The sequence below is a fragment of the Telmatherina bonti genome, assembly GCF_933228915.1.
Source record: "Telmatherina bonti genome assembly, chromosome: 10".
Taxonomy (NCBI): domain Eukaryota; kingdom Metazoa; phylum Chordata; class Actinopteri; order Atheriniformes; family Telmatherinidae; genus Telmatherina; species Telmatherina bonti.
In genome coordinates, this window is record NC_136628.1 from 33,596,153 (window position 1) to 33,884,510 (window position 288,358).

Sequence of the window (288,358 nt, forward strand, 5' to 3'; positions counted from 1 at the left end):
CACTGTCAGTTTGATTTCAAACTCGGATTATTCACTTTTTTTCCATTTGAAACTGTTGGATCTTTTATTAAATCTTCAGATACATTCAATAAACAAAACACGATGTCTGAAGCCATTATCTATCTTTTTAAACTAGTTTAGAAGAGATGTTTGTATTATCATTAGTTCATGTTTGTGTTTTTTTTTTACGTTTTGTCAAACTTCACAATATTTAATGAATGTTGACTTTTGAAATTGAAATGTATTATGTTTAAAATTATTTTCTTTCTGCTTTTTATCTTTTTAACCCTGACTCCTAAAAAATGGTAAAAGTCGTTTTTTTTTTTGTTTTTTGTTTTTTTGTTTTTTTTTAAATGAGGCTTTTTTTTTTGGCCTCCTAAACAAAATGTAACGAAAAAGTTAAGTTTTTGGGGGAATATTTACCATTTAATACCATGTGATGTCATAATTATTCCAGCGTAATTTTCTGCTTCCTGGTTTCTATAAGGGGCAGAAAGCTCAAATCAGGTTGTATTCAGCAAAGTTTTTACTATAAAGTTATGCAAAATGTCTCAAACGGTATATATCAAACATGTCACTCTGTTCAGAGTGCAGAGCTGGTTGGCTCAGAAACATCAACTGGGACCAGTTAAGGAACTAACTGGGAGCCAAAAATGGGACATTGCTAAAAGGCATCAAACGGTAATATCTTTGGCCACCATTTCATTTAATTGGTTACCATTAAATTTCCATTTTTACTGCATTTATTCACATCATCCCTGCATTTGTATGAGGGTTTGTAATTAAAATGTTGGTAAATTCAGACACAGAACCACTGAAGGGAAAGCAAAGCCTCTGTCTTTTGAGCAAAAACCTTTTTATCCAGGATTTCACTGTATTTCCAATATTCTTGAAAATTTTGTTTTAATGCATCAATTTGTGCATCAATTTCTAAGCAGATGGCTTAAATAACTGACTTATATCTGTACTGGTCCAGCTGGAGCTCAGCGCTTAATTTACTTACAGCATTCTCTTTTAAAGGTTTGCGATGGACTGGTGACCTTTCCAGTACGGGTGGGAAAATTGAATTTAAAAATCGAATATCGGGATTTTTTGCTTCACAATTTTAAAATGGATTTTTCAACAAAAATCTTTTTTTTTTTTTCAAATAAATAAAAGTATACAATTATAAAATGGTAATTTTTGTTTTTATTGATCTTGTTACTTGTCTCCTTGGACATAAAAGCAGCAGAATGATGATCTGGTTACTGTGGTGTTTATTTCCTTATTGAAATCAAGAAAAATTACGAGCAAAGAAAGTTCTTTTTACATTTTTTTGTTTTTAATAAACAAAAATCAGCAATATGGAAGAATTGTCAGAATCGGCACCCAAAAAATCAGAATCGAATCTAATCGGGACAAAAGCATATCGTCACAGCCCTACTTTCCAGGGTGTACCCCGCCTCTCTCCCAGTGATTACTGGGATAGTGTCATATGTTTTGTGTTTCTCTTTAGTTCTGGTTTTCTTTCTTAGTTTGTAGTTTTCCTTGTTTAGTTCTCTCATGTTTAGGTTCCTGTTCATTAGTTCACCTGGTTTGATTTTCTGATTCATTTCACCTGTGTCTAAATACTTCCTCTGTGTATTTATACCCCTTGGTTTGTGTTCTCAGTCGCTGGTTCCTTGTGTTAGTTTAGTTGCCTGTGTTAGTTTCTCGTCCCTGTGTTTGTTAGCTTCCCCATGTTCGTTCTGACTTCAGTTGCTTTCTGGATTAAAACCTCGTACTTCTGCATTTCTGACTTCCGTCTCCGCATTTGGGCCCACACCTTCACCGCCACCATGACAGATAGGCCCCAGCTTCCTGACCTCCAAAGGCTTAAACGTGTTGTAGAGACTAAAGGAACTTAATTAAGTTTGTTTAAGTTGTGTTTATCTGGTAAATTCCAGTTTAGGTAAATGATGAAGCTTTCCATACACCAGAGTAGCCATGGAGCCTGTACTTGGACTGATACTTTTCACATCATAAAAGCTTTTATAAGAAGTTAATATCAGACAGCAGGGCATAAATGTTCCGTTCTATGCAGATGACACTCAACAGTGCTTGTCCACAAGGCCGGACGAAGCCAGCCGGTATTCAGATTACAAAACTGACCTGTAGATGTAACAAAAAGCCGAGACTGAATGTTTCTTCCAATCAAGACTCCATTGTTCTGCTGGGAGACTTCAGTACACTTTCATTGGACCACCACAATAACTTAGATTAACACCAATCATTTTTTATGTTAACTCATTTTTAAGAGGTCAAATATGTTATTTACTTTCAGTACTACTTTAGTTTATCCTTTTTATATTTGGAAAAAATTCTAAATTTTTATTTGACCTTTAGATTATTTACCCTTCAAAATGTGTGAAATGTCAAAATTAGTAGTGCAAAATGTATCCACCATGGGACAGAAGGCAAATATTAGATGTGTCCAGCTGGGTTTGGAGCAAAGTTTTCACCATAGTCGTGCAAAAATGTCTCCGAAACTGTTTGTATCAAACATGCAACATTTAAGAATTAAGTCGTTGAAAGTTATGCCTGATTTAATTTCTAAATTCTCTCAGAACCCACTGAAGGTGAGAAGCCATTATAGACATCTAGCAATGCTTTACATTAACCAGAGCATTTGTATTGACCGGAGGGGGGGGGTGGGCACTCTAGACAACTGAACCCAAGATTGAACTTTTAAGTCACGTTTATGTCCGTAGAATAGCTGGAAAATGTTTTCATGCCATGAAATGGTGGAGATTTTCTCTTTTATGGAAATATGTGGAAAGCTGTGAGAAAAATCAATTAACTGTATTCCTAAAACAAGACTTAACTGCAGAATCAGCTGTTTGGCATTTGCATAGAATTTCTGCATCTTCATCCCTACTGCTCAGACATCAATACGATCTTACAAATGAGGCTCCATTTAAAATGAAAATCAACTAAAGAAATGATCCATCAAAGACAAACCTGCTTACTTTTCATGCTTTGTGAAAGAAAGACTTAACAAGGCATCATTTTTTCCTTCAGTCAGGATTTTATTTTACATCAGATTTCATTCAATACAAAGATTTTTATCTCCATCTATAAAACTCTGCAATAAGTGTACAAAAAAACATTACAAATATCTGATAAAAATGTTAAAATTCTGCTACAGTTAGTGGAAAACATCTGCAAGCAGACTGTTTAATACCCAATATTCACTTAAAATACTTCATATACTTAAAATAGGGTTAATTGTAAAAGCTTTAAACTTGTTTATATTTTTCTAATGCAAATAAAGAAACTACACAAAGCAAACTGGAAGATTAAAAAGTAGAAAAGAATTTCCAGTTTGTAAACGGGAAAGGAATAAGGACAGAAAACTGTCTTTAAATGAATTAAATAAGATTTGTTGCATATATTAGATGTGATCCATATGAAACCAGGGTGCGATGCCGTCTGGTTGGACCTCCGTCTTCATGAAATCCTGCATCAAATAAATGAAAACAGCAGATGTGGTGGTGGGGGGGGGCTCAGAACTAGCTTTTATCTTCCTAATGACTGCTTTCTGGTGTGTGTTTGTGGCCTTTTCCAAACACCCTGTGTGAGAACATCCCAGGGGAAGTTTCTCATTATCGTCTTCTCCACCGAAAGGAAAAGCTGCAGAAGAAGAGAATAATTGTAATAAGCACCACAGTGGAAGACATTTTAAGGAAGCAAACAGTAGCTGGACCGCCCTGAGGTAAGAATGACAAACAGCATCAGATGTGTCTTTAATTACAGTTTAAAAACCAGGATTGGGAAACTTTGCAGCCCCTGAATAAGTTAGACGTAACGCTGGAAGCTGCGTTGTTTCTGTCACTGTCCTAATGGAACGTCTGTGTTGAAGGCTTTGCTGTGTCTGCTTGGATAGTGGTGTCTGTACTGGGTCTCCATGTCCTCCATCCAGGCCATGCTCCAATCCCACGCAGGAACGGGCTCCAGATCCCCGATCGAGTCGCCATCTGCACGGAGCGACGGGTACAAGGCGCTGAGAGGAGAGGCCGGCGGTGAGAAGTCTGAACACAGAAAAAGACACAAAAAATGGATGTTAAGACATTTTTGCTGCTTACAAAGAGGAAAAAGTCACATTCAGAGCACTCTGAGGACAATCTGTCATTTTTCTGAATGGAAAACCAACGGCTGGTTTCTAGCAGCAACTGAATCATGAATGGAATCGTTGCAGGCACTTAAAGGCAGAGTATGTAAGATTTAAAGGTGATTCTTTCCACCCCGCAGGTGGCAAACACCAGGTCGTGAGCAAAACCACAAAACTGCTACCTCCACAAACGACCACAGGTTGGCAGTAATGAGCAAAACTCTCCCTCACCCCTCCTCCTTGCCAGCTCCAATGAGGGCAGGAATCGCTTGTGAGCTGTAGCTCAGAGCCGCTCTGCAATAAATGGGCTGATTTTTTTTTTTTTTTTAACTGGTCAGAAAACATTCAAGAAGGGTCTTTGTCATTAATTAAACTTGTAATTTAATAACGCATCAAATATGGACAGACTGGAACCTACATGTTTAAAAAAAATTATCTCATTATGATTATAGTTATTTTTCAAGTTAATTTATTTTGAAAATATTGAAAATCTTACATACTCTGCCTTTAATATTTAGCTCATCAGGAATAAAATCAAACAAAAGTCTCGTTTGAAGCTACAGCGTTCAGTCTAGAAATTCATTGGCTGTTTTTAACAGGTTCATTTCTTTAATCTCCTTGTCAGCAAAAATACCTAATCAGCCAATCACACAGCAGCAACATGTAGTCATGGAGACTTGGTCTAGATTAGTTGTTTAAATCCAAACTTAGCATCAGGATGAAGAACAAATGGGATTGAGGTGACTGAACCCAGCATGGTGTTGTTCTGAGTATTACTGGGATGTTCACACACAACCATCTCCAGGCTTCCCAGAGAATCGTCTCAAGACGAGACAATATCCAGCAAGCTGCAGTTGTCTGGATGAAAAGGTCTTCATGGTGTCAGAGGAGACTGGACAGACTGGTAGGAGATCATAGAAAGGCAACAACATATGCAGAATAATATTTCTGAAGGTACTACCCATCCAGCCTAGAAGCAGATGGTCTCCAGCAGCAGAAGACCACAGCGGGTTCCCTCCTGTCAGTAAGAACAGGAAACTGAGGCTACAATTCACACAGACTCACCAGAACTGGACAATAGAAGATGGAGAAACGTTGCTGGTCTGATGAGTCTCCAGTTCAGCTCCACATTCACATGGTAGGATCATGAAGACATGGATCCATCCTGCCGTCAGGATACTGGTGAGGCTGGGAGGGCATGGTTTAACCAGCACAGCCTACCTGAGTCCTGCTGCTGACCATGTCCATCCCTTTCTGAGCACAGTGTAGCATCTTCTGATGGAAACTTCCAGCAGGATGATGCACCATGTCACAAAGCTCACATCATCTCCACCATGACGATGAGTTCACTGTCCTCCAACGGCCTCCACAGTCACCAGATCTCAGTCCAACAGAGCAGCTTTGGGATGATGAGCAGCAACTGTGTGATGCTTCATGTCAACATGGAGCAACATGTCTAAGGAATGTTTCCAACAGCTTGTTGGATCTATGACACCGAGAAGGAAGACTGTTCGGAAAGAGAAAGGGGACCAGTCGGGTCCTGGACGGCTGGATCTGATAAAACGGCCAGGATGCATGTTTTCCAGCTGACTCACTACAAGCCTGAGAAGCTGAAAGATCCAACCGTGTGAGCTGCTAATTGTGAAGCTAAACCTGAAATCTTGTGCTGAAAAGGCAACAATAAAATGAAAAAGCTTCTTTTTTTTTTCTTTCCAGAGGAAAACAGCAAAGATTATGTTTCTGTCAGAACGAGAGGAACAGTCTCCGGTGTGGGTCAGCCAGTCGCTGTCTGCAGGTAAAGAGGTTCGCGTAGCCCCGTCTGACACTTTGAATTAAACTGTCTGCCTCTGTTAGAGCAGATTATCCAACGCAGAGGAAACACAGACATTCCTGCACCCTGGCTGGTTCATCAGGGCAAAACGGCGAGGAAGACGACAGCTTGAAGCTGCTCGCTGCCTGCAGAGTGACGGATGAGGTGACGAAGAGGAAGAGAATGACTCATCTGGAGCTTCAATTTGCTGAAAGGCCCATAAGTAATTGGCTGTTTTGCTACCAGGTATTGAACCAAATGCATTTGTCTCATGATGCAGTGGACGCACACGTTCGTGCACACAAACATGCAGAAGTCACTTTCCAAGCAGCTTATTAACCCTGAAATCACCAGATAACAAATTCCAAAGAGACTCCCAACAAACTCAACAACTTGTCTGATCAGACTTCCTGCCGGCCGGCGCCGCTGCACGCTGTTGGCTCGGAACATGGCGGCAGGGCGCCATCTAGAGGAGGAAGGCTAGGAACACAGCAGCAGCGCCTATAGTTAGTTAGCAGGATAACTACCCGCCTGAGAGCCATGAAGCCAGACAGGGAGCTGAGATAAACTGCTTCTGTGTGTGTGTGTGTGTGTGTGTGTGTGTGTGTGTGAGTGTGTGTGTGTGTGTGTGTGTTCCCTGAGTTCTGGTTTACGTCGTGTTGATGAACATGTTTAAAGCAGCGCCGTTAGACCTCAATGGGACTAATGGGTGTGATTAAAAGCCAACTGCTCAGACACACCATGTGAAGCTTGGAGCACTGTTTCTCAAATGGGGGTACGCGTTCCCCTGGGGGGCACTTCAAGGCATTCCAAGGCAAACAATGGAGTCCTTGTTGAAGCGCAGTCAAGATGTGCACGGTTAAAGTTTAATAAACCAAAACCAACTGACAAAGTGCTGCATTTCCTGTTTTTTTCTTAATTAAAACTACTTTGCAGTGGGTGGGGGGTTTTATAAGGGGTACTGTGTTGCAAAAAGGCTGAGAACTGCTGTTAATGACGTGTTGCACCAGGTAAAACCTGCAGGACTGTAGCCCTCCAGGTCCAGAGTTGGCCCCCCTGATCTCGTCTCGTCAGGTGATTTTAAAGCAGGAACAACAGGATGTTATGTTTATTCATGCTCGGCCTTTAAACTGCCTGATTTGTGGCGTCGTCGCTGCAGAGAAGCTAAAACACACAGATGTGTCACACCAACAGACAAGGTGGAGATGATGGTGTTGGCCCAGTTAAGCTGCTAAAAGGTATTCATGTGTTTATTGTTTACTTTAAACAGGTTTGTTGTGGCTGCAGGTAAAGGTAACATGCATTAGGATGAGTACAATCCCTTCATAGTGTTTCTCACCTGTTAGCGAGGCTCCGCTCATCGTCTCTGCCGCCGCCGCCAGCAGACGGGCGAAGGTGGTGCTGTCAGTGGTGTAGCAGCTGTCCACGGAGCTGATGAGACTGGTGCGGGTGCTGTCCAGGTTCCCATCCATCACGGAGCTCCAGGTGTTCCACAGGGAGCTGTCCCAGTCGCTGTAGCAGGAGGACGGTGAGCTCTGAAGGCGGGCGTGACGTAGGCTGACTGGTAGAAGCTCTGACTCGGTGGCGGCGTCACGCTCCAGTTGGGTGGAGCTCATTGGACCGAACATGTTGCTCATTGTGGGAGTGAAGTGGTGGGACAGGGAGGGGCGCTGCTCCGGTATCATGCTGTGAAGAACGGAGTCTGAGACAAACTGGAAACGGTAACACCAGTGGAAACACATCTCTGGTGTGTTTACCTGCATCTCTCTGGTTTGGGACTGAGCTCCAGGTACTGGGTGGCTTTCTGAGCTGACAGGGAACCAGTCTGCTCGTCATCCAGAGACATGGAGTACGACGCAGTGGACAGATGGCTGCAGGTGGTGGGGGGTCCCTGGTGGGCTGCTGGAGGACACAGCGACTGGAGAGAGCCCGTGTCCTCCGTTAGCTTGGTGGACCGACTGGAACTGAGGAAAATACAAGTGAAAACATTTTAAACTACTTTTTCTCTAAAGATAACGGAGAAGTAAATTTATTTTATTTATTCTCATATTCAGAGACGTAACGTGGAGTTTTCATGATGGAACGTAGTAAAACTCAGAGCAGAGACATTATGATAAGTACCGTCTATGATAAGCGTCCACGTCCTGAATGCAACTCGTGTTGTGTGACACCTGCTGCGTACCGACCTGCATGCAGGATGTGACCAACATCAGCTTTGCTGCATGGATACATGGACTTCTGCCTGCATAATTTAACTGAATTAGTTTAGTTTTTCATGTTTGTTTGTTGTGAGGTCGTCTTGCTTCACGGCATCGTGGTCTCTGTGGTGCGTAGATCCTAACAATGTTATCAGTTGTTGTCTTTGTTTTGTAACTTTTGGATCAGTTTTAGATGATTTAACACTTTTAGACTGATGGGTTTTCTGAACAATATTTTCTGCTTTTCTGTATTTCAGGAAGTCTGTAAGACCTGGCCAGGTAAGTAAACAATGTCCCAGCAAACAAACAAAATAAAGAAGTAAACTGTTTTTTCTTGGCCAGCAGCAATACATTCAGACTGAGCCATGCTGGTTTAACTGTGTCCCAGTTAAAGGGGCTAGATGGTTTCACCACCAGTCTACATGCCATGCTAACTGTCCAACGTGATGTCTCCGGTCCTCAGTTTGTGGTGGAAGCTACTGTCATGGTCGGGGTTAATGAAATGAAAATAATAATAATAATTTAATGTCCTGATTTGCTCAGAAATTCCTGAATAAATGAAACACTGTACTGAAGCTAAACTCCTTCATTTTTCTGTTCCACATGGAAAAAAAACAGATCAATGTGGAAAACAGGGCATTTTGTGACATCACATATCTCAGATATTAGAATATCTGATAGAATATTCTGAAAAAGTTTAATATTTTTTGTCGCTCATGTCAGAATGTGAAACCTAAATATTATATAGATTCATTAAACATAGAGTGAAACATTTCAAACATTAATTCCCTGAAATGTTGATAATTGTGGCTTAAAGCTAATTAAAACCTAAAATTGATGTCATTTGAGTAAAAGAGAGTTTGTTCAGATTAAATGAACCCAGCTGGGACACACAAACAGAGCTGTGTGTCATGTCTAGACATTTATCATGGCAGGAAAGTCCTCACAAAGGTGGAATAGGAGAACCGGTGGGTTTATTGTGAACAAATAAAAAATGCTTACATTTATAGATAAACTTGTTGTTCATCACCGTAACCATGTAATGAAATGAAATGAAAAATACTTTATTAATCCCCAAAGGGAAATTCAATATTGTCGTAGATAATTCATTTGAGGAGGTCTTGTTCCGGAGGCTGATGGCTTGTGACAGGTATTGTTTTCACTTTCAGCCTATAAGGCTGCATTCACTTACAGATATTCCGCTAGACTCGGTCTGACTGGGGACTCGGTCTGACTGGGGACTCGGTCTGACTGGGGACTGGGCTCAGCTGTAGGGGGGTGTATCCATGCGGACTGAAATCTTGTTCACGCTGCACTTTGGTCAAACGCGCCAAACCATTAGAATAAAATATCCCCATTCCCACCAGAGGTGGCGCTGCTCTAGTATTTAGTCAAAAAGAGGACAAGACCCACATGAAGAAGAAAACTGTTTCCTCCACCTGCGAGTTAAACATGGAGACAAAACTATGGCTGTTTTGGGTTTTTATTGTGTCTTATGCAAGTATACTGTAGAAATACTCTGCAACGATGGACGCAGTATGAACACCAGATGAGGCAGAGAACCCTATGGATTTACCTACATTCGAATGCAGGAAGTGACTTTTGTTTGTAGTGTGCTTCCTGTGTTTGGTCCAGTTGAAACTGGGAGAGACCTCCATTTGTAGGCGGACCGAGTCCACTTCTTTGGTCTGAATCTGAATTTGTTTGGCACATTCACATTTCCCCAAACGAAGCGACTTTCAGAGCAAACGGACTCTGATTCGGATCAAAAAGCCTGACATGAATGTGCCCAAAGAAGCCAAGTTTAACCTTGTCTGTCCACAAAGCAGCAAGCAGAGTCGTTTCCTCCCTCCTGAGGAGACAAACGACCATCTACAGGCTAAAAGACACCGATGCAAACATCTGTTCTGCTCCAAAAAACAAAGCAAACGAGGTAAAACAGGAAAGAAGTGAAAGTTGTCAGGAAGACCAGTTTCTTGGTGCTGAAAGTCGACACCCCCCAGGGAGACGTGCACTTATCTCAGCCAGCTGCTGCAGTGAAATGTGTGGAACAGAAACTTCTCTGGTTCAGGCTGAGCCACAGACAGCACATCTGTCTTACCCTTCATCAGAAGACAGGCTGTGTCCCTCCGTGGTGTCCTCTGTGGGTAGGGGTGGTGGGGGGGGCAGCATGTCCACCAAATGCAGGGAAGCAGAATAGTGAAGCAGACAAGGATGACCAGCAGCTCTGCCACAGTCTGGAAGCCCACCTGGACAGATGAGTGGAAGCGAACAGAAGAATTTACCGTCTCTCTCTGCGTTGACGGGTCGGGAAGTGGCGAGGAAGACGGGGAGAGGTGTACCGGTGTGTCCTGCTGGTACGTGACTGAGCCTCTGTTTGTACATACTGGAGGAGTGAGCCTGGTTCCTGGACAGGATGGGAACGCTGCTGACTGCATGCAGCTCTGCAGGACCAACACAACAAATGAGCCCCTGCAGTTTCACAGATGAGCTTGGACTGAGGAAGAAACACAACTCGGACCCACCTGGCTTGCTGTAGTGCTTTTCCCGGGACTCCCTCAGCACGCCCATCTTTGGCTGAGGACGGATGGCCTGTTTCCACGGCAGAGCCTCCTGGCTGCTGAGGGACGAGGACTTGGAGCTCGGCTGAGAGAAGATCTGGATGGTCTCGGCTCCTTGCTGATGAGGCAAAGCGTGAGGCATCTTAGGGCGAGAGCCGGGACTGTTGAAGGTCTTCAGTCCGTTGCCTGAAAGGTCCACGTAAAACGTCCCGTAGACACCACAGCTGTCGGTCACAATGGGGACGGCAGAATCCAGAGAACTGCTGTCCTTTTGGGATGACACTGGGAGGCCTGATGGAACATGGAGGGTTGAAATGAAAACACTGCAGAGCAGATCCTCAGCAGCAAACAGGGACTGTTTTTACAAAAGATTACAAAGAAAAGCTGCTGACAGCAAACACAGACACATGAAAGTCAGCCAGATAAAACATGGTGGACTGTACTGACGATGTCTGTATTTCAGAACATTTGAACTTATTTCATTTCTTTTACTTTCATGAGCTCAGAGCTGCAGCTGCGATTGGTTTAAGATCTAATGACTGCATAATATTGCAAAATGATGTTTAAAAAAGCTTGTATATGTATATATATATATATATTATATATATATATATATTCGTGCAGCTCAGGATGGGGGATTGGATGGAAGTCATGACTCGATGCAATCAGTTGGTTTCTATTATAGGATATGTATGAATTGGCTTGAAATGATGTGTATGTAAAGAGTCCCTGTGACAACATTGTTGTTGTGACGTGGCGCTATACAAATAAAGCTGAGTTAAAACGTCCTGCTATGAAGCTTTGAGGAGCATTTGGCTACGTTCCTAACATAAAAACAAGGGAACACCAGACGTAACTTTAGTATGAAGCAGGAGGAGATGTGTTACATGGCAGAAACGTGGAACTGATGTTCGCAGCACCGTTTCTGCCAGTTTGTGGAAGCAGAAGCGACAGACGTCGGCAGAAGCAGCAACACAAACAGAAAACGGCTCATTGGCAAAAAATCTGCATCCTTTAACATGTTGCTGTGATTCAAAGGGTCTTCCTCATACTGCTGCGCTTCCCTCCATCTTAACCTCCATGGTTAATAGTAAGGATTTAAGCTTTTGCCCTGTTAAGGAAACTATTGTGGCTTTAAGGGGCGCATGTTCAGGATCCTTTGGCTGTTGTTGTTCCCTAGCCATAAAATTTGGACTGGAAGTTTGTTTTTCAATGAATTTTAATTCTTTCGTTTCATTTTCACTGTGTGAAATGTTTTAGCAACATCACGACGCTTAACTACAAGCTTTGTACCATTGACCTTCATCATGATCATATTTTAGACTCCAGCTTTGAAGCAGATTGAAAAAGATTTGCCTGTAATTTCACAGAAAACCCACTGCAGTTCTGTAAAAATAAGGTCGCTCACAGAACCGACCCCTTTCAGGCCCTCCTCCATCGAGCTCCTTGACCTTTCTCTGTGAACTGTTCTGATAAACTGGCATCAGTGAAAACAAGCTAAAAATGTATTTAACTAAAATGCTTTGGATGTGCAGTAAGTGAAGGAATCATTAACAACAGAATGGTTGAAGAGGGAAAATATTTTCCAGGCAGAAAATGTAGGCCGTATGTCAGCTGATGATGTTAATAAAAATCTATTTCAATTTTCTTTTTAGAATATTGAATTATAGTGCATCTTAAAGAAACTGCTAGTGGTAAATGATCCCAAAGGGTAAATTTATTGCCCTTTAACCATAGACTGTATAAAAAGATGGGCGGAGCGTCTGTGATGTCGCCCATAGGTTTCTGAAGAGCTAAATTGAAGCTCATTGGGCGGATCCAACCATCGCCATCTTGGTAGCGTCATGCGTGTCATCTCTCCCGGAAAATCCAAAAATGGAAAAAGTGGTGGAGCTGAGATGGGGGCTTTGAGCATGGGGGATGTATGATTGACATCTGTCAAACTCCGGCCTGCCTGTAGCTAAGAGCTATCCGAGCTAACCAGGAGCTAACCAACTAACGGAGGTAGGTGAGCTAAATCACGCTGTTACCCGGTTAAAAACCACAATTGTGCTACATTCTGTTGTCTTGCAGCAGGATATCAGGTATCTGTCAATCATAAGGACACGCCCCTAATTATACCAACTTTAGATTTAAAATGACTTCTGATTAGTTTTAATAAGATTCACTCCCCACAGTTGTCATGAAGGTAAACCTGACCCATTAAACCTAAAATGATTTTTGAACCAGGCTGTAAACATGTTTATTCCTGCTGTAAACATGTTTATTCTGCTGTAAACATTTTATTCTGCTGTAAACATGTTTATTTCTGCTGTAAACATGTTTATTCTGCTGTAAACATGTTTATTTCTGCTGTAAATATGTTTATTCCTGCTGTAAACATGTTTATTCTGCTGTAAACATTTTATTCTGCTGTAAACATGTTTATTTCTGCTGTAAACATGTTTATTCTGCTGTAAACATTTTATTCTGCTGTAAACATGTTTATTTCTGCTGTAAACATGTTTATTCTGCTGTAAACATGTTTATTTCTGCTGTAAATATGTTTATTCTGCTGTAAACATGTTTATTTCTGCTGTAAACATGTTTATTCTGCTGTAAGCATGTTTATTTCTGCTATGAAGTTCAAAAGTTTAACATGGGAGTCTGTGGGGATTCGTTCTGTTTTGGAGCCCCTAGTGGATGAAGGGGGAACTGCAGTTTTTGGCACTTCTGCATTGGCTTCACTTTTAACCGTCAGACGTTGCTGCTTGGGATTTACTGAATGAAAAATTAAAAGATACTCACAAAAAAGAATTAACAGTACTCAGGCAACTTTTTAATTCAGGGTTGATGTGTGTTTATAAACATTTTATAAGCATTTTTTTCTTTTGCTTTAGACAATAAAATGTTTTTTCAATGTTTTCTTACAGATAATTGAGATAACAGTTAATAATATAGTAATAATAGTCTAATGGTTAAAACTTGAAACAGTAAAGGGATTAAACTCTTAATAATACCCACACCAGGAGGCAGATTTGGCTCAGGGAGGCTTATTTGCACACATTTCTAAGACTGTCACTGCAAACAACCAATCAGTAGAGCAGGAAGGTGAAGGGTGAACGCAGGTGAAGTCCCAGCTGAATCCTCATTAACACCATTTCATTCTAATAATTAGCTCAAGATGGCCGATATTGTTTGCTTTACGAGTTAATTTATGTTGTTTGTGCTGCAAAACGGCAATCATTAAGATTTATTTGCAACTATGATTGTAATTAAAAAGATAGCTGATAATAGGAAAATATTTTCCTCAATTTAATGGGTAAACACTAAAGTAAATATAAACAAGCTCCACTCTCCTGACTGATAAACATGATGCTGCATAAACATGTGCTTTGTATTTCTCATACACACACTGCAATGGCTGATAATTAGCAGAGAGATTTTACACAAATTAAGTTTTAAGCTTCATATAAAATTAATTTAATATTACAAAAGAAACAGACTTCATTTAAACAACTGTTTAAAAACAGTTAACAGTTGTTTACTGCATTTAAACAGCTTTGGCACCGACCGCAACAAACCAAATGAGTTAACTTTAGCAGATTCAAATCTCTTCATGTGTTATTTAGCAGTAAATACTGACTGGTGCTCCTGATCCCTGGATGTTTCTGACCCTGCGCCCACAAGTCCTGATACTTCTGGCTAAAGGCAGGCCTCCAGCTTCCAGACATCCACGGAGAATCTGGAGCTGCCATCCTGCAGAGAAAACAAGTCAAAGAAGGCGAGTAAAGGTGAAAATATTTCCTAAAAAGTTTTCTAAACAATGTAGAAACATTTTTATTTTAATCTCTGACATGTATATGATTTATGTGTGGGGGAAAAAGTAACCAGTTTTGTGGAATGATCATTAAAATTATGGAAAATTATGGAAAAATTACTGGAAAGACCATTTAGTGAGATAAGGAACTGCTGAACTAGTGTTGCAGACTGCAGTGAAAATAAAACAACAAATACGTTTAGTTATATGAACAGAAAAAGAGGGATTTGTCCTGATCAGTTAGTCGGCCTGCATGAAACAGACACAGCAAATGTTTGATTTTAACCTTTAATTTTAAGATACGATCTAAATCATCAGAGCCAGTTCAGTCCCAGGTTTCTCTCAGATCACCTGTGTTTTATGATGAGATCTTCATTGGCCAGTCTGCGCAGTCCTTTGGCAAAGAAACAAGGAAAAGAACAACTTATGCTCTGAAAACATCATTAAATCACAGACTGGAGACCTGCAGTCAACACAGAACACACCTTTAGCTTTGCCATGTCTGGGGAGCAGCTGTCCTGTCTTGCTGTTGCATCTCAAGTGGTAGATGGCTGCAATCACAAGAACACACCACAAGAGGGCGCCGATGCTGCCGATCAGCACCGGGTCCTTCAGGAGGTCCAGCACCCCGGGCAGATCCCGCCTTTGGATTTCTGATTCAGGATGACTGCCAGGCTGCGAGTCTGAGCAACAAACCAGGAAAACACACTGCTGTCATGTCACACATGAGACAATAAACTGCATTTTATTTGTGTGCTGTTCTCACTGATGACAACTCCATGGGGGTCACTGAGCATGCCCACTCCAGCTCCATTCACTGCTGCCATGGTGATCCAGTACTGTTTTCCATGTTTCAGAGTAGAGATGTCCAGGTTGTGTTGATCACTGTCCACTGTCCAGTTCTGGTACTGCTGCTGCTCAGAGTCCACACACCACACCTGGAGAAACAGTTTGCATCTTGAAGGACTGCAATCTGGCTTTGTTTGCAGCCAGGGCTCAAACAGCTGAGTAAATGATGGTCGACGTTCTTAAATAAACCTTGTTCTCTTCTTAAACGTACAACCTTCTGGTGAGAAAGGGTGTTTTGACTGATTCCAATAAAACTGAGTTACATTAATGCAGTGTTGAGGTAATAAAAGCATGGATCACTGTCTCCAGATGGCGTCTTGATAAAAGGAGCTTAATTCTAGACAATCGTCTCAGCTGAAAAAAGCAGGACTTCATGTATGTATGTATTCACATAAAGTCCAACTTTAAACAGGGCTCCATTTTCACACCTATGTTTGTAATGTTTGCCTTTTCATATGAGGCGGTGCAACCAGGGGCAGTGGAATAAAAAGCAAAGTAATGTCTGTATTTTAGACGTATGTGTATGAGGTTTTTTTTCTGTCTCTTCGGACTGCGTCATCTTGTGGCGCGACCCGGAGTTACATGACCTTTTTTCCTTCAACGGCCTATGATCCTAATGTATCTCTGTTCTTATCTGTTATAAGGCGGCGCCGTTAAAACTGACTGCGTGGCCTAAGCTTGAGCTTGGTTCTGTATTATTCTTTTGTCATTAATGTTACATGTCTGTATGTCAAACCTTGGACGAGCTGGCTTAAACTTTGATTTCCCTTGGAGATTAATAAAATATCTTTCATTTGATTGATTTGTTTTGATTTATATGTAAGAAGTGATCTTTGACTTTATTGAATTCCATCAGATTCAGCAGTTTCCTATTGCAGCCAAATGCAGGAAATTCTTGTATTTGTCATATTATGAAGTTGTGACGCCACCAGAAGGTGTAGTTTCAAAAGTTTTAAGCAGGTAAAAATCATTTGAATTTTAAGCCTAGTTTGCGTAAAATGGCATTGTTTTAGTAAATTGACTATATTTCTGCAACCAGAAGCTGTATTTAAATATATCTGATGACATATCGAAGCAAACACTTCTTGAGATTTTAATAAATGTGTGAAATACAGTATATATGTTACTGGTGAAGAGAAAAAAAACAACAAATTTGGGGTCTTGAGGGGTCGAAGTGTGTACTGATTTTGGAAAAAGACGCAGGGAGAAATGTTGTAAATGATGATCACACAGTTTTTCTGTGTGTACATTTTTGTCACAGTTTTTGCAAACATTTTGGATGAGAATCTGACACAAAATTAAAAATAAATGCAATCAAATATTTTGATACTTATGTTGACATATCAAAGACTATAAACACAAAGTTTCATCACTACTTGTTATTTAGAAATAATTCAGATTTTCCCTTTTTTTCTTCTTCTGAATCATACAATAGTTCATTTGATTAAATTGACATTGAAATGGTTAAAATCCTGAAAATCCTTGAATGTTTATTTGATTGTCTGGCGTTTATGTGATTTAAAAGGAAAAAAATCAGAAGAAAAATAATGTGAAAGATGATCACTTTACATTTGTTGTGTGTGAACATTTTTAAACACAAAGATCAGATGGTGAAAATGCTTCTTTATACACTGAATTAAAAAAATGCTTTTAGCAAAAAATCATGTTCTAAACAAGCTAAAATGTTTAAAAAAAAATGGGAAAAGGTCTAGAATGTAGTAAAACACGGAACGGCAGAGGGAATAAACATGATCTGCCGAGCCACTTTTGGAAAACAGCTGAAACTATGTGATGAATGAAGGAAGCATGTTGGTTCATTGATTACCTGGTAGCCCTGTATGATGCCGTTATGGGTTTCATGAGGAGGAGGCTCCCAGCTCAGATGGATGGTGTTGTTCTGCTCATGGTTCACCCTTACGGACACAGCCAGAGGAGACGCGCCAGGTACTGCATAAAAACAGATGACTATAATCTCCAGAACATGGCTCATCTGTGTATAAAAGTTAAGTAATTCTCACCAGTCTCGGGGACTCTGAGGTGACGCGTGTTGCTCTCTCTTCCATACAAGCTGGCGCCGTAGGGACGAACCTTGAACTCGTACTTGTAGCCTCTCTTTAGGGGGCCTACCAGAGCCTGGAAACTGGGCAGAGTCACCTTCTTTGCTGCCCAGTTTGAGCTGGCAGGCAGCAGAGAGCGATAGAGAACCTCAAAGCCGTCGAGGTAATGCGGCTGCGATGGGAGGGACTGAAGCTGATGAGAGAAAACCAGAGCTCAGACAGCTGCAACCCTCCTCAAACGCTCTGATACGGCGTTCACGTACCTTCCATTGTACCAGAGATACGTTCGACCAGGTGGCCTCGATGGTGACGTTCTCCAGAGCCACTCGTAAGGCTGACAGCTCTTTGTGGAGGTCTTTCTGTTCAGAGTTTGCAGCACCTGGAAACATGATATTACACCCATTTTAACGGACGCAACGTTTCTCCTTTTTCTTTTAAATGAGATTTTTTTTTAAAAAAGGGTAAATGTAAAATTTTACTTCAGGCTGTGTTGTTTGGAATCTAAAGTAAAAAATACTTCCATCCAGATTGACAAATTAAAGACACACCACATCCATCCATCCATTCACTCATCCATCTATCCATCCATCCATTCACTCATCCATCCATCCATCCATCCATTCACTCATCCATCCATCGATACATCATCCATTCACTCATTCAGCCATCCATCCATTCATCTATCCATTCACTCATTCAGCCATCCATCCATCCACTCATTCAATTCAACTTTATTTGTATAGCGCCACTTCCCAACAATGTTGTCACAGGGCACTTTACATACACAAATCAACATACACATCATCCATTCATCCACACAAATCAACATACACATGCATCCATCCATCCATCCATTCATCCACACAAATCAACATACACATGCATCCATCCATCCATCCATCCATCCATCCATCCATTCATCCACACAAATCAACATACACATGCATCCATCCATCCATCCATCCATTCATCCACACAAATCAACATACACATGCATCCATCCATCTATTCATCCATCCATCCATCCATCCATTCACTCATCCATCCATCCATCCACTCGTCCATCCATTCACTCATTCATCCATCCATCCATTCATCCACACAAATCAACATACACATGCATCCATCCATCAATCATCCATCCATCCATCCATCCATCCATATACTCGTCCAACCATCCACTAATCCACTCATGCAGTCATCCACTCATTCATTCCCCCATCCATCCATCCATCTTCTACCACTTATTCAGGGTCGGGTTGCGGGAGCAGCAGCCTAATCAGGGAAGCCCAGACTTTTTTCTTTCCAGCTACATTTGCTGGCTCATCAGGGGGCATCCAGAGGCGAGGCCAGCTGAGAGATATAATCCCTCCAGCATGTCCTGGGTCTTCCCCGGGGTCTCCTGAAGAGGCGTGTCCGGAACACCTCACCAGGGAGGTCCAGGAGGCATCCTAACCAGATGCCCGAGCCACCTGAACTGGCTCCTCTCGATACGGATGAGCAGCAGCTCTACTATGAGCCCTTTCAGGATGACCGAGCTCCTCACCCTATCTCTAAGAAAGAGGCTGGACACACTGCAGAGGAATTTCTTCCGACAGTACCCACAGCTTGTGGCCATCGGTCTCAGCTCTTTATCGATGGCTAATTCAGCATCAGTCTCTGTTCTCCTTTCCTGTGAGACAGTCTCATCTGGACCCTTTCTCTTGTTACTTTCCTCTCTTCTTTTAATAATGTCATCTTGCCACTCTGTGTGTTCAAAACGGTTGGAGTGTTTGTATCTGCTTGCTGGCATGTGGTGTGGTTTCTCAGATCTGGGACGCTGCTGGGCAGCAGCAGTTTCAGAACGATGCATAACAGATGTCACTGTGCCATCAAACAAGTCTGGAACGGGAAGATTTAAGGTCAGAAACCTTAATGCATCTTTTGTATCTGCATACTCTGTCAGCTAAGAGGAAAACTCTGTCAAAATAAAAAAAAAAATAAAAAAAAAACTCCTCTTAAAACAATTCTACCTTCAACTACAAGCTGTGCGCTGGCAGTGACCACGCCAACATCATTCTCTGCAGTGCAGGTGTACTTCCCAGCATCCTCTGCTGTCACATAATGGATCTGAAGAGTCTGGTCTGGGTTTATAAGATACCTGAATGAATACAGAAAGCCACAGAAGAAAACAAACAGCTAATTCTAATTAAATATTGCATCATCTGATAGTTGTATCAGTTCAAAACAACTATTTCAGTTTTTCCTACAACATGAAAAGATGCTTGACACTATTTAACCCAGAGGATGAAGTTAGTAAGCTCAAAGAGTTCCACAAGTCTGGAAATAATCAGACCAGGAGCAAAACTGTGATTATAGAAAGTGGGTTTTGTGAACACATTTACTGATGACATCATGAAGTCCTGAGCCTACAGAGATTTCTTCTTTAACAGTGATGTACTGAAGTATCACATTGTTCCAACGGTCGTCTGAAAGTGCGGATTTCAGCGTTCACTCTACCTGCCGTTGGGCAGAGACCCCTGCTCTCTGCTCCAGACCACAGTCGGTGGAGGGTCACCTTTAGCTTGACAGTAGAAGTGGGCCGACTCGCCCGTTCTGACAGAAGCATTTCCTGGTTTCAGCACCAACGTGGGCTTGGCTGCAGTGAAACAAACACATAAGAACTTTTCCATCAACACCTTCATGGAAAATCCAGGCAAAAGATGTTCATTCCCTTTTCCTGCAAAGTCTTACGCGCCCATTGTTTTTCAGGCCTTCAGTGTTTTATCATCTTCTATTGTCTAGCTTCTCACGTTTAGTTTTTTTTAAGTATTCACTTTACCACGATACAAACAGAAACTCTGCGTAAGCCTGTATGATATCTGGAAGCTGTTTTGCATGTCTTGATGGGGAGGTGAAGCATGTTAAAACAGTCTGAATGTTGTCTCACCCAGCACAGAGAGCCGAGCCGCCCTGCTCTCTCTCACCCCCACGATGTTTTTGGCCACGCAGACATAAGCACCTGAGTGGTTCTTCTCTGCAGGAGCGATGATAAGCTTCCCACTCAGCTCCTGCAGCACAAACATAATGCATACGGGAGGGAGGAGAGAAATAGGTCCCACGGTTCAACAAGAGCTTTTTCAGAAACATGTCTTTATTTCTGGCTTTGTGCACCGGGTGCTGCAGGGGGTTGTGGGTATTTTAAAAGTAGGTATGGAAACACGTGGATGGTGAGATAAAGTAGCTCTTTATGCTAAATCCTGACAGGTTCATTTACCCTTTATATACCACATGCAAATGTTTATCATCAGGCTTTTATTCAGGTGTGAGACACATGATGGAAGTTGTTTATTCATTTTCTAAACTGCTAAATGTGATTAGTGGTCACAGGATATGTTGTAACTAATGAGTCTTTTTACTTCAGAAACATTCTGGACTAGTCAAAGTGTGTCTGTCTCTCTGTCTGTCTGGCATCATGCATAATGTAGCTTAAGCTTGGTACACACAAGGATCTTTTAAATCTGAAAAGATTTTTTTTTTTATCAGCTAGAGATAAAACATCAAGAACTGAACGGTTTGGATTGGATTGTATATGGTGTGTTCCCATAATTTCAGCACACACACACACACACACACACACACACACACACACACACTTCTTCAGTCCCACAGGTGATCTTGAATCTAGTCCTCCATGCCTGACTGATCTGAACAAAGAAGAAGAAAAGCAGCAACAACCGGAGAACACAACACCCAGGATGGAAGAGGACATGCAGGACAAAGGAACGATGGTGTCTTTATGATGTGGTCACTGAACTTTTATTTTAAAACATGAAACAGTGCATCAGGATGTGCATATTGTCATGTGTTTCTTCCCTGATCTGCTGGCACCCATCCGTGGAAACTCTGTGGCTTCCTCATTGCCTCTGCTGTTCTCATCAGTTTTCATTCAGTTCACCTGGTTTTCACGTCTCACAACCAACTTAAACTCTCTCCAATCTCTTCCCCTCTGCCAGATTATCAGCAGATTCATGTCTAGTTGTTTTCCAGCATCCTACTGATTGTCTCCAGCTGCCAATCTACTTGCCTTGCCCACGACGGACACCTCTAGTTTCTTGGATTTTCTGGTCACAGACCCTTGCTTTGTCTTTGGATCCCCAAACCTCGCTCAGCGTGCCATACTCTTTACTTCCTGCCTCCATCCTGACCCTGTCTCTGACGCCCGGACTCTAGCAGCTGCTCATTCACCTGGATTAATCCTCTGCTCAGTCTCTTATTCACAAATAAACTGGTTATTGTTTACAGCTCCTTGTGTGTGGCTGAACTTCCGGGTCCTCACAGTAATTCTTTACATATATAGAACGCTGAAGTGCTGACAGAAGGGCTGTGTAATAAAGAACCGCCAGTTCCTGACAGCTCATGTGGTCAAATTATTCAATAACATCCAGTCAGAAAAGTGTCGGCACTACTGATGACAGAAAATCCTAAACTAAAAGAAAAGATTTTGGGGGAAAAAGCCTGGAGACAGCAGGAACTTTGACTTTATGGCCCGTCGAGCAACGACCATGTTAGTTTTCATCTGCGTCCTTCTTCCCCAGTCAGCGCGATCTCTTTACTGGCTAAATTCTGTCCCACGTTCTGATCCACAAAGCCTCGAATCCGGAGACGCCGGCTTTCCTCGCACATAGGAAGATCTCTGGTCGTAAAGTTTAACACTTGGGATTGTCAGCAGCACCGACACGTTTTGGAGCTCATTGTTGGGACAAATTCCGTCTTAACACACCTCAGATCACATGATTACTTTTCTGAATAATCTTCACACTTCAGGGGAGGGGAAAATCAGCACAACAACCTGATAATCCTTATGTGCGCGTCCAGCTTTAGCTGAGATGTCGCTGTTATTTCCTGAAGTCTCAAATGCACCACTGGGTGTGACCTGTCTGATTTAGGTGATGACACTCAGCTGTGGCGGTGCCGGAGGATGCCAGACATGACTGAGGAACGTTGCTGAGCTACAAGAGAAGACTTTGAGTTCAGTTCAGCTTTTATTTTGAGCTTTTTGTCTTTTTAAATGAACCGGGACGTCGAGTTAATGCCACAGAGCTGAAGCTGCCAGAAGAGAAACCTTGTAGGTTAGTTAACTATGTCATGTATCTCTGCTAGGAACTTACTCCCGCTGCCTTTTTGTTTCTCTTTCTTCTTGTTGGAGCACAGTAGTTTCCACTGCATCATGTGATTTAAATCAAGTACAAGTCTTAAATAGATCAATAAGGTGATTTAAGGGATAGAAAGAAGGCTTACAGTGTAGTGATGGTCAGAGCGGTTGACGGGCAAACCATCCTTCTTCCAGATGACATTAGGTTCCGGGTGTCCCATCGGAGGAGCACAGTTTAAGATGGCAACGTCCCCCTCTGCTACCACCACGTCATTGGGCTGCACAATGAACTCCTCCTGTAAAACTGCAAAGAAACAACGAAACAGTGTGGATCTGAATTACAGGAGCAGTGAATTCACCGAACCATCCATCCATCTTCTGCTGCTTATCCGGGGTCGGGCAGCAGAAGAGGGGCGTGCCTGGAACACCTCACCAGGGAGGTCCAGGAGGCATCCTGACCAGATGCCCGAGCCACCTCAACTGGTTCCTCTCGATGCGGAGGAGCAGCGGCTCTACTCTGAGCCCCTCCCGGATGACCGAGCTCCTCACCCTATCTCTAAGGGAGAGCCCAGCCACCCTGCGGAGGAAATCCATTTCAGCCGCCTGTATACGAGATCTCGTTCTTTCGGTCACAATCCACAGCTCATGACCATAGGTGATGGTAGGAACGTAGATCGACTGGTAAATCGAGAGCTTCGCCTTCTGGCTCAGCTCCTTCTTCACCACGACAGACCGGCGCAGAGTCCGCATTACTGCAGATGCCGCACCGATCCGTCTGTCGATCTCACACTCCATCCTTCCCTCACTCGTGAACAAGACCCCGAGATATTTAAACTCCTCCACTTGAGGCAGGACCTCACTCCCGACCTGGAGAGGAAAATCCACCCTATTCCGGCTGAGGACCATGGTCTCAGATTTGGAGGTGCTGATTCTCATACACCGAACCATCTGCTGATAAACGTTTCTAACCATCAACCAGGTTGAAGGTTTTATGTTTTAATGTACATTTAAGTATGACTTCTGTTTGTGGTGGGTGTGTGGGTGGGTGTAAAATGGCTGCATTCAACTTTAATCAGTCTTCTACAGCTCTGTAAACACATTGGTAGAGCTCTTCCTTTAGATCCAGATGTGCACTAAATTATGAAAAAACATGTTTTCTCGTGATCTGTACAGCTTGTTTGGTTCATGCACGACTAAAACACTTTTTGCATTTTTATTCTCATTTATCATTTGAAGAGCTCAGCGTTTAACACATGTAATGCTGGGGACTTTGCCAAACTTGCGTTTGCCATTTCATCACTGCTGTGATGAGAAACATTTTTTGTTTCTGTTCTAGATTTCTCCCTGAGTTTCCCAGCAGAGGTTAAGGAAACTACAAACAGTGGAGCGGAGTCAGAAGATGCCATGAATGAACTTTCAGCATCCACAGAAGGTGAGTAACTGGATGCAAACATATGTTAGCAGTCGGTTCTAAGTTGCAGGTTGTAATCCAACCAAGCATGAGGAGCTGAGACTTTCAGAAGCTGCTGTAAATGACAGAATGGAGCAGAATAAAGTTGCCTCATACAGCAAAATTGTCTTGGATTTTGTTTATTTCTAAGACAAATCTGCAAGAAAAATCCACTTCAGAGTTGCCAAATAGTGGCAATTAACTTTGCAAATGGGCTTGAAATAAAAGTTACTAAATGACTTTTGGTAGATTATTAGTACTTGACAGGATTCAGCAGCTGCGGACCGTTGTGACTGAGCAACGTGATTGGCTGGTAAAGGACTCATGTGAACAGTTTTACCTGACGATAAAGCAGCTGTTGAGGCACACATTTATACTGAACAGGAAAGTCTCATCATCAGAGACATTTAAACAGCAGCGTCGGGCAAACGGCTCTTCGTCCCTGGTTGGGTTTACCCACACCTGCCTGAGTCTCACCTGCAATAAACAGCGATGCATTGCGACTGATGGCCTCGCCGACGCTGTTCCTGGCGACGCAGGCGTAGATGCCTTCGTGCGACTGGCTACGCCTGCCTCCCCCCACACTCAGAAAAAAGAGGCTTCCCTCTGACAGAACCATAGGTTGCAGCTGGCCATCGCCTTTCCCCGTCTCCAAGGGAAGACCGTTGTGCAGCCACTCGATGGTCGGTTTTGGGACGCCGTCCACTCGGCAGGAGAGCGTTGCGGGATTGCCGACTCTCACCACCACATCAGACGGGTGGTGGACGATACGCGGTGGTATCTCCTCTGCTTGGACTCTGGAACCTGAGATGAACATGGAAATATTACACACTTCAGAGTGTGTTGTGTTCTCGTGTGTGCTGTAGGGATTTGAGCCAATTCCTTCAGGAATCAGAGATCACAATGTAAACATAGAAAGATATTTTCTTTATATGCAAACCACACCCAAACATCAGGCACCAGGACAATGTCTCACCACCGTCTGAGTTCATGTAAGTGGCAACCGAAGACCCACAGCAAACATGTTGAAGGCCTGCCACCAACAAACAATGTCTATTTGCAGCCGGCTCCGGTGGAATGCCATTGTTTGAACTTCCCATGAATTCAGATGACCACATTGAAGGAAACGGGAAGACTGTGATCAGTTTCCTGACATGAGAGGAAGCTGGAAGGTCTCAGGAACATCAACGCCAACAAACGGCACTCCTCCAATAGCAGCACATCCGCAAAAGAACAAAAGAATGAATTTTCCCCCTTTTTTCCCTCCCTCAACTTAGAAAAACTTCAAAATAATGCTGCACACAGAGACGTTTTACAAGTACTTGATGAAAGTATTTTTGCAACAAATGGTTCTTCCAGTCTGAAGCGATGGCAATGAAACAGATTCATTAATGACAGTCATGTGACCTCATTGCAGGTCATTCAGAATAAGTCCCAGCTTATTTTTTTTGTTTATAGACATTTAGAACTGATAAATTCAATAACTTTTACATATAATTATCACCAAAAATGACTAAAATATTTCTCGTCCACCCAAATATTGCAGAAACTACTAGATTAGTTCAGTATAGGCCTATCGCAATCAGCAATAAGTCAATTAATCGCATGATAAGAAAAAATGTGCACAATAAGTTTGCCGGATGCAATAATTTTCATTTTTCTTTTCTTTCCACATTTGTTTTAAGACAATATAAACTAAACAGGCAAGGCAACAAGTTTCCACCTGCACTTAAAACACAATCATCAACGTCAGTGTTCCCATCTGGGAATAAAAAGCTATCTCCATTTTCCTGACAGTCCATGATTACTGGCGTGTTTAACCGACAGTTAAATACCAACAGGACAGGGCAACATTACGTGCACTCAGACAGCGTGGTTGGTAAAGACATGCTGCCCTTTAACATTGTTAAAAAGGTGACTATTTGAAAAATGTTGCAAACATTTCACAGCCAGTATGAATCGCCTGGCTGAACATACATGTTACAAACGGCATTTCCACAACTTTTCAATGACTTGAAAAATTACAAACTGAAGGCGATCAGACATTCAATTTTACCATTCCTCTCCTGGTTAAGTCCAAACATGTCCCCTTAGATGAGCTTTACTATAGATTGTATAAGTTCTGCCTGGACCCTGAACTCCAAGTGTTTAGAGACCATCGTGTTCCAGATAACCACACTGCTAAAACTCCAGGAGAGATCCTGATCTGTTTCAGCAGACTGGAGACTGGATCAGCAGAAACTAGTCTGCACATCGAGCTAAATGTTCTGTAGAAACTAAAGTATGTTGATCTTTGAAAGAGTGTACTTGTATTATTATGGCATTATTGTAATTTTAGTTGAAAATGATCTCAAAATGACAAGAATTGTTCAGCGCAATATTTTCATCTATCGCAATAATTTCTGAGACAGTTAATCGCATGGTAAAATTTCTTACCGTGACAGGCCTAGTTTAGATTGGCTCAAAATTATTTAAATCATTGTTTGTTACAAGCCATATTTGATTGTAATATTATATTTCTATAATCATGTGTTTTTCAAAAAATACTTTCGTAAGTAAAGGTTTATTTATGTAGCACCTTTCGAGATAAAAATCCCAAAGCGCTTCACAACAAAACACAAAAACTTTGAAACATAAAACATTAAAAAAAACATAAAAACAAATAAAACTAAGTAAAAGCAGGATTACAAAGATGTGCCTTAAGTTGCTTTTTAAAAGAGATCCCCGACTCAGATGATCTCAGGCTGAGAGGAAGAGGAGTTTTGGTGAATTTTGGTGATCTACTGAGTAGCCTTGCAGCTACATTCTGTCCAACCTGAACACGACCTGCCGATTTCTTTGTTTAGGTAACTAAAGGTGGAATTGCAGTGGTCAAGTCTGGTGGGGATGAAGGCATGAATGATAATCTCCAACTTGGATGGTGAAACAAATGGCCTTGGCTTGGTAATGTTCCTTAGATGATAAAAACAGGAACAAACAAACAACTTTATGTGAGCGTCTAATGAAAATGCAGGGTGCATGATTACACCAACGTTCTTTCCTGACAGCTTAATGTTTTCTTAATAATTTTAACTGAGTTCTTGTAAAAGACTTTTTTTTTCTCATCATATAGTGGAGTTCGGTACAGTATTGGTCTCTCCTGACCTGCAGACACTGATGTCATAAGGGTGGGATCAGTTTATCAGCACAAACCTCTGTTCATTACATTTGCTTATCAGACAACCTGTAAATAAGGAGGACAGAGATGTATAAAGGGGCTTTTACACCTAAGTTTGGATAAGTTTAAATGTCTTTAGGAGCTGATCCTCATGTAACTGAGTCCAGTTCTTACGAAGCAATGGAGAAAAACTTTATCTATAAATCCATTTTTTCAGTCATACATCAAATATAAAATATAAGAAAACCTTAACCTGCCAAATAGCATGAACTGAATGGTTTCCAGGAGGCTGTTTTAACATAATCTGTCATTTCATTTTAACCCAGAATGCACTGCACACGCAGTAGCTGATGGCAAGAACTATAATCCAGGTGTAACAGCTGAGGAGTTTGACGTAATGTAACACATACAGCGACATATAATGTGGATTGGGAACATGTTCTTCTTCTGTTGGTAGCTGCTCATTCGGTGTGTTCAGGTGGTCCCCTGCTGTCATTCTTTGGCCACATGATGTTGCTGAACTTAACCTGACCACTGCAGCAACAACAGGTCCTGGACGGCCCCCACAGGCTGGTACAGTAGGCATGACTGCATCATTTATGTCCTTACTGTCAAGTGCAGAGCTTGACATTAAACTCTGCACTAGTCTGCTACATAGCCATTGATTTGAGGTCAAGTGTGTTGCAGCAGGGAAACTTTGAACACTGCAGCCCTCCAGGACCGAAGATGCCCACCCCTGCTTTAGACCATCATAAAACTGGTTAGTTTTTACCCTGCTGATGTGTTGTTGGTAGTAATCCTGATGTCTAATAATGTGCAATACATTATAATATGCAGTATTAAAATATATTTAAAAAATTTTTTTATTCAATTTATTTGCCTAAATTCTTTACCTCCTTTCCCAGTCTGTGTCTCAGTATAAACTGTAAGGTAAAGCTTAATTAATTTAAAGTCCAATTGCTTTGAAGTCATAAAACTTAATATTTCGTTGTCCTTGTAAGACAATTTTTCATGATTTCAATAATCAGCTTGGGAGAAACGCATGTTTTATTTATTTATAAATATAAATTTATTTGTGTGTGTGTGTGTATATATGTATGTATGTATGTGTATATATATAATGTGTGTGTGTGTGTGTGTGTGTGTGTGTGTGTATGTATGTGTGTGTGTGTGTGTATATATATATATATATATATATATATATATATATATATATATATATATATATATATATGTGTATAAATAATATGAAAAGCAGACACTTATTCTCTAAGCTGTTTACATGAGTTTTTACATGAAAAAAAACTTTAATACATTCCAGCAACCTTACATATAGTTTACTTACAAAAAGATGTAACTATTTAAAGAATTAGATTTCAAAGCTCTTCTACTTACCAGACAGAAAAAGTCCAAATCCCATCATGATGTGGAACATTTTACATTTGTTCATCATAAACAGTCGCTAATAATCAGGCGGCTAAGCGAGACTTTTACTCCTAAACTGGACGAATGAAGGTTCTTACTTTACTTGCACTACCGATTTTTTTCTCTTAATTTAGAGTCCAATTTTCTTTCTAAAACACCGCTTCATGGTGAAATTGCGCACCAGACATACTGAAGCAATGAACGGCCGCTAAGGATCAGCAGCAAGTCGCCAAAATCAACGGCTCTTTCCGTTTGGTTGACCTATCAAATTAAAACCTATTCATTTAAGAAACACGTTCTTGCACTCACAGTTCGTAGAATTTGTAGGTGTTATGAGCAGTTGGGTTTTTGTATAATTTTTGTACTTTTATATAGTTGTTTTTCACTTGGCTAACAACAAGTTAGTTTGTTTTCTCCGTTGTTTTACAAGTCGCTGTAGTTCTCGGGATTTTAATTTGAAGGCATAAACGCGTGAAGCTTCCGTTTGTTGGCAGATACAACGTTGGTTTTTCCCTCGTTACATTCTTATAAAAGGTTTGTTATTCTACAACTCACCAACTTACTTTTCCCCCACTGGCTTTAAAGAAGAGAGAAAAAAAAAAAATGTCAAAAGACTGGAATTGGTTTTAAGCTATTTCCAGTGATTTGGTCAAACGTACTTTGGTCTGGGTGGGACATTTATCTGCAATGTTTTTTTTGTTTTTTTTAATTGACATAACTTTAAGTTATGTTCCTCAAGAATATGCTAAGAAAAAAATCATATCTGCTGCATATTTATTTAGTGACGTGTAAAAATGGCAAATGAATCACTGAATTCATTGGAAAGAAGAAATTAACATCTTAGAATCTGTTAAAGCCAACAAAGTAAACACATAAAGGTGGGGTGGCTGGATTGACTGTTTGTTGTGTAAACACTAGCAGTAAAATCTGTGTTGTTTGGTTTGTTTTTGTGGCAGCAGCCCTGTCACCACCAAATTCAGGCCGGAAGTTCGCTGCATGTCCTTTTTTTCCCCTCAACAATAGAAGGAAATTGTACATCTCAGCTTGTCCACAGAACAGTTACACTGTTAAACAGCAGTTTACCTTAAAGACCACTTTAGAGACATTTACAGCACATTATGTTTTATAGAGGCTTAAATACTCGAATGAACTCATCACAGCTGTCTGAGTTTGACTCCTTTTTAAATCAGTCACATTTACTGTCATGTACTATCTCGGTAAATTTAAAGTTGAGCATATAGAGGAAAAGAAGACCCCAGCTACCGATTAACTTCCGCGTCTGCACAGTTAGGATGAGCCAGAAATAAGTGAACTACCACTAGTTCATTCCTTGTAATGGCACACATAAATAAAGTATTGTGTGGTGAACTGTTCATTGTGAGGCTCAGAAAGGCCCGGGGCGAAGTGATGGATGTTTATATTGATCCAACAACTTGGGCTTGATGGGCTCGGCATCAGCCAGCTTTCAGTCGGCAACAAAAGCTTTAGAGAGGATGAAGGATGAGTCCCCTCTTCGAAAACACCACCCATGGGAATGGTGCGCGGCTGAAATGTGCCGAGGGAAGGAACCTTTTTCAGGCTCATGACCAAAGAGGTCAGGAGAAGTAGAAGGCAGCGGGCCAAGTAGGGTGGGACGGGGTGAGAAAGGAGAGCGAAGTGACAGCTATTGTGACGAATGCGATAAACAGTGACTTTGGAGTAAATTCTTAAAGAAGTTTGATCGAGTTTTGTAAAGATTTCAAACCCTGTTTCAAGCAAAAACGTATCTTAGTTTCAGCAACATAAAACAATCAAAGCCTGGAATTGAAGTAAAATGTTTAGGTTTCTGGATATAACCCAGAGTGAATACAATCTGTAAAATTATCTTTCATACACTTTTAAGTATTTAGTAAATCATATTTCGCATGCTTTTTTAACTCTTGATTTATACTTGCCTTTTTTTTTTTTTCTTTTATTAAACTCAGGTTCTACAAAATCTGCACAATGTGCTTGTTGTGATCAGTCTTAACCCTCAAATGTTTACACTGAACAAACAGCAATGGAAATATATTTTTGCACTTTTTCATTTTCTTTGGGACAAAAATGTGCACATTTATGTTTGAGAACAGTTAATGCACATACAGTAGTAAGAGTGATAGTACTACATTTACAGGAAGAACCTGTTCTCAGAAGGCTGTTAGAGACCAAATATGAACACAAACCACTAAAATGTTCTGTGGTCATTTTTTCCTTCTTTTTATTATTTCATGCATTAATTTTGTGGCATCTTTTGAGTTTTATATTCGTACAAATTAGACATTTTAAAGGGTGCCATGATCATTTCCTTACACAGGCACCTTAAGGCTTTTAAAGAAGTAACGTAGAAGTCAATATAATTTAAAAGATGACTGATTTTTAGCAGCAACATTCAAAGCCTGTCTGCTCTTGTTGTATCCTTCAGACTTTCAGGCCTGCATGAAAACTCCTGTTATCCTGCAGCAGGCTGCAGAACATGACTTATATGAGTTAAAGGCTCACCTTTCCTGCGATGCGGCTTGTGTCCATGAGGTGTGTGCTGGTGTCCCACGCCGTGACGTATATGATCTTTGACCCGGATCTTTGACCTCCCAGTCCATCCAGTTTCCTTTAGGCAGATGTCCTGAAACTTGCACTGCTGCGAGTATTCAGCGCAGGTGTAAAACCAGGACACCCAAAGCAGCCAAGAGCTGAAATGCATCTTCACCCGACAAGCTCACACTTCCTGGATGCGGTGCTCAGACCCCTCACTGCAGCTCTGCTGTACCACCCATCGCCTGAAGCCCCCCTATGAGCTCCCCACTGTGGAGCTCCACTAACATTCAGCATGTGACCTGTCCTACGCACCGATTGCTTGGAGATTGGTACCCTCTCTTCATATTCCTCAGCTCCTCAGCCCCCCCTTGTCTTTTTTACTCTAGCTGTATTTGGCATCCCGTCTCTCTCCTCTTTGGGTCCTGTTTGGGAGAGGGAAGCTGGAGGGGGGCGTGGGGGGGGGGTGAAACAATGATCAAATACAAGTTTCAGACCTCATGCTGAGCGTAAGGGGAAAGGAACCAAGGGGTATGTCTTATCCAGCAACATCTGTGCCATTCATCTCTGTGATGGGAGAGGGGACGTAAACAAGGCTCAGTGAAGTGGTAGAAAGAGACGAGGGGAGATTGATTTAAGGGGGAGGTAACGGGGAGGAGAAAGTGTTTCCCAAGTCAGAACAGTTTAATTAATCCGATATATAGCTTGTTACCAGGAGGCAACGACATTTTTTCATACTTGGATCTTGTAAAGCGATGCATCTAATTTGAAGTTAAAAGCAACTTAAAAGTGAAAAACAAAAGACTCAGTCTGAAGGATTTTGATGCTCAAACGTCGACAGAACTGAAGCCGAATTCCAGTTTTCACTTGTCTGCATGTAAAATATCTTTTAAAAAAATCCAAATAATGGTGATGAATGACACAAATAAAGCTGCTTTTTTTCCTCTTGTTGCTTAAATGTGACTTCCCCCCCCCCCCCCCCCCCACTCCACTTTCACTGCCTACCCAACCTCCCACCAGTCAACCAGCCAAGCAAATTTGTTGCTGCCTGTCTGCACAGTATGGGTCTCATACATCATCTTGGCTCTCCTGCAAGAGGCAAACAAAAAGTACCAAGTTGGCCTTGTCAGAACGCGGCGGCTTCATTACGAATGCAGTCACTTCGTCTGGGTGGAGTGGCCTCCCGGCGCGCTGAGGGACGGGCTGCTCATTCGCTATGCACCATCTCCACCTGTAAACAAAATCAAATGGAATTCCAGACAAAGAAGTCCAGATGAGATTCCTTCATTTGGCTTTTCTTTTATTTGTGGCAAAAGAGTTGGTGCACCGCTTTAGCTGAGTTTCCTCAGTCTGATGTCTTTTAAAAGACAATCTTCCACTTGGATAGATAGATAGATACTTTATTCATCCACGAGGGGAAATTCTTGCACAAATATGATCATTCAGTGGTGTATTGATGGAAGCCTACATATAAAAGTGGCGATCGGCCCTGGTTGTTTTTACAATTAAGTGCATCGATGAAAAATGCCAAATCCATCTTAACGAGTGTTTTTTGCACCAAGAGGATTTTCGCAGAGCTACTAACATGGCATATTTCTTTCTGATGATACATTTTATTTATTAGCACCTTTCAAGACCCTGAAGGACATTTCACAGCCCAAAAGGAAAACAATAAAAAAACGATATACGATGAAAGAAAGGAAGGGCGGTGTTTACAGTGGTTAGAATAGAGCGAGCTTTAACAGGTGGTTTTGTGATGAGAGCATCAATATTACAGATGCTGGGTGGGAGAGTTCCACAGGACGGCTGAGAGCTTTACTCCCCCGATGCTGAGGTGAGCAGAGGGAACAGTGAGGAAGCTGAAAGGTGAAGATCTGAGTGAGCGAAGAAGGCTGTTGGTATGAAGGTATGAAGACTTTTTAGGGCGTGGAGGAGTTGGGCTTGCATCAGGTTCACCAGGAGTCGGTGAAGTTACAGTAGGATGGGCTGATAAGAGTTTTGGTGACGCAATCAGAGGAGCTCTAAACCATCAGGAGTAACTCTGAAGGAAGGGAAACTGGGAGGGGAAGGCTCCGTTATGCCACATGACACCCAAACTGGTCTGAAAACCAGTGGTACCAGCTCTGATGGAGGGATGAATCCTCTTCACAACCTGTTAATATTTCTGAAGCAGTGTGTCATCGTTTGCATGGAGAACAAAGCAGAAAACATCCAAAGAAGAGCTCTGGAAAGTCCTGCAAAACGTCCAGAGAACTATTTGTGAAGACTACTGGGAGATGGTGGGAAATCTTATTGGTTTGGGATGTGTTGGAGAATCACGCTGCTCAGACCGTTTTAAATGTGTTTATCAGAAGAAATCTGCTTTGGCTTTACGAGCTTTATGTCATGATGGACTGCTTTAATTGTTTTTGCAATGTATAAATGAAGATTTTTTGCACTTGACTCCAGTTTATCATTAGAAACCTCAGAAAAACGTGTAAACAGACTTCAGGGAAAGAAAAGTCTGGTGCCAATACTGCAGGGTAAAGCTGTGAGGTAAGCCTGATACCAGCATCTTCCTGCAGACCCACAGCTGAGCAAAAGTGAGGAGGTTTATTGCAATCCCATTGGGAGGGGTACGGGCTGGAGATGAACTCAGGAATGAAGTGGTTGTGACAAGCAGCGCCAGCAGACAGGTCTGGGTTCCTGAGACGAGCAGACAATTAGAAAAGCTCAGGGAAATAACTGGACTGAGACGAACTGATTTTGCTGTTGCCACTGGGTAAAGCAACAATCTGGTGATGACTGGAGGGTCAAATGGGAAGAAAAATTGCCACTGATTGCAGTTGCAGATCCTGGTCGCCAGGGAAACGGAGGTTAGCCCACCATCACATGGACGTGGACCACACTGTGTAGCTTTCCTGCAGAGCCCTCACATCCAGCCTGGCTGGTTTTAAACCAGCGGCTGTCTGGCAAACAGTGAAATTTCTGCATTCATTCCAGTGCATTATTACACTGGACACACACATCTGCATGTTGATGTCAAAGTTTATGGTTCGTGTTGCTTTTGTGGAGCTGCTGTATTATTTGTTCATTTTTCCCTGTTTTTCAGATTTATTCTGTAAGTCATTTCCTTTTTGTTTCTGTTGTTTCGGCTTCCAGGTCCGGTTTCACACACACCCTCAGTTAGCCTGCTCTGCTCCTGTCTGATAATATGCCCACTTTTATCTTTTGTCTTTGCAGATCATTGCTTTTTTTTGGGGGGTTTTTTTTTTGTTTGTTTGTTTTTTCCCCTTCCAGCACTTTGTGTTCTGGTTGTGAGTTGTAAGATTTCCATTTGTACTTCTTCACCCTTGACATTCTAGACTCAGAATGGGGTGGAACAAATACAAAAGCATGTATCTGTCCCGCCTTGTGCCCACAGTTCAGACAGTTGGTGGTGACAGTCATAAGGTTCAGTCTCCACAGCCTACCTGAGTCCTGCTGCTGACCATGTCCATCCCTTTCTGAGCACAATGTAGCATCCTCTGATGAAAACTTCCAGCAGGATGATGCACCATGTCACAAAGCTCACATCATCTCCAACTGCTTTCTTGAACATGTCAAGTTTTCTGTCCAGCCACCAGATCCCAGTCCAACAGATCAGCATCAGGATTTGGTGGAACAGGAGATTCTTAGCGTAGTTTGACCCTACCATCTCAATATGGAGCAAAATCTCTAAGTAGCTGTATTTACACAGGTCATTTATAGATCATGAGACGCACAACTTGCATCATTTTCAGCCTTTTTGAGTAAATATCCTGATATCATAATGGTGTCGGCGGTTTTTTCCTTTGTGACTCCGTCATTAGCCTCCTTCCATGTAGCTGAAAAGAAAGGGCTGTACCAGTACTGAATAAGGCAGGTAACAGTGTGTGTGTGTGTGTGTGTGTGTATGTGTGTGTGTGTTTCAGGGATAATTGCATTTGCCACAGAAGATTTAATTAAAATCTTTGGAAGAAAAATAAGACGGAGCAGAGTGTAAAGAGAAACTCTACCCCTGGGATATCATTGCTTCTCAGTAATGTCATCCTGGTTTTTAAACCCCCGCCCTCCATCTTCCCCAGGCCCCCACCCTCCCGATTCCTCTGCAACATCTGACCATGCCCTGCGGACCACCAAGGCCACCCATGTTAGGCTATTGTGACCACAGTCTTTGATCCACGTATTGCCTTTCTAAGCCTGGCTAATATTCCTCCGCACTGTCCAATGGACCCCCCCTACACGGCCAAGCTTTGGCTTCACAATGGGGCATCATGTCCGAGCAGCAGAGGGCTTTTGGGGGGGGGGGGCAATGTGACCCCTCACCTGGGCCTTCAACATTTTCCAAAAAGGAGCTTTTCTGTAATTCTTTCCTGAAAGAGAGGCAAAAAGGCCGCGGCAGCACTGAAATCTCCGTTTGCACATTTCCCCCCCCCCCAATGTGTGTTGTAATGATAGCATCCACTAACTAAGTATAAAAGGACTGAAGAAGGGGAAAAAAATCTTTGTTGCTAAGGCAACTAGGCTTTGCTTCGTTTTCCCGTTTTATCTCCAGCTCTTAGTGAAATACGAAGGCAGCAAACTCTGGTCTCTGCAAGTCTGCCAAAGACGCACACGATGCCAAATAAACTCTTATCTCTTTCAGGAACGTGAAAAGGACTTGAAATGATCCTGCTCAATTCAGTTTTATCTCAAGGAGCGCTCCTCAGGTTCTATTTACCAAACTCTGTGAAAGGATGGCAAACATTGCCGTTTGCTTGATTTAACCCGAACAGAAACGCATTCTTGTGGGATAAGTGCACAATCTTTGCCCAAAATCTTTGTGTTTTTTTTTTTTTTTCTGGAGTTGGGGTGGGGTGTCGGCAGTCCCCAATATCCCGAAGCAGAGAGCAAAGATGGCCGAGGATGTGAACAGCAAGCCAGAAGTTCTGCATGAGTGCATCTGAATGCAGGGTCTACTCCAAGAAGAGCGCAACCCGTCCCAAAACCAAGCATCCTGAGCTTTCTGCTCACACCTCTTTGCCCTTGCATTGGTCTCTCTTTCACCGCCATGCCCGCCCCCCTGTCTCTTTATATGTCCAGCTGGCTGTGCCACAAAGACTATGTCTCCCAGCTCCAAATGATCCTCAAACCCCCACACGCTTTGTTCTGCTCATTTTCCCACTCCCTTCAGGCAGAGTTTAGCTGTGAAAATGAGGAAAAAATGGAAGAAAAGTTTTATTTTTTATTGTGAGCCAGAAAGTATGACGACAAAGTCAAGGATATGATGGGATGCTGTGGAGTTTGGGGGGGGGGGGACAAAAAGTTTGAAGTGAAAGGATCCATGTCTTCCAGCACAACCTCTTCCCGCCTCTTTATGCAGAAGCAAAGATCATGTTTTGTACAACTTGTGGTCATTTAGAGGTAACAAGTCCTCCCAGGTTGAATTGTTTAGATCCTGTATCCCACTCTGCCCAAATCCCTGCAAGTTCCCAAGCTTGTGTGAAATCGTGCAGCGGATTGTGGTGCAGAAAGAAGGCCACGGTATGGAGATGTGGGCCGGAACTAATAGGATTGGTTTTGATTCATTAGTTTCTCTTTCATCATCCTGGTTGGAATTCCACTCCACGTCTCCTCTTGCTTCACACTTTAAAAATAAATGTGGGAGGGGCAGAAGAGGGTGGGGGGCTACTTATAATTGAGGCTCTATACTGCGAAAGCTCATTACTCTCTGGAATCATCTGCTTACGGAAACTCCATGGAATCGGCATCAGAGGCATGCGAATGCAACGCTGTGCTCGGCAAAGAACTGACAACAGCGTACAGGTTGCGATTCAGCGGTTGGCAAATGGGACACCAGTCTGCGAAACACAGTGAAACATGTAGCATCGTCATTCAGATGTTGGGTGACAATAGTTTCTGTTTCCATGAGGAAAATGGACATTTGGATTTAAACACCTTTTCAAATGTCATCTTCCCAATGCTAACTTCATGGATAATAAATGGTATTTCCCAGTTGGGCGGCCTTTTGGTTAATGAAGATGTCAAACTGGCCTTTTTTATTCAGCTAAATTCATTTTGGATTTTTATTTTTTCCTTTTGCCATTTAATGTGTTGGTAAAATTTGTATCTTGTAATCCCAATGCAATAGAAATTTTAGAAAATGAGAACAAAAGATGACACAAGCATGTCAGGCTTGATGGATAAGAACATAAAAAATACAAAGGTTTGTCATGTGCAGACGTACAGATGCATCTGTTTCCTATTCCTTCTCTAAGGCTGGGTTGGAGGCAGTGGTGTAGTCCTGGGTATACGCAGGTATACGGAGTATATCCACTTCTTTTTCAGTCAACATTAAGCATGCCCAATTGTAAACCCCCTGTGATGCTGTTTTTACAATAACAAACATCCCTACACACATACTGTGCCCATGTCACCCAGCAGCTGAACTAAGGTTACCTACACTGGTGCAGTTGGCCATCAGCTGTGTTAACTATAGACACAATGAAGATAGATGTATGTATGTCTATTAGCCTGTCTCAGTCTGTGTGCCAGTACTGGTTTAGTAATTTCATAACTCTTCCTATCTAAAACCAAAGAGCAGAAATGATGTGACCATGAGCAATTATATTGATGGATTTTGGGGTAAAAAAAAAAACTTTTTCTGGAACAGCGTTTTTCTGGGCTACTTTTTCTGCTTTTTCTGCTTTTTTTTTTTTTTTTTTTTTTTTAAAAAGGGCGAAAAATTGAGAATACACCCACCTCATGAGCGACCACTCTGGTTGGAGGTGAAGCATCCTAATCCTTCCGTAAAATGTCCTAAGCAGGACATTTTATAGAATTTCCAATCTACAACCTTCTTCAAGCTTGTTCAAGGGGATACCGAAGTATTCACAGGCCAGCTGAGATGTGGTCCTTCCAGCATGACCTGGGTCTTTCCAGTGGTTTCCTCCTGGTGGGACCCAGGATTTATAATGCATGTAAAGCAGGGGTGGTCAGCTCTGAGCCTCGGGGGGCCGCAGTCCTGGAAGTGTAATTTGCTGCTGCATCTTTTACATTGCTGTATTTACTGGTAAATCAGTTCATTCAGTAATGGGCAGTGCTGGGTTCAGAGTTCACTTCCACATTTTGACACTGGGTGGAAACAGTGGTGCACTGCTATAAAGTTGTTTGCAACAATCCAAAAACACCAGAAGAAGAGATTTTTTTTTTTTTTTTTAATTCTTTTTCTTTCTCTGTTGTTGGTTTCTTCTACAACTTCTTCCTTCTTGCACCTTTTTCTGCATCATTTTTCCTTATGCCTCTTTTTTCTTCTTCATTTCACTGTTTGTATTTCAGCTGTAAAACTCAGTACTACCCCCACTTTTTATAGTAGTTTTTTTTTTTTTTTTTTTAACATCAAATGATGTATCAAAAACAGACCAAATTACAAACAGGACAGAAGAGCCTGGCCCGAATCCTATTAGAATATTGTCAACTCTCCTTTCCTGACCAAAATTAAAATCAGGTATGATCTGGGTTACCAGCAGTATATGTTTTTTTTGTTTGTTTTTTTTTTTTTGTTTGTCTTCCACACTGAATACTATTCTCCCCATCTGATGTGCCAACCATACAGTAATTTAAGATCCATCACACCAACAGAGTATTATTCACCAAATCCTAAAAGTAATGACTGTATGTAAATGCAAAACAATTCTACAACATCAAAGCAAACTTTATAAAATATTTACCTACTAAACCAGCAAAAAGTTTTAGACATAAGTGTTTAAACATATGGAAGAGAACCCACACATTTTGATACTCAAACATAAAACGGCAAAGTTAAATAACACTCCAAATCATAATTTTTCACACACATTATCATGTTCTCCCCCACCCGTCTTTGCACAGACCAATAGTGACTTCTAGCTTTTGTGTCTTTAATTGAAACATTGATATAAAAATATAACTGGAGATAAACATCTGAGGATGTTTCACAGAATCATGATCCTTCAGATTTATACCTTGTAGTAAAGGCTTACCAAAAGTACACGATGCAACACCAATTGGTATTACTAAAGGGAAGAAATGATCAACCAAACACAATGTACCCTTATTTTGTGTTAAAATTACATTGTACCCCCCCCCAAAAAAAAACTGTAAAAGATTGCAAACCTAAAGAGACAAAAAAGCAGCCAGAAATGTAATATATAATGTATAATAACATTAAAAACAATAGTAACAAAGGCCATCCAAAAAGCAGTTTTAAGGGTTAATTTAAAACCTCAAAAATGATAGTGGCCTATTTCTGTCAAGCGCCCTGATGTATTGTTGTGAATTGGCAATATACAAGACTGAATACCAATTAAGTTAAATTCCTGTCTCTAAAAAGCACCAAGCAACAGTGTTAGATTATTTAGGATTAGGGTTCACCATGATACTAGCTTGGTTTTTAGCTTGTTAATTATTCCCAATAAGGTCCATCAACTATTCTTTGTGCATTTAGCGGTATATCATCTTCTCTTCCATTAACCCCCTCTAGCCAAACAAAACTAAAATGTAACCCAACAGATGCAGTATGTAGATGGAACTGGGTACCACTGATGGATCAAAACTTTGTAAACAAAGCTTGGTGACCATTTGGTTTTAAACACAAGGATTTTATTTTACTTTATTCTCTCAAGACCACAGGAAGTTTGAAATGTTAACAGAATGCTTGAAGAAATTATCCATTTGTAGATGAAAGGCAGTGTTTCATTTAAAATAGTTCACATTTTAACAGTTTTGTAGCCTTAACAATACTGTTACATATTTTTCATTTGCTCATACAAGACATTTTTCTCAGAATATCCCCCCTTTGGTTGCTCTATTATCATAGCTAGCTGGTCACAACTGTTGCTGCTACATCACCATCAACTTTTATTAAAGATGCTAGTAGAGGCTGGCAAAATTTTGGAGAAAGACCTAAAGATCTTTAGGCCTACATGTAATACAATAAATTAAAACTATTTTAGCATCCCCTCAGGTTTTCCACAGCCATTGTAAAGTTTACATTTGGATGTGTCAGAAATATTTCAAATGCCTGCTAGCATTGCCGGGAGCATGCTAGCTTGCTGCCATTTGTCAGATAAGATGTTTGACCTGATTGACACATCTTATCTGACAAATGGTAGCATGCTAACATGCACAGCTAATTTAAAAACCACGAGAATTACTGGGATGCTAAAGTTGGCATCCTGAATTACAGCTGGACACACAACCTATTGTTACCTTTTCAAGGTGTTTTTTTCAATATTTAAAACTAGTCATAAAAAAACTGTGCTCATGTTTGTATGCTAATGTTAGAAAATTTAACTATGCTAAGAAATATTTTTTTTTTTTTTTTTTTAAACCATTCAAACTAAATATTGATGGAAATAAATTAGGTATGGCGGCTTTCTCTTTTGCAGTAAAACCACTTATTTGCTAATGTCACCAATCCTGAAAATGATCGTTCTTATAGCCTGATTTAGCCCAGGGAAAATTTGTGTTTTTGTACGTCTGAATGTTTAAATTGTTCAATTTATTCCATTTTACAAGTAGGACAAGCTCAGGTAAATGTGAATTGTGCTTCCTGAAGCCTTTTGACTTCAAATGATGGCAGCTCCATCCATGTTGCAAACTTCAACCCCTCTCGCAGTCATTTAAGAGGTTTTGTCTGTATTTTACTAAAGGTAACTTTTGGAAGATTGACAAATTTTAAAAAATCATAAGCAAATTTAAGATGTTAACCTTTACTATCCAGCTCCGTACTCTTAAAGCTATGTCTACTCTTAACTCAGTCATTTGGCACGAATAGCCAACTACACTGCCCGCTTCGTGTGTGTTGTTTTCTTGTATAGAACTAAATCCTAGAGATGAGCTCTGTTAATTACTCTTATGAATAAAACTCAGATTATTCTGAAATGTCAGATTATTTGCATTACTCTGATTAGCTGCACTGAAAGGATGCAAAAATAGATTAAATAAATTAATTCGGTGCATGTGTCTGGCCATTTAAAGAGCTACAAATTCAATCTCTTAGTTCAGACAGTTGTAAACAGCTCATCAGATGCTTCTTGAATTTTAATGAGTGTTTCTCTCCCAAGCTAAATGTGCCTGAGGATGTACCAGTAACAATCAAATCAAACAACCAAGTCGTGATGTTTTCATTCATAAAAAAAAGTATAGCAAGTGTTTTTTATTGTTAGTTGACAAGTTTATTTCCACTTTACACACATCAAGTAGAAATACTTTGTTTATGGTTTAGTTAATATAAAATGTAACTCAAAGCAACATCTATGGCAGTGTTGCTTTCTTATAAACAGCCAATAGCACACAAACAGTAGTCCTAGACGTTTCTGGCTCTTGGTCTGTTAAGGTGCATTGTTATATCTGTTTCTACACAACAGTAGAGCTTCTTGCAACACATCCAGCCCTGCATCAGAGTTGCAGTCCTGCTGCCATTGCCGACCCCAGCAGCTTAGTGTGTTCTTAAGGCTTTGGCATACACCGGCTCCAGGAAATGAAAGGGGAGCATGACGAAGAATGTCACCAGGAACACTGCGCTCGCCGCAGCCAGAAGCACGTAGCGGCCGATGAACAATGTGTCTACTATCTGCAAGGCAAAGAAACAGCGATTAAGAACAACACAGAAGTATTTATGCTTACACACTGTTTGGGGAAAAAGCTGATCATTTTAGTATTTACTGCTTTAACCACTAGATGTCAGAAGAACGCTTTGAAATGGATGCTGAAGCTGCAAACAGACTCTGAACTGCATCTGCATAACCTACAACTCACATAGAACCAGATCCACCAAAGCGTTTCCTTAAAAGCTGATCTCACTGAATAATTTACTGTTTTGTTGCACTGGTACGTGTACTGGTACAGCTGCACTGTGCAGACAGGTGTAGAGCCAGGAAAGATGGAGTCCAGTGGTCAAGGGCATGACTTTCGTTTTCTCACTTTAATAGGAAAAAAGCTACTTGTATAATAATATATCTAAAGGAAAAAAGAACGCTCTCTTGGGGACTTCTGTGAAAATGAATGCTGCCATATTGGTGATGACTTTCTAACATAGTGGTTCAGTCAAGCCTTCAAGCCTGCTGCAAACAAAAGCCAATGTTACTGACGATTAAAAAATGACCGATTTTTTTTCCTGATATTAATCTATTCATTCACATGGATTGACATCAGGAAAGTCCGCTAGACTTAGTCTGATTGTTGGACTGGGAGGACTCAGTGAGGAGGAAGAACTTTGACTAAATTCCTTCATGTTTTCCCAGTGAGATATTTCTCCCTTTCAGAGTTGTCCCACATGCATGATATGGTTGTTTCCCACACTGTGCTCTGAACCCAAAATGCACTTTGTTTTGTAGTCCGCTTCATGCATTTAGTCCACTTGAAACGGACCAAGATCTGTGTCTGTAGGAGGACCGAGTCTGCTTCTTTGATCTAAATCAGAATGCATTTTTTGCGTTTGCATTTCCCCAAACCAAGCGGACTATCCCGGCAAACGGACTCGGACTTGAAATAAAAAACCTCTGATGTGATCATGCCGTAAATCCTGCTCGTCTGGGACCCCTGCCCTGCACGTTCTAGTTGTCTCCACCTGATTCAGATCAACTCAGCTGCTTGTCAAGTTCTTAGTAAATGAGCCGATCATCTGAGTCAGGTGTGTTAAAACTATGGGAACCTCTAAAACGTGCAGGAAGGGGTCCCCGAGGACCCGGACTGAGAAACACTACTGGATTTATACAGTTCTATCAAAGGGAATTTACCTCTACAGTCTGAATATTTGTAAGGTGGAAAGCCAAACCGCTCGGGGTGATGAACATGGAGGTGATCCTATATCCCAGAGCTTTAATAGATTCTTATTTGACGTCTTTAAACAGTCGTCGATAGGAGGCAGTAAACTAACCCTCTCCTGTCTTTGTACGAATGAGCTACATGCAGCATCACTACTGCAAAACGCTGCACCTCAGCCGGCTTCTTCCTTAAAGCTACGTTTCTCTTCCCGCCCATGAGAGGCTTAGAGGACATTAATGACAACAGTAAAACACTTGTTTTAGTTTCAGAGTTATAGAAACACCTGAAAGACCGAACTTTGCTGCATTCAGCAGAGATGCTGTAACAGATTTAGGCTCATAAAATCTGGAACATGCAAGCTATGACTTGCGAAATGAAATCATTGTCTCTCGCTGACGTCATCCTAAAACATTACCTGCACGTCGTGCATGAGGAGGGGTCATGGTTTCATTTGTCAAGACTAAAACTCCAGCTCTAACATTCTGATATCCAGGTTATCAGACTTTAAAAGGAACAGCTGGAGTTAATCAGAAGGGATTTTTATTTTTCCAACCACAATGTTTTAATGTTGTAGTTTTACACAAGTTGCGACGTTGTTTGCGATCGCCAAGGACAGTTTGACTTTGGAGACTGTTTATGGTCACTTCTCTTCTGGATTTTCCTTTTTATTTTGGATTCAGTTGTTTCTTATCTGGACAGATGATCAGTGCACACACACACACACACACACACACACACACACACACACACACACACAGTGCTGCAGATCACACGAGTAAGTTGATTAAAAGAGGGAAAGCCAAATGAGTGGCAGATCGTTGTCATGTTGTTTCCGGCATCAGAAGTACTGAGTTAGATTAAAAGTTGCAAAATTCTTTCAACTCCTGGATGACTCTGGGTCCGTTTTTTAAAAAAAATATTTCCATCATGAACCCCCCCGTGAAGACAGGAATACAAACTGAGAAAACACCCTTAAGCCAGTATGATAGAGGAGCAGGAGCCTTACTGCTGTCTACAGAGAGATTTCACAGGGACTGTTGTGGAATGAGAGTAGGTGTGTGTGTGTGTGTATTTGTGTGTGTACCCGTTGGTATCTAGGAGAGGTGGGGATGATGTAAGCCATCTCTTATGGATGCGTTTAACACATCTCACTTTTTAATTTGCCAATTACGCAGCAAGCAGGAGCCCAAAGTGTGTGGGCCATGTTTTATTAATGCGCCACTGGGTGGGAGCAGGTGGGGGATGGGGTGTTGTATAAACCACCCCCACCCCCCCAAGTCCAAGACTGGTTTAATTGGTACTGTGATATTTCACTTTTGTTGAACAGCAAGAGATAAAAAAAAAAATGTGCGTCTCAGACAGATATTTCCATCCGCTTGCAGTAAAGTTGCAGGTTTTCAGTAAATCCGGATTAAAAGGAGCCAGAAACACAAAACGAAACCTTTTCCTCAGTTCTGTTATATTTACCATCATGCAAACTGGAATTCTGAGTTGAAACGGGAAACGTCAAGCCTGTTGAGAACTAGAGAGGCCGACACAAAGCCAGACGCTTTAAAACATCCTTTCCTAAAGCAGGTGTGGCTTCACTTCACATGATCTTGGAGGAAAAAACTGGGAAAGCCACATTTTCCTATTTGCATCTCCCACACTGCTGGTCTGGTATCTGCCGGCGCACAATGGCAGTAAAACATGAGCTGGCCAGGATGGGGCTCCGCTCTGCTATTTCTATGGGGTGGCAGCTTGCTTGGCAGATCCGGATGGCTTATTGGCACGACCCAGAGGCAACATGGGGGAGTGTTTGTTCTGTGTTGCTGTTGGACTAAGATAAAGCAGAACAGGCCTTTGCAACAAGCACATGCACAGAAGTGCACACAGTGGCACTATTTACAGGCATACAGCGCTGTGAACGGAGGCTGAGAGCAGAACTGAGGTTTTATTTAGAGGAGTTTATGTGCACAAACCTGTGCAAATAAAGGAAAATAATGTGTTCTTTTGTTACTGTGTATCATTTAATCATTTTGTTTGTGTTCTTGTAGGTGAGAAAATAAGTATATCTTTTATTTCCATGGTTTAATAGTTATTATTTATGTGTAAATTAATTTAACTGTGTCAAAATGCAGGATCCGTATATGACAATCTAAATACACCTCTTGCTTTCTGTAGGGTCTAAAATGCTTTTTAATAACTGATCATCAGTGCGAGTCTTCAGTAGCTCACTGATTTGGAGCATGCAGGTGTGTATTAACACCATGCCAAGGAGGAAAGACATCAGAAAACTGTTCCCTTCTCTCAATGGTCGACTTTAAGTTCAGAAAAGGATCAAATCATGCAATGTTCAGAAAACTGTAAAAACCCAAAAGCTATATTTCAGATTCTCCCGACTTCTGTTGATTGTTTAAGTTCACAACTGTACAGTTTACGGCTTGTGTAGCAGGAGGAAGCTGCTTCTCTCTGAAACACAGCGGCACAGCTTAGGCTTGGAAAGCTGCCTCTGATCAGACCACAAGACTTCTGGAACAATGTTCTTTAGCATCTCCAGAGTGGAGATGTTTGGTCATAAAGCCTTCATTTCACCTGTCAAGTACGGCGGTGGAGGGGTGATGATGTGGACTTGTGTTTCAGCAACACAACCTGGACGACTAAGTCACTCAATGGACCATGAACTGCCCTGTATACAAAAGTATATCAATAACATAAGAGCTGAAAAAGGAAAGATGTTGACACGGTCCTGTGCTCCAGACCTCAACCTAACCCTGACGCGTTGGGACCTAGCAGAGCTGTACTTCAACGAAAGCCTCAAACCTTGATGGACTGAAGCAACGTTGCATAAAGTGGGCTAAAACTCCTCTATAATGATGATGTGAGATACTGCTGTTAAAACTGGATTTACAAACCACTAAATCATGAGGTGTAGCTGTTTCTTCACACAGTACGTCTGTATGTTGGCTCAGGTTGTTGTTCAGTAATGACATTGTGATATGTCACCATACTGTTAATTTAAGGCAGTTTCTACCTCACTGTAAGACCTGGTAAAGAACCTTTTTAATGATTTGACTGATTGAAGTGACTGCATAAATCTGTCAAACATACATGTGAACTGGTCACTTATTGCAGAGCAGAGAGCAGGGAGAGAAACGTCATTATTCTGCTTGAGATGACACGAACAGTTTAGTTTCGGACTCTCGATCCTCATTTTTCACTCCAGACCCACCATTTGGTGGTAATGAATCCCAAATGGCATTACATCAAGGCTGAAAAAACCTTCCAGGCCCACTTTCACTTTCAAATAAGCCAGAATAACAGCCAATAACAATAGCACATGTCTCTGTATCTTTAATGCAGTAAATGGTCTGGTTTGGAACATTTTCCATCACAGCTTTGGCAGTTGTACACAGCGAACCCAAATCGCCTCTTATAATTAGCAAAATGAGAAATAAAACATGCCTATTCATGAGCAGAATGTGAATACTGCTGCTTTGCTGCTTAATTAAATCAACACATTTGAAGAAAGTGACCTTTTTGTTTGGGATTATATCTAAAAGAATGCTCTCACCTCTATCTCTTTGAAAGAGGAAGGAGTCTCGGGGCTGCGGGGGAAAAACACCAACACCAAAGTGATGGTGAGAGCCAGGAGGAAAACGGGAATTGTTCCTAACCTGAAAGGCACAGACGATTCAAAAGTTAGCACGACAGACTGAGTCTGGTCAGACGCTGAAAGTTATGACATAATCATCCATTACTTTAAAGAACGGCACTTCTTGTGTTTTTGATGTTTCGGCACTGAAGCGAGTTACAAAAAAGTCCTGCAGTGCAGCCTACGTGAGAACACACCTGTCCTAGGTCTTAACGTGTTTAGATTATAACAGAAGCACCACATGAGTTAGGAAGAGTCTAAGGGCCCAATGACTTGATAGGGGTTCTTAGAGATGTACAAACTATATAAGAAAATCATTAAACCTTCATTAAAAATCATACTTTTTTTTAAAAGGTTGTAATAAAATATAGCAGTAATATTAACTGATAAACCATTTATATTAAAATAACCTAGTTAGATGTATGTACTGTGATTTAACCCTTTATAGGGCACTTAAAGAAAGACCTTCAAATTAGACATTTTAACCTAAAATTGTCCTTCTGGTATGAATCAAGACCTCCATTCTGTTGTTACATTAACAACAACAAAAAAAAAATTTCACACTGAATATGAAAGGAAACAAAGTGATCAAAAATAGTCACTTGCCCCATTAAGGGTTAAACATAGCCCTCGGTCTTTATTATGCCCATGAAAAGCTTTTTTTTTCTTCATCAGCTTGAAGCAACTGAAGCAGAAACAAAAATCTAAAATTTGCAATCCAGTGGTGGAGTCGATGCCATTGTCTTTCATAGGGTCCAAAATTCCTGGCGGCGCCCCTGGACAATAATGAAGAGCAGAGACTGTGAGCTGCATGATCCAATGAATTCTTCTGTAAAGAAACTAATGGATTTAAATGTTTCACAGCATCTGAGTCCATTAAAAATACACTTGTGGTCAAGTTACCTTTATTTCACTGGAATCAGTGACTGCCTCATAGATCAGTGTTTAGAGATTATCAGGTTTTTCCCTGAGAAATTACCCAATTTCACAGAATTGGTCTAAAAATCAGCTCTGTATTCATTCACACAGGCCCCAGTGAAAGATAATAAAATTCCTTCTTCTTGTGTTTATCTGATTTCTATTTGACAAGATGGACTTTATATTAATAATATGGACTTTAAAAACAAAAACATTTTGGCTTGTTGTCTGCCTTGTGATTTTTCAGTGAAAAAAAATGTGTCCCTTGCCTCAAAAAAGCTTGAAAAACTGTCATAGATTAATGACAAGTTTACCTAAATTATTAATGGAAGAAGTTGTTCCATAATCATCTGTAGTTTGATCGAAACTCGAGTCGACATATAAATAGGATTTCATTGAAGACTGTTTGATTGTGAGATTCGCTCCCACATTTTCTGAGTCTGTTGTGGAGAGTGCAGTCAGCTTTGCAGCATCTGCTTGGGGTAGTAGCATCAGAACCAGAGACTTGAAGAGAATCAACAAACTGATCAAGAAAACTGGTTCTGTGCTTGGAGTAACTCTGGAGCCGCTGGAGCTGATTGTCCAAAGAAGAATGCTGCACAAGCTGATGAAGATGATGGAGGATTCTTCACACCCTCTCCACAACACAGTGATGAAACAACAAAGTGTGTTCAGTGACACAAGCTGATGAAGATGATGAAATTAAATGAAAAGAAAAATACTCTATTAATCCCTAAAGGGAAGTTTAATATTGTAGATAATAATTCACTAGAGGAGGTTTTGTTTCCGATGGCTGCTGGCAGGAATGATCTTCTGTATCTTTCAGTCTTGCAGCGGACCTGAAGTAGCCTCTCACTGAACACACTTTGTTGTTTCTTCACTATATTGTGGACAGGGTATGAAGAATCCTCCATCTTCATCAGCTTGTGCAGCATTTTTCTTTGGACAATCAGCTCCAGTCAATCACCAGAATGATGAAGGATCAGGAACAAGACCTCCTCTAGTTAATTATTATTATCTAATACAATATTAAACTTCCCTTTGGGGATAAATAAAGTCTTTTTAATTTAATTTCATTTGAGCTTTGTACTGCTAAACTGTTAACATCCCTCAGCAGTTTCTGTGGAACTGTTTAAAGATGGTTATTTAACTCACTTTGCAGATCCAGATGCTCTGAGGAGCATCGCTATAAACACCAGAGCCACAATCCAAACAAGGGCGAGGACAAACACGCCGGTACCGACTTGCAGGACTGTATCTGCCATTTCTTTATATATACGCAGTGATAATGCAGCTTATTTAAGACTGAAAAGTCAAAAAGGGATGATGATTATAGCGTGATGTTTATCTGTTTGTGGCATTAGCAGATTAATGGTTAGCTGGTGTTAGCAACAGTGGCTAACAATGCTAACCATGCCGTAATGTTAATTAGCTGTTGTTGCTACAGAATGCTACGTAGCGCGGCTATGCTAAGGCTGACAAAAACAAGCTACATATAAAATAGCATTTCAATTAATTAAAAAAATAAATAAATAAAAACAAATAGTTAATTGTCTGTTAAAAGATGACACGGTTAGGAAAATAAAGTGACACGCTCTCCGTAGCGTCATACGCTTCCTGGTAACCCCAAACTGAACAGTGATTGGTTGATATGCTAGCTAGTATATCCAATCAAATGCATTGTTACTTAAACACGTCAGTGTCTGTGAAACTGGGATGACTGGCGCTCAAAGAGCAGAACCAGTGAAGTGTTGAGATGCTACACGCACACTGTTTCATTTATGACTCTTATTATTGGAAATACCTTGGAAATGCAATGAGAGAGCTGACTAATGTGCATTGGAAGCCACAACTGAGCATAAACGCAAAGAAAGTTGACAAATACAGCGGAACACAATAAATTCCTGTACACTCAAAGTATTCCAAAGCATTTTGTTCTTTTTTTTCTTTTACTGTCAGTAGTTACTGCTACACTGTTTACAGAACAAAGTTACAGAACAAGCAAAGTGTTGATGCTGCACGCACTTTCATTTATGACTCTTATTATTGCAGACACATACTGGAATCCTTGAAAATGCAGTGAGAGAGCTGACTAATGTCTTCCACCAGTGAAAGATGCCTCTCGTTACCACCAATATGTGGGACTAAATCACTAGCCAGACTCTTTTCCTATGTTGTGCCACAATGGTGGAATGATCTCCCAAACTCTGTCCGCTCTGCAGAGTCCCTGTCTACTTTTAAGGGCAAGCTGAAGACTCAGCTCTTCAAGGAGCACTTCCACACTTAGTATAGCTATATACTGTATATTGGAAAGTTGGAGAACTTAGTCAAGTTCTTTGCAACAAACTTTATGGTATTAAATCTTTGTATTATAACATAGGTGATATTATGATGTGCGAAGGGAGTAAAGTAGCACTTCATGGAAGGACCTGCGTCCAACTGGACAGTCCACTAGCACCTTCCTATGATGTCCTCTTCTGTTTGATTTTGTGCTTGTGTTCTTCTCACTCATATGTAAGTCGCTTTGGATAAAAGTGTCTGCTAAATGACTGTAGAATAGAATAAAATGCAATGGAAACCACAACTGAGCATAAACCCGAAGACAGTTGACAAATAGTGCAGAACACAATACATTCCTGTACACTCGAAGTATTCCAAAGGATTGTGTTCTTTTTTTCTTTAACTGTCAGCAGATACTGGTACACTGTTTAAGTAGTTTGGGGCTCTTGAAGTAGATTTTTCCTGTCCTATGGAATAATGTAATAAATGTACAAAGTTCTGCTTTATGATTGTGCCCTGGAACATGATGCTGTTAAGCAAGGCAAGTTTATTTGTACAGCACCTTTCATGTACAAGACAATTCAAAGTGCTTTACATTAAACATTAAAAGCATTACAGAAAAAAAGCATCAAAGAAAATACAAATAACAAAATCATAATAAAATCTTGAATAATATTAAAATAATTACAAGCAAAGATTAACATGCAGATGTCATGCATAGGCGCATGAGAAAATAAATGTTTTTATCCTGGATTTTAAAGTTTCTACATTTGGTGAAAGTTTAATCTCCATTGGCAGATTATTCCACTTGTTTGCAGCGTAACAGCTAAATGCTGCTTCTCCATGTTTAGTCTGGACTCTGGTCTGGACTAGTTGACCAGAGTCTTTGGATCGAAGAGCCCTGCTTGGTTTATATTCTCTGAACATATCACAGATGTATTCCAGTCCTAAACCATGCTGGGACTTCTAAACTATCAGCACGGTTTTAAATCAAGTGTTAGGAAACAATTGTAACATTCATACATCAGTGACTGTAATACTCATTTAAAAGAACTAAGTTTTTAAAGTGTATAAAAACTGAAAAAAACTTTAAAATGAATGAATATCCAGTGAGAGAACATATAAAACCAGAACCATGTTGTGCACTGCTAGCTGACTTAATGAAACACAATAAACCTTTCTAAAGAAAAAACATTTTACTTAATTCTTCTGGAGGCATGGATTGTAACATGCAGTCAGTAGAAAGTGAAAAATGAGCTTAAATGGAGTCATGAGAATTAAAATTGTAAATCAGTGGGTTTTTAACGTTGCTTCCCTCTGACTGCTTTAAACTTAAATGGAAATAAAGAACAGATTTTATTAAAACCTAAGACTTGTACTCTAATTAGACTTACAATGTAAAACAATATTTAAAAGATAAATATCTAAGAGAAATATAAATTAAAATGCTTTCAATCAGAATATAAATAAAGTGAAATGAAATACTTTATTTTACCCAGAGGAAAATTATACAGAGCCTGTAATTGCTTTTCTAATTTTTTGCATTAGATTGAGCCAGACCTTCAGAAAGCCTGGAGAAGTTTGGTTTCCAGACCTCTGGAAAAGAGAAAAAAGATTAAAGTTGGGCTGCTTGGAAACAAAATATAAAATGTACTGAATTACTAACATTTGCTGTAATTATTATTCATTACTGTGGAGCAAAAAGTGTTAAACTCATGCAGGTTTTTGTTGTTTCCTTGCTCCAACACACCTGATTCAAATCAAATTGATTCAAAGGTTTGTTTCAGTCAGGTGTGTTGGAAAAAGGGTGCAGAAACAACCCGCAGGAAAGTGGACCTCATCAGTTAGCTGCTATCTCTAACTTGGCCACTAGATGTCAGTAATTTGTGCAACCCATCATTTTAAAGTAGCGACATTGGAAACCTCTGTAAAGGCTGAGTTCAGCGTTCACTTCAGCGTTTTGATGCTGGATAGTCGTGATAATTCACAGCTTTAAAGATGTTTAACAACCAAGAAGCAGGAGCATAAAACCCACAATTTAATTTTGTTGTCACTGTTTTCAGCTTCTTCAGCGTCATCTTCTACTGCTTTCTACTTGACAGTTTCAGCTTCGTCGTCTTCCTTTTCTTCTTCTCTGGTTTCTTCCTTTTGTGGGTTGTTTGTCAGCGATACAACTCAACACTGTTGCCAGTTTCCCAGTGGAATTAATGCTGTTTTATTCTTCATCAAATAACAGTCATAAGCCCCTTTAAAATGGACCACAATATTAATGTAACTAACAGGGAATCTATTTTCTGCGTCCAGCATGAACTGGCATTATTATTATTATTACCTTCAGGACATGTTCCTAAAAAGAAAAATACAAGTTGGACCCTCCAACTCAATCTGTTGGTTTTCTTATATAGGCTATTATTAATTGGCTTTCATTATGTTTTTTTTTCTGTCTGTAAAGCATCTTGAGATCAGGGCATTGCCCTGATTTGATTCTATATAAATAAAGTTGAATTGAATTAAACAAAACAGTGTGAAGAATATTAACTATAACCTAATTTTATGTTTGTAATGTTGCCACTAGGAAAAAAAAACACCTCTGAAATTTAAAGTAAAAAAATGATGCATTTTCGATTTTAAATGCTCTTTTCTATTTCTATGAATTTTTGAGGCAGCAATGCCGAAAAAAAAACAAAAACAAAAACAAACAAAAAAAGCAGGACACAAATGCAGCGTTTTGACACTTCTTTGCTTTCAGAGCCTTTCCCATGATTGCCGTATTTCCCACGGACACTGGAAGGCATCAGCAGCCCGGTGTTGTAGGAATAAAAAGAGGCGAAGGCATGAAGATGGAGGTGGGAGGGGCCTGGCGTCGCTGACGTCAGCGGCTGTGTGGAGGAGTATAGGCTGTGCTGTCAGCCCAGTGTCAGTCTGATGAAGATTGGCATGCAGGTAAGCTGTCATTCATTTTCAATGTCAGTGCATGGGAGCAGAGCTTTAGCACTTCAGCGTCCTTTTCTCCCCTTTCCCCCCCTTCATTCCAAAAGGCAGGACATTATTCATCCATCCAGCCAGCCAGGCCACAGTGAGGGGGGAGAGAGAGGGGGGAGGGAAAGAGAGAGAGGGAGGGAGGGAGAGAGAGAGTGAGAGGGAGAGAAGTGGAGAAGGGAGGGGGAAGTAAAAAAAGAGGGGGAGAAAAAAGGAGAGGGGAAGAAGAGGAGATGCGTTTTGTGCGGGACTGAAAGAGCAGTGTGTTCTCCTTTTTCCTGCGCGCGACTCCGTGTTTGGATTGCTTTCCATCAAAAACCAAACAAACAACAAAAAAACAAGCAAAAAGACTGTAGATCGCGGTGATGTTTGTGATGCAGACATGAAGGATGCCATCGCCGTGCTTTGTGCGCGTGGGGCTGTCAGTAAAAGGTTGGAAATGAAGGGAGGAAAGCAGCAGGATGGACAGAATGAACGCATGTTTGCGGGAATGCCGCTGGTTTTGCACGCCTTTCCTGGCTGCTAGTTCACCCGCAAACGTTTGCGCACAAAACCTGCCGTGCATTGCGCGTTTTGGTGATACTGGAATTATGTAAATGCTGAAGTTAAACCTAGAATTGATGCAAAAATGTGTTTTGTTTTTTTTTTGTTTTTTTTTTAACTGGGAAAGTTTTTGATGGTTTAAAATGTCTAAAAAAAATCAGCTTGTTTTGACACAAACAGTTTAATTGAATCTAAATGTATGCACACCTTGTTTCTCTGTTAGAAATTTAATTCCAGTTTGTGTTTGTTTGTGTAGCAGTTTTGAGACAAAAACAAATAACAGCCCGTTTACAGTAAAGAAACACACCAACAAGTTGAGAATTTAGCTTCTTTATTTGTTTGATTATTATCAACAATTAAAAAAAAAAAAAAAAAAAAACCCAAAAAACTCAGACTTTTTATTCCTTTAGTCATACATGTGTAACGTCTGGTAAGCGTGTTTATTTTCTGTTTAGTCCCAAAGCTGATCAGAAAGACCCAAACAAAAGAAAAATCCTTATTTGTGTGCATGAAAAGGTCACACGGGGAGTCTGACACGCTCGCTTTTCATGGTGAATTCCTGATTGAAGTGTTTGTGCATCTCAGCGAGTTCTCATGTTTGCTCTGCCCTACAAACCCTCCCTGGACTCAACACTGGCCTTCTTTGTGTGCTGCTCCCCACTTTCTGCTACTTTACTCCACATTTTGCTTGTGTGACTGTTTAGTTTGAGTTGGTTGCGACTTATCAGAGCCTGCGTCTCCTCCGAGTCGACTTGCAAGTTTTTCCAGTGTCTCGGTCCTCCTGCCAGTCATTTCACTGAGCTGCTTTTTTATCAGCTTTTTCACATCAACCCCAGAATATTTTCACACGGCGGCTGATAAACATGCAGATTTCACATTTTCAAAGTGAAGTGATGGAAATAAAACTTTTACTTTCATCAACTGTATTAAAATGTTTTGGCCTTTCTGCCATAGGAGCACATTAGCTTAACTAAATATGCCTGAGCTATTTGTTTACCAATCATCTGTTTCCTTGAGAAAATACGACTTGAGCTCCGAGCATCAGAAAGTAGATCCCATGAGGATCTAAACTAGCGCCCCATGTGTCAGTAAACGCCTTGACAGACATTGTTGTGTCTTTGAGTCACATTTTGAAAGTCTTAAAACCAATCTGCTACTTTTTTACTCCATTCCAGTGATTGTGTACCTTTTCAGTGGGTGATTCAGCCGGGAATGAGTTTCAGCTCAGAATGCATCATCACCCTCATGAGATGTTTGTTCTTTGTTGCGATGCACCCCACGCTGCTCTGCATATTGTCAGAACTGGATAATGCCAATTTAGTTTATTCACCAAACCCTGCTGAGATCTTAATTGATGATTTGTGTCATTGGACAAGCAGCCCAGGGGCATATTTGAGGGCTGGAAAATACTTAAGCGCCATTTGCATATTCCCATTTCTCCTATATGAGTAAATTACATGATGAGGTGCGATGCTGTGCGTTCCTGCAGCTTTTGGGGGGGATAATCACTAATAAAGTGATTCAGTTACACTAAATGAAGGAAGTAAACAGAGCGAGGAGAGCATGTGTCGCAAACCGATTCCAGCATTTCTATATGGCAGCGAAGCAGTTGAGGGAATTAAACATGCCATTTCCCTTCACCTTTGCCTCCAGTTGCACCCTGCATGGTGCCACAACCAATTCATGATTTCATTTCTTTTTTTATGACGATTGCAGCTTATAACACAAATGGTTCTTTCCAACAGGAGTCCATTTTTCCAGCGCTCTAACTGTAAAATGTCTAATTTTTCTTTGTTTTTTTTGTTTTTTTTTGTGCATGCCTAACTGGTTTAAATCCAGCTGGAGAAAAACAGAGAGCATGTTCAGAATTATTCATAAGGCTTCAGTCTGCTGGTTATCCTCAGAGGAGAGCATCTAGGTCCTGTTCCGGTGATGTCGGCTAGTTTTTTTTCTATGTTCAATAGTGCAGCAATTCTTAAGACAGTTGTGTTGCGTTGCATGTTTTGGCCCTGTCTGGGCCCTCGCAGGTCATGCCCAGTAAGCCCGTTTGATCCCTATTGCTCTCGAGAGCAGGCAGAGGCCTGTTTATACCGTCAGACAGCACAGCTTAAGGACAGCCCTCGCACGCTTTTCGCCCTGCTCGTTCTGCAGCCAGCCAGCGCTGCGCTGGCATGGCTTTAAGTAAGCCACCGGGGAGCTGGTCGGAGGGAGATGGATTGGCTTGATTTATGCTTCAAGACGAACAGCAGGCAAATTCAATGATTTTTCCACATACTGTCAACATCACAGGGTTTTGTTTCTGCAAGGACCAATGAAAATACAGATGTATGAAAATGCATGCTGCGAGGAGCTGCGGATGAGTTTGAAAGGCAAAATCAGGCATTGATGATAAATTATGACTGAAATGTGTCTTGTAACTCCTTACTGACACGACAGTATCAATGAATTGAGTTTAGATCAGGATCGTTTGATGAGAGAGGTGAAGGTGAAGAGGGTTTCAGCACCGGAGGCTTAAAGGAGGTTTTTTTTTTTATTTTGTTGTTGCTGGAGCTCAAACTTCTGTTGGAGAGAATCATGTTATTATTCCACATCAGTTTGGTCAGGAAGTTCATGCCGCCCTGGTTCTGAAAATGATGTGACCTAGAATAGTTTTTTAAAAAAAAATTTCTTTATACCAGTTTTGCGGAGTTTTCTGATATTACACCACCCCCCCCCCCCCCCCCCCCCCCCCCCCCCACACACACACACACACACACACACACACACCCCACCCCACCCCACCTTTTAATCCATGCGTTTACATGGAAGTTTTAATTCTTGTTTAATTCTGAATAAAAGTTAATTCCGCTTTAAACTGATGAAAAACGACCATGTAAACACTTTATTCCTGATGCTAATTTCTATTGGGAATTAAACTTAATTCCGATGTAAGCATCTGGTTTATTCGCATTTTAACTCTGAACTATTTAATTCCTCTGTCATGTAAACCTTCATTCCTCTCTTAAGTTAATTCTGGTCGTTCTGAGCATGCTCGTTACCTCGTCCTGTCCCGATGACGCGCGTTGTTTTGCCTCCCGTGTTCGGTGGTCTGTCTTTCTTCTCCTTCTCAGTTGCTGCAGAAAGTGAAGTAGTATGCTGGTGTTGAGCTGCTACTTCATATTTATAATGAAAATAGTGGTGAAACTGGTACTTATTATGTAGTTTTTACAAGTTACGACTGAAAAGACGAGAAGCAGGGAGCCAACTTTGTTTATTTCCGGTATACGTCATACGTCACGTGCACCCTCTGTCCAATCAGAACCCTTCCCAACCCGCCGCTCTAAAGAGGAATTAAGTAAGGACGTGTTTCATGTAAACATTCATTCGGAATTATTATCTTCATGTAAACTCGTAAGAGAATAAGTTAATTCCAAATTTTTTAATTCCGAATTATTAATTAAAAAACACCATGTAACCGTACCCAATGTAGCTAATCTTAAGGTGAAGTTACCAGTTCAGATGGTTATACACGTCAGATATGACAACTGATCTCATTCTTATTTTAAACGACTTTTTAAAAAAAACGTGTTAAACAGTCAGATCAGGGATGAAAACATAACACCTCGTCTGTCTGAGATGTCCTCACTTCCTCTCAGATTATTACTGTTTCTTGTATTGATCAACATTCTTCCTGTTGTCTGCAGTTGGAATAAAATACAGACAAACATCTTTTAAAAGGACAAAAGAAACGAATTGTGAAATGCTTCCTGTTTTGTTTTAGGATTAATTTTTATAGAAGTTTCTGCTTGTTTTAAGGCTCTGGATCAGGAGTCTGCTAGCTGTGAGGCTCTTTGGCTTTCAGGGAAACCATGGTGTAATTCTGCACTGGAAGGATAAATCTGGATTCATTGACAACTTTATTTGTGCTGAGAAATTAGCAAACAACAAAAATCAGCATTGAAACCCATCTCCAGAACAATAACACAGTAGTGTTGAGTGACAAAATGTAATTTCAGAATATCTGTGGAAATCTGAGAAGTGCGTACGCTCAGATAATGTCTTCTATCCCGCATGTCTTAAATCCCCTTTATGCTCTTATGTACGTAAATGGGGACGTCTATTTTGAAAGTTTTCATATGTTGCCATTCTTATGCTTCCTTGCACTTTTTTTTTCGTTGCCATAGTGAAGCCTACTAGTGAGCAGTGATGAGTTTTATGTTTGACTCTGGTTGGTAGCAGTGATGCACCACTATAAAGTCCAAAAACACCAGAAGAAGAATAAGACCCTGTTTTTGCTGTTTAACTTCTTCTGTCTCTTTTCATACACTTTTTTTCATTGATCGTCTTCATGTTTCTTTTCTTCTTCTGTGGTTTGTTCCTTTCACTGGTTGTGTATCAGCTATACAACTCAGCCTTGCTCCTTGTGATTTCCGTCGGCACTGCTCTGTTTTTTGCATCCAGTAACGGCTAACTAAGCTTCTGAAATTAAGCGCATAACTTAACCAGGAGTTGGACCAAGCTGACCGTATCCATCTTCTGTGTCGAGCATGAATGGGCCTTTTTAGATGTGTTCCTACTCCAACACACTTGACTTTAGATTGATGGACTTCATCATCAAGTTCATTGCAAGCGTGTCGTTGAGCCACCCACATAGTTGAGGTGTGTTAAAGCCTGTAAGGCGGTGGGTCCAGAGGACCAGGAAATGGAAGTCACAGCCGCTTAAATGTTTAAGATTCAACCATAAAGAATTTATTTTTTTTTTTTTTACCACTGGCAGTTCTTATGATCTATTGGCTCTAAAATGACGCCTGCTAACTGGCCAGTGTCTAACCAGGTTGGTTAAAATGAGTGGATAAAATTATTTGTACAAGTTGAAGTGAATTATCTTTTTCTTTTAAATCATCCCTCTTTCCCTTTTGACATGTATAAGCATGTACCGACCATGATCACAAAGGCGGAATATCTCTATTGATGCATTATATTTACTTAAGCAGTTGTAGGTTTTGCATTTGGTCTCTTACTGTACTGAAAATAACTGAACCGTCACCTTTAAACTACATTACAGTATGCACCAAACAGTCATTTATGCCTATCTAGACACCTTGACTATCAACAGATAAATGGCTTTGACAATACGGTTGCAGAATTTTGGATATTAAGTTGAACTGAATTAATTACATCATAGTCAAACTAGTGATTTACCATCATCTATAAAAATCAATCTGGCAAAGGAATGAAAAGTTTTCTAAGAAGGCAGAAGTGTAGCTTTGTATCAGTTTGTCGATTCCCTCGTGCATCTTTAACTTGATGTTTACATGTTTCATATCCTTTTAAAAACATACTGCTTCTTAAAGTAATCCAGCTGGCGTCGCCTGCCATCTCGTGTACACAGAAAAAGTATTTCAGCTGGAGATTTACTACGGAAACTTAGTGTTACAGAAATGCAATCTGCAGCAGAAAGGGATGTTTTTTATGTTTTCTATCACTGCACAACAAACTTATTGTTGCATATTGTTATAAAAACTTTGTCTGAAGTTTTTCTAGCAAAACATCCTCAGCTGGGAAAAAAAATGTCCATGTTAGGGAGGAAAAGAAATCCATGTCAGTCCTTTAGAAAATGAAGGTGCTCTGCACATTTCAATCAAATTCCCTGCATACGGTCCCCAAAGAAACTTTTCAGCATGCTCATATCCACACAATAACAGCGAATGTGCGCCTGAACGGTGAACAGCGCAGCATGGAGCGAGTTGGATAAAGGCTTTAGTCATTAGGTAATGATTTTAGCATCAGCGCTCTGATTGTGTGCCTATTTTTCAGACAGAGGAAATGAAAACCCAGCAGGCACACATTCTCCAAACCGAGAAAAAGTCAAGCAGCAGAACGGAAAAGAAGTCCAATACCGATTGGGTTTTCAGCAGTAGGCTACACACACACACACACACACACACACACACACACACACACACACACACACACACACACAGACGCAGTGTTTACGGGCTGTGAAATGTGTCAAGAGGTCCATCAGAGACAACCTCACTCCATCCTCAAATTTCATCAGAGATGAGTCCATCTGAATACATTCTCTTATTACTTTTGGAGTGAAAACAATTAAATCATATTATTTTTAGACATCTGAGATTATTATTCAAGGATCAAAGAAGCAATAAAATTAGCAACAGCTTATCATACATTCTGCATTTGAAGACCTTTAACATGACTGTGAACCTCTTTGTGCCTTCGGTTCTTATCTCTGGTGGAATGTAGATAATCCTTATAAATGAGCTGAGCTTCACACAGAGAAATATGAAGCCTGCCAGTAAATCCTGAATTTATTATAAATGGGAGAGCTGGTAACGGCTGAGCTGAGTGAGCTTCAAAATCTTTGATTTGATTTTGAATTCAGCTGCAGATTATTGAAAAGAAAATCCCACCAAGCACTTTATGGTTGTGTAAATGCTCATTTTTTAAAGAAATGAATAAGCTAACGGGGTAAAATTGCGGCTGTTAGAGTAATACCAACAGAAATGGTTGAACTGGTTTGTTTTGTCTGCTAATATCACCATCTCTACAAAAACACTAAGTCTCCAGCAGTGGCTAGCTCATGCAAAACACAAACTATTTCTGTGGGACCTTAGTACTACTTTTATGTTTCAATTTTTATGTGCTCAGTAATGACGACAATCTGTATCATGTGTTGAGGGTCAGAGAAACATCTCAAACCTGCAGCACCTTGTCCCTCATGGTGCAGAGTTGGACCCACCGGTTTTAGACATTTCCCTGCTTCAGCACGCTGAACGAGGACCAGTGTTGAATCAGCTGATACAACCCAACATCATGCTTGCAGACTATGTGTCTTTTAATGGTCTTCAGAGCGAATTGTGTGAATAGTAAAACTGTTCTCCATAAAGGAAACGTTTGCATTGTAAAAATAATGTATTACAGTCCGAAAAGTGATTGGTTTCTAAAACTAATCTGGCTAAATGCAACCAAGAAGTGACAAAATAATTTGGAGTTAGTTACTTTACAACTGAACAGCACTTGTAAACAGACTCTTGTCATATTTTGATCTTGCACCAAGTTGAATCCTCATCTGACTCCATTTTTGTCCACCAGCCTTCACTTGACAGTCAGTCAAAGCTGAATGAAGAGTAGCTGGTTAACATAGATGGTCACTGGTTCACATTTTGCCACTTGCATGCTTATTAATACACAACCACATGAAACATAAACCATTTCTGTTTCACTGTTTTGTTTTGCACACGTGAACAAATGTAGTTATTCCATTATAATTGGCTTGTTAGACCTGGCTGCTGGGCTGCAGGTACTGTTGCCAGCAGGAGAGCTGCTATGTCTCCCCGCTCTGAGTCATAGAAACCTTTATTACAAAGTTGGAGACAGGTAAAGTTTTATAGCTGGGCACACCAACTATTTCTATAAGCACACTTATATTCCTTTTTTTGAAGTACACTTGCAGTTCCAGCCAGCTGAAGTTATTTTTTCCTTGTTTAGTGCTGCAGGATGAACGCACATAAAACCGGAAAAAGGTGCAGTTCTGATGAAGTGGAGATGGACTTTTACAATCATTTCACATGCAGAGCAGCCTGAATCTGTTGCACTTTGAATAGAAATGCTGCAACGCTGCAGTCCTGACCTCCAAACTGTTTTTTTTTTTTTTTTTAAAGAACACAACTCTAACTTTAATTGTCCTCTCCTCAGTTATCATTCAAGCGTGTTGCTCTTTCTGCCTCTTTCATCTCATTTGAATGTTTCAGCTTATTGCACTCTAGGATGCCATTGATCTGAAGGACAATATTCTCATGCAGTCTGTGGCTGTTCCTCTCTGTCTGGCTTTAGATTTAAACAAAAGTGTCTCCCTTCAAATCCATTTGTATACCTTGCTGTTAATCTTCAAGTGGTCTTAGATAAGGACTGGTGAAACACTTGTTAGGTGAAAAAGCAGCTTACCAGTAGACTTAAGTAAAAAAAAAAAAAAAACATTGGACAGTGGCAAGGACAGAACAATTTGACCTAATGCTTCCACAGCGATCGCTCTTATTAGCTGCAAATGATGTCCTTTATGTAGTGCTGCACCCTGCCATAAAAACGCCATGATTTTATAGCAACACGGGCTTCAGTGGAAGTGCATTTCTCTTTCCACTGGAAGGTTATATCTGTTCCTGCATTTCATAAGTCTTGTCACTCGAGGAGGACTACACTGTCTTTATTCCTGCATCATATTTCATGATGGCCTGTGGCATGCTGGATATATCAGTGCTATGGGATTCATATCGGTGCCCACAGGATCAAAAGGCCTCTCGTACTCTGATGCAAAGTCCCATTTTAACCCAGAGGATAATTGTTTAGCAGGTAGTTTTTAATATGAAATGGCACCATAGCTCCTTTGCAAAACACTCCATCCACTTACAGCTGTGGTAAGCGAACGTGCATTTTACTATTCCTGAAGAAAGTTATGATGCAAAATGTAAAATTAAAAAAAAGGAAACTGAATAAAAATGATTTTAAAATCTCAAACAAAATAAATATATCAGATGTTAAAACTGATATTTTATGATGTTATTGGGAATATGAGGTTATTTTGAATCAGCAGCACATCTGTTAAAAGTAGTTCCAGGCTGATGTTAAACGTTTTGTTGCTCGTCTTTTCACAAATGTCTGTAGTTCAGAATGCTTTGTATTGAAAGGTCTGAACCGCAGGCAAGTTCAGTTCAGTTCAGCATCTGGACTCTTCTCATGAGAAGCCATGCTGTTGTGATGGATGCAGTTTGTGGTTCAGCATGGTCTTGCTGAAATCTGCAAGGCATTCCCTGAAAGAGATGTCTGAGTCAAAGTAGATGTTTGTGTTGAGCCTTTATGTACTTTTCAGAATTGATGGTGTATTTGTGTAGCTTGACTTTTTTTTTTTTTTTCTTAAACAAATTCTTATCTTTTTTCACATGCAGAACCCTGGACGACTCATTTTTATTTTACAAGTTAAAAAAAAGCATCATTTGAAGCTCCAACTTCTGGAATCATGTACTGACATAGATTGCAACTTGTTCCGATAAGCTTGTGTTGCGGGTTTGTTTTACACGTCACAAACTACTAAATAAAAATTAGGCATTAAAGATTACAGATGAGCTTTTTAAGCAAAAATATTTTTTGAAATTGCCAAGAAATTTAGTTATTCTATAAATATCCCCCACCTGGCAGGAATCTGTTAGCACTGTGTAGCTAGCATCGTCATGTACACGCGCTGTTGTCTTTCCATTCTGAACGCAGTGATCAGTAGGGGTGGGAAAATCGAATCGAAAAATTGAAAATCCGGATTTTTTTTGCTTCACAATTTTAAAATGGATTTTTTGTGACAAAAATCAATTTCTTTTTAAAATAAAAATAATCCATTCTAAAATTCTTGTCATTTTGTTAGTCTTTATTGATCTTTTTACTTGTCATCTTGGGTATTATAGCAGCAGAATGATTGTCTAGCTAATGTGTTGGTTTTTCCAAATTGAAATCAAGGAAAATGACGAGTAAAAAAAAAAAAAAAAGATTTATACATTTTGTTTTTGTTTTTCATCTACAAAAATCAGCAATATCAAAGATTATGATAATCGCAATTTAAATCAAATTGGCACAAAAAAAAAAATCGCAATCCAATCGGGACAAAAGCCAGTCGTCACAGCCCTTGTGATCAGTAGGGGTGGGAAGCACGTGTGAGGTTTTCATCGGTGTGCTGCTTTTTTCATGACTTTGATCGGCAGGACATCTGTGTGGATTAGAGTATGTGACGACATGATGGTTGCACACGACTCTGGTGAAGAGGCAGCTTTATATTCTCGCTAGTGGAGTTTTACCTGCTGTAAACGCTTTCATCAGAATTCTGCTGACGATTTTTCTTGATGTAAACTCAGTCAAATGTCGTCTTTCTCGAAAACATTTATATCCAATAAAACCGATAGAGACATGTCTTTAGCTAACACGGCTAAAGTTGTCTTAATGTTCACTGTTTCTTCTTTCAGACAAAAGTTAAGGAGATTTTATTCTTTACATTGACACTTTTCACTGAAAGAAATCAGTTATAATTTAGCTATTATCTTTGAAATGATGCTAGCTAAGTGCTTATCATGTGTAATATCAAACTTTATTGCCAACTACTGACTGCTGATTTGTGGATGGACCTTCTGTTTGCTGGCAACACTGTTTCTACTCATGTTAGACTGCTGAATTACAGACTCTACATGGCAGAAGTTGCTTTGGATCCTATTTTCATTCTTTTTCTTGACGAGGTTTCACACAAAACTTTTTTGCCATTTTTCTTAAGTTTTCAAAGCTTAATATATAACAGCTGGATTTCAACACATTGGCTGTTTCTGAAAGCACACCTGGGCTGGTTCAACGAAGGAACCCAAGATGCCAAAGTTCAGCTTTGTTCGTCTAAGTCACTATTTAAAAAAAAAAAACCCACATTCCTTGTGAAATATGATTATGGTTTGTAAAACATCACAGCTTGACCTTAAATAACCATTGAAATAACATCTCATATCTTTTTTTAAAACACATAAATGGACATTATCAGTAAAACCTTGATCTGGTGTGTGTGTGTGTGTGTGTGTGTGTGTGTGCATGAAATCTTGAAAATCCCGGCACTTTCTGACTACAAACGTGTTCCAACATGGCTAAATGTCTGCAGAAAAGTCATTTCTGCAGAATTATCCAGCAACTTGATTACTCCCGACATCAGCTGTCCGTATGAAACGCATGGCGTGCTATGATTGCCGTCTTGGCCGTATCCATCGCCCTTCCTTTCTCCTCTCCTCACTTCATTACATTTACAACATTATGACTTTGCTGACAGTGTAAGGAAACACGAGCACCTCTGGTGTTAACCTGCAGACGACCGGGGGAGAACCGACGGTTCTTTTGTCTCTCCTACATAAAGACTTGTCTTTTACCATTTGGTAGAAAGAACCTGATGGTCCTTTTAACACTGGTCTGGGACTGTTATGTGTTATCTTCTTGATTATTCTGGGCTTTGCTGCATGGTCACATCGTATTGCAGCTGGCCTGAGGCTTGAACTCTGCAAATAGTCATGAGTCAACCAGAGATGGATGGAAAAATGAGGTTTTTTGAGTTGACGATGTGTCACCAAAATGTGGTTTTAGTTTAAGGGACAGAGAGTATAATGCATCACTGTTGTTTCTTTAAAAATATAATTAGAATAATAAATATCTGATTATATAACTCCCCCCCCCCCATTTGCTCTCCTTTTGAAATGCTCTTTCCTTTTGTCTTTTCTTTGGCCTGTAGCTCAGACTCAGCCCAGCTCGCTTCTTATTCATAATCTCCAGAGTAGCTGCGAAACGTTCCTCTCCCTTCGCCATGAGCAAAATGCAAGCCAGCATATTAAACCCTGTTAAACTCTGTTTCCAGGCTGCCTTATGCAATCAAACAAAAGTTTAATTTATAAGGAAAAGTCAAGCCAAGCAGGCACAGGAAAAAAAAAATCAATTACCGCTCTGTTTCCTGTGATTTGTGGTGGCACACACATAATTTGTCAAAGAAAGCTGTACTGTGTTAAATCTGTTTGTACAGCGGTGCAGGCGAACCGCACGCCAGCTCAGATTTTAGAAGTGGTAATATTTAATGACTCTACAACGCGCGTGTGATTTTGCAAGCGCTCGGCTCTGAGCACCACTCCTTCCCCCTGTTTAGTGTCCTTTCTGATTTGCTGCTGCTGACGAGACCCGAGGCTTCGAGTCGCGGCGCTTTTCAACTTGTAATGTAAACATGTCAGATTTGTGCAGCATGTGAAGAGGTTCGGGGAGCAGTTATCATAACAGAAACGCTGCTGGAAATCAGCATGGAAAAAAAAAACAGCTGTACCTAAAACCTCTTTAGTTTCACAGCCTTAATCTTACTCATGTTTTTTTTTTTTAGTGTTAAAACCAACAAATCTTATCTGTATGTGCTTAATCAAGGAAATATTTCTAAAGTGTAATCAGGCTGCGCAGACATCATCCCGCGTGTTAGTTGCATCTCAGAGTGGGGAAAAAAAGGGAAAACCAGACCGAACCCCCTCTTTCTCCATCCAGACTTCTTTCCACTACAAAGAATAATTACTTTTTCCAACTCCCTCTCCATAATTAGTTACTACTCTTTTATCTTATCTAAGTGCGCATAATTATCACAGTCATCATATTAGATTATTTCATGCATAATAAATGAACTCAAACTGTGTGTGGGGTAATTAGCATGTTAGAATATGAGCTATGATAAGAGGTTTGCCACCCCCCCCCCCCCCCCCCCCCACACACACACACGCACACACACACACACACACCACCAGATTGTAATATGAGCTATGATAAGAGGTTTGCCACCCCCCCCCCCCCCACACACACACACACGCACACACACACACACACACACACACACCACCAGATTGTATTGTTGAAGATATTCCTGAAAAGATGAAATGAAGACTGAAGTGAAATCACTAGTTTCTGTAAGTTTATTCTCTTTTTGTGAGGATGTGTGTTTTTTCCGTGCGAGTTGTGTTTAGCATGTGCATGATGTGTGCAAATGCAGTGCAGACCATTAGGATTCTCCTGTATGGATCTTCTTGGTTTTCCAGTCATAGTTGCATAAAAAGTTTTGATCCAGACCTCATTTCGTTCTGTTTTGCTCCCAACCAGGCAGAATTTCAGACAAACCAGTGTCGGCCACACACACAACGGACAACTTTGCATAAAATCCATTTTAAGTTGGATTTTTTTTTAACAAAGACACCAAATTTGTTCCCATTTGGCAATATAATGCCAAAGATATGTTTGAAAGACAGACAGAAAATAGTGCTTTTGCAGCTATGAGGTGATTCCCTGAGAGCAATCAGCTGAAGGTTGAACGTATCTCTGGATGTGTGCATCGGTTCTTTAAACAGTTTAGGAAACCGGACAAGCAGAGGATAAAAGTATGTAGCCAAAAGGAAAAAACAATCCATGGCAGATTGCAGGATGTAGTTGGAATAAAGAGCTGATACAGGACCTGAGAGATGCATCCAGACCAACTCTGGTCCTCCAGGGCCATCCTGCAGGGTTTCCATGTGTCCCTGGTCCAGAACACCTGATTCAAACTGAATCCAACAACTTATGAAGATCTGCAGTCATTGGTCCATTTAAGTCTGGAATGATGGAACAGGGAGACAACAAAACATTCAAGACCAAGACCAAGGTTCCCCACCACTGATCCAGACCAGAGGTCACCAACTCCTGTCCACAAGGGACCATCGTTCAGGTTTTAGTGTTTCCCCGCTGCAACACACCTGACCCACAACGATGCCTCATTAACAGGCAGGTGCAGAAGATGACAAGTTGTTAGAGAACCTTTACATCTGAATCAAGTGTGTCGTAGCAGGGAAACACTAATACCAGCAGGATGGTAGCTGTCAAGGACTGGAGTTGGTGACCCCTGATCGAGAGGCTTCGGCCAACAGCGGATCGATCAGAAACGGTCTCATGGCTGTCGTGAAACCATTCTTCAGGAAGAGAAACTGGTAGAAAAGTCTGAGTTATGTCACATGACATAGAACTGGACTGAAAACCAGTAGCAGCAGGTCTGATGGAGGGATGGATCCTCCCCAGAACCTGAACCTGAACCTGAACTTTACCGAAGCAGTGTGGATCATCTTAACTAAGAACAGAGCAACACAACCGCCAAAAACTGGACAAGTTCTGTGGGTTCAGGATGTGTTGAAGGATGAAGATGCTCAAATTCTGACTTTCAAACCTGCTTGAACAACTCAAACTCTGCTTTTGATTTTATATACTGTTTTTCCATCAATAATAATAATTTTTATTGAAAACTTCTATATTAAATCTGCTTTACAGATGATTAAAATACAGTTAAATCAATGAGGACAAGTGAAAGTAAACATTATTTTTAATAAAAAGCTCAGACAAAAACATCCAAATAAAGCTGATCAGTTGCATAACAATGTTTCATATCATGTCAACCCAAAGTGCGTTATATAAAACCAAAAAATATAAATATAGGTATACATATACTATACATATACTCTTTAGTATTTACACACATACCAATACAAAAGTACACATAAAACCAGTATAGTTGGTGCAGTGATTAGAAAAACCCTGTGAAAATAGTAAAGTTTGAAGTTTGGTTTTAAATGTCGTTGAGCTCTGATCAAACATGGTGATCAGATCAAATATTCACTTGAAAACTACTTGTTAAAAAAACAATACCCTTTTTGTTTTTTGCTCATTTCCTATTTAATATTATGATAATATAATATTTATTTTTATACTCATATTTATTTTGAGCATGTTTCGATAACTCACTGCACCCATGCAGTTTCGCTTAACTGTATAAATAATGAGTGGCTTAAAACTTTTGCACAGTACTGTGATGACCACAAACTTTCCTCCAGTTACTCCAATCCTTCGGATGCACGGCGACGGCAGATAAATAAGCCAAACGCTGTTAAATAAAGGCTGCAGTCTGCTCTTTAAATGACCATTACTGACTGACACCAGCGGCTCTTCCAATTCAAATGAGGTAATCCTGCTGCTGGACGCTTTTCCAGTTCAACGCTGCACCATTTGGACGCCGTTCAGAAGTTATTTAATGACTGGAGCCAATCAGGACCAAGTCCAGTTGCACGGCTTTGCCCCTGAGTTAGACTGAAGTGCTTTTAAAGACGTGGAGATTGTTTTTAAATTCAGTAACTTTCACAGTCTCCTCATTAAACACATGAATAGTCTTTTAAAAATGATGAAATTTACACATGTATATTTGATTTAAGGAAACTTGTCCCCATCCTGTGTGTCCCCACACTTCCACCATCTTTGTTTTGTCCTGTAGCAGCTAAAGATGAAGAGCTGAAAGCTGTGAGCTCTAAAAACCGACACCTTTAATGCCAAACGTTTCTCTTTTTTTTTTTTTTTTTTGGCTTATTTGTCCTTTTTTCTTTCTTTCTTTTTTCTTTGGCAGCCTCACCTCCTCAGTTATCTGAGCCAAAAGTCTGGAAAACACAAAATATGTTGACTTATTTTAACAGTGGACTATTTTCAGATCAGAAAAGCCCATTTTTATATCGGGAATAATCCTCCTGTTTTGCATAAAAAACAGTCTGTTTCATGTTGATTCAGACAAATTTACACCCAGCTAATCAACAAGTTTCAACTTAATTTGTGTGTGTTCAGAGTAAATAGTAAAAAATGGTCATAATTGTCATTAAAAGCACCTTTTGAGGGATTTCTGATAGTTTTGAGCGCTTTAGTTAAGGCAGGGAAAGAAAAACAAGATTGGAAACGACATGCTCTCATGCTCCCACGCTGAGGTTCATCCCAGAGTGATGATGTGTCTGAGCTAAAAGCGAGTCAGAAACAGCTGTCGAGCTGGCGGGCGGGTAAATACGGCAGCCTGGAGGCGGCACGGCCTCGTGTTTGTTGCTATGTGACCAAGCTTTTGACGGTGAAGGACAGAAAGCTTTTCCAGCCTCCTCCCGCCACCACCACCACTCCTGCCCTCCCCTCATGGTCAACGTCTGGATACCTCTGTGGCAGATCTCGCCCTTGGCACGGCGCTGGCGTTGCTGCAGCGTCAGCGTGGCGTGAACGGGAGCTTGACATGTGATCGTGCAGATCGGGGCTCGCCATTATTTGTTTGACTTTAAAGAAAAAAGATTTTAGCCAAACTTTTGTGCGGAAGCATAATTTCTCCAAGTGCTGTAATGTATGATTAGCTCCCCAGATGTGACCCTTAACCCGTTCCACCCTGTGGTTTGGTACCAGGAACGCCAGGTGGTTTTCCAAAGTCATTCAGATCGGAGTTGCCTGGCGCTGCGCTGAGACGGAAGTCACGTTGCTTTCGTCTCAGTTCTGCTGTGTTGAGTTCGGTGGAGCCGAATCGGTGTCACATAATGATGATCGGAGGGATTATTAAGTCAACAAACTGGAATTTTGAGTCGGTGGAAGTAGTTGTGTCAGTTTTTCAAAGTTTTTGCAGATGTGTGACCTGCTGATGAGGACACAGACTTCCCATGTGTCCACAGAGCCGAGCGTTGCATGTGGAGCCTCGTGGCGCTCCGAGGAAGTAAATCTAAGGTCCATTCTTTGTAGTTTTTTTCTCCAGGAGTTATTAAAATTTTAAGAGGAATAAGAATTTTATCTCTTTTTCATCCATTAATTTTGTTTGAGAAAAAGAAGCAATTATGTTTCAGTGAGATTAGTTTTGAGTTTAAAGTCCGTTTGGATCAGATTAATGATCCAGCTGCAGCGCCGCATGTGAATAACACCAAATTCCACCTGTTTCACTGCTTTAAACAAGTCTGAATGATTTAAAAATGCCACAATCACATATTTATGGATTTAAGTAACTAAGCTAATGTCTGGGCTCTTTCTGCGACACTAAACTCTTACTTGGTTCTGTTTGATTTATTTTCATTTTGCGCCGAGAAAAATAATGCTTTGACTTGTGTTGTGCTAAAAATGAGGAAAATTTGCAGGAATTCAGACACGTAACGTAACTGTTAGTGATGGTCTTTGTGTTGTAGAAACTATTAAATCAGAAATGCAAATAATTCTATTTTTTTTCTTTAAAGTTTGAATTCAAGAATTTCCGATGCAGTTCCTGAATCAGACGTGATGCCGTCTTGTTGGCGGGAATAAAAGTCCTGATATAACGTCACTGGAAACCACAGCTGCTTTCAGTTTCTGTATTTCTCTGCATCTTATTTTATTTTCTTCTTATTAATAATAATTCTAATATTATTTTACTTTTTGTTTTACTTTTACATTAAATCTGTAATTTATTTAATTCAATTTTTAATTGATTTAACTTGTTTTAATAAAGTTTAATCTTAATTTTATTCACGGTAATTTTATTCTTCACCAACCTGTGAACAATTAGATGGATTACAGGTTACTGGATGGCCCGAACACAACTGGAGAAAACAGATTTATAATGCCTGTTAATCAGTTGACCCGTCTGCAGAACAAGACGTGTGTGTGTATGTGTGTGTGTGTCTTTATACACACAATACACAATATTTATACACAATATACTATTTACACATGGATATACATGTGTATTACTCAGTCTTCCTTCCAAGTACATGTGTACTGGTACACGATGTTTACCAGGTTACAATCATAACTGTAGATTTAACAAACTTATTTCTAATCAGTTGTCAATGTTATTGATCTTTGAGGCCAAATCGTTCTCCAGCACCGCAACAAAACACTCTTCCTTCATCAGTGAGGTTCCAGTGAAAATCCTCCAGTAAAATGGACAGTTTTTTTCCTCAAGAAAATCCATTTTAGGCAAAAATTGATGGATTTTCAGGGGTAAACTTGGTTTTATTTCTGATGCTGATGCAGCTTAACGTTTGCAAATTCACAAGATTAGATATAAAATAAAATGCTTGTTTCACTTCACTTTGTTCTTTGCTCTGTCACACACCAGGCTTCATTTCACATAAGATACACACACATACACACACACACACACACACACACACACACACACACACACAAAGTCAAATAGCTGCTAAAGGAATGCAGGTACTACACAGCATTTTGGCTTTTCACAAACACAGAATGTTTTTCTGATGACTGGTTGGGCTGCACGCTGCCTTAAAGCCTGTTTCAGCAGAACTCCGTCTTACACGGCTAATGAATAGATGGATGATGCACATTTCCTGCCAGTTTTCCAGTCTAGCCATCTAGATCCCAGTATAATACTGATAAGAGCAATGTGAAAAATGAATGAACCTAACCTAATTAATTAACCTATTAACTCATTGCAGTTTAATTTCTGCCATGAACTTTGCTTTGTTTCCTGTATTTAAGTTTAAAAGAGAAAACTAACAACATAAAACAGAGTAAATATCTATCATGGAGACACTTTTTTACATCATTTTCTCATCAAACAAAATGAAAAACTATTATCTGAGACTGTTAGAGGTTTGCTTCACCAGACTGGACACACAAAATCATTCCTTTCATTCACTTTTTGCAGAAAATTATTATTTTTCTTCAGTGCCAAAGAGGCAGAGAGTCTAATTCTAGGAGTCACTCCTTAAAGGTTAACAGCGAGGTGGGAAAAGCCTCTCAGAAAGTAGCGTCTCGGGGAGAGTTGTCATTCGGTCTGAGGCAGGGAGAGGCGCCGTGGCAGCAGATCAACGGTGATTTACAGCAGCTTTCTTGAAGCCCACTTCAAAATAGGCTTGCTTATCTGTGTGTGAGCATGAGGATGTGTGTGTGTGTGTGTGTGTGTGTGTGAGCAGTGGAAGGAGAGAAATTGATTGAGAGTACACAGAATCTTTGAAGCTTTATTTTTCTTCAAAATCCTTCCATGTTTGCATCAACATGCAGGAGAAAACCACACGGCTGCTTGACCCCCGTTTCCTTGATGTTAGTGGTTTATGCATAAGACATTTACTACAGATGGACAAGCACCTTCAACTTAAAGACACTTTGAAGTACTAAAAGTCCTTTGACTTTAAGTACGGGGATCTTCAACCGAGATAACGGGGAAATAAGTGTTGCAACATGTGAGGAAGTACATTGTAAATTCTGCAGGCAGAGCTTATAGCGATACGTCTTTATTATTTATTATAAGGAGTTGTACATTATGAAAATGATAAGAAACGAAGCAAAGATTCAGTGAGTGAAAGAGTTAATTTCCTTTGGATTCTTACCAGGAGAAAAGAGTCAGAAGAAGGGGGGGGGGAAGAAGGTTAGCTTACTTCAGACACTGACGGGGAATTCCTTGCTGTCTGTTCTGGCTCGGCCACGTCTGCCAACTCCATTGTGTCTCTGTCTTCCCTTCCTAACCGGCCTGTTTCATGCCCAGACAATGAAATACTGTTTAAATTTACTACAAAAAAAAAAAAAAGTGTTATCTTTCTATAAATAATGAGGCCTGTTGGGAATAATGTGTCGGATGGCTGTTTTAAATTCGTGTCTCAAAGAAAAAAAGTCGCTTTAGATGAAAATTTGTGCTGACTGAAAAGGGCTTTGTCCAGTTTCTTCAATGTATATGTTGGAGAGTTTTCCCTGAAACAAGCTTGGTTTCTGTTACCAAAATTCATTGTGGCTGTGCAGCTTGAGATGTGAGCAGTATATGCGAGAGATGGAGTCAAAATGGTTATTTTTGTCTTATAAAATTAAGATGGTGTTTAGAGCTGTAAAGATTTTAAGTATGGCAAGGACATTAGGTATAAATATTAAGATTAAGATCATTTTGGTGTTTGCTGCTGAAAGATTTTGATGATTATGCGATAACACTGGAAACACTTGGAAATACCTTGAATTTCCTTCAATTTTATTCACGTTGTTTTACTTTTCATATAAATAGATAAGACAATTAATCCTGAGGTTTTGAGGCGGTCTTTCCTTAGCATTAATCTAAGATGTAAAAAAGTATTTAGCTTTGATCTTTTTACTCTTGTTGGATCACAACCACCATTTAGCACAATATATATACACATTTTTGATGGATTGGGGAATTTATATGAAATCCTTGAATTCACACATTTAAAATAGAGAAATCTCAGCATTTATATCATTAAACTTGAAAGTTAATAATCCTGCAAGTGCAATGTGAAAATATGAATTAGAATTTAAATTAAAGGTATAAGCAGCATCCATTGGGTATGAATCCCGTGGCCCCCGTACCCATCTCATCCACCTATTTAGCTAAAATGCAAACAATGCTGTCAATTTCGGTGCAAATCCCATGTATTTCATTGTGAGAGCGCTTTTAATGTGGGTTGCCATAGTAACATTGTTTGTCCTAATGAGAGAAATTTCATGAGCGTTTGGTCTCCAGCCTGTCAGGAATCTAGCCGCTGAATATGGAGTCATTTGCATGAATCCTCTCAGACTTGTTTGTTCAAATACAATGCGTGTAAAGTGACAAAAGTGGGCTTTAATATAGGCATAAACTCCAAGATGGCGGACACCCCGTTGCCAATGCAACAGGTGTTTGACTGAACGTTTTTGCTTGTTTTGGGGTGTTTAACATGTGTGCCAATTTTTTTTTTTCTTTATCCTACGTCAAAGTAAACGTTCGGGACCCAATTAACTTTTGGATTTTTTTCTGTGTATGTGGCGCCGTTGAGCCATTTTTCCATTAGAGTCTATGCAAACCATAGATTGTTAAATTTCTTTGCCTGGCTTGTTGTTTGAGACAAATTTCACAACATTTCATGGATGCTTGGAGGTCATATTTGTGCTTACAGTAATATTCATTTGGAAAACATTGGGTCTGTTCCATACTTGATCTGGCTGGTATGGTTATATACTTAATTTGGCTGATATTGTTCCATACTTGGTCTGGCTGGTATGGTTCCATACTTGGTCTGGCTGGTATGGTTCCATACTTGGTCTGACTGGCATGGTTCCATACTTGGTCTGGCTGGTATGGTTCCATACTTGGTCTGGCTGGTATGGTTCCATACTTGGTCCGACTGGTATGGTTCCATACTTGGTCTGGGTGGTATGGTTTTATACTTGGTTTGGCTGGTATGGTTCCATACTTGGTCTGGGTGGTATGGTTTTATACTTGGTTTGGGTGGTATGGTTCCATACTTGGTCTGGCTGGTATGGTTCCATACTTGGTCTGACTGGTATGGTTCCATACTTGGTCTGACTGGTATGGTTCCATACTTGGTCTGACTGGTATGGTTCTATACTTGGTCTGACTGGTATGGTTTCATACTTGGTCTGGCTGGTATGGTTCCATACTTGGTCTGGCCGGTATGGTTTCATACTTGGTCTGACTGGTATGGTTCCATACTTGGTCTGGCTGGTATGGTTCCATACTTGGTCTGACTGGTATGGTTCCATACTTGGTCTGGCCGGTATGGTTCCATACTTGGTCTGACTGGTATGGTTCCATACTTGGTCTGACTGGTATGGTTCCATACTTGGTCTGACTGGTATGGTTCCATACTTGGTCTGGCTGGTATGGTTCCATACTTGGTCTGGCCGGTATGGTTTCATACTTGGTCTGGCTGGTATGGTTCCATACTTGGTCTGGGTGGTATGGTTCCATACTTGGTCTGGGTGGTATGGTTCCATACTTGGTCTGACTGGTATGGTTCCATACTTGGTCTGGCTGGTATGGTTCCATACTTGGTCTGGCTGGTATGGTTCCATACTTGGTCTGGCCGGTATGGTTCCATACTTGGTCTGGGTGGTATGGTTCCATACTTGGTCTGACTGGTATGGTTCCATACTTGGTCTGACTGGTATGGTTCCATACTTGGTCTGACTGGTATGGTTTCATACTTGGTCTGGCTGGTATGGTTCCTTATTTGGTTTGGCCGGTATGGTTCTATACTTGGTTTGGCTGATATGGTTCCATACTTGGTCTGGCTGATATGGTTCCATACTTGGTCTGGCTGGTATGGTTCCATACTTGGTCTGGCCGATATGGTTCTATACTTGGTCTGGCCGGTATGGTTCTATACTTGGTCTGGCTGGTATGGTTCCTTATTTGGTTTGGCTGGTATTGTTCCATACGTCGTATTGTTCCATTATTTGAATGGCTTGGACCCTAATTAATCTCAGTTTGCACAGTTTCAGTAAAAAACCCCTGACAAGTAGAGGCTGTAATATTTAAGGATTATTAGATTAAATAGAGCCAAGTTAAATCATACAATTCTTTCAAACCAAACAGGATCAGTTGGATGCTTTCAACAAGTCTGCACGTTTGCATTGCGTAAGGATGAGTTTGTGCAGAGGAGACTGCTGTGAGGAGCATGGCTCATATGATGAATGCTGTTTGTATTGTCTCACTACTTACCTTTATGTTTTATTGCATTTGGGAAGTTGGGTTGAAATGCAATAACTCTTCTGTATGGTGAGAAATGTGCAATATTAAAAAATCTTTCTGTGTTTTTGCACAGCTGAACCATGTGGCATGAGCAAACGGGATTCAACGTGTGCAGATATGTATGATGCATGTGGAGAAGCCTCAAACTGTCATGCTCGGGAAAAGTTCTGAGCTTTGTGACAAAAACTGGAGTTTTAGAACAAATGACATTTCTTATTCTTGACCTTGCTTTAAGTGTCCTGCATTTGTTTTGGGACCCACAACTGGATGTCTAGTGTGTATCTGGTACAGTTTGAGTCATTATTGAACCATTATTGAACCAGTCTGCATTGCTCAACACCCCAGAAACGTTATGTTCTCACACCTTTATTCTCTTCTGGACTGTAAATCTTTTTCACATAATTAACCTCCATTTGGATAATCTCTTTGTATTTCACTACTGCACGGAGTGTGTCCCCCCCACCTCTTTCCTCATGCAGATCGATTCATTAAGGAATCTGCTGGTGGCACCGATGAATGAAACTTGTCTTACCAAAGTCTCCAACCAAAATCCCAGACTGGAAGAAAGTAGACAGGTCTCTTTTTGTTTGCTCAGTCCATCCTGACTCATCACATTGTGGGTATTTTTAGCTGCGGATTCCTGTTTGCCCCCCACACACACAGACACACACACTTCACCAGTGTTCACAAGAGAATATCATATTCTGTAAAGCAGGAAGGAATAATCAATGTCAAGTATCAGGAGTCAGAGAGACAAAAGGTAGAAAACGTCATGTTGGACATTGTGAACATGGTGTGTCGACTAAATGTGTGTTCATAGTTGTTTTGTCAGGCACAGCTGCCTGGATCAGCTGCATGGTCGTTAAATGTTGGGCTTAAACCCGCGGTGACATTGTGACGGCTCCGGTTACTCCTGGGGGAATACCTGCATTGCCATTGTTAGTCTCCAATAATTCCCAGGAATTAGCTTCAAATGGATAAAAGTTCAGCCAGCTGGGGAAAAAAAAGAAAAAAAGAAAAAACTAAAAGTTTTAACTAACTGTTTTAAACACGCAGAAAGAGTTGAGGTGTTAGTGTTCAAAATAAATGGAGTCAAGCCTCTTTTCCGCTAAATGTGTGAATCTCAAGCATAACTCCTTCACTCCTTGCCCCCCCGCTGAGTCTGATTCCTCACTGTTACAGTGGCCAAGTGACCTGATATCCTGTTTGTCAGGAGGAACAGAAATATTTCTGATTGTTGCACATCCTGTCGGTCACTGATCTGTGGCACATACAGCTGCCAGGCATGGAGACAGATTTAGCTTCCATTGTATGAGCCTGCACACACGAGCACTCTGCAGCGAAGTAATCTTAAATGTCAGGGAATGCTGTTGACTTGTGAGGTTGTTTGGTTTATTGTCAATATGCAAGGGACATTTTTGCAAGTTTATGGGACAGAAAATGAATTATTTACCTCCTTTTTATGCGGCTCTGCGGCTAAAAACAAAACAAAAAAGGGTTTTATTGAAATGAAATCACAGCATAATGTCACTTTTCCTATTAGCTCTGTGAGTCTGCATGCCAATTGATCCTGCTGTTGTCATAGCAACGTGAACCACTAAACCGCTGCGCAGCTGTTGTTATGGAAGCCCTTGAACAGCTGGTGGGGTATAGCGGGATCCAGTGGGATTGTGGGAAACAGGTCTTTTGGTCCTGTACTCACACCTTGACACTAAAAACGAGCAAAAAGAGGAGGAATTAAAACTCTTGAAGACCTCCATCTGCCGCTTAATTTTCCCATTAAATGATGGCGCGTGATCAGAGAAAGTTTGAGCAGAGACTTTTATGGCTTACAGCGATACTGAACAATATTTCAGTAATAGTCTGAATTGATTTCAGAGCTTTAGCTTCATAGATGTTACTGAATCACTGGAGGTCCATTTACCAATAAAAACGCTGGGCTACTTTTCTCCTAATTTTTGTGTAAAAACATCAGATTAGGGATGGATGATACCAAACTTTCCTTTTAAAGTTACAGTAACTTTAGATTATGGTACTTTTTCATTAATATCAAGTCATAATTGTAAATTGTATTAAAATCTTTTATGCAATACTACAACAATGAGAAATTAAACTGAAATGAGTAAAATAAACAAAAGTAAAAGAAAATCTCTGCGATTTGCAGTTTTACTGATCAAAAATCCTAAGAAGTGAAAACAAATAGCATGCTAAATATTAGCAGAGTGCGATCTTGATACTCAAAGTATTGAAGATGATATTTTTACTGGCTGATATCAATATAGATAAAAACAATGAAAATCTCTGTAAAATTGTTCTGTAAAATTCTCAACATGGATATTTCTGTACAATCAAACATGAAAACACATTTTATTGAACAAGGCTTTAAACTCTTCATGTAATGTCAACTTACATACAGCTGGTAATCTTATTTCTTTGAAATAAAAGCTTATTTGAGTAAATCTGAAATATGTTGAATCAAATTGATCATAATTAAATCACTTGCTTTTAAATTGTAGTTGATTCATTTAAGATGTTTCAGCTGTTTTTTTTTTTACAGTGCAATAGTGACAAACTGAAAGATGCCTGCATGAAGGTTTAATGTCACAGAATTAAAGGATTTATTTTCATTCCTGATGTATTTTCTGTGATGTTTGTTAATCTATTTGTAAAACTTGAGCAGAAACAGCCAGGCTGGATGTAATGGAAACTTTATGAAGAGATCTAGCAATAAGAAGATCCCATTTAACTTAAGTCCCTTCCTCAGTAAGAGTAATATATGGAATTGACCTTTTGTGAAAAGTTATGCTCTCCTTTAAACCGTTATGTAATGATTTTGCATTTCATTCCTGCAACTTTTTCTGTTATGACTGTAAATGTTCCTCCACTGACTCCATGTGTACCAACGTCTGCTTGTAGCGGCTGCAGTGTGAGTGATGCAGGGCAGATTCAGGAATGCTAATGTTTCCTCTGCGGCTTTTGTGAGGAACACGGTGATTAGACCTCCAGCCCCCTGGGTGGAGCCCCTCGCTGTTCTGGCTCCTGCTCTGATTTACTTTGACGTCGACAGGAAGGTCAGCGGGGTCCCAGAGGGGTCATGGGGAGGGAGCGATGTTGAATGGTGTGTGTGGTGAGTTTCAGTATACAGAGACGCTCCTCCAAGAGCCCAGACAGGGGTCGGAGGGATGACCGAGGGAGGAAGGGCCTTTTGGAGCTTAGGGAGGGCTTCGGGAAGGATTACTGAGGGGCTAAAATGTTTTCTTTGTGGCTGAAGGAAACCTAAGAAATGCTCTCACCCAAATCTCCTCTGGTCTGAGGGGGCTGTTTGGCATGGAAACTCCAGCTCCATCCTCACGACTAATTTGTTTTCTTGGAGTTTGAGTACATATTTACTGCCTCTAGCCTGCCATGTTTTCCTGAGGTGTGAATCTTAAATAACTTGGGAAAGAAAAATGTTGAAATGCTTGTTTCCAAGTGCTTCTCAATTTAATTCATGTCAAATAACAAGAGAATAAAATGTTCCTTGTGCACAGGTTGACTTTGTAAGAGCCTTGTTCAGCTTATTTCTCCTCTTTTTTCAATTAAAGCGGTGAAATATAACATTCAGCACATATTTTCTGGTTATTACCATTTGTTAAGGCAGGTCAGTTCACCACCCTACCACTAACTCTTAAATTTACTAAAAATCAGCATGTAAAATGAAAAAGACATATTTTGATTACTTTTCTCCTTTTACCACCTTTAGGAAGATTGATAACCCCAACATGGAAAAATATTTGCTTTAAATCACCACAGCTTTCATTCCAGTCCTCCCTCCTTACGCACACTGGGCCTCTGGTCGTACCTACCTACCACACACACAGCAGTCCCCACTGCACTGTGCAGGACTGGGAGAATACCATCCCTTCAGAGGCTCTGTATTAGCAGATTGCAGGAGGCAGGCGGCCTGCTGTGAGGCCCGACCACACTCCCACTGTTCTGGAGCAGCTTTAAGTGAAAGATCAGGTGTCCAGCCCTGAATGCTTGATTGAACTTAAATCTTTAGCATGTGCGCCGTAACTCGCTTTGCTCCACGCGGCTCAGACACGGCCAGCCAGTCAACTGCACAGTGGAATTTCGATCACGGCGCCTTAGTGAGATCCATGTTTTCAGTTTAACTGAGAATAAAAATAATCAAGAGCTCTTTTGGCAGCAGGGGAGAAATGTTAGAGCGAAGAAGCTTTAAATAAAGTTGTTTGTTTTACAGCCTGACTTAAAAAAAAAAAAAACAGGTTTTAAGGTTTAAAGAAGTTGCTCTGTTGCTGGCTTAAAACTTGACCTTATTTGATTAAGTGGAGCTGCTTCATTAGTTCAGTTTTGATCAAAATTTCTAACTTTTTTTTGTAGAAATGATGGTATTCACTCTCATTTGCATGAATGAAAAGTTAATGATAAATGTTAAATCCTGAGACTTGTGATTTTAAAGGTTTTGACATTTTAGAATTGAACTTTGTAGATCTGGTTTTCTTCCTGAACTTCTTCTAAAGAAGACTTTAGAAATGTCAGAAATGGAATTTGCTCTGAGATGCATAACTTCAACACTTCATCACCAGTCTGAGCCCAGTAGGACTTTATAGCAGGTCAGCGGCCCTCGAGGACCGACTCTGGATAGCCCTGATTTAGAACAACTGCATATTAATTTGAAAATAATGCTAGATAAACTAATAAATGGCATCCGTAAAGGTATCATAGTTTATACATCCAAGAGTCATTATCTCAGACTTTCAGACGAAAGAAAAACTGATTCCCAGCCTAATTTAATAAAACATCATTTTTTGTTATTTTTTTGTATTTTTAATTAGTCATTTCTATCATTCATATGTTTCTGCATACACATCTGAATGAGCTCGAGTCAGACTTTAGGGTTGTAAAAACTGGCAGAATGATGCTTTCTTCTTGGTGTTGCATCAAAAAGAACAAGGAACTTCCTGACAAGTTTATAACTGAACAAAATAGACTAATAATAAACAAAACGGCACACAATTTCAGTTTGTAAATGTTTATTTTGCCTGTATTTATTACAACAGTAGTGTTGCTTTATATCAGAGGCGACAAACTTTTTTCCTCGAGAGCCGCTATCCTGTAGGTTTTAGTTGTTTCCCTGATCCAACAAGCCTGCATGAAGTCAGATGGATCAGAATGTTTCTAGTCAGCTTCTTCACATTGACACATTTTATTTATTTACTTTTTTATTATCTTTTTTTCCCCACGTTGACGCATTAATTTCAGTCAGGTGCGTTGGAGCAGGGAAATGATGAAAACCAGATAACTCTCAACAACCAGAGTTGATCTGCTCAATACAGACAGAAAGTAGTTTAGGACTGCTCACCCGCTTGCTTGGTAAATAAATGATGGTTTCTACTTGTGTCTTTGGTTGCCTTATAGGAACATTTCTAAAAACATAGATTATAAACCTGAAACACAAACATAAAGCAGGACGTGTTTTTATAGGTTGGTCTCATCTGTGCCGCTGCCATTTGAATGATTGACAAAGATGTTGAATTCAAGAAAAGAAAAGAAAAACTGCTGAAACTGGTAAATCTGTAAATGGCATTTAATTAAAATAAGAATTATTGCAGATAAAAAGCTTGATATAGCTTATTCTAGTCAAGAAAACCAGTAAAGGGACACTAGTTTGCCACTCTGCTCCACTGGAGCGCATATTTTGTTATTCCCAAAAAATATTCAGTCAAGTCTAAAAGAAAATATATCTGTTAAAGTCTGTTGGATGTGCATTATTTCATCCTGTGTGAGAAATTCTTTCACAGACAAAAAAAACAAATAATAAAAAAAAAAATTCTTTCGGGGAATTTCTTACTTTAATTTCTTTTAATTCATAAAAGAGTTAAGATCTTCAGAAGGAGCTTGTTGGTCATGAACCATAGATGTGATCAGACACCTTTTACAACTTTATTTTTGTGTTGATCATATTCAGTAAGTCGAAGACAAACAAAGACAAAACCTGATTTGATCCCCGCATAAGTCATTTTAATGTTGTTTGTCTTTAATAACAATGTAATTGTGGACATCTTTTCTGTCTACAGGCTTCGACTGGAGATTTGGATACTTGCTGTGGGCCAGCTAAATGTAAGTTTCACTGAGCTTTTGTTAGTTTCTAAATGTCGTCAACGCAGCTTTGAGCAGTTTTTGTGGATGACCGACAACCCTAAGGTCTGTTTTTATTGAAAGATTCACAGAATACTTTGTAGCCCCACAGAAACAACACAGACCAACACCTTTGGAGCATGCAGTAACACAATCAAACATAATTCAGCCTTTAAACACGTTGGGATGGAAGAGCACACTTAATGACTGCCCTGCTGCAGCTACGATAAGCCAGATGAGACCAAATAATTATCTCAATCACTTGAGCTGATTTCTTAGACCTCTGCTTTTTCTGCTGCATTTTAAATCTAAAGCTGCATCTGTAATGATCAATCCACACACAGGAAAAACAATATTTATATCTTGGGCTGTAGCATGAAATTAATGTGACCTCTTAGAATATTGATCTTCAAGAGCAACGTGAACAACAAATCTGATAGGTTTGTTGCGGTTAGTCACAGGGAATGTAGGCTGGTGTGAATAAAAGGTGATTAATTATTCTTCTTGGTAGTTACCTGTTGCTTCCACAGTCTAACAGAAGGGCAGAATACTTTCACATTGCTGTGACAAAACAGGCCTTGTCACTGGAAATTAAAGTTGCAGACAGTTTGTGCGGCCTAACAGGTGGACCTTTCTTTTTGTATTGAGATTGTTCATGCAGGTTAGCAAGGAGTTATTTTGTGTAATCAATCAAAAAGGGCTGTAACAACAAAACCATTGCTGTGCAGTGTAAATTTATTTCCGTAACAGGCAAGGACTGTTTCATTCATTTTGCCCACAGAATTTGCCAACCTTCACCATTTCAGAAAGAAGAGGCCAAATGTTCATGAATGTTAAATATACTCTTCTTGACTTGCTTTAAACAATCACACTGCAAAAACTCAGCCTTAAAAAAAAAATAAAAAAAAAAATACAAAAATTAGATAAATGGTGCTTAAAATAAAATATCTGCTAACAGAACAAGAAAATTTGGCTTGTCAAGACTTCCCAAAACAAGTAAAAATACTCTTAAAAACAAGAGAAATTCTCTGGCATAAAAACTAAGAATTATCTTACCTTTAAAAAAAATAAGCACAGGTGTACTCAATTTAAGATTTTAATCTTACTTAGATTTCAGTTTTTGCAGTGCATTGTTTTCAAAACTCTCTTTCCTGTGGTCACTTTGCAGGTGAAAATGGCTCTACTTTGACTTTTTGTCCATGTGTGGTCCATATTTGATTTTCTTATGGCAGATCAGACCCAGTCAACGATTGTACTTTATTTCAAATAAATAGATCTCTGAATGCCAGTGTTGCATTTTAGCTGTTTTGTCACTGGAGACGTCACAGTTCAGTCCTGGTACTCTGCAAAATCAATGTAAGCAATGGATGGATCACGATTTTGTTGGCTTTGATTACACACCAACTTTGAAACTGACACAGATGCTAGCATGTGTAGCATCCTTATCTACCTGGGTAAACACGGCGTACTGCGTGTGATTTAGCATCTTACTATGTGCAAACAGGTCTTTTCAGGGCCATACCCTGTTCATTCTGATACGGAACAGATTGATGAAGTGAACTAATGGAGGTTGTATTAAATTGAACTGTAAACCACTGGAAAAAGCACAAATCTCATCAAAATATCTGAATGTAGCATAAACTTAGCATTTTAACTTGTTAGCTAGCTTCCATCTTGATTAGGGTGAAAGACTGGCGTAGTGGCAACAATAGGAATAGATGGAGGACTTCATCATCCTGTTGCTGAAAAGCAAAAATAATTGTGAAATTTGTTTGGATGTTGGGTTTTTATGCTCACTTTTATTTACAGCTAAAGTTCTGTCATAATTATGTCTGTTCAGACTTAAGCATTCATCAGCTTTGAATGTGTGAGAGATGGCTGGTTTAATGGATGCCAGAGATCAAAACTGACATAAACATCCATGGTGGAACGACTGCACCCTCTTGTCTATTTGTTTTTGTTTTCTACATCCACCTGAGTCATTGCAGAAATAATGAAATACAGGATAAACTGCTGTCTTGGAGCATTTCAGTATTAATGTCTGTCCTTGTGGCTCGGATGAGAATAAGCCACCAGATTCTAATTTCCTTGACTCGCCCTTGTTTGCTATTAACTGCAAATTGAAAAACTGAAATAAGAAATAAACTTTTTTTGTGAAATGGAAAATCAGTTGCACTGAAAATGTAGTTTTTAATAATTGAAAAAGACACAAAGGAACTCTTCAGTTTTATGCTGTTTGTTTCTTATGCACTTGAAGATTGTCTCTGTATAATAGCTATGTAGTAACCATGTTGTAAAAGTATATTTGGTATAGGTGTGGCATATATCTAGGGCAGAAATGTCCAGTGTAGGTCCTTGATGGCTGCAGCCCTGCGGGTTTCAGACCTGATTAAAATTAAATGGATCTCCTCAACAGCATGTTGACGAACCATTAATCAGAGTCAAGTGTGTTGAAGCATGAAAAACCTGCAGGACAGCGGCCCTTCAGGATTGGATCGAGACATTCCTGATTAACAGTATTGACATACTGGTGTTGAGGATGCACTGAACAAGCTTCAATCAAGTCCACCCGCATTGTCACTCTTAGCTGATACGTCCACGGTATTGTCATCCTGTGGCGACAATATATGTCCTGATTCTGCAAAAGAAGAAAATAGGCACTAGGACTTCCTGTTCTAGAAAAGAGAGGAGAACTTGGGGAGTTTGTTTAGTCCAGGAGCTGAAGCTGGACCACCGCTGTTTCAGGACACATTTTAGGATTTCTGTGGGACAATTTGAGGCTCTGCTTCAACAGCTTGAAGAAGCAGAACAAAATAAGATAAGATGCTCCAATATGGTGCTACAAAGTTTGAAGTAGCAGCAATAAAGTGACATTTGCATGGCTGACCACTGGCGCTGGTGACGCTGTCAACATGCCTTTTCTGATTGGTCGAGTGTCTCTATAAATCTACCTCAGATCAAAATAATAAAACTCAAAACACAGATGGATTGAATTTTGGCGTTGAAATAAAAGTTCTCATTAACTTGACATTGATTTTAGAAAAAATACTGCCCTGCACATTACTGAATTGAACCCCCTTCAACTTTGTTAGAGCCATGTAAAAGTTATGCTTATTTTGTATGTTTTTGTACATAACATTATAATGGAACCATATTTTGTTGTAATAAGTAATGTAGTATTTATCCTGCTGTGGAAAATGTAGCTAGGTATTGTAAAGTTTTAATAATATTTTTGTCTTTATATGTTATAGTTAAATTGACTATTTTAGGCTCCTTTTAACGCCCTGCATTCGGACCATGAAGAGAGAGTGTGCATGTTCTGTGTTTTTGTAAATGGAGCAGGACGAGGAGCTACAGTTTTTCTGACCGTATAAAAGAAAATAATTTTTATATTTTGTTAAAGTAGTTGCAGTAGTTTTGTGGACGCAACACGTAAGTTTTTCTTTTTTATTGCTTGTTTAATAAACGGAGATCATTTTGTATCCGTTTGCTTTGTTTTTGTCACGAGTCAGAAACCTCACGTCCTGCAAGAGTGGCCAGAACTGGTTCTATTATGTTTAAGTTACGTTGCCACTACAAACTTGCTATTTGTTTTGTTTCCTAACCTCCGAAAATCTTTTTTTTTATTCTTGAATTCTGTTGAGAAAATCACTAATTCAGTTGAACAAAAGACACCAGAGAGATTTTTTTTTCTGGTTTCTGCTGTTCATTTTTTTGTGCATTAATTATGTGTCTTATCTCTGTTTCTATCAGACTAATTAAATGCCATAGTCCTCACATCTACTTCAGATTTGCTCCGAGGTGCTGAAGTGGAAACCTAAACCTTTCCGTGTGCACGTTCACTGGCAGCTGAACTGCATAGCAGTATTTCTGCAACTGATATTTCACACAAGCTCAACCATGAATTCCATTTTCTTTCTATAGTAAATGCTTGCAGTTGTTGACGGATGGATATTACAGATTTATTTCTAATGCAACTTGATATTTTTCTAGAAACATATTGATGAGATATAGAAGTATGGTGTTGGGTTTGGTATTATACCTTATGGAGATGGTCCTAGGTTTGAACTTGGCTCAGGTGTCTTTCTGAGTAGAGTTTGCTGTTGTCTCTTGATTCACAAATGTAAATGTGGTTGTGTGTTTTTTTTTAAAATATAAATCTATAGATCTTGATTTATAGAAAGAAAGTAGTCCATTATAATTTGAAAGGTGTGTCACATTTTTTTTTTTTTTTATTGCTGAATTATGACAGATCTAAATGTTTTTAATTCTAATAGCAGAACTGTTCCATTCTGTGTGAATATATATCAGTGTTGTTGCTGTTTCTCTGTAAGGTAAATAGTCTGACCGAGTTTGAATACCAGTGTATGCTAGTCCTTGTTATCTGGTAGAAAGTAGTTAAAATTCTGGTTTTCTTTTCCCACAAAGAAAGATATAAAACCAAAGTACACATTTAATTGATAAGCTCTACAAGTAGTTTAATGGGCCCTTTTTTTCTACTGGTCAAACAACCCACAAATTTCAGCTAAAATCTGGTTTTTGAGAATAATTGGAAACAATTTCATCAGCTTTCAATCTCTCGATGAATAACAGTAGTTCCAGGTATTGATCACCTCTGGCTCCAATCAGCATTGCTAGGTTTTGGTGAGGGTACAGCTTTCTTTTCCGTCAAACATAAAATCTCACATGGAAACTACAAATTGATCAATTCACATGGCTGCGAGAAAATCAGCTCTTTCACTACTGAAATGAAAAGCACTGAAACATTTTTTTTTTATTAATCCCAGAGGGAAATTACAAACCAGAGACGAGTCAGATTATTGAAAAAAACAAAACAAAACAAAGAACCTTTGAAGCTTTATATCATTATAGCTTTAGAAGAGCTTGTTGTTAATGGACATTATTCTATTCTATTCTATTCTATTCTATTCTATTCTATTCTATTCTATTCTACAGTCCTTTGTGAGATACTTTTATCCAAAGCGACTTACATGTGAGAAGTTATCAATTAACCATAGCGAATAACCTAACATGCATGTCTTGTGGGAGGGAGGAAGCTGGAGTACCTGGAGAAAAAACCCAGACATAAACAGGGAGAACATGCACACTTCACGCAGAAAGACCACTGTTTAAACCTCCCCCCAGCCAAGGCTTGAACCAGCAACCTTTTTGCCGTGAGGTCGCAGTGCTAACGTCCGTCCGTGGTGTACACTGGATCTTCCAGAGCACTGTGGGTTAAACATACTACTACTAGAAATTATGAAGGGTTTATTTGGCAACAAATTAAAAAGCAAATTGGAACAAACAACTTTTTGTCTAAAAATGAAATTTTCACGCTGTTAATTTTTGAATATTTCTGTCTCCGACTGTATGGCGGACCATGACCTGTAATGTATTCTCTGCATTCTGTCCTCCCATAATCTTTCCTGCAATGTGCAGAACACGTCTTAAGTATTGACAGAATCATTCATTAGGTTTCTTTCCCCTCTGGGGACTCTTTTTAATGACACAGCTTTCTGGTGGTTGTGAATTTCAGATTTTCTCTCCATCCTTCTGCTGAACTGGTAACAGCAACCCTTTTTTTATATAAATGTTGTGTGATTCTCAATCCTAATTAGTCTTTCGAGCAAATTCTGCAAATGTCTTTCAGTTTGAAAGGATATGTGTACAAAATGGGACGACAATGACGGATCTGTTTCACACATCTTTAGCTGATTGCCAGAGGAGGCCTAGTTATGCTAAGCCATTTGTTTCTTCCTGCACACAGGCTCAACTAATCGCGCAGCTAGTCTCCGTGTCCTTTCAGCCCCTAAGTGTTCCCCACTCCTACCCTCCCTCTCCACGCCGTACAAACCTCCACCATGATTCCCCACCAAGGATTGTTTTACGCTTAATTTTGTTAGACTTAATGAGATTTCACTAATTAAATCTCCTCCTGGTTGGAGACCCCCACCCTCCCCTCCTCCCCTTACATTGCCCCTCTTTCCACTTACAATCACTCCAGCCCTGAAGTGATTGCTCAGAGAGCTCTTTTTAGACAAATAAACTTCTTTTTTTCTTTTTTAATGAATAACAGGGACAGTGGGTTGCACAAGGACAGGCCAGTGCCACTCTGGGATTTCCAATTTCGCAGCAGGATGCTCTGCTGCACTTGTGATAGCCGGTAGGTTTTCAGATCTGATTTGGTTTGTAAGGGTAGTCGGGACTCTGCTGTAGACGCCGCTGCGATATAAAGATCAGGTTTTACATTTCAGGTTATGTCAGCTGTTCTTTTACAATGTCATGCTGTCATATTTGCGCTTTCACTTCAGTGCCGTTACTGATCAGCCACACATTGCGACAGTAGCCAGAGATGTAAATCGAGACCACAAGAAAAGACCTCACTGACAAAATGCACAAATGTTCCAGATGCATGGCTCTAATAATAATCCCTGCATGAGCTGAATGGCAGCGCTAAAAGGGAAGTGCTGAAGGGTGGGACCTGTTCAGTTCAGGTTGTGAGGCCTTGGAGGTCATTGTTGACAACAGTCCCTTGCCCTGCTATTGTGGACGATCCCCTGGGACTCTCACCATGACTATTGTGGGAGCCAACCTTCCATTTCCCCTTTGAGTCCTGGACACCCAGTGCCAGCTCTGCTGCTCAGTTTCCTAGCCAAGAAGTCCATTATATCCCCCCACTCTTCTCTCTCTTTTCCGTGTATTCGTCTGTTGTAGCCTCTCTTTCCCCCCATTCCCTGCCTCATTTATGTACACACCCGTACACACATACATCCATGCTGTGGCCCTCGGGTGGGCGAGTGGGCAGCATGCCCGCTTCAGATGAGAGTGCTTCGCTGATGAAGAGTCATGCTGATCAGGTTTCTGCCACCTGTCATTCAGCTTAGGAGGCAGGAAAGGGGGTTCAAGTGGCGGTGGGTGGTGGAAGTGGGAGCCGGGTTGTAGTTGCTTGGGGGTTGGACAGGAAAGATGCCAAGGCAATATGGCACAGAGCCTGCAGCCTGCTGTTGTTTCAGCGGTCGCACTGCCTCCAGGATTTCTCCAAAAGCCTTTAGCTCATGTAGGGGCAAGGACCTCTTTAATAGTGTGAAAATATCATCCAATTTCAAACATTTATCCTCCGCTTTTTTTTCAAGTAACTACACATTAATAGGCTCTATTAATCAGCGTAGTGTTTAGAAACGAGAGAAGACATGGAGGGCAATTTGAAGCCATATCTACAAGAATATTTGATGCATACAGTGATGGACTGCTGGCCAGATTTTTGCTTGATATCTGAATAGGTTGCACAATTATTTCAAGAGTTTTAAATGGTTAGTACAAAATTTAGTTCCAATTTGTCCATTGATAGTTTTATTTTTAAAGTTTGTGTAACTCCACCTGTCTGAGTGCCACATTGTATTATTTGGCTACCATTTATGGGGACATGCTAAAGAAAGTAGATGGTCATAGATATAAGTAAGATGTTGGCAAAGTTTCTCCAAACATTCACAATTTGGAGAGCAGACAGGAAGCCCATAAATATTGATACACATTTTCATTTGTAACATATTCTGGGAAAAGGAGACCAAAACGTTTTCTATGCTCTTCTGTTGCATTTAGGTCTGCGTTACATTAAGTACTCATTACCCCTGGTGATAGTCAGTTCAGAGAACTTTCCACAACAGAATACATCTGTTCGGAACAGCATGTAACATCAACCACACAGACAGGACTTTGTATACGTTCAGTCACCAAAGATATGCTACTGCTAGCATAAAAGGCTAATAGTTATCAGTTTCACAGCCAAGCTAGCCAAGCTAGCCAGACTAATGTTGGCTTAGCTTGATAATAGGCTAGCTTCGACACCATAAAAAATTTGTTTTTAAGAGATTACTACTTTTATACTATTTTTATATTTACTACATTTGTGTAAATTTACTTCAATAACAGCTAAAAAAAATAAATAAAATACAGCAACAGGATAAGTACAGCTCCTCAATTGCTACGTTTACATGAGAGTTTTAATTCCTGTTTAATTCCAAATAAAAGTTAATTCTGCTTTAAACTGATGAAAAATTACCACGTTAACACATAATTCCTAATGCAAATTTCTGTTCGGAATTAAACTTAATTCTGATGTGTCTGGTTTATTTGCATTTTAATTTCAAACTATTTAATTCCTCTGTCATGTAAACCTTCATTCCGCTCTAAGTTAATTCTGGTCGTTCTGCGCATGCTCGTTACCTTGTCCTGTCCCGATGACGTGCGTTGTTTTGACTCCCGTGTTCGGTGGTTTATCTTTTTTTCCTCCTTCTCAGATGCTGCAAAAAGTGAAGTAGTATGCTCGTGTTGAGCTGGTACTTCAAAAGTATAGTGGCGTAGCTGTTACTTATGTAGTTTTTACAAGTTACGACTGAAAAGATGAGAAGCACGGAGCAAACTTTGTTTATTTCCAGTATACGTCATACATCACGTGCACCCTCTGTCCAATCAGAACCCTTCCCAACCCGCTGCACTAAAGAGGGATTAAGTAAGACCGTGTGTCATGTAAACCTCTATTCGGAATTGTTACTTTTATGTAAACTCGTAGTATGTTAATTCCGAATTATTTAATTCCAAATTAAAAACATTATGTAACCGTAGCCAATATGATACTATTTACTCCTGCTGAAAGTCTGCTAAGAGGACTTCTGGAACAATGTGCAACACCAACCATGCAGCCAACACTTTGTATATTCCGTCACCAGAAATATGTTATTGTTAACTAACAAACGAAAGCTAATTGTAATAAATTCCATAGCCAAGCTAGCCAAACTAACATTAGCTTAGCTTACCAAAAAAGCTACTTTTAATTAAAGAAAAAGCTAGTCATTCATTAGATATTTCAGCATTTTTTATAGTTTGTAAATGTTTTGTTATTTTATAGAATTCATGTAGTTATAAGATAACCTATTTGAATAACACTGGATGCTTCTACCCAGCTCACTGAGGTTACTTGTACAACTAAGATTGAAACCAAGATTAATTCACGTTAAAATCTAATGATTAACTCACTGCCATTAGGACACTGACATGTGAATTTATTTCAAGACAAACTGTGGGAAATCCTTTGTCCATCAGAATTCTGTTGCAAATTTGTTGTAAAACTATTGTTCTAGTGAGTGATTTTATGTAGACCTATCTGTGACCTTTTACACAAAATTTTCACACAAGATAATGAGGTGGTTAGAAGACATACTTAAGGACCCAAAAGGGATGTTCCCTGTAGGCTAAACTCATATCTCATTCAGAGTGCAGAACCAAAACCAGCAACAGTTTGTTACAGATGTTAGCAAAGCCCCTGTAACTTCCTGTTGAGAATGTCTTGGTGGGAACCAACAGCACATGCAGTTTATTTCTTTTGAATATCCAGGTGAAATCCTTTGTTTGTTAGGTACCATGTAATCAGAACACATCCGTGTCAATAGTTATGTCACAAAAATATTCAATACACTGTAGAACATGTCCTTTAATTTAAAGTCTCCTGCTAATAAATACTTAGACTGGGCCACAAATCGTCTACCAGGGTAAACAACATTAAGTCATCATAAAGACTTATCTAGAACACAGCATGTGGTTGGAAATGGCATGTTGGTGGAATTATTGCAATAATTTATTAAAGGCATTCTTCTGCCCTCTTTATAAGATTTTGATGAAAAGTTCCCATTTAGTTGTAGCGGAGTTCATCAGCAGTAACTTTAGCCCTGACTGACTTGGATGCTCATTCTGTGCGATATTAGCTTCAGTAAATCAAGATGTAACCTTGCCTTGATGCAGTTCACTTATTTGATACCAAAGGCCCAGCAGATGTGAATTAGTGTAGGGTACAGTGCCATTGTTAATTTTACAATGGGCAGCTTCCAAACCCAATATGGTATCAACACCCTCCCCTTTTTTTTTTGTTTTTTTTAATAATTTCTTACACCAAAAGCTTGAGATTCTGCAAACTAGAATCAGCAAGGACAATTTTCTATGATAATTAAACTATTTCAGGCTTTAGTTTTGCTACAAAATGCATGGTTGACCTTTTAACTGGGACTTGCTGACATACTCTGCCTGACCTCTGTGTGACACGTCTTTGGGATAACACTCAGTGTTGTTCATTATTAGCCTCGCTGTGTGATCTCACACTTCCCTCCATCACACTCGCTACCTCTGTGCTTAACCGTCATCCTCCAGTCCACCCATATCCATTTCTCCCTCACCCGGGCTCTTTACCCCACCAACCCTAATTGTAATTATGTTGATTTAACTTAGACGCATGCGGCTCCCTCCCTGCCATCTGAATGGAAGCTTATTAGTTTGAATATATTTTTTTTTATATTTATTTATTCCCATTTCTCAGGGTCCCTGTCGACATTTCCAATTACTCTTGTCGTGCGGCTGTAATTGCCTCCATGCTAATGGCCGCCAGACAATCGTGCTAAATGAGGTGAGGCCGAGAGGCTAGGAGCCCGACTTCATTAAGAGCTAATGGGATTTTATAAGGGGGACTGAAGACCCAGCTAATCAAAAAGAGGGAGATGGAAGGAAAACAAAACAGATGGAGGGGGAGAGCAGAATCACCACCGTACTAACTTTGCCTGCTACTTTTCTGGGCACTGATGGGGGGAAAAAAGAAAACCTTCGACTTCTTTTAGAAGAATTTTGCCAAATTGTAAACACAGCACTAAAAAAAACTCTAGACACTTCACAGGTAACCATCAACAATTCCTTGTCAGGTCCAACTTTATGTATACAAACTATTTTTGTGTGTCACACTCTTGAGAAATTTAGTCTTTAGGCAGTGATTTTCCTTTAACACGTAACAAAAAAAAAAAAACAGATATATTTCTGAGTGAAGTGGACAGTCCAGGCCAAGTCTTCCCACATTATTCACACATTTAGACGTGGAGAGTCAACGGCACAAAAATAGATGTGAATGCGAGTTGTTGTTCACAACAGCTTGTTATAAGATCAGTGCAATGATGCTCACTGAAAAACTGCGTAGGTTAAAGACCAGCTAATGCAACAAGAGACCATTCGGGTCGAGCATAATGAAATGATTCAGAGCGGCTGCTTTTATTGCCTAATAAAGCACTCAGCTTAATTACTATGAAAATATGTATTCTTGTACACATTATGATGCAAACTCTGAACTCTTGTAAAGCAGGTCTGTGAAACTAACAACCTGTAAATGGCTTTTAAAGCCAGGCCAGAGTCTTTAAGTTCTTGTGATGATAATGTTTCTCTTATTTTTCCTGCAGAAGACCTCTAGTCCTTGTAGATTAATGGGTTATTATGCATGCAATCCTCTTCAGAGGTTTTTGCACAGATTTCTATTGTTTAAGTCAGGGTCCTGGAAAACCCTTGGATCTTTGCCTTATTAGGTGGTCCATCATAAATGTTTGTGGCGTGTTTAATTTTCAGGGATTTTACAGATTATGTGATAATGTGGCTAATAATATTTATCTTAAATCCATTTTCTGTTTAACTTTGAATTATTGCTCCACTGGCTGCAACTCTAATACAATTGCTTCAAGATTTGTTTCCAACATGCATCAAGCTTGTTTAAATATTCATTTGTAACTCTCTCATGCATCGAGACCCATATCCAAAAACTGCAAAATGACTACAGCATCATTTTCAAAGGATGCATGCACTCCAGGACAGTTGAGGAGGTTTGGTTGGATTTGGCAAGGAATTATGAAAAAAAAATATTTTTCTTTGGTTTGCTTTAACACGACACTCTGTTCAAGCAGACCAAACCACCTGGACAGCGTCATGCAGTTACAACGACTTCTCACTAGGGGGCAATATTTTGCCCAAAACAACCAATGGATATCTAAGATTTGCATCAAAGGGTTCATAGAAACCAATTTATTGAAATTAAAAGTGGCCTTGCTGAGCAAACAAACAGTTTGCATCGTATCTTCTTATCTCTTCGATTTAGTCCCCATCTTAAACATTCAAAGTCGACAGTGGAGAGGAAAAAATACTTTTAAACTGGAAGGAAAACCCTCCAGTGGAACCATGATGAGGATGAGGAACCATCAGCCTAAACCAGTTGGGAGATGAAGCCATGCTAGATCCTTCCACACACTGACTGAACCAATATATCTAAGGCACCAACTCAACTTGAGTGCATCTCTCTAGCCTCAGCTCCATATCTGCAAGAGATGGCCCACATACAACATCTTTTTGACATTTGGGTCACATCTGGCCAGCATGTTTTTTGTCACTCAATTTATGTCTGTTCCATGACCTTGTGTAATAGACAACAGAGTTCATACCAGAGGACCAACCCCCTGCAAAGCCCACTTCTTGAAAGAAAATATAATAGTAATAGACGATGTCATCAAGATGTATTTTTGAAAAGTACTGTGTGTATAGTTCATTAGTTCAGACTGATCTACTTAAATCCTGCACACAGAGTGTTGAGGTAATAAACATCTTCCAGCCCTGAGAAGCACTAAATGAAACCATCAAGTCCACAAACCAAACAACTACTGTGGTGTGTGTGTGTGTGTTGCATGTGATTAAGTTGCTTTAAGAACACACAAATACATTCATAATGTCACTGCTTTGAGGTTGTGAGAATGAATAACTTAATATACTGTCAGATAAATTTTTCTAGTGGACACTGCAGTGAAATGGTATCAGTTAATCTGTCTCTTGGTCAATTAAGGAGAAGAAAGAGAAAAAAAAAGAAATTAGGTCTCTCTTTTTTTTATTTCCTCATCCCAGTGGAGCCAGAAGGGAGGCACTTATCTCATTTGGGCACAACATGCAAATAGAGACGGGACCAGGGGGAATTCAGTGATATAAACAGCTCAGAAACGTTTTACTGTCTGGACACAAGGATAAAATCAGGCCACTTATTCACAGGTTGGGGTGTGGGCAGAGGTACTTTTGTGAACTGCTTTTATACAACTTAGTTAAGAATAAATTGGTTTATACGGCATATATATCCAGACCTTTGTTTATGTCTTAAATACTTTTTCAAACAAGACCAGCATGGAGTATCTGTATTAAACACTATGGCATTTCAAACGGATGTCTGCAAATTAGAGTGTAAATGGTCTAAACTCTGTAGATTTACTCAAATTGTTTAGTTTTTTTCAAATACTGAATCACATGGAATTAATTTTAATAGAAAGTCAATTCAAGACTTAATTTATTCCAAATATTTGATTAATCCAAGAGTATAAAGGTTTTCACTTTGAACTTTGTAAAATGATAATAATGGAAAGGTGAAGGCATTTTTTTTTTTTTGCAATAGATGAGGTTTGAAGAAGTTCAAAACTTGCCTCAGTTTTTCCCAAAGACTTTATTCGTCTTGTATTGACTGCTTTGATGTAAGTGTTACTTCTTTTATGTCACAATTGTATCTTTAATACACACTTATGCAACACTATCACATAATTTTCAGCATTTTCTGTCTCACAAAGTGACCAAACATATGAGTTTTGGTTTCTACCTTGATAAATCAATGCTGAAATGGTAGACTTCTTCTTGAAGAAGTGTAAGGCAGATGTGTATGCAATCATTTGGGCCGCGGGGTGTTTTTGTCCCCTAATACGCCGTTCATCTGGGTTGCACTGATGGTGGGATGATGGTTGTGGTTTAAGGCTCGGCTGTGGTAGAAACAGCTGTCCCACAGCTGCTATCTCTCCTGCTTCGGGGAGGGAGGGTGAGTGGGTGCTGGGGCTGAAAAACAGTCCCAAATCTCCTGGGTCAGAGCCCTGGTATGGCGGTCTCCCTGGCAACTGGAGCTGAGACTGTGGTGGTGTGTGTTTCTCTGTATATGTGTGTACAGTATGTGTTAGCAGGGCATAGAGTCTGGCCACTGAAAGCAGAGTACCGAGGGTTAAGGATACAGAGTCGATCATCTCTTTATCAGTGCCTCGGCTTGGCAAATGCTACCATTGACTGTTTCCTCGAGATAATGTGAAAGGAGTCCAAAGCTTCACAAAGTGACATTTTCCCTCTAAAACCAACAATCAGCCGCATTCAAAAGACACCGATGATTAATACGCTGCCTCTCCCTCTTTGACTAAAACTACTCCCTAAGCTCAACATGAGAGAATGTGAAGCTCTGTGAGACAGAGACACCGAGGGAGAAAAAGGGGGGCTTTGAGGAAGGGAGGAGAATGTGAGTTTGGGAGGAAAGAAAGAAGAGAGAGCAATGGCAATAATGAGAAAGAAAACAAGAGGGATGAGGAGGAGAGGCTCTGGAGATGGAAAAAGCATGGAGCAGAGGGAGATGAATTGGAAAGGGAAATGGATATGTGGAGAAACTTGGCTTCTGCCCCATCAAAATAGCAGTTGTCATGCTCACTCAACCCTCCTTCCCCAGTCTCTCTCTCTCTCTCTCTCTCTCTCACACACACATGGACAGAAACCATCAATATCCCAGCATCTATGCACATGAAGACACATGATGGGAAAAAGGTTAGTTTTGTCTTTCTATATTCTATTTATCCAAAACAATGGGCAATAAAGAAAACACAGCCTCTTTCAAGTCAAAGGTTTTACAAGTCAGGACAAAATAAACAATCTGGTCCTCATGAGGTCTTATTAAAAAAAAAGAAAAAGTGCAATAACTTTAAAAGGCCAATAATGAAAATACATGTCACACTATATTATTTATATAACATCAGGTCAGATAAAATGCAGAAACGATTTGCAAAAACTGCATCCACCCCATAATTCATTAGCTTGGGAACCATATCTATGAGCAATAACTTGAAGTAATCCCTTTCTGAAGGATGTTATCAGCCTCTCACATCGTTGTGGAGGAATTTTGACTCTCTGAAAGTCTCACCACAGCATTTCAATCAGGTAGAAGTCTGGCCTTTGACAGGACCATTGCAAAACCTTTATTCTTTCCTTTTTAAGTCTTTCTGTTGGAGATTTTCTGTTAAGTTTTCGACCGTTGTTCGAACGCACAAAACAATCTCAGCCAAGTTTTATCTGTCAGACAGATGGTCTCACATTTGACTAGAACAATCTGGTACACAGAGGAGTTTATGGTCCTGCAATCGTTCCAAACAAGTCATCATTATTGACCTTTCCTGATTGTATTGTCATGAACTCAATAGTCTAACTGAGGCATGGATAGTCTGAGATGTTGTTTCTTTGGGATTTTTTTTGTTCTATATTTGAGAATTATGTGTTCTGACGCAGGGCTAAACTTGTTTGAACGTCTATTTCTCAGAAAATTGGAGATTCCACTTATGAATAATCACTCTCACTGTTGAACAATTGACTCGACATAGTTTGGAAATAACTTTATAATTATTATTGGAAATAACTTTATAAATGTTAAACACCTTTTTGGTAAAACTGTTGTTTTTATGACACAATTATGAGCAAATGCAAAAGGTGGAACTTGACATTGTCGAAGTGCAGTGCCTGTACAGACCAACCGGCACCCTCTGTATCTTTTGCACCTTTCCTGTTTCTGTGCATGGAAAACCGATTGGGTCGGGCATGTCAAAACGCCTTGAGCATGTACACACCAAACGTGTTGTGAAGGCGCACCAAATGCAACCTGAACATGCCCCAACGCACGCACCCGGTCAAACTAGCCCCCCACATTCCGACAACCCGACACTTAAGCCTAAATGCTTCAAAACACACGAGGCTCTCCGCAACAACAATGCCTGGCAGCCAGTGAGTTTAAAGCTTGCATGTGGAAGTACCTCACCTTGTATATGTGGTTTTGTTTGCCGGGAAAGTCCTGTTCATTCATTAAGGTGTAAATACACAAATTGGGATTTTGATTAAGATCAAAGAACCTTTGCAAACATAGTTCTGTCATGGCGTGGCTGGGGTGTGGACCCAAACACAGAGACAAGAGCCAAGGAATGCAGGATCAAGATTGTTTTAATCCGATCAGAAGAAGTCAGGGAGCTAACACAATGAACCAGCAAACAGAACTGAAACAACGGCCTATAAATACTGTGAAACCAAACAAGAAACAGGTGTAGTGAATGAAACTAACAAGACCAGGTGAAAACTGAACAGGAAACTACAAAATAAAACATGGACCTGGAGCATGGAAAATCTCATCTCATAATGTGTTCTTCTAGTAAACAAAGTGAACTATCATCCAAAAAGCATTGTAGGTTCAATGCAGGGCATTGGGGATAGTTACAACCAAAACGTGTGTGTGTGTGCGTGTGTGTGTGTACACGTGTGTGTGTGTGTGTGTGTGTGTGTGTGTGTGTATAGGACAATAGCCGGTTCCGGCCAGAAGAACTGGCTTGCAGTTAGACTTGAAAGATCGCTGTCAAAGTTCTGATTGTTTTATGGTCAACCAAAGACCACCGAGGTCTGATCCAGCTCCATGCTTTGTTCCTGGTGAGTGTGTTGAGCTTGAGCAGGGTTTCTTCTTCTTCATTTGACATGACAAATAGCAGAAACTGTGATACACATTTCCACTAGGAAAGAAGTAGCAGTCAAGTAGTCATGTAGGGAAAAAAGCATCAATAATCACTTTATAATATCAGAATCATAATCTAATCAGAATGTGTCAAGAGATTCCCAACCCATGTGTCTGTCCTCATTGGTATTGTGTTCACACACACCTGGTTACTCCCGATCAAATGTTCAAAACTTTGACAGATGTTCTCATACAGTAGGTGATCATTTAGTCAGTGCATTTGATTAGCAACACTTATGCATTCTTAATTACCTTTAAAAAGTTTGGGTTTGCTTAATTTTTCACACATTTTTAGTTTAGTATGACATGCAGTGTTGTGTATCTGAAGTTATTTCTATATAAGACCTAGTTAAGACTAGATAATGATGATGATGCGTGAAACTACTGTATCATACGTGCACATGTGTCCGAATTTACTTTTTTTTTTACATCGCTCTATCACTACCCTGGATAAAACATTACTCTTATCAGATGGCTTTTAAACTTACCAATAATAGTTTATATGTTTCCCAACACACTGCAACACTGCTCCAGTACGAATCACTGCTGTTCTTTGTTTTGCTTTGATCTGCATATAGCTGTATTTAACACCTGTGCATGTTTATGTTATTAGTGATACAGTTATTGCTCAATCTTGGTAATTATCCTGGACGGTACATTCTCACACTTAAACTTTAAAATTATAGCGCCCACCCGCCTTCTGTGCAAACACGTTTGTTGAAGTGAGTTGGTGTTGTGCTCGGTGAGAAATCCTGTACAGGCCATTACAATAAGCTACCGAGACAAAGACACAGTAACACAGGTGTGAACTCAGACACATGAAGGGCGTACATTGGCTGATCAAGGTGTGAGAGGAGTGTGTGTTGGCGAATGTGTGTGTGTGTGTTAGAGACACAAAGACAGTTTTTTTTTCAGTTCACATCAGCAACACATATTGTACTTTGGTTGCAAAATTAATTTCGATTAATTTAATCTGTTTTTGTTAAAACCATCAATAGTCACTCAGAAATTAGAAACACGTCTGCTTTCATTTAAACATAAAAATGGAAATTTATGCAGTGAGTATGAAAAAACCTTAATTATTACCTTCTGAACACTTAAATGTATCATTTGAACTTATGTTACACAAGAAAGTGTTTTGCAAGCTTAATTATAAAATCATTTTAACATGTTCACAAATTATGGGGAGATTTTTGCAAAGTGTCACCAGAAGAGACATTTTGAGTCTTTTATGCATATCTGCAAGACATGGCAGTCAAGAAGAGTAAAATACAAGTTTAATCACAATATACTGATACAGCAGATAACAATGAAATGAAGTGAGCTTTTTTTTGTATCCGCTCCTATCTGAATGGACCGAGCAACAACCTCTGACGATTAAAAGTGAAGCCTATGTGGAAGTTGCCAAAAACTGCAGTTCCCCCTTCATCCACTGGGGGCTCCAAAACGGAGCAAATCCCCATAGACTCCCATGTTAAAAAGACCATTACAGCAGAAATAAACATGTTTACAGCCTGGTACAAAAACAATTTTTGGTTTAATAGGTCAGGTTTACCTTCATGATAACTGTGAAGGAAGTCACTTTTTTCTAACTCTGTTTAGAAGTAATTTCATCTCAAAATTTGGCATAATTAGGGGCGTGTCCTTTTGATTGACAGTTACCCAATCTCCTGCTTCAAGAAGGAGTAATGTAGAACAAGCACTTTTTTTTAGCTGGTTTAATGCACTAGACAAATATGAATATAAAATAGATTTTCTTTGTAGTTATATGACATCTGAGGTCACACTTTATTTCACACACTGGTAAGACGAAGCTGAAACCCTTCGAAGATGCGGCTCGTACAACGTGACATTGGATAAATTTGGCAACCTTTTGATAAATCAGAAAAAAATATTGACGCTGAATTGTTTTGTGGTGGATGCTCATGCTAAAAGATAGCATGACAGAATTTCACATTATGCCCACATTAAAACAGGTTACACAGTTTAATACATTTTAAAACTGATTTATGACCGAGTTAATAATGTACTAATAGTTTGTAAACTTTTGACTCTTTATTATTGTATCCATTTAAACATACTTTTTCTTTATAAGACTTGTAGAGCAGTTAATGAGCATTTGTCTCTTTTTGTTCATGATGTGAGCAATTATATTGTCAGCAATTGTCTGCACACCCAGTAAGACATAATGTAGTCTGACGCCAATGCATCTAGCATGTATAGGCCAGGGTTCACGGCCATCTTCTATCTTTTGCGTACTTTAGTTTAAAAAAAAAAAAGGCCTTTATGATATGAAATTTCCAGTGTAGCTGCTGCTGACACACTTCGCTGTTTCTTTTGTCAGACAGTGAAGTTCTCAAAGGTTATGGCAAAAAGCCCGTTAAGACTTCCATTTGTAGTTGCTTCCTACATTTCTAGGTTCTACCACCACTGTAATGCAACAAAGAATTGATAATGGTCTCAGTTAACAGTATCATTCAAGCAGCTTAAATACCTGCGACATGAATTCGCACACACTTGCACGTATGATTTTCTCCCAAAGTGAAGGTTCGAAGCAGCACTGCTGTGTTGCTGGACATACTTTAGTGATTAATGCAATTCCCCTCCTCGGTGGTCCAGTTAAATGGTGAGGTCAAGCTGGCTTGGCTCAGCTGTGCATGTAAATGTATGAAGTATTGCCCCTGTACCATGATGCTCCCACTGCTTCCACAAGTTAGAGCTCATAGAGCACGTTCGCTAATTAATTCATGACCTTCTGGCTGGAGCATGTGGAGAGGTGATTATGTGTGGGGAAAACGGTTTTCTTGGACCAGGTTGTCTTATGGGATGAATGCTGAGACAAATTGTGTAGAATAAGGTCTGGTTCCAGTCAGGATATGCAGAATATCATCTATGAACACACAACACGTCCAACCTTGAAGCAGATGGTCTCCAGCAGCAGAAGACCACACCGGGTTCCCTCCTGTCAGTAAGAACAGGAAACTGAGGCTACAATTCACACAGACTCACCAGAACTGGACAGAACTGCATCTCAGTCCAGTAGAGCAGCATTGGGATGTGGTGGAAGGGTGTGGGTAGTGGATGTGCAACAACTGTTGATGCTTGATGTCAATGTGACGCAAAATCTATGAGGAATGTTTCCTAAACCTTCCTCTGAAAGCAAAAAAAATGCTCCAACCTGGTACGAGCAGGAATGACCAAATAAAATGGTCCTCCAACTCTTGGTAAGAACGCTCCCACTTTGGCCAACAGCTCATTGGTTGAGCTGTCTTTCAGGAGAGGCTAGTTTAAGTTAAACCACTGAGTTTTTGTTTGGTATTTAATAAAACTTGTGCTTTGTTTGCAAAACCAATGTGATCAAGAAAGTACGATCATTAAGTGTTGTAACCTAAAATACTGATGGTGACTTTAGGCAATATAAAAATACCTCATCACTCAGTTGATGCAAAAAGCCAAAACAAACATAAAAATCATGATGCTCATACTTATCTTTATGAGATATCGTTCTATCTTGGCCTGTGGATCCTCCCCACTCCCACCCACCCAAAAGAAAAAGCCTTAAACACAAATTTGAATCATAGTCTGCCTGTCAGTCACAAATGGGACAATTTCAGCAGGACAGGAAGATGCCGATCATAGGGAGGTGGATGTTGTCTCCATAGTAACAGACCTCTTGTGAAAAGGTCAGTGTCAGAGGCTTTTACCTCAGACAAAACGGAGAAAAGATCATATGAGAAGGAGTCGCTCAAGAACAAAAAGTATTATTATCTATTTTTATATACGCCCCCACCCCCACCCCCTTTCAGTGCACACACACACACACACACAGCCTCGCACACGCCACACCACTGCCAGCAATATTTCAACAATGATAAAAATGCGTAATTTTAAATAGTGCAATTACATGGCTGCAAATGGTGAGAGCCCCCTCTCTGTATTATTATTATTTCTTTATTCTCTTTTGAAGTCGGGAATTGAAAAGAGAGAGTGGTGGTCGGCCCGCGCGACGCCTGAGCTTTGTGTTTCGCTGCAGATACGTCGCCTGCCTGCCCCCTCAATCATTGGCAGCTCCTTCCTCTCCCCTCCCTCTCAAGTCATTTTAATTAAGTCAGTCTCACTGGCATGGTAGGCAAAGATAATTGGAGAGGGTTTTTGGATGCCATTTACTCTAAATGACGCCTGTTTCTTCCCATTTTCTTGCTTTTTCCTCCACTCTCACAGCTTCTTCCACAACCCCTCCCCACTGCTCCTCATCTCCCTGGCAGAGTTACCTATCTTCCCCCTTCCCTTTTTTTCTACTCTTCCATCTTATATTCAAACGTGAAATATGGATTAACCTCTTCTGTGTGGCTCAGGGGACGACTTCCTGTGAATTGCAAATTTTGGCCAACACTGCAATTTATTGAAATGGCAAATCAGGCAAAGCAATTTACTGGAAATGAGGAGCTTCTTTGAACTCTCCTCCTTTGAAAAAGTTTGTTTTCTCATTGCACAGGAAGCGAGTAATCTTATAGAAACGTCCATAAAAAAAAGTACAATTCTGAGAAACAAGATGGGCTTTGATTTACATATTTCTTTGTGTAAATGAGGTGTCGGGATGAGCTTTGGGGGGAAAAAAAGACAGAAAAACTGGGGTTTCATAGGCAGGACATCTTAACACTGAATTACCTGAAGAGGTTTGTAATTTTACCAAGTTAATTGCACGACAGAAAATGACAAGTTTGTAATTATTTATGCAATTTTAACGTAGCAGACATGCTTAGATTAGTCTACAGCACACTGCAGACTGAAAAACTGTAAAATGACCACTCTTTGAAATAACCGTTTTTCTGCTTTGCTGTTTGGTAAAATATATTTTAGCCTCTGTTTTACTACTCAGCTCAACTCAGCTTGGGTTATTTCTCTTCACAAATCAATCCCAACTCACTGGCAAGTCGACTGAAAGTTGTTTGTGGCATAATCGCTACACAACAACTTGGGACATTGAGGCGATGGTATCCCAGCTGAGCGCTCTATAGTTTATAGGATGCATTCGCGCCATAATCGTCTACGTACGATTAGGACTTGGTTTATTTGGAGTGTCCCACTGTGTTCATGCTGCATGACTCAAATGGGACCCTTTAGATAACGTATCCCACTCCCTGCCAGAGGAGAAGCCAGACCCTGAAAGAGGAAAACTTGTTCATCTATTGGCTAATGCTAAACAACTTCTGTTTCCAACACATTACAGCGAAACATGCAGCTGCATCAGATCCTCGCCATTGGGTTGGTTATATTTCTGTTAGAACTTTTACCAAGTTCTTCCTGTCTGGCTGTGAACCATTTCTCCAGACAAAGCTGCCCGTTGTATGTGTTGGTTGTGTTTACTCGCGGTGCCATGTACTGAACCGACAATGCACTTTGCTCTGTATTTGATAAAGAAATATGTTGCAAAAGTGTAATGGAAACACTTTTTTTTTGCATTTACGTGTCCCCAGATGTGACGTGGGGGGGTGGTTTGATCAGTTCAGTTCATTTCCAGTAGAGATGGCGCGGAGTGGAACAAACGCCAGAGAATTTCACAATTTTAGAAAAGAAAAGGAGGGAGAAAAGCTTTGAAATGCCGTTGCAAATTTTCTGCAACAAGTAGAAAACCCCAAAATAACTCAACATGTCTACCTTGTATAAGTCGCAATTCTTGTCAAATTTCATCAACTGGACGAGATTTTCCGAGAACTGTGGCTTGTGGTTCAGTGGAAACACCTGCAAATTGCAGTTGTTTGTCAAAACTTAGCTATATCGCTTTTATTTTGCAAAAAATGTAATGGAAACACAGCTATAGACAGACACGAACGTGCACGCAGGTGACCTCACTGTCAGCAGACAGATGTGTTTGTCTGAAAACATGTCAACTGGCCGAAAGTCAGACAAAATGGAGAGTTTTTAACATTCTCTCAAAGAGGTGAAGATGGAAATACCGTCGCTTCGGTGAGGAGCAGCTGGACTATTTCTCTTGCTCCGGCGTAATGCTGATAGCGTGACGTCCATCATAGGAACGTGCACAGCTGAACAAGCCGATCCATCTGCAACGTAGGAATCTGAGTCAGATTATGGCTAAAAATTGATCTTTGTAGGTTTTAATGTCAACACATTATCTGAGATCTAAACTTTCTGAACATTTAGAGCGACTTCATGGAATCGAACGGTTTCATCAGCAACACTGTTTCTGTCTGGACAGTTTTTTTTCCCATCATGCCATTCTGGTCATTTCAAAATCATAGTTATGTGATCGCTCCCAGATTTTCACGTAAACACAGTCAGTGCTTTTATTAAATAGTTAGCTGAGAATGTCTTTAAAATTCATCGAAAATGTACGTTGTTTTACTACTAGCGGTAAGTAAATCTGTTTTATAATCAAATTGCATTGAATTGAAATTAAAAATAGGACGTTCTGGTTTGATTCAGGAAACGAGTCATGGTACAGAACCTGAATGCAAAGGCATTTTTATACAACCAACCAAACTGTGACTCAGCACAAAATAAAATACACATGACAATTTAACACAGTTTATAATTCATGTTCATATCTTTTATAGTTTATATCTTGCACTTCTACTGCTCTGCAACCAACCATCCACACATTCTGCATATAATTTGGTGCTTCTTTAAGGAGTTTATTTTTTTCTGAGTGCAGGTTGAAGAAACTTTCTGTAATAGAGATGAGAGTCCAGCTGGTCCCAGACCACATCCATATGTTAGTAGTTACTTCCACCTAAACATGCTAGTTCATGTTTATCTTCAAGATGCTAACTTTAAATAAATTGTACGACTCGGTTTGGAGTAACACTGAAGGATTATGCTACATATGAAGTGCAGCAGTCCCTGTAATAAACGTGTCCTAACAAATGCGTGTTGGCAAAACCACCAGCGTTTCTATGGCCTGCGCTGTCAGCTGCGTGGGATTTATCAGTGTGTGTGAGTGTTAAGTGCGTGTGAGGGGCTCCCTCTATCAATCAGGAAGGGCCGGGTCTTGCTGCTGAAAGGGGGCTACGGTGGGCCACCCATCCAGGCAAGCGCTCTGCGGAGATCCAATGTCCTTAGTGCTTTAATGTGCTCCAGATGTCCTTTCAGCTCGGAAGAAAAAGGAAGGGGGGGAGGGAGAACTGGAGGCTATCGTACCTCAAAGCGGACCTCGATCTGGTTTACAGACTGTAGCTGTGGTTTGTCAAATGTTCTCCTCTGGGGGATTGTCACTGCTGCACCTGCAGTTTGTGTTCTTTTATAGCTCAAGAGTTACTCTCAACAAGACAAACAACGTTTCTCTGTGCATCCTGATGAGGCTTGCACGCTCTTTGTTTATTCCTTGCAGACCGATGTTGCTTTGTTTCCTCCTCATGCCACGAAAGATGCCCAGTTTGCAGTCTGAAAGAGGACTGAGCCCGTTGTGGAACTGGTTCTGAACACAAGACATCCCTTTATGCTCATGTCTGGAAATGTTTCAACTTTCTTCCCAAGAAGTCCTGTTTTGGTGGTTTTACAGTAGATGGATCTACATGCTGCAGCGCCTGAAGCTGTTGCTATGGAGCGTACCCTAGCTGAAGATCACCAGAGGGCAAAGAGGAGTGGTCTGGATTTCCAAACACTTTGTTTCAGAGCAGCTGAATCCTGTCAAATCTGCTCCGAATTTAAATGTGGACTGATTTAAGCTGCAGATTGTTTATCAGGGCTGCAGTAAACAACTAATAGGATCGTTTGAAACAGATGTTTTTCATGGTCTCTTTTCAGCATTTTGTTAATGTTAATGTTTGAGAGAGTCGTGATGTGCAGATCTAAGTAATGAAGGCTCTCCAGCTGGTAGCTATAGCCACTGCTATTAGAGCTATATGCAACTGAAAGTTGTGATGTTGATCTGTGATAAATAAAATCCAATGATCTTGCAGAACTTTTGCAAATAGCTTTTGGTAAATCATACTGAAAAGAGTGTTTTCTATTGCAGTGTGAAATGTTTAGTTATTAAAATCAGTGTCTGCCAGATGTTGTATAGTTTATAATCGATGCAATGATGTCTAATGAGAAACTTTGGGATCGCCAGATAAGATGTCAGTAAAAAGTCAGTTTTAAAATCTGACTTTATTTGGGCCTTTAACAAATCTAAAAACAAAGGGAAAACATATTTATATTTACCATTTATAAGTGTGGGATAAATCAACATTCTTGTCATCCATTATTGTATTATCAATATGTCCACCAGGGGGCAGAAGACAAGGATCAGATTGTAAACTAGTAAGTTTCTACCGTAAAGTGATGCAGTCTCAAACTGTGTGTTAAATACGACACTTACAGTTTTGCAAAGTTAAGCTTAATTCATGTTTTTGGACCTTCAGAGTACAAAATCCCCATGATCCAACCATGATCAAAACTGGCAACCTTGTAGTGGAAACCAAAACAAAAAGCCTGCAAACTTCTCCAAAAACCTGAAGGTTTATTGAAAGTCATGTTTTATTCTTCTTTGTATGAGAACAGAAAACTGCTGAAGGTTTTTAGGTCTGAAAGGATTAAAATGAGTCTTTGCTCCAGTTCCATCCTCCAGCAACCACTTTACAAACAGCTGACCTTGATGTTGCCAAGAATCTTGAAACTTCATGATGAAATCTAAAATTGCAATACATTTTTTTCTTTTTTTTTTTTTCTTTTTTTTAAAAAAATATTTTAGCCAAATAAATCTAATTTAATCTGTTGATGATGATAAACTTTCATGTAATCTAATGTAAACATGGAATGTATGAGGTGCGTCTGAGCAGATGGTTCTCTGGTGTAGTTTGCATGCAGAAATATTGCAATGAAATGAATTTTTATATACGTTTTTATATTTTCTAGTACTGCCGTAAAAATACCATCCCATCCTAATAACACAAACAGTGTAAGATATGCAAGAAATTGGAGTTGGTCATTAGAGATTCAGGAGTAAAACGGGAAAAAAATGCATATAAATCTATGAATAGAATTGATTCCATGATTTCAAAAATATATGTAGTAATCCCCCTCATAGCAGACTGGTAGTTATTCATGGTAAAATTTACAGAAAATGTACAAACTTGATTCAGCACCGATCATTATGAATGTATTTAGCAATGATCATTTCTTCATCCAAAACAGTGTGAGACAGGAGTGGATAGTGGTGCGTAAACCACAACACAAGATGTCAGTAACTAGTCCTGTATTTAGTGTGATCTCAGTCTGATGATGTGAACAAGTATGGTGAAGAGGACTGTTTAGACACAAACCAGAACATTTAGTGGATGATTCATATTATTATTTTTATTTGTGGTTAATCATCTTCATCATGCTGTTTAAAAAAAAAAAAAAAAAAAAAACACTGAAAAGTTCTATATGAACACGAAAAAGTTCACCTTTAAAGGTTTTAATGTGTTTTTTTTTTTTTATTTCCTTATAAAAAAGATGATTATGTGACTCTGTATGTCAGGTTTAGATTTTATTTATTTAAACAGGCATAAAATGAAATATTATGAGGTTAGAGTTGATGGAAACAGTGTTTTGGGGTTGTATTTTTCAGGCTGTAGGTCTTTTTGGAGCTTTGAAAAGCTCTTTTAGCAGTTTGTGAACATGTTGTAAAGCATTTCTACGTTCAGTGTGTTTTGTAGTTGAGAAAGTCAGATTTTGAGTAAAAACTGAGCCTGTAGATGCTGTATTTGAAGAACAAATGCAAAAGCAGAGGTAGAGCGACGTACAGCCCTTTACTAACAATGCTCCTTTAATAGAGGTTTTGTACCTACTCCTGTTGTGTATATCCTCCTTCTATACGGCTCTTTGTTTCTCTTCCTGTCTCACGGCTTCTCCGGCTCCAGCATAACCTTTCCCTCTGCTTTTCCCTCCGGACTTCTCCTATGTCCTCTATTTACAGCCCACAAACATCTTTCTCACCTTAATCTCTCTTATTTTGAGCTGGCAACCCTCCCCTCTTCAGACTCTTCCTCCCCTCATCTTTCCCTCCCCCGTTTGCGTCCCCACGCCTTCTCCCATCCACTCCTCTGTCCGTCCTCCCCTGCCAGCCGGACTCCACACCCCTCCCAGTGGCCTTTCAGAGGAAATTTAATATGGGTTTGTTTGGGGATTCCAACAATTCCAGTCAGCTGCCGGCTGTCTTTGCCTCCCCGACACTAAGACAAACAGAATCCGTCCAGCCAAGAGCAGCAAACACACGCTGGCGTTGGCCTCATTATTTGCTCCTCACATTTCAGACGACTCCTGCCTCATTCTCTTTTCTTCTCTTCTCATGTGGATAACGAACGTTTTAGCAGCTCGACGTGCATGTTGTGTGTGTGTGTGTGTGTGATCATCTGTAAAGGCTTTCAGATGGCCGCCGTGTTGTACCGCACAGTTTACAAAGTGGATCCGAGGACCACTTTGTGACATCTTGGCAGAATAAACAGGATGCCCATCCTCAAGCTTTCCGTTTAGTTTTTATGAGGATGTTTGAAGGCTGATGATGATGATGCACAGCTTTGATATTTAACTTTGTATTCCGACAGTGACAGAATAAAACGAAGATGAATTAAGTGCTGATTTCATAAAAACTTCCATTTTATACCAAGTTTAACAAAAATCACAAGTTCGAGAACTTTAATACAGTCCTGTTCTTAAAGATTTTTGTCTCATTTTTAATGAGTCATGATTTATTATTATATTAATCCTTTTCATTTGATGCATTTATGAGGCACGCTGCACGGTGGTGTAGTGGTTCGTACTGTGGCCCCACAGTGGGAAGTTGCTGGTTTGAGCCTTTCTGTATGGAGTTTGCATGTTCTCCCTGTGTTTGCGTGGGTCGTCTATACCGTCCAAAGACATGCGTGTTACGTTAACTGGTTTCTCTAAATTGTCCCCAGTAGTGAGTGTGAGTGTGAATGGTTGTTTGTCTGTCTGTGTTGGTCCTGCCATGGACTGGGGACCTGTCCAGGCTGTACCCCGCCTCTTGCCCAGTGACGGCTGGGATAGGCTCCAGCTTTCCATTACCCTGAAATGGACTAAGCAGTTAAAGACGCATTACGCAACTTTATGACCTTAAAACTGTGTGTCCCAGACTTGCACGATGACACAGTGACATCTGTTGTGTATTTCTAGAGCTGCCGCTGCCCAGCAGCGTCCCAAGGCTGAGAAACCAACACTGTACAACATTTACATCCAGGACGCGACGTGACGTTGCAGCAGAGTTTAGCTTCATGGTAAAATAAGGAACTGTCTGTTTTGAACACGCAACATCGCTGATTCAGCAAAGAAACACAAGAAGATTAAAAGAGAGATTTATCATAAGATTTATGATAAGATCGTCTTCTGCTGGCAGGAGAGAGCTAACAGGTCAGGTAGGATGCAAGATGGATGCTGGATTAGCCGTCGTTACGGGCCGCGTGGCGGGAAAATGGCAAAACTTCTGTTGTTTCTTGAAGAAAAAGAATGGATGGATAAATGCATTTGCGAGCGCCTTCTATTTGCTCAAGAAACCGTTACTTAAAAACACAAATTTTGGCCTAAAAAAAGCATGAAATATTGAAAAAAGTTGGTGATTTTGGAAGTATGATGTGATTCAGGCAACACGTCCAGACTTATTCAGTCACAACATGATGCTGATAATCGATGGCTTCGTCCTCCTGCAGGGGGAACATGACTCCAGTGTGTATAGGTGTATAGATGTGTGTATATATAAGTGGGTGTGTATGTGTGCTTATATACACGCGGATGTATGTAGGTTGTTCTCTTTTTCAATCTCTTTTTTTTCTCCCCTCTCTTTCTCTCTACGAGTTGTTTTCTGTTTTCTCTTCTTTTCGATTCTCTTTCTGTCCCTCTTCTGTCCTCTCCGGTCCGGTCCAGCAATACAAACTTTGTAATACAAACAATTATGCAAAATAAATAGAAAAATAAAATTAAAATCCAGAATATCAAGGGGAGCATTATATCTATGATGCTTCCCTTGGCAAAGTAAATTTGCCCAACAGAACACAGCATCCAGAAAATGAATTTTTCCTGCTTAAATGCTGCACAAGACAAAAAAAACAAAAACAAAAAAGAAAAACAAACAAACATAAAAAACATGATGCCACTGTTTGACTGGAGATGATCAATGCATAATAAAAACATCAGATCTCTGCACCACTTTGAAAGTTTTCTTATCAACAATATGACAAAAAAAACCCAAAATAATTTTTCTTATATTTATCTGAAGTTATTTTATTAATGATGAATCTGAATTTAGTCATCCACCTGGAGAAATACCATCAGCTGCTGATCTAAATGAAGCAACTCTTAATGTTTGCCTGACAGCGTTGCTGTTCTCTGTCAAGGCTAATGTCATTTCTGTGAGGAAAATTTACATGCTAGCTGATGTATGAGCTTTTTATGAAATGACATTATATGAAAATAATTGCCCTGAATTTATATAATAAACTGCATTTAATTAGATCATAATGAACTGAAATTAAATGAATTTAACAACTCTGATATAATTCAACTTTCACTTTAAGCCTTGTATTAGTTCAGCATCAGAGCATGAATGGAAACTGCTCTTCATCTTACAGAAACTGCTTTTATAACTAACAATCCACACGTGGATGTAAAACACAAATCAACATGTATGAAGGTGTGAAAAGTTTATGAAGAAATAGCTTCAAGTTGCAGTTTTTATTTGTTTCTTTGCTGTTCAGGCTGCAGGTCGTCACTGTGCTCAATCTGTTTGTGTTAAAACATCTTTTTTATAATCACATTGCCATAATAAGAGCAAATAATGTTATATTTCACAATATCATATCTCCCAAATCAGTCATTTCCTCCCAGCAACAATGCTGCAGTTTTCTCCTAAAACGGGTCTTAATGGATAAAAGACTCGATGTGGACCAGTTATTTCACTGGACTGCCTTCACTGACCCCTCACTGGTGTAACAGGAGTGTTTTTTTTTGCAGCATCATCTGCTGCTGCAGCACGGTACAGCTTTAAAGATTAAATTCATTTGTTCTAACTGGTCAGTAAAAAATGTTTACAGAATCTACCCTTATGAACGTAGCCTGGAGTGGTGTACAGCCTTCACATCTTAGGAATCTCACCTTCCCAATGGTGCGTAAAACGTGGAAGATACAGAGTAAAATACAGTGAAATATACATTCATTAACAGATTAATTATCTAAACAAACATCACCCGTTGTGACATGTTAAGTTTTCAGCAACATAGTTACGTAGAATTTACTGCCTGACAACTTTTCACCAAACCTGACCATGCTGCTGTTGGGAATAAAATCCTACCATAATATCAGCGGGCAGGAATTGCTTTTATCATTATTTTCTTCATCATTTTCTTCTTTACACTATTACTTATTGCTATCAATCATTATTACTGTTAATATTATCACAATTAAAGTATTCCTGCACGTTTGCAACAGCACAAGTCCTTCCAGATTTCTCTGTCAATCTACAGAATATTGTGGATTTTCCTCTCCTCTGCTGAGACATGCACAGAAATGTCGCTGCAGCAGCGTTTGGGATGCACTTCCAGTTTTAGTTTGGATTCTTCTCTACTGCAAAACGAATACCCCTGCAGTTTAAGGTCTTCCTGCTTGGTTGGCTTCATCTGGGGATGCATGTGCAAGCTCAGAGAATGGACCGAAAATGCAGATTAAAGAGGATGCACCAAAAGCTCTGTCTGTAGGCGTATGTGTGTTTAACACAGAATGTTTGAGGTTTTACAGTAAACGTATGTAAATTTATGTGGTACATCATAAGTAATGCTTAGGATCTGTACATTAAAATGTTCAACATGAACTGTTTTGGTCCTGAGCCAGGAGCTGAGCAGATGAAGCATGTTCTAGCTAGCCAAGCGGTTAGCTAATGTTTGCAGCTCGTTGTGGGTTCTTTCTTGCCATGGAGAATGTAAATAATACTCCTTAGCCATCTCACTTGTGAAGTAGCTCCTAATTTTTTTTTTTATAGAAGCAGGGTTTTAGGAAGTATTTGTCAAATTTGTAGAGAAACTAAGTAGACCTAAACATGGTAACATCTGCTGGCTGCTAGCTTAGTTTTAGAAAAATCTCCATGTGAGTTGGTGCCACCGCAGCTCTAAACGCTGTTGTTTGACAACATTTCTGTTGCATTATTTGTATTTACCTTTTTTCACACATAATCATAATCATTCAAATATAATTAAAGAGCTCAGATAACACTGACCTCTGCCAGCCATTATAATGTTTATTGGCTAATGATTGTTGGCATTTTGGAGTTAGCTTAAATGGCAAAACTATCCCTATCTTTCCATAGCGATGAAGCCTTTTTAAAACATGACTGGATCCAGGCGGTGATCCCAATCACCACCAAAATTTATCCAAAATTTTCTAAAAATGTCATCCATATCTGTTCATAACCTTTAAATAATGTTGTTAACAGACAGACTAACCAACAAGCTGCTCCTTGTATGTTATAAAATGAGTCTTTACTTACATCTGTCAGTATCAGGTCCAAAAATAAAACCCAAATAAAGAAAAATACAGATCTGTGTTGTAATTTTTCATGCTGTGTTGTAGAGAAAGATGATAACATGTTCTCATAACAGCAAACCAGTGCTCATCACCTGAGCTTGAGTGTCTCCTGCCTGTATTTGTTTAAACAACATGTAATTTTAATTATCTGGCACATCATAATTATGAAGAACTGCTGCATCTCAATAGTTTCCGAAATGCTTCAGCAGCTTTCTGCCCCTATAAAGAAGTCTTCTAGCCTATATATAGGAAACACTATGCAGTGGAGTGGGTGAGGGTGTGCATGAATAAGTGGGCAAGCTAACACTCATTTGCTTGGGAATGGGAATATATTTAGTTATATTGGTGTAACCTGGGAGAGCTTTATCTACAAACCATGCTTCTTCTATGACAAGTTCCCCTCCCTTGTGCATGTTCAGACGATGTTTAAGCTGGGCTCTTCAGCGCAGACTCGTCATACATGCCAGTCTGCTCAGTCATTCTGTGGTCCTGTCTGGACGGCAGCAGAGTGTTGCCTGCCTCCCTTGTCCCGCCAACACAAACTCACCCCCCCCCCCCCCCCCCCCCCCCCCTCGCTCAAGTCAGAGATCTGCTGACACTCAAGTGGCTAACATCAGATGCACACACACACACACACACACACACACACACACATGCACAGAGCCACAGCCTCCCACCTGCTAATCCCCTCCTCATTAATTCCCCACCACTCTCTTCAAATATTCCCTTCTGCTGATCTCATTGTGAGGGAGTTTGTGTATGTGGGGGTGGTTTTGGAGAGGGAGGAGGGGTTGTTCAACAGGGACATCTCCAGATGCCCGCATTCATTCCAAGTGATTTTTTCACTGTCAAACATCAGCTGAGCGACTCAGAAGTAACTCCTGCAAGTAACATTGTTCTAAAGGTTTTATCGCAGCTTAATAACGAATGTTTTCAAGACAGTCAAGAACTTTACTGCAAGAAAGAAGATAGAAAAATGGCAAGAACTTTTCACTTGCTTTAAATGATAAAAACTGGAACTTAGACATTTGCAACGTGTTTATTAGCTGGGTTTTCATTTAATCTTTTAACATGATAAATTTTTTTTTTTTTTTTTGCATTTGCAAAATAGTTGGGACAAGTTCTGATGTGGCAGGTTTTTCATGTGCACAACACACATTGTCAAATCTGCTGCTAATCCGACACATGCATTTTTATAACAAATGTGACTCTTAACTCACTTAACTTAACTCACTGGCTGCCAGATGTAGCAGGGAGCCCTGAGCTGCCGGCGTTTTGGAGAATTTTGGTTCCACTTTCAGGACCGAGGATTGTTGTCGATGTGGAGGACCGATTTTGCTGGGTGCGTGCGTCGAGCGTCTTCAGGATGCGCACTCAGAACACATTCACAATGTGTTGGATGAGCTCTGGGCACTCAGAGAGCGCATTTTGGGAATGTTTTGACCGTACCCAGCCAAATCAACTGTCCGTAGACAGAAAGTGCAAAAGAAGTCTTTGGCAGCCACTTGCTACGTTTACATGGGACATTTAATTCCTTTTTAATTTCAAATAAAAGTTAATTCCACTTGATACTGATAAAATCCATGTAAACACTTAATTCCTAATACAAATTTCTATTCAGAATTAGACTTAACTCCGATGTAAGCATCTGGTTTATTCGCATTTTAACTCTGAACTATTTAATTCCTCTGTCATGTAAACCTTCATTCCTCTCTAAGTTAATTCCGGTCGTTCTGAGCATGCTCGTTACCTTCTCCTGTCCCGATGACGCGCGTTGTTTTGCCTCCCGTGTTCGGTGGTCTGTCTTTCTTCTTCTTCTCAGTTGCTGCAGAAAGTGAAGTAGTATGCTCGTGTTGAGCTGCTACTTCACATTTATAATAAAAATAGCAGTAAAACTGGTATTTATGTAGTTTTTACAAGTTACGACTGAAAAGACGAGAAGCAGGGAGCTAACTTTGTTTATTTCAGGTATACGTCATACGTCACGTGCACCCTCTGTCCAATCAGAACCCTTCCCAACCCGCCGCTCTAAAGAGGAATTAAGTAAGGACGTGTTTCATGTAAACGTTCATTCGGAATCATTATTTTCATGTAAACTTGTAGGAGAATATGTTAATTCCAAATTATTTATTCCAAATTAAAAAAAACATCATGTAACTGTACACAGTGAGTTAAAGGCAAATCTCTTTTCAGTCATATTAATTTATTTGCCAAGAAGCATTTTTACAACAAAGAAATAATCAACTAAACACACATGTATATGACACTCAGCATGTTTATTTGACAGTAGAAAATAAATAAATCAGTCTAACCAAAACCAGACTTTGTAAACACATCAATGCGTTTGTCCAGCTCAAATCAGACACAATAATAGTGGAACACAACCAGGTCATGCAGCTGAAAGAAAATTAATGGCTGCAAATATTTGTCAAAGTAGAGTTAAATGAGTCTACGTGTTTTAAAGTTGGATATTTTTGCATCTTTTTGTGAAATATGTAGGGTCTATGTATACTTAAAACCAAATTCCTTTCTTTTTATTTTTTAAAGTTACCAGAATTCTGACTGGTAAGCAGTCCATTAAGACATGACATTTCCAGTAAGTTGCTCTGCTTTAATGAAATTCCATTTTTATGACTGCATAATTACATGATTAAATAAATCGGAGTAATCTGAGACAGTGAGTTACTGCTATATTTAGGATGCATTCACATCAGGATAGCCTGCTAGACTCGGTCTGACTGGAGACTCGGCTCAGTGGTACGGGGGTGTATCCATGTAGACCGAGATCATGTCTACGTTGCGCTTTGGTCAAACGAGCCAAACTATTAGAATAATATATCCCCATTCCCACCAGAGGTGGCGCTGCACGGATATTTCGCAAAAGAGAGGACAAGGCCCGTGTGAAGACGAAAACTCTTCTCCTTTTTTGTGAGTTAAACATGGAGACGAAACTATCGCTGTTTGGGTTTTCTATTTCGTCTTATGCAAGTATACTGCAGAAATACACTGCAACAATGAGACAGAGGACCCTTAACGCCATCGTATGTATTTACCCACAATGCAATGCTACGCCAAATGCAGGAAGTGAATTTTTTGTAGTCCTCTATTTGTATTTGTCTACTTCCGCTTGAAATGTATCAACTCCACTTCTTTGATCCGAATCAGAATTGGTTTGGCGCATTCACATTTCCCCAAACGATGTGGACTTTCCGAGCAAAGGGACTCAGATTCAGATCAGAGATGCTGATGTGAATTTGTCTAATTACTCTGTCCTGCTTTCAACCTGCAGTCCTTACATTTCCTATTGTGTGAAAGCAAACAGACCATCCAGTGAACCAAAGAGAGCAAGTGATGTAGAGTGTGTCCGACAACACACTGACAGCTAGCTGCCCCGTCTGTTGCTCTCGTTGGACAGATTCTTGTTAAAGCCACAATAGGTTTTCGTCAAAGTGAAATCAGAACCACAAGACAACAAAGTTATTGATGCGCAGTTGTTGCGATGAACAAACCGCTTTCGGTCCAAGCCAATCGATCAGTTGGGCTTTCTTTTATTTTTCTTCCTGCTTCTTTCCTTTTTTCCTGCAGTGTGAAAGCAAACCAAACCAAGGTGCAACATTTCTCAAATCCTCATATGTTAAATACAGACACGTAGCATTTCCTCCATCCTCCATCATTTACCTGTCTTATTTGGTCCATCTTCAGGGTCCTTGCTGATGGCGAAAACAGAGTATTACCCCTGGAAGCCGCAAGGCAAGCAATAAGCAATGTAGCTGATATGCAACTTACGCAAGAAAGCAAGCAGCAGTCATAACATATGAAATGGCTACACAGACCACCACCATCTGCTGTGATACCTGATTTTATGTCACCATGTTTGCTGTTTAAAATGTTGGGTGTTGAAACTCGGAGGAGAACTCTGCACTGCCCTCTGGTGGATGTGTTGGCTAACAAACCTGCCATCGTAAGGTATGATGGCAGAAACCAATTTACATTTGTAAAGAGAACCTAAATGGGCCTTAAGTCTACTTGTATGACTGTTTCCATCTGAGAAGTTTAGATGTTGTCTTGCTGGACAAAAAGGCTTATTGATGCCTGTTTAAAGAAAATTACTGTCACTTTCAACTTAGACGCTCTTCTTTCTGAGTTTATTTGACTTTCGGCATAATTAATACACTGGATGGATGATTCTACTGGACAATACCACTTATTCTGAGCAGAGGTGAAAAATTCAGTCTCCTTTCTTTATCATTCACTTTACAGTCACGTAGCTCCACCAGCGACTGAAGTTGTTGCAGACTGACACGGATGGCACTAACTGGTTGCGATAAGGAGGTATTCATTTACAAAATAAAAAAAATAAAAAAGGAACTTTGCAGATGAACCAGCAGATAAGCTGCACAATGTATATCCCGGCAAACATGACAGCAGAGGAAGAGGAGGAGTGTAGCAGTGGTGGTGGGGAGGAAGGGGGAGATGGAAAGAGAAGCAGAGCAAAGCTTCTGGAAAGGATTCAGCTGGGAAACTCATGTAGATTACTTTTCCCCTCCACAAGCTTTGCTGTTCCCATTTCCACTTGAATTTTTCTACCTTCAGTTTTCTGATGGTTATCAGCTTAGCAGAGGAAATGCTCCTCCTGTGTGTATTTGTGTGTCGACCGCAGGACGCAGACCCTCGGCCCCACACCACCTTTCAACATCAGAATACCTCAGCTGCTATTATTGACTGAATGCAGCTGAAAGGATCACAAATGCATGCACAGGATACAAAACATTTCATAAAGCTAAACCTTAATATGTTTGGTCAAGAAAACATGATGGTGGAGATAAACAACCTGTTGGATCTGTTCTGCTTATCGTGATTTGATTATAATAAAGATAATTTATTTAATATGTGGGCGCCTTTCACAATACTCAAGGACACCTTTGCATTAAAGCAAGCAATTAAACAAGTAACAAGCATCATGGACATGTGAGCAGATGGAGGAGCTGGAGAGAAGAGGAGGATCTGAGCGTTTGGAAGGGAAAGTAAAGATGGAGGAGTTCAGAAAGATGTGTAAGATTATAAAAAGCTTTGATGGTGTGGTGGAGAATTTGAAAATCATTATGGAAATGAACAGAAAGCCATTGTAGTTGTTTAAGCAAAGTGGTCACGAGCTGATTGTTTATATTCTTTATGGATGCTTGTAGATTAACTTGTTGTTGGCATGAAGCTTTGACATCCCTACATGCAGCCAAAGACTGGAGACATCCCACAACATCATAAAAATGTGACGATATGCTTTCGTCCCGATTCGATTCCGATTTTTCTGGGTGCTGATTCGATTTAAATTGTGATTCTCACAATTCTTTGATGTTGCTGATTTTTGTAGCTTAAAAACAAAAACAAAAAAAAAAAAAATGTACAAAACTTTTTTTTTTGCTAGGTTTTTTCCTGATTTCAATTAGAAAAAAAAACAACCCAGTCGCCAGACCATCATTCTGCTGCTATAACGCCCAAGAAGACAAGTACAAAGATCAATAAAAACAATAAAAATGACAAGTATTTTATAATGGATTATTTTTATTGATTTAAAAAAATTAGATTTTTTTTTAACAACAAAAAAAAATCGATTTTAAAATTGTGTAGCAAAAGAAATCCCAATTTTCTATTTTTCTATTCGATTTTCCCACCCCTAATAAAAATGGTAGGAAGCATTGTCCACAACTGAACTTCCACCATTCTGTCGTACCAATTCAAAGCAATACGATCCCAAGGCCATAAGACAGCTATGTATTTGTGTCTCAGGTTTTAGAATGATTTTCACTATTCTAAATTTACCACTATTCTGAATGTACCCGTTCAAGCTTTAATTCCCAAAAACCGACTGTCAAACAGGCAATGCCGCACACGCAACTCCAGAAGTTGCGTTGTGATTGGTCAGAAACTAAGATGAGGATGAATACTGTTTCCTCTGACATGTAAAAAATACCTGTATTTGTTTCTTCAAAGGAAGGAAAGCCAATTTTTACCATTTATGCCTCCCTCGGTTAATCATTAGCTCTCATGAAATGGTTATCAGCTACATCTCCTGATAATCTGAGCTAAACGTGTTTTAACTGACTAAAGATGAGGAATATTCTGTAAAAGTCTTGATGAGGCGTTGCCTGGCTCGTCGCATCTTCACAGCTGCTGCTGACACTTCACTGTAAATTCATCATTTTCTAACAGCAGGAGGGAATTTTTAGTAAAAAGTTAGCATGTATGAGTAAAAAGGAACCACCTGCGCATGTTTGCTAAAATAACTAAACATTTAGGATGAACTTGTCACTTGATGAATATGGCTTCAGATTCATGATCCACCAGCCCTCATCTCAGGTTTTCTGAGCTGTCTACACCACACAGACGGTCTTGCTGTGCTATTTTTGTTTGCGGAGGGGAGAACAGCATTGGCACTCTCCACAAACTCCACCCACCCTCTTCCCAGGAGCGTGTGTGTGTGTGTGTGTGTGTGTTTGTTTTTGGAAATGCTGCAGTGTAAATATATTCAAAACACAGCTGGAAAAAAGGACTAAAATAAAAGAAAGTTCACTGATGATGGTCAGACATCCAGTCGATGGCAACAAGCCACAGTTACCATGTGTGTCGTGTGTATAGCAGAGCAGGTCCATGATCTTATTATAATTTTTTCATGTAGGAGGGTTGAGGCGTGTGCTGCAGCCTAGTGGGACAAAACAAACCTTCGTGCTGGCATATTTGAGTTGCAGCCAATGGGAAGCTGGTTTCACATGCTCACACTCCTGAGCTTTCTGCTGTAAAGTTTAGAGGATACGTGTAATAAATATTAATTGTTGTAATATACATGTTACATGGGAACCAGTCAGCGACAAGTGCTGGTGTTTCGGATATCGGATGAATTTCATGAATATCGACTGATTTGGCTGCTTGAGTTGAAAACTATACATCCATCTAATACAGTATGATGTTAAAGCAAAGTTGCAGAGTTGCTGTGGTTCATAGTTTTATAAATGTACCTTTTTTTTTGGCCCATCACACGTTTCTGTGCAAGCCTGTGTGTGTGTGTGTGTGTGTGTGTCTGCTGGTTTGTAGCATATTATGTATCTAAACTTTTGCAATTTATATTCTCAGGGAATTGAATGCTGCAGGGTTTATCCACAATAAATTAATGTCTTTTGTTTTCTGTTTTCCTCTTTAGTTGGTTTTGAAGTTACACTTATAAACCTTCATGGATTTTCAAAATTTTGCATTCCCTAACCTAACAAAGGGCTAAATCGGCATTTCTCTTGCATCTTGTCTCTTCTCTAAGGTCTTTCCAGCTAGCAGAAGTCAGTCCAACTTTGACTTAGAGCAGGGGTGGGCAACTTCGGTCCTGCAAATGTTCGGAGTTTCTCTGCTGCAACACACCTTCAGACATGTGCAGTGTCTAACAACAAACTCAGCACAAGTCCACTAATTTCCTATTGAAATGAGGCAGGTTTGTTGCAGCAGGAAAACTCCCAAAATCTGCAGGACTGGGTCCCTTGTGGACCGAAGCTGCCCACCCCTGACAGACTCAACCATGGTGCATGGTTTATAGTTTACAGTCTATATTTGTCAGAGATGGTGCTATACAATCATTTATTTGTTTTGTTTATTATTATTATTATTATTATTATTATTATTCTAATTATTTATTTCATGCTTACTGTGTTTCATTTCTTTAATATCTGTTTATTGTTTAGTCCCCCTTCTATTTCTAGTATTTATTTCTGTTTCATTGCTATTGGTTGGATGACACTTTGGTCAACTTTAATTGCTTTTAAACATTAAATTAATTTTAAAAAAGGGGCCACTCTGCTCCAGAAAAGAAATGGAGGAAAACATTTCTGGGACTACAAAAGCTTCAGGAAGGACCCATTGCATTCAGTGCTGGAGGCATAAAATGAAGGTGTAAAAAGGAAAATCAGAAGGTGAATCCATGTAGATCGAGATCACGTCTACGTTCCACAATCAGACGGTGTAAGAAGGAAATTTTTTGACAAGTGCCTTAATGTTAACACCCCCCCCCCACCCAACAAATCCAAACAAAAGTTTACTCATGTTTAACCTGCACTTTCTTTCCTAATAATACCAAATAATCTTGGTGTGTATTTAGGTTGTGCTTCTTGATGCTAAATTACTTTAGTATTTTAAACATTTTTAACAAATAACATATCAATGTCTGCAGCCGTCACGTTACCTGTGAGTAACGATAATTTCCTTAACTTCTTTTAGAAGGTCAACATTTTCATTAAAAATAGCACCATATTATTCCAGAAGCTTTTAGCTATGTTAATCAAGTTATTTGCATGCAAACCAACCGTCCCAAAGGATTTCCAAAAATGTTTCCAGGACACTGTCATTTTTAACACTATCCTTTTTATTTGTGATTTTATAATGTAATTTCAAAAGCAGAAAGCGAGACAATCAAACCGGAATCCAAACAAACATTTGCATAACTACAAAGAAAACAAGAATTGCGGTCGGATTGGAGCGCTGATGCCATTGTCAGTAATTACAAAAAAAAGCTGCGAGTCTTGCAAACTGTCTTACCCGAGGGAAATCCTTGTGTCTTCATTAAGGCTGTGAGCCATATTTGAATATGTGAAGGGCGTTCATTAAGAAGTTCAGCATGAAAGAATCAACTCAAAAGGTTATAGATTTAAATTCAAGCATAAAATGTCATTGGAAATTGATAAGGACAAGTGAGGGGGAGCCTTTAGGGGAAAGTTGGTGAGATCGGCAAATATATCAGTGTTCATCACTGAGAGGCGTTATGTTGACAACTATTGTAAGATGAAGGGTGGGGTTTAAAAAAAACAGTAGATTTGCTTTCTTTCGTCAAACTACTTAAAGATCAGCCAGCTCGCGACCTAAAACCTACCAGCGGTGATTCATTACTTTCAGTTTTTTGTTTCCAACGTTGCATTCCTCACTGCAGTGTTTGCAACTTCTCGTTTTCCATCAGGATTTCGAATGACCTTCCTCACATTTAACCCAAGACCAAAGCTTTCAAACTAGGGTCCGCTTCCATCCCCCATGCCTCGCCTCATCACTAAACTCGGGAATTAATAGTGTTCACAACAATGTTAAGAATTCCTTCACTGGGCTTCAAATTCGTGCCCTGTCTGTTCTGTAGGTGAGTCCAATCAACAAGAGGAGATGAATAAAAGATATTGGTTTGAATTGTAAGTGTGGGCTGGCATGGAGCAAAGAGGTGCAAGGTTGGTTTGGGTGGAGGGAGGACTGGTGGCTTGGGTTAATGAGGTGGTCTGGGAGTGTAGACTGGATTCTGACTGCAGTATGCATGGAGCTTGCTTTAGCCTGAGGGGGATTTGTAGCCCTAAGACCACTGGTTAGACTCTCCTTGCCTCTGGCTGTGTATGCACTCCAACCTTAATGTGAGTGTGCTTTTGTGGAAATGTGTGTGTGCTTGTACATTAAACCGTGAGGCGGCGGGCGTTTTATTGCCCTCAGGATGACACCGGGTGAAGCTTTTAGTTCTCTGTGTTTAGTGCCGGCATCATTATACATGCCTCTGTTTGCTTGTATGACCATTCCTGCATGTGTGGGGTTGTTTGCGCTCTGATCTGTGTGTTTTCTGATTTTTTTTTTCCCGATTCGAGTCCTGACCGCAAATGTGTACACAGACTCCCCTCCACCCCCTCCTCCAGCTCCAATCTCATTACCATTCTGCCCTTCTCTCCATCGCTTTACTCAGCGCCATCAAGGCCTCGCCTCCTGGTGTTTGCATTGTAAATCAGGCCTGACAATAAGGTGATGATTAGATCCTACTCATATTCAAAAACACCTGATTTATTTATTCAGCTACCTCTTTTGCAGGCCATCAAGATGCATAATATCTGACCAAGGTGACATACCCAGCTCAAAATTTTATTCATTGCGCTCGCAGGCCAACCTCTTTCCCAACAAAACTCAAACAGGAGAGATTAAATGAGATTTTGATGGCAGAATGTAGAGCCGGATATCACATATGTAGGTATGTCAGCTCATCTATCAGACGGAAAGTGTATTTGAATCTAACTTTAAGTGGTTAACATGTTTTTTTTAGGAGTATGGACAAGATCATTGAGGAAAAGCTCCTGGATTCTGACAGGCAGAGCCAAGTGATCAATTCGTAAGCCAAAAGTTGGTGGTGGTTGTTTTTTTTTAAAGAATTGGGTTGTTGGGGTTTGGACTAATTACTCTCCTAATTGGAGGCTGCCCTTTTAAATTCATTTAATCTTTTCTTAGAATTTGATGAAAGCAAAAGTTATCTGCAGTGGAGTCTTGTGAGAAAAGCATGGAGACGAATGCTTAGCCAATACTAAGCAGATATGTGAATAAGTAATGAATATAAACATGATTTACTATGAGGTCTAGGTCTGGAATTAAAGGCTTTAATGAAAGTCAAGCGTAATGACCACACATAATCCAGGGGGTTCAAATGAGCCGTCAATGCCTCGTATACAGCTTTAACAACATACAGTATTTTTCCTCTGCACAGAATTCAAGGTAAATAAGAGATAAAGTCAAGACATTGAACTGAATAAAATACCAGAACATCAAATTAAGCTAAAAAAAAAAACAAAAAAACATATCTTGAAGAAAGATATTTACATTCCAATAATACACATTTTTTTGTTTTTCCAGTTTTGAAAACTCCTTTTTGGTGTTTCCAGCCTCGACATGTTTTAGCATGCTAACAGACTTGAGGGATTGTGGTACATGCATGAGCTCCAGATGCGCTTTAATGTACAAAGGCTGTTGTCTTCAACATTTTTATGCAGGACTGTCAGCAGGTCAATGCAAATTTCATCCCTGAAAAACCAAATGCAAACAACTTTTCTAACATGGTAACATACAAAAGTGCCATCGTTTAAGAGTTTGTTTTTCTATATTCTTATCTTTTCCCTGTTTTTTTTCTTTTTCTTTTGGTGGGTGTGCATAAAGAGCCTGTGAGCAGTGACTGTCTAACCTGCAGACAACACACAGAGTTTGATCAGCAGCAAAATCATAGGTTTTGGCGGGAAAGCTAAGCTAACCCAGAATGCGAACAGAGCTGAACACCCCACATAAAGCTGTGGCTCTAAGCCACATGCACAATTATAAACTTTTCAATTCTAACATTAAATTTGGTAGAAATTATTGTTTATTATGCTGAGCTCTAAAAACAAAGGAACAAGAAAGACAGATGATTAATCTTAAAATCTAGCTAGCTTGACGATCTCCCGAGCAGTGAATTTCTAAGTTGCAGTAAACATCATGCAGATATTTAGTGTGTAAACTGATGGATTATGATGGGAGGCTTAACTAGAAGCCACTCCTGAACACTATTTCAAACTAAAACCCAACAAAAATCCCATAACTGTTTAAGCAAATGCCAATTCATATACCATCCCACATTTTCATGTTTTATTTTTCACTATTTTCACAATAATGTCCACATTTAGACATATCACATCGTAGCTGTGCAGCGTGTCTTACCCATTTGTCTTGTGGCTGTCCAATGTTTTAAAGGCTTTTATTGCATATTTTTCTGTCCTGTAATTATTGTTTTGGGATAAGGCTGGTGGAATCGTTATATCCCAGAAAAATCTCCCTTCTGGTATCTTTATGCTGAGAAGCAGCTAGCTAAGTTAGCCTGTCAGGCTTGTTGCATGCTTTCTCTAGTCCATGGGAGTAAGACCTTTGACTTCTCATTAGTTGTTCATATAAAACAGGCCTACTTGGTTAATGGTAAACACCTTGGATAGCCTGTGTAAGATCTGTGACTGAGTAACCAACGCATGTGAGCCATAAGAAAATTGTCTTAATAAAGGCTTCCCATATTGGGACCACTTTTGGGCCACAAAATACTTTCTGTAATCAAAGTCTAGAGCCACAACTGACATCTGGACCAAATGTGGTCCACAGAAGACATGCTAAATAACCCAAAGCAAACTGGCAACTGATATCTGGTCAACTTGTGGTCCACACATTTGCCAGTGCCATAACTGAGCCATAAGTAGCCCAGATTTGACCCAAACGTACGTCCTATCTGGGATCCCGTGTTGCTACATCCCTGGCATGTTGCTGAAATTCAGTTTTATTGCATGGTTAGTTCATGTGCATTCAAAGAAACCAGAACAGCTTTTGTTACATCAAACATCCAAATCAACAACATGATCATTTTCCTGAATTACCTGTTTTCAACACAGCTTGTGTTACTGCCAGTTCCATCACCTTTTTTTCACTGCTGCATTGTGATGTGTTGATAATTCAACATGAACAAGTCAAGTGCTTTCACAGCAATGGCACACACTCCATGATGCTGCTTGTTCTTTATATCACCTTTTGTCTGCAGCAGAAAGCATCCCACATTTATATTTGAAGCTAAGCACTGAACAATGAATTCGTCTTCAAACCAAAGCAGAAAAGCTTCAGATGTAGCTGAAATGTAAGAGGCCACAGGCGATGATCACCCTCACATGTGACCAGATCTGAATTTTCATTTCAATGCCAGAGGTAAACGAGGTGAAACGGCTATGCTGCAGACTCACCTTCCATCAGCGCGGCGGAGGTACTTTATATGCCTGAGAATTGTTGGAAAAGTGAATGCTGAATAGAAATGTTTCTAACTGCACAGAGCCCGATGAAGGAGGACAACTGCCTCCAATCCAAACTCACAAAACCCTTTGATGTTTGTTGGAATAATTTTATGCCTGCTTTTCATTTTCCACGTTTTGCTTTTGAATTTTGATTGCGACTACAGGCACTTTTCAATTGATATGCATTATGAACTCTGTAATAATTCAAAGGCCTTTGTTGGAGAACAAACATGTCATTTAGCTTAAAAATAGATTTTACAGTTTTTTTTCATGGCTGTACACCTTTTGGTGCTTTCAGAAAGAGTCTGCTATTTTTTTTCCAGTTACCTTATGTGTGTTGAAATTCAACGTGTTTTACTTGTATGTACATTCACAGCTCAGCGGCCATCGTACGGCATGTGTTCGTGCACACATTGTGTCTCTGCTTGCATATTTATGGATGCACAATTGCTCAAATGTGGCATTTGGTGGCTCGTTCCTTCGAGGAATGGCGAAACTTGAGAGGCTGCCTAAAATACAGTGTGGTAATTGGAATTGCTTTATCTTCAGTCTCATCAATTAATGTGCAATTTTCCATTTAATCACTAACACGCTCGCTGCATTTGCAATTAAAATGAGCGCTGATAACAGAGAAGATGTCTTTCAGCTGATACCAGTTGGAATGAGAACAGAAACCAGAAGACGCAATCAGTACACAAAATGGCTCGCAGAGACATGAGCGTGGCACACAAACAAGTGTGAATACACACAACAAAAACAGTGATGCCCATCTGATGCCGCACGGGGTGCGTGCACATTCCTATGAAGCACACACACACACACACGGGAACAGCATGACATGGTAAAAAAGAGAAGAAACCGTGCAGATTTTCAGCTTAAACCTCAAATTAGAAGCCAAACCAGCATTTAACATGAGAAAACTGGCAGCAGCGTTGGATTTGGATGCTACTCAAACACAGAAGGGTCTCGGACAGCTGTCTGGTTTTTTGCTTTCCCATTTGGAGACGTTGCCAGGGTCTGGATCTGGATCTCTGTGGGAAAGGAGCTCAGTGAAGCTAAACTTTTGCAATGTATTGTCCTCCTTCCTTAGATCTCAGCAGCACTTCCTGTCTGGCAGCAATAACCTGAAAACTACCCAAAAACAATCTTTTTTTTTTTTTATGTGAAAAGTTCTGTGCTCATCACACAGATATATAGGATACGTACCAGTCATGTTCTGATGCTTCATCCTGCGACATCGATATAAGTGCTGATATTTATAGGTATTGTGTATGGATATGAAGTCAGACTGTACTGTCTTGTACTGTGCCCCAAGCAAACTGTACCATTTGTTTGGGGCACTAAATCAGAATAAATTAAATGTATAATGAATATGTATAAGAAGAAGAATATATGTATAAGAAGAGGAGATGATACACGATGCTAACATCATCCTGGAACTACTACTCAGAGACATGTCACATCAGATTCAGAATGAGTTCATATTTCCCTTGAAATGTTAAAATATCTTTTGTAAAATGTTTATATCTTATATTTTATTGTCCCAACTTTTTTAGAATTAGGTTTGTACTTATGTCATGCTTATGAGTGGTATTCCTTATATTAGACATCTAATACCCTTGTACGAACATTTGTTTTTGTTTTTTAGGGTGGGGTTGGGGGGTTTATCATAATTTCTATTATGGTATGAACTTAGTCACACACTGTAAATCCTTGCCCTCAGCGGTCCGGTCAGGTGGATTTATCGCACACTTATTTCCTGAGGCGGTCGGAGGGGAAGGGACATTTCAACCGGTGCCGAGACTTTGCTCAGATGTTTCGGTTCCATCTCAGTAGCTCATCATGAAGAGCTTCATGCAGGTCAATACCGCTGATCCATTGTATCTGCTTTCTTTTCATGACCGCACATGGCTTTATGTGGCTTTATAAGGTGTGTTTTCCCCCAATAATTCCAGCAGCTCAGAGTTTCCAGGTAACAGTTGGACACTGAAAGAACACTGGATATGATGCTCTGCATCAGTGTGAATGAATTTACTTGGGAGATTGGGGCTTGACATTTTTGGTATCAGGTGTAAACTGTAAAATATGACAAAAGGTTGCAGATGCAACATTTTCATGTGCTCCATATACATAGGTGATGTGTTGCTGCAGGATGGATAACCAGCTGTGCTTGCCTATAGTAAGTTGGAGCAGTGGTGGGGGGTCTGTGTGTGTGTGTGTGTCTGCAATATACCCCCGAACCAATTAGCTCCACCAGTGGGGGTGGGGGCAGTGGATACAGTAGAGTTCCACGGGGTATGGCCCTCAACCCTGTGGGGTCCTGAGGAGCCCTAATTAGCCCTCTTGATTGGCTCAGTTAAAGTGCAACAACACCGGCAGCCGACCGATGGAGACGACTACGGCGGCTCCACCGCAGAGCGTTGCTTTTAAGCCAGCTGTAATTAGTAAACAAGCAACGCTTTCTGTAATTGGCAAACAAGTAGTGGGTTTTATTTGCAGTGTCATCATAAAGCTGCTGCTGTGTTTCGGATTTCTGTAAAAGGGCTTCATGATTGAGCATGTGCTGCTTTGTTTCCTTTCTGCTTGGTTGCGCCGTTAGATGGCTCAGAATTAATACATCACCCTGTCAGCTCTGTGCAACACATGCAGAGGCAGACGAACGGCAGACAGGCAGGGAATGGAGGTAGTCAGTGAGGATGGGAAGAAGAAGAAGAGTTCTATTATGTGTGCCAGTATCCCAACTCTGATTACTTAGTCGCAGCAGCACCTGGTGGCGACAGCTGTAATTGAATTTATTTTCACCTTTTAAAGTGGATTTGTGTTTCTGATTTTCATTTTTTTTTTTCCTTCTCTGTCTCTCCCAGTCTCAATGTGAAGCTGTCCCATGATGCAACATGTGTCCCCAGCACCTGCAGTGACAATGATGGCCACCCAGAGCGTTCCTCCACCATCGTACCAGGAGAGCCAACAGGTGAGCTCGCCACCTCACACTCACTTATTTTCAGTTATTTAAAAATGGTGTAATCTGATCTTTTGTTCATAATTTGAAGTAAACAAGCCGAGTTTCAAAGTGGCTCTGAATGGATCTGCAGTCTACAAATATAGTTTGTTTATAATCAAATTATCTTTGAGTTTTAAACCTCGTTTATTTTTTGTGCTTCTTTCATTTCTTACTTTTAATCATGTACTTGTTTTCTGGTGCATTTGGAAATTGTTTCTCAATCTGTTGTAAACACTTTAGTTCACCAAGGTTGTTTTCATTTAGAACTAAATAAATAAAGAGAATTTACATTTAAATGCTTAATAGCTAATTATAGACGTTAAATCTACACAAACTTTGAATATTTCAATGCCTTTTTTAAAAGAGTAACAGTATATTTTTATTTTTGTATTATTTGAATTATACCTGTTTACAGCTGAAATTATACCTGTTTCTAGATTAGTGAAGACTTTTCATGAGAATTACAGATCACATAACCGTTGTGAGATCCTATAAAAATACCATGGCCAAATCAGTGAAAGTAACAATATTAAATAAAATAATAACAATTTCAGTTTTATTTACCATATCAATTTCAAGAAACATTTTTAAGTCTGCTGGAAACAGTATTTGGTCCACCTGTTCAGTTGCTTGTTATCACAAAAAGCTGATCAGCCAATCACATGTCGGAAACACATGCAGTCATTTAGATGTGGTCAAAACGACTCGTGGAAGTTCATACCAAGACAGGAGATTTAAGTGTCTTTGAATGTGACATGGTTGTTGGTCTGAGTATTCACTGGGATTTTCACACATAACCATCTCTAGGCTTTACAGAAGGGATCTGAAGAAGAGCAAATATCCAGCGAGATGCAGATGAAAATGTTTTGTTAGTGTCAGAAGCCAGAGGAGAATGGACAGACTGGGCTGAGATGATAAAAAGGTATCAGGAAGTAATATAACCACTGGTTCCACCTGAGGTATGCAGAATTGTATCTCTGAACCATGAAGTAGATGGTCTACAGAAGCAGTAGACTGTCTAAGAACAGGAAACTGAACCTACAATTAATCCAGATTCATCAAAACTGGACAACAGAAGATGGAATTACGTTGCTGGAAACATCATGAAAGTATGAATCCCTCCTGCCTTGGAATAACAGTTCAGGCTGTTATGATGAGCATCATTTAATCACCACAGCCAACCTGAGTATTGTAACTGACCATGTCCATCCCTTTATGAGCACAGTGTAGCATCTTATGGTGGAAACTTCCAGCAGGATGATGCACCATGTCACAAAGCTCACATCATCTCCACCATGATGATGAGTTCACTGTCCTCCAACGGCCTCCACAGTCACCAGATCTACATTCTGTAGAGCAGCTTTGGGATGTGGTGGAACGGAAGATTCTCATCATGAATGTGGAGCAACTGTCTGATGCTTCATGTCAATGTGGAGCAAAATCTCTGTGGATTATTTCAAACATTTTGTTGACTCAATGGCACCAACAATGAAGGCAGTTGTGAAAAAAAGGAAGGTCCAACCTAGTACGAGCACTAGCTGAATGAACAACATAAACTAAATCAAATCATGTCTTTGGTTCATTGTCCGTTTCTTGAACTCTCAAAGTGTAGGGATGAGAAAGAGAAATATGGTGTGTTAGTGTGTGTGGGGTGTGTTGCAGAAGTGGTTGTTCATGAGTGAATGGGCATGTGATTGCATGGAAGTGTCTAAAAAGCTTGTACTCGCCTAGGACACAGATGAGTTAGGCTGGGCTAGTCGCCATAATTTTGTTGAGCGCTACTCATTCGGTCATTTATCCTTTGTCTGTTTATCCCATTGGGTTCATCAATCCATTTATCCATCCTTGTTGTGCTGTTATAGGTATGCAGAGTGTGCAATAAATGTACCGAAATACACCCCTGGATCTCAGCTTATCTTTACTAAAGCGTCCTTGCTCATCACAAAGCTGTGAACCCGAGGACCCAATCCCATACTCAGCTGCTAAAGATGTTTTGGAAGCTGCAATACATGGAGTAAACCTTAGTTAGCAAAGAAGAAAGAAATCCTGTTAAAGAACCTCAAGCAGACTTGGAAAGGTTGGCCTTCTACTTTTACTGGTTGTGAGTTGAGAGGACAGGAAAGACTCGAAAGGTCATGATGACTGATCAGCATTAACGGGCACAACCTGACATGCAAATTATCTTCACATTGGATGGTTCTTCCATAGTTTTGCATGAAGGTAAAAACAAGGTGTTTTCTCAAAAAATACCCATGTTAATGTGGGCAAGACCAAAATATTAGTTTGCTACCCTGCTGGTGTGCTTTGGCAACACAGCAGGGTACTAAATAAGAACGAGCCACCAAACTTTCAGTAGAAAGTTGTCAAATGCAATATTTGTCCATAACATAATCCAGCATTAATGAGTTGGCAACTTTTTTTTTTGTTTTTTAATTGTTTTTTGTTGGTCAGCTTCATGGCACTCGATGGAAAACACTACCAATGAGTATTAAATTGTATAGTTTGCTGATTCTGATCATTACTGCTGTGGAAAACATTGTGCATTAATCAGAAATCTTGCATGTAAGGGCACATTCACATCAGCCTTTTTGATTTGAATCAGTCCGTTTGCTAAAAAGTCTACTTTGTTAGGGGAAATGTAAATGTGCCAAACAAATTCTGATTCGGATCATAGAAACAGACTTGGACCACCTACAAACACAGGTCTTGGTCCAGTTCAAGTGGATCAAATACAGGAATCAAACTACAAACAATAGACAATACAATGGTGTTGAGTCCTCTGCTTTGTCTGTTGTTCATACTGTGTCCATTGTTGCAGTGTATTTCTGCTGTGTATATTCATATACTTGCATAAGACAACATTAAAAAAACAAAACTGCAATAGTTTCATTTCCACGTTTAACTCACAAGTGAAAGAAACAGTTTTCTTCTTCATGCAGGTCTTGTCCTCTCTTTTGCTAAATACCAATGCAGTGTCAACTTTGGTGGGAATGGGGATATATTATTCTAATGGTTTGGCTTGTTTAACCAAAATGCTGCATGAACACGATCTCATTCCAACTTGAGACACCCTGTCCAACTGAGCCGAGTCCACAAACAGGCCGAGTCTAGCGGACTAGCCTGATTCAATTTTCCTTTCAATTCAACTTTATTTAACAATATTTTTACAGGGCACATTACATACACGAATCAACATACACATCATTTCAAGCCAATTCATACATAGCCTATAATAGAAACCAACTGATTGCATTGAATCATGACTTCGATCCAATCCCCCATCCTGAGCATGCACGCGGCAACAGTGAGAAGGAAAAAACTCCCCTTTAACAGGAAGAAAACCTCCGGCAGAACCCGGCTCAGGGGAGGGCAACCATCTGACTGCCATCTCGACTGGTTGGGGTGGAGAGGACAGGAAAGACAGGTCAACATGTACAACTGCACTTATTCAGCAAGACCTGCAGAAAAAAGGAGAAATAAGTTAGAGACGGCAATATTGTTATATATTTATACATTAATATATTAGAGAAATAGAGCGAGGTACTTCTCAGTGCATCAGGTAACATCCCCATTGCTACTTAAGTAATGGATGGCTGGACTACCCATAACTACCCATAACTGATGTGGATCCTAAGTAACTGGTCTAGGTCATTCTCAAATTGCCACTGCAGTGGAAATGTTATCAGTAGTACATTGGGGGCTGTATTATAGTAAATAAATGAGGAATGAACATTTATAGCCATGAATTTCCTACACACTTCTAATGTTTGTGCTTTATAATCTGTCATGAGATCACGTTGTCGTTTGTATTATTCAGGCTTTTCTTTTATATATCCATTTTTGGTTGATGGACATGTAAATTGAAGCAAATGCAGCTCCTTTTTTAAAATGGAGGTTAGGTCCATGGGTACAGCTGAAACACTTTCTCTTTTCTTTTTTTAAACACTAATTTGTGATCTCAATGAAAAACCTGATAAAGTTCAGCAAAGATGGAAGGCAACGTCCTCTTTTCAACTTGGAAAAGATAATCTGATCACAATAAGCTGTGTGATGGTTTAAGGTACAGAGGCATCTCATTTACTAAAACAGTTTTTTTACCGGGGCTTTATTTTAGAAATAATCTTCATATAATCGCATGTATAATAGTTTATTATCAAGGTTAGATTTTCAGAAAATGAAAGAAAATGCATTGAGACTTGCTATGTTTACATGGGAGTTTTAATTCCTCTTTAATTCCGAATAAAATTTCATTTCGCTTTAAACTGATGAAAATCGACCATGTAAACACTTAATTCCTAATGCAAATTTCTATTTGGAAATAAACTTAATTCCGATGTAAGTGGCTGGTTTATTCTCATTTTAATTCCGATCTATTTAATTCCTCTGTCATGTAAACCTTCATTCCGCTCTAAATTAATTCCGGTCGTTCTGAGCATGCTCGTTACCTTGTCCTGTCCTGATGACGCGCGTTGTTTTGCCTCCCGTGTTCAGTGGTCTATCTTTCTTCTCCTTCTCAGTTGCTGCAGAAAGTGAAGTAGTATGCTCGCGTTGAGCTGCTACTTCAAAATTATATTAAAAATAGCGGCGAAACTGGTACTTATTATGTAGGTTTTATGAGTTACGACTGAAACGACGAATAGCATGGAGCGAACTTTGTTTATTTCCGGTATACGTCATACGTCACGTGCACCCTCTGTCCAATCAGAACCCTTCCCAACCCGCCGCTCTAAAGAAGAACAAAGTAAGGACGTGTTTCATGTAAACCTGCATTCGGAATTATTTTCTTGCAAACTCGTTGGAGAATATGTTAATTCCAAATTATTTAATTCCAAATGAATGTAACCATATCCACTGACTTCTGTCTTTATAGTAATTTTTTAAACAAATCCTAGTATGCAGAACTGAATGAAAAACAATCAGCTACTTTAAGTGTTGCAGCTACGGAGAGCTGTGGATTAGATTTATCTCTCTTCCTGCCATTATACATGATAATAATAATAAAGGAAGCAGGGAAGTTCCTTCCTTTAGTGTTCAGTGAATTGAACTGGCTCATATCTTGGCTACCGTATAAATTTCAGGTCTTTTTCCTCAGTCAGGTCAGCTCCTTAACAACAAAGATAATTCAACTGGACCCCATCACAACACACATTTCTGCAACCTGTCAATAGGAGAGTATTGGGATTCCCAGTTTGGACAGATTCATGGAGGGAGATTACTGCAGCAGCTGGAAAAGATGAGTCACTCTGCAGGAAACTGTAACGCCACTTGTAAGCATAAATGATGTACCTCTTGTACATTATTGCGTTAATATTCCAGAGATGTAGGGGTGTATTTTCCTCTGCAGCGACTGCAGCTGGTCAAGTGCTCTTTAAGCACCAGCATAAAACTTTAAAGTGGTGTGTTGATGTTACAGTTTGCATGTGCAGTGACCAATGTGCCAAGCCTAGATGCAGCTCAAGGGACCTCTGAATGTGACATCTGGCATCAAGATGTCAGCCACAGATCCTTGAAGTCCTGAAAGATGTGCGTTGTATAAAACTTGTTTCAGCACTTCCCCACCATTCTGTGGCAGGTGCTCTCATCAGAGTGATGCAAGATTTAGCTCTTGTTAATGTGGCTCTGGTTTTTATAGCTGTCTAGTTCTCTTACAACCAACAAGCTGACAACAAGAAGCAGCTTTTAATGGCATTATCTTCATCTGAGTGCGGTAACTCATTGGTTACCATGATGCTAAACACCCTTTAACACCTCTGTGAACACGCTGTTGTCATAAATGAATGGAAATGTCTTTATTAGAGGTTTTTTTTTGATGTGTTGGAAGGGCACAATGAAATACTGCTCTGAGAGCCAATGACAGATTGGTATACATGCTCAAACCACTTTATTTGGAATGACTTGCACTACTGGTTGTGATGTCCATGGCTTAAAAACTGCCTCATTGATTCAACAAAGGGTTAGAAATGTTTTTCAGAAATTTTGCTCCAGATTAACAAAATAGCATCACACAGTTTATGGTAATAGAGGCCATTGGAGGTATGTGATTTATTATCCTGCTGGAAGTAGACATCAGAAGATAGTGTACTATGGCCATAAAGGGATGGACATAGTCAGCAGCAGTACGCAGGTAGGCTGTGGTGTTTTAAATGTGCTTCATAAGTATTGAAGTGCTCAAAGTGGGCCAAGAAAATATACCCCCACTTCTTGACACCACCGGCAGCCTGTCGTGTTGGTCCAAAGCAGAATGGGTCAATGCTTTCATGATGTTTCCAGCAAATCCTGAATCTACCATCTGAATGTTGCAGGTGAAACAGAGAGATTTATCAGATTCTATTGTCCAGTTTTGGTGAGTCAGTATGAAATATGTGGTCATCTGCTGCTGTTCCCCATATGATTCAAGGTTGGACATGTTCTGTGTTCAGAGATGCTATCTGCGTACTTTGGTTGGAACCACTCGCCATCTGAGTATCATCTCCAACCCATTCTGCCCATTCTCCTCTTACTTCTGACATCAACAAGACATTTTGGTTGAGACAACTGCTGTTCACAGGATAATTTTTCTTTTTGAGACCATTTTCTGTAAACTCTAGAGAGGATTGTCTGTGAAAATCTCAGAAGATGCAGTTTCTAAAACTCTCAGATCAACAATGCCACATTCAGTCACTTAAATCCCCTTTCTTCCTGATTCTGATGCTCAGTTTGCAAGTTTAGCAAGTAATCTTGACTATTTCTACATCACTAGATGCATTTATTTCCTGCCATCTGAATATAAAGGTGATTGAAGAACTTCATGTACAAAATTTTAAATATAATTACAATTGTATAAAACTGTGGCAAAGTCTCTCTTTAAAAAGATTATCTTACATGTTATAATTTTTACATGTGTTGAAAACTAATCTGCATATCATGAGAAATCAGAGACACCAATCCTGTGCCAACGTGTTCATCCAACGCTGATGACAGTATCCTAACTAGACCCAGTCTGAACGTAGGTTTTTGTTGAATGCTGCCAAATATTCAGTGGCTGTTCATTTGAGCATCTTCATCCGATCACCTAACCTTTCTCCTCGTCCACACCACCTCTGTCTGCTGTCGCCCTGAGGATTAGTGCCAGAGGAGAGCTCCCGAGCGTCAGCCTGCGCGCTCGACAAATGCAAATGAGAGCTAGTTAAGTGTGAAGAAGCTAATTTATTTCCCATTTGGTGTTGGGATTAAGACCTGAAGCTTCCTCCCACCCCACACTGATTCAAACAAAAAAAAAAGAAAAATTGAAGGGGGATGGGGTTGTAGCTCATTTCCACAGAGAGATTGAATGAGAAAGAGGAAAGTGGGGTAGTGAATGATGAAGACCATGGAAGGTGTAGGTTCTGTTGATTCACAATAAACCATTGCTTGTGTTGTGGGTCCTCACCCCCCCCCCCCCCCCAAAAAAAAAAAAAAAACTAAACATTTTTGGGACAATTTTATCCAATTATATGTACAAGTTGTATGGCAGTGAACACCTTGACTCATTCAATATTGTTTAAAAAAGTCACTTGATAATTAACTGTAAACTACAAACTGTTTGTGCTTTAAGTAGCATGTGACTTTGTCAGATGTTATAAGGTGGTCTGTTTATGTGCTCATTTGTAGTCTGTTAGCATCACATACGCAATGTGTCGTATTGCTTTCGACAGGTGATTAAAAAATTTAGTCCTTATGAGCAGCTGCATGTTCACCACAAGCATTAGAAGAGTTCTACGCAACGATTTTACATGATTGATAAACACTTGTGTGATTATATGCCATTCAAATTGATTGACAGCACTAGTTTCAGAACAAGCTTATAGCCAAGGTATCTAGTTTACACCTTTAACATAGTTTAATCAATTAGGTAAGCTATTAATCAGTCAGTTCACCACTTTGATTAGAATATTACAACAATGTTAGTGAATGGCATGCTATTAATTATGGATGTAATGTTTTGCAGATAAAGATCTGATGAATCCCAGCTTTTTCTTCTAACTTTACCATTATAACCTGTTCTGAACTGATACTGATGAACTGACATAATATAATGTTTCAGTCATTTATGGTCATGGAAGTCAGTAACTCTTACGTCAATATGTTGTTGTAGGTTATTCAAAGCAAAAATAAAATCATCAGTTAGCTGCAACTAGACTTTGTGTTTAATTTTTGGTTTGTTTTTTTTTTCCTGTAAAGCTTTTAATGTTTTGTGTAAAACACTTATTGTCTTGTACATGAAAGGTGCTGTACAAATAAACTTGCCTTGCTTTGTAATTGGCTCATTTTAGCATGTTTTAGAAAGCATAAATGAGCTGTTTTCAACTGACCTTTGAATATTTTTGGAATTTGCTAACTTTAGGATGTTAGCAAGCTAAAGAGTTTTTTATTTTAGCATGTGAATGTGCTTAGATAGGCTAATTCCAACCGACCTTTGAGTTTAGTTAGAATGGGCTAATTTTAGCACATTAGCAAACTAAAGAATTTTTCATTTCAACACACAAAGATGCTAAAGTGAGCGAATTCCGATTAAATTACTTAAATTAGTGAATCAAAACATAGTAATTTGTTGAGTGACCCTTTATAGCTTAATAAAATGCAAAAATAAGATTAAATCATTATTGTAACATAGCACTAGCATGCTAGCATGGTCATATTTAGCTTAGCATGTATGCATTTAGCTCAAAACATCACTATTTTTACTTACCGTACTCATTTACTTATTTAGCCAAAAGGGACCACAGCATTAATTTTATGCTTGCATGCCAACCAGTCGCTGTTTGAAAATATTGAACAAAAAATTATATTTAAATTAAAGGCAATTACACACCTGCTCAAAAATGTATGAATAATTTGCACACCAATAATTTTCATTAAATCAATATCAATGGGAACGTTCACCAGGGAAGTAAATTCTGTCCATTGATTTTGTGTGTTTTATTTTTTCAAATTGAGGTGGATTTTGTTTTTTTTGCATCAAACACCATCTACTGGACTAAACAATTAAACTCCTCAAGTTCTCCTCTCTTTTCTATAACAGGATATACCTAGTGGCTTTTTTTCTTTTCTTTAGCAGCATAAACACAATATCATGATCACTTTATGTGGAATAGTGTTTTTGGCCACTTTGCAAGTTTCTTGTAAAATCTTCATAATTTATTTGCAATTTTGCATCACACTTGGTGTATAAATGTCAATGTTTCACCTCTACATCGCTCCTGTTGCATAAAGGCCATTATTTTGTGATTATTTCATTTGCCAGATGACGGGCACCAGTCAGCAGAACACCAAGACCCCACAGGTCCATATCCCAGCAGCCTCTGCAGCAGGAAATACCTCTGTCAGTGTGACTCTTGACCCCCAGGCCCAGCTTGAGTCTGACAAGAGGGCTGTTTACAGGTTGGTTTAGTCTCACGAATTTCTTTTTGCAAGGTTTATACTGTACATCTATCTTGACCAGAAATAAGTACAAATATCAATATTCTACAAACATAAAGTCCAACATAGACCAGCGTATAGCCATAGAGAACCAGCAGTAAAACATTACAGGGTTTTCAAAAATGTTTGCCTTTTGGGGAACTATATACTGCAATGTTGCTGATTATTTGTCACACTTGGTTTGGGAGTGTGTCCTAAACAGATCATGAATTTTTCTTTTATTATTCTTCCTCAATATAAACATTCAGTGTTTTCATTAGTTCAGAGCAGGCTTAAGAAATTGGACTCAATTAAACTGAACGACTCACTGATGCCATAAATGGGTGTTGCTGTGATATGTTCTTTTAACTTCACCATGACATAAAAGCTTTTGAAGTTGGTCTTAAAGGGTGCTTCCTTTAATTTTCTCATGCTTTCATTTATAAGCCAAGGAGCGCCCTCAGTTCAATCTTTCACTCATGAAATATGGCTCATTTTTCCTCTTTGAACTTACAAATTAACTTTAAAGTCAACATTTGGTTCAGCTGCAACAGCATGTACAGAATGACATAGGCCATTCTGTTCTCTGACTGGATCAGGAAACAGCTGATGCAGTTGTTGTTTAAGCTATCAGGACCAAAGAACACAAAATATTCCATTTCAGTTTTCTGACATTTCACAAGGCGTAAAGATTTTTTAGGAAGCTTTAGCATTATTTAAAGCCACATTGTTAAACTTAATTTATTTCTCTTTCACGCCAACAGTCATTTTCAAAGGTAAGAATCACTCTTCCGATAATAGATTTCTTCCAATGGAATCACAATAAAATGAGAATTATAACAGATAACAGTACAGAAATAAACTAAACTGATGAAGGGAATTTTCTTGAGTTTTTAATTTCCTTTTTCTTTAGTTTCTTTTTTTTTTTTAGTTGCTGCTTTATTTCTAGATATCACATTATAACCAGTTGGTTTTATAGACACTGTTTTTTTCAATTCCTTCCAAAATAGTTGGTGCTTTTCTATGAATTACAAGGATATGTGCCAGAAGGTCCTCCGCAATATGGCGCTAATTACAACAGGAATATTATGTAGGTCTTGCCTAATTCGATTTTAAGCTGCTCTAGAGTGGAGGTTGTTGTATAATATATAATAATATATAATAATGATATATAATGTATAATAATATATTTTGTTCTCAGAAAAACATGTCAGATGGTGAAGCTGAAACATTTTACCATTTTGTGGAAAATATGAGGTCCTTCTCAATAAAATGGCAGCAACACGTCTAGAAAAGGGTTAAACAGGGACATGAAAAGACTGGAAGAGTAAATGCAACTATCAAACAACAGCTGAGAGAGGATGTGACAACTAATAGGATCAAATGATGACATGTCATTTACATGAACGGGTATTGAGTGAGCTTTTCAGAGAGGCTGAACCGCTTAGGGTGGATTCACATCAGGATAGTCCGCGAGACTCGGTCTGATTGGGTACTTTGCTCAGTTGTAGGGGGGTGTTTTCATGCAGACAGATTGCATTCGCATTGCACTTTGGTCAAGCGAGCCAAACCATTAGAATAATGTATTCTCGTTCCCACCAAAGGTGGCGCTCCACTGGTATTTAGCAAAAGAGAGGACAATAGGAGGAAAACTGTTTCCTTCACTTGTGAGTTAAACATGGAGATGAAACTATCTATGTTTTTATGTTTATTTGGTCTTATGCAAGTATGCTGCAGAAATACACTGCAACCATGGGTGCAGTATGAACAACTGACGAAACAGAAGCTTCTTTCACATTTCCCCAGACGAAGTGGACTTATCAAGCAAACGGACGAGATTTCAGATCAGAAAGCTGGTGTGAATGTGTCCTTAGATATAAAGGTTGGTAAAGATTCACTAATCTGCAATAAACTGCATCTAAAACGCGGTGAGGCAGTGTCATAACAATGTTCCTCGATAAAAAATCGTTTTGGCTATAAAGAGCTCTCTATCGACAGTGTATGGTATCATCGATAGATTCTGGAAATAAGGAGGAATGTCTCTATGCATGGGACAATATCAAGGATCAAAACTTGATGGTCATGATCTTTAGACCCACAGGCAGCACTGCAGTGAAAACAGACCCAGGACAATTCTCTTCTGGAAATCATTGCATGGACTCAGGAAGACCTCCAGAAATGAATGTGTGTGAACACAATTCACAATGAAATACACAAATGCAGGATAAAACTGTACCACCTAAATAAGAAGCAATATGTGAACACGGCACTGGAAATGTTATATTTCCTACATTTCCAATGTAGGAAATGCATTTAAATATAATGCATTTATATGCATTATAATTTATGTCTCACATTTGCTAAACAGCTAAACATTTTTTTTTCTGTGTTTATGTTTCAGTCCTTAAAGTAGCTAACTTTTTACCCAAATATGCAAGGCAAGTTAATTTGTACAGCACTTTTTATCCACTTTTTTTTTATCCAAGACCATTCAAAGTGCTATACATTAAACAATAAAAGCATTATGGTGGGGTACAAATGTAGCATTAAACAGTACATTAAAAACAAACTTTTTAAAAAGAAATACACTAAAATGCCCCCATAACTTAATTTAAATGCACAGTATGTAGAATATAGACATTTGGTGGTTCAAATTGTAAAATGCACCTAAAATGCCGTCTTTCCTCTTTCTTTCACATATGTATAGAAAGGAGCTTATTCCAGAAAGATATTAAAAACTCAATTATTCAACAAAACTGTGGCAATAGAGTGATATCACATTTTTAGAGCTTCATATAGACATCTTGGGAAATAAAATGCCCATGTTGAATGAATATTGCATTTCTATGAAGACATTGTCTTAAAATTTAGGAGCTGTTGCTCCTTTTTAAGAACCTGACATGTAAGGTGATATCAGCTGTACAGACTTTTTCTGGATACTAAACAAAGATAAAGGAAGATTAAAAAATAAATAGATAGCAAAGAAATCTGACCAGCTAAATGGACACTAAATTCCTAATTAATTTACTGTGTAAAATATTACACAGAAATGTAGTCAAATAAGTTGATTTTTCTCCAAATTGTCAAAATGTTAATACATTTTTTTTTTATCATCTATTTATGTTATAATTGGTACTTTTGCAAAGATGGGACTCAAAAGACATCAGCTCGACTTTTAGAAGAGAACTCACTTGCTGACAGTGAAATAGTTACAAATGAAGAAAAATTCAGCTTAATTACAGCTTTGTACAAACATGTTACTACAGTAAAGCATTTTAAAGGTTGACATTAAGGAACAGAAGAAAACAAATTTACTCATTCAATCCATAAATTACATATTAAATCTGTTTAGTTCATGAAAAAATCAAATTCCATTGGTTTCATGCTATTTTACGTGTTTAGAAAAATTAAAGAAACCATGTTGCAGAAACAATAATTGTAGTTCACATGAGAATTAAGAAAGAAAATGTATTATAACATCTGGCTACCCAATCTTAGAGGCTCTCTGTGCTGTTAATCAAGCCTTCATTTTGTTGGGTCATTTCAGTGTCTCTGTGGCAGACAGAATTACTTAGTGAAAGAAGGCTTATTTGGAACCAATCTAAATGCAGATGGTGTCATTATTCCACAGCTATTACATTGCTCAATCAACATTAAAATTATAATAAATGAATGTGAAATAAGTATAACGACTTGAAGAAAAAAAAACTATTAAAATTGAGGAAACGTTAAAGAAAAAGAAGTGTATATGTAATTGTTGAGCTGATTAAACAGCCTTAACCAGGTTTACACTTCCTGAAATTATAGGATGATTAATTAGTTGACTTGGGTGGAATAGATCCATAAGGCTGTGAAGGTACAATTACATATAAAGCAATTTAAAACTTTGGGGGGGAAAAAAAATAAATAAAATAAAACTACCAGAAATGATCTAACAGAATTTTCACATTTAATCAGATAATCTGGTTGGAATGACCAGCTATCAAAGTCATTAACATTTTCAAGTGCTTTTGTTTTTACAGTGTAGAAGTAGTCAAAGCCACCACCCTGTTCGGTTACAGAATTAGACAAAAGGATTAAAAAGAAAGGGGGGGAAAAAAACTCTCCTGGGTAAAACCCAAAATCATCTGAAAAGGAAAAATTCCACCTCCCTCTACTTTCAGCTGATCACTACAATATTGATGCACCCCATATAATGAGCTTAGAATTATCTATTTATGAAGTGAATTATTCAAAATATACAGACATTTTTAATCGCGCGGGCTGATCCCTTGGTGGAGTAAGCACGACTAGGTCTTAGTTAAATGAGCGGAGGATGTCCCAACCTCTGTGCCACAGCCCATCCTGAAGCAGTGCAGACAGTAGTAGGGCCAGCTGTCTCACCTCCTCAGGTCCCACCTCCAGGTATCCGCCACTGCTGTCTGAGGAGGCGTGAGCTCCCACGCTCAAACCTGAGGCGAGCCGCTGTAAAGTCCTCTGCAGCACCTCTGAGATACAAGACTCTTTGATGTGAGCAGCTCCGGGTGTTGGTGGAGTCAGCTCCTCTTCCTCTTCCATACTTAGTTTTCAGCTCCCCCACCCAGCCTTCTCTTTTCTGGTGAAAAACAAAATGAATGCAAAAGACCTTTTCAGCTAACAATAATTCTTGTCATTCACACATGCAATAACAGTGCTAATAGTATTGCTAATGGTAATGCTAAAAATAATGCTAATAGTAATGCTAATAGTGATGCTAATAATAATAATGGTAATAGTAATGCTAATGGTGATGCTAAAAATAATAATGCTAATAGTAATGCTAATGATGATGCTAATAATAAAACTAATAGTAATGCTAAAAATAATGATAAAAATTGTAATGTTAATAAGAATTCTGATTATAATGTTAATGGTAATGCTAATAATAGTAATGCTAATGGTGATGCTAATATTAATAATACTAATAGTAATGCTAATGGTAATCCAAAAAAAAAAAGATAAAAATGTAATGTTAATAAAAATTCTAATTATAATGCTAATGGTAATGCTAATAATAATAATGCTAATAGCAATGCTAATGGTAATGCTAATAATAACACTAAATGTAATGCTAAAGGTATTGCTAATAATAATGCTAAATGTAATGCTAATACTAATTCTAATTATAACGCTAATAGTAATGCTAAAGTAATGCTAATGGTAATGTTAATAGTCATGCTAATAGGACAGATTCAAGTGGTCAAATCGAGATTTTTTTTTTTGTTAGACAGTTTAACATATACTTTTATTGTGACTATAGATTATTGCTGTTCAGATGTCAACAGCATGTCTCTAGCTAGTTCTAAACACTGCTGATCGACTTTAATTGGTACTTGGAAACCAACCAAAATACCCCAATTAGCTTTACTTTATTGGCCTATGGTCAATTTTAGGGTTGATTTTAGTGTTATTGTTTTCAAGTGATACATACTAACAGAGTGGGGGTGACTGATTGAAACGTTTACGTCCTTTTATAGTTTCTCGCTAGCTGCATGATATAAACAGAAGGTACACATCATCACTGAGTAGGAGTCACTGATTAATATGGCTTCATGTTTTAATCATGCTGTAAAGTTGCTTTCTACGCACCAGAAAACACATTTTCTTCATGTTTTTTGTTTTTTTTAACAGTTGAGTGCTAGCTCCATGGTGAAATTACCGCCTGGTGTTCGGTTGTTATCGAAGTTAACAACGTAGACTGGGGATTCCTGCCATAACTGTATAGTTGTAACATTACAACTTGATTTTAATATTTTGAAACTGTTTAGGTGGCCTTTTCATTTAGCTGCTAAACTTGTCCTAAAAGCGTAAATCTCACTTTCATTGTTACAGTATTTATGTGAATTAAAGTAGTTAATACAAGGGGTATGACGATATATCAATCTAGACCTATATAACAATTGGTCAGTTAACTAATAACCATATTTTAAGGACCGTTCTACTTTCAAAATGATTGCATTTTAAGTTTACTTGGCTCATGGTTTGTCATTTTTTTTACAAGTCTGTCTTTGTTTTTAAGATTTTTTTTTCTTCTTTTGATTAATTTGAATATCTAAGTTCAATCTGTCATTCGGTGGCTCGTGACTGGATTTAAGATATTGGCAAACTTCTAATCATTATCCATTAAATCATTATATTGTAACATAGTCAAGCTGATCCTTTTCACTGCTGATTAATAGAAAATGTTGTGAAAAATATGGAACAAAATGCAGGAACCCTGTATTTTAACCTATTATAGTATGTTTGGACATTTTCACATTTGTTCTAATCTTTTTATCTTATGTTTTGTATTTTGAGCTGCTGGACAAGCCATTCTGGTCACGTTTTTCAGTTTCATTAGAAAAAATGAACTTTAATAAGCAGCAAAATTATTTAGTGAGTAGGCAGCTAGGAGGAGAGAAATTAATCAATGCCAAGGCTTTAAAACGGCTAAATTATCATATTCAATATAATCAGCAGTAGTGAAACAAGTCAGAAACGTGGAGTTTAAGGTTGTATAGTCATGTAGCGTTAATTTGAAGTTAGGTTTACTATATCCAGATGACATTATGACATCATATTGCATTTATGCCTTTTAAAGGCTTCATCAGGATATTAAAGGAGCAGCAATCAGTCATTCAGACAGGACACTTTTTACTCTGTTATACATTTCTTACAACAGGTTATACCTGTAGAAAGTTAATACACTGATAAGTGGTTGATTTGTGAACATGGAGAAGGAAACGAAACTGGGCTCTCCTCCTGAACTCAGGTGTTGGCCTCACCGATTCTCACCTGAAGCTCAAACACAACTTGTACGCACAAAATGCTTTTCATGGTAACTAGCAGCCAGCATGACACTGCAGGGTTAACCCAGCGATCACACTCCCCATTTTCTTGGCTCATTGTGTTCGTGGAAGGTAGACGCTTCACCTTGTTTGCCTAGAATGTGGCTACGATGTGGAAAAGTCTTTATCTTCCATTCTTTATGAAAACAGTTGAATTTAACTGCGCTGTCTCTCCCACAGTGAGTCTCATCATCTAACAAAAGTCTCTAAGGTTCCTAACTCAATGCAATGTCTTCACTGCGAGCTGTGGGCTCTTAAAAAGGCTATTTTTCTTCCACTGTTTTGCTCAGGAAGTCTGTGTCGGCTTTAATGTTATTTTCACTAATTGCTGGAATGCTAGCTTTATGAGGAGATGTGTGGTTTCCTCCCTCCATCTCTCTGCCTACTTTGTTATTAGCAGCAGAGTAAATGTGTGATGGGGTAATTAGCCTAATGAGTTGTGGCATTTACTGTAAAGATCCTTCTGGATTTTCTGCATCTTATTAAAAAGCTGGTGAGGCTTTTGTTTGTCAGGTTTGCAGATGTAACATTCAAGGCTGATGGAAACCAATTCTCAGAGATGGAAATCTGTATTTAATTGAAAGGGACATTATAATAAACCTTTCTGCTTCAAACAGAAAACGTCCTTGTGATTTTCAGAAACAACTCCAGGGTAAATAGCTGTGTTTACCAGAATGCCCCGTTTCAATGTGAGTCACTTATGGGTTTGCTTGACTTAACGGCTCGCTTCCTTTTACATGAAGAGGGTTTACAGAAGGAGATCAGTGACAAACAGCGAAAAAAGGGTGTTATTCAGAAGTGTCTCATACAGTGAGGCATGTTTGCTGCATTTTCCCTCTTTTACACAGATTTACTAAGAAATGGCATACAAAAATTTCTCTGATGTGCTTTTTGGTATGCAGCACATTGTATTTGCATCACAAAATGGGAGAAAAGATGAATAAAATTGGATTTATCCTGTGTTTCGACAGCAGTGGGATCCTTTTACAAAGACTGGTGTTGCAGCACAGAGCCCTGAATTATTATTTTTACTGAAAGCCCTTCTCAAGCTGGTCAGTGTAGGCATTTTGCATTGTGTGTGTGTGTGTGTGTGTGTATGTATATTGGTTAGATGGTTAACAGCAGTCATGCTGACATGAATTTATTCGGCCCCTGGTGTGTTCATGCACTTGTTTTTAATAGGATAGAAAAAGAAGTGAAGACTTGAAGATGTATCGTAACCAACAGAAGGGGTCCTCCTCTAATTCCACGTGTCCGAAGATGTCGTTCATCAAATTTTGTGCTTGCCTGCATATTTGTGTGCCTCCGAAATGCACCATAAAGCCTGTTTATCTTCAGTGCCACAACGCATCAGTGCATCCTCCTCGCCATTTGATGGGCTTAAAACAGGCCGGGCCTCTTTCCATTTAGCCGGTCAGCATGTGTTGGTGTTCTGCCGCTCCTGAATGCAGGAAACTGTGTCAAAGCTCAAGTGGTTTTATTGGCCATTTCTGTCAGATACTTGTTTTTATGAGTCCTTTTACTGCTTGACTTTGGATGAGAAAGGAAGTCCAAACTACACTCCTTTTTTTTTTCTTTCTGTTTTTTGTGGGTCTGTTTCGTGCTGGGGTAACCCTCTGCAAAGACGATGATTCAGTCAGACTGACAGTGGTGAATCTGTGGATGTTTTTGATTTTTAGCATCCTCCATTGATGCAAGCCCCCCCCATCCTTTACGATAGAGAACGAGGCACGCAGGCGGTGAGAAAGCCTACATAACAGGTTTTAGTGGTTGGAGGGATGTTGCATAGAACAACAGCTGGATTGAGGTTTCTGGTTCAGGAAAATCAAAATTCCCTCAAGTGCAGTTCAAGGCCAAACCTGAAATCAAAAGAAGCAAAGAGAAGAGAAAAGAACACAGGATTTATTCAGATATAGCCAGACTTCTAAGTGTGTGTGTGTGTGTGTGTATGAACCCTCTCTTGTAACACGGGGCGTGTTTCAGACATGTAGCCTGGGGATATGGGGGCCTTGTTGGGAGCAAACGCAGCATGACTCTACCTCAAACCGGTTTCTAATATACGGGGGTACAGCAGGCCTGATTAGACTGGCAAACAGTGGGGAGCAGAGCGAGTTTGGAGAGACCACAGTCTCTCTCTCTCTCTTTCTCCAACTCACACACACAAACACATACCTGTAAACCCCTCCCCCACCTCGTTCTGTACTCCCCCGGTGGCCTGCCAGACTATTCTGAAAGCAGGAAAACATGATTTGTTCTGAAGATGACTACACTGCTTTGATTTGAGCTTGTGTTCATGCAGCGCCTTGCATCAGCAGCTTTAATGTTGTTCGCCAGCTTAAGAAAACCTGGTGAATTCAATCTCAATGCCAAAAATCCAAAGATGAATAATAGCTCAGATGGTATGGCAGCGCAGGCTTGTGCTTCTCCACCTGCTCAAGTGTTTTCCTGAGCAAGGCATGAGACGAGTTTCTCAGGTAGTCAAGCTAGCACCTTGTGTGATAGCTCCACTGTTGTGTAAATGAAGGAATGAGATACATGGCAAAGTGGATTAAACTTCTACAAGGTTAAAAGGTGCAATCAGTGCAGAGCATTTACTATTCAGTAGCTTTTCTCAAGCTTTCAATTATGTAGCTTTTCCTTCCTCTGCAGGTATAATTGTATGTAGCAGCAGCTGTTCACGGCTTCTTAGTCCAGTTAACTGTAAATTTAAGTTGGAGACTAAGGAGAAATGTTTAAAATATTTTACTGAGAACAAAATGCCTTCTGCTGTACAAAGTCGCAGTATAACTGGGTGAAAAATGTCTAATTAGCCAATCACATGGAAACAACTCACTTCATGGCCTTTATGAAACGCTGAAGTTCAAAGGGGATTTTAGCCACTGGTTGGAACTGAGGTCTGCAGAACAGCATCTCTGAATGTTCAACATGTCCAGCCTTGAAGCAGAAGGTCTACAGTAGCAGAAGACCACTTCTGTCAGTAAGAACAGGAAACTGAGACTGCAGTTCACACACACTCACCAGAACTGGACAATAGAAGATGGAAAAATGCTTCCCTGTTTGATGAGTCTCTAATTCAGCTCCGTAGTTAGATGGTAGGGTCCATGAAAACATGGATCCATTCTCCTTATATCAATAATCCAGACTGCTGCTGGTGGTGTAAGGGTGTGGGGGATGTTTTTTTTACCATCTTTGAACGTCTTAGCACCAACGTTTTAAGGTTTAACCACCACAGCCTTCCTGAGTATTGTTGCCCATCGCTGGTTGTATTCCTTCCAGCAGGATGACGTAACATGTCACCATGTCTCTATGTTTCCTTAAACATGACAATGAGTTAATTTTACTCCAACGGCCTCCACAGTCACCAGATCTCCATCCTGTAGAGCAACTTTGGGATGTGGTGGAACGAGAGATTCTCATCATCTCATCACCTCTGAGGAACGTTCCCAACAATGAATGTTTAAATGAGTGAAACAACATTTAGAACAACACTGGTAGATGAAACAAAGTTAAGATGTCAGCTGAGGAAATGGAGCTCAGCTTTTTGCTGACACAAAGGGAAATGTGGGGAGTTGGTACATCACACACCCTTAATTCGTATGATTGACAGATTTGCATGAAGAAATGCTTTCATTGCTTTCATTTTAGGCTTCCACTAGTTTTTTTCACTCTGTGTGTGTGTGTGTGTGTGTGTGTGTGTGTGTTAATACAGCAGAAGTGGAGTTTTATGGGGGAATCATGGATGTAAGGCAGTCTCATTTCCCATAAACCAGATGCCACAATCGCTGCCACGTCTCTCACCTTCATGTATAAGTCATCACATTTCCCGCTGGCCTCTGATTCTTTGTGTTGTGGGCTGTTCGTTGGTGACCCAGCATGGTGCAGGGCTGCAGGGTGGGAGGACCGTGCTGACTGCACTCACTGGCTGTTCTGTAAATCGCTCTTTTATGGCCCTTGTAATGATCCCCCAGTCGGCAATATCCACTCCGTCGCACTGCAGATAGGGACCTGCCACGCTTGGAAGTCGACGTGGGGGTGCTGTAGGTGGTTGGAGGAGCTAGTGAGTCACATGACCCTGCATACTCTCATGCAGACACATGCGGCTATGTTAACGTTCATGAAAACAGGTCTTTTCAGACTCCATCTGTCTTCATTCTGACTTCCTGTGTAAAGGTCATAGAAAGCACTAGAGGATAGAGGTTCTTATTATCCTGTGCAGAGTTGTACAAATCAGCTGTGTGTAACTATGTTTGCCTTTAACATAACTTATCAGTTTCAGGGAAAAACTCTGGTTACAAGGCTTCGTTTACAGCGTCCAGACTGCCAACGCGTTGTGAAACACTTTCCTTTATATTTTCTTGATTGTAGTTGAAAGATATCAAAAATTCTTTCAAATTAAATTCATTTTTTGTATTTTTTAAGCAGGACAAGCCATCTGAATGGCTGCAAACTGTATTTTGTATTAAGCCTTATTACAATACATTAGTTGAGGCAAGCATACTATTAGCCTACTTAGCCTGTTAGTGCAGAATGCCAGGTGGAAAACATTTCTTTCAACATGCTTTAGTGTGATTTTATTTACAGTTAAATGTTCATGCATAAAAATAAAAGAAAGCAAATAATCTGCAGTAATGAGAGAAATGCATCTGAATGCATCCTCAAGATTTACAGTTGTCCACATTTACAGAGCTTGTTACATTTTACTTACATTATAACTCAAAACAATTGTGCTTAATCTAGTTATTAAGTCTCCAATGCATCAATTGTTAAAAAGACAGTGCCCCATTTTTTCATATATTTTACTTCTATAGACATTCACAGTGATGCATTTATTTATTTTTAATCTATTTTATCTTTATTTAGTTTTTTTTTTTTAATATATTCTTATATATATGATTTGATTGTAAAATTTTCAAATATACTTTCCCCACCTATGCATATACTATAAAACAACCTTTAAATAGGGTGCACTGCAGTGGACACTATGCATCAAAGAGTTATTGTGGTAATTTTTTTTTTTTTTTTTTTTTTTTTTTTGCAAAAGACACACAAAGAAAAGATGAACTGGTGTTTAAAAGAAAATTTGGCATTTTTTTTATTCTTCAAAGAAAGCTGAGAGGAGCTTATGCTCCGTCATTTCTCATTGTTATAAGCTACCAGTATTTTTGTAGTCCCACATCTTAAAGGTGTTCTGGAAGAGTCAGACCTGTAGTAACTTAACAGTACAAAGCTAAACGTATCATATAGGACACAGTTTGTGAGACATTTTGAATCACTTTATGGTAGAAACGTAGCTCAAAACCCTGTTAACAAACCCCATAAGATACTGGTCTCCTGCAGACCAAAAGGAAGAGGGTTGCACTACAATCATTTTGATCTATTATATCGTAATAAATGGTAAAAATACCAGGTTTTGTCAAAGGGTCAAATAAAGACTTAAGTTTAAAAAATGAACTTTTCTTCCCAGTTGTTTTTAGGCTGGGCTTTAAAGGGTTACCGGTTTCCTGAACTTTCTGCAGTGCTAGTTTGAAGTGCTAGTTTGAAGTGCTATGTGCTGTGGTATTATCCATTATCAGGGCTTAAAGTAGTGATTAGAAGATGTTAAACTGTGGCAACAAGTCCTGAACAGACTGTGGCATCCAAACCAAGACTGGGTGCTCTGAAGGGACCCACACTATGTAGTGAAAACATTCCCCCACCCAAATGCAGCACCAGTAACAGACTGGATTCTTCAGAAGACGCAGGATGGCTCCATGGATTTGAGCAGTTGACCCTAAGCTTGAACTTACCATCTGCAGCCTCAGCGGTAATGGTGATCAGTCCAGCAGAACAGACTGGCCTTTTCCTGTTTCAGACGGTCCAGTGGTAAGTTTCATGTGGGCATGCTCAGATTTCTTGTCCTGGCTGAGAGGACTTGTTTTCTTCCATCGGCCCAAAGGCCGGACATGTGGCTCGTTCTGAGTTGGTTTTCTGTTCTGCTCAGATGTGATGAGTGGTTATCCCAGTTATGAGCATTCTGCTAGTTTTAGCCGATCTTGTCCACATCATAATGAAGTTTCCATCAGCTGTGTAATTCCAACCCTTCTTACAAAGTTCAGGAACTTTTCATTCTAAAAATCTCCCACCAGCATTAATGACTTAAACTTATTAGGTATTCTTCTATTGGTATCAGAACCAGAACTCTTTAAAACAAAAAAAAAAAAAAAGAAAAGAAGTCACATTCATTGCCTCTGTTGTATCCACACAAAGATGACCAAATTAAGGTCATCTTGGGTTTCAGTATCTGCAGATAAAAACATTCATTTTCCAGCTGCACAGCTGTTTCTTCTCAGGAGGCAAAGCCACCCGAAATATATGAAAATTTAAACGTGATAAAAGCACAATGCCCAGTATTTTTGTATCTGATTCAAAATGTAGTTGTTTGGTTGGAATTTTTCTAAAATATGGCGTGATCAGTTTAACGTCATTGCTAGTTAGCCATTTAGATGTTTTACGTCTTATAAACCAAGTCAGTAGCTGCGTTTCCATTACTTTTTTTCGCAAATAAAAAGCAATATTTTGTAAGTTTTGACAAACAACAATTGCCATTTCCAGGTGTTTCCATTGAACAGTGTTTAGCGCATTAGCCTCAAGTCTCGTAAAATCTCGTTCCACTCGCAAGATTTTACAAATATTGCGGTTATGCAAGGTAGCCACATAGTGTTCATTTTTCTACTTGCTGCGGAAAATTTGCTACGGATTTTTGAAGCTTTAATCCTTCATTTTCTTTTCTAAAACTCTGAAACTCGCTGTTGTGTGTTCCACACCACGCCATCTTTACCGGAAATGAACTGGTCAGGACTCCCCACGTCACATCAGGGGGCACATAAATGCAAAAAAAAGTGTTTCCGTTACACTTTTGCTTTGTTTCTATATCAACACGTTTGAAAAACCACCTCATGAGAGCTTAAAAACTTTTTTGCGATATTTGAGACATTTTCAAAATATAGGTGTTTCCATTAGTGATTTTTTTTTTTTTATTGTGCAGTTCTAGTTTTAATGGAAACACATCTAGTGTTGGTTTTATGCAGAAAGTCCATTTCTATTCCATCTTTGAACCATTTGCATATATGTTAGCATGACTACTTCTAAATTTTTGCTTGGTTTGCATTTTGCTGGTGTAGATTCCCAGACATGTGGGTCATAATGACCGCAAGACTTTGAACAAAGGCAACTGGAGTAATATTTCTTGGTTTTTGAGGATGTTTCACTGCTTCCTAATTTTACAATAGAAATGAAGAAGCCTTGCAGTGGATCTTCAAGAATCCAACTGCCTTTAGTCCAGCTCTTTCAGTTGCTTTGCAGGTGTTATTGTTGTAGTTTCTCTGTTTTTCTTTGGCTCTTTTCACCGCTCTTGTGCGTGACATTGCTATGTGTTTGCCAGATGGTATAAAAGTGTTTATCCCTTTCAGCTTTGCTTTGAACCTTGCAAATGGCCTCAACTTCTGGTCCGTAATGTTGCTCCACTTTATTTTAACAGTAAATTGTTGTATGGGTGTTACATTTAAAAGAAAAAGAGCCATCTCTACCAATACATGTCTAGCCCACCACCCCACAAAGGTACAACTGCTGTAGATAATACCAAATATTTAGAAGTACTTATGTCTGAATGCTGGGCTTCATGTATGACTTCTTTGCAAAGCTATTTCTTTGGCGTATCGGGGTCATTTTGTCAACTTGACACCTTCTGATCAGGATGAAAACTGCATCATGTTGATGGTTGTATTTGTCAGTGAAGTTCAGTGAGTAAAGAAATTAAATTTCCTTTTTGTCTGAACAACCAGCAAATACACCACCGAGTTCTGCGGCATCTGTCGCAGTTTCTCTGTGCAAGCAGGAAGACTCTCTAGAAGAGATGTGCAGTCATTGAGGCGAGAAGTAACTACAGTCATATTTCATCTTCTGTCGTGTTTATAGATACTAATGTTCACGGATCTCCAGAATAATCTGCCCTTTGGATCTATTAATCGTTCTGTGCAATGAAGACTAAGTGTAAGGGTAAATCATTTAAGATATGATCTGCAGAGCCGAGAGTCACCGTTTGCTCCCAGTTACAGTCTCCTCTCTAGCTCATCCCGTCCAGACTCCTCTCCACCTCACCATATTAAGCAGACATGCTGGAGACTCTCCACTCCACACGTGACACTCCTATTTAGTATTCCTGCCACGACTGGCTCAGGGAGCGGCATTAAATTGGGATCAGGCAGATTAGAGTATAATATAGACGACTATTAAAGGCTGCAAATGAGAGCCATGGGTTGGAGTCTGAGCAGGGGCCCAGCCCCTGTCCCTGTGACGAGCCCTGCAATCAGAGCCCGCTCACATGCATTTGCACGACAGCACAACATGAAAATGAAAATGTGGGAAAAACTGCATTGCCCCCAGTGTATTTTCATATTTAATAAGAGTAAAAATAAATCGATAATAAATTCAGAAAATATGGCCTTTAGAAACATTTCGTTCAGCTTATTCAATTTCAGTTTTTTTTCCAGACTTGATTGTTCACAACTTATTCATCCACCCTTGTTTCCAAGTAATTTAAAAAAAAAAATCCCATGCTGCAATGTTAGATGCATTAAATCATGCATTACTTTGTGAGACCTTATATTTCTTTAACCTATTGTGGACAGTCTGACATGTCTCCGACTTTTTCTAAAATTGTTTAAAGTAAATAAAATGTTCAAATGACAAATGAAATATATATTTTCTGAAATTCTAAGTTATCTTAAAGAAGATAATGAGAAGACTCAGTCTGTATCAGTGGTCTTTGTTGGACTTATCCTGTTACAATTGTAAAGCTATTACAACTATTTCCACTATTTTAATTCATGGTGTTTCAGAACATGTCACCTTTTTGTGTAAATTCTGCCATATATAACTTGTATATAACTTAAGGATAGAGAACTCATTGCAAGAAAAAGCTTAAAAAATAAGATACAGAAAAATGTCATGGTGTCCAAGTTAAATGCTAAAAATGCTAGTTTAGCGCCAGCTAGCCCTGTTAGCATGGTAATAAATTCATGCTATATGATATAGTTTATACATAATGTTTTCTTTCCCTCTGTGTTTAGTTTTTACAACACAGTTTGCATGTGCTATATGGCTGATCTTTCATTCATTCATTTTCTACACGGCTTCTTCAAATGACGACTCGTGGGGAAACTGGAGCCATTCCCAACAGTCATCAAGCTGGTGTAGATTCCCAGCAGTCATCAGGCGAGAAGCAGGGTACAGCCTGGACAGGTTGCCAGTCCATCACAGCACAGCTGATCAAAACCACAAGATTTTTTTCTGTCGACTTCAACCCCAAAACTCATATCTATGTTTATGAGAAGTGTTATTTTTTCTCTACGGCCGTTTTCTTGTTTCTGCTATATGACACACTGGAAGCATCAGAGAGGCTTTGCTGTTTTTGTCGACATTTAATATAGTTCCCTCCCCATCCTCCAACGTTTTTCAATGTTCATCTTCCTTGTCTAAGTTTTGCCAAGCTGTGTCTCCAGACCCCGTCTCTAGCACTCTGGCAGTACTTAATTACTAACAACTCAATCATAACTCTCTCCTCTGCATACTCCTTGTAAATATCAGTCTACATTTTTAATCCATAACCTCACAAGTCAAGTCTTTGGAGCATTTAAACAGGGATTGGTGCCCAATTAATCCACCGGTTTGCCTGAAATCTTGACCATCTGTCTGCAACTTGAACATCTCCTGGTGTGACCTAAGCCTCCATGAACTATATTGCTCTTCGTGTTGCCGAAGAATATGATGATGTAAATGATTTTAATCAAGATGTGTTTCGTAAAGTAGCTGGATTATTTAAAACCAGGAATGTAGATAAAAACATAACACAGAATTATGTTGTTTCTTTTAGGTTTGTCTGGTTTTTCTTATGTCTGTCTTCTCAGTATGACGATAGACCCTTTTCACAGAAGATACAGTGTGTCCTGTGACTGCAGGAAAGTGCAGCTGGAATTAATAACGTTAATTAACCACAGTGCCTTAGATGCCTCATTGAGCTGTGACACTGAATCAGCGCACATTAGGAGGACCTCCCCTAAGTGGAACGCAGCCATGTGCACCTGCGCTCTTCTTGTTATGACATGTCAATATGTCCGCTGAGCATGGTACAAGGAGAGGCAAGAGGTCTTGGCAGGCTAATGTCGATTTGACAATATGAAGGTCTTGACAGAAAAATTGAAGCAATTTAAGCTTTATAAACCCACCTAAATCTGTACTCTGCAATGAGGACAGTTATATTATTACTTTTACATCTTTGTTCATGGTCAGAAGCGCGAATAGTGTTTAAGGTCATGTTTGAAAGGCTGCACTGCTTTATCAGCTCTCCTGTCGCCTTAAAATTAAAAAGCAACTTGAGACTCAAATGGTGCGTTTGTTTTAATGGTTTTGATTGTGCGTAGTACACCGTGGTCATAAAAGGATGGATGCTGGTGTTACAACTATATTTGTTCACTTGTCTAAAAGTAGAGGCATTTCAAGTCCTGTTAGAGCTGGTCATAAAAATAGGTTTAAATGATTATTATGTGTAATATTGGTTGAGAATGTGCTACACCATGTTAGGGTCATTTTTAAACTTAATTACTTACTCATCGCAAAGTCAAGTTTCAGACTTTGCAGCTGTTAGTTTGACACCGTTCAGGCAAGGCGGGTTTATTTGTGTAGCACGTTTCATGAACAAGGCAGTTCAAAGTGCTTCACATGAAACATTAAAAGCATCACAGTGGGGTGCAGAAAAAGCATTAAAAGTACTTAAAAACAACTTAAAAAGGAAAGGAAATTAAATGAATCCAGAACATGTTAAAATGAGATCAGATGACTGAAGTACAAGTCAAAGTGTGAGGACTTAACAGTTGTTTTGATGAAAGGCAGCAAATACAGTTTTCAAGCTTTATTTAAAGCAGCAGGAAGTTTTCACAGACCAGCAGGGTTCTGGGAGTTTGTTCCACATGTGAAACGCATAAAAACTGAACGCTGCTTCTCCATTTTTAGTTTAGACTCTGGGACCAGAAAGTAGACTTGACCCTGATGACCCGAGGGATCTGGCTGGTTCAAACCAAGATCCTAAATGTATTTTGGTCATAGACCATTCAGGGCTTTATAAACCAGCAGCTTGACAGACAGGATGGTGTGAAGATATGACGACTGGTGTTCTCTGATCCACTTTCTTAATCTTACTGAGGACAAAAGCAGCGTTCTGCACTAACTACAGTTGTCTGATGGACTATTTAGGGAGACTTGAGAGGACAGCATTGTCTAGTTTATTAGAGATAAATGCATAAAGAAGTTTTCTAAATTGCGTGAAAACACCAGTCCTTTAATCCTTTTTATGTTCTGTAGGTGATGTAAGTGACTTCACAACTGTCATAATGTAAAGGCTAAAATTCAGGTCTGAGTCCACGAGAATGCCCAGGTTTCTGGCTTTGTTGTTGGTTTAAAACATCTCAGTTTGAAGCTGAGTGCTGACTTTTAAGCTTTCTTGCTTGGCTTCAAAGACTCTTTTTGTCTTCTTTTGAAAAACAACCCAGAAATCTGTGAGTAATCAGGGACTGAGGTCTGAATTCCAGTCAGATTCAGGCCTTATACATGCATAGCAGGGTATCTCACAAAACTAAGATATTTTCCTTAGGTTAGATGTAAAGTCAGCATGTTATCCCTTATACCAATGATCTTAAACCCACTGTCCAGCAGGTATTAGATTTTTCCCTGCTGCTACACAGCCAATTCAGATTAAATGAATCTCTGGCAACCTCCACACAAGGCTGCTCCTTGAGCCATTCATTGGATTTAGGTTGAAGCAGGGAAACATTGAACATTTGCAGGACAGTTGGCCTTGAAGACTGGAGTTGGGAATCCCTGACTTAAAGAACAGTGAAGATGGGAGTGGTGTCAGCAGGAAGCAAACTGCTCATCATAATTCATATTGTGGGTTTTTCATGGGTTTCCTCAGAGTCAAAGGTAACACAGGGATGGAAAAGTACAGAAAAAGCGTAAGGGTGGATTAAAGTGATTTAGTTCACCAATCAAAGACTGTTTGGAGATTAAATATTCACATGGATCTCAACAGTTCATTGCATTGTTCAGCTGTATAATCCAGGCTGTCACAGCAGTGCTGTTCTTCAGGTGGAAGACAGTGTATAAATTGACATGTGCTACATAGCCCTGCAATGTTAGCTACTGTGGAGTGTATCTGAAAAATATGTCAGGAAAAAGCAGGTGGCAACAATGTAGGTGACACTATGAAGTTTGTGTCACTCGGCCATGTCCAATTGACTTAAAAAATTGTTAGATCTGCAACAGAAGTATGTACGAACACACTAAGACTGTCCTTGAGGGAATGTCATGAAGCTGCTGCACAATTAAAATGTAGTGAGAAGGTACAGCAGTGATTTGAAATGAAGCTGTAGCTTGAATTCCCTTAATGGAAGTTGCATTAATGTGGTTCCACGTACAGTATATATGGGGACATAGACAAATAATCCAAGTCCTTGGAGGGTTATTAAGTAAAATGAAACTTAAATAATTGTTGCTACTTCTAAATACAAAATGTGCAGCCCTCTTCTGACAGTTTTGTTTCTGTAGACCAGGGGTGTCAAACTCCAGTCCTCGAGGGCATGTATCCGGCAGGTTTTTGTTGTTTCCCTGCTCAAACACACCTGATTAAAATCAAATGGATCCAACAGCTTCTTGTCAACCTATGCATTCATTTCTATCAGGTGTGTTGTGGCATGGAGACAACAAAAACCTGCAGTAAAATGGTCCTCAAGGACTGCAGTTTGACATCTGTGCTGGAGACTAAATGGCACTTTGTTGTTGCTACAGCACCCAAATCTTAAATTTGATCCATTTTTCATCCACTTCACATTCATTCTTGGTGATATTAAGCTACATGTGTAGCCACAGCTGTCCTGGGCGTACTAGCAGAAGTGGGCAAACACATTGAGTAGGGGGAATAGGATTCGATCCACAAATCTTCTGGACAACCTGCTTTGCCACCTGATTCACTGCTGAACCTGTGTTTTTCATCATTACTTTCTTCAGTCAATGATTTTTAACCCTGTTTTGCCAGACCTCTTACTCTGTTTTCAAAGACTGGAAAAACTGGAAACTGCATGGTGGGGGACAGACTATTAAACCATTTTCCTGATTAGTTGGCCATCATGTTGCCCTACTCTGCAGGCCTGCAACAACTGCTTAAAGTTTGTTCAGAATATGGGGAGCAGTATGACATCATGTTTAACGCAAAGAAGAGTGCTGTGATGGTGGTGGAAACTTAAAAGCTTTGGAAGTCAGTCTATCCTGTGTTTTAGTTGTCAGGGGAGGAGCTGACTCTCGTGGAAAGGGTCAAATACCTGGGTCACATGATCAGAAGTGATCTCTCTGATGATGATGACATACAGAGGCAGTACCTTAAATTATATGTGCAAGTGATTATGCTGGCATGGAAGTTAGGAAGATGCACGGAAATAGTAAGAATTGCCTCCCATCAAGCCTCCTATACATCGCTCTATACTGCCCACTTGTGGTGCAGATATACAACAGTTTATTTAGTGAACTCCAGATTGCATACAACAAAGCTCTCAGAATATTGAAAGTCCCTCACTGGACCAGTGCCAGCTTGATGTTTGTGCAGAATAACTTTCCCACATTAAATGCTTTGATAAGAAACTTTGTTCATAAATATGAGACTCGTGGACTCACTTAATGAAATAATTTTTGTCCTTCTAAGACCCGAGCAGAATAGCCTCATGTATAGCTCTGTGCTGTGGAGGTGCTGGAGATTGTGCTTATATGGACCATGTTTATAGTATACTATCTGTATTTGCTCTGTCTTTGTTTATCTTTTCATGGTATTTGAGTCTGAAATAAATAAACTGTCAGGTTTAATGTACCTCCCACCAAGTTTGGATGGAAACACTGAAAATTCCCAGTTTTCTTTAACAGGAAACTCTTCAAGTTTCACTCTTCAACTTGAAGCATCTTCAAGTTTAACAATTTAATCACCTTTTACCTTTTTGAAATTAAAGCTAAAACAAAATGAGGACAAATTGGACAAATGTGAGAATATAGTGAATGGGGAGAATTTTGACAGTGATGCAAAATCCCCTAACTTTTAAGTTTACCTTCAAGCTAATAATAAACCTAATAAACAACAGACAGAATAACACCAAAAGAAAGAACCAAAGTACAATAAAACTTAGTTATTACATGGTATATTATGCATATACCCATAACTCGCTGTTTTTGCTGTATAAATCTAAGCTGCAAGATGATGCTTGCATATTTTCCCTACATGCCAGCTGCTTAAATTGCATAAGACAAATAAAACACATGAGCAGCACCAACCAAAGCAGCTTGGAGTCTGATATTTCTTCTGATCTGTATTCCTGATCAGCTGCTTCAGACACCAAGCTCCCCTCAGAACTGCTGAGAAAAGCCACATGGTTGCACCACTCACGGCCACTTTGGTGATTAGCTTTGACAGGATTGTGCCAGATTCTTGTATGTGCATCTTTTATGTTTGGTAGGAGGTCATTACTTATTTAATTAATATGTTGCAAAAAAAGCATCAAAGTAAAATTTTTAAAGCTAATTTATTCAGTGATTTGAAGCTTGAAATTACTTTCAATTCAAGCTTAAAAGCTTGAAATTCAGAGTTCAGAGCCTTTCTATTTAGACTATCAAACCCTTTTGATACATGCAGAGGAATGAGAGATGTAGAGGCGATGTTGAGGAATTTATTCACTGAAAACTGTCTTTCTCTCCATCTTTCTTTTCAGACATCCATTGTTCCCTCTGCTAGCACTTTTATTTGAGAAGTGCGAGCAGGCCACGCAGGGATCTGAATGCATCACGTCTGCCAGCTTTGATGTAGACATTGAAAACTTTGTCCACCAGCAAGAGCGAGAACACAAGCCTTTCTTCAGTGAAGATCCAGAGCTGGATAACTTGGTAAGCAAACAGCTGAGAGAAAAAAGCCTGGTTGAAGATCCTGCTTGATTTAACATGGAAAGTAGGTGTTCTTTCTTTGTCTTTGTTTAAGGCCCCTTTTACACCTCAAAATTTCCACAGAAAAAGCAAAACCTTTTTTCCTTTGTGTGTTTGACAAAAAAAGCATCTACACAACAGCAGAATTACAGCTATCTCTGTGCAAGAAAAGCACAAATGTTACCAGCAAAAATGTAGTGCACAACCCCAGCCTCTAGTGGACATTCATTCATTATCCTAACTGCTTAGTCCGAGGATGGGTCACCAGCTTGAGCCTATCCCAGCAGTCTTAAGGCGAAAAGTAGGGTCCATCGCAGGGCCGACACAGAGACAATCACTCACACTCACTCCTATGGGCAATTTAGAGTAACCATTTAACCTAACAAGCATGTCTTTGGACATGCACCAGGAGAGAACCCACGCATACATAAGGAGAACATGCAAAGTCCACACAGTCCAAACCTCGCCCCAGCCAAGGATCAAACCAGCGACTTTCTTGCTGTGAAGCCACAGTGCTAACCACCATGCCACCGTGCAGCCCCCTCTAGTGGACAGTAAAACTTTAATAACACACTCAGGTGTGTACCTAGCTACAGTGAATCAGTGTACCTACCTCCTGGTAGATACAACACAACAGAAGAGTTGCATGCTAACGCCAGTTTATCTGCTAGTTTTCCAGTGCTTGTAATCTTGGCATAAATGTTCTACCAGGTTTTGCTTAAGCAGACCAAATTTATTATATAAATAAATTGTATAGCTGCACAAACAAGAAGCTCTGCCATTGTTGTTGGGCTTTTTTACCAGCTAAACTGGGTCTGACTGTGCAAGTGCAAGATGACATCAACATTGCCCAAAGATCAAAGATTCTGGTTCCAGAGTACACGAGCAGGACTCACCTTGTGTTGCAATAAAATTTCACTCTGGCGGTTGTTAGCAAACCTTTTGCAGGTTTATGCACCCAAAACTCTGTAACTGGAACCAAGCCGGGTCACTGGGATCATCAACCTACACAAAGGGACGACCACCGAACTTGCCAGCACAGCTGGGCGTCACGTGACCACAAAAGGCCAATCCCACTGTGCATAGCTGACATGACCATGGCGACATCACCCCCGAGTGTTTTCTTAAATTATTTTAACTATCTTTCATCATCTTTGAATAAATTGGACAAACTTCTAATTCTTGGGGATTTTAATCTACACACTAATGAGGACTCTTCCAGCATAGCAGTGGAACTTTTATCAGTGACTTGAACCTTTTCATTTTAAACGTATCAAACCCCACCCACAGTAAGGGTCACACCCTGGACCTTGTGTTCTCACTTGGCCTACATGTTGAAAAGGTTTGTGTGGAGGACGTCCATCTGAGTAATCATTGCCGTGTGTTTTGTCATCTTAATGTTCCCTTCAAGCCCAGGCCTCCTCCTATAAGATCAGAGAGGAGGATCATTGCAGAAAGCACAGTGGAGAGGTTCTGTGCATCGTTCGATCCCTGTGTTCTTAAGCGTTGTGCTTATGTTTAGGACTTTGTGGACTGTTTTAATTCTCATTGCGGTTCCATTGTAGACCATGTTGCTCTGATAAAATCTAATAATATCACCAGAAGACTATGATGTTCCTGGATTGACAAAAATATTCGGAATATGAGAAAGCTATGTTGAAAAACTAAGCGTCTTTGGAAATCCACTGAGCTGGAGATTCATAGAAAACATCTTAGGGATTTGATCTCCTCAATAAATGAAACAAATAAGGAGGCAAGATCCAAATATTTCTCTCAGCTGACACCATCTAACAAGAGCAACCCTAAAGTGCTTTCTTTTTTTTTTTTTTTTTTTTTTTTGTTGTCCAGCATTTAAGCAAGCAGACTGATGTTCTGGATGCTGTGTTCTGCTGAGCAAATTTATTTTGCCAAGGGGAACTTTTGTAGATGTAATGATCCCCTTGTATTTCTTGATTCTTATTTTATTTTTCAATTTGTTTTGGATAATAGCTTGTATTACAGAGTTTATGCTGCTGGACCCGACCGGAAAGGACAGGAAAGGGGCAGAAAGAGAACAGAAAAGAGAACCTAAAAAAACAAAAAAAAAAACAAAAGAAAGAGATCAATGCATACATGTATATGCACATACATACCCACCTACATATATATATATATATATACACTCGCACATACATTATATATATACATATATACATACATACATACATATACACATACATACACATGCATACACACACATGTACACATACATGCATACATAAAGATAGATATACATACATACATATACACATACATACACACACATATATATATATATATATATATATATATATATATACATATATACACATATACATACTCACATACATACACATACACATACATGCACATACATACACATACACTCACACATATGCATACATATATACATATCCATACACATACATACATACACATACACATACACATAAGTACACACACATACCCACCCACACACATAAATATATACACCCACACAAGCCAACTCTAGATTCGTGGAGAACAAAACCGTTGACAATCATGAGGACCAGAAACTAGCAAGTTAAGTTAAAAAGACAGAAAGAGAGGTACCTGCTGTTAGTGAATAAACTTGCTGGATGAACATTCAGAGTGGAACGTGTTTAGAGAAGAGTGATCATGCCAATGTGACCCCGCCTGCCTACAGCTAGAGGAAGGCCAGGAGAACCCAGAGACCCGGGTAACCGACAGTCACCCCCAGGTACAGATCCCAACCCCCCCACTCCAGAGCCAGCCATGCATCTGCCCAGGAGGTGGCGAAGGAGGTGCCCAACCAGAGTCCCCCGCAGTCAGGGGGAACAGGCCCCAGCAGGCCCAGGCCGGCAAGGGCCGATCCCGCCGGGCACCGGCCACCTAGGGCAGACAGAGCGCAGGCCCCAGGGCCCCAAGAGCCCGTGAGCAGCCCCCCGCCCCCGCAGGCAGAGGGCACAGCCCACACCGACGGAGGACCAGGATCCCCAGACCGCCACCCAGCGGCAGCCAGGTCGCACCCCAGCGCACCAGCTGCGCCCCCGGGTACAGGACACCACCCCCCCACCACCAAACCACACACACATATACATGCATACCCCCCCCCCCCCCCCCCCCCCCCCCAACACGCACTCCCCTAAAGTGCTTTCTGACACCATAAATTCCATTGTGTCCCCTATCTAATCTTCTGTCCCTGTGTCCTGGAATACCGACAGTTATGAATTTTTGGACTTCTTCATGAATAAGATCAAGGGCATAAAAGCTCAAATCCCTCCACCTTCCTTGTGTAATCCAGGAATCCAAAGTTGGTCCTCTTTTAATCCTGTGTCATTTGAAGACATTTCAGCGCTGGTGGCTACAATGTCCTTCCAGTTCTGTGGATGTAGTTCCTTAAGCTTTTTCTCAATGCCTTTGACACAATTGGGCCTTGGGGGACCAAAATGTTTAACTTGTTACTCTCCTATCACGTATTTCCAAGTTCAATTAAACACGCCATTGTGAAACCAAGACTCAAGAAAGCTAAATTTAACAAATCAGATCTTCAGAAATTGAGGCCGATTTTCAAACTGCCCTTCCTTGCTAAAATGTTGGAAAAGGTGGCAGCAAAGCAACTGACTTCATTTTTAGTCACACAGTGTGTATGACACCTTTGAGGGTTTTGTAAATATCACTCTACAGAAACCGTATTACTGAAAGTGTCTAGTGACATTATGATGTCTGCTGATTCAGGAAGTTTTACAGTATTGGTTCTGTTGGATCTGTCTTCACCATTTGACATGGTCCACCACCAGATCTTAATTGAGAGACTGCGGAACCTGATTGGGATGCCTGATTTCGTTTTACAGTAGTTTACCTCATTCCTAGTGGGTAGAAACTTTAATGTTTCTGTCAGCCACATACTGTCTAAGCCTGGTAGATTGTTGTTAGGTGTGCCTCAGGGCTCCGTGTTGGGACCACTTCTGTAGTTATTGTACATCCTTCCTCTTGGTCAGATTATCTAGCAGTGAAAGGATGTTTCCTATCACTTTTTTGCTGATGACCTCCAATTGTACTGTTTATTTAAAGCTTCTGAAACTCACAAATTGAGCTCTTTACTTAAGTTTTTCAAAAGTAAATGTGGTTAAGCGATAACAGTCTTCAACTTAACTCTGATAAGACAGATACACTTATCATTGTTCTAGACAGTGAAATCCCCAACATAAAGCAACATTGAGGCAACCTGAGCTCTTCAGCCAAGTCTAAGTTGAGAAACCTAATATTTGATGAGGCCATGTCATTAGACCATCATTCAAGACAGTTTGTTAAAAATTGCTTTTTTCAACTACGTAATAAGTAATAACTACGCAAAGGTGAGACCAATGGTGTCTAAGTGAGAACTCAAAATGATTATACATGCATTTGTGTCCTCGCGATTATTAGACTGCAACAGACTATTCACATACCTTAACATGGAATCACTGGCTCGTCTTCAGACAGTGCAAAACTCAGCAGCAAGGTTTTTGACTTGAACCACCAGGAGAGCCCACATCACACCCTTGTTGAAGTCTTTTCACTGGCTTCCGGTTGAATATTGTATTAGTTTTAAAATCTTGGTACTTACTTTCCGAGCCCTACATTGACATGGCCCTCGTTACATTACTTAATTGAGCCCTACAGTCTGGCTTGAAGTCTGAGGTTGACTGGGAAACACTCGTTGATGGTCCCACAAACCTGTTTTAAAACCTGGGAAGACTGATATTTTTCGGTTGTCACGCCCTGTCTTTGGAATGAGCTTTCCCAGGATCTGCACTCTCTGGATTCAGTTGGTGCTTTTAAAAAACTCTTAAAAACATTTTTACCTCCAAATAGACTTGGTGACACTGTTGTGTATTAATACTGTTTTGCTTTCCAAACGTTGCACAGTTTTCTGTTTTTATTGTTGTGAAGCACTTGGTTCCCAGTGACCAAAGGTGCAAATGAAAACAAAATCCACACATTTGTTTTGATCATTATGAGTATTGTAAAAACATTTGGAACCCCTATTCCCTTCAGAACTCTTCATTCTTGGTATCTTAGATTCAACAAGGTTTTAGGAACATTCATGTGAAAATCGCAGTAGAAATGTTCAGACCAACAACCATAGCACATATAAGGTCACTTAAACAACTTCTTCCTTTTTCTGATCCCCTGTTAGCTTCAGTAAGATATCTCGATCATGACTAAATGAGGCAGTTCCTGCCATGTGATTGGCTGATTGACAATTTTTATTAGGAAGTGATTGATCTGTTGGACCTGATAAACCACTTTGTGTACAACAACATAAAGGTTTAGGTGCTTTTGTGGGCTAGTTCCCTCCAGGAAAACAATCTATTTCTTCAAATTTTGGACCTGCAAACTTGAAGTAAGGTGAAAGAAAAGTAAAAAAAAAAAAAAAAAAACTTACATAAAGGCAATTTTTAGTGAATTCTGTCATTACTGCTTCTAATCATTCACTCTTTTCACATGCAATCTTGCACATCCTCCCCTTCCCCCTTTTTTGCAGGAAAGTCAGCAGTAATTACTAAAAGAGTAGCACATTGATTGTGTTCACTGACAAAAGATGAGACAAGGACCTGGAAGAGAATGAAAAATGCAGAATAGAAAAAAAAACAACTGCAGACTAGTGATCGCAGTTCTTGGGAGGGTATAGGTCGACAAGTGCTGAACAGTCAATTAACTCTGCATCTGTGTGTTTTATGAGCCACTGGGTGTCGGCATCTTTCCCTGAGGGCACTAACTCTTCCGCAGGGTAATGTTACACTGGGCCTGACTGGCTGCGATGCGAGCAGGACTTACTGGTCCCCTGATTAAGTGAGAGTTTAATTAGCTGATTTATCTCTTCCTTGGCCAAGCACTTTTCTGACCATTCTGTTGACCTTCAGTGGTGACTTTGAGGGAAGGTGCTACAGTGACTCCACAGTGGAGAAACCCTGACATGCATGTATTTCTTTTCAATCCCATCTGATGCAGTCTCTTACATTTTTTTTTTAAACATTTGGTTTATGTAAATATTTATTTTGCTTTCTAAATGAAACACCGGTAACTTTGGGATTGGTTTTTTAACTTCAATTAGTTTTATTTAATAAAATATTTTTATTATTCAGCACAATGTATCTGATTATGATACAAGTCAAGCCTTGTACACATTAGGAAATACAGTCATGTTGGTGTCTTTAAACACAGATTCAAGTGTTGTTTCATTAAAGCCATAACTTTCAAACAAATTGTTATAGATCTTAAGCATTACATGCATGAGATGCTGTCATGTGCCGTTGACTTATCTGAGTTGGGAACGACATGTTTTTAATTAATGCATTATTTTAGCTATATTAGCTGTATTTATCTTTAAGTTTGTTGAGTCAAAGCATATTTAACCAATTCAGGTAAGAATTTTATCCAATGTGGGTTTTTTCTCAGCAACGTGACTGGCTGCATTGTTTTGAATAATTTGTTTTGCCGAAGGAGTTTTGGGTGTGAAGTAAATAAATCTTCATTTATTTAAGGCACCCTTTGATACTTCAGTTACATATTTAAATATTTCTTTTGATTATTGCTGAATTGCATGTTAATGTTGGGCCTAACAGGGAACAACTTAAGAGGAAGAGAGAGCAGAAGTAAAGAAAAAAGTGACATTCAAAAAATGGAAAAACAACTGACAAATGCATCGTTGCATTTGCCTGTAAGAAATCAAAGTAGACAATCACGAGGAGCACCTCTATGAATGCAAGCTAAGGAAAACACAAGTAGAACACCAGCAACAAGTATGAAGACATAAATGTAGTTCCTGACGATTAAACCTGCAGGATAACATACTGCTTCATGTTATGGTTGGCGTATGGATCCCACCCAGAAAAGGATGGATGATTTACACCTTATGGAAACCCTGGTCAGCTGTCTCCAAGCACCAAAGCCTGCAACACACAAGAAAAACATATACACATGTTTAAAAACAAAACCCACGGGAGCCCAAAGAGGTATCTATCAAATTTTTCCTATTTGCTCTAAAATTCAGATGATTTTCAGTCTAGATTTGAGGATTCATTGTAAACCATTTGTTATGGGACCCTGTTTGTTTGCTGATTTAATTTGATTATTTTAAAGCATTGGACCTGAGAAAGGCATCCAGCATGGTTGGCTGCAGACTCCACCCGCTCAGCGCACCATCACCATGCTTCACTGTTATGGGGGTGTGGAACCAGTCCTACGTTTTAGTCCAGCTTTTATGCATAAATGTTGACATGAATCTTTGCAAGATATGCAGCAAGATTAGCTGTAACTTCATCTTTAACATTAAAATCAAGTTTGGATTTTATCATCATGGGCTTTATAAATATGTTAATTTGTAAAACTAACAATTACATGAAGGATACACCGTCAGTAAAGACTACTGTTTTAGTGTTGAAAGAAAAATGGTTATTATTACAAAAAAATCCCCTAAATTACCACCAGTTATCGGGGTATGTAATGGTTTTAAACTTTAAACCATTACAAATGTAAATTTTTATTGAATATTTACTTTTATTATGTCACAAGATATTGAGGCAGATTGTGACTGTGGTGTTAAATCCACAAGATTTTGTTAGAATGCAAGTTTTTTCTTTTTAATGCTGTGGGATATTGGCAATGATTGTTGGTAATAGTTTCATGATTTACTTTGTGAAATCATTTCCCAGACATTTGTTTACTTGCCAGTCTCACTGGTTACTGGTTACTGGTCACAAACTGGCATTCAAAGTGTAAGAAAAGTGGAATCTTTCATAAAACATTATTTAAGTATGCAGAAGTTGTTTCATCAACCTTGCCCCAATTATGAAGATATTTTTTAAATGATTTTTGTGTTAATTGCAAAGTGTGTACTGACAAAGCAATAAATGCTTTGAATGAACACGAACAGCCCAAAGATTCCTGCTTTACACGTACCAGCTCATTTGTGACATTCAGTTAAAAATATTGTTCGTGCAATGTGGCTTAAAAAAGCCCCAAGGATGAGTTTCACTTCGAATATTCATTCATTCATTCATTCATTTTCCGAACCGCTTATTCCAATTCAGGGTCGCGGGGAAGCTGGAGCCTATCCCAGCTGGCTTTGGGCGACAGGCAGGGTACACCCTGGACAGCTCGCCAGTCCATCGCAGGCACTTCGAATATGGATGTTTATTTCTAATCTAAGCATGAAGGGACTGACTGAGCGTTTGACTGAGTTGCTTTCAAGTTTTTCACAGTTTCCCTTCACAGAAAAAGACCTTGGGATGCGGTTGAGAGCTCTGCAAAGGTATTAAGTGCTCATTTTAGCTTAAGTTAATTAGTTAATTAGCATGCACAATAAAACCCAATATTCTGACTTTTCCAGCTTCCAAAAACCAGATTTAATTGTGCAGAAGAAAGAGAGTTGGTGAAGATTGAAGCTCCATCTGTTAGTTTGTCTTTGGCTTTTAAGACATCCTTTATTTAATGTAGATTATTTTCTAATATTTGTTAAACTAATTAGATAAAATCGTTAAAGTCCCTGCCCTAGTCTTTCTGTTCATTATTTTTTAAATAAATGACATAAGGATGACAGCTTGTATGTCTGTCTGAAACATTTACGTTGCACTGATTAAAGCACTTCCTCACCAGTGTACAAAAAAACATTAGTCACCTCCCGTTTGCAAATGTCATCCTTTATGTAAGAAAGCTTCATCTGTTTATTTTAATGTTTTAAATGTTTGTAGGCATGGAAACATACACTACTCACAAAAAGTTAGGGATATTTGGCTTTCAGGTGAAATTTATGGAAAATGCAATATGTTCATGCTACAGTGATATAATATCATAAAAGTAAGACATTGAAGTAGAAGGATGCACTACTGATTTCCTCATCTCAAAAAATTCATTCAACACAAAAGGTAACAACAATGGTAGTTACACCACAACAAAAAATTTAAACGTCTCAATATCTCGTCATGTGCCCTTGAGCATCAATTACAGCTTGACAACGACGTCTCATGCTGTTCACAAGGCAACTTATTGCCTGCTGAGGCATGGCATCCCACTCTTCTTGAAGGGCAGCCCTCAGGTCATTGAGGTTTTGGGGTGCAGGGTTTCGAGCCTCTACACGACGGCTCAGCTGATCCCACAGGTTTTCAATGGGATTCAGGTCTGGAGAGAGTGCAGGCCATTCCATTTGAGGTACACCAGTCTCCAACAGCCGTTCCCTGATGATGCGGCCTCGATGAGCAGGAGCATTGTCGTCCATGAAGATGAAATTAGGCCTGTGCTGTTCATGTAGGGGCACAATCACTGGATTAATGATGTTATTCAGGTAGTATGGGCTTGTCACTGTACCATTCACAAAGTGTAGGGCAGTTCTGTACCAAGTGGACACCCCTGCCCACGCTGTGACACCGCCACCACCAAAAGCTGGCCTGGTGACAACAGTGGCTGATGCATAGCGCTCTCCCTGACGTCTCCAACATCGTTGCCGGCCATCATTTCTGCTCAGTGTGAATCGACTTTCATCAGAGAACAGCACTGAGGCCCACTGGTTCCTCGTCCAGCGTAAATGCTCCCTGGCCCATGCAAGACGATGATGCCTGTGCCTGGTGGTGTGGTCAGGTACCCGTGCAGGTCGTCTAGCACGCAGACCACGCTGATGGAAACGGTTTCGAATGGTCTGACGTGACACTTGGGTGCCTCTCACCTCTCTTAAACGTGCCTGGAGTTGAGTGGCATTCATCATCCGGTTTCTCAGGGCAGTGTTCACAATGTAGCGGTCATCAGCACGGGATGTGGCCAAAGGACATCCACTTCTAGGCCTTTCTGTGACTCTTCCAGTCTCTCCATATCTCTGTTGCAACCTGCTGATGACACTCTGTGACACTCCAAGCTCAGTGGCCACTTCTGTCTGAGAACGTCCTGTTTGAAGCATCGCAATGGCAAGGGACTGTTGTTCCATTGTTAGGTGTCGTCTTGGTCTCATGATGTCAAAATGTGAACAGCATGATGAGGACAACTGTTTAAACACCAGCTCTAATTGAACCAGGACATTTATTGGTCAATTCAAGGATCACACACCTGCCGTGATTTTTGCCGTTAAGCTCCTTGTTAGAGAACAGCAACTTGTGCAAAATTTATTGAAACATTTAACAGTTGGACATGTGCATTTAAAAGCTTAGAGAAGATCACATTAAGTTCACCTGTACAGGTTTGAATGCATTTTAGGCTTGTTGTGAAATTTCACCCAAAAGCTGAATATCCCTAACTTTTTGTGAGTAGTGTACGTGTACATTTTGCATGATTTTTTTTAAAGCATTTTTTATATTTGTGATTTTATGTCACTACTAAACAAATGAATTTCTGCGTATAAAAAAAGGAACCTGTTAAGTGGCAGGAAAGCACTGACAAGGTGCTGAGTCGCTGCTGTTTGATCAGTGTGGAAAAAAAACACGGATGGAAAGCTGCAACTTAACGTTTTTTTTTGTTGTTTTGTTTTGTTTTTCATCCTGAACAAGAATGAGAATGAATAGTTTGTCTGTTTTATCTCCATAATATATAAATTCACTGTGACACCACAAGATTAAAGTTTAGACCCACTTTGACTTTGTAAAGTTCTTTGGGCAGAAGTATAAGATACCTCCAAATAAAAATGCCTGTATAAATAAGAATTAGGACTATGACAAGGTGCATAGAAAAATAAATGCACATGAAAGTAGAGCAGTTCATGCATATTGAACAGGAAATTACTGCTGAAATTCTATTCCATTCTGTTCTATAGTCATTTAGCAGACACTTTTATCCAAAGCAACTATAACATATGAGTGACAACAACACAAGGTGGTAGTGGACTGTCCACTACCACCTTCCTACAATGTCCTAATAAAAAATAACAATAAATAATAAAAATGTTACATAAAGGGCAACTTTTGGAGGGCAAAGTGTAAAGCGGAGCTTCCTCTGATTATTTTAAGGTAATTACTGCCTGTGGAAAGAAGCTGTTGAAAAATCTATTGGTTCTGGATTTAGATGATAACGTCTCCCAGCAGGTACCAGTCCAAACTGATGATGACCAGGGCGGGAATCGTCCTGTGTGCTCTGGAGGGAGTGAAGCTGTTAGTGATGTCTGCGATGGAGTGAAGAGAAAAGCTGATCTTTTCTGTTGTCCGTGTGAATCTCCAGACAGCCTTCTTGTCTGCAGCAGTACAGCCAGAGTACCAAGCTGTGTCTGGATGCTCTCCATGCTGGCTCTGTCGAAGGACACCAGCAGCTTCGGTTATTTGATTTTTACTGAGGATCCTCAGAAAGTGCAGGCTAAGCAGGACCTTTTTAATAATATCCACACTCTGTCCATTGATGAATAGCTGGCTAGGATTAGTAGCGAGTTCTTCGGTTATTGTGCTGTTCAGAATCAGGTTACTTGATCTGTATGGATCTTCTGTGCATCAAGCATCAGCATTTAATATATTGTACTTCTCATCTTTAAAGCTCTGTCCGCTGTCAAAACCAGCTGTATTCACCAGCAAGTGAACACAAATAAGAACTATGACTTGTTTTTTTGTTTGTTTTCAATGAATTTACACATCAATACTTAAACAACAAAGCTAACCGAAGGGAAATCATATCGGATTTATTCCATGCCTACACACACATACGTCTAAACAAGGCCTCAAGGGAAAGGGCCTCACAGTCTGTACAGAAAACACCATCATCTATCCTTAGATCCTCCACTTGGATGCAGAGGAATTCTCATTAATTGGCTAAATATAAATATAGATGTAAAGCACAACATGGATGTAACTAGATCCTCCTGGTGTTATTAGCATTCAAACAGACCAAGAGTCATTGAGTTTCCCTTTACACATGAAACGCACTCTAATGTAATATTCAAGGGATGTTTGTCTTGTTTGTTTTGCCCGTTTTTATTGCGAGTGAATGATTGGGGATTGTAAGATGTCAACTTTTTTTTTTTCTTTTTTAAGATTGGCAGTTTTCCTCTGTTTTCCTCAGATGGTGAAGGCCATTCAGGTGTTGCGGATCCACCTGCTAGAGTTAGAGAAAGTCAATGAGCTCTGCAAGGATTTCTGCAACCGTTACATCACATGCCTCAAAACCAAGATGCACAGCGACAACCTTCTCCGTAACGACCTCGGGGGACCTTACTCGCCGTCGCACACCAGTCTCAGCATGCAGCAGGTCAGTCATGGACATATTTATAGCCATGTGGCTTCCCCTCATCCTCGCAAAACAGTCTGTAAACACCTGGGAACTAAATAAACCAGTTACTGGACCTTTGGGAAAGATGGAAATCATACTGTTCTCAATCTGTTCAACAGGTCATGGGTATTTTTTTTTTACATTTTGCATTTTATGATACACCAGCTAAAAGGTCTGGAATGCAGGAAGACCAGTCCAGCACTTAAACTCTCCTAGTACTGATGAAGCATTTTCACATTGTGAGAGGTTCCAGTTTCACCTTCATGCATCAGAGAGGCACTCTGATGAAAAGGCCCAGATAACAAGCTGGATGGTGCCGCCGCCTCTTTAGTTCAGAGGACCTGACATCTGTGATTTCAAACAAACAAAATACAAGCAAATAATTTAAATGTTGCCATTGTCTCATCAGAAAACCATTTTCCACATCCATATTTAGTGATTATATCATGTCTGTTTTAATTCAGTGCCACCAAATGGCCAGAAGAACATCAAGTATTCATTAGAAAGCTCACACAAATAAACCAAATTCACTTTCTGAAGGTTTTCTAAAAGTCATGTGTCCCAATAGTCTGTACATGAGGCCCTAGCAGGAGAAAATTTGTTAGCATTTCTTGCTTACTCCACTTTTTAGCAATGTGTGCTTGAACAGGTGACTTGGATATATTCATTTTATGACCCTACAAAGGAAAATAACCCCTCCCCCTGGTAGTGGGTACTGCCGGTGGCCCAAACCCTGGCTACATGAGCCTGCACTCTAAAATCACCAAGCAAAAAAAAAAAAAAAAAAAAAAAAATTACCAAGCAGGCGCCAGCGAAAGATGAATCCTCTTAGTTTGGACGTGGAGTGTGTGTGGACACGCGCCGCTCATGAACATTTAAGAGTTCAGAAGCAGAAACGGTTCTCAGTAGAGCTCACTTGAGCCACGTTTGGAACGGCTAAAATTAAGGACTAAAGCTGAATTTGGGGTAAAACACTTGTGTTGTGTCAGTGTTGTTGTTGTGCTGATACCCATATGAAATCATTCAAAAAATGTATAATATAGGACTTTTAATTATTAGATATTGCCAGATTCTCTTAATTTTTTTAAATATTATTTTGTATCATTAAGTGAATATTTCACAGTGAGAAACATTATCCAGAAACCCCTCCACAATTATCTAGTTTTTTTTTATGACAACTAAACCTCAGCACATCATTTCTCCTGAGAGACTCTGCCTCTCTGAGGTGCTCTATTCATACCCAGCGGACGTAATTATATGACCTATGGCCAACCATTTTTAAATATGTTGTTGCCATCAAATTCAAAATACAACATGAAACAGTAAAATAGCTGGATTTAAACATTTAAAATCTGTTGTGTTTTCTGTCATGCTCAGAGAGAGATTTGCACATAATGAACCACATTACATTTTATGACATAGATGCAGTGTTATGGATTATTATCATGTGGGTTGTATTTTATCACCGAGGGCTTTGGATGTTAGTTTCTATACTTGGGGGGAAAAAAAAAAAAAAAAACAGTTTCTCATTAGTTTCTCCTTCTATGATCCCCCAGGAACTAATTCAGACCTCCTCTCCATCCATGACCTCTGTCTCCAGCTCCGTTAACCCTTCAGGGATTGTGGTGCCTGCTGGTGGCCTACAGCAGGGCAATGTCGCCATGACGACCATCAACTCACAAGTGGTATCGGGTAAGCATGAGAACACTGATATTAAAACACAGCTGCCTTATTTTTTATTGTATTTCTATTTCACGTTTTAAAGCTTGTGTAGGGATAGTTTTAACTCCTATTATATTCTACAGACATACGGAAGTCTGAAGTGGTGGTGTCCAAATGAGCAAACCCTTCCCTTCAGCTTATTCACATGAACAGAGATGCAGATGCTGCCTGTAAACTGCCAGCATCTGCATCTCTGACTGCAAATGTTTTCAGACAGATGTTTAGGAGAATGCACAGAATTTTATCTGGACTTCTCCCACAGACACACAGGAGATCTCTAGCTGGCGGAGTGCTCTGATGCAGGGAAGAAAAAGAAAGGGTGAGGGTGGAGTCTGTTTTTAAAGCAGGAGGCAGGGCGTGATGCTTGAAGAGCATATTGCAGATTAGACCCCCCCACTTATATCAGTATTTAGAAAAATATTGTAGGAACGGATGTTAAATAAAAACACACTTATAAATACACCATTTGGGCTTTTGGAGTAGTTTCTGTTTACTACTGCATCTACAACCGCAGTAACAGCATCTCACCAGTAGATGGCGTGTATTTATTTTTACCAAGTGACAACATCTGGCGGTTAAAAGTGAAGCCTATGCGGAAGTGCACAAATGTCAGTTTCCCCCTCATCCACTAGAGGCTCCAAAACAGAGCAAATCTCCATGGACTCCCATGTTAAAAAGACTTCACAGCAGAAATTAACATGTTTACAACCTGGTACAAAAACCATTTTAGGTTTATTAGGTCAAGTTCACCTTCATGATAACTACAGGGAAGTGAATGGTTTTTTTTGTAACTCCTCCATTTAGAAGTACTTTCATCTTGAAATTTGGCATGATTAGGTGTGTGTCGTTTTGATTGACAGGTACCTGATATTCCAATTTAAGGAGGAAGAATGTAGAACAACCATGGCTTTTAGCCGGTTAACAGCATGACTTAGTTTTAGCCCGCTTACCTTTGTTAGCTGGTTGAATTCTAGGTTACCACTTAGCTATAGGCAAGTCAGAGTCAATATGCTCTCCAAAATCCAGTTTCGGGAATTAGATTGTCCTGTGTTGAGTGGTGAATGGTGCTTTTTTATTTCAGGTTACAGTGAGCATCTACCTAAACATAACCACAGTGATGAGGATGAAGTGGAAAGAAATGTTATGTTTATCAGAAAAGAAAAGTAATTTATCTGACCAGTTTGGTCAGAAAAAGATGTTCCAGAGGTTGTTCCGCTGAAGTCGCACAATGACTCACTCTCCGATATTTTTGGACCTATTTTTCTATTTTTGTCACAACTTGCTTTTGGATACGATCCGGCATCTAGTTTTTATCTCAATGAGGAGGTGCGTGATGTAAACTTTTTTCGTTCTCACATTTTTCCTGCTCCAGACTACTTCTGCCCGTCTAGAAAGGCCTCATGCAGAAATCTGAGGGTTGATATCACCACGTTTGGTCATTGTTACTAATTCTCAAGATTTTCCTTTTTGGTCCATGAACTTTCACCTTTTGAGTCCAGTCACAGAATTTAGTTTAAAATGAAAAATTAAAAAGATGAATAGATTATTGTCATTTTTTTTACCAAAACAAACAGGAAAGAAATAAACATGCGAGAACTTCAGTGAAAATTTCTGTAGAAGAAGGTTTTCTAGAACTTCTTCAGCCAAAGTGCGCACACTTTAATGTTTTACACATTTTATTGTGTTTCCATGAAACCAGACCACATGATCCACTTTCACACATGTAAAACACCTGCATCTCTACAGTGATGTCTCCTACTAGTTAATATTTTCATTCTCGTTCAGAAAATATTTAAATTTTCCTTTTGTCTGACTCGTCATATTTCCAAATATTTTTTTTTCTCATGTTGCAAATATTTCATTGCAAAACTTCATAGGTTTCTGCAGACAACTTCTGTTGATTAAGTTACATTGGTACTCAAAATGCTGCTGTACCACTGCATACGTTTACAAAGTACCATCAGTTTCAATATTTTTGTCAATATTTTAGGATTTTGGCCCTAAAAAGCCACATGATAGATTAAGTGGCAGGTGCTAATAATAATAATAATAATATAATAATAATAACAATAATAATAAAACAGTATTATTAGCATGTCTTTGAAATCAGTCAGAACTCCTGTGTCTGTGTGTGTGTGTGTGTTTCTGTGAAGGCCTGGCTTGATGCTTGGATCTTATAATGTCAAGCCTGTACAGTGAAATGTTAATCCTGCCCTCTGGAAATCCCTTTAACCCCAAAATAAATCAATGTCTCTGTCTTTGATCACTACACACTGAGGAGCTCAAACAGACTGTGATAAGAGTGTCTTGATCAAGGCTAATTAAGCCAGGAGTGAGAAAGACACTCCTCTTCCTTCTTGTTTTGTCTGGGTTAAAGGACAATAATGCACCTTGAATTTAATCATTGAGCTTCTTGTTTGCTGTGTTTTTTATTGCAAGGCTGACAAGTAGTTTAAAAAAAAAAAAGAAAAACAAAAAGCTTTCTTGTGGTGGTGCTGGATGTGGCTTCCAGGAGCTGCTGAGGCCACTTGATACTCATGGTGGCAAATTATCTCCTCAGGTGGGACCCTGTACCAGCCAGTTGCCATGGTGACGTCGCAAGGGCAAGTGTTAACGCAAGCGCTACCACCAGGAACCATCCAGATTCAGAACTCACAGGTAACGCCATGTGAACGGCGTCCATCCCTGCTCTTTCACTCCCCACTGCTTCCCTGTTTTATTATTGAAAGAATTCCTCTTTGCATTTCACAGAGCACCCCCCAACCCTCCTCCTCTTCCAGATTCTTTTCATTGTCTCTGTCTGAACGAAGCCCCCCTGCTGCCAAGCATAATGGAAATGGTGTTATTCTCCCCTGTTGTTTAGGGAGCTTTCACGGTCCTGTCAGGTTTGAGATGAAAGTCAAGTGTGGACTCCATTTATACATGTGTGTGTATATATATATATATATATATATATATATATATATATATATATATATATTTTTATATATATATATATCCTTCTTTGAGCAACAAAACGCATCGTAGCTAAAGAAAATTCTGAGACATACAATATGTTTGCGATTTTTTAACAAGCCTCTGACAAGCTGGTAAAATGCAGCACGCCTAGATGTGAAAGGAAAGTAAGTAAAGAACTGAGGAATTATTATGGGCAGGAAATATATGACCAACTTCTTTCCCTGAAAGCCTGCAGAGACATCAACCTACGCAATGGCCTGAAATTGGATTTTTTATGACACAAGGACACATTTGTAGTTTTAGTATTTCACATATTATATTTAACTTGGTCATTTTTCTGTCTTAACAAGCTTCTGCTGTAGCTTTAATTATTTGAGACACCTCATTTTTGTACAAATGTGAGAAAAAAAAAAGGAAAAAAGTCTTGAATTTAAAAGATTTTATGTATTTGGGCATAATCAAAATTATTGGGCCCTAACAATGTCTAAAAAATCTGTTAGAAAAATTACAATTGTACAATTGTTAAATAAGCAAAAAAGATGCACAATTCATACTTTCACAGGAATTAGGGGGATCAGTATCAGCACGAGACTGTTAATCCAGTACACTTGATTAACTTCTATGAACAATTCCAGTCTGGTTTCCGACCGCGACACAACACTGAATCTGCTCTCATTAAAATCACCAAGGACCTCCTCATTCCAGCTGACTCTGGTTTTCTCTCCATCCTCATTCTGCTTGCCCTGAGTGTGGCATTTGACACCATATCTCACTCCATCCTTCTCAATAGATTATCCTCTCTTGGCATCACCCACACCCCACTCCAGCTGGTTTAAATCGTATCAGTTCATTCAGCTTAAATCTTTCTCCTCACAGCTATCTCCTCTCACTCCAGGTATCCCTCAAGGTTTTGTTCTAGGTCCCCTTTCTTTATGATGTACATCCTTTCCCTTGGCAATATTTTTTCGGAAACATGATATTCATTTTCATTGCCACGCAGATGACATCCTGCTTTACATTTCTGGTAAACCCAACTCCTCCTTTCCACCACCCTCCCTCTCCAATTGTTTGAGAGATCTTAAGTCTGGGTTCTCCAATTTTCTCGAACTTAATAGCAGTAAAACTAAGTTTATTCTCATCAGTTCACCTTCAATTCTATCCAAAACCAACATTTTTTCACTTTCAAATGACAACCTTTCTGTCCCACCTTCCCCTCTGGTTAAGAGTCTGGGTGTCATCCTAATAGCACCTTGTCATTTCAAGCACTCTCCGCCCCTTCCTCACCCCTCACTCCACTGCCGTCTTAGTTCACAGCCTGGTCACCTCTCGCCTCGACTGCTGTAATTCTCTTCTTTGGGCTCCCCATAAACTTCCATATCATTCAAAACTCTGTAGCTGGCAGACTCACTAGCAGGATGACCCCTCTAGAACTAAACTACTTCCATGTCTTTTTTTGAGGAAAACCATCAACTTACTACTACCAGTTGTCGTTGCATATAAAGTCCAGGGACTGTTATTGAATCATTTAGCTAGCTTTGCTACTTTTTAATGTTGTGTCATGATGTTTAATTGCATTAGATTATGCAGGCACTTGGCACTTGCCTACACATATAAATGATTGTTGGTGTGTCTGTTAATATTTGCAACTGTCTGCTTACCTAACCCTAACCGTGAAGCTTATGGTACGTGACTGGTCAGAATGCACAATCTCATGTTGGAGAAAACCAAACACAGCCTATCTGTGCAAACATTACATACCAACTGTCAAGCATGGCAGTGGAGAGACAATCAGTTGAACTTGTCTTCCAGTGACAGGACCTGGATACCTTGCAGTCATTGAGTGAACCATGAATCAGATGACAGATCACCTATCTGACTACAACAGGACAATGATCCCAAATACAGCAGCAGATCTACAGCTAAAAAAAAAATGAATGAAGGAATTACAATGACCCAAAGACCTCAACCTGACTGACATGGTGTAGGATCCTCAGAGAGCTGTGCATGAGCTTTGGTGGCTTTGCAAAGGAAAAGGAACCAAAATTCACCCACATTAATGTGAAAGACTTTGAACATCATATAGAAAATTATTACTTCAAGTTTTTGCTGTTTTGAATTAGCTTTTTAAACGAATCATGTTGATCTGAGGTTGAAAGCTGGGGTCTGCTTTGTTTTTCCCCATTAAGATGTCAGGTTGCAATCACCCTGAAACAGATATTTGCCATGTTGCCTGCACAGCTTCAAAAGCTACAATAACAATCTTCTGGTTGTTCCACTCTCGGCTATGTCTTTAAAGTTTGCCAACATAAAACAAACAAGCAGGTTAAAGAAAACATGAACCGCGGCTGTGGGGGACTCGAGTGCTTGTTACGTCTCTCTACTCAGGATGTCAGATTCAGTTTGACTCAACAGAAGCATAATGAGTCTCATCTGGATAACTGATGCTAACTCTTTTAATGAGATTCACAACAATGGACTGGAGACAAAATATGCTGCAGAGGGGCTGGAATTTGGTTTGCTGGTAATTGTCATTGGCTATATTTCCTATTTTCTGCAATTACAACTCTGTTACAGGAAATAGAATAACATAAGGCCCCTGTCCATTCCTAGAGAGCTACTATCCTGCAACTTTTAAATGCATCTGTTCTCCAACACGCCTAAATAAAATGAATGTCTTATTCCCAGACTTTCACTGAACTGAATGCCATGTGGATAAGGGATTTAGCCATTTTATTCAGGTGTGTTGAAGAAGGGGTGGCCTTGGACACCTCTGAGGTAAGGTACAAGTATTTGTTAGACCCTCACAGGTTCAAACCTCAAATCTTAGTCTTGATTGAATGTAAATAGATTAAAATACACTGGGAAAATACCATATAATACCCAATATTTCCATATAAATCTTCAAGAGTGGTTGCCTTATGTGCTGCGTTGCTGACTCAAAGAGTTTCATGAAGGTAATTCAGGTCCCGCTGAGTAACGTTGACCAAACCAAAGCAGAGTGCGACATTTGTGCTGGGAATTAAACACAACCCCGGAGCTACTCCGCCGACAAGCCCCGAGTAATCACTCTCTCCAGCTCGGTGCCGCCAATTAATTCAACCTGGCTTTGCCCCGGAACCGGTCGCCTCACAGGGCTGCAGATGGGGAGGGTGGGGATAAGAGGAGAGTAATCCAACTGCAACTGTAATGAGTCTTGTTTGGTGTGAAGAGTGTGAGGGGAAGTCTGAATGCATGTGAATGTGTTTTTATTAGCACTGAGAGTGCGAGATGAATATCTGTTCCCCTTGCTAAGCTGCATCTGAAGCTAATCAATTTTATATCCTTTAGCCCACTTGTGTTTTTTACTTATTCATGCATTTTGTTCTGCATACTCATGAACATGAAATTTTCATAATGCTCCCCTTCTTCAGCCGAGGAGCCGAGAAGTATTTTACACGACACAAATGGATGCCTTGTTTAAAAAAAAAAACTCTTCTATACTGAGGCTGACAGATTAAAAGGATGTTTTCTCAAATTATATATTATGAATTATAATTGATATTTTTTATTAATATGCAGGCAGTAGCTGAAGAAGTAAGGCTCTTTGTAGAGTGCTTTCACAGAAGCTCCATTGTGTCTAATTTTCTCTCTCCTGGAGAACACACTTATCTTTTTTTTCTTTGCATAATGCAGATAATACAGCTGGTGTGTTTCCTCACACAGTAAAGCTCGGCCGGGTCATGAAACAAGGCGGCTGTCTTTGTTCTAGTTTACAAGCACAGGGTGGGAAGTGATTTTTTGATTAAAGATTATACAAGACTGCTTTCTTACAAGGAGATATGATTTCATTCTGCATTTGACATCTTCTTAAAACTGTTTTTTTATATGCGCTGAAATTCAATGGGTGGTTTATGATGTGCCCCCTTCTGGACCCGCTTTTACCTTCTGAACTTCCCTAATTCTTGTACTCAACAAGGTGGTGGAAACATTTCTCAAGGATTTTTCCTTGCATTGACATGTTGGCATCACACAGTTGCAGATTTGTCAGCTTGTTGGGTTAAATGGTCACTCTAAATTCTCCTGATAGTGCGTGTGTGTGTGAGTATGCACAGTTGTTAGTCTCTGTGTGTTGGCCTTGTCTGGAGTGTACCCTGCCTCTCACCTGCTAATTGCTGGGTTAAGCCCAGTTTTCCCTGTGACCCTGAATTAGATTATGAAAATAGATGAACATCCCAGAGGAAACTCTCCCGATCCACTACATCCCAAAGCTGCTGTGTTGGACTGAGATCTGGTGACTGTAGAGGGCGTTGGAGTCCAGTGAACTCATTGTCATGTTGTCGATCATCTGAGCTTTTTGACATGGTGCATCATACTGCTTGAAGTAGGCATCCAAAAATGCCACTGCGGCCATTAATCAGAGTCTGTTCCAACACTAAGGTGTTTAAAAGATGCTCTGTTGGTACGAAGGACTCAGAGTCCGCTAACAAGTTGGCACTAAAGTAATAGAGGCTATGATCTAGCACAGCTGGTGATATCCCAACTGCAGGTTGTGCAAAAAGGCCAATGAGACAATCCAGCAGCTAACAGCTTGAGAAAATACTGGCAAGAAAAGATTACATGGACCACCATCATCAATAGGTCAGCAAGTTGTATTGGAACACATGCAGAAAATGTATTGTAGACGTTCAGGTCAACATAGAAGCATTTCCCCACGGTAGTGGAGAAAAACCAAGACCCTTCACCTCCAGAGACAAAGTGTCAGGAGAAAGGAGAAGAAGAGTTCTGGAGCCTGGAAGGTGAAGTCAACAGGATGGTTCAAGGTCATCGGAGCTCTGCAGTGAACCCCTCACTGGAGAAAAAGCTCCGGCAGATACCTGGAGAGACATCAGAAGAGCACAAACTGCGTGTTACAAATACCTGATTCATGCATCCTCCAAACCCTGTGAAACCTTCCTGTAGACGCTGATCTGAAGGGATGATGATGATTTCTGAAGCTGTACAGGGGTCATGGGAGCAGACACACATGGTCAAAGTTCTGTCAATTTTCCCAGATAATTGTGAAAATTTCTTATTCCATAACCTGAAGTATAACTGGTGACATCCATAGATTCTTTTTACCCAGAGTGGTGTGAATGTGGTCACTAGGATTCACATTCAACAACTTTTTTGCTCCATTCATGATATTATTGCATGTATAGATAAAACTTCATCAAGTTATTGTTCCAGTAGTTTTGAAAGCCTGTATATCAGGTTGACTATTGTCTTACACCATTCCCAACCAAAAAGTCTCAAAATGGGCACTAAACATGTTTCGACAATGTCCTGAGGGGATCAAGCTGCATTAGTTTTGAAAAAATGTCAAAGTCCAGGCCACCAACATGTTTCCTGGTGGTTTGCTGGTGAACATGGCCGTCCTGAGCTCGGTGCCAGCAGGTTCCTTCTGACTCAAATATACAGAACGCATGTTTTTATTTCAGAGGAGTTGCTGAGACACCATCAGAGTGCTTGTGTTAAAAGCTTTGTGTTACCAGGCATCTGATGCCCTTTTGCAAGATGTTTTTGTGGCAGCGAGATGATACATGTTGGATCCATTCAAAGCAGAGCACAATGAGTGTATTTATGATACATTTTTAAAAAAAAATCATCATTGTTTTACATCACAGTAAGATGGTCTAGCAGACCTTTAATACACATAAAGGAGCATTCCCTTTTAAATCTCGAGTCAAACACATTTGTACGACACTGTTTCAGCACAAAACTTGATGGCAACGTTTATAATATAGGAAACAAACAAGCTGAATATTTCTTTTTGTTTCATGCTGCTTGTGCCTTCAAAACCTGAGTAATAAGTTTTATTGGACAGTTTGAAGTTTCCAGAAACCCATAGAAAGTCATTTTAAATTAAACTTAATATCTGAAGGATTTGGTTTTAATGCCATTTTCTAGGATTTGTTGATCATAAACCTAATACAGATAATACCATACAGCCTCATCTTTAGACATCTTTACTCCAATACATCAACCTAATATTTATTAATATTTATTTACTGATTGTGTCTTGGCTAATTAGTTTAGCAAATGACATTTTCTAACAACCAAAATTGTCTTCACAAATAGAGTGACATAGTCAAAGACATTATGAACCCTCAGTAAGAGCAAGCACACACATCCATATGTGCAACACAGGCTGTCAAAGACTGCCGAGACTCTTCCTCCAGAACTCACACTCCAAACAATAACATCTGAATAATGATTTCTCTCTGAACACACACACGGGCTCGGGTCACCACCAGAGAAGAAAGGGAGTCAAACCCAGTTCTGCTTTCCGTCAGCTCTTAACTAATTCAGAGGCTCGATGTGAAATTCCAACTTCTGGCCTGACCCCCAGCTCCTTTAACTCCTAACAACTCCTAGTAAGACACAGATCAGTCCACAGAGATCAGTCCACAGGCTGCTGCTTCGCTATATTTTAAGTATCATTAAAATAATAAAAAAATAAAAAAACTCAAATTCAGTTACCATGGTGACACTTCAGAAGGTGTTTCTGCCCTTGCCAAAGAAAAAACGAGAGGTAATTGGTAGTCTCCCTTTGTTTCCGTGGCAACAATAAGTAAGCCTAACCATCCACTCCTTTTCTTTTTCCTTTTTTTTTTTCCCTTTCGTCTCTTTTGTGAAGGTAAATGTGAACCTGTCGTCTCTATTGGACAGCGAAGACAAGAAGTCCAAGAATAAGAGGGGGGTCCTGCCCAAACACGCCACCAACATCATGCGTTCCTGGCTCTTCCAGCATCTCATGGTGAGGCGGGGGGAGCTTTAAATACTAAAACCTCAACCCTGGGAACAGCCAGCCAGGATGACTTAAAGCTGAGTCTGCGTCTCTTCCTCCTTTCAGCATCCATACCCAACAGAAGATGAGAAGAGGCAGATCGCAGCTCAGACAAATCTCACCCTGTTGCAAGTGAATAACTGGTAAGAGTCTGTAACCCTAACAACCGTAAATCTTTTCTTTGATGGAGTAAAATGTGCTCATGTAGAGAAGAAAGACTGATTCATCTCACCACAGCGGAGGCTTTTCAAGCTCAGCAGTGAATTTCTGACACTCTGATGCCATCTCCTGTCCATACATACACATTACACCTAAGACTGCACCTCCTACGTTGAATTTATTATCGACCGCTCACCAAATGAGCCAGTAAATATAAGCTTCTCCTGATACCAGGATCGTCCTGACCTTCTGTGTCTTGTAACTGCCTGAACTCCTGATATGGCCCCGATCTTCATATTCTCCAGGTCTTAGAGCTGCAACTGGATGTTGGAAACATTTCAGTGAGTCAAATCTGACTGGTATGAAACATGCTCTTAAGTCCTGTCCCCGATTCTCTACTACCTGGAGGTTTCCCTGCTCCAACACACCTGTTTCAAATTAAATGGATCTCCCTGAGGTACTGGCACTGAACCCTCAACAATGCTGTTTTATTGTGTAGAAACTAGACAGCTCCCAGAGGTCTTCTGGTCTTTCTAAGGTCCAAACTGCATTGTTGAAGGGACAAACAGCAGTACCTTTGATGGTGCTGCCACAGTGCCAATCCTATTTAGCCCCAAATGTACTACAAATAGGTACAACCAGGCATAAGCCGATAATGATCCATTAACTTCAGCAGAAAACATCTAAAACCTGCGGGACACTGGCTCTTGAGGACTAGAAATGGATGTACTTGTCCGAACAGGTATTTTAGGACAGAGTTCGTCCCAGCTTATGGCCTACGTTACACTTAACATTGCAGTAGCAGCGCAATACATGTCCAGTGTGGCCCACATGTGCTTCATATCTCAGTTTGAGTGTAAACCAGTCCGCGTCTTGCTGTTTGTGCTTTCTGAAGTGTGGAAACTGTTCCTATATTTACTTTTTTAAGTGTCACTTCTTCTGAAATTACAAACAAGCCAGCTCATCTCATGTTCCTGTCTCATTCCTGTAGGTTCATCAACGCACGTCGGCGCATCCTCCAGCCTATGCTGGATGCCAGTAATCCAGATCCAGCTCCGAAAGCGAAGAAGATGAAGTCCCAGCACCGTCCAACGCAGCGCTTCTGGCCCGACTCCATCGTGGCAGGAGTTCTGCAAACGCACAGATCTCAGACGGGAAACAACTCAGAAAGTAGGCCACCATACAAACACACCCCAAGTTTCTGCATGCAGGGTTGAATCTCAACCACTAGATGGCAGTGTTGTCTCTCTTTTTGTTTAAAGTGAGAGGAGAAGTTGTCACGTCTCACAGGAATCATCAGCTAAACATGAGATTTGGTTTAAAACTAGTCCCATGTATCCTGGGAACAGCTTGATAAAAGGAAAAGGGAACTGTGTGGTGTTTCATGTCAGGACTTAGAGAAAATGATGAATTTAAGTTGCAGTTTGTAATTTATTACCTGCTATCTCTGCACTTCAGCTAATGCAGATAAAGATGGAACAATATGAGGAAGCAAACTTATCTGCCCATATTTACTGTTTAATATTGAGAGTTAATAAAGTGGCTGTAATATCTCTGCTGCATCACAGACCCGCTGAGCATGGACAGCCTCCATTCGCTGTCCTCAGACTCGGCCACCCTGGCCATGCAGCAGGCGATGCTGGCAGCTGACGACTCCATGGACGGCACGGAGGAGGATGAGGATGAAGAGGAAGAGGAGGAAGAAGAAGAGGAAGAAGGGATGGAGGAGGAGGAAGAAGAAGAGGATGTAGAGGAGGAGCATGAGCGAGGAAGGCATCTGTCTAGCAGAGGAGCAGGAAGGAGAGATCTAAGCATGGAGCCCAGAGAGGAGCTGGAGTAGCCCCCACGGGATAAGGCGCTACGTGAACTTTGACCTCGGCTGTCAGCTTAATACGACCCTGCTCAGCACAGCACTGATGCTGAGCGACTCCTGATTGTTTCAGCCCGTACTGGACTTCTGTCCGAGACTTTTTCTGAGGAGCCTATCAGATACATTTACCATCAACGTCATGATTGTAGAGGACAAAATATTAGTTTATCAATGAATTTGTGTTGTTGCATTTTATCATCGTATGTTCCCATGCAGTGAGATGCTGAAATATCTGAATCGTAGCACATTTTTTGTACTAAATCACTTTTATTTTTGGGAACAAGTGACACAAAACACTGAGAGGTTGGAAAGAACACTGTCAGTTTTAAACCGGAGCCATTTTTTAACCATTTGTTTGGCGATTTTAGAGACACGATATTTGAAAAGAATAAAATAAATAGAAGAAATGCTGCACAAGATAATGAGGAGTTTCCCATTGATCAAAAATCAAATCATCTTTTTGCACAGTGGAAGACTTTTGACATGTGGAAACAACTTAATCGAATGTAATATTTTAGCAAATCAAATTACTAAACAAAAAAAGGGCTGCAGGACTTTTTTTTTTTTTTTTAAAGTTAATTAGATATTTGATATGACTGGAAGTACTCTTCATTTTTAACTGACAGTTGACATTTTCACCTTTCAGCTAATGTGTCATTTTGCTTCCCTAAAATAAGTGTGAAGACCCGACAGGAAGGAAGGATGCCTCCCAAACACCCGCCGAAAGTTGGCTTGTGCTGCTGGAACATCCTTCACACCTTTATAATGACTCATAGGTTCTCAGGTTGAACGGCACCCTCACACAATGTGTTTCTTCCTCTCGAGCAAAACACTCAATTCACTGCTGCAGCAAATCTGTCCGCGCATGATTTCAAACTATCTTAGTTTTTCTCTTTTTTTTATTTTATTTTACTGTGAGCTAAAACATGAGTACACACGTTAAAAAAAAAAGGAGTACACCAGTGTATACGGACTGCACATATAGTATGTATATTTAATTTACCTTTTTGCATTCTGATGACAAAGGTTTGCATATTTATTCAGTTTTGTATGCAATCGTGTGTGTGTCCGTGTGTGTGTGTGTGTCTGTGTGTGTGTGTGTGTGTGTGTGTGTGTGTGTGTGTGTGTGTGTGTGTGTGTGTGTGTGTGAGAGAGAGCGAGTAGTTCAACAAACAACTGGACAGAATCTGATAAAGTTGCTAAACAGGTGACGGGCATGTACAGACGTACTTGTCTCCACCCACAAACTCTGTTTTTGTGACGACGTCACTAAAGACTCAACGCTGAGAGAAAAACACTTTTTTTTTCTGGAGCAGAAGACATTTTTGAGGAAAAACAAGAAGAAGAGAGAAGAACAAAGCAACAGTCTCTCTTTATATCTTCTTTAAAGGCTTTTAAAGAAACTGAATCGGTTTGAACTCTGTTTTGTCAAACGCTCAAATGAAATCATTCATTTCTATTGTGAAAATGTCTAAAAAAGAAAAAAAAAACTCATGTTATATTGAATGTCCTTATTGTTCATTGTGAGGTATGATTATTATTATTCTTTTCTCGATTGCCTTTTATTGTTTTTGTTTTTTTAATGGATCTTCCAGAGCAAGCGACACACTAGGGGAATATTTCTATTTCATTTGTACACTTTGTTGTCAAAATCTATTATGTTTCAATAGACCGATTTTAATAATTAAAACATGTAAAGGTGCTCATCTTTATTCACATAAGACCTTCATTTCTTTAGGCTCAACAAACGAATGGAAAGGCTGATGCCAGTCTGAGTGGAGATGTTGGTTTAATGCCTCATTTTTCCACTCACTTCATTGTCGAGTCTATAATCTAACTTGCTGGGGGACGCCCACCCAAACACTCGCCTATCTGCCATGGAGCCTAAAATAACCCTGCAAAGCCGCAAATGTGGCTTCATCAGAAAAAAGTCTGTTTATTTGTACATGATTGCTTGTGTTAGAAGGAATGTGAATTGTGTTGAACATACATGAGCAGCCTGACAGTCTAAGGTTTTCAGTTTTATTAAATGATGCTTACATGCAGAGCAGAAAAGTAATTGTTACGTAACTGTTGGTGGAAAACAAAACTCACTTAACACCTAACAAACATGTTGCTGGCTTTCCCTGAACGGTGAGAACAAGAGCAATGGAAAATTAATATACCACATTGTAGCTATGTAAACACTCAAATTTATCAGAGTATTCATAGTCAAGTTGTTACTGTGCATCAATTCTCATTCCTCTGGTCAGATCTGTAATCTGAAGCTGCGTTAGTGCCTCTGTACGGATTTTGTATGATGTGGGATTTCTCTAAGAGCTCCAGTTTCCTTCTAAAATCCAAACATGGACACTAAATAGTTTCAAACTAGCCTCAGTATGTTGGGTTGCACACCGCTCTGTTAACCCTGTCATGGACTGGTGGCTTGTCTCAGGGTCTCATGCCAACAGACTCCCGGCCTTCTAAGTCTGAATATCATCTCAAAACATGGCTTTATGTCTTGGAAAGGGTTTATTAGTTAAAGTTTACACAAAACTAGAATTTCATGTGGGAGGGACAGCTTTTAAACTGCTAATTGTTGATTATGAGTAAAACATAAGAGTAAAGACAGGAATTGCTCTATGGCACAGTTGGGTTTTTGACAATAACAGATGGAGTAATGAGAGACAAAGAGAGGATCATAGCTGAAAGGTTTCACCTCATAAAATACAAACCCTACAGGACTGTGGCCCTTGTGGGTCTGAAATGAAAAGCCCTTCTCTAGAGAAATATGTTCATTAAGAGAGCTATATACATTTTACAAATGGTTGTTAAAAAAAAAACAAAAAACAGGAGAGTGGTCCCGAATTGCTGAACAGAAATCTGAAGGGTGAAGACAAAGTCACCACTGATTTCTAGGGCTGTGACGAGATGCTTTTGTTTCAATTTGAATCCCATTCTTTGGGTGCCAATTCGATTTGACTTTTGATTCTCACAATTCTTCAGTATTGCGGATTTTTGTAGGTTATAAACAACAACAACAAAAAAAAAAAAAAAAAAATGTATAAAACTTTGTTTTTCTTTTTCTCATCATTTTTCTTGATTTCAATTAGGAAAAAACACCACAGTAAGCATATCAAAATGCCACTGCTATAAAGCCCAAGAAGACAAGTAAAAAGATAATATCAAATAATATAAAACCTCTTATAGCTTTATTTTTAATTGTTATCATCTGGTATTTTAAGACAAATCTACCCAGGAAGTGATGAAGTGTCATTGTAGCATATTGTGTTTATGCTAGCAAGATGGCTAGCCAGATGGCCTCAATAAGATTAAGTGAAGTAAAAGGAAAATGTTTTAGTTGTAGTGATAGTTTAGTCACTGTGGTTTGTGGAAAGTCGGAGATAAGTATCAAACTACTCGGGGTTTGAAAACCCATGAACTTCAGGACCCAGAAATGTTCATTTTGCAACACAACAGTCACCCTCATTTTGCTAGCTACTTGCTAGCTGCTTAGTGAAACATAAATGCAATATGTTATGATCAAACTTTGACTTCTGGGTTTGACTTCATCAGCACATCAGTTTATTAGGGTTAGAAATATGTTAAAGATTGATATTAATCACATTGAAAAGTATCTCATTTAGCTTGTATAAGTCAGCTTGTATAGGCCATTTTGTTGGTTGTGTCACACTGAAAATATTTCCATACTTTGCAATAATGTCATCAAAGCATCTGACACAAAGCACTTTAAAGTGTCTTATCCCTCAGTTTTAAAAATGCCTGATCATAACTGCAACTTCTCAAAGGAAAGACTTCAGAATGGCACCTGATATGACTTGAGTCATATTTCTCCAGCAGCATGAACACCTCACGTTTAAAGTTATGAACAGATAACCAAAAAGGTTGTTAATATCAAAGGATTTGTTTATTTTTAGTCATATGTTGAGTTAACATTTCCATGTGTCCCAGCATCAACCATCAGTTAAACATTCTGAAATTTTCCAGCACTGGCGTGAGTTTTTTAGCAATTATACAAAATGGGAAAGCAGGGAATCTTAATTAGAATTACCATTTTCATTTTAAAGTGTGTTAGTGCTCCACTTACAGCTTGTTTTCATTTTGTTGAAGATTATGTTATTCTGTTACAGCAGCTTTAAGCTTCCAGTAACTCCAGACAACTAAAACAATGAGAACTGGTAGAAAATTACTGGTTTCCAGCTAAGCTCCCTCCAGAACATCTAAAAATGTCACACACCCACTGTACCTCTGAAACGTGAGTTCTCTCACTCTGAAAAAAATAATTACACATGTCAGTATGGACTGGAATGTCGATTGGATTTATAAACATTATCGAATATTTGAGAGCAAACTTTCAAACCAACGTCAGACACCCTCAAACTGAATTCTTCTCATTTCAGAAACATGCCTCTTTGTATGTTACAGGATGTTAGCCTGCACTCTGAGGCTGAAGTGCTGCAAAATATAGAATCAGAATGACAGAGGCAGAAAAAGCCACTGGCAGTGGTTCGCTTGTTTGAAGTGGGCCCGAGCCAGTGTGCTTCACAGTGTGGGTACAGCACACATACATAAACACACACACACATTTAGCTGTAAGGCCAACTGTTGAGAACTGGAGGTCTGCTGCCGTCCTGCCATCTGGGCGCCTACATGCTCCCCAGATGTCCTCTCTGTAATTAGAGCCAGACCCGGCTCGGCCTGGTCCAGCCCAAATCCAGCCTCTCATTTACAGAGGAACTCCCTGAATACTTAAAGAGCTTTCCAACGCTGTGCGGGCCTTTAGAGGAACTTAGCAAACTAATACCATCACACAATCTGGGACAGTCAAGGTAAGCTGGCTTTTATCATGTTTCTTTTTCTGATTTATTATATAACACGCAGTGAAATCTAACAGGCGGTAAGATGAAGGCAAGCAATACCACGATGAAGGTCATGAGTCTGATTTGTTCTTCCACTATCTTGCTGTTCTCCTGCATCCACCTTTTTCTTTTTTGTGTGTGTGTGTGTTATCGCTTGCCAGGTATTTACAATGTCCATCGCCCAGGCAGCGGCCAAGGCCATGCTATCTGATGCTCTGCTGCAGGACAGCTCGGGGATATACAGGATCAACCACCTGGAACTGGAGCTTCCTTTGGACAAGGTCATCAAATATGTGTCTGTCGGCCTCCCACTGATGCTGGTGTGTATGGCCTTCGCCCGAGAGATCTCACTGGGTGAGCACCTTTCTGCCCCTGTGCTGTCTTTAAGCACCAGCAGGGAATTTGTTTTGTTTCATTTACCTTTTAATTCTACCTTTTATTCATCAGTGCTCTTTTGTTCCTGCATGCCTTTCAGCAAAGTCGCAAGTCTTCACTGCATAATCATGCACTGTTTGTCTTTGCATCTCTATTTACTCGCGTATCTGCATTTAGTTGAACTTGCAATGAGCAGAAATGTCATGCATATTATTATAAATGCACTTTATTATTCATGGAGCTCATCAAGCTTGATTCAGAGTTAGCTTAATAAAGTAAAGCTCAACTGTGAGATGCTAACAGGAAGCACAGCTGTCAACAAGAAAATAGGTTTACTCAGACCCAAAACAGATGAACAAAGCTGCGTTTGGGTATAATTACACTAATGCTATCAAACAAACCAAAAAGACTTCATTCAAAAGTTTGTTTGCTGTTTAATTTGCCGTCTGAGAACAGCGCAGTTGCAGCTTTTGTGTCGTTATAACGGCAGGCAAGAAAAGCAGAACTAGCAATCCGAAATATACATGCCAAGTTTAGGATGCAAGTCTGTTGTTAAGACACTGACTCCCTTGACTTTGAACTAAATGTCTTTGCTCCGGAGCTGGTCTGCAATCAGCCTGATGCTCCTGATGCTAATTACCACAGGGGGGATGATTGAGAGCACCGTTCACCAGCGCTGGCACACTGTAATTACAAGGCAAAGTTCTTCTGTGGCAGCTCCCCTCTATTTGAGTCAAATGAGAGGATATGTTGATTAACTAAAGGAGAGGGGGGAGCATGATGCGGAGGTGGAGTGCACAGCTCATCTGATGGATCCTGGCTGCCTATCTGCTGGGTTGTCAATTTCACAACAGGGCTTGATTGCGCTGCTGTGTAGAGGCTGGTTGACTTGCACCTGCACTCTCAGCCAAGAATTCCCGTTCAAGGCTCAAATGTGGGGAAGATGTGCCAGTGTTAATTGGGGATTGGGAGGGGAAGGAGGAGATTGGAGCTGAGGCAGAAATTCCAGCTCCCTCGTTTTTGCCAAATGGCTCGGAGGAGTGGGAAGCTGAAGGGGAGAACATTTCACACGATTTCACAAAAAGGCACGAGCTGTTGCTTTATATTAAGAGTGATCTGGCACCATGTGTGGACCCACACGAGTAAACAAGAAAAATGGATTCTCACTGTAATTTACATCAATGCTATATTCCCAGTTAGTGTTGTTTCATTGATTCATTTGACCTCTATTTAACAACTAAGGAGCTGATGGAAAATCTCCAGAGTCCAGCTCAAGAAAAGCACATGCAATACAAAGAAACAAAACAATACAGCACTTAGGGATATTCAACTCTCAGATGTAATTTACAAAGAAATCTGAAATGTTCGTGCTAAACTGACCTATTTTAACATAAATGTAGGACATAGCAACATAAAATGTTAAGGTCTCATTAACTTGTCAGGTGTTGTCTTGGTTTGATGACATCTAGGTGTCAACAGGATGATGAAGAACCTTTCATGGTTGATTCATGGTTCAGATGCTTCTTTGTTTTTTAGGTTAAGCACCTTGCTGGAGAAGAGCATTTTGGGAAATTAGCACTTCAACATTGAAGATTTACACATTTGCATTAAGAACCCTTAGAGAAAATCCAATGTAGTTCATTTCTAAAGGTTATTGTACATATTAATTTCACTCTGATTTTATTGAATTTCATTCAATAAGCTCTCCGGAACTGGTAAATCTCACATATATTAGGCTGCAAACCTTTAAGAATAGTTACAGGAAATCATAGCTGAATAATTTCACCCTTACTTAAACCTTACAAGTACTGTAATGATGGTGTGGCTTTGATCATTTTAGCCATGCTGTTGAAATACGGTCAGTTTTTCCTTGCTTTGTCTCCTGCTAATATTGGCTAATTCAGCATCCATCTGTCACCCTGTCTCTTCTCAGAGCTCTTTTTTGCCACAAAAACTGCCTTATTTCTTGTTTTGTTCCTTTCTTCTTTTGTTTTCTTCACTTCTTTTGATAACGTCCTCTTGTGTTTTATTGCTGAATAAGCCGTGGTGCACATCCAAACAGCTGATATCCAGTTGCTGGTGTGTACTGCTGTGCTGCAACAAAAAATGCTGATGTTATGTGATCCTCCAGCCTGTAAATGATACATTTTAGGAATTGGGGTTTCTCAGCCTTGAAATGCTTTTGAAACAAAAATAAATTATATTGAGGAGTTAATTAAATATCAATAAGATGAAATACATCCTTTGAAAATGATAAAATAATTCAACTACAGATTATTATAAAGTTATTGACATTTATTAAGTTGAAAATAAAAAAAAGTAAAAGTAGTATGACAAAACTGCATTAAACCAATAAAATGTCATAATAAACCCTCATCATGTAGGCTACAGTAGCAGCATCATCATGACATCATAACATCTGACAGCTACTCATGTGACAGAGAAGGAAAACAATGTAGCTTAGCTTCTCACATAATTTGTTACCTCAAAGTCTCAGAAGTAAAAACAAATTTCCTGTTTTATGTCAGCAGGTTGAAATCTCAAAACTAAAACTAAAATAAAATCTGGTATTTTGACCTCCAGATATCGAAGTATCGACTCCAGTGTATCAACATATCCCTATTTAAGACTTGAGATTTTCCTTCAAGCCTACTTTAACACCTGTCCAACATGTTTTCCACCATTATTTTACTTAACAGTTTATTTTACTGATCATAAACCAGTTTTTCTGGTCTGAGAATTTGAACTATATAGGTGAGACTGAGCTCTTGTAGTCATTATATTAGCAGTTGCTGCTTAACTTTTTTTTAAAAATATTTTTTGTGATGCTTTCTAATTGTTAATCAAGCAAAATTAGCTGAAAAGTTTGCTGGCAGTCATATATCACTAAAGTTATGAGGAGAAGAGACTTCTGCCTCCTTTCCTGTTTCCTAAAGCTGAAAAAAACATGGCCGACTATATTTTAACTCACACGTTAGACTAAAAATACAAGCTGTATCCTCATCTCTAAATATATTCAGACAAGTTCAGATTTTAAAATATCCTACTTCATCATAACCTCAGCTCCCATAATTCTCTTAAAAGTGTCACTATCAATATTGTTGATTTTAATGTAGAAATGTTGCTGATTAACTCCTCCACATGCACGCCTGTGGGATAATTGGACCGTGCTGCCTGTAATAATATGCTTGACTGGCAGGAGAAATCCCATCCTGACAGTAAATTAGTGGTTGGATGTTTCTACTTCCAGACAGCTGGGCATCTGTAGAGGAGCAGGGTGAAAAATGTCTCACTCCCATCGCTGTGAATTTGGTGGGACAGTGGAAAGGGTGTGCACCCTTAGTAAATGACACAGAGGAGTAAAGTAGAATCAAGTGGTTGGACCATATGTGGTATTATCAAGGTAAACTAAATACAGAGTGGAAAGGAGAACATTTGGATTGGAGTCACCCTGGTTTTTAAATGGCAGGTTGCCATTTGGGAAATGTATCATTTCTCCGCTGAACATCTGCATGGCTGACGAGAAAAGGGGCAAATCTCCAAGTTTGTTAATGGACCTCTTGTGCTGAGTACTGTGTTTATTTATGTGCAAGAGATATCAAGTGTTTGGAGACCGCTTCCAGGCAAGTTTACAGCGAGATCAATGGAAATTGCAGAAAGCGGCTCCATGTATTAGCGAGCGATGTTACAGCTCAGACTTGTTTATTTTGCAGGGCCTCAGATCAGCTGCTTCTCTCCCAGCAACTTCACTGCCAAGCAGGCCGACTATGTCGACACATTCTGCTGGGACTCTCTCATGCATCACGAGTTTGACAGTGATGGGAACTTTGAGGAGCGCTCTCTCTGGGTTCACAAAGTGAGTGTGAAGATCCTGATCCTTTGGCTTGTTACACCCACTCACACTGACTTCAGACTGCATGCAGATATATGCTGGAACTTTTTTTCCTGCTAAAGCTGAGAATATACTTCCTTGTTATTACACATATGTGTGATGATCATGGCTGCCTCATGTGTTATTTTTTTTAAAGACACACAAAAGAACTTTTCCCATTTTGCCCGTCACTTGCCCCCTATTGACGGTTAATTCAGCATCCATCTTGGATCCTACCTGCCCTTTAACTCCTCCAAGCAAGCAAAAGACGATCTTCTGATGACTTTTGTTTGGTCTCTTTCTCTCTTTTAATCTTCTTGTGTTATTTTTTGCTGAATCAGAGACATTGCGTGTTCAAAAGAGTTCCTTATTATCCTCTTAAGTGAAACGTCACATCGTGTTCCAGATGTAAAAGTATAAAATATAGTATAAAATGCGTTTTTTTCAGCCTTGGAATGCTGCTGAGCAGCAGCGGCTCTAAAAATGCAAATAGATGTCACTGTGTCATCGAATATGTCCAGGAGGTGGAGTTTTAAGTTCAGAAAGTTACATAAAGCGTCTTTAAAGCGTACCTAGCTAGAATTTCTATGTGGACCCCATAAGAGTTAAATTTGGGTTTTAGGTAAAGGTCCTACATAGCTTTGTTTGCCGTTTCCAAAATGGCATTATCCATGTAGGTTTTTGATTGGGTTCTTTTTGGGACCCAACTTGGGGCCCATTTGGCCAACGCGCATGGGGTCCTCATGCCCCACTTAAACCACTATTATCCCTTACTCAGCTGACATAGCCCACATAGGCTTCACAAAAAGGGCCCATGTAACTGAAACCACCTAGGAACAACAAGATTTGCCCAGTACAAGCCCATGCCCACATAGTAACACTTATGAGCCCAATGCTAGCTGGGATATGGATCCTGTGGAATTCACCGAGTTGGGCCCCAGCTGAAACCCAGTCAGAACCATAATGAAACCCATATGAGCAAACACATGTGAGACTAATGTGGAAACTGCACACAATGGGACCCTCATCTACAGTCCAATTTGAGCTGTCAAGAATCACACATGGACATGCTGGCTGGGGTAATTTGCATTTACAAACTACAATATGCATGTATCTATTAAAGGCAGTTTAGGAACAAGTTTGACTGGATTTAAGGGTCAACAGTGATAAAACGGACATGACATGCTTGTTTTAGGGATCCTACATCCTATCTAAAACACCACTGCTGTAGGGATTTGTTGTCCTGGTTGTTGTTTTCTAAAATACTAATCTCTTATGTCACCATGTTTATCGTTTGTTTACATCCTACGAATTCAACAGTTCTATTCGATCTGAGTTCTCTAATGAGTTCTCACCCCCTTTAGGTGTAGTTGTGTAGTACTCAACAAAAAATGTGAACAGTTACACTCATAATGAAGCCAGTTGGCTACATTAATGTGATGTTTAAAAGCAAATATGTTCTTGACCTTAGTGTAAGTTTTAAAACCTCTAATGAAAATGTAAATTTGAAAGGATTTTAATTCCCCTCTGAAGCATTGAATCAAAGTACACTTGATTCAGTTAACCAGGATTCAGCATTATATCGATTCAGTGGATCACAATCATATGTTCGTCATGTCACCAACCACATTATGATTATAACAGAGCAGATGTAAATATTTCTACATTCAAATGTTTCTTACAATGAATTCTGTTTTTACTTCTGTTCAGTATTTTCAGTTTGGACTGATATTTAATCATGAATCAATGTAATGATGTACATTGAAGTATCATTTAAATACTTTTGGAACTTTGGAACTAATTTCTGTGACACAGAAATTACTATTGTTTGCAAAATTCAACACTGGGTGCAGGATAGGTATAGATTTGACCAGATGCCAGGTCACACAGTCAACACTACTTAAATTCTGACAAGTTTTGAAGACAAAACACACAATGCTTGTTTGGTCTGCTGCTTTAGACCGTTTTTATGTTCATGATGGAGGTGGTTGATTACATCTTGGTGAGATTAAAAAGTTAAAAGTTTATTCTCTACTTTAGTGTAACTTGGCAAACTTCAGTTGAAAATGTACCTTTTAAAGCAGGGATGTCGAGCGCTGGTCCTTGTGGGCAGAAACCCTGCAGTTTTTCCATGTGTACCTGCTCCAACACAGCTGGCTCAAACCAATCGGTCTTTGTGCAGAACTTCATTGGCTGTTGGATCCATTCAATGTAAGCCTGGTGTGTTGGAGCAGGAATACATGGAAAACCTGCAGGACAGTGGCCTTTGAGCACCGACTTTGGACACCCCTGTTACAAACGATTTTATTTCACCTCTGATGCATTTTCCCTAATCTTCATACCCTGTTATTAGATTGTTAATCACTGATTTAATTTCTGTTCTACATCACACAATTAGTCATATATAATTCTGGATTGTAAAGCTGTCATCTCTGTGACTAATCTGCTTCTTTTTTCCACCCTTCTTCATTTATATCTCCTTGCTACCATATTCCTCTCATTTTCTTTTCAGATGTTTCCCTACTCTCTCCTGGCCATGGCTATCCTGATGTACCTGCCGGCTTTAATCTGGCGCCAGCTTGTCATGCCCACTCTGGGCTCAGACCTGCTGTTTATCATCGATGAACTAGACAAGTCATACAACCGTTCAGTCAGACTGGCCCAAAGCATTTTGGATATGCGTCAGAATACTAAGAACCCACTTACATTTCAAGCTGAGCTTCAGAGGTGAGAGTCTTGCATTATCACTGGCTTAAAGGAGAGACATTTGCAGATCTTATGCTGAGATGCCAAATAACAAGCCTCTGCATTCATGTTTATGTTTGACTTTTCTATGACCCCTGATTTACAATGAGTCTGCTTGAATGCAGAGATAAATAAAAGAAATATTTCTCAAAAGATGTAGAAGTGATGCTGCAGTATCAGCTGCAAGCAGTGAATATGTGGTTTGGGAATCCATGTAATTCCATGCAGTGCTTGTGGTTTGTGTCAGTGTTGGTGATGTGGTGGGCCCCTCCTTGTAACCATAAATAGATGATCGTGTTTGTGTTTGAAGACGCCCAGTTTTTTTAAACATAAAAATGGTCTTGATTTTCTTCTTCTTGTCCAACTGCAGGGCCAAGAGGAAACGATACTTTGAGTACCCCCTCCTGGAGAGATACATGCAATGCAAACAAAACTCTTACTTCCTCGTTAGCATGCTTTTTCTGCGTGGCTTCCTTCTCCTGACCTTCATGACTTCCGCCTGCCTCTATCTGGCTTACTTCCACCTCTCGGCCTTCATGCAAGACGAGTTCAGCTGCTTTGTCCGCACGGGGATGCTACGTGATCAGAACTGGGTTCCGGAACTAGTTCAGTGCAAGATGATTGGACAGCTGGTCTTTCAGGTTATAAGTGTGGCCAACGGTGCCATCTATGTCCTGTTGGCCCCCATTGTCCTCTTTAGCATCATTCGACTCTTTGTTTGGGACACCAGCTTCATCTCCATCTATGAGCTCCTCCCGGCTCTGGATCTCCTAAACCGCCGAAGGCTTGGCTGCCCACTAAACGACCTCAATGTCCTCCTGCTCTTTTTACGTGCCAACGTAGCTCACTTGAAGTCCTACGGCCAGGTGAGGGCTTTATGCTCTCTTGCACCACCGCAAGTTGGCAACGCCACTGCAGGACAGGGCTTGAATGCAATGCTGACTCAAGAGGAAATGGAGGAGCGTGAAGAGGCTGCGATGGAGCTCGCAGAGGAAGTGGGGGAGGCCAAGGAGGAGGGGAAGCTCAACTTGGTGGATATCATGACTATTCTGGGAGCAGCACAGGCGAGAGTGGTGAACTGCAGTGAGAAGAAGCCTCTGGTGGAGGAAAATATGAGCCTGGGTACCACAACACTTATCTACACACTCAAACGCATTGTTCTAGTGGCTATTTTCATCTTCATCATTTGGGATGTACAGAAAATCATTTAGTAAGACTGGTTTATGTTCTTTTTACATAAGGTGACGTGAGCAGTCTGAGAAACATCTGCTCACAGGCAGTAAATCCAAAATAGAAGCTGTGTTGCTTTCTGCCTGAAACTGAAATGCCCATATTTCTAAAAGAGTCTTTAAATTGACTGGCTAATGTGGAAGAGATAGATTTGTGGTACTTCCTTGCCCTAACTGCCCTCTCTGTCTCTTCACAGAGCCAAACCACCAGGGGTACCATGAGTTGAAGGAGACTGCACCATTTAGTCATTACTAGGCCTTCAATGGACTGAATCAATGTGGTAGCATTGAGGGACGCAGGGGGTCGGACACCAATTGGGTCTCTGGGGTCTGAAGATAAAAAAAAGCCTCTTTTAGAATTATAGGGCAAATTGTTCTGACTGGAAATGTCAGTGGATATAGATTTACCAGTTTTCAGCTTCTGGGCATCTGTAGCTGTCACTGAGTTTGCTCCTGTCTCTTTAGTTTAGTCCAATATATTTTGAAGAAGGAAGCCTGTATGTCAGTGGAAAGCAAATGAGAGTTACTGTTGTAATTATGGGGCCAGAACAGCATTTGTCAATGTGTGAGAAGTGCTTCCATTCACACAGCATGTACGAGACAGAAATGGTGTCCTGTAACAGCTATGGGTCCTACTGTCAGGAATTTTCTGTGACTTTAATTGCATGAGCTTAATAAGAGGTTGCTGACTATTATAATTTATGTGCTTGCTTTTCTCTCGTTGTTTGCTTTTATTGTCATTTCCTTTACTATTTCTTGTCTGTCCAACAGCATCACATGCTGCTACTTAATGTTTATTCCCATTAAAATAAAATGACTCACTGGGACAACGTGTGTAATTCCTTGGCATCACTGATGTGGTTTATCTCCCAGTTATGATCTAGGTAGATTTTCTGCAAAGACATCTTTTACTGCTCGAGGTTTCAGTGGGGTCCTAAACTGGCAGTGTTTGTTATACCTGCATTTTCTTTCTATATTTGAATTCTTCTGTTTTGAGTATAGCATGAAAAAAATCTGTATTCTGTGTATTTCTAAATGAATTAACTTGATTTAGCTGTTTTTTTTTCTTATGTTTCTATGATTATGTTTTAGAAAATGACTTGTCAAAAAAAATTCCTTTGTTGATTTATCATAAAACAAAACAGATGCATTTTTGCAGAACAGCACAGCTGCTCTTTTTTCTGGAGGTTTTGTTGATTATGGATGCAGTTCTGCCATGATGTGCATGTCTGGCAGTTATCTACAAAAGAAGACACAAACATGCAGCTACTTGCTGTTGGGGCCACGGTTAATGACTTCAACTAGAATAAAGTAATACGACCAACATAGGTTCCACCATCATATTAATTTGTATCATAGTTTTTCTGCAAATCTCTCATGCATGCCGTTGAATTTAATTTAATTGATTAATTAAGTGATCCTTGTTTTGTTTGTCTATTATGTTTTTAATATCATAAAGCAAACAATAGAAGTCAAAGGTGTGATAGAAGAAAAAGCCTTAACAAATAAAAACCTTGTACAAACCTTCGTCGAGCTCTTTGGGAAATCCATTTAATGTGATTGAAGCCAACGGGACAATAGTAAGCAGCCAAAACAAACGCAAACACTGGCCACTGCTTTTCTTCACTGAAAACAGTTTGCAGGTTGTTCAGGGCTGGAATCTCATGTGGATCTCAAAACATTTCTTCTAGATCATGGCTCACTGGCTCTGGACAGCTCTCCAACAGTTTAATGTCAAACTCTGCACAAGCATCTTAACGTTCCATCAACCAGAGTCAGGAATGTTACACCTTAATCATTTATTCATTCTCTGAAGCACTTAGTCCCACGTAGGGTTGCGGGGAAGCTGGAGCCTATCCCAGCAATCACTGGGTGAAAGGCAGGTACACCCTGGACTGGTCGCCAGTCCATCCCAGTGTTCCACCTCAAGCCATAACTTTAACGTTTCTGTTTTCTTGTTAAAATATTGATGTAGCATTAAGCTGCATCTGATTGATGAGTGAATTGCAAAAGAGAAATAGCAGCAGATGTTTTTTTTCCCTTTTTGCGTAATGTTGCATTTTAGTGAGAAAAGGTCTGTTGAGCTAATATGTGAGCTACAATGCTTATGCTAATGGCAACAAATGAACTAAACCGCATATTGTCAGGATTGCTGTGTTATGAATTGAGTGACAGCAGTAGGATCAAAACAGCTGTTAATGGTTAGTCAGTTATTGTATTCTTTAAATCCTTTTTTCTGTTGGTATTACAAGACTAATCCTAAAGTTGAATAGAAACAATTAGCTCTTCTGGTGAAACGCTGCCACCTGGTGGCGATAAGTTCATAGCTACAACGTTCACCTTTAAATGAGCAGCATCCAGCTTTCGTTGCACATATCTTGTTTAGATGGCCAGCGATCGGGTGATCTCCGCCCCCTTGTCTCTGTAATACAAACAAGCTCTGAAAATCAAGTAAACAAACTCAGAGTTACTGCTGTGCAGCAGCATCGAATTATCCACAGAGCAAAGCATGCAATTACTTTGATGCAGTCAAAGACACAAAAGCATTCAAGCTGCTTTTGGTTAATGGGGGTAGTTGGTTTATGACGGAGACACAGAGCAGATTTGACTGATGTAATGAACAAGTGCTCTCTTCAGAAACCCAATTACAAAGAATTTGTTTGTCTTTGAAACTTTAGAAAAAAAACCCCTCGGTTTTGTGGATTTTCTCGTTGATGTTTTTATCATTAGAGGGAGAAGTCACAGGCCACGGAGCACTTTCTAGTTGTGGCATATATCAGCTTTCAGATATTCTGTGGGAGAAAAATAACAAACAGACTTTCAAGCTGCTTTGCTGTCTCCTGATTCTTGACATCAACATGAATGGATGTCATATCTCAACCTCCATCCTCCATTTGGTGAAAAGAAAGAAGAAAGAAGCAGACAGGCAGATGTGATAATGAATGTTCTCAAACATGTATTCTGAATGGAAGCTATCTTGAATCTTAACACAATGGAATAAAGCATAAGTACCTGCCTTTGCCATGGTTTAAGTGCTGCAGCTGTCCAGCTCAAGCCACTTGAGGGCATCATTGAATCATGATGAAACTAGATTCCCTGCACTGTTTGGATAGCCACAACATGGTTATTTGGGGCCGCATCATGAGTTGGGTCATTGATTATTTTATAATTCCTGTAATCAAAACAGAGGAGAATGCAGTCCTGTTTAAATCAGTCTTATCAGACATTCACCAGGTTCAGACTCTACAGCCAGAGTCTGTTAACGCCTGTGTGCACCAGCCTGTTTCAAAGAGTCATTATGTGTGAGCATGCTGGTGTAGCCGGGGTTGGAGTCATGCCTTTTGGAAATGAGAAGTTCCTGGCAATCTTCATGGCGTGCGCTATGTCAGCAAGCTGGACATCAACTCCCTCTGCTTTTGCTCTGTGATCTCCGAAATATTTGACAAAAGGCTCATGCTTCAAAGCAGAATTTGACAGAGAGAAATATGGGGCGCAAGGTACCCACGGCCTGCTCTGTAACCCTTCTGTTTGCAAAGATAATTGTGATTATTATGTTACCGTACAATGTTAAGGCAATATCACAAGGTTAGCACAGCTGGATCCAAGTGAATTTGTATTCATTATACAGAATTGTACAGATTTTTGCCTTAATGAGGCAGTGAGAGTGCAGGGAGACAGGAAATGTGGGGAAATAATTATGGCAATGACATGCAGTAATGGTCCAGGAATTGAATAAAAGGCTTTCTCTGCCATCAGGTTGCTGCTTTAATTTATATCTCTGCATATCTCACCCACTGCTCCATTACAAAGGCAGAAACTGAACAATGAAGTCAAGAGGAAAAATTTTAACTAAGAAGACTCCTCGCCCAAATGTTTAAGGCACGTTTGGAAAGAGGTCTTTTAAGCTGGTGGTCCTGTGCAGGGAAATGTGTAAGTGCCATGTTTAGCATGGGATCATTAACAGCATACATGATAGTTTGGAGCAGCAGCAATGAATGTCTGCATTTGAGACCGCATTAAGACGGTTTATGAAAACTAAAATGGTAATTGTTCTTTCTCTGGATTGATTTTTCTTGCACAACAACTCTTGTTTTTCTCTGCAGGTAAGCTTTTTGTTCATCCATGATGTTTTTGTAATGAAATAAAAAGTTTTGGTATTGTCTTGTTTATGTGCAGTAGGTGGTCTTCGTGGAGAACTAGTTGACCTGGATTACAGTACATGTTGCTTACGAACCATACGTATTCGACTTATTCATGATGCTTTCTAGTCCAGTTACACCAGATAGTGTATTATATTTAAATGTATCCACTTCTCCCAGATGCAGTATCGTCACATTCCACATGGCAACCTCTGGTCTTTATTTCCGTTGAGCATTGCTCATGCACAAGCATGCATAAATAACATGTAAGCTGTGATCTGTAGAATCCATCTTCCATTTGGATTTAGCAGCATGTAGACCTCAGTATGCACAGCACATTAATTACAAGTATTTTTTTCATGATGACCCTTAATTATTCAGTGGTGGGAGGAAAGAAGAACTATAAGAAGCCGTGAGTGGGAGGGAGTTGTGCAGATGAGAGTCAAACCAGTGAATTTTGGGTGTTAATTCACAAAGGTTCATGATTATATTCCTGCCACCCCTTCCACCTTATCTCGTAAGCGCATGTGAACACATAAAAACAAGCAAGGAGGGGAAATAGGATGTTAGGAACACCTACAGATGTAGAATATACTAATGAGAAACAAACAGCTGCATCCAGGTTTGCTTTTGTTTCAATCTGGTGAATTAAATGGTGTCAAACAAACCAATACTGGTTGCTCTCGTGCCAGGATGAAATGAGATGTTATCTGACTCTATGTAGTTTAGATGCATATGCGCCAGACATCTTGCAGTTCAGCTATTATGTACGGGCCATAATCCCTATTAAATAGAGTCCTGACGAGTTATTGAATCACTTTGCAGAACTTCATTGGCTTTTGGATCCATTTCATTTGAGTCATGTGTGTGGGAGCAGGAATACAGGAAAAACCTGCAGGACAGCAGCCATGTAAAGACTGACTAAATGACAAAACAAGCAGAGTAAAGAAAAACAACAACAAATAGAAAAAGATGATAAAATAATTCATACTTGACATGTTAAGTAAGGAGTGCCAACTTTTCTACCTTCCTCATTATCAATATACTGTCATCAATATTACTTCCTGTTTAGATTATTCCCGTAGTTGGCTTTATATTTATATTGTTTATTGTTTAAAGTGGATCCCCATTAGCTGCATTATTATTATTATTATTATTATTATTATTATTATTGTTATTATTATTTTAGGTACATAAATTGTACAACATTTTCAACTACAAGCAAACATGAAGATGCAGCACAGAAAATGAAAATAAAAACTAAAAACAAAATAAAAGATGATCCTGTTACAGACTCAACGGTATGTCAAAACAATGCATATTCATATATTCTATGACGTAACATGAATAAATTCAGTGTATAGTTATAACTCTAATCAATGACCCACTTTACTACAACTTTTATATAATTTATAATATTTATTTAATAATAATTACTGTAATGAAACACTGTATATGAGCCTAAAGCAAATTAAATGTGTAAATATTTAAAAAACTGTGTGCATACATGTACATATCCATGTGTGTACACAAACACACACACACATAAAAATAGTAAGCGAAGCCCTTTGTGACAGCATCCGTCAAACTCCATCCTCGTCCCCAGATCAGGCTTTTTTCTGGGAACATCAAGTAAAGACACTTTGACAGTGGAAAAATAAGATAACCTTGGCTGTAGTATCACATGTGATTTATTCCCTCTTATGTTAAACTCCACTCCACTCTTCATCGTTCTTCCAACAACACTCAGCATCCTCGCCTGAGTGAATAAACACAAACTCAGCTACATTCATGTGTGACGAGGCCTCGCCGTCAGAAGCCTTCCCATCCTCCTGGCAGGCACTCAGAGGAGCGAAGGCGGCTGCTGGAGGGTATTTACTTGATCTGGCAACAGGCATGAGCCAATCCTAGTTTTATAAAGCAGAAAAGCCAAACAGCTTGCATACTGATCCAGGGCTAACTTCCTCATTTTTCAGTTCCCCGATGAGGTAGGCCACATTCATCTGTCACAACCTGACAGATGAGATACTCTGGGGACAGACCCGAGCTGGAGATAATTCTGGAAGTGAAGGTGGGAGAGTGAAAGACGGAGCCTATTAAGCTGTTGGAACACGGCATCCAGTCCTGGGCTGAGCCTGGTTTGGGTGATCTCACTCTGAGTTGTCTGTCTGTGTGGGGTGAAAGTGCTTAAACACAGCCACAGGTAGCTGGACTCACTGACTGGAGTTTGGTTTTAGTTCTTGTCTACAAGCTATTTTCTTTTTGTTTCAGTTTTATTTCACAGGTGGGAAATTTCAGCTAATAATATTGTCTATAACTTCCTCTGCACACACCCACAGTGTGTTTAGGGTGTGTTCTGATAACTGAGCCACACACTCTCACACTCTCATTGCTCATTTGTCCTCCTCTACAGTCCCCATGGTGTTCATATTAGCAAAACAGAGATACTCCTTGTCAGACGTTCTGCATCATCTATTTCTAATCACACAGTAAATGTTGTTGCTTTGGATAAAAGTGTCTGCTAAATGACTGTAGAATAGAATAGAATAGAATAGAAAAGGAATAGAATATTTTAAATGAAAAAAATACTTTATTAATCCCCAAAGGGAAATTCAATTTGTATTATTTATACATTCATTATATTTGTATAGCTTTTGCCTCCAGAACCTCAGAGGTGATATAGATTCAACAAGTTATTGTCAATATTTCTCTTTTTCTTCCATTAGTGATATTTGACAGTTTGTTTTTTTTTACTAAGTGTAGGTGTTGGGCGCAGTGGGGTTTGGATTTTCCGTGCTACAACTCACTTGACACAGATCAGACTTAACGTGTGGAGATTTACATAAAACTGCAGAAATCGGCTTTTTACCCACTGATCTGAGACACGTGTCTTACAGCAAGGAAACTCCCAGTATCGCACAACTTCTGTGGCTCTCCCCAACCGGAGAGGGGAGCCACCCCACAAGTAAGACATCCTCCAACAGGATTATGCTCAGATGATGTGAGAGGACACCATTTAATCATTTCAACCCATACTACAAACGGTAAACGAACCAACAAAACTATATTGTGTAGATGACTAACACGCACGTTCTGATAGCGCCACTGGAGGGTTATAAATCTTATTTTTTATATTTTACTTTGGACTGATGTTTTTGAGAGGCAGTGTGTTGTATGAATCATCACTGGGATTTCCTGCAGTTTCAAATGCACCACCAGCGATGTGCCAGCGTCAGGTTTTCCTGATTACTCAATGACACTCAGCTGTTGAGGTGCTGGAGAGGCCAGTTTTGGAAAGGTGGATGGGAAAACACCACTGAACTGCAACAGATTACTTTTATTAGTTTCACAGTTATTTATTACTGAAATCAAAACTGCAGCCCTCCTTCTGGACCCACCACCCCAGGAGATCATGCACAAGGCTGCTGAGTTGGATAGCGATGGAACACTTTAGAATTCAAGCTGCATTCCAGGTCAGAAAAAATACTTTTTATCTTCTCGTTTATAATACTTGTCCTAGATCTTTATTTATTCATTTTTGGATCAATTTCCTCTTGATGGAGTTCTGTTGTGCTAAGTTTGGTTCAAGCTGATATGTATATATAAAAGAGTGAAGTTTGTTTTAAATGTGTTGTTTTTTTAACGTGTGTGTGTGTGTGTGTGTGTGTGTGTGTGTGTGTGTGTGTGTGTGTGTGTGTGTGTGTGTATATATATATATATATATATATATATATATATATATATATATATATATATATATATATGAATGAGAGAATTTCAGGTGGTGCCAGATAACAATTTGGAAATTTTTTTTATTATGGCACAGGAGTGAACAGGATAAACAAAAAACCACTTTATCCCCTTGATTTATAGAGATCCTGCCAGTTTACCAGCTTAACATTTAAAGCGGTGTTTCTCAGTCCTATATGGTCCTCGGGACCCACAATCCTTCATGTTGTACAGGTAGTCCTACTATAACACAGCTGGATGTTATGAATGGCTTTGACTTGAAAAGGAAGTTCATTAATCTAATTCAGGTGTGTTGGAGCAGGGACATAACCACGCCATGCAGGGCAGTGCATCCCAAGGACTTGGATTTTTAAATACTGATTCAGATGATGCCTCAGGAAAACCCACTTGATACATCACATAATTAACCACTGTCTTTGCACGGGGGTGGGGGTTGTGAACACCAGTGTATGTTATCTTGGCATTGCTAAGAAAGTTTTAGAGCCACTGTCTTAGAATCACTTCTTAATCAGAGGAAACACAGAGGAGAATATGATGATGATGATGATGAAGGAAAAGCAGGACTAAAGACTGAGCGAGGCTGAGTTTCAGGAAAGCCCAAGTCTGGTTCTCAACATCCTTTATTCTTCACATTAGATGCAGCCCTTCTCCAACACTCCTGAGACAATGAATGCACCAGGCCTCTGCAGAGCTGTGAGTCATGTGAGAATTGGACCATTTTACTGGTGTGTTGCAGGGATGCATCGGAAAGTTGCAGGACAGCAGATCTCAAAGCCTGGACTTGGGTATCCCTGCCGTAGTTTGAGCTCAACAGTGAATTTTAAACAAATCTGGACACTGTCACTGCAGAAATACAAACACAGAGCAAAAGACTGACTGACAAGGGCTGGGAAGAAGAATTCACCAAACATGGAACCACAACAATCTGGCAAAGAATAAAGTCAATGAGTTTTTATAGTAGGGGCTGAAAAACACTGAAGCAGGAAGTAAATGCAGCAGAATATGTGAGGCGTAAACGTCTGCTAAATGAAAACGGAACCAAAGAAACCAGAACAAAGCTGAACGCAGATGGCCTAAACCAAAGAACCACAGACTTGTGGAAATCTAAGAACTAAACCCAGAGTTGGAAAGACCCATAAACCATGACACTTATGATTTAAACAGTTTAAACATTTAATATTTAATCTCCCATCAGTGTAAACGCTGCCTGAGCGACATGAGCAGAGGACAGATGGAGGACTCGTCCCTCTGGTCAGACTGGTTCATTGGTTGACCGTGTACTCTGAGGATGCATTTAGTTGTTGTAAAAAAATCTACAAACTTTTATATAAAAATCCAGACTTTATTTAAAATGGGGAAAGTGGGAGCATGTCAACTGGGCTATATCTCCGAAAACTTCTTTTCCACGTTTTAGATAAAACAATAGACATTTGTATTGTTTTCTCCTCCCATGAATCTATGAGGTAAGAGTAGCAAATAAACCAAGTTAAATTACCTGGAATCATCCTTTTTAATTGATTCCAATCTGTCGCCAAGCAGTGCACGGAGTAAAGATGTGAAACTAGGCCATAAAATTCCCACAGAAGAGAACCGCTATGATTGGATTTGTCAGACTTTCGGTGCACCGGGACACACCAAATTCAATAAATCATTAGGATTTATTAAAGTCTGATGATAAAAACCGTTTAAAATATTCTACATACAGAATGTGAAAGGCTGAAGAGTCGAAGCACACAACATAAAATTTTCAACTCTGTCCCGTAGAGCTGTTTCATGTCTGTGGTGCAGCTGCTCATGCTGAATCGGAGCTTTAGTTATGCAGATGTCCCAGATCTGCTCGGTGTGGTGACGAATGAATTCCAAGCATCAGATATATTTCCACAACTGCAGCATTTGGAAACAGTTTGATCTGTCTTGTTGTTGCGAATTCAGTTAACTCTGGAGTCTATTCAGAGAGCTAAACTAAACCTAAATAACTAAGAAAATACGCAAAACTCAATGGAAATGCAGACATCTGCTTTTTTTCTCCCTTGTTTTGAACTTGTTTAAAAAAAAAAAAAAAAAAAAAAATCCTCTTGTGGTTTCATCGCTCTGTCCTGCTGGCAGATCTCACATCCAATGATGCATCAAGTCTGCCCATGAGAGCTGCTACAACACACTTGATTTAGACTCAGACTGTCCCTGAAGCACAAGTCCAATTGCCGCGGATAAGCCCAGCGCATTACAGCAGGGAAACTTTTAAAACCTGCAGGACACCAACCCTCAAGGACCAGCATTTTGGATCCATGCCCGATTTGTTAATTAATTTTCTATACCACTTAGTCTAATTCAGGGTGGTGGGAAGCCAGAACCGGCCTCAGCAATGGCAGACAAGAGCCGGGGTGATATCTGGACTGATGTCCTGCACCACAGGGCTAGCACCGGGCTAAACTAGTTGACACGCTGGTGCCTGCTCAAAGGTAGAATATAGTTTACCAATTAACCTTGGTGTATCAAATTCAAGTTGTTGAGGGCTGCTGTCCTGCAGGTTTTGTAGTTTCCCTTCTCCAACACACCGGATTTTAAATAAACTAGATCCAACAGCTGCTCTTCAGCAGGGAAACGGCAACAACCCTGCAGGGCACCAACCCTTGAGGACTGGAGTTTGGTATCTAAGAATTAACCTAATATGCACAGATAGTGGGAGGAAGCCAGAGTTCCTGTTGAGAACTTGCGCTTTCACTGGGAGAACATGCAAACTCCACGTTGACAGGACACCGCTGAAACTCCTCCACGGCCGAGAGCCAAACCGAACAGTTGCTGCGAGGCTGCGATGCTTACCACCACACCACCATGCAACAGCAACTTTTAGGAAACCTTAGTCAAAAAATCAGGTGCATTAAAAAAGATATGTGTACACAACTCACAAAGTTAAGAATATTCATGTTTGTATGATTTAAAAAAAAAAAAAGACAAAAAAAAACAACAAAAACAACCTAAAACACAGGAAAACCTTTCAAATTTAAGTATGTGTCATTGGCATGTTGTTCTCTGACAGCATAATTAACCACAAACCAAAGGAAGAGTCTGAACTTGGAATCAAGTATTAAATGATCTGTTTCCACGACAACTTGGATCTAAGCGGTTCTCTTCATCATACTGTCCTCGTTTTGACCAAGATTAAGTTAAAGAAAGAACACCATACCATCGTATTGTGGTGTAACCACCACTGTTGTAAGCTTTTATGTGTAATTTTGAATGATGTTATACACAAGTGTAGCGCCAACTTCTGGAATTTTCTCTAAATTTGACCTAAAAGTTGAATATCCCTAACTTTTTGAGAGTTGAGAATATAAGTTTCTTGTAACCTTTAACACTTTGTCCAAAACAAACATGTACTTCTATTGTTCTGGCGGAGAGAAAAGATAACATCTTGTTTATATATAATTTAAACTTTTACATTTTTCTTTCCTTTGCATAGATGCAGCAGTCGTAATGCTGAATTATCCTTCTGTTATTCTTATTGTCGGTCACTACGCAGGTTTTCACAGCCTGAAAGTATTTTGGTTTAATAGTCTCCTCTGGCTGCTTCTTTTTTGTTATGATCCACCTTATTCTTTACACCATCAAACCTTTATTGTTCAGCACGTCACTTAGTTTAAATTTTGTTGTGTATACATGTACTCAGTTTAAATGGAAAAACTCAGTTGTTGTTTCTCTTTGTCAGCTGCTGGACTTTTTTTTAAGGCACCAGTCAGACACATTTAAATATGGTTACAGCAAGGTGAATGTTGAGATCAGAGATGTAACGTTTGGGTCTGTTGGTTGAGTCAGCTTGACCTGGGTTCAAGCTGCCAGACGGGTGAACCACTGTGAGCCCTTGAGCAAGGCCCTTAACCCTGGACCCTTAGCGCTGGAATCTGCCCTGGCAGTTCAGTGCACCTGGGATGAGGGAAAAGGTGGAGATGGAAGAAGGGATTAATAACCTTTGATTCACCTCTCAAACTGTTTTTTTTTTCTTAGAAAAAACTCAAACCTGAACACCAGAATAAAACCATTCATCTTGACCTGTATGTGGTAGGTGTTGGTTTTAAGACCTTCCTGTCTGCTTCAGTCATCAGTGGACAGTCTACAGCAGGGATCACCAACTCCAGTCCTTGAGGGCTACCATCCTGCAGGTTTTAGTGTTTCCCTTGTACAACACATTTGATCCAAGTGAAAAGGTTCTCCAAGAACTTGTCATCTTCTGCACCTGCCTGTTAATGAGCCATTGGTTTGGGTCAGGCGTGTTGTACCTGGAAAACGATAAAACCTGCAGGATGGTAGCCCTTCAGGACCGGAGTTGGTGACCCCTGGTTTACAAACTCTGGGGTCCTTTTCTTTAACTCCGTTTGGACAGATGATCTTCCCCTCCAGACTTCCAGCCTCTGGCACAGTCTCGTTTATACATTGTTGGTTTTCAGAAATCTTTTAGAAGTAAACATTTTTGGTTTAATTCATTTGTTCTATATTCTTGTTAAATCAGTCTGGACAATGTACCATTTCTTTTTCCTCCCCGAGTTCAGTTCTTAAGATCTACTATACTTTAGCTTCGAGATGCATCTCAACAGATCTCAGTCTAAGGAACGGCTTGTTAACAGACTTCTGCTGAGCTTTCAGAACTCCGTTTGGTATATACACTATTCACAAAAAGTTAGGGATATTCAGCTTTTGGGTGAAATTTCACAACAAGCCTAAAATGCATTCAAACCTGTACAGGTGAACTTAATGTGATCTTCTCTAAGCTTTTAAATGCACATGTCCAACTGTTAAATGTTTCAATAAATTTTGCACAAGTTGCTGTTCTCTAACATGGAGCTTAACGGCAACAATCACGGCAGGTGTGTGATCCTTGAATTGACCAATAAATGTCCTGGTTCAATTAGAGCTGGTGTTTAAACAGTTGTCCTCATCATGCTGTTCACATTTTGACATCATGAGACCAAGACGACACCTAACAATGGAACAACAGTCCCTTGCCATTGCGATGCTTCAAACAGGACGTTCTCAGACAGAAGTGGCCACTGAGCTTGGAGTGTCACAGAGTGTCATCAGCAGGTTGCAACAGAGATATGGAGAGACTGGAAGAGTCACAGAAAGGCCTAGAAGTGGACGTCCTTTGGCCACATCCCGTGCTGATGACCGCTACATTGTGAACACTGCCCTGAGAAACCGGATGATGAATGCCACTCAACTCCAGGCACGTTTAAGAGAGGTGAGAGGCACCCAAGTGTCACGTCAGACCATTCCAAACCGTTTCCATCAGCGTGGTCTGCGTGCTAGACGACCTGCACGGGTACCTGACCACACCACCAGGCACAGGCATCATCGTCTTGCATGGGCCAGGGAGCATTTACGCTGGACGAGGAACCAGTGGGCCTCAGTGCTGTTCTCTGATGAAAGTCGATTCACACTGAGCAGAAATGATGGCCGGCAACGATGTTGGAGACGTCAGGGAGAGCGCTATGCATCAGCCACTGTTGTCACCAGGCGAGCTTTTGGTGGTGGCGGTGTTACAGTGTGGGCAGGGGTGTCCACTTGGTACAGAACTGCCCTACACTTTGTGAATGGTACAGTGACAAGCCCATACTACCTGAATAACATCATTAATCCAGTGATTGTGCCCCTACATGAACAGCACAGGCCTAATTTCATCTTCATGGACGACAATGCTCCTGCTCATCGAGGCCGCATCATCAGGGAACGGCTGTTGGAGACTGGTGTACCTCAAATGGAATGGCCTGCACTCTCTCCAGACCTGAATCCCATTGAAAACCTGTGGGATCAGCTGAGCCGTCGTGTAGAGGCTCGAGACCCTGCACCCCAGAACCTCAATGACCCGAGGGCTGCCCTTCAAGAAGAGTGGGATGCCATGCCTCAGCAGGCAATAAGTTGCCTTGTGAACAGTATGAGACGTTGTTGTCAAGCTGTAATTGATGCTCAAGGGCACATGACGAGATATTGAGACGTTTTAATTTTTTGTTGTGGTGTAACTACCATTGTTACCTTTTGTGTTGAATGAATTTTTTGAGATGAGGAAATCAGTAGTGCATCCTTCTACTTCAATGTCTTACTTTTATATTATATCACTGTAGCATGAACATATTGCATTTTCCATAAATTTCACCTGAAAGCCAAATATCCCTAACTTTTTGTGAGTAGTGTATGTGTTGGAGAAGCGACGTGTCCAGAAGTTGCAGAATAATAGAGCGTCCTTTTTATTCCTGCCCTGCATGAGCCCTAATGCTGTTGGGTTGATGGTGGAATGATGTGATTCGTACATGCAGCAGTCGTGTCATCAGAAAATATAATAGGAATTTATAATATAGCACAATCACAGTGATGAAACTAAATAAAAGCTGAGAGGGGACAAGAAAAGTACAAACTGAATTGTGGTTATGAATTTGAGTCTCTGTCATGAGGACTTTTATAAGTGAACATTTTGTTGGAACATTTGACAGTTTATTTTAGGGGCTTTTAGTTTTCTACTGCAGCTTTATTTGACATCCCAGTAATGAAAACATGTTTAAATGCAGACTGAGTACTGTTCACGAGTTTTCAGTCCTCAGCAATATATGTAATTCATATTTTCCTCTATTCCCAACCGTCACTCAGAAACGTTGGCATGCATGTTGGGAACAACATCCAGGAATAGACATTCATGTTTCTGCCTTTGCAATCTGTACGTTTCCACGGGGAGTTGGAGAATCTACTAAACCTATGTGCTTTATACACAGTTATTGGAGTTCCATTAACATCAAATGGATTCTCCAACATACTCATTTACTGACTGGGTTAAAAAAAAAGCACCATGTTAAGGTCAGGTCCCTGAAGTCGTTGCAGTCTAATGCAGGATAATCTAACACAATTTGTTGCTTTGAAGTAGAAAATCACAGTTTTGTGAAGTTTTAGCTGCTGTCATCTCTTCTGAGCAGTGGGATTCCACTTCTAATGGTTTGGCTTCACTTTGAAGAGTTTGACTCTTATCAGACAGTCTTCTGATTAATGCCAAGGTTCATATTTAAAACTAGTTTTGTTTGCTGTTTTGTCACTACGAACAAATTTCACAGCATTTTTCTATGCGAGCTCAGATGATGGGTTGATACAAATGTAGTTGTGAAAAATATTTGAAATAAGATTGAACAAATAAACTTGTAGAGCCAGAGTGTGAATTAATGGATGCAGGAAAATGCTGAGAATCTGAAGATCCTTTAGGGTTTCAGGAACCGTGCTATTAAGTTCCCATCAACACTATTTCTTGACATATACAACTGTCGTATTCACGCTTATTATAGCGAGTGTGGTGCTGATTCCACACTGCCTGAACAAAACGCAGCTGGAAGATGAGGGAACAGGAAAATGAGGCAGTAGCTAAAAGGTGTGAGGCTATGCTGGCCTTTTTGATCCTAGTCAGTTTGCTTGGAAAGTCGCTTCGTTTGGCGAAATGTGAATGTGCCAAGCAAATTCTGATTTGGACCAAAGAAGCGGACCCAGTCCAACAAACTCTGGTCTTTGTCCGCTTCAAATGGACCAAATACAGGAAGTGGACAGTAAAAGTCAATTCCTGCATTTGGTGTAGTATTGTGGGTAAATAAATAGCGATGGTGTTAAGGGTCCTCTGCCAAGTCTGGTGTTCATACTGCGTCCATCGTTGCAGTGTATTTCTGCAGTATACTTGCATAAGACACAATAAAAAAAAATAAATAAATAAATAAAAAAAAACACAAACCCAGAGCAGCCATAGTTTTGTCTCCATGTTTAACTCTCTAGAGGAGGAAAGGTTTTTTCTTCTGCTAAATACGGTGCAGCGCCACCTTTGGTGGGAATGAGGATATATTATTCTAATGGTTTGGATCGTTTGAACAAACTGCAGCATGAATTTGTCCACATGGATACACCCCCCTGCAACTGAGCAGAGTCCCGAATCAGACAGTCTAGCGGACTGTCCTGATGTAAATACAGTCTTTGGTCTCATAAGGTCTTGTAGATTTTTTGTTTCTCTGCTCCAACACACCTGGCTTAATCTAAATGAATCAAAAAGTCTGTGAAGTTCTGCACAATGACACATTAAATTGAGGCAGATGTATTGGAGCAGGGGAACTTATATGCTTGTGTGAAGAATTCAGCTTTAGTTGTATCTGTATCGCGCAAAGTCATCTCAAGCCAAATCAACTCAAATCAATGGTTTATGAGTGGTGCAGAGGTTAAATCAGCTGTGTTGTATCAGGCAAAAACTGAAAGCCGCAGGATGGCAGATCTGAGACCTTTTGCATGATTTTATTGTAAGAACTGAAATCCCTGTTGTGTACGATCTGACACTTTTCTGCTCCTTGGATGATAGAATAATGCACTGCATTTATGAGTCCCTTTAGCGAAATTTAAAGTTTCTAGAGTAAAAATGAAAACTCCCTCTTCACTGGGTCAGACTTTCAAGGATTTTGAACGGATTGGAAACTGATTGGCTGGTTGAGATAGAAAGCAAGAAGACCATCGGACCACTGCTATGATGCCACATTGTGGAAGGTTTGACAATGAGGGAAAAGCAGCGTCACAGAAAACAAGTCACAAGACAGAGAACACACAACTTGAACCACATAATGTTATATTACTCTTGTTTTTCCTGAAGGCTTTTCATTCGAATCATTAACTTGACATTTGTTATAAAGCAGAAACAGCTGCAACTGTCATTTGTCAAGACGTTGACCTCGCTACAGGTACACAACTTGAATATATTTTAGCTCCATAGAAATACCTTTCCACCCAACAGAGGATCTCATCCAATTTGTGCATATGTTCTCAGACTTTTGCTGATAATGTGACATGAACACCAGAGGGAGTTGGCCTGTTCCTACATGACACAAGAAACCCAGTTAGTACACAGTGTCTTGCATGTCTGCCATAAAAAGCTACTTTCTAACGTGTTCCTCTCTTCAGCTGATAATGCACTGTTGGCCTCCAGTCAATCCAGCAATTTCTCAAGTGACTCTGAACACAGCTGAAAACAGGTTGTCTGTTTTTTTTGACGGGAACCTCAAAGCAACACCTTGTGGCACTTTCACAAATCCAGCTTCTGTTTCTGTAGATATTTCATTCGTTTCTTCAGTGTTAGTTGGCGTGATGTTTGGTTCTTGCCGCTTCCAGCGATCTGTTTTGCCTCCTTTCTTTCTCTAAAAACATGGATGGCTCTCCAAAAGAACAGAGAATACCCTCTGGAGAGACCACAGCTGAATAAATGGTAAATATGTTGGTTTAAGAAAGTCCAGAGTTACCAGCTTTTCTTTTAAGGACAGAAAAGCTGTAATAGTATAGAAATATCTTTTTCTTTTTGTATTGAGATGGTTATAAAAATGTATGATGGCACATTCCCAAGTCTTAGAAAATGCCTGTGTCTTGGATGCCACGGAAAGGACCGACACATAGTTCTCATAGCTCAGGCTGCTGGTGTTATTGAACTCTGTTGGCAGGACTTTCCTCCGCCGCCGTCTCCGCCATCCTTCACGTCGCTCACGGCTGTCTTTTGTGCCTGAGATGGAGGAAAAAGAGACAAAACTTTTCTGATTAAAGTGTTGGAGATCCATAAACCCAACAAGATGAATTGTAGGGATGTTTCAATGTTTACAAAGTCAACCTTTCACAGGAAGTTATTAATGTCCACTTTGAAGGTGGCGCCTTTGTGTGTTTACCCCCCCCCCCCCCCCCCCCCCCCCCACCTCATGATCAAAGTTCTTGCTCTTCTCATGGATTCCACTCGGCCTTTTGTCTGCATGGTGAAGATATACCAGTGTTTCCTGCTGAAGTTTCTGTAACAAACTGAAATCCTGCTGTAAATGAGGCAAGTTGAAACTCCCTCCTTCGTCTTGCAGGCTGCCTCTCTCACACTTTACTGGTTTCTTTTGTAAGTTTGCTTTAATTGGTGCTGGAATATAGTTAGGAGCGCTTAAACAGTGCAGTCTTGAAACTTTTGAACTCACTTCTGCATCACCTCTTAGTCTGAGATTGAGTTTTTTTTGGCAGTGCAATATCACATGCTGTGTAATCAGCATGTTTTCCAGCACACTTGAAGGATTTGCCCCACATTTTAAATTTAATTGAAGCCTTGAGAAAACAAAAACGTAGGTATGCTTTTCGTTATCCTAACGTGCCTTTCCTCACTGATGTGTCTTCCTCATTGCCTAGCTCTTCTCTGATTATATGACAGATGCAAGGAAAGGTTGTGCTGCATTTCTTCACTTTTGGAAGCTTCTCCTCAATTTTCGCTTCGGGTATCCTCCAGGTGTATTTAAGGGGTTGGAAAGATGAGTAATTTCTGGGTCATGGGAGGAGATGGTATGCAAGTCGGAACAAGTTTGTGTAGCTTTCTGTAGTTAATTTGCTTTAACTGAAAGACATGACCATATTTATTCAAACTGACCAAATAAGGTTGTTCAAGTGATTAACCAGGCAGACATGAGCGGTGCCATTTTTTTTTTCTTTTTTTCTTCATATTTAAATCATCTAAACATGTTTGAGTTTTACAGTACCTCTCTAGATTTGGTTTCCATGGTGATGGAAACAATTGGTTTGTGTTTTTGTCCTGGGGAAGGGACTCGGTGATTGGTCATCTTCTCCAGGTTGTGCATGTTCACGAAAAGAAAGGCACGCCCACCTTCACTGCTCAGTATTACTCATAGAGACTGTATATAAAGGGATGGACGGAGCCTCTGTGACGTCACCCATAGGTTTCTGAAGAGCTGAATTGAAGCTTGGTGGGCGGTTCCTATCATCGTTATGTTAGCAGTGTCCTATGCATCGTCTCGCCTGGAAAATACAAATATGGGCAAAGAGGCGGAGCTGAGAGGGCAGCCGTGAGCATCATGGTGGATGATTGACATCGAGCGAACTCCAAGCTTTCTGTAACAAAGAGCTAACCGAGCTAACCCCAAGATAACGGGAGCTAACCAGCTAACTGAGGTAAGCGGGCTAAAGCTACGTCACGATGTTAACCATCTAAAAACCGCGGTTGTTCTATGTTCTGACTTGAAGCGGGATATCAGGTACCTGTCAATCAAAAGGACACGCCCCTAAATACACCGAACTCTGAGATTAAACTACTTTAAAACGGGCGAGTTAGAAAAAATTACACTCCCCCCACAGTTGTCATGAAGGTAAACCTGACCTATTAACCGAAAATGGATTTTTGAACCAGGCTGTAAACATGTTTATTTCGGCTGTAAAGTTGGTCTTTTTAACATGGGAGTCTATGGGAATTTGCTCTGTTTTGCAGCCCCTAGCGGATGAAGGGGGAACTGCAGTTTTATACACTTCCGCATAGGCTTCACTTTTAACCGCCGGAGGTTGCCGCTTGGTATTACTCCTAGCACTTGACCAATCAGACGCAGCCCGCAGGCAGGACATAGGGCGGAGTTTTCTCTGTTTGCTTGTTTCTGGCAGAGGCTGATCTGAGAGGATCAATACAAGGGCTGGACGATTGATTTTAATTATGATCTGGGTTTTCAACAATCATAAAAATAAAAGGGTGTGGTGATTTTTCTCTCTGCAGTTTCCTCTCCTGCTGTCTTCAGTTGCTCGTCGAGCGTCTCTGGCGTTACAGCACTGTGCTGTAAACTCCTCCCACAGCCGCTTTGCTTTCATTCAGACACTGTTGCCAACTTGGTGACTTTAACGCTAAATCTGGTGACTTTTTTTGTTAAAAGCGACTAGCGACAAATCTAGCAGCTTTTACTGGAGTTATTAGAGACTTTTCTGGTGTTTTGGCGACTGACTTGAAGGCACATATTGTCCTGCAGTTACTGTAAGGAAGGAGCAGCGGGAGCCTCTCCCGTCCTAAAGCACTCCCAGGCGGCCAGTCTCAGTCGGCTCCGGCTGCAGGTCAATGTAGAATAACTGCAGTAGGTTGTGGAAGTTCACCTAAACATAGTTTATACCATTGTCAGTGACAACTGGCTGCTTTATTTTCCTTTACATAGTTCAGAGAGTTAAACACTTATATCCCTCCGTTACGGGGTGTTACCATAGCAACGCGTTAATCAGCTGGTTCAGATCAGCCGTCTTTTAACAGGTGAATGAGAGAAACGCGCTGCAGCCTGACAGCGGTTGTTTGGCATAAAACGTACATTGAGACCAACGTGAAATAGTTGCTATATAAGCGGTAAAAGCAGATTAAACAACTCTGAACCGTCCATTAGACGATTATAATGCACGACACGGAGTCTAGAACACCACGACGTGCAGCGTTGTTTATAAATACTGGATAATTGTGTTAAATAATCAAGATCTCAATTTCAGTCAAACTAATTGTGATTACAATTTTTGCCATAACCGAGCAGCCCTAATCAATACTAAATGAATGAAGGGGTTCGTGAAAAATGCTTGATTATTTCTTGCTCTTCTGGACTTTCATATTACAATTAAGCTGACATGTGCATAATAGATCCACTTTAAACAGAGGCTTACATAGCACACTGTTGGTGAGGAGCTCAGGTCTCTGTCAATTGACACAGGTTAGTATCTTGTATATGGAGGGTGGGTGAGTCCAAAAAATCTGTGCACAGTTGCTCACTAGTGAGGAGAAGAGACTAAGCATTTTCCAGACTTTGCAGATGGGTGGTTTGTTCTGTTCTGGGCTGGTAGTTAAAACCACAAGTGGTTACTTGAACAGGAGTCACTGGAAACAGGCAGAATGGAATAAGAGTTAGCCAGGTGAGACGAGTCTGGAAAGTAGACTTGGAATCCTGGTGATAATAAAACTCAGATTAGCAAAAGAGATGACAGAGAACTAGACTTGCGTGTCTTTTACAATACAGTTGGAAGTACATAGTCAAACATTAGCTTGTGTTGCCTTTTTTTTTTTTTTTAGCCTCGTAAATCCTCCGCTTCCCTTTGAGAGGAGGTGCCAAATTGTGCCCAAATTGCTGTTAGAGATCTTGTCTTAACACTGTGTACAAAAAGCTCTAATTTGAACCTTTTTCAGCCTGAGGCAAGTCTTTTTTTTTTTTTTTTTTCTTTACCAGTAACATATAGGGGTTCTTGCACATCTTAAAGGATTTCACAAGTATTCTCTTTATTATGACTTCATAAGTATTCAAATGGACCTGGTGGAGATTATTTCATAATGATGATGCAGCATTTTCTCCAGCCTCAATGGTTCAGGAAAGCTGGTAGGAATTTAGACATTTCAGGAAAAAAAGACTTTACTGACACTGTTGTGATGCAGGTTTAAAACTAAAGATGTTCAATATGTTGTATAGAGAAATGCAAATGCATCGATCATGTTGGAGACTATGGTTTAAATCTTTGTCCTTAAGGAGGGGAAAGACAGCAAAACTTGGTTGCTCACAATCACACCTCTGTTCTTATAGTTATTGACATGAATTAGTTTCTACAAGTGGAGAAACACTTTAAAGGTTGTGGCCCATCAAGGAATTATGGGATGGAGTTATTTCCTAAAAGGATGGTTGAATGCATCCAGTGCTAAAGGAGATGATAAATCCCAGGAGACAAACATAAAAAGCTGCTGTGTGGTGAGGAGCTTTATCGGCATCAGCCACCACACACAGGGGCTCCTTCTCTTGGTAAATGGAGAATTGTAACAGGTCTTATCATGGCTGCTGCTGAAATACTTCTGGATCATTTCATTCAGTTAAGGTTCCCAAGCAGAATAGACTATTCAGCTGAATTCCAGGACCTTCAAGCGGGAAGTTAAGAAGACACGTAAATGGAAGGCATCTGCAATCAGGCCACTGCTGACTGCTACACCCAGAGGGAAAAGAAGATGGACGGAAGCTAAAAGCTACAAAACCTACCAGTGTCTCATCCTTTAGTCAATGTCCTTCAATGACATGGTGAACCTCGAGTTCATCCAGGGTCGGAAACGGCTGTTAAAGGCTTCGGTTGCTTGAAGCTTTGTGTTGTATTAAAGTTTTATCCTTCAGAGGTTACATGGAAAACACATTTATTTGCCTTTATTTTCACCTTTACCTCATTCCTCTTTAGATCTGTGTTCTGACTGGGTGGGGGTGGGTGTGATATGCTTGTCGACTGAAGAGAGAGGAAGGAAAAAGCAAAACAAAACTCCTCTTCCTGTTTCTCGTCCTTTTGGCCATAACCTGGAAAACCACAACAGCTATTTTCACTCTGATTTTGATGATAGTTTTGAAGTAGCAGCTCGACGCGAACATTCATTCATTAATTTTCCTAACTGCTTAATCCATTCAGGGTCGCGGGGAAGCTGGAGCCTATCCCAGCAGTCTTTGGGTGAAAGGCAGGGTACGCCACACAGAGACAACCACTCACGCTCACTCCTGGGGGCAATTTAGTGTAAAACAATCAACCTAACATGCATGTCTTTGGACGGTGGGAGGAAGACGGACTACCCGGAGAGAACCCATGCATACACGGGGAGAACATGCAAACTCCACACAGAAAGGCCACTGACCCAAACTTGCCCCAGCCGAGGATTGAACCAGCGATCTTCTTGCTGTGAGGTACTAACCACCATACCACCGTGCAGCCCTCAACATGAACATACATGACTTTATTCAGCAGCTGAGGAGAAGAAAGAAAGCAAAGTACCAGAAACAGAGGCAGAAACCTCTGTGTCATCTTGAAGGGACGGTAATGAGCATGCTCAGAATGACCGAAATGAACTCTGAGCGGAATCAACTTTTTCACGATGGAGGAATTAATCGGTTTGGATTTGAAATGGAAATACACCAGCCACTTCTTTTATAATTAAGTTTAATTTCGAGTTGTCATTTTCATCTGGAATTAGGTGTTTACATGGTCTTTTTAAATCCATGAATGAAAATGTGCTCTGTAGAAGATGTGAGAAGGGAGGGCCAACAACCATTATCTGGTTTTACACCCTTCTTTGTGCTCGCAGTGTATCCTGATATTCAAAGCATTTCATGATACTTGTATCCCTAAAATATGTTCTTCAGTCTGAATCGTTTCATGTAGACAGTTTTATTGTTGTCAGGTTTTAACAGGACCTAAGTGCCTCAGAAAGGACGAGACGGAGTCAGACTTCATTTCTCGTTGCAATGGGGAAGACACTCCAGAAGCTGTGAGCATACTTCCAACGTCTACCCGAAACATCTTTTTATTGACACAAGTTGGTTCACAAAAAGAGGAAATCATTTCATTGGTTGAACAGAAATCGACTTGATGCTGGACAAGAAACTTGCTTTGGCAGGAAGTGCTCACCGCGCTCCTACACGCTGCTGCAGAGACGAGTATAAAATCAGAGGTGATCAGAGGTCATGTCTCGGGGTGAATCAAAGTTCACTCGGCTCTGTTTCCTGTTGTTTAGAGACAAGGTGCTTTCTGTCACGTACTTCTGTTAAGCACACACAAAGATTATAAATGCCAGCATTAACTAATAAAAGGATAAAACCATAAATGTATCATCATTTCCTACAACTTGAGTTCAGGACGTTAAACGGATCAGCTGAACCATCTTCGATGTCTTGGATTTTAATTTTGCACTTGAAATGATGCCAGCTAGTTTGCCAAGCCGTTAATGAATTACGGTGCACCAAGACATTAATTCTTGCCTGAAGACAGGACTAACTATAGATTTTTCAAATGATCAATTAAGCAGTGTAATAGGTTATTGTTTTAGAGCTTATTCCCATAAGACTGGTCATTAATCTCAATAGTCCATAAGCATGACTTGAATGGAAACTAATTTGTTTCTCAGTAAGATGTTCGGCTCATAGGAGACTATTTCCATCCCATAATGCATTTCACAAAGGACAGTTCTCCTGTACATAACTTCTTTTTAATATGCATCCAAGATGAAACCCTGTCAAACATTTAGATGATTCCTGTCTGCATTCTTCAAGTGTGATGCGACAGTCGTGTTCTTCCTGTAAATATTGTTTAGTGGCATATCACAGGAGGGAAATACAAAGGAAGCAGATGTGATTGCAGACGTTAATTAGCTCCAGAGCTAATTGACTCTGTTTTGCCTTTGTGAGCTTTTCGTGCATCTGCTCTGACTGGCAGGGAAATCACCGCGGCTTTTATTAAGCTGAATCCTGATTGGAAGCTCTCTGAATGTGTTTAACTGAGAGCTTTATATGGTCATTTAAAATTCTGGGTAAAAGATGTTTTTCTGGAGCATTTTTTTAAACTAAATGCTCAAACACAAAAATAAAGTTAAGACATCCGTGGAACAAAGGAGACTGGAGAAAAACTAGTCCAGTCATTTTCACTGACTTTCCTGAACGACTGGATGGTGGTGTCTGAATTTCAGCAGCTTAAAGACAGCTGGAGGTTTTCTGTTCATATTTAAGAAGAAGTTTCCACTTTGTCTGAAAAGCTGCTCCAGTTCTGAGCTGTGAGGAGTTTGGTTACAAGAATTAAGATCACATTTAACTGTCTCGTCTTAGCACTTATTTCTTTTTTAACCTGTATTTTTATGAGTCCAGTGCATGAACTGCTGTGAAACCTCCTGAGGATGAGAGTAAATGCTACGTTGTAGGTGATGGGAATGTGATGCCTGAAGCTGAGGAGGATTATTCAGTTTTATAAAGTTTTTCCTCGACATCTCTCAAACTACCTGCCCTGTCCAAAATGTGGACATTATGCCTCAGACTGTCCTTTAAAATTACGATGCAGATGAACGGCTGAATTTCTGCCTGCAGAGGTCTTCTCTGTGTTGTCCCGTGTGCTTCTGGAGTGATTGTTGCTCATATAAAAGCCTGAACACTCCTGTCTGCACTACATACATGACATCTCAGCGTGCATTGGTGTTTTTCCCTCAGCTCAGTTTCTGCCTGAAGGTGTTTTGATGTTGAAATGAACTGTGATTTATTGATGATCCAGGATGAATCTGCTCTTAATACTCCTCATGCATATGATCAAACCATATCTTTTTCCATCATCTTCATTTGTTTTGGTTTATCCTTATGTTAAAGCTTATTTGGTAAATGCAGGAGTTGGATGTTCACTAGAAGGTTTGACAAGCCGGAGCTCCCTCTCCAACTGGCCGGTACTGAGGAGGTCTTTTGGATGAGAGGTGAAACGTCTTCACAGGCCAATTTAAAAAAAAAAAAAAAAAAAAAAAAAAAAAGTCCAGTTGCCTTTTATTTAAGCGTATAAGATTTTTGAGACTCAGAATCTACAACAGTTTCTACTCTTTATTTTTGTTGAAGGTGGTTGAATCTTAACTGATGACTTTCAGGGAAAACCTGTTTTCAATTAACTTCCTAAACTCAGGGTTTGTTAGTCATATTGAGATGTTTTTTCCTCTGGCCAGATTATGTTAACTTTTAATAAATACAAGGATGGTATACCTCAGTAAATATTTAGACCTCAAGCCTCAGAACAGTATTAATAATAATGATGATGATGGTAATAATGAGGATAATGACTATAACTAATGAAATCTACAAAAAAGCCTCTTTTTTTTTTTATCTTTACAAAAGAACTCAATACCTCACCACAATAAAACATTCTGAAAATAAGAAAGCTGTTAAAATCAATGATTTATGTCTGCTATTCAACATCTACTGAAAAGCATGTATTCTTTCGTACTCCATACTCTGTCATTATCCCTGTTCATGTTCTGGACTGAATTCATATCTTGTCATGTCCAATTGTCAATAAAGATTTGTTTAAAAAAACAAAAATAACTGATGAAATCAAGTGATTTAGTATTTTCAGATCTGCCTCCTTTATATTTAAAATCATCTGTTTACTCCCTAAAACTTCTAGATTTACACTTTCAGAAATGGCGAAGCTCCAGTGAGGTCTTCTACATATTCTCTGAAGTCTAGACTGATCCGATCCAGCCTCAGTGTTTATCTTTCCAGTTAAAGCTCAACTCCACGAAATAAATAAAAATCTGCAATATCTGATTGAAATGATAGAGGTGGAGTCTTAAAATGGAACTTTCCTTCACATTTGTCCTTGCCGTCCAGAAACCCATCAATCATTTCATCCAACCTTCATTTTCAAAGAATTGGAAATGGGCGGCTCTTTCTTTCAGAGACCCCCTGTGTACTGCAGCATGAGGCAATTTTCCAGTCTCTAGAGGGACTCTGCAGGACCGATCACGGGGAGTTAGGCCCATCAGGAGGCTGCGTTGAGCTATTGAAAGAAAAATGGAGGCAACGCTGATTTGTTTTTTGGGAACTTCAAAGAGAACAAATTGCAGCTTTTCAGACATGCTGTTTTCTGCTTTTATTGTACTCAGAAAGTAGAAGGTCAGGCAGCTTGATTGCAGAGATGTCCTGTTCACTCGCATCTCGTTTTCACTGTTAATGTGTAGCTTCTCTGCTTATTTACAAGCTTTTCCACAAGTGTTCATATGGAATTAGATGTTCCATAATCTCCAAGCAAAACTTTTAAAACTCAAACAAAAAACAATTAAAACCAAAACTTTCTAAAACGTAATTCAATAAATGATCTCAAACTCAAAAAATGATGAATCATCATGAAAACTATTAGGCTTTTATTTGGTTAAATTGAGTAGTTTTGTTTGCAGTTTCTTCCTCTTTTTTTCTTTTCGATATTTTGGTTGCGCTTCACTGTTTGGTTTTGATTCACAATTTTTTGGTTTAATTTCTGAAACAAACCTTTCATGGACGGGCTCATTCTGATTGGCTGGGGAGTTTTGGAGTGACACAGGTGTAGTTTTGCTTGGAGATTATGGAACAAATCTAATTCCATATGTTTAAAGACACACTACAGAACTTTTGTCATTTCAATCAACGGCTAATTTGGCATCCATCCTATGTCCTACCTGACCCGTTGGCTCTCTCCAGCCAGCAAAAGACAATCTTACAGTAGCTGCAATTCCATTACATTTTTTTTTTGCAAAATAAAAGCGATATTTCTAAGTTTTGACAACAATGGTAATTTGAAGGTGTTTCCATTGAACAGTGTTTAGCACATATCCCCTGTCTCATAAAATATGGAGTGTTCCTTTTATTGACAAATGTTGCGTCCCTGTTTGAACCAATATCTCGATTTGAACCAGTTTGTTCCGTATTTTTATAACTTTCCAACAGCCTACACATGTCAGTCACACACATCAACACTCAAGCGATGAATACTTAACTCAATATAACACAGAAAATACAGCCAGCAAAAATGTCTTTTTGGGCAGAATCTGAGCAGGATTAGCCAGGTCGCTCTGCGGCTGCGTGTTGGACAGTCACTGTTGCCTAGAGACAGATATTACTTATGTACGCTCCTCAGAAGACCCGCATCTTTTAAAAATGTCTACTGGTGGCTACTGTACGTCCTATCTGCTGCTAAACAGACGATAGAGGGAAGAGACGTGGCTGCATGTCAGTGAAGATGTTTACAAGGCAAATTGTAGCTACAACTGTTGAGTCACGCATGGTGGACCGTCTGATATCTAATGGCATCAGGAGAGCAGGATAATTTATTTATATGCTGTATTAGCCAATATAAATATCATATGTAGTCATTAAAAACAGGTTTTTCATAGATATAAAGTTAATTCACAAGGAAATAAATATAGCTATAGGGAAACATTTATTTTTAGACTATGCATTTCCTACAATGTTTTTTTTTTTTTTTTTTTTTTTTTTTTAATTGAAGAAATGTGTTCAGTGATCAATGAATTATTTAAACTGTTATAACATGACTTCCATTCAGTCCATGAGACAGGCAGCAAACAGATACAGTCTATATGCCAGGATTTAACGAGGAGCCGCATTTCACGGCACAACGTGGAGTTTAGAGGCCATAACGAGCAGCAACCCACCATGGTCCCACACGGTAAACATTTTAGAACAAATGTTTTTCTTTTAAGATTTTTTTTTTTTTTTTAACAAACATAAATATACTAATATATAGAAACTATGTTGGCCTCCATGTAGTTGTTATGCTAAACAATCGTTGTCAATTAGCACGTTTCTCTCATTCACCTGTTGCTGTTGCGTTGCTATGGTGACGCCCATATTGTAATAAGACAGTAATTTAACTTATCCAACAATTGGTGACCACGGTATGTGGAATGCTATGAATGAGTCATCCCACTCCTCCCCTCTTACCGCATGCAGCTGAAGTGAGACAATGTTATTTATTGTAAAGTTCAATGTTGCACACTCTACACACCGAAATGTTCTTTAAGGTTAATGAATTACGCAATAACTGAGTATTGTGCATATGGCACTTTGATATAAAGTATTTTCCCGGTGTTAGTAGAGAGCCATGTAATCACATCTTTGTTGCCTAAGTAACACAACCTGATTTCCAACAATGTTGCACAACAAAAAAACATATAAAGCATTTCAATCTTTAATTTTGATAAATTACTTTTATCACTCCTTTAGGCTACTTAAGAGACTAGCAAACCAACCACTGCTGTGGGTGCCCCACCTGCCAGCATTGGGACTGAGCTCGTATGCCTCCTGCCATTCTCTTTCTGCATTTGGGTCCACACCACCACACATCGTGTCATCTCCTCTCTTTTGTATTTCTTTGCTGAATCAGAGATGATGTGTGTTTAAAACAGCCAGTTCCTTATTGTACCTTGAAGCAAAACTCTGCGGCACCGTCAAGTCCGGGATGTAAAAGTTGTATACTGCGGTTTCTCAGCCTCTGGACGCTGCTGGGTAGCAGTGGCTTGAGTAAAACACAATGTCCCGGTGTCATCGAACAAGTCAAGGACGCAGAATTTTAAGGTCAAGGTTACGTTATGTGTCTTTAACAACCATCAGAAACACGCATCTTCCTTTTAATTTAAACAGATTCCACAGGAAACACACATCTTATAAACAGAAATTATTCTAATCTAATCTTGGAAATGTTGGTTGTAGCAATTCTTAGTGCTGTAAAACAATCATTTAATTTGGCTATCAAGTTGTGCAACAGATGGTTCAGTCCCCAGAGAGTCCAGAGACCTGTATAATGAAGCAAGTTCATCACTCCGGGGTCATCGCTTCATCAAACTCGTGTTCCACAAGAGAATGAGGGCATGTCGCAACCTCTTGCTTGGGTTGGAAATGGTACTTCTCCATCTGGAATGGTCTCCGACCTCATCTTTGTTTGACTCCAGCATACAAACCACTTAACACAGTAAAACAAACTGAGAGACCAGTATGAGTGACCAAAGGGGACTTCTGAGCAGCTGCAGGACTGTTTCAGTTGAACCGACTGATCTGTATTCGAAAAGGGCAATACTGACTTGACATCTGCCCCTCCTGTCAGCTTTGCGTGAAATGCTCTACAGACAAACTCCCCATTGTAAAAAATGGTCTGTTCACTCACAAGGTGTGGTGTACGGATATGCAACGCCTGTAAGAGGACAACATGACGGACTGCTCTGGTTAAAATGCATCACCAGGGTAGATCCAGGGATGCTGAAGTAGTATAACCAACAGCCTGGGGGTAATTTCATCTAAATTTTTTTGAAAAGCTCCCTCATGGATTTATTCCAACTCATTATAGTTAAGCTATAATTAAAAACAAATGCAATATGCAAACAACAAAATAGCAGTGGTGTGTTTATTTCATAAAAATAATTGCAGATTTAAGGATACCAGTGTATTACAACAAATCTTCTCTATAATTTAGTCCTCCATCCTGAGCATGCACAGAGTGACTGTGGAGAGGGAAACAATCCCTTTTTAAAAGGAAGTAAAACCTCCAGCAGGACCAGAACCAGGGAGAAAAACCGTCTGCTTTGACTGGGGAGTCAAATACTTCGAACTCTGCCATAACTCTAAGGTCAGGACACCTGCTGAGACAGAAGCATAAATGAACTACAATGTCACATATTCATGCATAAGTATATGGAGCAGAGAGAGCCAAGTGCATCATGGGATATCTATCGGAAACAGCTTAAAGACCTATTTATCCTTCCTTAAGTGCGTAAATGAAACACCTCTTTAAAAGCATTGACACACGCCGGCATGTCTCCTCCTGGTGCTTTTTATTCAGCTTCCTCTTCTCTGGTTTGTTCCTTGTGCTGGTTGTGTGTCAGCTGTACAACTCAACACTGCAGCTGTGATTTCTCATGGTATTGACGCTGTTATCTACATTAAGTCATGGATATCTAAGCACCTTTTAATACAGACCAAATTACGTGAGTAACCGAAGCAGGAGACGGCCAAAACTCTCTGTCCACCTGCCGGCAAGTCAGTCTGAGTCACCAGGCCAGCTCTAACTGTAAACCTTATCACACAGGTAAGTTTGAGGCTTCATCCTCAACAGGAGTTATAAAAGTCAGTGATGGTTTGCTCCCATGGTGTGACTCATGACGAGGAACGTGTCCAGACAATGCTACCACCTTGGATCAAGATCATTACAAAGGGCAACGGCTCAAACCAACTTCAAGAGTTGAATGTGGCATCATATTTATTTCTTACCGAGTCACAGCCAGGTGTCATAGTCGGCTTTCTTCTTCTAGATAAACGAATGGTAGATGTAATTGGAGAAAGGAAAAAGTTACATTTTCTTGCCTTTGTTAAGGCAGTAATACAAACTAGCTGGTGCTGTGCCGATGTGCTGTGCAGCTTTGTTCCAACAGTCTAAACTTGATCCTTTGGTGTTAAGTTATGTTAAACTTTGAGCACCACATTTGTATTTTCGTCATGATACACCTTGGCTTAAAATATGCAATAAATCCTGTGATGTTCCGTTTCATAGCATAGATAAAAAGGACAGCGTAGAGCCAATGTAACACATGCTATCCTCCTTTCCACATGATGTATGCTCACCAAAAGCACATGAATCCAGATTTGACATTAACCTAAAGACCAGAGTAATAGGTCATGGACACTAACGGGATGTCTAACGAACTATTGTGATCAATGGAATTAATGGAACTGCAGGACGGTGCAGTTTTATTACGGAGGTTCCATCATAACATCAAAATGTCACTCAGTTTAAAAACAAATCTAAAGAAATTGCAGCTTTCACTGCAGTAGGATGCTGCATAACGACCTGTTTGCGTTCCACAATGAAGCTCTAGTGCCAATTAAAAAGCCAAACTTATTAATTTGCAATTCAATATTTATTATTGGCTAAGCTGCATTCTTATGTAGGAAATAAATGTATTTGATTATAATTGGGTAGTGTTTTAGTGGTGTAACTTTCCCTGGGCAGAGTGCCACACCATATTTATTTCCTTCTAAGCGCCTGCGAATAATAGGAAGTCTCTCTGAATGTGCTGTTGCTTTGAATGCCTCATTAGCTCAGAGATGGGAGGTATGATGTGTTGGTTTAAAATCCTTATCAGGCTCATTAGGTCTGCACAACACAATAGCCATTTAATTAAAAAAAATCTACTTGATTAGATTTGAATTATCTCTTGGCTCTGCTCTGTGTGTGCATGATTAACATTTGCTTTTCCACTTAAGTTTGGTTTTATTTACTCTCTAAACACTTCTCCCACACAAATAAGTTTTTTTTCTTCCACCAGCAGAAACACTTTGACCCTTTTTCTAAGAAAACGTTTAGTTGCAGCTGTGGCGTCTGTTCTGGAAATCAGAAATGTGGCTTGCATTGCATTAAATTGACCATAAACATAGGTTCAGGTGCTTTCCTCCCACCAGTTAGTCAGAAGAAAAAAGTGCCTCTGACTTCTCCTTTTGAAACCACGAGGTCTTTTATTTATTTACTGAGTCTAATTCATGCAGGTAAAAATTGCTTTTATTCCTGCATTTTCTCATAGGCCTCATTCTATAATATATCTCACATATTTTAATATTTATAAAGTTAAATAATTCTTAGTGTTAATATTTGTGTTGTCACTGTTTGCCAACCAAACAGTGACAACTTAATATGCTGCATTTTTTTTTCTTCTTTTTTTTTCTAATGTTTCTGATAGAAAACCGCTCCATGTAGTGGTACCAGGATACTATGGACAATAATCTTTTTTAACCTGTGCTGCTGTGCAATAATGCATGTGTGTAATACTGGAAGTTGAGATGTATTCCTGGAAAAAATTCTAATTTTAGCCTTTTTAATGGAAATGAAGATGTTAGCACAGTGGTAGCTAAGTTATGCGTTGACACAACTGTGCTTCATCTCTTCAGTTGAAGAAGCAGGTAAGCTTGAATAATCACTTGCTCAACAAACCAGGTGAATGAAGTGGACTGAAAATGGGTGGATAAAGAAGCCACAGCCCTCAGAAAAAATAGTGAAAATGCTGGACAACTTAAAGAGTGCTTATAAGGATTACAGCTAAGTCTGGCTGATTGGAAGCTAAATAATAAAGGGAAATTTACCATTTCCCTCTTTTCTGAGTGCAGTCTAAAATCCTGCAATAAGCTCTGCAATGCATTGCTATCATATTTCCATATATATTAGGATTCATGGGATGCATGGGATTTATAATGCATGAAAATAAATGGCCCTGCGATGGACTGGCAAGCTGTCCAGGGTGTACCCTGCCTTTCTTCCACAGACTGCTGGGATAGGCTCCAGCTTCCCCGAGACCCTTAATCGGACTAAGTGGTTAGGATAATGAATTAATAAAAACTAAATGTTTTTCCATGTGTTGACTAAATGGACATTAGTCTTGATAAGCAGCATATTGATACCACTAAAAAGTCCAATTAGTTTTTATAGTCTAGTCTTCTCTTAGAGTATCTGTGGCGTGTTGGGACCATTTCCACCCACACGTAGCATGTCCGCCTACACACATACAGCACCCGGTCAGACGGCCGCTCTGATACCATCATCTCGTGTTGTGTCACCGTTTGGACTCTTTAGACATCTGTGAATTGCAATGATTGCGAATGGCTGCAGATGTTTTCTACAAATGGGTCACATCTCAACAGTCTCCTTTTTAATTAGACTATTGTTGTGCAAAGGGGAAGTTCCACATATTACCAAACCATTACAGTGTGAGGCTTTCATCTATCATAAAAGTCAGCTCTAATTGGGTTTGTAAGCTTTTATTTAACTGATGGGACAGGGCGGTCGGTCATTATTTCTCCTCTTCAAAGAAAACGGATCTTATTATCATGTTTAGTCAGCGCTCTGCTGTTAATTTGCAGCTGCGCTCTGGTTTGCCAGCTGATCGTATGACACAGGGCTTTCATGTCCAAGCGTGAATTTGATGCACCTGCAAACTAAATTTTTGTTTTGGTTTCATCTTTTTTGCTGTAGTAGGGGAGCTGGTTTGGAGTTGCTTCATCTTCCCACTCAGTCTTTCTCAGTCATGGCTTCTGTCTCTAAACAGAACTGGAAACCATCATGCAGGACACGTTAAGGTGCATTACGCTTTGCTTGTGCGCTTAAATAGTCAAAGACTCCCAATAAATGAATGTGGCCTTTCTGAATGCTGCGTTGCATCCTCAAGCCTAATGTAAATTTATTTCATGCAGTGTGTATGCAGTGCTGCGTTGTCTGGAGCAGGTTATTGGATATAATTGGATCTCTCTCAGAAACAAATTATGTGCAGGATGTGTTTAGTGGTCCCAGCTGTAAGGCATTAATGGACCTCACCTCTTTTATATCTTCTTCAGAAGTTATAATCTTTTAGAGAAATACTCTGATTTGATTAGTTGGGTCCATCAGCTAGTGTGTGTGTGTGTGTGTGTGTGTGTGTTCATTTAATGAAAACCTTGCACTGGTTCAAGGAGTTCAACTGGACATTAGAAAACCTTTCAGTGAAAAACAAAAAAGCACAATAGCAATTTGTGTGTGTGTGTGTGTGTGTATTGGTGGGAATTATTTAAAAATGTTAGAATATATTTTGGCTTGTTTTTATTGTAACCATTCTATAAGGCAGCTCCATATCTCCATTCTTTAACAGTGAGATCGCTAGTTTGGATTTTCTCACAATAAAAACTAAGCAGGCTACAATTATCTTTCACACAAATTAAGACTTACACTAAATTTTCCATGCAGGGAATGTTTAATGCAACAAACTCACAATATCCAAGTATAACGAATGTTTTCTTAATTAAAATATACACAATTTTAAGTGAAATGTTGGAAAAAGTGGTAATAAAAGCGGCGACTGCAAATTTTAGTAAACATTTTGGATAAAAATAAGATTGTTATAAATACTTTCTGCCATTAGATGCATTAACATGAACGGAGTATGTTGGACATCAGACTCCTATGATGGCACGACGTGTCACTTAAAGGCAGCGTGGATTATTTGTACATAAAAAGGAATAGCTTGCAACTGTGACTCATTTATTTAAAAGAACTGTTCTTTTTTTATATTTTAATAAAAAAAAAAAATCAAAGAAGTGTTCTTCAGAATGGATTTGTTCATGAACCTCACATCTCTATTTCCCATTAAAGCAGCACATTGCCTCATTGGTCCAGACATTTGACTCAGCTTAAACAATCCCCCAAATGAGAGAGGAAGTATTTGGACATGAGCTTAATGTGCTAATTGGAGATGGTGATGCATGCTAATTTTCCTCATGCATTTCATATCCGCCATGTTCTCTACACTGTCGTCCTGATGGATTAAGATTATTGGATGAGAAAATTAATATTTTAGTGCAGAATATTCTATCATTATAAACTCGAATGTGTCACAGCCAAACTGTAGCTGTAAAAGAAACGAGTAAAAAATGTGGTATAATGACACCAGACTGTATAGCATACACATTACCAACGCTACTTTCAGAGAACCGTTCATTGACAGACTGGACATTTTATCAACTGCTTCAAACATTTTTTTTTAACCACATGTGTGCATTTAACCACAAAGATGGATTAATATGCCGTGGTCATAATCAGATGCACATGACCAGCAACAAGTTTTAGTGTCATGGTTTAACACCACAGCCTACTTAGGTGTGCCAAGAAAATGTTCCCCCAGCATTACACCACCATGTAGAACCCGAACGGTTGCAGAACTGGAGACTCATCAGACCAGCAACGTTTCTCCATCTTCTATTGTCCAGTTCTGGTGAGTCTGTGTGAATTGTAGCCTCAGTTTCCTGTTCTTACTGACAGGAGGGAACCCGCTGTGGTCTTCTGCTGCTGGAGACCATCTGCTTCCAGGTTAGACATGTTGTGCAGTCAGATGGTAGTGTGTACATGTACAGATGTAATCAAGTCATTTAGGTTGCTGGATGCTCTGTTTGCACTTCAGCATGTTGTCTTGACCACATGTCTAAAGTTATGTTCACCCAGCAGGACTTTCTGCTGAAATATGATCTTTGAGTTATGTTTCATTCTCTTCAGTGCAATCTTAACCACATTTAACATTAAAGAGTGAAGAGTATGTGACCCTGAAATGACACGCATGCTGAGGAAGACAGTCACACAGCACACTCTGAAGGCTGTGTGTCAGTTTAAGAGTTGTCGTGGAGTCAGATTCTGATTTTTAACAGTTTTAGCCATTTTCTCCATTATCGCCATGTCCTGCCTCCCCGGCACAGATTTATGGCTTTAGGTGTCACTAAATGATCCAATATGGGTAAAATTTGGCCATTAATCGTAATTGAACTGCAGTGTAAAAGGAGCATATATGCATTGAGTTACTCCAGTATGATTTGCTCATTCACTACTTGTCGTGGAAAAGATTTGAGCAGGTTTAAAAAAATTAGGCCATTTTTTTTTTTCTTAACTCATGTTCTCCTCATTGGGACCCTTCATGCTTGGGGCTATGCTCAGTCTGCAGGGTCTTTGCCATGGGTATCGCCCTTGTCTGGATGGTGGAGGTTCTGTGGTGCGGGACCTCTACCTGTCCTGATCTGGGTCGTTTCTGAATGGGCTGTCTCCTGGTACGAACAGATTCCCTGGATGTTTCCTCACTGCAGTGTCAAGCCAGATGTTCATTTCGATAATAATATTCAGTTAAAAAGCCAGAAGGGCGGGGGGTGAATGCAGTGTGTGTGTGTGTGTGTGTGTGTGTGTGTGTGTGTGTGTGTGTGTGTGTGTGTGTGTGTGTGTGTGTGTGTGTGTGTGTGTGTGTGTGTGTGTGTGTGTGTGTGTGTGTGTGTGTGTGTGTGTGTGTGTGTGTGTGTGTGTGTGTGTGTGTGTATCTGAAAAAGATTATATTTAATTGTGTGTTTATATGTAGATCACTTTTTTGTCTAGAACGTACTTTGATTGTAACAAAAGCTGCATGAATGTGTATATATACTTATTGAGTGAACAAATGAATGCTCAGCTTAACGGCGTTTATAAGAGTTAAAAAATGAGTTCAGTTAAATGTTTTTGCCTGAGGAACAAACAGAGGTGTATGCACATCAACATGCACAATCCCTGCAGCTGCAGCGAGAAAGGAATATTCTGGAAACCAGATAAGATTTATTGCCTGTGGGGTAAAAATCACAATTTAATTCTATTAAACACTCTGCTGTCTGCTCAGCAACTCCTTACAATTACCCGATCCATCTGCCCATTGTTCTGTGTCCAAATTAATAACGGATAGTCTGGGATTTCGTATAGCTTTTCACTGGTTTGAGAACCTCCATGCAATTATGTAAAGATCCCTCTAAATGCACTCCACCACACATTTGCTGCAGAAGAGGGTTCCAAGCTCCATTGAGAAGACAAGGTCAATTACATGGTGCTGTGATTCAGGCGCTGTAGTGGGAATGTCAGTGTTACTTTTTAATTTATAACCAGCAGGTTGTTTTTCACTTTAACAATAGATTTCTTGTACAGCAGTAAAACCTGGAATTGGAGCATTGAATTCAAGTCGAATGGAACCAATACGGCTTCAAATTAATCTAATAAATCCAAATATCAGATACTGTCTCTGTAACTGTGTGCTACTGCATCTGAGACTAATTTTGAGCAAAAAGGGTCACATAGACACCGCCATGGAAATATACAAACCAGCACTTTAACTTGTTTTTATGTGTCCATGTTCATCTAGGCTAGATTGGTCTCGCCTTCCAATTTGTCAGACTTCCAAAGGACTGAAGCTGCAGCGAAGTGGCAAAAAGTAAAATCATAGCATATGTAAAATAATCCAATTGCATTGTGCTTGCTGAAGGCTGTGGCAGGCTCTAATAAGCGAGGCTATCTGTTGGAATCCAAGAGCTGAGCTGTATTATTGGAAATGAGTCACAGTGAAGATGAATATGAATCATTAGTTACAAGCTTAAGGGAGTCAGGAATTTGTTGGAGACATCTCTGAACAAACCCCTCGGCTCCTCTGCCAGTAAAGTCGAAGATGTTCTGTGTTTTTAAGACAACACAAGTCTAATCTGTTTGGCCATGTGGCTGCAGTAATTAATACTTGTTGTGGTGCATGGTACCAACCCTATGAGAATCTCCACGCAACACTCAGTTCACTTATTTTCGAGTAAATGAGCTTAATGTCTATACCCATGAAATTCCAACAAACAAGCTGCTGAAATGACTTGTTTTTAATGTATTCCCTTTTCATACGAAAATTGGAAAAAGAAAGCAGTATTAAGCACAGGCAATCACGGCACGACACTTTGAAGAGGATCATGGGATGGGGGCTTACCTCTTGAGTTTGTGAGGAAAGGATCATATTGTTTCAGGGATTAACGTCGCCGTGGCTGAAAACAAGAAAGTCAGTGCAGCACAGATTCTTTTGTTCAAAGAGAAGGAAGCTCTCGGGGTAAATCCTGGAGCAAAGTGTTCAGAAAACGGGCATAACCTCCCAAAGCACTTCCTTAGTCAAAGTCCTCCATCGTCTCACATCAACACAGGAGTACTTAAGCTATGTTAATCGCAAACATAACGCGACTGAATGAGTTAACCTATGAATAAATGACCGTAATGATTGCAATTAACTGCAGGGAGGCTTACCTGAACAGCTGCACTGGATTCTCAACCCAGAGTCTCGTGAGAGGTGCTGCGTTGGAATGAAGCAGCATTGCTGTTAAACTTTGATGGTAATTGAGCAGCCAAGTCCTGTGTTGTGTAAATTTCTCCACATGTCCAAAGCATAGCTGCCTCATTTTCTCTGGTTACACTGTGAGATAATGTACCTGCAAGCTGTTGCTCCCTGTAAGGTCGGCATCATATGATAGAAGATCAAATCAATTCTACTCATGGACATTTTTATAAATTGTTTGCTTGTTGATATGTCTATACTCAGCCAGCAGTCACAAACTGAGGCTTCAGATGGACAGTAACCTGGACTGCCAATTGAGGCAGCTGAGGAAGGTGAAGTCCATTCTTTAACGTAATGAGTTTGAAATGCTAATCTGTACCTTTATTAATGTAATGGGCTTTATTTCAGAGGAAGCTGTCATTCCTCTCATGTCTCCATTTGCTTCAAAATACTGCAGCACAGCTTTTCAACTCTGTGAAATCGTAATAAAGCCATTCCAGCCTCGCTCCACTGGCTGCTTGTGCTTTTAAGTGTTCATTTTAAAAGCCTTTTTGGTTTTTAAATGCTTAAATGACTTGACCCCATCTTCCTGAACTGCTCCTTCTGTGTACTTCTGCTCAGTCTCTCAGGTCAGCTGGTCTTTGTACCAAAGTCTGAAGGGAAGATCTGAGAGTTTTAACTGCTGCACGTGAAACATGTCTTTTGAATGTTTTCCACTTTAAATATGCATTGTAAAACCCACTTTTATTCATTGGCTTTTGACCTCAGTATGAAACATTGATTTTATCCTACAGTTAGTTTATTGTAAGGCCGTGTTTTATGTTTGTGTCTTTCTACATTTTATCACTGAGATACAGCCCTTTAGTTTCCTTAGTTGTGTGGAAAGTGCTTTATAAAGTGTCTTGTTGGTGTTCAGCAGCTGTAAAGCAAAACGGGAGGTTTTCAGTTGCATGCCACACTGGCGTAGCTTTGGTATTCAGCAGAGTACTGTGCATTTTGAGACTGAGTACATAATGACATGATGGTAGGTAGTGTGGTCCATGAATTTATGGCCTATCCACACGTTGCTGGGCTTTTGTAAAATGGAACATCTTCCCCTCCAGCCAGTAAAGAGTCTACACAACCTTGTTTTTCAATGACAAATGTATTACTATGTATTACTACAGCAGCTGCTTTAAACAAGACAGTTGCATATTGAGATGATGGCGGCATAAACAAACTCTGACAACTAAATGACTAGAATATTTAAAAACCATTTATTAGCTCGAGGGTTCAGAAATAACTAATGCGCATCAGAACTGATATGCTAATTCTTTGTAGTTTTGCACTGAAAGCTGCTGTTGCAGATGCTGTAAAATGACAAAGCCAAAGTTGAGGTGTACTTTGTGAAGCTAATAAGATATTCCAAGCACAGATGGAGTGGCATACAGGAAAGCTCACAGCATCAATAACATGATGGATCCACTCTTAACAGTCTATATTTGCTTCCTGTTCTTAATCAATGTCTTGGAAAGGTTCCCATCTGTGTGGATTAATCTGCGATGTCAAAGGTGACGCACAAAGGCAAGTACACCTCCACTTCCCTTCATTTAGTTGTCATCCAGCCTTCCATTGTGTCCAAGTGAAACATGAGGTGGCCACTTCCATCTGTGCAGTGGGAGGAAAGGTAGTTCATCACCAAAGAACAAAACTTCACTGGTCTTCATGTGGAGAGGAAGGACGAGGTGTTGCTTCAGCAGATGGATGAACCTTTTCTATGAGCAACTAATCAATGAGACGAATGGATCAGAATAGACTGTGACATATAAAACCTGCAGACAAATTAAAATATTGTATCATAGATTCAGTAAAAATTTTTTCAAAACTGCACTTAATTTTGAGTGAAATGTTGAGTCTCTTTGCATAGTTCTGTCCTAGTAAAGGCAACACAGATTGGTGTCATTAAGAAATGTCTTACTGGTAAAGAATGAAAGATTGCACAACTGGAACAAGTTAGATTTGACAGGAAAAAAAAAACAGTTTGAAAATGAATGTGATTATCCCCTTAGAGCAGTGGTTTCCAAACTTTTTCTGCAGGTCCCCCTTTTCATCGACGACAATGTCGACCCCCCCCCCCCCCCCCCCTCCCGTCACATGAACCACAGAAACATACTAAGAAATGCATCTTTAGTTTTAGTAGATGTATTGTAGGTAACTATAATTAAAACTGTGTCAGTATTATGATCCATTCCTCTGCTTCAGTGTGAAACATTTTAAACCAGGAATCTCTGCAACCTGCTTCAGGTGGGTTTTCTATGAGACAAAGCTGCTTCAGTAAAACCACTTTGCTACATATGATGGTTGGATAGTTTATTTCTAAAGTAACCTGCAGCCTTTTTTTTTTTGTGCGTGTGTGTTCAGGATGAAAAGTCTCTAAGTGGTGTAACTTGTTTGGCTTGATACGTCATCATATTAGATGATCATATTTTGGTACATGCAAAAGCCTGTTCTCATTATTACCCACCATTGGTTATTACTGGTCAAGCTGGGACAGATATGCTTCATCATAGTTTGTTCTTTTTTATTACTTGAAGTCTCTCCTGTACATTTATCATCATTTCCTGTGAGTACTTTTACAAACTCATCCAGTGTAAAAACTCCCAAGTTTTATTTAACCTTGCAGTGCCCCCCTGTGATATCTCTGGGGCCCCCCCGGGGGTCCTGCCCCCCAGTCTGGGATCCACTGAGTAATGCAGCTATTTCTCTTAACGTGTTGGAGTTGGTCTTTGCAGAGACAATGTTCACATTTTGTTCAATGATTTGATAAAGTGAAGCATAACATTACAGTTCAGGTGAAGTTCCAGAAGTTATCCACAGTTTAAAGCAATCGCCTCTAACTTCAGTCCTCGAGCTACCGTCCTGCAGGTTTGTGTTTCCCTGGTAGTACACACTTGATTGAAATCAAAAGGTTCTCCAACAACTTGTCAACTTTCACACAACCTGTTTACGAGCCACTGATTTGTGTTCCTGCAGGGAAGCGCATGATAGATGGTAGATCTCGGGGACCACTGGTTTAAAGGAAAAAACTTGAATAAGAACCCCCTCAGACTTTTGTTTTCCTTTAACTATTGTTTATCTTCTTAAAGTCCAATTTTTGGAGACATATGAATATACATCCAAACTGCAGGTCAAAGAAGTGAACTCTGGTCTAAAACAAAGGTTTTGTTTTTACTGTGGTAAAAACTGAAGTTGACCAATAATAATCAATGGATGAGCGATTTTTATTTGTATTGCACCTTTAGTAATTCTTGGTGCAGCACCGCCTCGGGCAGAGAGTAGAATACATAATTAAAATGATTAAATATTAACAGTATAATGAAAAGGGTTTGTTTGACAAAGGGCAGTTTTATAGAAAACTTGGTATATTTGGAGTTACGTCTTTCAGGTCCAAAGCTGATATCTGGCATTATACAAGAATTAAAGAGAAAGAAAATGTGATAGTTGTGTGAATGTTGCCCCAACACTAAAAGTAACGACCTAGGGGAGTTTAGGAGGAGAAATGCTTAAATTGAGCTTCATCGATGTCTGGTAATTTAATTTAACGTAAGCTTAACGTTGAATCACAGACAGAATGGATTCCTGGGATGTTTGTGTTTTTTACTTATTGACTCAAAGACTGTTTTAAAACTTGGGTCTTAGTCCCATAAGCCGCTGCAACATGGAAAACATTGCATAAATAGCAGTACTGAAAAGAAATGCTTAAAATCTTGGCGCACAGAAAAAACATACAGAAAATGTATTGAGCTGTGCTATTTTTGTATTTGCTGTTACATTTTCCTCTTTCAAATGTTTGTATTCTGAAGTAGCAGAACATTTGGTTCTCTGGACTATCTAAAGACAGTCATTTAGTGGAAATGCAGTGAGCCAGCCAAGAATGAGTCAAAAAATGAAAGAACTGGTTGTCGCCGGCCGTATGTGGAAACAAGCTGCTGTTAAATTCTGCACGGCTGCAGGTGACAGTTCAAAGCTTTCAATGTGAATATAAGCTTGTTGAAATTATCTTGTAGACTTGACAGGCTTTGTTAGAGAGGAGGTTTTCCCCTGTTTCTTCCCCTCTCATCTTTAATAATAACCCCCAACCCCAACGTATGCCGACAGAGTTCTGCTCACTTAATTATCTGGCTGCCAACCGTTTTTATTGAAACCTGTGATATCGATAATGTGAATGCACTCCACCAAGCGTCTGGCTCAGTTCAACTCAAACTAATCATACAATCTTATTCCCTCAATAGCGCAGGATTTTGGAGGCTACAGACTTAAATAAGCAGAATTTAAGGTGATGACAGAAATGCATGTGAGCAACAACAACAAAACCACCTGCCCTGTGTGACTTGGAAACATGACTCCTCTACTTTGTATAACTACAAAAAAAAAAGTGTTTGTGCCAAACATTGACAGATTCCAATGTGAGCAATTTTAACAAAATATTCATTTAGTTTCTGTAGCCTCAAGTTTATCGCTAGTTAAATTTCTATCAGAATCACAGTTGGAGCTTTAAAGTTGGTTTTGTTTGGAGGGGCAAAACTGCATGAGCAACTGTGGGCACCAGAAACACTGATGGCAAAATTGATGTCGCCTGAAATCACATGAAAATATGCTAGAAATCTTCAGCATGAGTGTATCTGCAACCTGAACAGGAGCGGTGCCGTTGACGGTTACCTGCAGAGCTTGCAGCTTAACATGCGTCCGAGTCGACCAAGTCATGTGGTGTTGAGTCAAGGTCATTCCACATTTCTGTATTATGTAACCCAGCAAAGTCAGCTTGATAATATCTGTCCAGATAAATGCAAGAAGAATGAAGCCCAAAAACTCATTTTGGAAACGGCAAACTCTACTACTGTCGCAGCTGTAAAGGAGTTGTGGTGATTTCTGTACATGCTGAATGAAGCTTCGGCTGAAAATATTGTTTGACTGAACAGCTATGATGCAATTCTGAGTAACAAAAGAAAACACATCTCATTAATCATCAGTATTTTTGCAACAAATTTACCTGTCAGTTTAGTCTTTTGCAGGAACTGAAGTCATGGAATCAGGATTGGATTAGAAAACATGCACACATAAATATTACAAATATTTTGCTAATACTTTTTCTCCTTGTATTTACTGAAAGTAACCTTTTTTAATTTGAATTTAAATAAATAAAAGTTTAAAGGGGCTCTTTTATGCTATTTATAGTTTCTAAGCTTTCTGCGGTGTAATAGTGTTGAATAATCAGACATATGAGCGGTGCTGTTTTTTTTTGTTTTTTTTTATCACCTAAACGCATGTTTGAGTTTTCCAGCACTCCAGGGTTTTCCAGCACTCCAGGGTTTTAGAGTTTTTAGTGATGTCCTGAGGATGGGACTCAGTTTCTTGGTAATCTTATCTAGGTTGTGAATGTTCACAAGAAAGCCACGCCTACCTTCACTGCTCAGGATAACTACTCCTAGCAGATGACCAATCAGACGCAGCCCGCAGGACATAGGGCGGAGCTTTCTCTGTTAGCTTCTTTCTGGCAGAGGCTGCTCTGAGAAGATGATTCAAGCGGCAACCTCCGGCGGTTAAAAGTGAAGCCTATGCGGAAGTACATAAAACTGCAGTTCCCCATTCATCCACTAGGGGCTGCAAAACAGATCAAATCCCCATAGACTCCCATGTTAAAAAGACCAACTTCACAGCAGAAATAAACATGTTTACAGCCTGGCTCAAAAATCCATTTTCGGTTTATAGGTCAGGTTTACCTTCATGACAACTGTGGGGGAGGAGAATTTTTTTTTCTAACTCCCGCATTTGAAAGTTTTTAATCTTGAAGTTCGGCATATTTAGGGGCATGTCCTTTTGATTGACAGGTACCTGATCTCCCGCTTCATGTCAGAAGACCGTAGAACTGCGGTTTAAAGACGGTTAACAATGTGACTAAGTTTTAGCCGCTTACCTCAGTTAGCTGGTTAGCTCCTGTTATCTCTGAGTTAGCTCGGTTAGCTTTTAGCTACAGAAAGCTCGGAGTTCGCTAGATGTCAACCATCCACCATGACGCTCACAACCCCCTTCTCAGCTCCACCTTTTTGCCCATATTTGTATTTTCCGGGCGAGACAACAGGCATGACGCTGCCAAGATGGTGATGGTAGGAACCGTCCATCGAGCTTCAATTCAGTTCTTCAGAAACCTATGGGTGACGTCATGGAGGCTCCATCCATCTTTCTATATACAGTCTATGGGATCATTACAAAAAAGAATGAAGGCGTTTATGAAAAATGCTTGATTATTTTACTTGCACTTCTGGACTTGCATATTAAAATAAATAAGACATGAAGTGTGCATATAGAGCCACTTTAAACATTGACTAAAACAATCTCTTCTGAAGCAGATGGAATAAAAACTATTTGAGCTAATAGCTCTGGTTGTTCTGGAAAAACGAACTCCAATTATACAATTACCTACACTCATCTAATGATGCGTGCTAATTCGCTGATCCTCCTTAAATACAGAGTAGCTGAACTGAAACTTGTAAATGAAAGATCGACACCTGATGTAGCTAAAAAGTGCTCCTGCAGGCATAAAATGCTTGACTGTTATAAAGGACCATGTTGGATTTATGCAGCTTTCTTCAGAAGAGTTAAATAAAGCATCTGTGTCTGAATTCAGCTGCTTTTCCACTAATCATCTCATTAAGACTGAAGGCTACGTTTTGAAGTTCCAGTATACATTGTTTACCTTTAAAAAAGCAGAAAACCGCTTGCTATGTGAAGATATTGTATTGCATTAGGGCTGTCACTTTTTCTTCAGAGTTTGAGCAGTGCTTTAGGTCATATACTGTGTAGACAGATGTGTTTAGTAGTTATGGATGTGATGCACCCGGTGTGACTAAAATGAAGGCAGTACATATGGGAAGCGTGCACATACACCCGGTGGAAATTGGCCTGTAGCGTCGTCATCCTGTGAAAATCCCGTATAATTATTCTATTGGAGGGGTGAAAAGTACTCCATTTGTTATTTGGTATATTTAAAAACATGAGTTTGTTCTAAGTTTTTAGTCAGTTTTAGAAATTCATTGTGGAAGGTCCAAAGAGCCACTTGCAGCTCCAGAGCTTGATGCAATCCAGAGCTCAGGGGTCTTGAGGTTGCAGACCCCTGACCTAGAGGTAGTGTTGGAGGGTTTTTTGGGTTTAACACTGTCAGGCCTGGACCGACTCACAGGAGGAGCAGCCTGAGCAGGAAGAGTTGAGTCTATATAACATGTTATAGTGATGTATTAAATGTTTCCATCCATACGTTCATACATGTGTAGTTTTATATAAATAATGCCAGCCATGAGCATCAACATGTCAGGTTACATGACTCAGTACAAGGCAATGCAACTTCAATGAAGTATGGTAGGAGACGACTGATGACCAGTTCAGGGTGTACCCTGCCTCTCGCCTCATGATTGCTGGGATTGGGTCCGGCTTCTTTAATTAGAACAAGCGGTTAGGAAACTGGATGGATGGATGTTTGCAGCTTAAAATCACCCACTCAAGAATCCTTGTGTCAGTGTGTCAGGAGATTTCCAGAATTGAGAGGGAGATAAGAGGGACTTGCAGGACTCTGTAAAGATAAATTTAATCTCCAGCAGAGTAAATAGATCACACATATCAGCCAATTTCACTGCAAACTGCTTCTCAGTAAACTTGGCTTAAAGTTCAAACGTGCATTGCGCCTCCACACACCTGACTTGCCTGTCGGAGCTCAGACATACCTCCTCAGAGCTTCGCTGTTGGCTTCACAGCCTAGTGTATCACTCCCACCCACTCAGAAAATGTACGAACAGCTGAACACTCGGGTTTTGTGTTGATTATTTTGATTATTTTAACCACTTTATAATATAATTCATAACCTCGTTTTGTTCTGGGTGCTTCTGTTTGGTTCAGGTGTAACCATCAAATTTCTTGAACTCAAGTACCCAACTGATGTCAGGGGGTAAAATGTCTCAAGATGTCTTTCATTTGTTTAATTGGCTTCCTCTCAGCCGTATTTTGTGATTGGTCAGATGTTTTAGGTGGGCGGGGTTAACATGGAAAAGCTTGAAGTAGAAATTTGCTGCTTCCACACTTGTGCTGATGCGAGCTTGAATGAATAGTTTAATGAACAGCTGATCGAGGCAGTGAAAATACTTAATGTGAACCAAACATGTGACATCCATAGATATGGACACCCCCCCTCCCCCCCCCACACACATCGATGCCCACTCAGACAGCGTGAAACATGAAACAGCCAGGTTTTTGCAGATAAAACTAGAATTTGCCCTGCAGTCCACGACAGGACAGAAATTACTCTCTCCTTCTGTATGTTTGCCTGCATGAAAGAAAAGCTGAGACCGTTTTTAATTATTTTCAAATGTTACATCATCAATGTTTTACTTTAATTTGCTTGTGTTTTATCATGTAAAAGTACTTTGAGTTGCCTCTGGCCCAAAAAACGCCATAAATATTGAAATGCAGACCTAGGCAGTAACTCGATATGCACCTGTATGCATCCCAGCTACACAAAGTGTGGAATTACTCCTCTGTAATTGGTCAGTGTGATTACAAGTCCAGATCTTTGGGTCTTGTTGCTGAATAGATACTTGGCAGTCAATGGCATTAAAAGCTCCACGCAGTGGAGTTTCCCAGCTGTCAGCTTTACTGCCACCTGCAGATCCAGATGAGAAACTGCAACACAATGCTTTTCCATTACACTCCATCTGTGTCATCTACACAGACCCAATATGACTGATGCTACGTGAGTATGAACTGGTTTTAATGTTCGCAGAGCCAACGTGACTGTGGTGTGTTTATTTCTTTCCGGTCTTCATTTTGCTGTTTACAAACTCCCCAGTTTCGTTCCATTTGTCCTGTCCCCAGGTGTGCTGACTGCATTGAGGTGAGAAGTTAAGTGGTTGACGGCGTGAGGGCGGCCAGTTTACATGCACAAAGTTCAAACTGCAACTCAACCGTTTATTACAAAAAAAACCCAACACACGATAAAGTCAGGTAGAGCTACTTTACCACTTGTGTCAGATCACATGGAGTGTGGAGCAGACTGCCCCCCACATGCCCCCCTCCCTTTTCAGTTTGAGAGTCACTGCGTTTGACATTATAAGTCAAGATTTTTTTCTCTTCAGTACAGCAGAATACACAGTGCATGAGAAGAAGTGGGAGAATTTCCTGACTCAAAAACTGAGATAGACGCTGAGTTGTGCTGAATGCTGGGTCTTCATGACATCCATGTCTCTGATTTTAACATGGGACTGTTCTGGTTAGAGCGAAGCTGAAAAAGATTTCTGGTTTTTCACCCACTTCCTCGTGCCTCATTATTTTCCATCTGATGGCTTCAGGATGGTTTTTCTTATCTTTAGCTTTAGTGTGTTTCTGCTGCTTTCTAATTACCTTCTACCTCGATACACACACTGTAACCCTCAGTTCATCTACCATTGTCCAGAAATTAGACTTGTTTTACAACATAACTCTTCAAATTGTTCTAACGCTATCCATGATCTAACTAATGGAAAACACAGTTTCTTCTTCTAGTTCCTGTGCAGGTTGTTTTCCTTTTATTTAAATGATGCAGCTTCTTTAATCCTCCCGTGGGCTCACCATCTGCGGGAGGAGCCGTAGGGGTTGGGTGCAATGTGAGCTGGGCGGCAGCAAGGGGCGGGGACCCTGGCGGTCCGATCCCCGGCTGCAGAAGCTGGCTCTAGGGACATGGAACGTCACCTCTCTGGTGGGGAAGGAGCCTGAGCTTGTGCGCGAGGTTGAGCGGTTCCGGTTAGATATAGTTCGACTCACCTCGATGCATGGCTTGGGCTCTGGAACCAGTACCCTCAAAAGGGGCTGGACTTTCTTCCTCTCTGGAGTTGCTCATGGTGAGAGGCGCCAAGCAGGTGTGGGCATTCTCATCAGCCCCCAGCTTGGTGCCTGCACGTTGGGGTTTACCCCGGTGGATGAAAGGGTAGTTTCCCTCCGCCTCCGGGTGGGGGGACGGGTCCTGAATGTTGTCTGTGCTTATGCACCGAACAGCAGTTCAGAGTACCCACCCTTTCTGGGGTCCTTGGAGGGAGTGCTGGAGGGTGCTCCTTCTGGGGACTCCATTGTTCTGCTGGGGGACTTCAATGCTCACGTGGGCAATGACAGTGAGACCTGGAGGGGAGTGATTGGGAGGCATGGTCCCCCCCCTCTGAACCCAAATGGTGTTTTGTTATTGGACTTCTGTGCTCGTCATGGATTGTCCATAACGAACACCATGTTCCAACATAAGAGTGTCCATATGTACACCTGGCATCAGGATTCCCTGGGCCGCAGTTCGATGATCGATTTTGTAGTCGTATCGTCGGACCTGCGGCCACATGCCTTGGACACTCGGGTGAAGAGGGGGGCGGAGCTGTCAACTGATCACCACCTGGTGGTGAGTTGGCTCAGATGGTGGGGGAGGAAGCCGGTCAGATCTGGCAGGCCCAAATGTGTTGTGAGGGTCTGCTGGGAACGTCTGGCTGAGTCCCCCTGACTCCCACCTTCAGCAGAGCTTCAAACATGTCCCAGGTGAGGCGGGGGACATTGAGTCTGAATGGCTGTGTTCCGTGCCTCTATTGCTGAGGCGGCCAGCCAGAGCTGTGGCTGTAAGGTTGTTGGTGCCTGTCGTGGCGGTAATCCCAGGACTCGTTGGACACCAGCAGTGAGGGATGCCGTCAAGCTGAAGAAGTCGTCCTATCAGGCCTTCTTGGCCTGTGGGACTACGGAGGCAGCTGATGGGTACCGGCGGGCTAAGCGGCATGCGGCTTCAGCTGATGCCGAGGCAAAAACTCGGGCATGGGAGGAGTTCGGCGAGACCATGGAGAAAGACTTCCGGACGGCTTCGAGGAGATTCTGGTCCACCATCCGGCGGCTCAGGGGGGGGGAAGCAGTGCTCCATCAATACTGTGTACAGTGGAGGTGGGGAGCTGCTGACCTCAACTCGGGACGTTGTGGGTCGGTGGGGGGAATACTTCGAAGACCTCCTCAATCCTACCAACACGTCTTCCGATGAGGAAGCAGAGCTAGTGGACTCAGGGGTGGACTCTCCTATCTCTGGGGCTGAAGTCGCTGAGGTGGTCAAAAAGCTCCTTGGCGGCAAGGCCCCTGGGGTGGATGAGATCCACCCGGAGTTCCTTAAGGTTCTGGATGCTGTGGGGCTGTCCTGGCTGACACGCCTCTGCAGCATCGCGTGGACATTGGGGGCAGTACCGCTGGATTGGCAGACTGGGGTGGTGGTCCCCCTTTTTAAGAAGGGGGACCAGAGGGTGTGTTCCAATTACAGGGGAATCACACTCCTCAGCCTCCCTGGTAAGGTCTACTCAGGGGTCCTGGAGAGGAGGGTCCGCCGGATAGTCGAATCGGATTGAGGAGGAGCAGTGTGGTTTTCATCCTGGTCGCAGTACAGTGGACCAGCTCTTTACCCTCTTTGGGGTCCTGGAGGGGGCATGGGAGTTTGCCCAACCAGTCTACATGTGCTTTGTGGACCTGAAGAAGGCGTTCGACCGTGTCCCCCGGGGGTTCCTGTGGGGGGTACTCCAGGAGTATGGGGTACTGGATCCCCTTGTACGAGCTGTCCGGTCCCTGTACGACAGGTGTCAGAGCTTGGTCCGCATTGCCGGTAGTAAGTCGGATTCGTTTCCGGTGGGGGTTGGACTCCACCAAGGCTGCCCTTTATCACCGATTCTGTTCATAACTTATGTGGACAGAATTTCTAGGCGCAGCCGAGGTGTTGAGGGGATCCGACTTGGTGGCATCAGGATTGGGTCCCTGCTTTTTGCGGATGACGTGGTCCTGTTGGCTTCATCTGGTCGTGATCTCCAGCTCTCACTTGAGCGATTCGCAGCCGAGTGTGAAGCGGCTGGGATGGGAATCAGCACCTCCAAATCTGAGACCATGGTCCTCAGCCGGAATAGGGTGGATTGCCCTCTCCGGGTCGGGAGTGAGGTCCTGCCTCAAGTGGAGGAGTTTAAATATCTCGGGGTCTTGTTCACGAGTCAGGGAAGGATGGAGCGCAAGATCGACAGACGGATCGGTGCGGCGTCTGCAGTAATGCGGACTCTGCGCCGGTCTGTCGTGGTGAAGAAGGAGCTGAGCCAGAAGGCGAAGCTCTCGATTCTGGTCCACCATCTCGTATACAGGCAGCTGAAATGGGTTTCCTCCGCAGGGTGGCCGGGCTCACCCTTAGAGATAGGGTGAGGAGCTCGGTCATCCGGGAGGGGCTCAGAGTAGAGCCGCTGCTCCTCCGCATCGAGAGGAACCAGTTGAGGTGGCTCGGGCATCTGGTCAGGATGCCTCCTGGACGCCTCCCTGGTGAGGTGTTCCAGTCACGTCCCTCTGGGAAGAGATCCCGGGGAAGACCCAGGACACGCTGGAGGGATTATATCTTTTGGCTGGCCTGGGAACGCCTCAGGATCCCCCCGCAGTGTTGGAAAATGTGACTGGGTAGAGGGAAGTCTGGGCTTCCCTGCTTAGGCTGCTGCTCCCACCCAACCCCAGATAAGCAGCAGAAGATGGATGGATGGATGAAATTACGAAATGAAACACAAAAAATACAGCAGCCAGTGAAAACGTCTTTTCAGAATCCGCTCAGGTCCAGCCTCCTCCCCTCTGCGCCTGTGTGCTGTGCAGTGAATTATTTTATTAATGTGTTAAACTGTTATAACATGACTTCCCTTCAAATTACGAGACAAACAACAAACAAATACAGTACAAAGTGTAAGGATTAAACAACGAGGAGCAGCATATCACGGCACGATACGCAGCGTTCCATCATGGTCCCACGCAGTAAACGTTTTATAACTATTTTTTTTCTTTAAATAAAATATGCTTAAGTATAGAAACTTTATGTTGGACTCAAGCTACTGCAAGTTTCTCTCATTCACCTGTCAAGTCATTTGATTGACATGTTGCTATGGTAACGCCCATAACTGAATGACAGGACGGTAATTTAACTTGCCCAACTATTACTGACTCCTGTTCAAAGACTGCTGGGATCGGCTCGAGCTCCCCGCAACCCATAATCGGACTAAATGGGACAGATAATGAATGAATGAACTTTGAGTGACCACAGTATAAATCATATGAATTTGTCATCCCACTCCTCCCCTCTTATCGCATGCAGGTGAAGAGACACCAGCGCACAAACTTCCTACAGAATCGCTGTTTGTGTCCCTTTAATTGTCTCTGGTAGAAACTTGCCGGAGCTCTTCCGTTGTTGACTGAATGTGCAGCGTTTTCATTTTGTAGCTGTTTTTCTTTATGCAGCACTTTTCTGTATTTGCAGTTCATTTCTTTATTTGCGGCACATTTTTCTTCTTTTGCATTACGTTGTTGGATTTGCAGCGCTCTTCTATACATGCAGCGTTTCCCGCTTGCATTTCATTTCCTAAATGCAGCTATTTTTCTATATGAAGCACGTTTGAACCTGTCAGCCACCGTACTTTTTACACAAACAATGCAATTCAAAGTTTTACATTAAAAGAATATATTAAACAAGACATTTTTATCCATCAAACTCTCCGGATGACAAAGCAACAAATCGCATAACATAAAACACAAGCATACACATGATCACACACGTCTCTAGAAGCATTTTCCTAACCCTCAATAACGCATTGAGGAAGCTGAGACACTAGAAAGATCAGATCTTCAGGTGAAAAAAAGATAGAAAAAATTACGATAAAAATAAATATATAGCAAATGCAAGATATTATGTTATAAGAAATAAAAATCTAAAGAAAAAATAGTCCTACAGGGAAGAAAAAAAAAAAAAAAAGTCAGTCTTAAGCTGCCTCTTAAAATCAACTCCCTGCTGCCATCAGGCCGTCTGGAAGGCTGATTCACAAGCGTGGACCATAAACACTAAAAGATGCTTCTCCACATGTCCTGAGATAAACAAGAGGTCAGTTCCAGACGACCTGAGAACCTGGGAGGTTACAGGAGGTTTGTAAACCAAAAGCAAGTCTGAGAAATACCTCAGCCTAAAATCTTTAAAGGTGGAGTATGTAAAATTTTCAATATCTAAAAAAAAAAATTAACTAAAAAAATAATCTAGTTTTTTTTAAAAACATGTAGGTTCCAGTCTGTCCATATTTGATGTTATTAAATTACAAGTTTAATTAATGACAAAGACCCTTCTTAAATGTTTGCGTACCAGTAAAAAAAAAAGTGCTTTTTGTCACTTGTCATTAATTAAACTTGTAATTTAATAATGCATCAAATATGGACAGACTGGAACCTACATGTTAAAAAAAACTTTCTAATTATGTTTGTAGTTATTTTGTTTTTGTTTTTTTTTTTTTTTTAAATATTGAAAATCTTACATACTCCACCTTTAAGAGCTAGCTAACCAAAGCATTTTAAAATCGATTCCAGTGTTGGGCTGGATTAAAATCTTTATTTCAGGTGATAAAAATCAATCCTTTCAAAACGATGAACTTAAGGACTGTATTATGTCAAATAGGTTTTCCACAAAGATGATGGAATTAAAGCCGGGTGTCCCTCCTCGCCAACCGTTTTAAGCTGCGCTCATCACTGTGCTTTGATCTGCCTTCTTTTAGTCTTCTCGACACTGATACATAAGTGTTATCATTGAGAATCACTTCTGAAAATGGCTTCAGTCACAAAAGAACTTTCCATCAAATGATCCGTCCAACTCAATTTTCCTCCCAGTGCAGTCGTAGTTGCGCTTCCCACTTTCCCCAAAACACTTCAGCTTTTATCTGCTGGCACTGCTTTGCGAGTGTTAAAGCTTTGCTATCTCACATCTGCTGGCTTTTCCCAGCATCAGCGCTGAGCTATGAGGCAAGACGACAAAAAAGCTGCAGAATTATCCTACGCAGGTCATGGCCGAGCCGATTGGCTTGCTCCACATGACCACTGATTAAGCGTAAAGTAACAGAATTAGAGAGCAAGCTGTTTTAATGCAGCTTGCTGTCTACACTTTAATTCAACGTGGACAGCTTTTGAAACTGAATTAGATGTGACTTCAGCGCCTCATGTCCGTGTCTCCCTCATTTGGCTGAAAAACGGCACACATCGCTGCGCTTTTCTTGCAATACTAAAGAAACACTGAAAGTTATGCTTCTTCTGTTCACTAAGGTGGAAAATTTTCCACTCAATAAAATCAATATTTTAAAGCTGGGAACAACTCAGTCGAAACATTTTTAACTCTGCAATCAAAAACGTTCAGTAATTTTCAACTGTGAAGTAAATGAAATGAAAGTATCACTGCTAGATGCCTACAGAACAGGTGTTTACACACACTCTGCCATCCATGCAACTTGACCACCACTGTCACACCTGGCTGCTTTTTATAGTTTGTATTGGATACACGATTAATACAATCAGGTTCTGATCAGTTTCTGTTTGGGGGGGTAAATTACTTCAAACCAATTATTTTATATGAACATGTCACTTTTTAACACATTTATTTGACTTTAGACTTTTCATTAATTTACATATATGCCGTGCACCTATCTTGCATTTACATGTAATCCAGTCCGTTTAGCATATTTGACTAGTCAGTCAAATATGGAGAATCAGTGATTCACCAGGGTTCTGATTGGTGAATCACTCTGACATGCTATTCAGCCAAGAAACAATCATTTTAACCTCATTTGAGATGAACATATCCATTAGAGTGGACAGCTTTTGAATATCTGCACCAATAAAACCCAAAATCCAGCACCTCAACAAGTTTTCGAATCTTTACAAGTTGGAGAAGAAACATTTTCTGACTCTTCAGCTGAAGCGAATGATCTGCTGTGTATTAGTGAAACACAGATGTGTATAGTCCAGGTGCCATAAAGTAGAAGTCCTGCCAAGTTTTTGGATCTACCTTGGCATTTAGACAGGTGTTTTTATGAACAGGCTCATCTACCTTGCTGCAGAGCTGAGCTAATTAAATTCAGTTTGTATTATGACTGGTTGGAACAGCTGCTTGAAAAGGGTTTTTACTTTGCTACCTGGATTATACACCTCTGATGAAACAGGCATCCAGTTCAAATGGTGTCCCCTTCCTCTCACATCCTGAGTGCTGGGATAGACAGCTGCACAATTTTTTATAGCCCACTTTAGTTGTGAGAAGTCTTTTGGATGAGAGGTGAAATCATGGACCAGGAAAAAAAAAACTGTTTAAGGACTTATGAAGTCTTCTGACTCTTCAATGCAAAGATTTTCTCTCTCCCCCTCCCCAAAACTGACCGGTTGTCTTTTTCCATCTCCCCTTAGTCCCTTTAAATCTCCATATCTCTTTAGCTACATGTGGTTTTGTTTCCTTTCAAGTCTGGGTGAGGCTATCGGCTCCTCCAGAGCTGATATTTTATAACTCCTGTGTTTGCGAAAGCATTTCGATAGGACTGCACTTCTGCCCCACCCTTCACATGGAAGAATCCGTCTTTCCACAGTGGCAGAACCGGAATGTCACCTGCTGAGGTCACTTTATCTGACGGAAATTAAATCTTATCAGGATGTTATCAGCACAAATTTTAATTAGAAAAACATCAGAAAATGTGAAATTCATTGTTTGGCTTTATCTGCCTAGACATGACAAGTTTTCATAGAAAAGGAAAGATTCTAGAGGAGTATTAAGTTTCCTATCTGTAATTAAATGGCAGAAGCATCAAACATGTGGCACTGAGCTTTTTCAAGTTTTGTATTCCAACCTCCTGCTGTGCACATCACTATGTGTGAGGAACAAATAAGCAAACAAATGGTCAGAGCTTCCACCTGTACTTTATTTTTATTCTTCCAACTTCATATATATACAATTTAGGTTGCTGAAAACCATCCTTTGTGCAAGACATAGAAACTCCATTTGCAGACAGAGAAAACTCAAGGCTTTTGTCCAGAATGGTAGATATGCAGAGGAGCTTTGACAGTCCTACAGAAGACATGTTAAAATAAAAGGTGCCGTTAAGGATGCCTGCTTCAATCAGACAAATTCTAAAATGTGCAAACTGTGTTGTTGCAGTGTTTGCATCTGTGCCATTTCCAATCCAATTTGGTGTTAGATCATCAACACTTCCATCCTCTGAAGAAAATTTAGCTTCAGAGGCCTGGGGAGAATTTCTACCATGCTCTGTTGTGAAATCATCCCTACTGGGCATGGCAGTGCTCCAACACACCTGATTCAAGTTAAATGGATTCAATAGCTTGTCATGTTGTGCAGAAAAACCTCTACATGCTGCAGGACATTGGTCCCCTCAGGGTTGGAGCTGACTAGCCCTCCCTTCAGAAAATCACTTGCCTGAAGCCCTTCCCTCACATTTTCAGCTGAAACAATGATTCTTTAGCACAAATCTCACTGTCAGGTCATTGTTGCAACAGCAGTTGTGGGAAAAGATGTGAGCAAATAGTCAGCACATGCTCCTGAATATCCCTGGTGCTCATGTATGTACATGGTTCTGCTTGCCAAATATAAATATGCAGATGCTTTTGCATTTCAGATATTCAGATTTTAAATAGCCTCTCCTGATCCAGAAGAAATTGCTCCTTGTGTCTGTTATTACAGTTTGGCCTTTGAGAGAAGATACTCTGACATTATAGTGTAGTTTTGTCCAATTCATTAAACATCTTTAGTTTCTTTGGAGCCCCAGCTTCTGGCTTCGGAGACCCCAGAGCAGTCCTGAGGACCTAGAAATCCAACTGAGATCAAATTCCTTTTCTAAAATTGCTGCATTAGCTCCCTGTGTGTTTTTAAGGGTTGATTTTAGGGTTATTATAATGGTTTTATGATGTCTCAGTGGTCTTGTGATTCAGAATCACTTTTACTACATGCAGCGCTGTGGACTCTGATATCCTCTGGCATCAGGCTTTTAATAATCCCTAAAGTTAGAAAACAGACCTACGGTGAGGCATCTTTCCAGTCATTAAATGATGGAATGGTCTTTCAGAGGACCCAAGCAGAAACCTCCGGTGGTAAAAAGTAAATCCCATGTGGAAGTGCAAATAATTGCAGTTAACTCCTCATCCACTAGGGGCTCCAAAACAGAGCAAATTCCCATAGAGATCAATGTTAAAAAAAAAAAAAAAAAAAAAAAGACTTCACAGCAGAAATAAACATGTTTACAGCCTGGTACAAAAACAAGTTTAGGGGTTAATAGGTCAACTCTGAGGGGAGTGAATTTTTTTTTTTTTTTTTTTTTTTTTTAAATAACTCCATTTAGAACTAATTTAATCTTGAAATTTGGAACAATTAAGAGCGTGTCCTTTTGATTGGCAGGTACCCAATATCCTGCTGCAGGAAGGCAGACTGTAGAATAACCATGGTTTTTAGCCAGTTAACAGCATGATTTAGCTTGAGCCCACCTTCCTCCGTTAGCTGGTTAGCTTCTGTTAGCTCATGTTAGCTCCCAGTTTGCTTGGTTAGCTCTTACCTGCAAACAGATCAGATGTCAGTCATCCACCACGACACTCAGAGCCCCCTTTCGGCTCTACCTCTTTGCCCATTTTTTAATTTTCCGCAAAAAAGGACACGTGTGACTTTACCAAGATGGTTATGGTGGGAACTGCCCAATGAGCTTCAATTCACCTCTTCAGAAAGCTACAGGTGACGTCTTGGAGGCTAAATCCATCTTTTATCTACAGTCTATGGCAAGACCTGCAGGCTGGTAAAAACTGTAAAGTCGGGGTGAAGACCCACCTATTCAATTTATTTCTAGTCTTATTTAATTTTATATTTTAGTTATTGGTTTGTTCTTGGCCTATATAGTTTTATGTTTTTTATTCTATATCTCCAGTGTTTCCTCAGTGGGTGTCACCAGTGCTGGGGGCTACAATTAGTTGTTGCTGAATGTCTGTCTTGTGGTGGGCATCAGCTTAGCCTGGTGGGGGTTCTGAGGCAGTGCTTTGGTGCTGTAGGCCCCTCGCTGACCTGTAGAAAGGTGGCCACCCAGGTTGAGGGGTTCTGGTCTTGGGTCATGAGTGGCACATGGTGCAGACGACCTCTTCGGATGGTGTTTCCTACCTGGCTCTTGTGTTTTCAGCCACAAGTTTTTACAGGTTTGTACACTATCAATGGTTGTATGTGTGTGTGTGTTCATTCTTATGCAGTAGGGTTGGAAGGTTATGGATGAACAAAGCAATGGGGTGCTTTTAAATGTGTAAAGTACTTTGTGTTTTTCACAATTAAATTAAAGAGCGATGTGACCACAGATTTGTAGTTTATGGTGGGAACCATCGACTGCAGCATCAAACAGGAGAGTATCATACATTCTGCAAACCAAGCTATTGATCTAATTAACTTTGACTTGCTTGTAACCAAAGAAGCAGATGATTTAGTAGGTATTCAGCTTTTTGTGGTTGCCATTTTGTTCATCCAGATATATTTGTTCAGCTTAACTGTGTGTTCAGACCATACGCATTTTGAGCGTCAAGAGCGGCAGGTTTCCATGTAAAGTCTATGTGGAGGCGCGGCAAGGGGGTGTCGAGCTTTCTCGCGTCACGTTTTGAGCGTCTGTGTTCCGCGCAGAACGCGTGTCAAAAGCCAGAGATGTGCAAAGCTGAACTTTTGCCGCTTGACGCAGGGCGTCAACCAATCAGAGCGATCAGCTCGCAGCTTCTGGAGGATCCCTGTGGTGAACCCAGACACGGGGCTGAGATGCCATTACTCAGTGCAATATTTAGGATAACCATTCCTTGCTAAAAAGCTGAATGTTATTCCTTTGGCAACGTAGCAAGATACGTTGCCTAGCAACATTTTGTTGCAGGGGGGTATATTGTACGGAACCTTAGAGCTACCACTCAAAGAGAAAAACAAACAAAAATACCTTAACTTATAACATAATTTATGATACTTTAATTATAAAAAGATGCCAAAAAAAATGTAGGGGTATTACTGTTTGTCTTTGAGGAAATGGTGTGCTGAAGTAGATCAGTATCTGATTTACAGGACCTGATTCTGTTGCACTTCATACTAGACTGGGAAACGAAGAGATTCTGCTGTTAAACCTTGGATGATTCACCTTTAAACTAGACAGGACCACGTCGTTATTCTGGCATCTTTAGTCTCCCATGGTGCATATGTGTAGTTTTCTGAATGCGGCTAGAGCTTGCAGCGTAACTAGTACAACAAATTAACAAGTAGTAAAAACACACACACACAGTATTCTTGCAAGCAGGTAGATGATATACCATGTTGCTAATTACTGTTCCACAGTCATACTGTGTGTACAGGTCATGAATCAGACTATAATAGTTAACCCTTGACAACATGAGCTGAAATGTTTCTGCCTAAACTTTTATCAGATCTTTGTAAAAAGGTGTTGACTCCCAAGCTGTGTAACATGTCTCTGTATAGATTGCTTCGAGTCTAACTATAGATTGTATCAGTGTTTTACCTTTCACATTTTTACAAAAGAATCCCCTTGTTTCATGATGTCGAACTGAATCTCTTTACCCTCTGGGTGGCACCTCTGTGCTCTGGTAACCTTGCCCTGCTGTGACCGTGATCTCTGGGATCAGACTAATGTTAGGGGGGTGATGAATCCACCACATCGAGCCTGTGGAAGCCTTCAGGACCTTGTAGCTGGCACCATCTGGCCCTGAAGACTTGTTCTAATTCAGCACCTCTAAGCCTTTTTCTGTGCACTTCCAAATCTCTGCTCTGATTTCATTTTTTTCTGTCTAAAAGAAAAAAAAAAAAAAAAACTTCCTTGAACTTTGACAGTAGAGAGCTAACTATGTTCCTGATCCTGACTCTCCTTCAGTGTTTCTTCCAGATAGTTAGACCCAGTGGAATAGACCTCATTTTCCATCCATTATATTTGCCACAACTCTTATTTCTCATATGAAATTTTTTTCTTAACTCTCTTTTCTCTTTTTTTTTGTTACACGTGATAACTGTAAAACAGTTAAAACATTGTAAATAGATGATATGGCAGCAATAGACTCCAGGAAGACTAGCTGTTTATAAAAGCTAGTGGCAACCAGAATAAATATAAATTTTATTCTTCACAGTTGAGTTAGTTTAATGTAAATCTTCCCATGCCTCATAATGTCTCAGTGATCTGTCTGAGAATGTCTGGATGTTGCATTCTGCCTGTGTCGGATTAATCTCAGCTTTCATTTGTGTGGTGTCATAGTTGTTATGTTGCTAGGAAACAAACACAAACTTCCTTTACATTAATAATCAAGCCATCAATAGCAAATTAGACAGAGATTAGGCGACTGTGTCAATGCACAGCTTTCAATCAGTTGGATCAATTTGTGCATCTGAATAAAACTGATTATGCATCCAAAGTAAACAGAATCTTAGAGGCAGATGCTAAAGCTTTAGTCATCCATTATGAAACATAACAATAACAAGCATTTTCTCAATCACTGGTGAGTTTGGTGTGATATCAAGTCCTTCCCAGTTTCCTGCTCCTGTTCAGGATAAAAAACACATCTAAGCTTCTGTAGGACTTTTCATCTGATTACTCTTAACTCTTAAACTTTTATAAGCTCATTTGTTTTTCCTTGATCTCAGTTCAACTTAACTTTATTTGTACATTTAACAAAATGTAAATTAAAAAACAATTTTTTTTTAGGGATATTTCCTATTTATTACCATCTATGTTTTTTAATAGATTATTTTGCTTTCTGGTGGCAGAAGACAATGATTTTTGTTTTCTGCACAACTTTAAGTAAATTTTGTAGCATAAAGTTATGCCAAATGTTTCAGAAACCATGCAATATGTCACACGGGGTTCTTATGCATTAGGACATTTTGCTGACATAAGTTGAAGCAGGATTTGTTTACAATCAGCAGTCAAGTCAATTCAAACAAAATATAGCCCTTTTAAATAAATAGACAGTAGGGCTGTGACGGTATGCTTTAGTCCTGATTCAAGTCCAATTTTTTGGGTGCCGATTTGATTTAAATTGTGATTCTCAGAATTCTTCTGTATTGCTTAAAAACAACAAAAAATGTACAAAACTTGGTTTTGCTTGTCATTTTTCTTGATTTCAATTAGGAAAAAACAACACAGCAGCCAGACCATCATGCTGCTGCTAAACTGCCCAATAAGAAAAGTAAAAAGATCATTAAAAATAATGAAAATGGTGCGCAAAAAAAAAAAAAAATAAAAAAAAAAATATATATATATATATATATATATATATATTTTTTTTTTTTAATTTAGAAAAAAAATTTACAAAAAAATCCATTTTAAAATTGAAAAGCTAAAAAATCCTGATATTTGCTTTTTTGATTGGATTCTCCAATCCAATTGAAACTTGTCTTAAATTTGATTTCCCATCCGCGCCATGCACAGGATGGTCTGCAACAGGAATGGAAAATAATTCCTTTTTTAACAGGAAAGGGGAAAACCTTCAGCAGAACTCAGATCAGAGAGGCCAACCATCTCTCATCTGGAGTGGAAAGGACAGGAAACAAAGTTTAACAAGCATCGCAACTTTTAACAAGGGAGACCTATAGAGAGAGAAATACAAGTCAACAACACTAATCGTGTCAAATTTATATGTAGAAAATATGGAGCTGAGACAAAAGGGAAGGAGGTGCTCAGTCAGGAGACGTCTGAGCGACTAAGGGAAGGCTTACCACCCATAAAATATATTGAAGAAAGATTAGGCTTAATCTTAAAGGTAAAGGATGTCTGCCTCCTAAAACCAAACTTTGGTTGGGAGCTGGTTCCGAAGAGACTAACCCTATTAGCTGACGGCTCTTCCTCCCAGTTTACTCCTAACACTCAAAGAACCACATACAAACCTGCAGCCTGAGACTAATATGCTCTGTTGGGGAAAATGAGACATTTAATGTAAAAAGTACACAAATGATACTGATCAGGAAGAGTTTTATCTGTGACAAGAATTTTTAATTCTATTCTGGATTTACTGGGAGCCAGTGGAGAAACTAAAACTGCAGAAATGACCTCTCCTAGTTCTCATCAGACCCCTCACTGCAGCGTTATGAATGAGCTGGAGATTTTTCATGGCATATTTGGGACAATCCAATGATAAGAAACTCCATGGACTAAATATTCTGTTTCACTCTGAGATGTGGTGTCTCTTATTTTAGTAATACTACACAAGTGAAAAAAGATGGTCTTAAATTCATTAGTGAGTCAAAGGGACTAATGGGGATTCATAATTCCATAACTAGTTCCTCGTGTTGGTAGTGGAAGCAAAGTTGATGCTATCCAGATTACACAGCAGCACTATTTTGTTTTATTTTAACAAGTCAGATTGTCATTAAAAAAAAAGTCATATTTGGGTTACATGGGGTTGAAAGTTGTATTTGGGCCACTTTTCGTCCAGTCTAGTACCCTGTCAACAACTGGACAACCTATGTTTTGTCAAGCTAGCAAAACAACTTTTTATGGCCTTACAGTTGTGAGAATGTTGATGTTTTTCTACTATTTATTGTGCATTTAAAGAACGAAAGCCGCAGTTTAAAGGTATGTTTATGTCCACAGACTTCTAAATGACCCAAAAAAGTTATTGTAGCTCGTTCATCATGCCGCTTGGTGGCTGCTGCCTCAGTCCGCCTGACCCGGTTTGTCACATGTATCTTTTGTCTAAACTTGGACAGGTTGTACTGGAATCATTTCATTATGCCGGCATGCTGGCTCAATGACAAATAAAGCTGATTTTAATTCTAATTCTGAAATACCAGTTAACTCCCACCATGACCAATATGGTCATCAAGTCTTTTGAATTGGGTTTATTATTCTATATTGCTAGCTTGGTGTTGAACACCACAATTGTGTTCTGTAGGACTCCTGCTGTGCCGGTGGTGGTTGTGTGAGTGCGTGCGTGTGTGTGTGTGTGTGTGTGTGTGTGTGTGTGTGTGTGTGCGCGCGCGCTTTCAGTTTAACAAATGACCAAGTTACAGGGATGCTAAATAAACATGTTTGATTCTTCATACAAAATGCACACTTTTCTCCTGGATTGCTGTATAAACTGCATTTGATCAAAGTTAAACGTCAACTTTTGCTTTTTATTTTGGTAAATGTCAATCACAGCTGAGCTGCACCCTAATGTACGACGCGTACCCTGATCTGTCGTCTGTTTCACTCCCAGCGACACCATAATTCACACAGTCAACACCATTCTCAATTTAATGAGATGTGAAATGGTGATTAGGAGTTATGAAGTCATTAGGAAAATCTTTACTGAGGTCACAGACCAAGTGAAGAGCAGTGATCTTCTGAATGCATAAGACAAAATGAACGTTTACAGCACTTCCTAATGCATTGGATTTTTTTTTTTGTGTGTGTGTGTGACAGGAAGCTGTATCTTTTTCTTTCTTTTCAGGTTTTAGTAAATCCCAGTTTAATCCCTCCTGCAATCCTGTGTCCTTCACCCGTGTAACCTCATGAAGCTCCTCCATTCTTGTGGATTATTCCTAATCGCCTCTGTTTTTCTACCCGAAGCAGGTAAATTTTTATTTTAAAGGGAATTAACACTGGTGTTTGGTCCACATGTGAAAACTGCATCATATTTAAACATCAACGTAAAAACAAACCCCAAGACGGCAAATCTATTCTTGTGGTTAATCAGCTGTTTGGAGTCCTTGCCAACAAATCAGCCAGTTTTTCTTCTAATTCTTCTGTTCACTCAAGCAGTTTGGTCTGCTTGAGAGAAGAAAGCCAATATAAAGTAAATTCCCACTGAATCAAACGGTCTATCTTGGTGTGAATGCATCCTAAAAACATTGTCCCATTTAATGAACTCTAAAATCTTAACTGTAAATCTGTAGATCCACGTCTGATGTCCAGGGGAAGATAAATCAGCCCCTGTTCAACTTTTATCATGTTTCTGTTCAGGAATAGTTTGAGACTTTGTCTCAAAAGTCTGAATTGGCTTGAGTGTCCTTTCAGATTTACCTTTACTTTACATCCGCCTGTGAGCTGAACTGTCCAGAGAGGAGAGTTGGCTTTGCTCTTTTCTGTTGCATGTTTAGTTTAACGTCATGTAAAGAGTTGGTGTTTGAGCTCATACTAAGTCCAAGTAAATGAAGCTTTTATCTGCCAGCAAACCAAGCGGAGAGACTGAGCTGAGTCCGTTTTTTTTTTTTTTGTTTTTTTTTAATCTTTGGTTCTGTGTGTTCTTTTATAAGTACATATGAAATAAGTGGCCACTTTTGTAGAAGTTTTTTTTTTCCTATGTAATTATTCATAACCATGTTATTCTAAGAGCAGTGATTAGTTTGACCTTTAATTTAAGAACTCAGGTTGGTGTGTACAATTTATCCTGTGGTTTCATCATCAGATTAGCTCAGATACTTTTAGAGCTGTGGATGTGAAAGATTGAAATTCAGCTTGTATGGTTTAAAACCTACTGACTGCTTTGGCCAATTACAGTGTTCCCATTAACAGTGAGTTATCATTTATCATTGTTTGGATCTTTAAGTGTATATCTTTGGTACATCTTTAGGAGAAAATGTTACTTTATTCCTTGCCGGAAAAGACTTGAGAAAATGTTTGGCATTTTCATGAATGACAAAGTAAATAGTTTTGAAAACAAAACTATTTAAAGATTACGATTGAATGTATTGCTGTTGCGTGGATTTGCCTACATCTCTGGGACAATGTTATTTGGACAGAGGACACCAAAGTGAAGATGCTTGGAGAAAACATGACAGCTTATCATTGCAAGCAGTAACCATCAAGCATAGATGATTTCGGATCATTTTACAGCCACAGGACCTGGACATTATGCCGTCTTAAAGCTGACCAATAAAACTGCTGAACACAAAGTATTGTACAGTGTGAAACCATCTGTCCATTCAACAGAACAATGTCGGTACTGAAAGGTTCGTATTTTTTTTTTTTTTTTTTTTTATATGATTTAAATAGCATAGGAGCTTGTTTCCATGGAGACCATCCAAATAAGACCAAATAAAATGCACCCAGATTTATCATATGGTTTTACTCTAGAGTTCTGGAGGAGATGTTCATGTGCCAAGTCCGTCTGGTCAGTTGCCCAAAAATGCTGAACCACGTAAAAGATGGAGGACCCTGCATTGTTCATGACTTCTTCTGAGTTCTGATGTTTGTGGAAGAGTTGTAGTAAATTAAAATGTTTCTTACAGAAACAGATCATGCATGTATGATCTGTTACAGTGTTTCCAAAAGCTGATGCCTTTCTGAAAGACTTGTCCAGCGTTGTCTGGAAACACTTCTACTTCAGACTGCAGGAATAATTAAATAGTACTGCATTACTTAAGTTCTAAAATGAATCCCTGACTATCTACTCCTCACTGAGCAGTAAAATGCTAACTACACTGTACTTTTTATAGCACTTTTCAGGTGTTTGTTGACCGCTTAAAGCATCACATTCACACAAACTCCTCCAACACTTGTATATAAATATATAAGTGAAGTGCTTTTTTTTTCCATTTATCACAATAATTCACAGCCTGATAAAGGCATCGGGGGCGACTCTGGCTTAGTGTCTTGTCCAAAGACATGTCTGCATGTAGTCAGGGGAACCCTGGAATCAAGCTGGGAGACGACGGTTTTTCTTCCTTAACTACAGCTGCCGAGTGTGAAACTTCTTTAAACTGGAACAAAGTATCAGCCCTTGATCATTTTATTAATCCTCTTGTTCCGTCAGAGAGCAGAGAAAGGAAAGAAGCCTTTGGATCCAAAGCAGGCAGAAAGAGGAGAAAAAAAAAAACAGAGTGAAGACTGTCCTCACTCCTCACTGGCAGAAACATCAGCCAATGTGTGCTGAGCAGAGGCTGCCCTCCCCCCGACTCTCCCCTGAATCTTGCAGAGTGCTGGTCCCTGTGCTGTAGTACGTGGAAGAGAGGGAAATCGAACGCTGCGTGAGAAATCGTCTGCGTGTGAGCTGCCAACTTCTGCTTGCACTGGATTGAAAGCTTCTTCAGGATCCTGCAAGTGGGGATGAAAAGCTGTGCTAACTGACAGTGAGAGAAAAAGGCAGAGAGAGGGAAAAGATAACTGGGCAGCTCTGTCAAAGCCCTGCTGTGTGGAAGATACTAAAAGAGCATCTGTAAAACAAACGGCAGATCAGAATCAGCGCTGCTTGGGAAGCATGTGTAATTCAGTATGTTTCGTCATCCTGTCGTGGGTGTTTGCTGTGCTTGTGTTCCCAGGTAAGACTTCCTCTTGTCTCATGTCACTGCTTGTTGTTCGCTCATGTTTATATCTTTCTCTTGTGGCTCTTCAGCTCCTGTGAACACACTGATAGGGGGGACGGGGGTGCACTGTTGAGGCATTGCCTCATGATCAAGTGTCACTGTATCACATGTGAGACTTCATTTTAAGCAGGATCAGGTGTGCAAATGCTTTCAGATTAAGTTCTTTGGGGGGAAAAAAAAAAAAAAAGTTCCTTTCAGCTCACACAGACTTTAGATGTTTTACCAAGAAGTTTCTGCAAAATATCTTGTTCTACTAAAGCACATGAATAAAAGGATGTTGGGTTGTGACTTTAAATTGACTTTCTATAAGCTGCCAGAAAGAAGTGTTAAACAATTGATCTTTAGACTGTGCAGAGGTCAGTCTTGGAGGTCAGCAGAAATCGCATTGAGCGAAGAGTTGGGATTTGTAGCAGCAGCACTATGACAAAGTTTCCAACTCGCAGATGGAGCCATTCTCTTTTAAACTATTACTTTCAGTATCTTCTCTCAGGATGCTCATGACCGCGTGTTATGGACGAGGTCAGGCCGACCTACTTTCACAGTAATGTCACAGGGAAGCATGATGCTGCAACACAACATTGTCCTCATGCTTTAAAAAGAATGTGTTTCTGCATTTGAAGAGATATTCCTTCAGGTGTTATGCAAGGGACAGTCTGACAGGGAAATAAGCTGCACATTGGTGCAGCGTCATGCTGAATAAAGATGTAGCCTATAAAGAAACATCAAGTCGATGCAAAACTTCTGCAGCTTTCCTCCTATTACATCACCTCCTTTCTGTATAGAAGCATTGGTAGTGTAGAAATATGTAATAGAAATAGAAGGTAGATGGTTAAAAATGTAAAGATATGTAAGACTTTTATTTTGAAAATAGAAAGTGAATGCACTTTGAAAAAGAAAATACCAAAATGATAGAAACAAGCTGGAAGTGTTCACTTTAAAATTTAGATTTTAAATAAAGGTTAATTTAAAAAAGTAAATTTTCATTTAAATGTAAAATTTCAAGTTAAATCAAAGTTAATTAAGTAAATTTTCATTTTGATTTGATTTTTAAATTTAACTTTAAAAAAAAAGTGAAATTACTAAGTTAATTTTTCAATATTTTATTCAAAAGTAAATTTAGAGAGATTGCTCTTTTTATTTTTATTCTACATTTTCACTTTTCAATGGAACTTTGTTTTAATATTTTAAAAATTAAATTGAAATTGAAGTCCATATACCCATTAAGTTTCAATGATAACTTTGCATTTTAATATATTTTTTAATCAGGTTAAGTCTAAAATATCACATTTAATATTTTCTGTTTTAAAATGGAAGTTTTTTTCTTTACTTTTATTTTAAAGGACCCCCTTGAAAAAGAGGTTGAGTTCAATGGGAATTTCCTGTTGAAATAAAGGAAATCAATAAATAAATGAATAAAAGGTCACTTTACATAAAGAATAAATACATTTTCAGCAACCTTTTTAATCAAAGTCTATACCAAAATATTACTCAAAGCATGACATGTTCCTGCTTAAGATTCAACTGATCCAACAGGAAGCCATTATTACCTAATTCCTGTCTACCGCTGTTGACAGGCTGTAAGTGAGACTATGCAATTCCTACAGTAGCTGTTGCGTCATGTCCTGCCTCCTGTGTCCTCCAGGCAGAATTTCCAGCTCTGAGAAACCTCCAACCTGCAAAACAGTCTGTGTGACATGCATATGTGAGCAGTAACTGGAGAAAAACATTAAGTTACCATCTTTAAATCGTTTCAAAGTTTTGGTGTGAAAAGGCCTCGTGAAGGATTTGCACTGTCCCTGTTAGAAAGCGTCATGTTTCATCATTCAGCAGATGCTCGCTCATATTTCTCATGAATGATTGGCCCTGGTGACACTTAATGCAGCAGAGATTAATTTCTTTTTCACATTTTTACCATCTTGCGGGGAGATAATTTCTTTCTGACTCCTGTTTAGAAGTAATTTAATTTAGAAATTTAAGATAATTTAGGACATGTTCTTTTGATTGACAGGTTGCTGATATCTCGCTTCAAGGAGAAGGAATGTAGAACAACCGTGGTTTTTAGCTGGTTAACAGTTTGACTTGGCTTTTGCCTGTTTACCTCCATTAGCTGTCGAGCTCCTGTTAGCTCAAATAGCACTTAACTAAAGCAGGTCAAAGTTCACTAGATGTCAATCATCCACCCTCACACTCACAGCCCCCTCTCAGCTTTACCTCTTTGCCCATTATTGTATTTTCCAGGAGAGACGACACTCGTGTTGATGCCAAGATGGCGATGGTCGGAACCATCCAGTGAGGTTCAATTCAGCTTTTTAGAAACCTACAGCTGACATCATGGAAGCTCTGTCCTTTTTAATTTACATACATATGATATCTATGATAGGAACACATACGAATTCACAACCTGTACATGGATATTTTGTCATTTTGATCATTTTTCTATATTATAAACATAAAGGTATCTTAATTTTTATTAACCTGTTTCACATTATTTTTCAGTGATGCTCTGCTTCACATTCATCCATTTTTTCAGATTGTACCTTCACACCTGGTAACAGTTAAGTACAGCAGTTTATCTGACATCCTCTGACTGAGCAATAGCTGCATACCTGCTGGTGTTTGGCAGGAGCCACCTGGATGATTAAAGCGCCATTCTGTGGTCACAAGGTCATTTCGCCCGTACTGTGTGTTCGGGCATGTGTGCGCACTCATGACAGAGGGTTGATGAAAACATTTACAGAATAACATGGCTACTTTTGTCATTGTGACTGTTTTTCTGTCTTATTTAAATTTCGTAATGTTCAATAAATGTTTAATTTAGAAGATTTTGCTTTGCAGAAATATAAGTAAAGAATTGCAGAAAATCTATGCCAAATTATAAAAAGTAATCAAGATTCTGACTTGTTTGCAGTGTTAGTTTTCCTCAGCTGGTGAGAGGAGGATTTTTTTTCAGGTTGAACTTTTGCTTCCAATTAGTCTTTTCTTCATCATTAATGTGGGCAAAGTGTCATTATGAATGTACTTGATTAGCAGAAGCCACTTCATTTAATAGGAATTGCTGAAAGTGTGGATATTATAACACATTTCAGCAGAAAGTCCAATAGAATCATTTTATCGGTTTCATTTTTATTAACTTGGCACCATAATGAAGAAGTGTTGCCTTTTAGTCAGATGAAAGAGTAAAACCATAATAAATTCAGAATGAGTCTTGTAGCCATGAAAATGTCATTATTTAATTATGTAAAACTAACTCACTGGTTATGAGGAGAACATATGATTACGCACAACTAATGCAAAGAGAAATTTGATGTACACACACAGCATCTTAATCGACCTTAACTGCATCAGCTGGTTGCTGTTAGCTTAATGACATTTCCTTTTAGAGCATCTTTGTCGTAAATGCTTAAATTCATGATTACAACTAATAAATTCTTCATTTATGTAGCATTCATGTTTTCATGGATGAATTGGTTCAGTAGAATGTAACTGTTATGTCCTGAATATGTTTTATAATTCTTTGGAAAAGTCACCTAATAGGGAGAAATGTAAAGAACATGAGCTAGTCATGGTCCAAAATCCTCCGTGTGGTGCTGAGTTATGTGTCTTTGGTGGTTTATTTATTTAGCACTGCTTTTAATAATGCTAATGCAGTTTACTTGAATCTTTGGCCACAATTGTTCGGACAAGAACTAACTTATGAGTGTGACATTAGCAGCAGTAGCATCCGTGCTGCCTTAGCTAGCTGTTATTCCACTGTTGCCATGTAAACGAAAGGGAGTTCATTACAATTCTGAAACATCACACCCAGAAGATTGCATAATTTTATGTAGTAGTGTGCTCTGTAGTCACATTGGTTTCTGCAATTTTTTATTTTTAGCTTTTGGGTGTTTAGAAATGTTTAGCATCTTTTAGTCATTAAAAAAAAAAAGTGATTTCCTCCTTGCAGTAAGTAGTGAGCTTGTAAAAGGAAATTAAAATTTCTTTAAATGTTTGACCTGTGAAAATCTTACAAATTAATACAAAACAAGCCAAATGTCACAAAAAGTATCAGTTTTGCTAGTTTGAACTGTAGCTGCATTTTGAAGTAAAAATGTTTGCATGTTATTTTTAATGTTTTGCAAGTTTTTTTCCCCTCAAATTATAAAAAGTTTTTTCCTCTTTAATTGTCAGTTTTGGTATGAATTATTCACCCAATCAGATCAATAAACATCACACTGCAAGCTCCATCAACATGTAATTGTAACTGTCCACAAGGTCCAGATTATCATTTAGGTATCTGAAAAAGGGAAAAAACAGCACTGATTTTCCCCTCAGAAATTAAGTTCTGTGATATTTTAAAAATGAATCTTTCGGTTTACAGACAGATCAGCTATCAGCCATATTTGCTTATTTATTTATTATTAGTCTGAAGAACACCGCCGTCATTTGACACAAAGCTGTTGTAGCTGCAGCTGCTCCCTCTGGAGCCGCTGGCACCAGAATCGGTACAAAGAGAACATGTCAGGCTGCTTCCAGTGTCCTTGTGTAAAAAGGCTGCATTGATAATTAACAAATTACTTTCAGTAAGACCCGAAGTCACTGAAACTTGACATTTATATAAACACCCCCAAATTTCTTGTCATGATTGCTCACAACAGCTTTAATGTTAATGCCTCCTGCGAAGCTGCTCATACTGTATATATAGATGTTTCCTTCGGAAATGACTGGAGGGACATGTTGCACAGTGTTTCAGTTATAAAAACAAAGATTGTGATAGAATATAAATCTATAAACAAAGACAACATGAACAAGTTAAAGCAAGTTTACACAAAAGGATCTTGCGGTGCTCGTGTGTGGCGTCAATCGTGTTGCCAATTTAAGTCCAGTGGGAGAAAGTTTCCCAATAAGGGAATTGAGCCAAGATTGAAGGACGACATCTCCTGATCAGAGGAACCCAGACTTTGTAGGGCTTCAATAAATCTAGTAAATAAACAAGGCTTGATCATTGGAGTGCACTTAACCTGCTCACTAACCAAAGAAAATAAGAGGAAAGCTTTGTTCATTTTACATCTATTGGCTTTAATTCATTCAGCAGGTAGATGAGCAAGGCAGAGAGCTGTGCTCTGTTTTGTAAACACTCTTATAGTGAGGGTAGCGGCTCAGCAGTTCATATACTGACTTCTGTTGTCCATTAAGGTATGACACTGCTTTAGTCACCTTTTAAAAACATTGTGGCGATGGGGCTTTACTTTGGACTGAACTTTTGACCTTTTTAACTGAACCGCTATTGCCTTCATAAAACACTTTATTGGCCAATATGAAATTAAGAATAAACCTGAATGTGTGAAAAGAAAATGTGGCATTCAGAGCTCGATCACTGTGGTGAAGCTCCATTTTTACCTATGTTGACTTTCTGTTTAGTGTTCCTTTATTAGGCTCATAATGAAAATTATGGATACATGCAAAAGCAGGGGGAAAAAAAAAAAAAAAAAAAAAGCAGACCTGATCTATGCTTCCAACGCCTTGCTTTACACGCACTAGTATGATGACAAAGTGTTTATTTCTTTAGTTAATCCCTGAATTTACATTTGTTTCTGCATTTGTTTTTGTAGCTTTAATTAATGCCTGACACTTAGATCTAAAGTTTTACTAAATAACTTTCCCTCCCAATTTATCAAAACTGAAGCCACTGAAGGTTAAATTTCTGCTCATGTAAATCTGACTACCCCCTCAGTTGTAAAAAAAAAAAAAAAAAGTAATTATAATAAAACAAAACTGAGAAAATGCTACACATATTGGACATTGTACATATGTACAGTCAAGTAGATTCGGCTCTTTACTCGAAGCCGTACGTGGGCTTTATGATAGATTAGGAAGTTATTTGTATGCGTTTCTGGATCGGTTTTTCTAATTCCAACGTGCAAACAGACTGAAAAGTAACTTTGAAAATGAGGTCACGCCAGAATGCCTCCATCTCTCTACAGCACCAGCAGTTTGCAAAATTAGCTACTGGCTTTGGAATGAAGTTTGCTGATGCCAGCAAACAAAAAGCACGCCGCCCACCTGGGACGGCTCAAAACATGAACAGGAAAAACAAAACTGACAGCAAACAGTTTGATCCAGTGGAGCCCATTTGGTCCAACAGAAGTGTCACCAGTCTAAAGGGGGGCGATTCATAGCTGACATACTCTTTTTGATAGAATCTTTGTTTTACTGTCTTAATCAAGAATGATTTATAATGTGTTTCAAATTACAGCTACAGGTAGTAAACATGCTGCTGATTATAGTCTTATAATCCTGTTGTCTAAGGGTATTTTAGGGTGAGATTTGGCCTTTTACTTTAGAGTTGTTGTTTTTTTATTTAATCTTTATTTTAACAGGTAGAATAAATTGAGAACAAGCAGCAGCCTACCAATTTAATACAGATCACAAAGATGAGTGGACTATGGTGGAAGTAACAGTATGAGATGAAAAAGATTGCAGAAGGTGGGATGAGGTGAAGGAAAAGGTTGAAGTTGGGCCAGTTTAGTGCAGGGCTGACATGACTGCATGATATTCCTGGTAAACCAGTTCAACTGTAAATGTATTTGGGTGAACCAATAGGAACGTCCCAAATATCTGTATCTTCTGTGCTAATAAGCTTCCTGCAGGTGGAGGATTGGTGGGAGAGCCTTCCTCTTCACTTTGGTTGGAATAGTATTGGTTGGAAGTGAGGAGTAACAAGACCTAGAAAAGCTGTGAAATGTTTTGTTTCAGATCTTAAAGTTTAAGCCAATTTTATTTTGGTGATGAAAATAGTTGCTTCTAATGACACGTATGCAAATTTATAATGGCAACCTCTTGTCTTTGTCATTATTTGACCCGTCATTTTGTGCACGTCCTCAGAAATGAATGCTTTGTTTGTAAATTGCAGTATGTGAGGAACAATGAAGGAATGATGTGATGGGTTGGAAAATTACAGGGTTGGTGAAGTAAAGTCATAATACACTGGAAAGAGTGAGCAATTACACTTAACAGAGCTGGTTAAATGCAAACTTTAACCCCACATGTTAAAAAAACAGCCTTTTTTTAACCATTTGGTGTGTACATGTCATCTTATTACTATTTATATGTCTCACCATTTAACTAACTGAATATATTATAACTCTAAACAGCATAGATTCTTATCATCCCAAGGAAAATAAAATATGTAAAGCTTGTTCCCTTGGTGTTTTACTGAGTGTAAACTCTAACAGCACCACAGCTGCTGCTGATACCCAGATCTCTGAACGTATCCATGGTTTGGTTTCAAGTCAAGAACATTTTGCAGGAAAAATGAGGGAATGCATCCATAAAGAGACAAGCTATTGTGGCGCCTTATGACAAATCTCAATCTCCTGTTTAATGTTTAAAGAAATTAAAATCTCCCAACTGTAATGAACTTGTCTGCAGCAACAATGTGATGCCTACGTGAATGCTGTTTTGAAGATCAGCATCGTTTGTACCCAGATGGAGCTGTTTGTCAGTCTACATGTGTGTAAAACAATGTTCTACATGTGATAGTCATGCTGCAAACCACTTTGAACTAGAACCATGTAGGTTCTAGACTTTTATTCGCATCAACCCTAAAACAAAAACTGCCTTCGTTACAGCCAAAGCGTCTCATTAGGTTGACTATTTATCAAAAATGATGTGAGAACATGATAATTTTGAGTCCAAAACTCCTTTAACTTCCTGCTCTGAGTGAGTCTGGAAGAGTACGGCCTCCTCAAAGTCTGCTGATTGAACCATTAATCATAACGGCACAGCTATAAGCAGCTATAGACAGTATCACTGTTTTATTCTGCCCACTGATCTCAAAGCCTGAAAATGATGGATTATAATGATCAGCGAGTCAAACTGCTTGTGAAAATGAAGCTTTGCTTTATTAGTTGTTGATGATCAGCGCACATCCGCTTCAACTTAATATTTATGCTATCTAATGTCACTGAGCCTTAATTGGGACTATAAATCATGCTAATCACAGAGCAGCTGCGGCTCAGGACGTACAACAGGTTATGCTTTTTTGATTTTAACAAGACCAGAAAAGCCAATTCAGACGCAGTCCCATCTGTCATTTAAAAAGCCAATATATCCCAGTCAGATTACATGATCCACTTTTATATTTTATTGGGACAGTGGGAGTACTGTCGCCAGCAATTACAGTGTAACAATCACTGACAGTGAGTCACTGCTTCCACACAGCCTTAACATTGTGGCAGTAGTGAACGCGGGCTGTCATCTGAGGGGGGTAAATTTGCAGGAACATGGTATCTGCTGGCATGAGCCAACAATCCCCTGCACGCATTTGCAAGCAAAGGAAAGCATTGTGATCTTTAATTGTCACTGAATGGGCCGCCAGTGTCAAGAACAAACATGCAAGTGTCATAAGGCTGCACAGATGGGACTGGAAAACCAGAATCCAGCTGGTACTGAAGCTACTGAAACTACAGTATGACAGTGTTCCTGTTGCAGACAAATGTGCTCAGTTTCATCAAGGACTATTTACATTCACATCAGACCTTCATTAATTCATTTATCCATTATGCGCTGAACCGAAATGGCTTGTAGGAGAGGGAAATCAGTTTGCAGGGGTTTGATAATAACTGCCTCCATGGACATTATTAAATAGATTCTAGAGATGGTTTTATCGAGATAACATTAATTGAAATTATTTGCATTCTTCTAGATTTATTTGAGTGAACCATCTCCACTATATTTCCTTTCACGTCTGTTTAAATGCTACTTTTTAGTATGCTGGGACAAACTGTATTTATATCAGGATGATCTGATTAATGTATTTCTGCATGTATGTAAAAAAATGTGTCATTATCAGCAGGGTTTCTTTTTTTTATTTTAGTTTCATGTCAGTGAGTTTGTTGTATCAGTCAAGCTTAAAGCCATTACCAGTAGATAGATCCATCCATCCATCCAGACGTACATCCATCCGTACATCCAACATAGCCCAGAGGCTGTTTATTTCCAGCCAATGTGATTTAAATTTAGTGCTATGTGCACACAGACTAGTTGTTATATTTGCACAATTTGTTTATTTTTTTAATCATTCAGTGTTTCATTTATGTGGAACCAGTGTTTTGGGACCCAGAAATACTAACTTAGCGTCATTTCATTAATGAGAAGTGAGAAATGCCACAGTGCAGATGAAATATGATATGTATTTGGAAATAAATAGCAATCAGTGTCATGTCTGCGGATGCCTTGGGGCATGAACTTCTACTGAGATGCTGCAGTTCAGCAAAGCCAAACACTCTTGTTGCTTTACTGAACTGTCAGAACTGTTCTGAGAATGTTGAAGAAACCACAGATTAATTCATCAAAGCGTTTGGCTGATGGCTGCATGACAGAAGGGATAGAAATATTCAGCAGTAAAGATGACAACACAGGAAAGGTAAAAGCAAAGAGGCATGAAGGAGGATCAGAGACGGCGGTTTATGGATGTACAGGAGCTCTGTAACCACTCGACCAGTTATGTTGTCAAAAACTGAAGTTACATTTTTACTTGCATTAAACTGATGCAAAGCAGATCAATACTTTTATCTTTTGTTGCATTTAGTGTTATTTCTAACAGGCAGTAATAAAGCGAGTGATATCTGCAGTCTCACCAATCGGTTGATAGATCCTGCAGAGTCGGCCTTTCAACAAAGTCCCTGATTTTAGTCAAGTTAAAACCATCTTAGATATTAGACTTTAATGGGGGAACATGACTTGATTATATAAGTTGCACCCAGTCAAAGGATGGGTGACTTTTTAAACAAAAATAATCATTTTTTATAGCATAATAAGCTGCTGTGCACACCACGGAAAATATGGGGAATCATTTTGTCCCCAACAAAATGATTCGTCATATTTTCGGTGATGTGCACAGCAGCTTTACTGACACTGTGGATGAAGAGGATGCAAAATGCATGAATGTAATGTAAAAAGCAATACAGTTATACAGTAACAAATGTATTTGGTCATATTGGGAACTGTTCATTCTCATGTAATTTCCACACTCTGCTTTTTGTCGTCTGTAAAATAAATATCAATTTCAAGTAAGGGTATGTAAAACTTTACCTGTTGTCCTGATCTTTAAGCTAGTTTTGTCTTTTGAGTTCTGTTGGTCTGGAGAATTGATTCTCCAATGCTTGTTTAAACTGGAACAAGGAAAAACAAAGGGAAAAGGTAAAATGAAACCTTAAATAAACAAGCTATACAATAAAGTTGTTAGCTTGCATGTTTAAGTGACTGGCGAACGCAACAACTTCCCTCTCCTGATGATTCAGGAGTGTTAGTGAGTTTCTGCACATGAATAAAGCATCTGAAAGGGTTTGATAAAAGCTGCACTGCACATACGTAGAAATGTACCTACAGGCTTGAGAAATGGCTCCAGTAGGCTAATTAGCCACATGCTAATTTGCTACCATTACGGCTGACTCTGTTGGTTTGTTTTTTTCAGTGGAGATGAATAATAATCATAATAATAAGATGATGCACCACAATTTTATTTAAAAAGCTGTCCAGCATCCTGACAGCAGAACGGTGGTCTGGCTGCGGCGTTGAGCTGAGTAGATGTTCTCTTCCAAGAGGAACCTGTGGATATGAGGCTATTCTAACCCTAACCCCTGAACCTGGACCGGACTGGAAGGAAAGAGACAGTGGAGGAAAAGGATGATACATGAGAGAAAAGAAAAAAAAGAGAGAAAACGAGAAAAGAATCTGAGCTTTTAAGACTAATCAGTTTATGAAACTCAAACCGAGAATGCTGGTTCTGAAGAGACAGACATGTTTAGTTCTGATAAGTGCATCTTCAGTAAGTTTTGGAAAAGGATGAAAATGATCAATTTGATTGTTTTGTCTTGGTTTCTTGAATGATTCTGGATTTTGATGTGGGGGATCTGCTAATGAGTTCCCTTGTTGGGATCGATAAAGTTGTATTAAATCTTGAATGATGATAGCAGGAAGCACTGATAAGAGCTGTTTCAGTAAAACTAATGATTTTGGCCTGCAGATGCTTGTCGGTGATGGAAAATGTGGACATATCAACACTAAATTAGCCTGAGGTGATAGATGAATGAAGCACCTCCTCATGGATTCCTTATTTTTCCCATTTTGTGTTCAGTGTCTTGTCATGTAGACCAGATATCTTCAATCTCCAAGCTATGAACCGTTCATTACAAGGCTGCAAGTGGACCAGAGAAAACAAAGGATCAAAAACAATCTTATGTAGTACTAAATGGTAAATGTTCCATCAAGCAACTGAAACCAGTATTTTGTGCAGCAACGATAATAAATCCTGCATTGTTTGGCTCATGTTGTGTAGTTTTCACCTGTTGTTTGATTTGATGCATCGGACTAAGTAATTTAAAATGCTTGTTAACGCCTGTTTGGACCAGTTTGGCAACTATCCATGTGATGGTTACTTGTAAGGTCAATCTTTTTTATTTATTTATTTTTTAAATTTTACTACATTGTTTAAAATCCCTTTGACACCCTGATTGCATCCAATTACTTAAATACTCAAACAAAAAAATAAAAACAATTAGTCACTGTGGAACAAACAGGAAGGGAAAAAACCACCATCCAATCATTTTAAACGACCGTTGAATGGAGATGTCGATCAACCCAACTGCCTTTGTCCATCCGCCTCAACCCCTCTGCACATGCCCGTCTTCCGGGACACGCCGCAGGCTCTGGGGGCTGGACCACCTCATGATGCAACACAATAATAATTATAATAATAAGTAATCATATTTGTTCTTTAGATTCATCATCATATTGTCTATTATTTACCTTTCAATGAGCCACAAAGAATACGTTGGTGAACTGTTAGCGAATCAATGCTACTTACTGTCACATTTCTGGAGGCGTGGCTTCGAGGGGGGAGTTTGAAGAAAGCTGTTTGGACTTCTGAGTTGTGTATTTTCAAAATGTAGCTTGCTTGAACAGATTTCCAGGCTCTCCTAACTTACAATGAAGTTGGCATACCTCAAGTCGAGGATATTTAAAAGACTTTAACTGTTGAACCTAAGGTCGATGTCGGTCCTTCGTTCCTTACTGACAGATTAACCCGACTTTCTAAATGGTTTCTGAAGGTTTTGTGATGATATCCTCTCACTGAGTAACGTTTGCTTTTTACTTGCTGCTTGTGGAGGCGACTTGCTGGATAATACCTGGATGCAAAGCTCAAAATAATCACATCACTGATGCAATTTGTTGCGTTTTTACCAGGCGGTGTACAGCAGTCCTCTCCGTTTACAGGTGGAAAAGTAAGAAAGAAAAAAAAAAGTATGATTAAATGACTTTAAGGGAATATTGACTGATTCAAGATCAATGTCTAATCTATTCAGCATAGTCGGTTCTTGTCAAATATGAAAAATGATGGTGGATATTTTCCCGTCTGCATGGAAGTGGTCTTTCAATGTCTTCTGTGCTTCTCGATTTTTGTCATCTTTTCCTTGTTTATACATCACTTAGACACTTTTTTTGCTGCAGTTTACCTTGTGAATCATTTTATATTGGTCCAGGAGTGTGAAAAAATATCAGATCTTTCTGTTGCCAGTACATAAACTGCATTTCTGCCAGTTTATATGTTCCATCCATTCCTCCTCTTTAAAACCAATTAGTTTAGGGTTAGTGAAGCAGGAGTGTATTCCTTCTGCGGTCGGGTGCGAGGTGGTGTACAACCTGGACATATCACCTGTTTATTACAGGGCCTACACACAGACAAATGAGACAAACAGCCACACATGCTTAAATAAAGCCAACTGACCTGTTTAGTCACAAGTTAATCTGACAAGCAGTTTCCCATCATGAAGGGAATGGGCCTAAACTTTTCAAGAACTTTATCACATATGTTCATAAAGTGTGTTTCAAATTACTATGTCCTTTAATGTTAACTTTATAACATCCTTTTCCTTGGACTTTGCTCTGCCTCGTTGCAGACCTTGATGTTTCTGGGACACGGCACGATGAAACTGACAGTTGCACTTTTCTTTTTTGTGGAATCAAACGAGTAAAATCTGAAATAAAATCAGAAGTTCAAGGCTCACTGATGTAAAAAAAAAACAAAAAAAACAAAAACCATCCCACATCAGAAGAAAAGCTTCAAATGTGTCAGTAAATATGTCAGTTTTGAGGGTTAAAGCGTACCCGTGACAACCTGATGATGTAATTGTGCCCTGCACGCACCGCTTCAGCCCATCTCCGTCTGATCTGCAGCTGGTCCAACTCACAAGGTTTCACATCTTTCAGTCACTCGTGCACTGAAGAAAAGTACATTTCTGTCACCTTCTTTAGTTTGACTTGATTAAACAGCAGAGCAGTTGGATCTATGCTGTGCACACAGTGAAACTGTGCACGTCCCATGGGGCACAGCTGCAGGAATTATTGATTTCCTATTAGTGGCAGTTGTCATTGTAGGCATTTTTTACTAATCTATGCACTAATTCATGTTGGATCTGAAGGGTCATAAGTTGGCGTACATAATTTAAAAAGAATTCAAAGAATGGTTTTGATTTTTTTTTTTACTTTATTTCCTTTCATTCAGTCATGCAGTTTTTCGAAATCAGACAGCCAGTAGATCAACTCTCTGCAGAGGCTAAATGGCTATATTTAGCCGAAGGCAGAAGACGAGCAGACTTCACAGCCTCCGCATTTTTGTTTTTCCTTTTTCTTTCAACCTTTTAAGACTGGATATCACTCAAAAGTGGGACGTTGGGAACAGATCGTTCCTGTTAAAACATCTTATTTCATTCAGACACTTATCAGAACTGAACTTTGCAGAGATGATATTCACATATTGTTCTATGACTAGAGGTTTAGAGCAAGTGCATCATTCCAAATGGATATTCAATTATTTATCATTCTTTTTAACCTTTATGTTGAGGGTCAAATTGACCCATTTCAGTTTTTGTAATGAACAAACTACTGCTTAATCTTTCTTTTTCTTCATAAATTGACTTTTCCTCTTCTGGGCTCGTGAACTTTTGACTGAAATTTGGAGACTTTGATGTGTCGTCAAACATCTGTGCATGGTTTGTATACAAAGATGATGTTGGGGGTCATTTTGACACTTTAGTGTGGGTAAGTTGCTGATTAGAGTTAAAAAAAAAAAAAAAAAAAAAAAAAAGTCTCTTTAATGTACTTAAATTTTATTGCTTATTTATATTTTTAATGCTTTAGAATAGACATTCATATACAGACACTCAGGTGTGTCTCGGGGATAAACTTTCTGGCCCCGGGACTGTAAGTCTGTGGAATGAAGATCTTTCCAGCAACAATGTCTCTGGAGACATTTGACATAAAATCTTGAGTCATCTGATTTGACAACCATGATACCAGAGTGAATTGACATGAAAGAGACAAGCTAGCTACAATCAGATGTATGAGATAAATGGTTTGATATTCTACCTTGTTGTACAATCTTGATTTGCACGTTACTGTCGATGAGCGCCTTATTTAATTCAGGCGGTGCTGTCCTTTCCAACAGTACATGCCCAACAATCCTGCCAAGTATGGCTTGAAAATATGCATAGTGATGTGTGATTCAAAATCTAGCTATGCATAAAATATGTTAGTGTACACTGGACAGCCACCTGGAGGTGCATAACATCACGTGACGGCTTCTTTACATCCTACTGCCTTGGAGATGAACTTCTAAAGACAAAGCTATATGTTTGTAACAGTTAGAAAAAATATAAGCCAGAACTTACATTTGATTTACATCTGCAGAAAACACACAGTTACTGTCTGTCCATCATCTGGAGGACACTGGACATATTCAATCTGAGAACATCAGAGAAAATGGGGCAAGTTAAAAGTGTTTGTGAAGAGGGAAAAACATAAATAGTTCTTAAAATATGGTGTTGTAGTTAAAAGATTGTATTGAATGTCTCTTTTCTAAATGTTTACATAATCTGAAAAAAGTTATTCTTGGTTTAGCTAGATTTTTTTTTTAATGTTGTGAGTAGATTTACACAGTTTGGGTCAAAATAACCCGCAACATAATCAATGGGATTTTTTTCAACATGATACAAGGGTTAACACAAGCCTATAAATCTTTTCATTTGTGCAATGTCTTCATTTATTCCACTGATGCTTCAACATCTTCTCAAGTGTTTGTTTTTTCTGCAACCACAAGGTCTGCTGTGTAGTAATTGATATGTACATTCCATTATGATTATGCCATTTTTAGGCAGACATAAAACAGTGTTACAGTGTTGAAGAGTTAAGATATTAAACATTTGTTTTATTGTTTGAAAACTCTGATATAAGATGCAGTACCTGAGTACAGTGGTCCCTCATTTTTATGAGGGGGTGTTACGTTCTGAAAACATCCCGTGATAAATGAAATCCGTAAAATGACTATTCATTTTTCACATTTGAGAAGCATGATAAGGCTTAAGCTTGTTCCATACTCCACGAGAAGCAGGTCTGCTGCGGGGAGGGATCACTGCGGGGGTTGATGTCTGCTTTCCTGTGCCATGAACCCGGTTGTTACCTCCGCCAGGTTATGCGTTTCCTGGCGTCTTTTTGCTCAAAATAACTTAAAAGATTACGGGTGGATTTTTATAAAAAATTCAAGAGTTGTTGCAAATGTAAAAATGAAAAACTGATTAAATTTTGGTGGTGATCGAGATCACCGTTTGGATCCAGGAATGTTTTAAAAGGATTCTTTAACATTGTGCTTGGCGGAGGTTTCCGCTCTCCGCATGCTTTTCTAGTTTCATATTAACGAGCAACTTCGTCCGCGGCAGGGCGGGTCGTGCAGGGTGTTTTAATGCCACATGTAAAAATGTTCGTACTTTCTCACCACCTCGATCAGCTGTTTTTATCAAAACAATCCATTTACCTGCAACAGCAAACACACGGAAGCAGCAAGTCCGCTTCATACTTTCTCTGCGTTAACCACGCCCACCTCCAATGTCCGACCAATCACACGATACTTCGCGCAGCCCCGCAAGAGAAAAGTTCTGCCAGCCCGATGTGTTGAGAACTGTCCTGCAAGACGTCCGCGAGAACAAAATGACGTCATTTTCTTCTCGGAGCCTCGAGAACAAGAAAAAAGTTCTCGCTTCTCATGGAGGATGGAACAGGCTTTAATTATCCCTCAGTGTTTATAGACCTTTCCTAAACTGTAATACGCTTTTTTTTTTTTTTTAAGCATTTTCACACACTTTTCACACTTTCAAAAAACTACAGATATTTAACAACAGTAATTTCGTAATAATTACTCACCCTGAAAATTATATTCCAGCTTGTCTGCTGGTGCTGCGTCCCCACCCTCATCTGCAATGTCATTTTCACAGAAATAAATTACCGACCCAATCAGGAAACTAAGCACAGTCGGGCTGATTAGACAGTACAATTTAGACGTAGAGTGGTTGAAATAGTATTTACATATACCTAAATGTGCAGTGCTGCATTAAAAATATCTGCAAAATAACGAGATTGCAGAAGATGAACCGTGATATGGTGAGGGACCACTGCACTGATTTTTTTTTTTTTTTTTTTTTTTTAAACAGTAATCCTGCATTCTTTTAATAAAACTTTACATAAGTGAATCTTTTTTGGGTCTTTCCTAATGATTAAACAAGATTCAAGATTGAAAATCTTTCCCATCTTACTGTCTGTCACCAGACATACGGAGACCAGCAGCTGAGGCAGCGAGCCCAGTACTGCACAGTCTCCTGGAGTTTTCTCCCATTGTGTTCATGTGCCGTATCATTTAAAAATAAATCAATAAAAAGTCCGGTTTCCTTTTCAGAAAGAATTCATTCTTAGCAAGCAGTGAGTTTCTGAGAGGAATCACTGTAGGGTCATGACTGTCCCTGTTTGCACAAGTCCTGGAACTTACTAATCGTAGTAAAGTGAACAAATTTATGTGTAAATTCACGGATGAGTTCCTTCAGTCTATGCTGATAAGAAAAAGCAATCATTATTTTTAATGAATAATTTAATATTTTGTAATCCTACTTCATATGTTGCCTGCCAAAAAGTGCTGTTGGTTGCACAGCTTAGCAGGATATCTGGGCAGTGGGTTTGCAAATGGCTGAGACATTCATCAGCACCTCCCTGCGGACACATAACCCTATTTTATGCTGGGTGAATACACGTGTTAATGACTCAGGCAACATTAGGCATCATGTTGTCCTGTCTTTAAATCAGATTTTATTTATAAAAGGAAATAATCTGAATGTTCAGTGTTTGGACCTTGAATGTTTTGGGTCTGTTATAAATGTTTGTGTCCATAGTGAGACCATGTTTCATTTTAATTTTTATCCATAATTAGACACAGATATTACTATAACCTTTCATTTGTGTATCTAAATATTGTTTTTCACAACTACCAGTAAGAAACAAGGCCAACTAAACCACCAGTAAAGATTCATGTCATACATGACTTTTATATGAGGATATTTCACTTCTGGAGTCTTAACTGGAATTAAAAAGGACTTAAGAGAAAAAAGGGAAACATAAGTCATAAACTGTTTAAAAGAGCAACCTGCAAAGATTTTAAAAAAATTATTTAAAAAAAAAAAAAAAAAATTATTAAAAAAAAAAGGGCATCAAATCCTACAAAAAAAGCAACATAGACATAGTAAGCCCAGAGACTGATGCTCAATCTGCAACAGTGATGATCAGGAAGGAGTCAAAGACACACATATTCACTCACACAGGTCCACCTTGCTGGTTTCAAGTGCTTCCCACTTTTTCCTTCAGAACTGCCTTAAATCTTGATGAATAGTAAACAAGGTGTTGGAAATATTCCAGAGTTTGATCCATGTGGTCTTTCTTTAATTTCATCCTCACATTAAACTTCAGTCATTTTGACTATGTACACAGAGCTAGCTGCACTGGGTTGTTGCCTGGCAATTGGCTTATCTGGCATTTGTGTCGTTGGCCAATTGAAAATTGGATTACCATTGAAATCGCCAAAAAGTTGTCCATATCAGGAAAATTAGAACATTATCAGAGTTTTTACATGTTTGACTTTTAATGAGGAGAAAAGTTGTTGGGAACAAGTTTTACTTTGGTTTTCCACCAGCAAGCAGTCTGGATTTGTGAGGCTGGTTAACCAGTAAGGTGGATAAAAACACATCAGACTGTGAGGAAAATGCACGGCATGCCACATGGCTTCCCGATGGGCGTGGATGGAGTTAAATTGGCTAACTTTTTTTCTGTGCGGGACTGCTTTCTGCCAGTTTGTGCCTGATTTTCCATGAGTGAAAAACAACAAATATTTTATCCAATCCACATCAAAGGAATGGAAACAGATTTTCAGTCTGTTATCAGAAGAAGACGTGGCTACTTTCAGAAGAGAACTGTAGGTCCATGACATCCTTCACTGAAGTTTGACAGCTCGATCAAGAGGTCCCGATGACCTGATCACTGCCAAGGAAATGGGGGTATTTTTCTGGAAATGTGAAATTGGACACAGGATGGGGATTGCAGTTATTCATTGTTCAAAATACCAAAGAGGGATCTTTTAAATCCACTTGAAGATGGCCGATGCTTGAACCGTCGCCCTGCTTTGCAGTGTGAGATGGAGACCTTGTCACTTGCTACGCAGACCAAGTCATTACATCCTGTCATACGCACACTTACCAGACTGTTTCCCTGACGGAAATCCCCGCATCGACTCGTACCAGCCGCATTCCCGTTCGTAGCAGCCTAAGATTACTGAGGGTGCACACTTGGTAGTTTGGTTATGAGTACAAAGACGGGGTGTGTACTTACCGGATGTCGCAATGTTTACTAGGGGCTGGGGGAAACTGAAGCCACGTTGGAGCCGCGCTTAAGACGCGAATGTGTCGCACAATGCGTTGTTGACGTCACCGTCACAGGATTCCCAGAAACGCCACCTTACAGCATATTATTGAGATTATTTTTCATTATACGTTGGTTATCATCGTGATGGGGACATTGTTTCTATGGGTATTCTGTGTGGAATGTTTATTCCTGAATGATTGTTATGCAGACAAATGAATGGTGAAGAAATTTAAGTTAATTGATGCTAAATAGGGAACCGTCCTGTAGTAGGGAGAAGCGACAGGTTTATAAGCAGCTCATTATGAGCTAAGCATTCGTGGAGAGTAGGTTGGATGAATTTAGAAAAACTGGCATTGAGTGAATTTAGCGTGGACAACTTTGTAAATATTGTACAAATTGTACATATTTGGTTTGATTCATTGTGCATATCGCTGCTTTTGGGGAATAAAGCCACCTCAACAGTACCGACGTCGTATTCATCATCATCTTCAACAGCAAAGAACCCCATGACCTGCAGCATCTTGATTATCTGCTGGATGGGGTGGCTTCGCTGACAAAACTGTGATTAAAGATGTTTTAGAGGTTTCTTGGGCAGGTTAGAATATCCTTTGGCAATGACTAATTCTCTTTATTTTCTTCAAATAAGCTAAAAATAATCAGCTCTGAATGGGGAAAAAAATAAAAACAAACTCTTCTGGCCTCCTATAGTTATGTGCATGTGTGACTTATGCATGAATTGTGAAAATTGTCTGCATAGATCATAATTCTTTGAGTTTTCGTTGACATCTTTTGGAAGGCCACTGCAGGAACTAATCCGTTTCATTCAACACAGTGGTTTGTTTGCTTGTCATTTGGCAAAAATCAGCAATGTTCAGATGTTTCCACAGGTGAATCAAATATCACTTTAAGTTCATCAGCCGTTTTATATCAATATCTGTGTTTTCAGTTAACATAAATGTGGAAGGTGTTGTTTTTTCATCACAGTCCATGCAACCACCAGGCGCTGGGCCTGCTGATGTGAAACAATGAGGCGAAAGCACATGTGACATTCTCTAAAGACGCACTTTCTATCTCACTTTATGGACACTTCCACATCACTTCAATTGCAAATTATCACGTGCAATCTAACTCTTTTCATCACCTCCATATGAATATTTGAATGAAGCTGTCAGGAATGTGGTGGGTACCTGAGCGCCATCGCTTCGACAGATTGATGAACCCATTAATGTTACGTTCCCATCAGACAACGGCTCGGTTGCTCCTGAAATTCAGTCATCTCCTGCAGAGTCTTAAGTGTCTGAAAACATTATGTAAAGGGCTTCCTGCAGAGATGGAGCTTTTCTGTTGTTCTACCTTTTCCAGTTTCAGCTGTTGTCCTTTTCACTGCCTGTTACTTCTGCATGGATGTTCTGAGACAATTACTAAAGAGAAGCAAATTCCCATCAGACCTAACTATTCATTTATTTTAGCCTTAGACATGGAGAACTTGTGCTGAATATGAAGTGTTTCTCAAGTATTTGACTATGTACCCTGAATTTGATGAGTGTCCCTGAAGCGCAGGGGTTTTGTTTGAGAAAAATATACTTTTTTATTATTTTATTACTGGTAGACAATGAAATGAAAACACCATGCAATTACATGTTTGTTTTTTGTTGCACAATTTGCCACAACTTCAGTGTGTCTTCTGGCTTCCAAAAGCAAAGGATGTAAAACCTGACTGCAGGTCTCACAAGGATCAGCTCTAATTGTGCATAAACTAAGATTAAATAATAGATGAAATAATAGAATAAAAGATGCAGGTGAAGTCAGGAAAACTGAAAAACTAACTAGTAAAAACAAGATTACTGGAAATGAAATGGGTCTGTCAGTCCAATAGTTCCCTGTAGTCTCCATTTCCCAAGACAAGACCTTCACCCTTCATGCATTCCATGTTTCCATCAGTATGCTGCAGGGCAGCCGTGGCTCCTCATGTAGCTTATTATTGCCAAGTATGAATGAGGACGTGATGATTAATTGATCAAATGGAAGCACTTTGTGCGTCATCAGTAATAAATCACAATATATATCTAATCCATTATTGTCAATAACACAACACAACTGGAATGTTCTCCAAAATAAGCCAGGAAATGCAGAGGACCGAAAGACAAGACCAGAAACTGGATGGTAACAGTAATCCCCCAACTGTGATGCTACATGTTGGTGCAATTGTCTTGTTTTCATGTGTGTTCCAGCTGTTCAAGCTCAACTGCAGTGATTTCACTGAACTTTTCTTCATGTAGATGAGTGGTTCTCAAACTTTTTGAGTCACAGCTCCAGAGAAACATACAGTGGTGTTCAGGACCCCCACACACCAACTGGAAAAAGTCGATTATCATCCTGATAACATCAAATGAATGGTTTTGCAGAGATGGTCTGAATGAAAGGTTTGGAATCTGAATCCTCATGAAGAAGAAGAATAAAATGCTGTTTGGTGTTTCACTGCTGAGACAGGGCAACTACATTTCCAAAATCTGCTTTTCTCGTGGAGATATGAGACTCAGGTTTTAATATTGCACATATACAAACTTTGAGATTTATGTGTGTTTTAAAAAATTTGGAGATAATTTTGCAGATTTATCGCTGCAATAATGATTTAACTTTGACAGCATCCTGAATTATAGATAAATACAGGGAGCTATATAAATTCTATAGCTATATATTATTTTGCAACTATCTGGTGCCCCGCAGTCTGAAACGCAGTCTGAGAAGCACTGATGTAGATGATGGTTATTGAACTGTCAGCATGTTATTTTCAGATTAAATTGGCCTGTTAGAGCTCTAACCCTTTATCAGAAACTCAGCAAATTTAGTTTGTAGCTCTATAAAAAATGTTACTAGACGCGTTTCCATTACACTTATAATTGCACAAAACTAAATATTGCAATAAGAAAACCTCTAATGGAAATTTAAAAAAAAGTCTTGAATATCGCTAAAAAGTTTTTACGCTCTCATGAAATGGTTTTTCAGATGTTTTGATATGGAAATATATCACAAAGGTGTAACAAACACTTTTGTTTGCATTTACATTTCCCCAGACATGACTTGAGTTGATTTCCAGTAAAGATGGCGCGGTGCAGAAAAAATGGCAAATTTAATAGTTTTAGAAAATAAAATGAGCAAAAACTTAAAAAAATAAATAAATAAAAACAAAAAAAAACAAAACAGCAAATTCCTGTCAGCAAGTTGAAAACACTATTTTGCATCAACCACAATTTTTGTAAAATCTCGTGAGAATAACGAGATTTACGAGACTTGAGGCTGATGCTGTTTAATGGAAACACCCGTAAAACTTATGTCAAAACAAATGTTGCTTTTATTTTGCTAAAAAATGTGAGGGAAACGTAGTAACTGTCATGTTGGAGGATATTGCAACATTTTAGATGAATAGAAACCTTTATTAATCCCAAAACTGGAAAATTATGGATACTGCAGAACTTGAAAACTTTTTTGAAATAAAGTTTTACAGGAGTTAGTGGTCATGAGGTTGATCTGAGTGAAGCTGGGATGTAATCTGACCTCTGATTGGTGGGGAGCCGTGCGCTTCTGTTTTCATGCATGCAGAACCCCTTTGAGTCTCCAGTGATGTGTACAAACATAATTTTTATTCCAAAAGTCAGTAAGACAGTAAGATTGAAAATACTGACCAAACATATGTGTGGTAATCAATTGTAATTGATCTTTAACCCTTTCATGCCTGAGTTATCACATTTAACATTTTGTGATCTCTGCATTGTTCACATTATGCAAAAATTTCTTTAAAACCTGATATTTTACAAAAAGGACCATTAAATCTACTTTGTGACTGAACAACTAAGAAATAAATCACCAGCTAATCATTTACTGATTACCTAGTAATTACTTAATGGTGAGCTATAAAATCACTGGAAACCTAATCAGGGATTAATTGCAGATGAATCATTAAATAAGTAATGATTAATGAATGATTCCTTAATGCGTATCTTACCTATTTTCCACTAACTTCACTGGTTCAGATCAATCAGCTGGCCAACTTTTCCTTTTTTGCTGTTAGCTCAAAGACTCAACGTGATCAACAGAAGTTCTACAGGACTTCATAATGAGATCATCAGTAAATAACCTTTTTATGGTCCTGGAAGTGAAAACCCAACAGGAGTACTGTTGTGAAGTTACTGAATTCAAAGCTAATAACAGAAACATACAAAAGTAAATGTAATCAGAAGTGGGGAATAAGTCAGTGGGTGCATTAACTGATATTGTGTCAAAGTTGTTTTTCCTTTTAATGTTTGCTTTCACTAGGATTTCAATTCTATCTTTTCCTTTCTTTTGTGTTTTATTTAGTCGTCAGTCACTTGGAATATTTCATCTCAATGAGTGTTGTGAGCAACACTCATTGAGATGAAATATCTCTTTATTGCTTTCTAAATGTACCATAACATGACATTTATAATGTTTCTAATACTCTTGTAAGCAGTTATGCACTCACGGTCAAAGATTAAAGCACTTTGCCTATTGGATTACACCCCAGAACGCCCCCCCCCAACACACACACACACACACACACACACACACGCACATGACCCTGTAACACACACACTCACTCATGCAACAACTGACAGCTTCACCTTCATTTAGAAAAACACACAAACTTGAGTAAATATGCTGCAGGGCTCCAGTACTGTAGTTTATCCCGATCAGCTGCAGAATGATCAGAACGTCTCCATAGAAGCTTCATCACAGACTGTCTCTGGAGGAAGAGGAGGGCTCTCTGGTTCAGCTGTGTGTTGCACAGCAGGGGGTTTTTGAGACGCCACTGCTACCTTGGTAACTCAGTTAAAAACACACAACAGAACTTTTGGCATTTTCCCATAATTTGCCCCCAGCATCCATTTTGCATCCAACCTGACCTGTTAGCTCCCTCCAGCCAGCAGAGGACGATCTTATGATAACTCTTGTTTTGTCTCTTTCACTAATTTTCTTGAATTTTTTTGCTGAATCAGCAATGTTGCATGTTCAAAACATCCAGTTCTCTGTTATACTGTGAAGCGAAACGTCACATTGTGCCCTGGATGTAAAAGTTGGATAATTACTTCTCGGCCTCAGTACGCTGCTGGGCAGCAGCGGCTCAAGAAAAGCAAATGGTAGATGTCACTTTGTCATCGAACACGTCTGGGAAGCAGAGTTTTAAGGTCAGAAAGTTACTTAATGCGTCTTCAACATCAACAGCAGATAAAAATGACATTAGTCGTGTCCAGAGAACCATCTTGCATAACTTCCCGTTCTGTGTCCATGTCTGCCAAAGAACCACATTATTTCTGTATCATTTCCTGAAACTACACGTGTGTAGGTTGTTAAAAAACCTCTGCCTTCGTCTGAGTGGAGGCCACGATGGTAAATCAAGCACATCATATTGTTGTATGCATGTCGCTGGATCCTGAAATGATTCCAAACAAATTATATTGGTAGATTTAGCAGTTGAGTTGATGTATTATGGTCAAACATGATTTCCAGGGTCAACTGGTTTTATTATTGCTGGCCATGGATTCTGATTATGGCTCCAACTGTGTCTGCATTTCTACACTATAACACTGGAAGTCATTTTCAGCAGAAAAGTTCTGAATTCAAAGCTTTACTAGTCAATCAATCAAAACGTTATAGAGCACTTTCCTATACTACAAGGTAACCAAAGTGCCGTACAGATAAATAAAATAAATCAACATGCAAAGCATAAAAACAGTTGGATATAACAAAGGAATAAATACAAGAAAGAAGAGAAAAAAAGAAAAAAAACTAGCAGTGGTTGCGCCTCTGGAGTTAAAAGCCAGCGTAAAAAGATATGTTTTAAAAAGAAATTTAAAATCACTTAAAGTCCATCACACCTCACAGAGAGGGAGAAAATTCAGAGTTTGGGGGCTTCTGTGGAAAAGTTGATGATGATGATGATATCCCACAATAAATACAGATCTAATATGGATGTCTTCTTTTTGCAGACATTACAAAGAGTAAACAAAAACATCTGCAGGAAGCTCAGTTTCTTTGTGATTTTCTTTTGTCATTTAAGTAAACAACGTTGCTTCGTTGTTCTCCCACAAGAAAAAAAAAAACACTGAAACTTTGTTGATGTGGACTTAATCTTGCAGTTGTTCCTGATATTACTCAGAAGTTTACTTCCCATGATGCCAATTAGCTTCATGTTGACTCTTCCCCATCTCTGCTTTTCCCTGTGTATATCTCATTATCCTCCTGACATCCTGGACATCATCTTCTATGGCACAAAGACAAAAAAAAAAAAAGAATCTGTGCTTCCAGTTCTTTAGGAAGATGGGTCAAAGTTGGGTGAACAAATTAAATGAAAAGTAACATTTTCATTTGAAGTGGTTGCTGGCCCATGCACTTTTTTATTTTTAGAGGAAATAACAAAAAATGGATTGAATACACTTTGAAGATTAAGCAAAACAGCAGCAGCACAGCGTGCATTTCAGTTGTGCACACGGCAGCTTAAAGGATCTAAAAGGTCAAGAACATCATCCTTTAAGTTTAAACGCAATGTGAAAAAACACTCCTTTAGTTCAGGAACCTTTCAGAAATAAAAAGAAGGAAAAAGTCAAGAAAAAGGGAATAAATGTAGGGCAGCACATGGGTAGTTGAGTTACCCACCACTGGTGTCGCAGTGAAAGATTTGCGGCGATAAATGGAAAACTGAAGACACAACGTTATCTTGTATCAGATAATACCAGCACTGCAACCTCTGTAGTCACGACCTTTGTATCCTTTGATAAATAATATTTAAATTTATTAATAGATCCTCCAGGAAGCATATAGGATCCTCTGCTCAGCTGCGAC

The 288,358-nt window shown here is 39.8% G+C and overlaps 4 protein-coding genes across 4 annotated transcripts; 2 read left to right on the forward strand and 2 right to left on the reverse strand.

Moving 5' to 3' along the window:
- Nucleotides 1-3,209: 3,209 nt before the first annotated feature.
- On the reverse strand, nucleotides 3,210-28,734 carry robo4 (roundabout, axon guidance receptor, homolog 4). The gene is made up of 19 exons (XM_079248240.1): nucleotides 28,540-28,734; nucleotides 24,465-24,791; nucleotides 22,684-22,841; nucleotides 20,333-20,453; nucleotides 19,903-20,041; nucleotides 19,416-19,543; nucleotides 17,667-17,782; nucleotides 17,365-17,596; nucleotides 17,172-17,293; nucleotides 15,264-15,435; nucleotides 14,983-15,180; nucleotides 14,849-14,891; nucleotides 14,324-14,436; nucleotides 10,663-10,989; nucleotides 10,480-10,581; nucleotides 10,239-10,386; nucleotides 7,697-7,903; nucleotides 7,279-7,625; nucleotides 3,210-4,049 (listed from the first exon to the last, which is right to left on the reverse strand). The coding sequence occupies exons 1-19, from the start codon at nucleotides 28,595-28,597 to the stop codon at nucleotides 3,850-3,852; spliced, it is 3,258 nt and encodes a 1,085-aa protein (XP_079104366.1). The 5' UTR covers nucleotides 28,598-28,734; the 3' UTR covers nucleotides 3,210-3,849.
- A 12,800-nt stretch (nucleotides 28,735-41,534) lies between these two features.
- tmem218 (transmembrane protein 218) lies at nucleotides 41,535-49,018 on the reverse strand. Its single transcript, XM_079248292.1, has 3 exons — nucleotides 48,611-49,018; nucleotides 46,457-46,559; nucleotides 41,535-41,710 (listed from the first exon to the last, which is right to left on the reverse strand). Exons 1-3 carry the CDS (start codon nucleotides 48,718-48,720, stop codon nucleotides 41,576-41,578), a joined length of 348 nt encoding a protein of 115 aa, XP_079104418.1. The 5' UTR covers nucleotides 48,721-49,018; the 3' UTR covers nucleotides 41,535-41,575.
- A 3,643-nt stretch (nucleotides 49,019-52,661) lies between these two features.
- Nucleotides 52,662-185,806, forward strand: pknox2 (pbx/knotted 1 homeobox 2). Its single transcript, XM_079247857.1, has 12 exons — nucleotides 52,662-52,678; nucleotides 81,185-81,227; nucleotides 127,673-127,779; nucleotides 137,072-137,208; nucleotides 158,906-159,077; nucleotides 171,141-171,326; nucleotides 172,904-173,039; nucleotides 175,630-175,727; nucleotides 182,683-182,802; nucleotides 182,899-182,975; nucleotides 183,983-184,161; nucleotides 184,560-185,806. Exons 3-12 carry the CDS (start codon nucleotides 127,693-127,695, stop codon nucleotides 184,829-184,831), a joined length of 1,464 nt encoding a protein of 487 aa, XP_079103983.1. The 5' UTR covers nucleotides 52,662-52,678; nucleotides 81,185-81,227; nucleotides 127,673-127,692; the 3' UTR covers nucleotides 184,832-185,806.
- A 4,084-nt stretch (nucleotides 185,807-189,890) lies between these two features.
- LOC306761678 (pannexin-3-like) lies at nucleotides 189,891-198,196 on the forward strand (the record flags this gene model as incomplete). The annotated part of the gene is made up of 5 exons (XM_079247944.1): nucleotides 189,891-190,074; nucleotides 193,809-193,951; nucleotides 196,479-196,693; nucleotides 197,082-197,833; nucleotides 198,138-198,196. The coding sequence occupies 5 exons, from the start codon at nucleotides 189,891-189,893 to the stop codon at nucleotides 198,194-198,196; spliced, it is 1,353 nt and encodes a 450-aa protein (XP_079104070.1).
- Between the last annotated feature and the right edge of the window lie 90,162 nt (nucleotides 198,197-288,358).

What these genes read in the sequence shown, in the direction of transcription:
- tmem218 (XM_079248292.1), bottom strand. Translation starts at nt 48,720, where the DNA reads ATGGCAGATACAGTCCTGCAAGTCGGTACCGGCGTGTTTGTCCTCGCC. An exon ending in AGAGCATCTGGATCTGCAAA is followed by an intron (nt 46,560 to 48,610) that starts GTGAGTTAAATA and finishes TGTGCCTTTCAG; the next exon opens with GTTAGGAACAATTCCCGTTT. An exon ending in CCTCTTTCAAAGAGATAGAG is followed by an intron (nt 41,711 to 46,456) that starts GTGAGAGCATTC and finishes TTTGCCTTGCAG; the next exon opens with ATAGTAGACACATTGTTCAT.
- pknox2 (XM_079247857.1), top strand. Translation starts at nt 127,693, where the DNA reads ATGATGCAACATGTGTCCCCAGCACCTGCAGTGACAATGATGGCCACC. An exon ending in GACAAGAGGGCTGTTTACAG is followed by an intron (nt 137,209 to 158,905) that starts GTTGGTTTAGTC and finishes CTTTCTTTTCAG; the next exon opens with ACATCCATTGTTCCCTCTGC. An exon ending in GACGGGAAACAACTCAGAAA is followed by an intron (nt 184,162 to 184,559) that starts GTAGGCCACCAT and finishes GCTGCATCACAG; the next exon opens with ACCCGCTGAGCATGGACAGC.
- robo4 (XM_079248240.1), bottom strand. Translation starts at nt 28,597, where the DNA reads ATGATGAACAAATGTAAAATGTTCCACATCATGATGGGATTTGGACTT. An exon ending in GGGTCTCTGCCCAACGGCAG is followed by an intron (nt 19,544 to 19,902) that starts GTAGAGTGAACG and finishes GTATTCATTCAG; the next exon opens with GTATCTTATAAACCCAGACC. An exon ending in CCCAAACCAGAGAGATGCAG is followed by an intron (nt 7,626 to 7,696) that starts GTAAACACACCA and finishes CGTTCTTCACAG; the next exon opens with CATGATACCGGAGCAGCGCC.